This window comes from Lissotriton helveticus, chromosome 9 (assembly GCF_964261635.1).
Source record: "Lissotriton helveticus chromosome 9, aLisHel1.1, whole genome shotgun sequence".
Classification (NCBI taxonomy): Eukaryota; Metazoa; Chordata; class Amphibia; order Caudata; family Salamandridae; genus Lissotriton; species Lissotriton helveticus.
Genome location: NC_136070.1, coordinates 1,169,278,348 through 1,169,566,705, shown reverse-complemented (window position 1 = coordinate 1,169,566,705; position 288,358 = coordinate 1,169,278,348).

Genomic DNA, 288,358 nt, shown 5'->3' with positions numbered 1-288,358 from the left:
ATGACATCTTCATTTATTCCTGCTCTCTGGTGGCCCATTCACACAAGTTAGAGCCATACTCCAGCAGACCAGGGAACTCCATCTCTACATCACAGTGGAGAAATGACCGTTTCAGATGGAACCTTTCGACTATGAATTGATTCGAAGAAAATTGAGGCTATTTGCCAATGGGAAGCTCGAAAAACTGTGAAAGACATCTGGATTTTGACAACATTTATTAGTGCTTTATCAACTCATCTCAACAGTTTCTCCAATGAGCTCTTCCAAGGATCGAATTTCAGCATAGCAACACAAAATCACATAGGATAATGATGTAGTATGACATAATACAACACAGCATGATGTAACATCCTGTGAAGGCGGAAGACTTTTGAAAATGTATTAATATGTTCAAACACTATATTACAAGTTAACATATTGTTTATCTGTTAATTAACAATTTTCAGTTATGGTATAAACAACATCACATTGAAGTTTTTGGTTTTGGCTTTATTCAACTATGAGTCTACAACTTCCCAGCATAATGATTTAAGTGCAGGTCAGTGTGAACAGTCCTTTCTGTGATACTGGACCTGAATCAGACACAAAAAAGCTCAAAGGTACGTTTGGAGATTTCTTTCCCAGTTTGAATGTACTTTTGCACTTTATTTTTAATTAATTGAGATTCCCAGACTTAATGCCCGGACACGTATGTGACTTCTTCCAACAATGCAGAATTGTATTGATCACAGAACATGCCTGTACTGGGTAGAGCATATGCCTATGTGCACACTTTTCTTTTTCTTTCTGCAGAGGGCAAACATTTTTCTCTGTGCAAAAAAATCCTTTGCCACACCTCCATGACGTTTGTGGGTTGTCTATTCCCCTTTCCCACCCAGGAAAGTAATTTACATCACACATTTGCAGGAGTAAATCTCTGACCATTTTCATGATGGGAAAGGGCTGGAAATGCTGACAAACTGATGTGTGTTCACAAACCATTCCTTACAATCCCCACTTCTTGTCCCCTACATACTTGTATGACCGCTTCTTTACTCCTACAGAATTGTATGGAATTATGGCACACAATTACACAGGAGTAATTGGATTTACACCTGCTTCGTACCCTTTTATGAGTACCCAGAAACATAAATCCAATCATTATGGGGTATAAACTCAAAGATGCTTTTGTGAGGCAGATCCATTTGAATGCTACATCCGAAAGTCATTTTAATCAGAATTTGTCATCTAATAAGAAGGCTTTTATGTGCTAGAGCTCTATTCCATTAGATAAGTATTTGCCTAGGACGTATTCAAATTCAAAGTATATTACTCCCAACAATTAAAGAATGTATTTTCCCCACTGCAGATGAAAAATATCAATTACAGTGGCTACAGATGTCTGCTTGCATGGTTTTTTCAGCCTGTAATTACAGAAATGCGGTCATAACCAGTAGAAAAAATGCCATTTCCTGACATTGGATATTACAATGCATTACATGATTTCCAACAATAAGTCCTCATTTGTGAAAGAATCATTTATCATTCATTGATTTATCCTAGTTTAGGGTGTCGGAGTTGTAAGAACAATTGTGTCTGATGAAAGATAATTATCCTCGGCTCACCTTTCTTAAAAGGCTTTTAACGATACAAACAAATTTCGCCGTAAGGATTAGAAGTGTTTTTTTCTGTACTTTGCATGCTGCACAACACAATATGAGTAACATTAAATGCAAAAATCACGAGCGAATATTGCCAACTGCAGAGTGCAGTTTCACAGATGAAATAAACAGTCATTGTTAAGATGTTAGTAGGTGCCTTTGTGTCTACAAATTTGAGTTTTGGGGGTTTAGATTCCGTTCTTTCTAGATAATGTTCATATTACTATGCAGACAGGTATGCGTGCCAGTAGCTAAAAACAAGTATCAAACATACCAAGAACTCCAGCAAGAAACAACATTTCGTGGAGCCTCATTCTTGCATTTATTCATCAGAAGGCTACAGACCTGGAGTTCCGTTAGGATCATAAGTGTAACATGTTTTTACCATAAATAAATCTCCTGTATTATCCCCCGCATATTCACCTGGTGTTAGAGAAGGTAATACCGTGTCAAATAAGTCACTCAGGCCAATGCAGACTGTAAAATGTCCCCACACTTCTCGTAAAATAACCCTTGCTGTAGGTGACTGTCACTTCTACGTCCTTTATGAATACATTTAGGGTTTTTTAGTCACTTCTTTTGGAATGTTGCTCCATTTATTCAACATCTTGTCTGCAAAAAGTGTTTTCTCGCGTTGCACTTTGGCCTGCCCGGGCACTCTTGCTGATTGTGAGCTCTGGTTCTAAAAAGGTTCTGTCCCGTGCATTTATTTGCTCTTGCACTGTTTGGCTTTCTTTACAAATGTGAACACCATATGGCTAATACCCTTCTTTCCTTTACTCTCTTCACAGTCCTTGTACTTTATAGCATTTGCCACACTGATTGTCAACCTTTGGAGTGCCTAAGGAGCCCTTTCTTTCTGTGATGTAACATCCATCCCTATATACACCACCGTGTATGGAGTCTCACTAACAATGTGCAGTATCGACACACAAGCCAGACTCTGTTGGGTCTATTTATCCCTTGCATTCCAGTAGACCTTGTGCTTACATGTGGCTCATCTATAAATCAGGTCTCAGAGTGCTATCACAAGAATTTCTCAAATATACTGCTAGCAGCTCATTAAGATCCTGCTTACATTTGATGGTCAAGGTCCCTCACTTCAAATCTAAGGAATGGGCTCATAGACGTTTCCAATGAAAGGTGTCTGAGCTTGGTGATAGTATGGCAGACTGAAAGTATATAATAAGTTTCACTCAAATGCATACATACACCAATCCTGACACCAGGGGCGGCTGGTAGAAAATGTTGGCAGGGGAGAGGTGGGGGATTGGGAAAAAAAATAATAAAAAAAGAAACTGTACCTGCTGGTTGCCGGTCGCCAGCTGCCGCCTCTCTTCCAGTGCAGGAAACAGGAAGCACAAAGCCCTCCCAGACTCCCCTTGCCAATCATGATGCTGCTTTCACCAGCGTGGCAGAAGTTGTGTGATTGGTCTAAGCGCAGTAGTTCAGCGCTCAGACAGGGAGGGGGAGGCTGTGCATGTTCTCCACCCAGGCTATGCAATACACCCAGCGGAGAACATGCAAAGTGTGCATGGCAAAACCGTCATGCGCACTTATGGTGCAGCAAGCACTCCTCCTCCCTCTGGTGTCACACGAGCCAAGCCCGCCCTCCCTAACCTGGCATCAAGCTCAATACTAAAAATAAAATGATAACGTTCTGTTATTATCATTTTATTTTTCGTTGCACTGCTCTTAGAGGAGTGGGGCAACACACCTCCGCCTTAGTGGAGGAGCCGCCGCTGCCTGACACTCAAATGACTCCAAACTTAAGCATGAAGCGACATCAGACAGAGTCTACCACTGAACAGATAGACTGTATTCAAGAGCTAACCCCTTCACACAAACATCCCTCTTGGGGCAATCCTCCAAAGGAGCATATGAAAGAAGACTGGGCTCAAGGGGAAGTAAACTTTGAAGAGAATGCAAGAATGCAAATGAATCACCCGCTAAATCCAAGGATAAAAGTGGGTCTTTCTTTTCTTTATGCCACTGACACTGTTGGCAGTGGGAGGCTGGTGTGGCATTACTGAAGGAGCTTCCACAATTGCACCTCAGGCATAAAACACTTTGGCCCATAGGCATTGGGTGAGCCAGTTAGGAAATTATTCTGCATAGGAAAGCCTATAATAAGGGCAGAAATGCACCTGTAACCCCAACGTAGAGGCTTCACCAAAGATCACACCTCTGGAATGAGCGCAGCAGGGATTCTGCACCAGCAATTGTCACTGTCACGAGCAGGATTAGCCAGGAACGATAGAAACCACATCACAGGGTTAGGGAAGTGAAATGCCATCTACAGCGTACTTGGATGGTATAGAGGTCACTGTGAATTTGAAAGGATCTAGGAGACAGCAGTGGCAGCATTTTCATGAGAAGAATTCCTTCACTAACTTGAAAGCATTCCTTTTCTGTTTAAAGGAGAGCAGAGAATAGAAAAAGCTTTGTATTAGCACTCAGAGTCAGATGGCCTTGATTGCCTCTACTGAATCAAACAGGGAATCCATTCTACTAGACTAAATAGTATGCAGTATAAGTCATGTTTAATGCATATAGAATTATTAAACAACTGCTGTTGTGCTCATTCCAAAAGTAGACAGACAGTGCCGCCATCATAAGTGTTGAGCACCAGAAACTAACAGTGCAAATTAAGCACTACATTTAGGACGCTTATTTCCGCCACATATAGAGAGGGTAACTATGGATGTCCCGCAGAGACAAGGCACAGTTTAATGCAACACCCTTCTATAAAGTAGCTAGTTGACATTATGCTTGTCTTTGACCCTTTGCAGCGTTCCGCTGCCATTTGGCTGGATTCACGCTGTAAAAATGCCACATACATAAAAAATGAAACCCCAAATCAGTGCTTACTTTGTAAAATATTCAGTGCCAGGGCTCTAACCAGGAGGCCACTCCATCATCCATCCATCGCCCTTGTCATCACTGCCAAAACAAATACTAACCATCTCTCTCGCATGTAAATGCAACAGTTCAGATTATTCCAGGTCCCCAAAGCTAAAGGAATGGCTTGGGAGGTAGGTATTAGCAATTTTTTAATGTATATTTTTTTCGTAAACAACTGTTATACTGCTCATCTCTAAATTACATGAGCAGGGCCACCATGTGGCAGACTGCCCTAAGTGTGGTGTTGACAATTAGGTGCCGGTGCCGAGCACCGAAAACTAATTAAGTGGCAGTGCTTAGCACCGGAAAGCACCGGCTCAAATTAAGCACTGTCCCAAATCGATTATTCTGTCCCTCATGCATTTACTTTTGCGAAATGTGTTTGCGCTACAACATGAAGAATGAATTGATGTTTATTATATGTCGCCCTAAGTCATCAAGCAACAAAGCGATTCCTGATTTTTGATTTTGATTTTGATTTTAAAACATTTGTAAAGCGCATCATATACCCTGCGGTTTCTTGGCGCTGTATAGACAAAGTCTCGGCAGAAAAGGGAATTTGTGGCAGACTGGCCCTGAGGTGACATGGGCAAGATCTACAGGGGAAATGCTTGTTTAAACAAAAAAGTTTTAAGATCTTTGCGGAAAGAAAGATAATGGGAGGCGAAACGTAAATGATCAGGGAGGGAGTTCCAAAAGGTGGGAGCTAGAGTTGAGAAATTGGCACCTCCCAACTTCTTTCGTTTGAAGCGCGGTATTTGGAGGAGAGATTTGGTCGAAGAGCGGAGTTCCCTGGCAGGAGCGTATTCATTGATCAGAGAGGAGATAAAGGCAGGAGCAGCCCCCTGGCGAGCCTGGAAGATCATGCAGCCAGTTTTAAAGAGGGAACGCTCCTTGACAGGGAGCCAATGAAGCTCTTTAAGGAGGGGTGTGGAGTGATGAGAGCGCGAAAGACCATACACCAATCGTGCCGCTTGGTTCTGGACCAGTTGGAGCTTCCGCAGGCTGTACGCAGGGATGCCGTTGTAGAGGGCATTGGCGTAGTCCAGCCGCGAAATCACCAGAGCGGACATGATCAACTTGAGTGCCAGAGGAGAAAAGAAACGGGAGACAGTGCGAATGGTACGGAGAGTGAAAAAACAAGAGGAGACGACTGAACTGATTTGTGAATGTAAGGTGAGTTGGTTATTCACCCTAACACCTAGAGTTTTAACTGTGGAAGAAGGAGTGGGGGGAGGACCAAACGAGGGGGGCCAAAAGGAAGAATTCCAGGGACTGGAGAAACCACCTGTGAGAACCAACTCGGTTTTGTCCGGGTTCAATTTGAGATGGTTGTGGTTCATCCAGTCCCTGATGAAAATCATAATAGATTGGAAGTTAGAAATAGAGTGGGGAGAAGAGGAGAGATTGAAAATGAGCTGGAGATCATCCGCATAGTTATATACGGTGACCTCCAGCTGCTGAAGGGCAAAGATTAAAGGAGAAATACATAGATTAAAAAGTAGAGGAGAAAGTGAAGAGCCCTGGGGGACACCACAAGTGATGTGAAGTGGGGTAGACGTGAAATCTCCTAACCGAACTGCCTGGGTGCGGTCCCTCAGGAAGGACGATAGCCAGACCAGGGCTGAGCCCTCGATTCCCGCCGCTCTGACACGTGAAAGCAAGATGGTGTGGTCCACCGTGTCAAAAGCGGCGGAGAGATCGAGGAGCACCAGCGCCTGATGTAAATTCTGGTCCAGCCCTTCCCTGAGGTTGTCCAGGACCGAAACCACGACGGACTCGGTGGAGTGCCTAGGGCGGAAGCCGGCCTGACGGGACGCCAAGCCTCCATTTACCTCTACATGGGTGCTGAGTACCGAGGTGACATGGCGCTCAAGCACCTTCCCTTGATTAAAATTGGTTAACAATGACGACCAAGTGATAAATTCCAATGAGTACACACTTCAATGAAGCTCCCATACGAAGTCTTTGCAAACCAGTGACAAACTACAGACAGATACCGGTCAAGCATGACCTATTCCAAGAAGGCAAGTGGAAAGTGGTTACTTTCTGTACCTAGCATTAAAATGCAAGTGTATATGAGATGGCTGTTCTTAGAGGAAGGGATTCAAAGAAATTCACAGAAAATCTATTCAGGGAAACAGATGACATCATTGGAATCCCCTCAAGCAGAATATTAGAGCAAAGAGAGCTGAACCAGGCCACAGTAGTTTGGACAAAGCCAAATATAAGCAAACATCAGCTTCGAGCCCGGAATAGTCATAGAGAAGGCCAATAAAGAAAAAGAAACTTGCCATGTGCAAATTCTATAAAGAACATACATCTAAAGAAAGGAAAAATTAATAGAGACACTGTGAAGTGGGAAATCTATACCACTGTGAAGTGGTCAGTATTTATAACAACATTACTCTAGAATCAAACCAATCATGGTAAAATAATATTTTGCAAGTGATAAGTACTATAAGCAGGAGCAGCATATAAAGAAGCTATTGGCGACAATGCAGGGCCATCATCACAAGTATAGTGCAGAGGGAGCATTAAGCCCACTCCCTGTTCTTTCCAGGGCCCCATACTCCTTTAATAAAATGCTTTTTCAGGTGTTTTATTGAAAGCAAGTCTGCTACATTCCAGCCACGACCCGTGCAGGTAAGAGCCGTGGCGTGGTGAGGCCGACTTGGGAGGGCGGTGGGAGGGGGGATTTGACAGAAGACCACAAGGGAAAATTAAATAAATAATTAATTTTCACTCGTTGTCTGTCGAAATCCCCCCCACTCGGCCCTACCGCTCTTACCTGCATCTTCAAGAATAAAGAGACAGCTTGCATGGTTTTTCCACTGGGGCATCGCCACCTTGAAGTGGTTGACGAGTTTGCCTGTCTCAGTGGCTGGAAAGCTATGGCAGTGAGACCTTAATCTCATGGCAGGGTCACCTAAGCCAAAGAGGTCAAAGAGTAGAGACCAGACAAAGTGGGATACACTGGTCCTCTACACTGGGAGTTGGGAACAAGACTAACAGTCTTGTCCTATAAGAAAACATTTATTACAGGAAAAGCAGCAAGATCCTCTAAATCATCTCGGCACAAGGGACCTCCAGAGTCTCTGCCGAAGACATGCATGATTGACAGTGGTCAAAGCTGCAAGGAAACTACTGACAGAATGCTGAAAGCTCTGAGTGCCAAGTCCATGACCAGAATCCAATTCTCAAATGTATCCACTAGGTATTACACAGGAAAGCTGGCTCAAGTAACATCTAGATGAGGCCAAATGTCGTGTGCGGCTTTCCGCGGTACCGGGCGCCGCAGGATACATGCAGAGAACGGGAGACTCGCTTCCGGCCGGAAGTGGTGTCCCGTTCTAGACCTCACCACAGACATTGGGATACTCACTTCCGGCCGGAGGTGGTGTCCTGTTCTAGTCCTCACCGCAACAAGCACTTCCGGGCCAACACGTTTAAAAGTGCGTGTGGCCGCCGGATCGGTGCTTCTGATTCCTTCCGTCAGACGCGTATGAGCCTAGCAGACGCCGAGGGTTTCTTCAGGTCACGGTAACGCTGCCAATCCTCACGCGTTACGTGACTGCTCGTACCTGTTCCTGTCAGCCGCGCAGGAGCGCTGTTGATAACTCTGTCCTGAAGCAGCTGCTTCAGGCACGCTGCTACTTTCAAGCCTCAGTTCTTTTGTCGGCAGTAGCGCAGGAGCGTTACTGCTTGTTTCTCTTCCTAGTGCAGGTGCACTTTAACATTTGTTCCTCTGTTGTTTTGCCCGAGGCGCAGGAGCGCTTACTTTATCCATTGGACCTTGCTTGGCAGTGGCGCAGGTGGGCTACAGCTTGGCTCCTACACGCAGGTAGTGTGGGAGCATTGTACATTTGGGCCGCGCTACAGCGCTTACCCTGGAGTTCTTGTCATTGCCTGCTGTGAAGCGCAGAAGCGCTTTTCTTTGAGTTCTTTTTGGTTCCTCATTCTTCATTTCCTTTGCCACGGACGTGGGGCTCCTGGACGACACAGCACTGGCCTTTTGTGAAGTCAACCCGAACGACCCTTGTGGTGAGTGTCAGAAACAGGGGTTCCGGTCTGCATGTGTCTTGTGGGGTGTTTGACAGCACGAGCGTAGTCCCTAGCCCTAATCTGGTGTTTCTTGTTCCCTCAGCTGTGCCAAGACCCGTCCCAACGTCCCTACCACCAAAGCCACTTCCTTGGTTCCTTTTGACCCCCATCCCTGGTTCCACCTCATCCTTGTCGGGCGTTATTCCCCGCGGGGGTTTGTTGGGGTCAGGGGCGGTGGTTACTGTCGTCTCTGCGGGATAGCCTCACAAGCCCAGGTGAGTCTTGTGGGGTACTCAACACCAAAGAACACTTGGAGGCGAACTGTGGAAACAGAAAGGAAGGCCATGAACCACAGCTGAGGCACAGGATAGAACCTTGTTCAAGACAAACAGAAGTGTAGGTCCTTCATTGCTGCCCTACATGCCAGCCAGCATAATGGGCAATAGATAGATTGCATGGTTACACCACTAGATGGCATAAAAAACATGCTTTGTCTTTTCCTGAAATATATTTTCTTTCTAATGCTTGGAATAGAAAAAGGTGCTTATGTCACCTGGCAAATATTTCTCACAAAAACGTTTGACAAGCCTGTCTCTTTGTCAAACATCTGACAACCTTGATGAAGTTTTAGGAGCCAAAATGATTCCATCCAGTACAAACAGCACATGTAGAATTGTTTGTTGATAGAATTGTTATTTACCTAGAAGTGTCCAATCCTCAAGCACAACGAAGTATCAGCAACCTACAAAGCAATAGTGCATTGCCATAAGGCCATAATTGTTCCAATAAATGTGGCATTAGTGAACACAAGTCCCAAAAAGTCTCTCAAGGGACAATGCTGTGTATAGTGACACTGAAAGAAATTAGACAAACACTCTTAGACGAGTCACCTGCTCGCCTAGAATAACTCTACTAGGATCAGGCAGGAAATTTAAAAAATATTGAGGGACCATAATCCTCAGGGCACATTAGTAAGGCAAAGTACAACCCCCTCAAGTAGTACCAACTAGAAGAATGGAGAAGGAAGAGAGAAACCAAGAACAGCTGCAGTAGACAGCATGCAAGTAAGGTGAAAAACCAAATGCAAAACATACTGGAATATGTTTGTCGGTTGAGAGCTTCACAAATTCCACAATAACTTGTCCCTATCTCTGACATTACTCGCCAGGGATTCTGATTCTATGGCTCAGGATATACAATTGCAGATCAATAAAAGTTCAAATATGTTCATTTTAGGTGTGTAAAAAAAGTTTATAAATAGGCTCTGTGGCTTTTTACCCAATATATTTTGGTAATTTGCAGTGGTGGCTATACAAAAGATTTGAGAGCAGAAACATCCAAAACTTTGTGGCAATCACAAAACATTTGTCAGTTGTTTCTCACCTTGCAAACACCTGTAAATGATGGCAATTCAATAGTGGAGTAAGTGTGTTTGTGGGGGAGTACAGATGACGGGCAGAGATCATCGCCAAACTCTACCGTAGTGTCAAGAAAGGTTTTACGGAACAAGAGGAAAAAAATGCCCCTGAGGCATAAAAAGGAAAAAATACATTGCAAGCCACAGTTATTCACTTATCTTAAACCGAGTGGACTGTCTGCTGATGGAAAACACGTCAGGTGAATGGGAGAGGGCAACACATCTGGGACCAGATTTGGAGTTTGTCCGGGATCCACCATATTTAGACTTATCTTTCAGGAATGCAGACTTCTCTACACTAAAGTGGCTGAATCTGCCATTGCCAAAATACAGTTGAGGACAAAGTACTCCAGCGAGTAATCAATCAATGTCTACCTTCTGAATTTCTGCCAGCCTATGGGTTTACTGGACAACATGTATATTCATACAAGGATGAGGGACAGGGGTGGCTCCTCCGTTAAGGTGGAGGAGCAGCGCACTACTAGTTAAAAGCCCCCAGATGAAAAATAAAATGGCAATAGACATTATTACCACCATCCTGAGCGGAGTCTCAAAATGGGACGGGTCCCTGCTGAAAGGCAGCAGCAGAGAGTAGTGAAGGGCTGGGCACTTTAAAGCGCAATTGTCTCTTTGGCTGGCTGTCTAGCGACGGCCAGACAGACATGCCCACTTTAAACCTCTCAACCCCACTGTCTTGGACAACTGGGTTGAGACCGAGCAAAGGCGTCCAGTGTTCTTTGGAACACTAAGGGAGCCCACTCCATCCAATCCTGGCGCTGCTCTCACACTGGTTAACTAAAGAACAATCTGTGTGCCAGGACTGATGAATATTTGAAAAAGATACTTACTAATGACCCTTATGAATGAAACATAAACGTCTGCTTAATCATTTGCATCATTTAATGATGTAGCTTACATTTTTTAGTTTTTAAGAATTGTTTGAAAGAAATATTCTTTGTGCAAACAACCTTATATGACAATATACTAATTATATATACAAATATATACACAATATACAATACATTTACAATTCAACAAATTGCACTTACACCACAAACATACTTCTTTCAAACTTCACACACATACTACACAAGGGTCCCTAGGTACACTCTAATGAAATCAAAGAATTGAAAATCCGGATTTAAACCGATTATAATACAATATTCCAAGTGATTTTTTGATTTTGATGCTTGTGAATTCAACTAAAGGAACAATGATGACTCCTCAGTTCGTGTGACCTGGGACAAGGTCAACGCGTTTCAAACCCTCAAATTGCTGGGGTTCTCATCAGGACCAGAAAGACACTACAAAGACAAAAACAAAAAACAATTTGTGGATTGCTACTACCAAAAACTTCATAATTCGTGGCTAACCGAATGTCGATTCCCTACCTTAAGTCTTCACAGTGATTAGTAACGCTCATGCGCACAACTTTCCAATGGATAACCAAGGGATCTTACCCCTATTGTGATTAATCTGGAGAATGGGAGCTTCCCAGCTGCCTGTTAGAGAAAACGAAGAAGACTGAAATCAGCCTTATTAAATGACAAACTAGCAAATAGGTACTGGTTAACAGCATGAGAGCAGTGCCAAGATTGGTAGGGGAATTGCCTGGGCTCGAGAAGAGAAGCACACTGGGACGAAGCGAGGACGTGTGGCAAGGCAAGTGTGTTTTGTTTCATTTTTTAAAATCTATTTTATGTTTATTATGCACCAAATCGCCGACATGCATTACATTACTGTTTTAAAGTTAAACATTTTAACTTTAAAACAATAATGTAATGCATGTCGGCATGAATTTAGTTCATATAATTTTGACCCCCCCCCCTATTTTCCATTGTTGACAGCCGCCACTTGCTGATGGATGTTTCCATGTAAGTGACACCATACATATACATCTGTAAAAATCCACAACCTTTTCTGACATGATGTTTCAGGGAGCACAAATTCTACTGGACATGGTAGTGGGTTAGCCTCTCTTTATCAGGCAGTTTTTCTACTATCATTGCAGGTAAACAAACCTCTGAGCCTTGAGGGGAACAGAGGGTGAAGCCGGAGGAAGCATCGCTATTGTGAGAACTGAGAAAAAAATGAGAGCTTATCCAGTTAGAAGAGTGTAAGTGCAAAACTTCAATTTTTGACAGTTATAGTTACAAGAGTACCTCTGTACAAATATAACAATTGGTGCTTTCTAGCCATTGCTTTTGTTAATTGTCAAAAAGTCCTAAATAACTCTTTTTGATGTGGGCTCTCTGGTGCCATGCATCACTCACAGCACCTAACTTATTGTTCATTTTATAAGGAATCAATATTTAAATGACTGATGCCCAGTGGTCAAAAGAATATTTGCAAACTGATAAAAAAAGGTATGAGGAATATGTACATTGGTGTAGAAGCTATGCTAGAAGTACATACATACTCACCGCGATGAAAAATACGACCTGCCTGGCCACAGGTCCATAACTATTTGTATCATATGTTTTATTTAATTTATTGGTAATTTGCTAACATGCCGCAATTTCACAGAGGAGGCAAGCAGATGAAGTTTTAGTAATTGACTTGGCAAGAGGAAAGATGGGGAATTCATCTGGAAATTGTGGCCCTGTCCCTTCAGGAAAAGGGGGAGGGTGGTTCCTATGGCAATTGACCATGAGTTAAATGACTCTTTGAAGGGAGTGGTTTTTCATTAAATGCTGATCCTCCATATCCATGTGTCTGAAAAATATTCTGGACACCTCTTTGTTGATCTATTTATATGGTCTGGCTTGACGTTGCAGTTGTCACCAGATAATTATATGAGAATCACCAGGAGAGGGACTTTGGCTCTGCCCACATGTTGTGAGCCAGGAGAACATGTTTTGATTGGGCAGAAGTTGTGTGCTTCCACGAAAAAGCTCTTGCACCCCACAGAACTGTGACCATTCTGTTTAATTAACCGGTTACCCGGACTTGAGCTTTCAGGGGCACACATGACATTGCAAGACTATTAAAGTATCTTAGATAACTAGATAAGTTATGGTTTTTTTCTCTGTCTGAAGCACAGGTGGGAGGAGGGCAGTCATTAACCTACATGGATTTTTCTGTGTGTCTTGACAATTCAACTATCACCTGACCTTTTAAACTACACCAATACTATTCTACAGATCCTTGCTTCTACTCAGTTCCCATGCTATCTACTTGTAATTTTTCACACTACAACACAATGCTTCACGTTACCCTACACATTACCACAAAACATTCCATTAAAACGAGACCTATTGGCATTGCCAATGCTTGTTTATATTTTTAGAACAAGTATTTATAATCTCACTTGCATATATTTACCATTTTTGGTCACCTTGCATTAGGGACTTATTAGTAAAGCCACCTCTTTTGATTTAGCAAACCAAGGAAAATCTTCCGCCTCTAAAAAGTTTTTTTTTAAACTCCTTCTCTGATGATCGCACAACCCTCTTGCAATTCACACTTCTTCATTAATGCATTTGATGCGAGGCTGCAAGGCTCTTATGAAAAACATGCCCCTTGCTGGGATTCATGACAGCCTGACATTTGAGAAATTCAAGACTTGCTGTTAAACCGAGTCTTTCTGTACTTTTCTTTTCCATGGGTCACTGAGGGATTAGTTATGTTCCATTACGCGGAGGGCGATTGGTACCACTGCAATCGAGGTTGCACTGGTCTGATGTATTTTTAACACACTCCGGGTAAAACACACAATGCCAATTCCTGAAAGGCACACTCTGCTCCTGCTTATTTTAGGAGTTGTACTTTACTCCCTGAGTTGCTGGCTTGGAAACCCAGCGTCAAACAGCACTTAACAACAAAGAGAGAGGTTGCCTTTGGAATCTAGAATACTCAGTTCACCAAGCGATGACAATCTACATGTATTATACTATAGGTAAAGAAAAAAAAGAAGTTTCTATGGCTTTCATAAATCGTTACTGGACGTGTGAGTGGTTTTAAATGTCATCACCGGGTAATGAGGTGGAAATGTTTTCAGTTTCCGCTCTATGATTCTAGTTATTGAGGTGGCTATAAACAAACCTCAATTACCGAATGGGCCTGGGCTCTTTTTCAGAACTGCATCCATACATTGTTCGCTATGTGTGTTCTCAATCAATCAATCAGTGCTTTATTGTGTCAGCCTGTAAAAGATAGGCCATACAATATACATTACAAAATACACACAATTGTATATCTAATAACATATTTCAATCGTTTCAAAATAATATTATCCCTAAAAATAAGAATATGTACAGCCTACACAACAGATAAAAACCACTCTAGGAGATAAACTAAAACGGTGTTCTAGCATAGCTTTCAGCCTGCCCTAAAGACCTAGTACTTATAAAAATGCATTGATTGCAGCTGGCCAAAGAACAAGTAATTGAAGAGCCACAGAGATAATAAAAAACGAATCTAAAACAAATTAAATCACAAATAAAGAGCAGCTCGAAATGACCCCACAACTATGCAAAAGCGATAGTGCATAGTCGCAAACCTGCTCTAAGGTGCTAGCACTTACACTTAACCCCTTCCATGCGTCGGACGACCGGCGGCCGTCCGACGTCACGGTGGGCGTGTGCGGAGGACGGCCGGGGGCCGTCCGAACCACGTCCACGCCGTAAATCACCCGCAACGCGGCGGAATTTTCGCCGTGGTCAAGGGGTTAAAAAAATGCATTGGTCGAAATGCCATCTGATTAGAGAGCTGCAGAGACAATATAAAAAACAATCCTAAATAAATGAACTCACTAATAAAGTATATCTTGAAATGACCCCACAATATGCCGTAGGCGAATACTGACAACTGTTGTGCAGACAATAGTTTATACAGTTATAAGTAAATTAGAAAATTCATTAAAAATCCTGAACTGACCTGGTTAGTGCAATTGTCTAATTGCTCTTCAAGCCACATATATATATGTATGAGGAGACCTGATTAAAAATGTGTTCGGAATCAGTGTGCAAATACAGTCAAAGCAAACACAAGGAGATGATGGACAGAGCGCTGAAACTTTTCAGACACTCACCCCCAGTCACAGATCTGGGTTGAATCCATCATCGTTCTTTAGCTCGACACGACTATATGCAAATCCGTCCTGACCCTGTGCCTCATGAGAACAGTCCAGCCTGTACTGCCATGCCATGTCTTCCCAGGACCGGAATCAAGGCATCCTTACAATGTCTTATTGCATGAGCAATAAAAAGTGGGTGGTGGTAGTCTCTTCTAGCTTTCAGGGTAAAAGTACAAAACAACATAAGGTGCATTACAGACTCTTCCCCCCAAACTCACAATCGCAAATAGGTGAACAACTTCAGCCCTTTTTCCAAAAGCTAGTATACTGCTTCACCAGCAGGGTGCCTAATCTGAAATTCATATACTATGACCTTTTGAAGGGGAGGTTGAGTATGTCCAGGTATGGTTGAAACATGAGGATGGGCTTGAGCGTCCGAAGCTGGTCAATCTTCTTTCATGATTGAGTGATGCAAATATATTGCCAAAACCTTTCCTTTACAACCTTTCCTGTATCCATAGTCATCCTTTCTGGTTCATGCCAGTAATCCACCCATTTTATAGTTTGCAAGGTATTGGCCATGTGATTGAACCTTGTTTAGCTTGCAACCAAATTTCTTTCATAATGTGTAAATAAGGCCCCAACTCTGGTTGTGTCCATATTCTTACCCATTATTGCAAGGGGTGTACCTGCAAACTGCTCTGCTGATTTGGCACACAGCCTGTGCCTCAGTACATCCATCGGGGTTCCTGGCCAAGGAGAAGTAAGTTATCTGCCCTAACCAACACCTTATATTATTTGTAGACCCACAGCTCTGCACCGTACAGGCCTGCAGCAAGGGCTTGCGCTTTATAAGCCTCAAGGACAAGGCCAATCAATCTGTCACCTCTCCTTTTAGTAGTTGGGCTGACCAAGACAACTTGGAGTCAAATCTTACTCCTAAGTAATCATAGTGATCAATGCGATCCAAAGGAATTCTGTACATTTTAAAAGAGCTCCTCAGTTTAGGACTGCCCTTTAGGATCATATCTTTTAGTAGCGTTCAGATGCCTTCAGGAAGTTGTGAATTGCTAGTTCTGTGTGTGACAGGGGCACTGCATCATCAGCAAAAAGCAAACATTAAATTTTTTGGGCCCCCAAAGACCAGCACATCAAGATTTAAGGCCTTCAAATACTAGCAACATCATTGATAAAGATATTAAACAAGGATGGAAGCAGGACGCATCCCTGTCTGGCCCCGATGTTGATGTTGAAGCTTTACGTGGTTTCACCTCTTGGTCTGTATTTGACAAAGAAGTCTTATTGCTTTATAATAGCTGAATTGCTGATTCTAGCCTTGCTGGGCAACTGTGGGCCAATAGTGTCTGCCAAAGGAGCTCGCCGTTTAGAGTATCAATGGCCATTTTTAGATCTATGAATGTCAAATATAACTTTGATTTTTAGATGCTGGTATATTTCAGGACTAAGTTGAATAACCGCATTATTTGGTCAATTGTTCCTTGACCATTCCTAAAACCTGCCTGTGATGCATTAATTATCCCAGTATTGCCCATCCAATCGTCTAAGCGAGTATGCAAAAGCTCAGGTAATATTTTCTTGCTCCATTGAGTAGAGAAATTGGTAATTAGTTGGTGGGATCATCCTGAGAGCCTTTCTTAAGGAGGGGTGATTATGGCAGATTTCCCCAATGCCGTTATCATCCCTTGGATCCATATCTCAATGTAGGATGTGGTTAAAATAGGTACCCATGTAGTGAGTTCTGATCTCAATCTTTCCGTTGGTATACAGTCAGGCCTAAGGCCTTGTTTTGTGTCTGGTCTGGATTGCTAAGCGTACTTTCAGAGAGTTCCATACCTAGTTATTTACTTTCTAGTGTGCTTAGTGGTATAGCACTACGAATCTCCTCCATAATGCATTCCTCGTCTGCTGATCCCCACTCCCCAGTGTTGAAGTTACTATAGCTTGCAGGACAGTATCATGATGAACAGTAGTTGAACCAGGAAGCAGGCATAATAGTTGTCTCCAGATGTCATGGAGTGCCTTGCGATCCCCATCTTACTAGCTTCCAGAATCACCTGGATTCTTGCTTTTAAGAGCTTCCATAAATGCCTGCCAGGCCTTTATTTACACCTGCCTTTTTTCATATTTGACAAGACACTTATACTTCTGCCTTACCTCTATTAGGTGTTTTCCCCCAGTGAAAGTGACTGCCTTGTTTTCAGCTTCAAAGAGATCACAGATTTTAACTTACTGCACTCCTGATTGAACCATTCCATGTGCAATGGTTTGAAATTAGTGATGTGCCTACTTCAAGGGTCCGATTGTCAACAACTTTGCAGATGAGACAGATTAATGAACGTTTCAAATCTTCTAATTATCTCTGGGTCATTAGGGTCTCTTATCTCCTGATATTCTCTGAGCATATTTTGCTGAAGGTTTAGGGCTCAATCGCGGTCAATTTTAGGCCTGCTATGCTGGCTAATGGACTTTCTGTTTGTGGTTAATTGTTGTGCACTTTTCCTCAACCCAGGGATGAAAATAGTCTCCAGGTAATCCTCTAAGGCACCCGTAGACTTGCTATCAATGCATCATGATCAATCTCAATTCTTTGTTCATTTATGAAGTCATCAACCAATTGCTATGAATTCAGGTTGATTAAAATATAATCTATCAGACTTGCATGCCCTCCTGATTGAAAAGTGTAACGTGCAGGTGAATCCGAGGGCATGGATTCATTTAGAAGGTGTAAATAATTTGTTTATGCAAAGAACGTTGGAGGGGCACCTCTCCTTGAGCTGCAAATTGGCAAAGTTGTAGGATAAATTGGTCTTCAGATAACATAATTGTGCAGTACATCTAGACTAGCCAATGTGTCACCAGGTTTGGAGTTAACGTCCCTACAGACCAAAATGATATGTTGCCTTGCTCGTGAGTGGGTGGGGTATAGGGATGACATAGTAAATGTTCGGGCAATTTCAGTTTGCTTCTGTAGCTCATTCAGTTGCATATAGCATTCTGATTGTTGTCCCGGCAAGAAATAAACATTAACCCCTTCCATGCGGGACTGTTTTCCCCGCTGTGCTGGGGGCCGGGGGGGCGCGCACAGCACCCCCATGCTCATGACGAGGTCAGCTCGTCATGAGCTACGGCGCTCCGGTGCTCATGACAAGCTGAGCTCGTCATGGCCACACCCGTTCCAATGGAACGCTCAGCACTGCAGGGGAATCAGCCCAGCATGCGAGCGTTCCACGGAATGGACGCGGTCGTCATGAGCACCGGAGCGCTGTGGCTCATGACGAGCTGACCTCGTCATGAGCGCTGAAGGGGTTAATTATGGTTAGCTTCCAAAGGTCACTCGAAATCACCAGCAGTTGAATATTCTTGTTGATTTGGGAAAATACTTGACCAATTGTACCAAATTGGGTGGATATGTTATGTTATGTTATATGCAGTTTTATAATGCGCTCAATTACTGCCGGAGTATCCTGGCGCGGAATCCTGAAAGGAAAGTGCAAAAGGCCACAGCAGACAAAGGAGCATCTAAAAAGCGATTTTAAACAGATAAGTTTTCAAAGCTTTTTAAAAAGACCAAAGTTCAGGTTAGACCGCAGGGGCAAAGGGAGACCATTCCAAGCGGTCGCCGCTCTAACCGCAATTGACTGCCCGCCTAACCGAGATCGCCGAAATCGAGGTACCTGCAACAAATGTTGGGCGGCAGAGCGCAAAGGTCGATTGATTCATCAAATACGTAGGGCCATGGCCATAAATGGCTTTGTGGGCCAAAGTAAGTATATTGAAGATGATGCGCTGCGGCACTGGCAGCCAATGAAGCCTCTGAAAGTGGGCCCAAACGCTCATGCGACTTGAAATGTTGCATAAAAGTCTGTCTGTGGCATTTTGAATGACCTGGAGGCGCCCCACCAGATAGGCCAGGGACCCACTTAACAGAGCGTTGGCGTGGTCAAGGAGCGAGAGAATTAATGCTCTGGCCACTGACTCTCTCGCTGTGGATGGAAGATAAGGAAAGAACTTCCGCAGAGCTTTCAGGGTGCCAAAGCATCCACCCGTCAGTTTCTTAATGTGGGCCTCAAATGAGAGATCTTCCCCGAACCAAACTCCCAGATTCTTAGCCGGGATGTTAACAGAGCAGGGCAATGGAAAGCCGGCCGGCCAGAGTGCTTCTCTAAATCGAGAGGGAAACTGACTGTACAAGAGAATTTCAGTCTTATCCTCATTACATTTCAGTTGGGCGGCTGCCAGCCAGTTAAAGACCGAGGACAGACAGGACCGAATCGTACCTGTGTCCAGGTCAGCGCCGGGCCACGTAAACAACAGCTGAGTGTCGTCGGCGTAGGCTATAATTTTGGCTCCTAGTTGTTCCGCCATCGTAATCAGGGGGTTGTCCACATATCAAGATGGTTAGTCCAACTCTGGGTCTCCCTTTTGTTTCCTTTGTGACTTTTGGAGTGAGTGTAATAAAACCATCCACACTGATCATGTTCATAGCTCACGTATCCTGGAATCAGCAAATTGTTTTTGATTCAATGAATGTTACCAGTCCTTATCATCTGATTTTGGTTTCAAGCCAGCGATGTTCAAACTAGGCACTTTTATCCTGGTCATATTGTCTTGGCCATTGTCTAACTCCTATGGATGGTGAACTGCATGAGCTGGCAATCCTGGGAAGATTACATCTGTGGGTCTTGGCCATCCACTTGGTGTAAATTCAGGTAGTAAGTAAATCATATTGGTATGGCTTTTTGGTGTTTCCCGGGCTCTGTGGGCTCCAGCTAGCAATAGATGACTGCTATAAATAAGCCCCTCATTCTGTTGCAGCTGAGTCTGCACAGGGCTGTATTGAAAATATAAGCGAAAAGCTTACCCTGTTGATTTGACATCAACAGAAGTCATACTGAAATTTAAAATCCTTGTTCATACAGAAAGATTTTCTCAATCATCCAATGATAACGCCCAACACTACACTGACATTGATTTCAATCATCTTCCACCCACATTTGTTGTTATGTTTGTGCTCGTGATTGTGAGAGAGCGCCATGTTATTTTGAAATTTTTAGGGGTGCATTATAGTCCCAAGTAGTCAGCACCCGCATATATAGAGGACCTACTAATGTAGTATAGAGATGTAACATTAGGCTGAGAAACAACATGAAGTATGTGTTTATTAATCAGAGACTAATGGGCTTAATCGAAATGCAGTGTTGCCTCATGCAGAAATGTAACCGCATGAGAAATGTTGTATTGCTAATGAAATGCTTTGAAATATGTGTTTAATATTGAATGAATTAATACAGGCTTTTTAAAATGGAAGCTAGTGCTCACATTGAAAGTAGAATTAATTTTGTTATAATAGTAGAATGCAATGTTGTGCTGTGTTAGAAATGCATTTAAAAGTGCAGAGGCCTGAGACATGCTGAAGCTGTAGAGGCCAAACTATATTTTCTTTTGTTAGCCTTAGTCATGAAGAAATGATTTTCTCCTTGGGGAAAGCTGTCCTCAGTAAGATATGAAATGGTAGCTTCGAATGGTTGCAGAAATGTTCCCATGTATTTCAGCTTGCCGGTGCAAGGCCACAAGGCTTGTTAGGTAGAAGAGTCCATTGTTTAGGAGTTAGGAAAGTAGGTGCGGATGGAGGAAAATCTGCAAAGGAATTTGGGTGTGCAACATTTAGCGAGAAGGTGCCTGAGACCCAAGGACACACCAACGGATGCTGGATGGAAAGGTGCCATACTGGAAAACTCCGAAGATCTTCATCTGCCAGAGGGGCGTACCTCTGGGCGTATCGACTGATTTTGGGATTTTGTATTAAGGACAGCACCCGAGGGTGAAGGGCAGATTCAGAGAGGGGGTTGACAGTGTAGGATGTAGTAAGCTGTAGAGTGAGCGTCTTGGGAACTTAGGTAAAGTGAGGTGTAGAAGGAGCATCTTAGAACAAGCTCAATGGTAGAATATCTGCTTAGCCAAAGTGACAATACTTCTTTGGAAGTCTTCACTGCTGGCACCTTACTCTTGTCTGAGGGGAATGTTATGTAGGGATACCACTTTAGGGTAGAGTAGAGACAGACTAACCATTTCCTTTCCTTTTTAGGTCTCGCTGGCGTTGCAGCGCGAAGCGCTGCCGCCAACGAGACGTATAGCCGCCTTCCTCCCTGCCAAGGGAGTCAGAGCTGTGAACGAGCAGCTCCAAACCTGGGCACGAGCCGACTCAGGTCCGTGAACGCGCGGGATCGTCAACGTGCACGTTCACGCGCGTCACGCTCCTGTCCTCCCGCGTCTCTTCCGAGGCGCACTCCAGGCCGACTTGCGGTGTGCGTGTTCCAGCGTTTCTGTGGCCAGAGGTAGGTAAGTGAGGGCCGGGGGGATTTGTTTGCTTGTTTTAATTATGGGACTTGTAATTATATTGACCCTAGCATCAAACCAGCACTCCAAGTTCAGCTGTGCAGGCGTCTATGCTACACGTGTTTGAAGTAAGTCCTAACTTCATCAAGCCTCCCCAGCTCTCCCTCCGGCCTCGCCTCTGTTCACTGTCCCCACAGGAGTGTACACACAGCGGCCCCCGGGCCTCTAATGTATGGGAATTGTCAAGGCTCCCTGTAGAATGGCGGCCCACTGTGAAGGCTGTGTCGAGGTTCAGCAGTCTGTCGCCTAAGTTAATTGGAACCCGTGTTTACAGCCGCCCTTGTCTCTCATTGCTCTGTTTCCACGTCAGCGCCTCCACCGCCTTCTCAGCACTCTCTCCCCCTATAGAAGCGTCATTTGGGTCCCAAAACAACCCCACGTGTTTTTTTGGCTGATAGTCGGGGCTCTCTGGAGCATCTTCCTCCCGCGAAATAAACATTTTAACTCCTTCTTGCCCAGTAGCACCACGGTTTCCAAGAAGCTGTGGACTTGGTTCCTGCTTGAATTATACCCGGACATGTGAGCATAAACGCTGCTGCTGCCTGAAACTCGGCTTTGGACAGAGATCTTCAAACTTGTTTTTGCTCATTTCAGAGGTACTTTTTCTATAGACCCTAATTCGCTAAATGTGAAACTTCTAAAAGAGGAAATACTTCAACCAAAAAAACTGTAAAAAAAACACTGTTCACCCTACCTGGGGTCCCAGTACACCTGCACCTGGTGCGCTGATGACAGCGGCTGCGAGGAGTAGGCTGCTCCAGGCCCCTTCCTGCCCTTAGGAGGGACACTGGAGATTCGCTACAAAAAGGTGGCAGTGCGTCGCCTGAGGACGTCCAATGGACCCCGACCCCCGATATCTCCCCGCAGGCAGATGCAGTCATCCGCTGCTTCGGCCTGCAGGGGGGTCTCTCTCCTCTGTTTCGAGTGGAGGCAGGCTGCTCAGAGTGACTTCGAAGCTGCTGCTCCGTATTCCACTGGATACGCTGCCCTCAGGGCAGTGTGAGTTTGCAGCATTCCTGGTAGTAATGGGGGGCAGTGTCCCTGTTAGTGCCTTGCACACCTGCTTCAATGTGTGAGGTGGTGCAAACAAGAACAGCGTGCTGTGTTTGTAAAACAGGCCCTGGTGTCTGCTAAGAACCTTGTCTTTGTTGTAATGAATGCCCTGCAAATTTTTACAGCACATTAGTTGGTGTTTTTGGTTTGTTGTGAATGCCATTTTTTGAAGACCTGTATGTATCTTTTACACCACGTTTGGCCTGTTTTGCAATTTTTTAAAAGAAGTGAGCAAATTAACCAGTGAATGAGGAGACCTAACAGAGCAGCATAGCAGCTGATTTGTTTCTAAGCAGTTACTTACTGAAGAACAGGGGTTCGTGGTGGTCAGAAGAGGTGTGCTTTAGATGAAAGGGCCTGCGTCAGTGAGCTGTAGAATATTGTGGAATTAATCTTCTGGTTTTTCGGAGTGCCTTTCAGAGTCAGACTGCTTTTGATTGACATCCATAGCAGAGGGTCATTGTTGTGTTCGAGTGAGGGAGTCTGTTAATTATCAGAGATTATCACGATTCCGCCAAAATCCTGTTTGTGGTTTACAAGTTGGTTGTATTATGTGCGTGGAGTAATAATGAGGCAGACAAGTCCTTTTCTTAAGATGGTTTGGATGAGGGGTGTGTGTAGATGGTTTTATGATTTTGCGTGGTTGTGGGTTGCGGCCGCTCTTTATTGGTGGCATTGGTATTGTATTTGTTGGCTGGTGATTGTTTCAGGATATCATGTGGCCATCAAACGTGAAGTTTATGGGGTAGCAAGATGTGTGAGCAGGGACTTTCACCAGCTAGTATAGACTTAACCTTTGGAGTTTACTGATTACGGCATTGTTGATGTTTCTTGAGTAGTTAGCTCGGAGGCATTTAGATGTATATTATGCAGAATCTGTTGGTTCCTGTGGTGTATGTGCAGATGATCTTTGGGGGTCTATAGAATGAGTATGTTGAAGAGGGCCTTGCTAAATATGAAGAGCTATGGACCAAAATGGTAATTAGAGATGGTGTGGAAATTGTTTTTTTGGTACATTAGTTTGTTTCCAAATGACACTTTCAACCCTGCCATTGATGCCGGTCGGTATACTTTTAAGAGCTGCTAAGATGTGTTTGCATTTTGTTGTGTTCTGTTTTAGAGGAATATACATTGGAAAATGAATTGGCCAGCATATTTAGCATTACATTGCCCATGTCTGTTCCTGAATGCAAGATAGTGATATCAATGGTTATTAATAGGGTCATGTCCTTTTCCCACGCTAAACCTGAAGTCCAGCATGAAAAATTGGCCCTCGGTCCTAAACAGCTTAAGATACATTGCGATCTTAAAATTGTGGTTATAGTCGCCAAAACCAAACCTTGGGGGTGAGTCTTTCAAGTGAAGGACAAAAGAGCATCTGTTTTATACTTCAACGCATTAAGGATGTATACAAACCAGTGCAGAAATATCCTCACCTGGATGAAAAGAGCAATAGTTAGCGACTCCCATTTCCTCCATGTGAGCAGATGAGCTTAAAACCGGCATCTTATTCATGATTTTCTTCTTTTGTATGACATGAAAGACAGCTTATTTTTAGGCCTGCAGTAGACCGCTTTCCTGTTCTGCCAGAGAACAGGAAGAGAGGGTTGGCTTTGGGTCAGCCCCTTTGATTCATTGGCTTTCATATGTTTTTCATTATTTGCAGATATATTTTTGGGTGGGCTATCAATCAAGACCACACTATTTCGAGCATGGTCACATTGATCCATTTGAGTTTCCATTAGGGTTTGTTGCTGGGCACAGCGTAGCCGTTTTGTAGACTACAGATGCCAATGCTTCATGTTTTTATTAGTCTATTTTGGATGTGCATGCTTGGAAGCCTATGTCTGCCATACATAGTGTTGTTCTCTTATCACCCTTGTGCGTTCAGTCGTTACACTTTGCTGTCATGGTGGGTTTACAGTTTTCGTTGTTCTCGTTGTAAAAACTTGCATGCACATGTGCTTTCTTAAGAATGGAAAGTACTGACCCTTTCACAAAAGAATCTACTAAGCAGTATTCTGCCAAGTATGGGCTTTATTTATGTTCAACATTTACAACTATCACTTCATCTTCTGACTCCCTTTCATAACACTTGTCTTTGAGGATAGCGCTTAACTCTGCTTCTGCAGCCTGTTCAAACAAGCATTTGCAATGCAATAGATCTCGCATTTACGCGAGTTTGAGCTATTGGCATTGTAAATGACAATTACTTATATTTATGTTTTTGTTTTAAAAATGTAAATAAAATGCCTTGTCATTTACAATGCCAATAGCTCAAACTCGTATAAATGCGAGACCTATTGCATTGCAAATGCTTGTTGTAAATGCAGTCCCGACTTCAAGCTTGGACTGTTCTCGGTTGCTTGATGTTACTCGAGTTAACTTTGCTTTTTATCCTGAGTCGTTTAAGGATCTTGCGTAGAATTATGTTTGTATTAGTGCCCGTTTATTTTCTTAACCTTTTGTTGAGATGTTTGTATGTTCAACTATTTTTGGCTTTGTAATAAATCTTTAAGTTTTCAGTGGTCCTTTGATTTCATTTGGATTTATTTGGAAGTGGTTTAAAGTTATCAATGCAAGATCTTTCTTTATGCTTCTAAAACAGGAAAAAAGTTCAGTCGACCGGGTTTGGGGTTCTAAGTTTGGGGTAAGAAAATCTAGATTAAAATCCCAGCTTCTCCAATTGCAAATGTACACTGTCATCCTAATTTCAAAAAACAGAAAATCAAACAAACCCATTTACCAAAGGCTAATTAACTTAATTTACAAAGGGGGAGGGAGGAGGAGGGAGAATGGGAGGTTTCAGAAGGCATCACTTATAGGTGCACCTGTTTACCTCTATAGTCTCAAACTGATGTCTCCAGCTATGACCTCTATAAAAAGGAATTTCCGGTCGGGGTAACCCCCTGAAGACTGCAGGATGGGAAAATCAGATTTGAGTCCACCCCGCCTAACATTAGATACATCAAAGCACTAGATTTGGAGTTTGGGTGGTAATTGTGACCACAAAAATTGAATATGCAGGGGAACTCAAGACAAAATGTGAAATGGGAAGATAAGATTAGTGTATATTCATTTAGGGACTTTTGACCTTTCACTAGCACACAACATTCACAAGGTGTCTCTGCTTTCAAGGGATAAAACATTCCATTCATGCAGGCCATTTGGGGATGTGTGCATGGGGCAAAGGGGAGAGGAGGAGTTTTTTTTTATCCTAAAATATAAACACCTAAGGCCACCATACCAGCAAGCACATATCGACCTTGGAACAAACTGAATTTTGAGGACCTAGAATCACAACTAACTTCCGGCACAGATCTGGACACAGTTTAAAAACTCTAACAATGGCTCCTGCAAGCGTTAGATATCCTAATTCCATTAAAAACTACAAAACATGCAAAAAGAAAACATGTACCTTGGGTTAATACAGAACTAAAATGATAAAACAACAAATGTACCGCACCTGGCTCAAAATAAAGGACACTCAAAACAATCTTTGCCTACACAAACAAAACAGAATATACAAGTGAGCTATCAAAAAAGCTTTAAAAAAGCTACCAATCAAACAGAAGCCAAAATTCTCATTGGATTTCGTAAACCTACATGTACAGAAGGAAACCATCCTATATCCCAATAATTTACTGACAAACTGGCCGATCATTACACAACCACAGCAGACAGGTTGTATTTCTATTTAGACCTAAAGAAATCCACCAGCAACATCCCTTTTCCAACAACCCCCCCCCCCCTCCCCGAGGATAAGTTAACCCAGCCTCTGAATTCTTCAAACAGCTATCAGAAACTGAATTTATGGATCTTGTCATATCAAGCAGGTAAACAGGTTGGTCCTCTGACCCTTGTCCATCACTAACCTTCAAGAACGTCCTTTTAACAACCTCTGCTGCCACCGCAGTCAGAACAATCATGAACCATTTCTTAAAAACAGGAGTTTTTCCCAAAGACCATTATTAAAGAAACAACTGTGGACCCTCAAGGCCCAAACTATTACAGGTCTATTACAAACAGACCATCCTTCGTCAAATTATAGAAAGAGCGGCATTCACCCAGATGTCTCAATTTATTGAACATAATTCAATAATTTCTGACTTTCAAACATGTGTTCATCCTGGAAAAGGCACAGAATCTGCCCAAATCCCTATCTGGGAGGACCTTAAAAATACAGTAGACCACAACAGGGTCACTGGACTATTTCTCTTGGACCTTTCAGTTGCCTTCGACACAGTTGATCATGACACTCCGTGAAACTGGCATAGAGGGGACTGCTCTCGACTGGATCACATTTTGCCTTCAAAATACAACAAATGTCATCCATACTCCTCCCTTCTCATCTAAACTCTACATCATAAAAGCAGAGGTCCCTCAAGACTCTATCATGCTTATTAAAATTTTCTACATGAAGTTATTACTGGCAATGAACAATGAATTTCAGCTCACCTGCTATAACTACGCAGATGACACACAAATACTTAAACTGGAAAGCCCCAGAGATATTGGAAACTCTAAAATCTTCACTTGCCTCCGAGCTGTTGATCAGTGGATGATATGGAGTCATGTCAAATTCAATGTTTCTAAAAATGAAATACTCATCTGAGGTGATTGGAAAAATTATGACCAACTCTCCACCTGGCCTGATGATCTGGGACCACCTTCTAAAGTATCCAAGGAAGTAAGAAACCTTGGAAATATCATGGACTCTAATATATCAATGAATTCCCAAGTGGATACGTTAGCAAGACCAAACTTCATTACAATGAACACTCTGCACTGCATATTCCCCCACCTAGGATTTCCACACCTGGTCCAAGCAATTATCTCTCTTGTACTGTCTAAACTTCATTACGCCAATGTTCTCTACAATGGATCACCTCTATCAACTATGAAAAGACTCCAACAAATTCAAAACTCTGCTGCCAGACTACTCCTACATATAAAGCCACTTGCCCACATCTCCCTTGCCTTAAGGGCCCTACATTGGTTACAGATTGCCAGAAGATCCACTTTCAAGCTGCTGTGTATCACCCACAAAGCCATACATGGAACAGGAACACTTTTCATCAGAAAGATAATCACAAAATACATACAACAAAGAGGCCTCCACTCCAGATTGGCGCTGCACCTCCAAATCCCAGCGAACATGAAAAAAACGTGTGTGGAACCTCTTTCTCCGTTCAAGCTGCCAAACTATGGAATAAGTTACCCCCAAACATAAGATCCACAGATAACCATCTTATCTTCAGAAGACTACACACAAGCTGGCTCTTACCTACATGACCATCATATTCAAAATACAAATGTACTACAAAAGTATGCACAAGACACCAGTGGAACATATACATGGGTTTCTAAACATGTATGCTCTGATAATATGCATGTATTCAGATATATGCATCTCTTTGAACAATTGTACATATTACTTATGAATAAAAATAGATACACTCTCCTAAATTTATGCTTAACAAATGCACAAATGTATTTATTACTTATAGTTAAAATATATACACTCCTTATACTTATTCTTACAATGTATATAGGCAATTACATAAATAACATAAGTATTTGACTACATGTTTACGGCTCTCAATTTATTATGAACATTCATATCACAACATAAACATATGATTATATAGAAAGTATGTGTACATGTTAACTATCAAATATACATATTACTTAAAAAGATGATTAATACATAAGTCTAAAAAGTTAAATAATAAAAATACAAATAAATACTACTAATTATTATTATTATTATTATTATTATTATTATTATTATTATTATTATTAATATTATTTTTATTATTATTATTATTATTATTATTATTATTATTATTATTATTTTTATTATTATTATTACATATTTAGTAACACCCCCTCATCAGCCAGGATAGCTTGACTCTAGTCCCCGCCTGGGGATCCCCGTTTCACTCGGGGTGACAAATGTAAAAAGAACAATTAATAGACGGCATAATGAACAATGTCAAACCCTCATCCCCAGTCAGAGATCTGGGCTTCAATCCTTTATTTTTTGCTCACCATACCATTCAAGTTTGGACCCAGCCATATGCAAATTATTCTTGACTCTACTCCCCATGGGGACTGTCCAGTCCAAAATGCCAATTCAGGTCCTCCCTGAACCAGAGATAAGCATCCTAGGTGGCATGGTTTGAAAAGTAACAGTGGATTGGGATGTGGCCTGAGTTATTACCAGTGCCTGTCATTAATTCAGGATTTTCACCCCTCACAGTTTTCCCTACTTATTCTGCCACCCTGAGTGGGATGGGTGTGCCCAGATGTGGGTCCCTTGCATACTGTGTCACTGGAACCAAGCTGTACCCAGCTGATGAGCCCATAACTAGGGTAAAACCGGTCCTTGGTTGCTTGTGCTTTGGTTCAGGGAGGACCTGACTTGGCAGTTCAGACTGGGCTGTTCCTATTGGAGCGAGGTCAAGACTGATTTGCTTATAGCCGAATCTAAACTGAGGTGGTATGGTGTGCAAAATAATGATGGACTGGGATGAGGCCTGAGTGATTACCAGTGGCTGGGATTAATTCAACCATTCCATCAATCACTGTTTTGTATACTTATTGTGTCACCCTAAGTGGGTCGGGTATGCCCAGACGTAGGTCCTGTGCACATTGTGTCACTAGAACAAAGCTGTACCCGGCTGATGAGTCCATAACTAGGCAAAACCGGGCCTGGGTAGCTTGTGTTCCGGTTTAGGGAGGACCTGACTTTGCAGTTTGAGCTGGACTGTTCATATTGGAGCAGGGTCAAAACTGATTTCCATAGCTGGGTCCAAACTGAGGTGGCATGCTGTCCAAAATATAGATGGTTTGGGATGTGGCCCGAGTGATTACCAGTGGCTGAGATTAATTCAAGCATTGCATGCATCATTGTTTTGTAAACTTCCTAAAAGTGGTGTTTTTAAAATTGCAACTTAGAATTCCACTTTACTATTAAAGATGGCTTTAAATTACAATTAATGTGAGTTGAAACAGCATTTCTCTATTTGTTGCAATCTGAAGTTAGCACTTACTTAGTGTAATAAGGTAACCCTGTGTTAGTCTATGGGAGAAATAGCCTTAGAACAGTTAAAAATGACTTCAGCACGTTTTCACTAGTAATACATGTAAAACTTAAACCCACATATCCTACTTTTTAAATGTCATGCACTTTGTCTTATGAACCCTTGGGGGTCTACATTAGGGATGACTTACCAGTATTAGAAAGTCTGGTTTGAGCCTAGCAAAAGGTTTATTTTGCCAAGTCAAAAAGCAGTTTAAAACTGTGATGCAGGCTGCAATGGCATGGATAAGACGTTTTAAAAGGCAACTTTAGTCAGTGGCACAGTGAATGCGGCTGCCCACCAGTAGCATTTAATTTACAGGCCCTGGGTACATGTAGTACAATTTACTAGGGACTTATAAGTAAATTAAATGTACCAGTCAGGTGAAGGCCAATTTGAACATGCTTAGGAGAAGACAAGCACTTTACCAGTGATTAGCAGCAAAAAAGTGCAGCGTCCTAAAAGCGAACAAAAACTGTTTCAGCAAAGGGGAACGGAGGAAGGCAAAAATATGAGAGAACCCAGCAGAAAGGGCCAGGGCAAATAGACAGAAATTGCACTACGGTGCTCCAGGTAAGTGCTTTTGGGACTGATTTGAATGTTGGCGGAAAGGGAACTCTGTCACAATAGCAATGGTGTCACCTGCGCAACAACATTATGGTCCGCCCACCTGAATTAGAATCGGGGTATCATAGGTTTAACAACAGTGGAGTCTACTTCTTCTCTGCAATGGTCAAACCCCTCCGGCGGCCCGACAGAGTACGGGCTGTCAGAGGTTTGGCTGTATGTCCGTCCACCTAGTTTAGATGGGGGACATACAGTTAATTCATAATGCCTGTCAGGAAAACCCTGGAAGAAGGGGGCACTGAAAGGTGCTTAATGCCCCCCTCGCCAAGGAAGGAAACTACCATGGTGAGGAGGGTACTGTTTGTTTAATTTTCAAAAAGAAAATCCCACGTTGTAAGTTTGCCATACCGCTCTGTCATGTTGATAGAGCCATCTGTCAAACTTACAATGCATTGACAGGAACATGGTTCCTGCCAATGCTAGAAATGTCTGCCAGGCCAGTGGATATTTCTAATTTAGGCGGATGGCACCTAGGTCAAATTGACAAGCCACCCTCCAAGATTTAAATTGGGCCCTAAGCCTTTTCAAATTCTGGAATACAGAAGATTGGTCATACAGTGTGCTCCTAATAAGTGTATAACAATCTTACATAGTATGTTTCTGAAACCATTTCCTGATTACGTAAGTGCTTCTATCACTTGTCAGGGTATGAGGTGAGACAGCAAGAGAGCTCACCCTGCATTTACAGAAAAAGCCACCCATGGAATTCAATAAAACAAATTATTTCTGTACATACAATCAATATTTTCACCACCAACCAAATAGAGGAACGCAGATTAAGTTAACTCCTACTACATGGAGTCCTTTCCAACTCACCTCTGATGGAAAATAATCCAAGACTAGAATCCCTAGCTTGGGTAGCCAGACAGATATGGTGTCTGCTTTCTAAAGCCAACACCTGTGAGATCTGCATTATCAGATTGATAGCTTCACTGTAAAACGCCTGGGTCTGTACAATTTGTGCCTCCTGGTGTATTGTTCTGCTGTCAAAACGCTCAGCCTCTAAGCCTGTGTGACCCTGGTGATAGTTCTGCTATACGAGGTCTGAGCTTCCAAGCTCTGTGTCACCATATTCCATCAATTGCTTGTAAAATTCATTCTGGACCTAGAGTGAGCCACTAACCCCTTCTCCCCTTTAAGAGTAGTTCTCTAAAGGATCTTATTATTTTGATAGCTGACTCTATTCATGCCCCGGTAACAATTCTGGGTTTGTCTATTATGGCAGGGTTACATTTTCATTACCATATATCACTATCTCCACAGTCATTTTTCACTGACTTTCAGTCACACTGCCAAACTCATAATAAGGGCAAAAAGTAAAGATTCAACATAAAACAGCCCCCCTCCGCCTAGAGCAGTAAGACATTAAAAATAAAAGTCAAAATGATCGTCTACTTTTTAGACGTAGGAAAATCGACACCCTAACAACTATGCAGTGCTCGCTGTCAAAGCAAAGCATTCAAGAACACGCTATAGGGTCGTGAAGTCAGGCAGGGAACGTCAGACGATGGTGGCGTCTATTATGCAGTTCAACACACACACACTTCGGTATTTGAGAGGCAACTTCAGTCATGCACAACATCAGTGTCCTTGTTCTCAAATTACCTAAATGACTTCAAATTATATGTTTCTTAACTTGAAAGACAGAAGAAGAGATCAAAAGTTCAAGATAACTTTTTTCGCAGCAGGACAGATTTTGTTGCTGAGCAACGAGTGTCTTTGTTGTTTAGCAGGTTATACTGCCTGTTGACCAACCTACAATAGAGGGCCATATTTACAAGCACCTATAGTTACCGGAGGGTCACTTATTTTGACGCTCTGGTGGCGTAGCGCTATTTTCCATATTTACATGGTGGCGCTAAGCCACTTAGCGTGGCTTAACACCACCTTGTAAATATGCCCCTTTCTGCCACAGTCCTCTATGGTAAAGGAGCATGCAATGGGTGTTGCTGTGGGCATTCCACCGCAACAACCTTTGCTTTTTGACGCTGTCACAGATTTACAAGGCTGAGGCAGCACCAAAAACTAACACCATTGAATACCAGGCATTAGAATGGCGATAACAGGAAGAATGATTAATTTCTCCTTGTTTTTTGCTCTTTCCATGAGTGCTGCATTCTACAGCACACATAGAAAGAGCAAATCACCATTATTGGTTGTGTATGTGCAAGAAGGTGTCCCTTCCTGTGATGAAGCAGGGGAACGACAACACTTTTTTGTGTACCCCATGCAAAGTTAATCTCTCATAACCATAATAGTACTAATGGAGTGAAGCATGTAAACTAATCAACAAAATATATGTAAGAATTGACACTAAAAGTGGGGAAACTAATTGCTATTTGCAAAAATATTATACTAACAAAACCAAATGAGTCATACTAACATAGGGCTGTGATAATATATTTTGGACTAAATAAGTGTTTATTTGTGCTTATGTAGAAAGTCTTTTGTGGCAAAAGAGAAAACAAATGGTGGGTAAACATTTAACAGGGAAAATTAGAATAGTGGGGGCTAAACAGAAGGGCTAAAATTCAAAATCTAATTTCTGTTATTTTATTTTCGCATTAATTCCCATTGAGGCCTAGTCTGAAAGATAGCTGTTAACTGAAATAATGTAAAAACTCCAGAAAAGATGGCACCCACACATGCGTGGTGCGCAAGAGATTTTTGCGGACAGCCTGTGCTCGGAGTGAGAGATGTCAAGGTCAGCTTGACCAATGTGCAGGAGATGTGCCAAAGGATGCCTGCATCTAAAACCGTGAGAAAGGAAGCTTAATAAATACAAGGATGAAAAACTGATACAAGGAATGGATGAAAAACATAAATTTCCGAGGATGTCATGAGAAACTATTGAAGAATGACATAGCAAAATTTAAACTGGATTGAACGAGGTGTACATGAGGTGATTATCACCACCCCTCTAATGGACCAATCAGAAATGACTGTGGACCCTAAAAGTTTCAATTTAAGTTAGATAGTTAGAGAAAAAGGGTATAAAAGAGCTTGCGAAAAAGAGAGAAAAAAAGTTGTCTCCATGGATTTTATTTTACACCACGACATGCTGTCGGTTTGAACAATTTTATGGTGCTAGAGACTTTGAAATATTTTTGGACTTTAACTTTGATGGAGCAGAGAAGATGATCGATTGCAGAGAATTTATGTCAGAAGGGAGGCATTGAGGAGAATACAGAGACAGACAGCTTGGACACTTGTTTAATGCGACTCAGTCATTCGCCTATGACTGATGGGTAATATGCTTTCTACATTTTATTTCTCTCTTAACATGTACTAAATAAATAATTTTGCTTGTATAAAGAATATGCCAAATTCATTTCCTAAAGAAATAGATAAACTATTGAAAATGTAAACTCGAGTTTGTTTTTATTAATTTAAATAAAGTCATGACAAAATTAAATGTTAACAGTTATAAGGAATTCTGTGATTGAGCTGGTCTTAATCGCCATCAACTGACTTCCACTAGTTGGTCCATCGACCGAATAGCGGAGTTCCTTGATGTATTGTTTTCCTTTTTATTCAGATTAGTCGATAACTTTGAGATGTATATAATGTATAAAGTATAGATCTTAGGTACCCAGCTAACCAGCGGCTCGCCTTCTTTTCACTCATTCAGGAGCGGTATTGTGTGTGAATGTGTGACTCACGGTGTTATGGGCCCCCCCGATGAGTAAAGGTAAATTTGCTCCTGTGCTGTGTGGGATGAGTATTGAGGGTTGTTGGAGAGCTTTGCTGGATCATCTGCACATAAACAATCGTCCCTGCTGCGCAGTCACCCTTGCACCATGGCGGCAGTGTGCCTGCACTGGCGCTAGGCAGCTTTGTTTGCACCAGCGCTAGTGGAAACACAGGGGTGCGCCGTATTCTTGTGAAAATGACGCATCCATGCATTTTTTAAATGTTGGAGCGCGGCAGTGCCAAATGGGGTGCAGCTCCACGCAACAACATTTTTTTGTAAATATGCCCAATTGTGTTAAAAAAAACGGAGAAAATAAAGTTTAGAGCAAGACATACTGGTTACTTCATGTGAAACAGGTGTTTGCAAGCTTTTCTGCATTATCGCAAACAAGTACTCGGAGAAAATGTCAAAGGAAGTGCTCAGAAAGTTAAAACTAGATAAAACATAATGTAGTTATTGCTACAACAATAAAGACAGGTGGTCGTATTCACAAACTACATTTGATAGAACCTTACTTGGTACTACAGTAGCACTACTTACGTACTACAAAATTTTATTTAATAATCTATGGGCAGAGATCTCTGCCTCTCCTAAATGTATAGCTGACAATGACTTTGGGAATCAGGCACAGAATGGTGAGCCAGATCTGACTTAGGGCCAGATGTACTAAGAACTGGTATTTAAAACCAGTATTTTTTTTTAGACCATTGAAGAATTTTCCAAACGCCATACGTTCTAATAGGTTGGTTCGTAAAATTCCGAATTGTAGTAGGTCGGTGCATGAAAGTGGCGTATGAGTTGTTAGGGATGTGAGGCCTTCACAAGTAATAAGACTGCAACTTTCCTTTCACTGAGAATCAAGTACCCTGTTGTAGCACTTAACTTTCTCAGGGTAGGGAAGCAGAGCAGTCCAAGGCCTTCTCAGTGGAGGTGGGTTGGGCTTGAAACCTCAACTTGATGATATGTGACAACACTCAATAAATCATTGCCCATTCAGTGCCTTTTCTCTTAAAAAAGGAACATTTCTTTTATTACTCTCAGACTACTAAATACTACTTATTAATTACAAATATATACAGTCAGGTAGATGGAAATAATGTTGATGACACCTTATAACAGATTACACAAATAGTGGGTCCTGAACCCTATAACTGCAAAGACCCCGAAGTATAAAAGAAGCCATTCACAATGTAAGGGGATGTTGTCATCTATAAGGCAGGCCTGCTGGCTTTTTCAGGGTCTCACTACATTAGTAGAAGCAGAAAAGCATGTTATAATCCACCACTGAAACACCAGTGGAATCAATGGGAAAAGTACTAAAATGTATTATGTTTCATGGTAACATAAACTGCATTGTCAATCATCTGCATAGTCCATGAAGCATTATATTCAGAAACATTTCTCGGAGTCTTATTTCTACATTTACTATGTTGCTACTACAATTTTAGGACAAATCAACAGGGACCCCTGCACTTCCAAGCCCATGTACAAAACCCCAGGTTCTAGGTGTAATTTGAAATTCGGCAAGAACTTTCCTGGGGTTAGGGATACTGGAAGTCATAAAGCTATTTCTCAGAAAACATTTCTGGGGGATGCTACACTTCCGGCACCCCCCCTCCAACCCCCCAACACACTTAATTAATCATTGACGGTGCCCCTACTCTTCCTGGGACAACACAATGAGAGATAGGCTAATTTGAAGGTCATTTCTGGTACTTATGAGGCTAACAAACATGAAACGGGAATTACAGGCTTTCTACTACAGGGCAGAGTATTTCAGTAAGTAAGTGTCCCTGTGCTTCGCCTCCCTGAGGACCAACCTTCCTTTTTGTTTTTTATTAGTTGGGGCAGCATGGGAAGCCCACTCCCAAGCTGCCCAGCTATGTGGCTTGCACCCTGGTGCTGGCACAGGAAATGGCAGGAATATACTCCGCACCCAGGGGAACATGGGGTGGAAATGGCTCCAGGGTGTGTTTGCCCCCCTCCAAATATGGACACAGGGTTTTGGGAGACCTGTAGTACAATTTACTAGGGACTTATAAGTAAATTAATTGTACTAGTCAGGTGTAGGCCAATTTTAACATGCTTAGGAGAGGACAAGCACTTTACCAGTGATTAGCAGCAAAAAAGTGCAGAGTCCTAAAAGCGTAAAAAAACTGTTTCAGCAAAGGGGAACGGAGAAAGGCAAAAATATGAGAGAACCCAGCAGAAAGGGTCAGGGCAAATAGACGGAAATTGCACTACAGTGCTACAGGTAAGTGCTTTTGGGACTGAGTTGAATGTTGGCGGAAAGGGAACTCTGTCACAATAGCAATGGTGTCACCTGCGCAGCAACATTATGGTCCGCCCACCTGAATTAGAATCGGGGATCATAGGTTTGGCAACCTACTCCTTCTCTGCAATGGTCAAACCCCTCCAGCGGCCCGGCAGAGTACGGGCTGTCAGAGGTTTGGCTGTATGTCCGTCCACCTAGTTTAGATGGGGGACATACAGTTAATTAATAATGCCTGTCACTGTCAGGAAAACCCTGGAAGAAGGGGGCACTGAAAGGTGCTTAATGCCCCCCTCGCCAAGGAAGGAAACTACCATGGTAAGGAGGCTACTGTTTGTTTAATTTTCAAAAATAAAATCCCACGTTGTACGTTTGGCATACATCTCTGTCATGTTGATAGAGCCATCTGCCAATCTTACAATGCATTGACAGGAACATGGTTCCTGCCAATGCTAGACATGTCTGCCAGGCCAGCGGATATTTCTAATTTAGGCGGATGGCACCTATGTCAGAGTGACAGGCCACCCTCCAAGATTTAAATTGGGCCCTAAGCCTTTTCAAATTCTGGCATACAGAACATTGGTCATACAGTGTGCTCTTACTAAGTGTGTGTCAATCTCTCACGGTATGTTTCTGAAAACATTTCCTGATCACGTAGGTGCTTCCATCCCTTGTCAGGGTATGAGGTGAGACAGCAAGAGAGCTCACCCTGCATTTAAAGAAAAAGCCACCCATGGAATTCAATAAAACAAATGATTTCTGTACAAACAATCAATATTTTCACCACCAACCAAACAGAGGAACGCAGATTAAGTTAACTGCTACTACATGGAGTCCTTTCCGACTCACCTCTGATGGAAAATAATCCAAGACTAGAATCCCTAGCGTGGGTAGCCAGACAGATATGTTGTCTGCTTTCTAAAGCCAACACCTGTGAGATCTGCATTATCAGATTGATAGCTTCACTGTAAAACGCCTGGGTCTGTACAATTTGTGCCTCCTGGTGTATTGTTCTGCTGTCAAAACGCTCAGCCTCTAAGCCTGTGTGACCCTGGTGATAGTTCTGCTATACGAGGTCTGAGCTTCCAAGCTCTGTGTCACCATATTCCATCAATTGCTTGTAAAATTCATTCTTGACCTAGAGTGAGCCACTAACCCCTTCTCCCCTTTAAGAGTTGTTCTCTAAAGGATCTTATTATTTTGATAGCTGACTCTATTCATGCCCCGGTAAGAATTCTGGGTTTGTCTATTATGGCAGGGTTACATTTTCTTTACCACATATCACTATCTCCACAGTCATTTTTCACTGACTTTCAGTCACACTGCCAAACTCACAAAGGCAAAAAGTAGAGATTCAACATAAAACAGCCGCCCTCCGCCCAGAGCAGTAAGACATTAAAAATAAAAGTCAAAATGATCGTCTACTTTTTAGACGTAGGAAAATCGACACCCTAACAACTATGCAGTGCTCGCTTTCAAAGCAAAGCATTCAAGAACACGCTATTCTTTATAGGGTCGTGAAGTCAGGCAGTGAATGTCAGACGAAGGTGGCGTCTATTATGCAGTTCAACACAAACACACACTTCTGTATTTGAGAGGCAACTTCAGTCATGCATAACATCAGTGTCCTTGTTCTCAAATTACCTAAATGACCTCAAATTATATGTTTCTTAACTTGAAAGACGGAAGAAGAGATCAAAAGTTCAAGATAACTTTTTCGCAGCAGGATAGATTTTGTTGCTGAGCAACGCGTTCTTTCCAAACACTTTTGAAGTTGTTTCTTTCATGAAAAGGAGTCTCTTTGTTGTTTAGCAGGTTATACTGCCTGTTGACCAATATACAATAGAGGGGCATATTTACAAGCACCTATAGTTACCAGAGGGTCACTTATTTTGACGCTCTAGTGGCATAGCCCTATTTTCCATATTTACAAGGTGGCGCTAAGCCACTTAGCGTGGCTAAACACCACCTTGTGAATATGTCCCTTTCTGCCGCAGTCCTCTATGGTAAAGGAGCATGCAATGGGTGTTGCTGTGGGCATTCCACCACAACACCCTTTGCTTTTTTGCGCTGTCCCAGATTTACAAGGCTGAGGCGGCACCAAAAACTAACACCATTGAATACCAGGCATTAGAATGGCGATACAAGGGGGCGTGGTTTGGACGCCGCGCGAGATGGACGGCTGAGTGGGAGCTCCTCCGCACCGGACCGACTTCTGCTACTTTTCCTCATGTGACGGAGACCGAATTTCTTCTGGAACGCCGGAATTTGTGACCGGATGGTGCCGTCAGCATGAGGTGTGTCTTTCCGACGGCTCTTCGCTCACCTTTATGACTTTTCCGAGACTTTGTATTTTTGAAGGCCGGGACCCGCCATTTTGTAATCCGCCTCAGTGCCGGCGGTTTCCTTGCGGAAATGCTCTCCTTCAACTCCCAGCTGCTACCGGCCTCACAACATCGGCTGTTCTTGCAACCTAAACTCTAGAGGTGAGCTTTTCGGCATATTCTGCCTCTCTGTGCCCCTCTTCCGCCTCAGGTTGTTCTGGCTTTCTGCACGTGTCCGCCATTTTCCACTGTTCGCGGCTGATTGCGAGCCGCGGTTTCTGCGCAGCTCCACACGCTTTGCTGCCGTTTGCAATGTTCCTCTGCTGTTGGTCACCTCATGCCCTCCTCTGATATCTGCGCCCGGCGTGTTTCCTGACCTACTGACTTCACCATAATGGCTCACTGACGCACTTGCTGCGGAGCGCCTGTCACGGTCCTGCCTCATTGTGCTTACTTCTATCCCTGACGATAGATGTTGTGGGAGGCTCCTTCAAGATTACATGCACGCCTTTTCAGATGCGACGCCTGTGGGAGAGGTAGCGCTTCTGAAGCATTGATAGAGCGTTCCTTCCCACACTGCAGCCCGTGTTCACCTCAGCGCAGGGGGTTTGGGGTGTCAGGTGCTCCCGGCCTCAGCTGTTGCTCATTTGTTGTGCATTTTCAATAACTCCATGTATGCCATTTAACGAGGGCGTTGAAATGTCAGGCTCAGCTGTTCTTCATCTGCTGCACATTTCCACCGTCACGTTTTAGTCAGGGAAGTCCAGCGCAGGTGCAGAATTACTTCTATCATGGTCTTTGCCCTTACTACCTCCTACTGGTTTTTGGATTTACAGCAGCTGGTGCCACTTTAATATTTCACGATCTTTACCAAAGTCTCTGCCCTGCTTCTAAAATTGCATGCTATTGGTTTGAGATTCGTCTTAGGAGGAATCATCTGTTATTTGACTGCACTTCTCATATCAGTTACTTCTTGGTGCTGCCTCTCTTTGGAGATATTTCTGGTACATCTCAAATGCACCTTTAGTTGTTTCTTGGAAGTTGAGAATAAGTGAGACGCGAATACTCATTTTTATGGTCAGACTGCGTAAACTTCAATCTGTCTTCACGCCATCGGGGAGTACTTCAGAGGCTTCTTCATCTGGTACAAATTAAGCCACATCTCCTATGAAAATGACTTCTCAAAAGTCTTCATTGGCTCATACCAATTCCAGCAAGCCTCCACCACCTACTCCAACGGGCAAACGCCTTAAGCAAAATTCTCCTACACCGGAAGACAATCCTTCCACTTCTCCTACTGACCAAATTCTAGAGGAGCTACGTGCGCTACGCCCATTTATTGAAAAAACGAGTACGGATGTGCAGCTTTTAAAAGATAAATGGGACAATATGGAAGCCCGTCTTTCTACTGTTGAACAGCACCTTCCTGAAGTTCAGGCCAACACACAACGTATAGACACTTTAGAAAAAACTGTCCTCTCACTACAAAAACATACAGAAGATTTGGAAAATCGCAATAGGAGGAATAACCTCCGTATTTACAATTTGCCGGAAAATCTTGAGGGGGACAATCCAGTGTCTTTCTTCACCACTTTCTTGCCGAAACTTCTGGACCTACCACCGTCCACCTCCATTAGTATACAAAGAGCCCATAGACTAGGTGCTAGAACGGACTCCTCCTCAAAACCTCGTGGAGTCATCATCTTATTTCTGAAATACACAGATCTCCTATTGATTCTTTCAGCTGCAAGAACTAAAAAACAAGTGTCTTGGCAAGGTCACCGAGTCTTTCTATCTCAGGATGTTTCTAATGTCACTGCCTCCAGACGGAAAGAATTTTTGGCTATGCGTCCTTCTCTGCGCTCCCTGGGAGCAAGATATGGCTTATTTCACCCTTGTACTCTCAGAGTCACCTATCGCGACAAGACTTGGTCATTTCAGGAACCTGGAGAATTAAGAAACTTTCTTCTTCTACACAGTGATGAAAGGATGGACGCCTCCTCTTCTGCTTCGCACAGTGGCTGAAATGGGACTTTTATTGTCTACATGCTTGTTTCTCTAATAGCTTCTCTTTGCCTTCATGTACTTCTCCCTGTTTCTCATCTCAGTTTTCACATTCTCTTTTTGCGTATCTTTTCCCTTTTATCTTTTTCTTGCGTCTCCTATATATCTCTATATCTCTAATTTCTTTTTCTACTTTTTGGACCTATTCTTTTGCGTCATATGTTCTGTATGTTAACAATTTTTCCTTTTTCTTCCCCAGACGGATATATATTGGATACTCCTTTCAACATCTTGTTCCGTCCCATGTTCCTTTTTCTTTTGCGGTCTTGATGTGGTTCTCCTCCTGCTCCTGGTCCGTGCGTCTTGTAACGCGTCGCCACCTCCCCACCTTCCCTTTGTGTGCTTCCCCTTTCAGGTATGTTTAATACAGTCATCCTTTTGGATTTGTACTGTCTTCTATGCCTTCTCTCTTTCCTTCTTTCTTCCTTCCCCACTGACCTTCTTTCCCTGTTCCTACCCTTCTCCCCCTCCCTTTTCCTTTTTCTTCTTCCTTTTCTACCTGTTCTTCCTTCTACCTTTTTGAACAGTTTTATGGTTAATGTTTTTCTACAATTTGCATTACTAGTTGTACAGTATGTTCTTGCACTTCTAGGTTTTGATCAGTTTACTGAGCTTTCACTTTCAAAGTTGTTTCATGGAATGTGAAAGGATTTAATCACCCTATTAAAAGGCACAGAGTACTCTCCCACCTCTCATCTTACAATCCAGATATTGTCCTTATTCAAGAAACTCACCTATCTGATATTGAATCTTTGAAGCTAAAACGATTGTGGGTTGGTAATGTTTTATTTTCTCCTGCTTCTCAAAAAAAGAATGGGGTGGCTATTTTGATACATAAACGACTCCAGTGTAAAGTAGTTCTAGAAGAAAAAGATGATGAGGGACGCTGGGTTTTGGCTAAACTAATAATTAATAATGTCCCAATTACGATATTCAATGTTTATGGCCCTACCTGTTTTGATTCCTCTTTTTGGCCCTCCATTACGGCAAAATGTATTCAATATAAAGATGACTCCTTTTTATTAGGTGGAGACTGTAACCAGATCGTTGACCCATTTTTAGACCGTAGATCCTCTGTTCGTTTTTCCCCTCACAAACCACATAAACAATTCCTTGACACTATCACTCAATCTCACCTTGTAGACTCATGGAGGCTAACTCACCCAGATGTTGTGGACTTCTCCTTTTTTTCTCCTCCTCATGCCTCTTTCTCCCGCTTGGATTATATTTTTCTATCTTCATCTCTTTCTCAACACCTTATCTCCTCTTCTATTGAACCGATTGTTATCTCTGACCATGCTCCTATTATCACTGTTTTTGACCTTCTTCCTCTGACTCCTAAATCTTCTCGCTGGCGTTTTAATTCTTCTCTTCTTGTTGACCCTCTTTTTTCTTCCTCTTTTCGCACTTTCATCTCTGAATTTTTTCACCTCAACTATACACCTGATACCCCCCCTCATATACTTTGGGATTCTTTTAAGGCTACAGCCCGAGGTTTTATTATTGATTTTGTCTCCAAAAAGAAGAAAAAATTCCTCCAAGAACGTAAAGTTACCCTTGCCCATATTAAATCGTTGGAACATCATTTCTATACCTCCTCTACTAAAATTATGTCTCCTGAATTACTTAAAGCTAAGATAGCCTTTAACAAACTTACCACGGACTCTGCTTCCTCTTTTCTCCTCCGGAGCAGCGCGCGATATTATGGAGGTCGAAATAAATCAGGTAAATTATTAGCTAACTATTTAAAATCCCGTAAAGAACGAACTAACATTGACTCTATTTATTCCCCCTCTAATACTCTTCTTCATACCGACGCAGAAATTTTAGAACAATTCCACTCTTTTTATGAGACTTTATATACCCCCGAAAACCCTCCCAGCCCAGAGCTTCTTCAATCTTACTTTGACAACATACCTCACCCAGATACTTCCCACCTTAATTTCTCGGACGTCGATTCTGACCTCACTCTTTCAGAACTCTCCTCTGCTCTTTCCTCCCTCACTAAAGGGAAAACTCCAGGACCTGACGGCTTCCCAGTTGAATTCTACTTACACTTTTCAGACCTCCTCTTACCTAAACTTCTCGCTCTTTTTCAGTCTTTTTGTTCTGCTGGATCAGCCCAAGGCTCCTTTCAAGACGCTACCATTTGCCTTATCCCTAAGGAAGGTAGGGATCCTAAGTTTTGTAAAAATTACCGTCCTATATCTCTAGTTAATGTAGATTATAAACTTTTTGCGAAATTACTAGCTCTTCGCCTTGACCCGCTCCTACCACATCTTATAGGGAAAGAACAATGTGGATTTGTTAAAGGCCGTTTAACATCGGACAATTCTAGACTTTTCCTTAATGTTTTAAGTAAAGCCCCTTCACTTTCACTTCCCCTTGCAGCCATTTCAGTAGACGCTGAGAAAGCTTTTGACCGGGTTGACTGGTCCTTCCTCATGGCCTCCTTAAAATGGCATGGTTTCCATCCCAAATTTATATCTTATATTTCTTTAATATATTCTATGCCCAAAGCCTCTGTTCTCGTTAATGGTCAACTCACTTCCCCATTCATACTCCAACGTGGCGTTCGTCAAGGCTGTCCTTTATCTCCTCTTTTATTTATTTTAGCGCTTGAGCCCTTCCTTACTTCCATACGAAATAATTCATCCATCTCTGGTTTCCCGTATGGTGAACACCATCTTAAATTGTCTGCTTATGCTGATGATATACTTTTATTTATTTCAGATCCGACCACCTCTGTCCCCGCTCTATTAAACGAATTTGAAAGATTTTCCTTGGTCTCAGGTTACAAAATAAATTCTGACAAAACAGAGATCCTTCCTTTAACCAAATTTTGCCTTCCCCACTTTTTCACTGCCACTGGTTTTGCCTGGAATTCTACAAAAATTAAATATCTTGGTGTTCTTTTTTCTAACTCTATTCCTTCGTCTATCCAACTCAACATGAATGCAGTCATCTCTAGAATAGATTCATTACTCACTTCTTGGAATCCACTATTTCTTTCCTGGTGGGGCCGTCTTGACTCCATCAGAATGATGATTGCCCCTATTCTGATCTACTTACTATCCATGCTCCCACTTCGTATACCAATATCATATTTCCGTCGTATTGATTCTGTGTTGTCCAAATTTCTTTGGAAACAGAAAAAAGCTCGCATATCGCTTTTACATCTACGTAAATCTAAACTTAATGGTGGTACCAACTTTCCGGACTTTCGTCTCTACCATAAGTCCTTCTCCCTTCGACAAGCCTCCCGTTGGTTATCTCAGAAACCCTCCCCCTTCTCTCCCCTCTGGCTTTCTGTTGAACAGGAGTTATTGCTCCCATACTCCTTCGAAGAGGCAATTCGCTTCACCTCTAAAGCCCCATGTCTCAATCCCTTTCTATTCAAACATACTTCTTCTCTTCTACATCCTTTAGTCTCCCCTACCTCAGTATCACAAGAATCCTTCCTACTATTGCCTATATGGTACAATTCACTTATATTAATAAATAACAGACCTATTGCATGGCCCTCATGGAGAGCGAAAGGTATCATATGGGTACACCACCTTTTTGATGGTTCATCCCCTTGCTCCTTTCCCAAATTTCGCTCCCAATTTCACTGTCCCCCTTCTTTTGCAAAGAAATTCCCAATCCTTATGGAAACCATTCTAGATCGTTATTACTCTCTCCCTTCAGAAGACCTCTCAGCCTCGTCTTCCTCTCTACTCACGGTTCTTTCTACAACTCCTAAAGCTTCCCTCATTTACCGGTACTTCTCAGCCCCCAACCCAGATCGTCTCAAATCGAAATTGGAATTGTCTTGGGAAACGGATTTACATTCTTCATGGCCGACTTCGCTTTGGGATAAAATATGGGCTAGATCCTTGAAGACTTCCCGTACTGCTTCTCTCACTCAAACCCTCTTTTTCTTTTACCACAGATTATACCTCTCTCCTCTTTCTATCTCTCGTTTTCACCCAGATTCTGTTTCTACCTGTTGGACCTGTAATGCTCCCTATGCAGATCTTTTGCACCTCTTCTTTTTCTGTCCCCCAACTCGTATTTTCTGGTCTCAGATCTTTTCTCGCCTTTCTCGTATTTTTAACATCTCTGTTCAATTCTCAACTTCTCTTGTATTTCTTGGTAGCCTCTCAGAAGATTTAGCTCTCCCCCCACATTCCCATGGTCTTTTTGATCTTATGCTGGCTATTGCATTACAACATATCGTCTCCAACTGGAAATCTTTGAACAATTTGTCTCTAAACTGTTGGTGGAATCTTGTATGTCAGTCACACAGACTTGATGTTGCCTTTGCTTCCTCCTGCAAACCTTCCCGAAATGTTGATCTTTACTGGCTACCTCTTACTCTGTACTTAGATCAATCTGTCAAAAAGTTTTACTCTCCACTTTCTTCGGATAATTTCAAACCCCCCTGAACACATGTACTCTTGCCTGTAGTTTTATGGTAGTTTTATGGTAGTTTTATGATATTTTTCACCTATGATATTTTTCAGTTTTCATATTGTAATAATTACAGTTTTCATATTGTAATGATTTAGCTTTATATTGGTCTCCTCTACTTCAAGTTCTTCACTCAAGTACTTACTGAATATGATGATTTTTTACTGTACTCTTTGATTCACATATACTGTATTTTCTATATTTATTTATTTATCTATCTTATATGATATATACCATATTTTCTTTCCCTCTCTCCTCCCTTCCCCCTTTCTCCCCTCCCAAATAATTTAAAAATGCTTTGTTTTTTCCTTGTGATATTGGCTGCCTCTATTTACTTTATTCCATTGTATGCCCTTTACTCATATTTTGCCGATGTCACCTTATTGTAATATCTATTTTTCCTTTAATAAAGCTTTCAAACATAAAAAAAAAAAGAATGGCGATACAAGGAAGAATGATTAATTTCTCCTTGTTTTTTGCTCTTTCCATGAGTGCTGCATTCTACAGCACACATAGAAAGAGCAAATCACCATTATTGGTTGTGTATGTGCAAGAAGGTGTCCCTTCCTGTGATGAAGCAGGGGAGCGACAAAACTTTTTTGTGTACTCCTTGCAAAGTTAATCTCTCATAACCATTATAGTACTAATGCAGTGAAGCATGTAAACTAATCAACAAAATATATGTAAGAATTGACACTACAAGTGGGGAAACTAATTGCTATTTGCAAAAATAATATACTAACAAAACCAAATGAGTCATATTAACATAGGGCTGTGATAATATATTTTGAACTAAATAAGTGTGTATTTGTGCTTATGTCGAAAGTCTTTTGTGGCAAAAGAGAAAACAAATGGTGGGTAAACATTTAACAGGGAAAATTAGAATAGTGGGAGGTAAACAGAGGCTAAAATTCTAAATCTAATTTCTGTTATTTTATTTTCGCATTAATTCCCATTGAGGCCTGCGCGGCCTAGTCTGAAAGATAGCTGTTAACTGAAATAATGGCAAAACTCCAGAAAAGATGGCACCCACACATGCGTGGTGCGCAAGAGATGTTTGCGGACAGCCTGAGCTCGGAGTGAGAGATGTCAAGGTCAGCTTGACCAATGAGCAGGAGATGTGCCAAAGGATGCCTGCATCTAAAACCGTGAGAAAGGAAGCTTAATAAATACAAGGATGAAAAACTGATACAAGGAATGGATGAAAAACATAAATATCCGAGAATGTCGTGAGAAACTATTGAAGAATGACATAGCAACATTTAAACTGGATTGAACGAGGGGTACATGAGGTGATTATCACCACCCCTCTAATGGACCAATCAGAAATGACTGTGGACCCTAAAAGTTTCAACTTAAGTTAGATAGTTAGAGAAAAAGGGTATAAAAGAGCTTGCGAAAAAGAGAGAAAAAAAGTTGGCTCCATGGATTTTATTTTGCACCACGACATGCTGTCGGTTTGAACAATTTTATAGACTTTGAAATATTTTTGGACTTTAACTTTGAAGGAGCAGAGAAGATGATCGATTGCAGGGAATTTATGTCAGAAGGGAGGCATTGAAGAGAATACCGAGACAGACAGCTTGGGAACCTGTTTAATGCGACTCAGTCATTCGCCTATGACTGATGGGTAATATGCTTTCTAAATTTTATTTCTCTCTTAACATGTACTAAATAATAATTTTGCTTGTCTAAAGAATATGCCAAATTCATTTCCTAAAGAAATAGATAAACTATTGAAAATTTAAACTCGAGTTTGTTTTTATTAATTTAAATAAAGTAATGACAAAATTATATGTTAACAGTTATAAGGAATTCTGTGATTGAGCTGGTCTTAATCGCCATCAACTGACTTCTACTAGTTGGTCCATCGACTGAATAGCGGAGTACCCTGATGTATTGTTTTCCTTTTTATTCAGGTTAGTCGATAACTTTGAGATGTATATAATGTATAAAGTATGGATCTTAGGTACCCCGCTAACCAGCAGCTCGCCTTCTTTTCACTTATTCAGGAGCGGTATTGTATGTGAATGTGTGACTCACAGTGTTATGGGCCCCACCAATGAGTAAAGGTAAATTTGCTCCTGTGTTGTGTGGGATGATTATTGAGGGTTGTTGCAGAGCTTTGCTGGATCATCTGCACATAAACAATCGTCCCTGCTGCGCAGTCACCCTTGCAACATGGCGGCAGTGTTCCTGCACTGGCGCTAGGCAGCTTTGTTTGCACCAGTGCTAGTGGAAACACAGAGCCGTATTCTTGTGAAAATGACGCATCCATGCATTTTTAAAATGTTGGAGCGCTGCACTGCCGAATGTGGCGCAGCTCCACACAACAACATTTTTTTGTAAATATGCCCCATTGTGTTCAGAAACCGGAGAAAATAAAGTTTAGAGCAAGACATACTGATTACTTCATGTGAAACAGGTGTCTGCAAGCTTTTCTGCATTATCGCAAACAAATACTCGGAGAAAATGTCAAAGGAAGTGCTCAGAAAGTTAAAACTGGATAAAACATAATGTAGTTATTGCTAAAACAGTAAAGACAGGTGGTCGTATTCACAAACTACATTTGATAGAACCTGACGTGGTACTACAGTAGCACTACTTACGTACTACAAAATTGTATTTAATAACCTATGGGCAGAGATCTCTGCCTCTCCTAAATGTATAGCTGACAATGACTTTGGGAATCAGGCACAGAATGGTGAGCCAGATCTGACTTAGGGCCAGATGTACTAAGAACTGGTGCAAAAATCTGGTTGCAATTTACAACCAGTATTTTTTTTTTTAGACCATTGAAGAATTTTGCAAACGCCATACGTTCTAATAGGTTGGTTCGTAAAATTCCGATTTGCAGTAGGTCGGTGCATGAAAGTGGCGTATGAGTTGTGAGGGATGTGAGGCCTTCACAAGTAATAAGACTGCAACTTTCCTTTCACTGGGAATCTAGTACCCTGTTGTGGGACTTAACCTTCTCAGGGTAGGGAAGCAGAGCAGTCCAAGGCCTTCTCAGTGGAGGTGGGTTGGGCTTGTAACCTCAACTTGATGATATGTGACAACAACACTCAATAAATCATTGCCCATTCAGTGCCTTTTCTCTTAAAAAAGGAACATTTCTTTTATTACTCTCATACTACTAAATGCTACTTATTAATTACAAATATATACAGTCAGGTAGATGGAAATAATGTTGATGACACCTTACAACAGATTACACACATAGTGGGTCCTGAACCCTATAACTGCAAAGACCCTGAAGTATAAAAGAAGCCATTCACAATGTTAGGGGATGTTGTCATCTATAAGGCAGGCTTGCTGGCTTTTTTCGGGGTCTCACTACATTAGTAGAAGCAGAAAAGCATGTTATAATCAACCACTGAAACACCAGTGGAATCAATGGAAAAAGTACTAAAATTTATTATTTCTAATGGTAACATAAACTGCATTGCCGATCATCAGCATAGTCCATAAAGCATTATATTGAGAAACATTTCTAGGAGTCTTAGTTCTACATTTACTATGTTGCAACTGAAGCTTTAGGACAAATCAACAGGGACCCCTGCACTTCCAAGCCCATGTACAAAACCCCAGGTTCTAGGTGTAATTTGAAATTCGGCAAGAACTTTCCTGGGGTTAGGGATACTGGAAGTCATAAAGCTATTTCTCAGAAAACATTTCTGGGGGATGCTACACTTCCGGAACCCCCCCTCCCAACCCCCAACACACTTAATTAATCATTGATGGTGCCCCTACTCTTCCTGGGACAACACAATGAGAGATAGGCTAATTTGAAGGTCTTTTCTGGTACTTATGAGGCTAACAAACATGAAAAGGGAATTACAGGCTTTCTACTACAGGGCAGAGTATTTCAGTAAGTAAGTGCCCCTAAGCTTCGCCTCCCTGAGGACCAACCTTCCTTTTTGTTTTTTATTAGTTGGGGCAGCATGGGAAGCCTACTCCCAAGCTGCCCAGCTATGTGGCTTGCACTCTGGTGCTGGCACAGGAGATGGCAGGAATATACACCGCACCCAGGGGTACATGGGTTGGAAATGGCGCCAGGGTGTGTCTGCCCCCCTCCAAATATGGACACAGGGGTTTGGGAGACCATCTGCCGCAGTTCCTTGGTCTCTTCTCTCCTGGGGAACCAGGGTCCCCTGGGACATGGTGAATTACATCAGGGCCTGGGTGATAGGGTCTATGGGGCCAAGGACCGCTCCTCCTCCCCATTCACAAAATGTATGGCTGAAGGTTGCATTGATCCCCGGGTACTTGGCCCTCCCTGGGAGAATTTCAGAAAATTCCCAATGAAGCTCCATGTGATGGAGCGAGATTCAGAAAATGTTTTCATTTTAGCTCGTGAAGTCATACTTCCATAATTTAATTAATTATACTAATGATTTTGTGCTGTGTATGTATTAATTCAACCTAGTTTTAGAAGTTGCATACACAAAAGACACGAGGGTTATTAACATGTGTGCTCATAAACGTGCATTATTTTTATTTTTATTTTTATTTTTTTTATCCTCATTTGCCGTCTTGCCGCCCATAACTTCTTTCTAATCCACCTCTGGGCTGTTATTGTCTCATAAGGCTGGGTTAGAGTAATGGGGCGTAGACAACACATATTTTGAGTCTGGCCTTGCTCTAGACTATCCTTCTTGACCACCTGACCCAACATGTGAGTCCTCCACCATCTCTATTTATCGTCCTAGGATAGTCCATATACCAGCGAGACAGGCACGGGCTTAATCATTGGACTTTAACATAAATATAATTTAGCCAAAATTTAGCAGGAAGGGTACCCAAAAACCTCTGTTTCTTTTAGAGCGGTCTAACATATCAAGCTTAGCCATGTACCTCATGGCTAAAATCCAATCCATTAAGATGGGACTAAGTGGTGAGACCCATAGTTTACATATCTCTCGACGTGCTAGCAACATAGCATAAAAAATAAGTCTAACATTGTTATTCAAAAATCTATTTTGTAAATCATATCTCCCAGTAATAATTAGTTCGGGGCTTACCTCAATGCATTGGTTCAAAGATTTGGAGAGGGAATTACTCACGTCAATCCAAAATTGCTTGATATTTGGACAGGATACAAACATGTGTAAGTCATCAACATTTGGAGCTTTACATTTTGGACATCCGACAATCCCTCCATCCTTAAATTTAGAGAGTCTATACGGAGACCAGTATGCCCTGTGAATTGTAAATAAAAGGTTTCGCCTTAGGTTTGCAGGTTTAACAATTCTATATAGCATGCACATAGTTACTTGCCATTGGTCTTCTGTCGCGATCCTTGGCAAGCTATCCTTCCACAGGGTCTCTGGTAGGTCGAATAATCCATCCTCCATTTCTAGTATTCGCCAATACCAGAAAGCTACTTCCTTCTTGAAAGCCTCTGACTCCAACTTTGACTCAAAATCATTTTCCATTCCGATCCCCGGTTCCAAATGATTTGCCCAGCTTTGAATCTGTAAGTATTTGTATTTTGAAAAAACTGGGCCCCACATTTGCTGACAAAAACTCCAAGAAATTAAATTGCCGTCTTGAAACAAATCTTTCCACCTCTGCAAGGCAGGTTCCTTTTTCAAATTTAATGCTAGCGCATCTCTTGTCCAGGAAGGAGCTCCAGGGGATTCCCATATTGGAGCCATATAGCTGAAATAAGGGAGCTTAGATATTTTTCTAATTTTGTACCATATCTCGGCCAAGTCTCTCAAAGTTTTGAGTCTCACCTTTTTGAAAAATTTAGGGTCTGCAAACTTATATAAAAAACCAAACTCATGATATCCTGATCTCTTCAGCATTATCCCAAATAGTCCGCCAATCTGAGAACTAAAAAGGGTACCTAACAACATCCTGCAGTTTTTTAAACAAAAAGCCCATGCATAAATTTGTTTATCTGGAGCCGCCAACCCTCCTTTATTTACTCTCCTCCTTATTTTCTTCCATGAAATTCGAGAGGCCTTTGACGCCCAAATAAATGATGTAATCATGCTCTGTAGCTTCGCTAGCCATTCTTTTTTAAAACCCAACGGAATAGTCTCAAACAAAAAAGTAATTTTAGGTACAATCACCATTTTTACAAGATTAGATCTTCCATATATTGACAAGGGTAAATTCATCCAGCCTTTTAGCGTGTCGCCAACCTCCTTTTTCACTCTCTCAAAATTAATTTTTGCCAAATCTTCAATTTTTTGAGTGATCCTGACTCCAAGGTACCTCATTTCTGTTGTAGTTTTTATCCCTCCTGTATTAAGATTCCAAGTCATTATTTCAGTTTTTTCTTGGTTTAACTGATATCCAGAAATCTTACCAAAATCCTTTGTTGTCTTTACTAAATTTTCCAAGGATCCAACTAAATTTGAAGAATAAACAATAATATCATCCGCATATAACCCAAGTTTCTTTGACCAGTCCATCACAACAAAGGGAGGTATCTCTTCTGAAGCTCTAATTTTACATGCAAGAGGCTCTATATATATATTAAAGAGTAAAGGTGATAAGGGGCATCCTTGTCGGGTGCCCCGCATTACTCTAATAGGAAGTGTAAGGATTCCGTTTACCAGTACTCGTGATGTCGGTGCACAATACAAAGAAAAAATAGATTGCGTAAATTTATCTCCTAGATTGAGATGGTGCAGGAGAGCTTTTAAGTATACAAAATTAACTCGATCAAAGGCCTTGGCAGCGTCTAACGCAATCACTGCCAAGGAATATTCATACTTAGAGGCTAAATCTATCATCCCTATCAAAGAGTAAGTGAGTTATTTTAGATACCTCATCTTAATAAAACCTCTTTGATCTTCATGAATCAATTTATGGATGATTTTACCGAGCCTATCCGCTAGAATTTTAGAGAAGAATTTGTAGTCACAATTTAAAAGTGAGATCGGCCTATACGCATCCATGTTTTTTGGAGATTTCCCTGGTTTAAGTATTAGGACAATAGTTGCCTCATTCCATGAGCTCGGAATTGTCACTTCTCCTTTAAAAAAATTATTATACAGATGACACAAAGTGGGGACCATCGTGTTTCCTAGGGCTTTATACACTTCTGCGGGTAGACCGTCTGGCCCAGGGGCTTTCCCTCTTTTACTTTCCTTAATCACTTTCATCACTTCTTCTTGGGTGATTTCCTTATTTAACTCCAGCATATCCTCAGCTGCAAGTGGTTTTATTAAAGGTAACCAAGTCTCAATCTCAGCCTTTTCTGGACAAAGGTCTTCTGTATAGACATTCGCAAAGTATTCCTGAAATGCTTCTACAATCTGTTTGTTATCTGTTATAACTTGTCCTGTGCCCGGTTTCTTAATCTCTTTAATCTGATTCCGTATAACATCTTTCTTGGCTTTCCATGCCAATAACTTGCGACATCCCTCTCCATATGAAAAGTGTGCCAACTGACTAGCTTCCCATCTCTCTTTAACTCTTTGAGTAAGTGTTGCAGTGAGTTGAACCTTTAAATCTAAAAGTTTTTTCTCCCATGGACCATCTGGAGTAATAGCTCCCTGGAGGATTCGACTAATTTCACACTCTCGAATCTCTTTTTCTAAATTTGAAACTCTGCTGTAATACAGTCTTCGTTTTTTTGCACCTTGAGCTCCCATTCTACCTCTCATAAATGCTTTGCACGTTTCCCACACTGTCTCCTCCTTAGCTGAACCCACATTTACCTCTAAAAAAATTTGTATCTCTTCTTTGAGAGGTTCTAAAACTTCTACATCAGCTAAAATTGTACGATCTAGTCTCCAAACAGAGCTCATCTCTTCTAACTCCAAACTTAAGTTTAAACTCACTGCAGAATGATCTGATAGATGTGCCCCTATGTGATCTACACTTATAACTCGCTCTTTCAACCTAATGTCTATCAGGAAAAAATCTATCCGTGAATTATGTTTATATTTTTTGTTATAAAAAGTAAATCCTAGCTGCTGTGCTGCTTTAAGTCTCCAAATATCACAGAGTCCTAGCTGAACCATCACTGACTTTACTTTAGCAGTCATTTTACTGTTCGTTATGGCCCTAATATTACCAGTTCTATCCAGCTTACCGTCTAATACTGTATTGAAATCTCCTGCCATAATAATTTTACCTGAAAATTCCAGTAACTCCAATTTAATTTTTTCTAAAATTGTGGGATCGTCTATATTTGGGCCATAATAACCGACTACTACCAGCACTTCACCCGACAGTCGTAACTTACAAATCATCCATCTTCCTCTGCTGTCTACTGAACTATTTTCAACTACTATGTCAGATCCTCTTCTAATCAGAATAGCCACTCCCTTTGTAACCAAGTCTTGGGATGAGAAAACAGCATTTGTAATCCACTTTTGAGTACTAAATATCTCTTTACTTTCCTTTTGTGTTAGATGTGTTTCTTGCAAAATAATAACCTGCGCTGGTGAATCTTCTAAATATTTCAAAATTAGTAATCTCCTTGATTTAACCCGAAGCCCATTAACATTCCATGTAAGGAACCTTAGCTCCTTATTTTTAACCCTACTCGTCATGCTTATCATATACTGACCAAATTTCCCTTCTAATTAAGGCACAGCAAGACAGCTCATGAGGAATATTTTTTTTTATTTTCTCCCTTGACCCTCTCCCTCCCCTCCCCTCACACTTTGTTCCCTCCCCGGAAAACCCAACCATAACTCCCATGGCCTAGGCCCGTGGATGTCTCAGTGGTGATGTCTCTTATTATTATTTTATATATACTTTGGTCAGTATTCTATGTCTATACAACTTGAGTCACATCCAAAAAGGCATCTACCTCGTCAACTGTACGAAATGTATACATCTTATTATGCCACATAACTTTTAGAAAGGCGGGAAATTTTAGCTGGGCCGTGGCTCCTATCTCTCTTAAGGGTATCAATCGTTTTCCCATCTCCCATTGCCTATTTGCTGTGGCTGGTGACAAATCCGACCTAATGTCTACTGATACTCCGTCTATCGTAATGGACTTTTTCTTTAGAGCAAGTGACAAAAAATTTTCTTTTAGCGAATATGTCGCAAAATTAATCAGGATTTTTCTTGGCTTTGCACGGTCTGGATTCAGCCTAAAAGGATCACGATGTACTCGTTGAATATCTCGGGCCAACATTTCCTCAGTTTCAACTAGTGATAGTTCTTTTTTCAGCAACTGTACAACAAAAGTCTTTATGTCCGTCCCCTCTTTTCCTTCTGGAAGTTTAAGAATTTGTAGGTTATTGCGCCTTTGCATATTTTCCAATCTTTCTACTCTTTCATCCAATTCTCTATCTTTAGAATACAATGTCTCTATCTCTTTGCGGTTCTCCAGAACTCTCCCCTGTACAACTTTCATCTCGGATTCCATCTCTCCTGCACGTGTAGTTAATTTATCGATCTTGTCTTCTAACAATGTACATGTAGCACTTATGCGCTCCTGATTCTTTTTAGAGGCTTCAAAACCTAGATGAATATCCTGTTCCAATTTCCTTAACAATTCCATAACAGACACATCTATTGAGGCAGATCTCTCTTGCTGACTTGGGCCAACTTCTTCTGAGGGAATCAATGTTTTTCCATTACTCATAAACGTGCATTATGTTGCATTTTCATATACGTGGAAAATAATAAATTAATATTGTCTATTGTTGTGTCATAACTAATAGCGGCTGTTTTAAAGAATAGCATATGCTTATTTTGCTTTCCTTGTCTATGTGGTGTCACTTTACTCTTTACAGGTGCATAAAGAATCCTGTTGGATTAAATGAAGAATGGTAGATATAAATGCTGCTTTATTTGTATGCTTCAGCTAGGTAATTTACACTAATGGGTTAATTATTAGTTGTGGTGGGTGGCAACAGAACAAACTGTATTTCTCGCATTAATAATTTTCTTGTGTTTGTTTATATGATAGTTTTCGGAAAATGATTTTGGGCCTAGTGCATTCGTGTTTGCTAAAATTGTGCTCGGAGCAAGAGAGAGTCCATGATGGAAAAATTCCGGCTGCCTGAAACAATTTGTTGTGATGAGCTGACTGTTCCTCAGTCAAGCAAGGCCAAGGCCAGGAACCGGCAGAGGAGTGTGCGACAATTTCATATCCGAGGAAGCAAATGATTTTCTTTCGGTTAATGTTGCAAACTGGAGGAAGCCTCGTTGTTCGAAAACTAGAGACAATGGACTCTAAGAAAGTGACGGAACTGATGTTAAAAAAAATGTGGTGACACAATAGTCTGTCACTTTACAGCCAATGGGACTCCGACTTTAGCAGAAAATATACTTTTACTTAGATTAGTTTAGTGTAGAAAGGTATAAAAACTCTTCCCCGTGGAAGAGAGGGTTGCTTCTCGCTGAACTTTGGATGGGTGTGTCGTGCAGACGGATTTCTCTTGGAGCACGTAAGAAACCCAAAAAGACTTTTATTCTTTAATATAGAAAGCGTAGTTGGGAATTTAGGATTATGATAATACCAAATATCATTGTTTTCTAATTAATTCATGCTACTGAATTTTACTTAAACCAACGCTACTTTTACAAATATTCTAATAAAAATTGCTCTAATAAAGACTACAAATGCATTTTCTAAACAAATAATAAATAAATCTTTACTTTGGAAAACAAGCTGGACTTGTTATTTCATGAGTTTAGGTTACCATTAGCAAGATCTTATCGACACAGTGGCTTAATTATTTCGTAGGGTTTTGTAAATATGATGAATTCATTTACCGCAGTTGTATATAAAATGTATATAATTTGTGAATAGGTTAATTAGGTCACATGATTCAGTTGGTCAAAATATGTCATGTTAGATTATGGGCCTTGTTATTGATTTATGATTAATGGTGAATATTGTGTTGAGTTAGGTAGCGTAGCTTATGACATATTTCCTGTAGGCCGCTGGATCAATTTCCTGGTAGCAGACTTGATGGTTGCTATGGTAACCAACATGCTATATGGTAGTTACATAGGATCGATGTTTAACATATGTTGAGTTCGTTTCCTCGTTACATGTAGTTGAAAGGTTTTTTCCTGTAGTGTGAAAAATCCTAGATGTACCGGTACAGAGTAGTGTGACGAGAGTGTAGTCACACAGTACATTTGATCTGTTTCAGTATTGTGGTATCAACGTATATCACAAGTGTTGTGGGCGTACAACACATGTTAGGGATATAGGTGTGTTAGATAGAGTGTATGAATAGTGAGGATTGTCTATGAAATTGAAGCTTTGAGTATAGGGACAATGAGCCCGTTCTAAAACTCACTGTGAGAAAGTAATAGAATTTATTCAAGCTTGAGTGAAGGGTAAAATAACGTTGTTTATTTTACTAACGATTCATGTTATCTGTGGTTGGTTAGAGTCCTGCCAAGATTTCATGTGTGTATGATTAGGGATACTTTCCGTTTGAAAGTCCGTAATTGATTCTGTAATTATCGTTCGAGTCAAACTTTGAATTGCTACTTTAAGTGCTTTCAGAGGGAAACGCGTTCGTTATTTACCTGTTTGAAGGGTAAAGTAAAGGTTTACTTTATCGGCGAATGTATATTCTGTGAGAATAGCGTCGTCTATTCCACGTAAAAGAATTCTTGTAAGTCTGTAAAAATCTGTCACTTTAATTAGAGAAACAGACAAATGAGTCGTCCTTTTGTCATTGTTAATTGATTTTCATTGAAAAGTGTTCTTAAAATGGCGCTGTGAAAAGTTTTTGTAAAGGAGGGGTGAGCGCTAAGAGTGAGACGCGAAAAACCGCAGCAGCTGTGTACGTCACTCGGTCCGCGCAGTGATTGGATATCATACGTCACAGGCTGATTTCTGATTGGCTCACGTGACTTAGTGGAGCTAGACACTGATTGGCTTTTAAGAGAAGCTCCAATTTTATTGGTCGAGCAAAGTGGTGACGTAGCTCGAACCTGATTGGCTTGTTGGTGTGTTTCGCGCACGGATTGGTTAGTGTTACGGAACAACCAGGAAAGTTTTAGGATCATTTCCAATTAAGTGGATTTGATTTTAAAATGAGTTATCATTACAAACATGTTGAGAAAAAGCTTACAATACTTCAGAAATTGAAATTTTTTATTTCACCAGACAAAAAAATTTAAACGCGAGGTGGTAAATTGCTCCATAAATACAAGACACCTGCAGCGTATATGGAAGGTGAATATGGTTATCATACTGTTCTGTGGTTTGATGTATGGAAGCATTACACAAAAGATGACGGCGTATTGATTTGGCCGGACGATGGTTCATTTAACATAAACATTTTAAGAAATTTAAGAGAAAAGATGTCAGCTATTGTACCTAAGCCTAGACCAACACAATTTGAAGCTTTAGTTGAATGGGAAGAGGAGATGTTTCAACTTCAGAAAGAAGCAAGTGGAATAAAAAGACCACTAAAAACACCGAGTTACAGAAGAGAAACGCATGAAGATAGAATGCGTATGTGGAGACAGGGACATATGTGCGATGGTCTCTATTTAATTAGAGAAATGGTTTTAGGGTCTCCAGGTGAAAAGAGAACTGAAAAGAAAAATAATGTTGCTGTAGAAAGTGACTCAGAAGATGCAGTTTTAGAAGAAACTTACACCACGAATAAAAAGCAAACTCCGCTTAGACAGCCTTGTTCATGGTCTACTCCGATGGTTTCTACAGGAACCACACCAAGTGCACCTCCATTAAATGAATCACCAAAATTGTACCCTAATAATTCTGAATCTTTTGAAACTCCAGAAAGATTAGAAACCAGAACAAATTTTAGTGTTTATAATGAAAACAGGAATTTTTAGGAAACACCAATTGAAAGGGAAGTTCCTAGAAATTTAAAAAGAGCTACCAGAGATGAGGACGTTATAAATACTTCAGAATATTTACGATCAAAAGAAAAATTAATTCAACAGATAACTAAAGGCATGGAAGCAGTAACAGTTCCAGTAACGATTGGTCCTGTTCAACCTGTTTTTGATAAAAAAGAAATTAAACAGCCTGGTTTGACAATTCCATTAAATTCAAAAGGTAGCTCAGAAATTTTATTCAGATTTGTCTGAAATTCATCGTGAAAAAACAAAAATGCCTGATTTAACTTTTAATGAAGGTTCTTTTAACCAGTCACCAATGGGTGCAGAATCTGATACTGAGACTTCTGAGAAAAGAGATTCTAATTCAAAATTTGATGTTGCAAAATTAAAGGCAGACTTGAAAGAATTAATAATTGGCACAATTGGTCCTGACAGTTTGAAATATTATCGGGATGATGAACTCCTGTTCATCTGTAAGAGCATTCAATGGAAAACTAAGAATAAATATGATCAGTTAGAAGAGCTAGCAGCTGAACTAGAAATTGATATGAGCAAACAAAAAAGTTTGGGAAAACACTACAGATTAGATTTTACAGAAAGGGTCATTGGGAATTTTAACACAATGGGAAGAATAACGCATATAAAAGAATTAATTGTTTACATCAAAAAGTTAGGTGACTTGAGTAAATGGAGAGTGAAATGGACTAAAAAGAAGGAAGATGAAAGATTGGATAAATTTGATAAAATGTCTAAACAATTTCCTATGAGAGAAATTGCAGGTGGAGGATATGTTCATGTCCCATGGTCTAGACAAGATATTTTGCTTTTCACAAATGACTTTCCTCGGTTGAGAGAAAAACCTGTGGAATGGTACCGACAGGTAGACAGATTCATCAAAGTTTCAAAAGTTCTGTGGATTGATTTGGATGGATTTTTTGACATTGTTGTCCCATCAGATCTTTGGACAGTATGTAAAATTGCTGTGAGTTGGCCAAAAGAGGAACCAGAGCGAATTAAAGAAACAGGTGCTCCAGCCCCAGTGGTAATGGACTTATATGAAAAAGTAATTTACTGGTTGAAAAATAAAATTGCCCCAAAAGAAGTTGATTGGGTTAAAATAGACAGGACAAATCAAGAACCAAAGGAATCAGTTCATTCATTTTATGAAAGATTATTACTGGTTTTCAAACAGTATAGTGGTTATGAAAAATTAGACGAAAAGGATATGAGTCATTTTATCTACAGATTTGTTTATGGTCTTAGACCAGAATTTGGAGAAATGATCAGGAATAATATTGTCGGATGGCAATCAAATTCAGTTGACGATATTTTGAGAAAAGTAAAATACTGCAGTGATGAGTTAGAAGTGAAACAGAAAAAGTTAAAAGAAAAAGCAATGTGGGCACAAGTGAAGGTGGCCGAACAACAAATTGCAAACCTTGAGAATAAAAATGTAAATTTTGCTCAGAATCAGAATCAGAATCAAGGTCAAGGAAAATTTAAAATTAATTTTAACAAATCAAAGTATAATACTAAAATTGAAGAATTAAAACAGAAATTGCCTTGTTTTAATTGCGGCGAAATCGGGCATTGGAAAAGTGAGTGTAAAAACCCACCCAGAAATTTTAAAAATACATCGTTAAACCCACAGATGCAGAACGATGTTGATTTGCAGCAACAGCTACAGCTACAGCGACAGTTGAATGACCTGAGTCTTCAGCGACAGCCACAGCATCAATTAGTACAGCAACAGAATCAGATTCCACAGCCTCCATTTCCTAATTGTGGGGGAGGTCAAAAATATAATCCAGGTGTGGGATTCGGAGGAGGTGATCAGGTAATAAGAACTCAAAGATCAAATGTGCAAAACGCTACAGGACAATTTTTGTTAACAGAAAATCAAGGAAGTGATTCTGATGATTGTTTCTGACGGTGCCCGAGAGAGGGGGAAGAGTGTGTAATTGGAGCCACTCTTGAGGTTGACCAGTCTGGTCCATTTGTAAATGGAAAGGTGAATGATGTAGAAATCACTTTTCTTGTGGACACTGGTGCTACCCGTTCTACTGTTAGATCAGTGGAAATTGAAAACCTGCCTCTCTCTGGGGATACCATCCAAGTAGTCGGAGTAAGTAATCAACAGATTAAAAATGATCTAACTGATCCTGTCAAGGTTGAAATTGGCAATTTTAAAGACGAACACAGATTTGTAGTTTGCAACAGCAGTCCAGTAAACTTATTGGGAAGAGATATATTGTGCAAAATGAATTGCAAAATATATTGTTCACCTGATGGAATTGAATTACAAACCATGGAAGAAGATGGGTTATACCGATTGACAATGTTGTTAGTTGAAGCAAGTGAAACAAAATTATTTTCTGCATTTGAAAAAGAAAATTTACCAGAGGAATTAAAAGAGACTGTCAAAAATTAAATTTGGGATTTGACTGGAAATGAAATGGGTCTAATGAAACATGTCGATCCAGTCAAAATTATAGTGAAACAGGGAATAGAATTTCCAAATATTCCCCAGTATAAAATGAAAGCAGAAACAATTGAAGGTGTCATTCCTGTGATTGAAAAATTCATCAAACAAGGTGTTTTAAAAGAAATTGAAAGCAGTCCTTGTAACTCACCGATTATGGGGATCAAAAAGTCAAATGGAACGTACAGAATAGTTCAAGATTTGAGAAAAATTAACAAAATTGTTGTTCCTTGTTGTCCAGTTGTTCCAAATCCAGCAGTTATTCTTTACCAGATTCCGCATGATGCAGAATGGTATACTGTTATTGATCTTTGCAATGCGTTCTTTACTGTTCCATTACATCCAGAGAGTCAGGAAATCTTTGCTTTCAGATTCCAGAATAGAACACTTGCATGGTGGAGAATTCCTCAAGGGTATACAGAGAGTCCTTCTATTTTTAATGAGGTGTTGAAGAAATCATTGGAAGATTTAAATCTACCTGGCAGATCGACATTAGTGCAATATATTGACGATCTGTTGATAGCAGCACAAACTAGAAAGAACTGTGTAACAGATACGATTATTCTCTTAAATCGTCTGGCAGATGAAGGACATAATGTGTCCCCTGCAAAATTGCAGTTTTGTAAGCAAGAAGTAAAGTACCTTGGTCATCGAATTGCAAAGGGAATGAGACAGGTGACGATTGAGAGAATAAAAATGATTCAGGGAATGCAACCTCCAAAAACACAAAAACAGGTCAGAATGTTTCTGGGAATAGTTGGTTATTGTCGTCAATGGATTAGTGGATTTTCAGTAATTGCAAAACCACTACAGAGATTGACAAAATGAGATATAAAAGATCCAATTGTTCTTACTGAAATTGAATTGGAAGCTTTTGAAAAGTTAAAAAGAAGTCTATGTGAAGCTCCAGCTTTAGGCATGCCAGATTATGAGAAGGATTTCGAGCTATACTGCAGTGAAAGGGAAGGGTGTGCTTTGTCTGTGTTAATACAGAGACATGGAAACACGAGAAAGCCTATTGCTTATTTCTCAGCAGTTCTTGACCCAGTTGCAAAAGCCTTACCAGGTTGCTTAAAAGCAGTTGCAGCAACTAGTGTTAGCCTTGAACAGAGTGAAGGAATCATAATGGGATTTCCTGTAAAAGTCTATGTTCCTCATTCAGATGAAATTCTCCTTACAAGAAGCAAAACGCAACATCTGACAAGCAATAGACTGACAAAATATGAAAAGATAATTTTGGGATCAGACAATGTATCAATTGCAAGGTGTGTGAATTTAAATCCTTCCACACTGTTACCTGATACTGAAATTAGTGACGAAAATAATATGGAACATGAATGCTTGGATGTTATGGAATACTGTACCAAGCCAAGACAGGATATTAAAGATATACCATTGCCTGAATCAGATTATGTCTACTTTGTAGATGGCTCCTGTCTAAGATCAGAGGGAGGTATTTTGAAAGCAGCATATTCGGTCTGTACTGTGGCAGATGTTGAAGAAGCATCATGTCTTGAAGGAATTCGTTCAGCACAAGTGGCTGAATTAATTGCTTTAATTCGTGCTTGTGAATTGGCAAAAGATCTGAGAGTCACCATAATTACTGATAGTCAGTATGGGTACGGAGTTGTGCATAATTATGGACAGCTCTGGTCTCAGAGAGGCTATATGACATCAGCAGGTTCTGTTTTTGGCATAAGGCTGAAGAAATTGTGTTAGGTGACACAAGGTCGAAGAAATTGTGTTTAGTTGGAAAATAACTTGTGACGCAAGGTCGAAGAAAAATTGTTAGAGGATAAAAAAAATTTTTAAAAAGAGGGGTGTTTTAAAAATTCAGGTTTTTATTAGACATATTTTTACATTTTTGTTTTCTTTAAAAAAAAAAAATTAAGACTAGCTAAAATGCCTGTTGTTTTGAAGCGTAGTACCTCAAATTGTTCCATTTTTAAAAATTGCTGTAAGATGACTCTGATATGTATGCTCATATTAATTCTGCTCTGGTTAGTGTTAGCTGTTATCTTTCCTTTCGGGATTGATAAGGAAATGTACAAAGTCAATATGACAAGCAAAGCTTCAGTTAGTCAAGACAAACATAGTGCAACAAACAAAGCCAACAAAGTTATTGATCACAGACCAGAAGCTCATCAAGATAGATCTGTTAGTGATTTTTCTAGCAATACATTTTCGAGGCTTTTGGGAGAATATGTTAAGGTTATGAGTGTCAAAGATTGTTATATCTGTGTAAAGCTACCTGCTTCTGTTTCTGAGGGAGTGACATACAATATGCTTCCTCTTACTTATGGCATAACCTGCAGTGTGTTAGCTAGTTTATTTTACCAAACTGGTCGCTTAGAGTATTATTATTCAAATTATGATGAGATTTTTGCTAACCTGAAAATTGAGAATGCTTTAAATAAACACAAGCAAGCCAAACAGATGAGAGGATTCTTTTTAGTTACTAATGAACTCCCCTATGAATATGCTTACAGAAATAATCTAACTTGCAAATTGAGAACAGAGGAAAAGACTTTCCTGAATTTAGTTGAAGAGAGAAGGGCAATTTATAAAAGGAATGAAAAGGTCAAACAGACCAAATCCAAGTTTTGGCAGAAAGAGGATGAGAAGCTTAATGGCAAATCTTTTGACAATGTTGCAATTCACATAGATAAACCAATTAGTGGCAAGCTTTGCATTAGAAGAGATAATACTCTTTTTGATAATTACTTTGTAGGTGCTAGTAATTGTGAGGACACTTACCAAATCATGGGAGGTTGGGGATTTAAAGGTGGCAAAGATCCAATTTTTCCTGGGATCTATTTTATCTGTGGAGCTAAAGCTTATTATAATCTCCCAGACCATTGGTACGGGACATGTTATGTTGGTCTTGTTTTTCCAAAAATATTTCATGTTGACAGAAATGCAGAAGGTTAATTTGAAATCAGTAATCATGTAAATAGGTTCAAAAGAGAAAGTTTCTCAGAAATTTTGGGAGACATTTTTGAGGCAGTGATACCTTTAGTGGGTATAACCCTGAATGCAGGAAGAATCAGAAAATTGTCCACAATTGTTGACAGATTGTCCACTGATACAGCAGGTGGTTTCCAATTAGTGAATACCGAGGTCATTGCGGTTAGATCGATTGGTGATGCAAAATCGCCTTGCCTTTGATATACTCCTAGCAAAAGAGGGAGGAGTCTGTGGCATTTTACTTGTTCAGCACTGCTGTACATATATCCCTGATGAGAGCAAGAATATTGAAATGTACATTAAAAACATCACAGAGATGCATTCAGAAATAGTTCCCTTAGAAGAGGATGACTTTACAGAACGTCTTTCAAAAAGATTTCAAGCAATTAAAACCTGGTTTCAAGAAATTGGTGGTTCAGTTCTTGGCAAGATTTTAACACCTCTGTCTGTTATAATTTTTGTGATAGTTTTAACAAAGATCAGTTGCATGTTACATAAGAGAAAGAAGGACATGAAGGAAAAGAAAAGAATTTACAAAATCAGAAAGGAACAGGTAAGGGAGATAGAGTTATAGGAGTTACACAGAGCTCAATATGATAGTTGCAAAGATTTTGCCGAAACAAATCTTTAGAAATACTAACACAGTGAAATCGAACCAAATTCATTTTAGATAAATTTGTCAAATTTTGGGTGTAGTGTGGTGATTTGGGAATCACCAGATGAGGGAGTTGATGGAGCGAGATTCAGAAAATGTTTTCATTTTAGCTCGTGAAGTCATACTTCCATAATTTAATTAATTATACTAATGATTTTGTGCTGTGTATGTATTAATTCAACCTAGTTTTAAAAGTTGCATACACAAAAGACACGAGGGTTATTAACATGTGTGCTCATAAACGTGCATTATGTTGCATTTTCATATATGTGGAAAATAATAAATTAATCTTGTCTATTGTTGTGTCATAACTAATAGTGGCTGTTTTAAAGAATAGCATATGCTTATTTTGCTTTCCTTGTCTATGTGGTGTCACTTTACTCTTTACAGGTGCATAAAGAATCCTGTTGGATTAAATGAAGAATGGTAGACATAAATGCTGCTTTATTTGTATGCTTCAGCTAGGTAATTTAGACTAATGGGTTAATTATTAGTTGTGGTGGGTGGCAACAGAACAAACTGTATTTCTCGCACTAATAATTTTCTTGTGTTTGTTTATATGATAGTTTTCGGAAAATGATTTTGGGCCTAGTGCATTCGTGTTTGCTAAAATTCTGCTCGGAGCAAGAGAGAGTCCATGATGGAAAAATTCCAGCTGCCTGAAACAATTTGTTGTGATGAGCTGACTGTTCCTCAGTCAAGCAAGGCCAAGGCCAGGAACCGGCAGAGGAGTGTGCGACAATTTCATATCCGAGGAAGCAAATGATTTTCTTTCGGTTAATGTTGCAAACTGGAGGAAGCCTCGTTGTTCGAAAACTAGAGACAATGGACTCTAAGAAAGTGACGGAACTGATGTTAAAAAAAATGTGGTGACACGATAGTCTGTCACTTTACAGCCAATGGGACTCCGACTTTAGCAGAAAATATACTTTTACTTAGATTAGTTTAGTGTAGAAAGGTATAAAAACTCTTCCCCGTGGAAGAGAGGGTTGCTTCTCGCTGAACTTTGGATGGGTGTGTCGTGCGGACGGATTTCTCTTGGAGCACGTAAGAAACCCAAAAAGACTTTTATTCTTTATTCTTTAATATAGAAAGCGTAGTTAGGAACTTAGGATTATGATAATACCAAATATCATTGTTTTCTAATTAATTCATGCTACTGAATTTTACTTAAACCAACGTTACTTTTACAAATATTCTAATAAAAATTGCTCTAATAAAGACTACAAATGCATTTTCTAAACAAATAATAAATAAATCTTTACTTTGGAAAACAAGCTGGACTTGTTATTTCATGAGTTTAGGTTACCATTAGCAAGATCTTATCGACACAGTGGCTTAATTATTTCGTAGGGTTTTGTAAATATGATGAATTCATTTACCGCAGTTGTATATAAAATGTATATAATTTGTGAATAGGTTAATTAGGTCACATGATTCAGTTGGTCAAAATATGTCATGTTGATTTATGATTAATGGTGAATATTGTGGAGTTAGGTAGCGTAGCTTATGACATATTTCCTATAGGCCGCTGGATCACATGCACTCGATTCTCTGTTCAGTCCCCTTGGAGAGCCGAGCTTCAGAGGCCCACTTCTTTGGCTGATTTCGCTCATTTGGAGATCATTCTTTTCTGTGACAAACCCTATGTATCAGAAGCATTTTATTCAAGCCTCTTGACCTCCAAAGTTAATTTTCTTGCACCGCTGCACTCACACCACCAATGCACTCAAGGTGCCTCTATATTTATCGCACCCATCCCTCCCCACTTACACTCACGGCCAACCTGTGATCAGGGCAACTCTGCACTCCAGGCACTGGCCACTACGTCTGCAAGTGACCCTTTCCTCTGAGCAGGCACAGAACAAAGACAGAGGACACATAAGCTGCATTGACAGAGGGATACATTTCACGACAGGGCTGAAGCACTCTTTCGACTACAGAGTGCATTGCTGCCCTCTGTGTCCTCACCTAAGAAAAAGTCTTATTTTCAGAGGATGCCTGGGCTTGGGAACCTTATCCATGTTAGAGGCTGCCAAAGATCTGCCACAGAGAGCACTTTCTCCAGCCTCATACACTCTGCTCACTACCACCAGTACGCTCACACTGCCCTTGTCTTACAATATTCAGGACTCACCGTTATCGGACTTGGAGAACAGGGCAGGAGAGAGAATGGGTAGGTTAAAAGCCTCTTGTCACACACTAAAGACTGAGTAAAGAAAGCAAATAAAGACTGGAGCTGACCCAAAATTTACTAACCACCATCCGTATGCCCATCACACAAACACATGCACACCACCCTGTGCCTGCCCCCCCTGTTACAGCCCGATCTGCCGACTCCAGACCTTGGGAACCAGGTTCGAATCTCAGCATCCTTCAACATCTTATGATTCAGAGCAAATCACTTAATCTCCCCTTTTCTAAAAAAAATAATGTGATCTTGTGTAATGTAGCTTGTGATCACGAGAAGTGCCCCAATACTTTTGGGAAGTATTTGCACTGTATAAACTGTAAAAAACAAAAAAACACCAGGCTCACATGGCAAGCCCAGTGCTTTCCTTTCACAGATGAAGTTGACCCTAAGGGTAGAAGGCAAGAATCCTGCATCTCAGACTTGGACCCTACACCATCTGCGTGCATGTCATGTTGTGGAAATTAAAGGTGGACAACAAGCTCATTTTGGTCAGAGCAGAAATTGAACTTGGTGCCTGGTGTTGTGGCACTGGTCACAAATGTCCTAACGCAGACCTGATTGGAGGATAGCCGTCTAGTGGGTTAAGTTGAAAATGCTAGTGGGAGGCGTAGTGTCATGTGAGTTAGCAATGATGGAACCCTTTTGGCTCCTGATGGACACCGTAGAACTGTGACCTAATTGTTGCAGTATAGTGAAGTGAATGCAAGCTCAGTGCGTGGCGTAGTGATTAGCGAGTACCCAGGCTGGGGAGGACGCTACAACTGGCAACAAGATAGGGGATAAGTAACCCAAAGATCGACAGTGCTCTCTTAGAGAGTTTGCTGTGGTCCAGCAAACTGCTTGTGAGTGCCACATGTGCCTTCATCACAGTGCAGAATTGACGATTGGCGTGTGTGGTGTCAAAGTGCATCTCCAGCCTGTGTAAAGCATTTGATGATATTGAAAGCTTCACTGAGGAGTCTACACATCGTTGGCCAAAAACATGCTGGGAAGACCGTAAGGAGAGGTACTGCGCTACTATGCAACCTAAAGCCAATTGCAAGATAATGCTGTGATCAGAAGCGCTGCAAGGCAGAGATCAACCAGGTGTCAGACAGTACAAAGATGCACCTAAAAGTAAAGAAATACCGAAACAAGAAACGGTCATCTGCTTACCAGAACTGAGTAAAGTGAGCCATCACACCACAGCGTTGGGGGAACTGGCACCAGAAGAACTTGCTGAGGTTGTGTTTACAAAGCCGTCCATACCTGAAGAGTCACACCACCACAGCTGCTGGGTGGGGCTCAGATCAAAAAGCCAAGAGCTGTTACCATCAGAGTGAAGTGTTGTTTTCCCAATGGAAACCAAGGACGAGGTCACATTTCCTATAATATCAAAGATGACCCAGAAGCCAGCATGTTGCAAGGCCTCAGAGATACTTTGCATAAACAAGATCACCAAGCAGCGTTGGAAAGAACACTACTTTCTACACAGGTCAGTGCCACAAATGGTTATAATGCTGCTGCCTTCCTGAACCCACCAACGCCATTAGCTACCGTCAAAAAGCTGAATATTGGTGACAGATGAACTGCATGTATAACTATATTTGATGATGTGCTAGGAGAAACAGATAGCAAGAAGATTATCAAATACCTAAAGAATCTAGCTGGTGAAGATGTAAAAGAAGTCATAAAGAAAATGCCACAAGTTGACAAAATAATATACCGTCAAATCAAAGAAGCCTTAAATCTCAAATTCAATCATATGCCGAACGTAGATTACGAAAGGTACATTTTCATTCACGAATGGCAGAAAGTTGGTGAAACCATCAGCAAATTTGTTGAGAGACTCCATATACTTCTCAAACACTGTAAGTTAAAGATGAGGAAGCTATACGCCTCAGAGTTATTGATGGATGCCTGTCAGATTCATTCAGACAACAAATGCTGCGAGAAACTTTTAATCTGGACCGAGTTCTCATGGTTCCCAGAAGTGAAGAGTGTTGGCTGATCAACAAGCTGATGACATGGATGCCGGGTGTGCCCAGAGTAAGTCAGTCATGAACGTGAAAAGTATGCCAAAGCACAGGGCAGAGGGACATAAAGTGATGTCTCCACAGAAGAAGTTGTGTTGTGGGTGTAGATTTTCAGCTATACATGAAGGTAATTACCCCACCATTGGACATGTTTGCAAAGGCTGAAGGCGGGAGAGCCATTTTGTAATGGTTTGCACGCCGAATGAAATAGTAAGTGTGTTACAGTGCGAAGACAAAATGGCCACACGAACGCTTCAGAAGTGGCACTTGACGCACACCCACAAGGCCAGGCGACCACACCAATTGAGTTGACAAGCAAACAAATTCGATCATCATTTAAATCATCGTCAAAAGGATCTTCAGTATCTATATCAAGTGAAAGTGAAAACGATGTTTACTTCAGAAAAATGTACGCATATTGGACTGGCCACTTGTGAAGAAAAATACAGGTCAAAGAAACATCGACATGAAAAACATTGTCTGAAGAGTACACTAAAGGTAAATGGGTGCTCAATAGCTTTTATTGCTGCCAGTCGTGCATCAACAAACATAATGCCTGAGGAGAAATACAATCGATTATTTCCATCCCAAGTCAAGGTTCTTTTAAGTCAAAACTAAAACACAAGAAAACAAAAGTACTAGCACCCATTCATGTACATCAAGGTAAGGCATTAAGGGCCAGATGTAGGTAATCCCAGATTACCGATTCTAAAATACCGAATCATACCGATTCGGTATTTAAGAACTGGCAATCGGGATTTAGGTAATTTTACCGATTTCATTTCCGAATCGGTATGATTTGGTAATTACCGAATCGATATTTACCGATTCGGTAATTGCCATTCATTCCTATGGGCCTGTAGGCCCATAGAAATGAATGTCAATTACCGAATCGGTAAATACCGATTCGGTAATTGGGGGAAACATTGAAGGGTGGCAGGGTGTCACTTTGACACCCTGTTGCACCCCTCAATTGTGCATGGGTGCACATGTTGCAGACATACATGCCCTTAGGGCATGTATGTCTGCAGCATGGCACTGTTTAAAAAGCAAAAAAAAATGTTTTTTAAAGGGTTTTCATTATTTACCATCAACTTCTAGTTGGTGGTAAATAACGAATTCTTAGACCCCTGTAGCACTGATTGCAGTGCTACCTACATGTCAAAATACAGAATCGGTAATTTTACCGATTCATTATTTTACAGAATCGGTAAAATTACCGATTCGGTAAAATTACCGAATCTGTATTTTAACATTCCCCTACATCTCCATCTTCAAATACCGGTCGGTAACGGCCGAAATCGGCCGTTACCGACCGGTATTTGCCTTCCTACATCTGGCCCTAAGTGCTTGATTACTCAGTTTCAGTAGCTTCTCATATGCGACTGATATTCATGAACTATAACATGAATGCTCATCACAAAATAGGAAGTCAGTTCCCTTTGTTGTTTCATGGGTTAGAAAAACTCAAGATTTATGAATGTACAATCACACATTAATGTGGACATTCGTCCTATAGCTTAAAGACACAGAAGAAATGCATTCCATTTACAGGAAGCTGTTGGAAAAGAATTTGAATCATTACTCAAACATGATATCATTGAACATTTTGCTCTGGGTTTCTCCCATAGTGGAAGAGCCCAAAAAGGGCAGTGAAGGAACTGGACACATCTTCTTTGACACGCACCAAGTGAACAAGGCAATTGAACAAGAACAACATCCAGGTAGGCACATCACTGACATGACAACCCAGTTGAATGGCCCGAGGTCTTTTCTCGCCTTGAATTGAATAAAGAATATCATCAGTTGGAACTCGAGGAGAGTTGCAGGAACTTTACAAACTTTTCTATACATATTGGTCTGAACCGATACAAAAGACTACGTTTCAATGTCTCATCAGCTGCAGAGCTGTTTCAAGATGTCATTCCATGTATCATACAGCCTGTCATGAATGCGTTTAAATATAGTGATGATATATTGGTTTTGGAAGCTGTACAGAAGGAGGATTGACTTTGAACACCGATAAATGTGAGTTCCATTAGACAAAGCTAAATTTATTTGGCCATATCTTTTCTAATGGGAGCATGACACCAGATCTAGTTAAAGTGCAAGCGTTGTCAACTGCTAGTACCCCACAAGATGTTTCCATGTTACATTCTTTCCTTGGCATGGCCAGCTATTGTTCTAAATATATGCAAAACTATGCCATGGTAAGTGCTCCATTGAGAGACTTGACGAAAAAGAATGTTTCATTCTATTTTTCACATGAATGTGAGCACAGCTTCAAGAAGATCAAACATGTATCAAGAACGCTCTTGAAATGGCAAACTTTGATCCAAAGCTTCATACAGAGGTTGTGTTAGGCACAATCCTTGCACAGCACAGCGGACACCCAAATGCTCGAAGACATATTGTGGTACAAAAGGGGGTGGTGATGGACGGAGCATCTGAATCAATCAAACACTCACACCCAGTCAAAAGATCTGGGTTTAATCCATCACTGTTCTTTAGCCCACTCTGCCACCCCAGTTCAGACATGGCTATATGCAAATCAGTCTGACCCTGTGCCTCATGGGAACAGTCCAGCCCGAACTGCCAAGCCATGTCTTCCCTGGTCCGGAAACAAGCTTCCGAGGACCGGTTTCTGGCATTCCAGCCGTCTTCAGCCCGGCTTGCTTGAATCCAGTGGCAAAGTGTGCTAGGGACTCACGTCTGAGCATACCCTGCCACACTTATGGCAGCCAAAAGCGGTACAAAAGGGGGTGGTGTTGGACGAAGCATCTTAATCAATCAAACACTCACATCCAGTCAAAAGATCTGGGTTTAATCCATCACCGTTCTTTAGCCCACTCTGCCACCCCAGTTCAGACATGGCTATATGCAAATCAGTCTGACCCTGTGCCTCATGGGAACAGTCCAGCCCGAACTGCCAAGCCATGTCTTCCCTGGACCGGAAACGAGCTTCCGAGGACCGGTTTCTGGCATTCCAGCCGTCTTCAGCCCGGCTTGCTTGAATCCAGTGGCAAAGTGTGTTAGGGACTCACGTCTGAGCAAACACTGCCACACTTATGGCGGCCAAAAGCGGTACAAAAGGGGGTGGTGATGGACGGAGCACCTGAATCAATCAAACACTCACACCCAGTCAAAAGATCTGGGTTTAATCCATCACCGTTCTTTAGCCCACTCTGCCACCCCAGTTCAGACATGGCTATATGCAAATCAGTCTGACCCTGTGCCTTATGGGAACAGTCCAGCCCGAACTGCCAAGCCATGTCTTCCCTGGACCGGAAACAAGCTTCCGAGGACCGGTTTCTGGCATTCCAGCCGTCTTCAGCCCGGCTTGCTTGAATCCAGTGGCAAAGTGTGCTAGGAACTCACGTCTGAGCATACCCTGCCACACTTATGGCGGCCAAAAGCGGTACAAAAGGTGGTGGTGAAGTACGGAGCATCTGAATTAATCAAACACTCACACCCAGTCAAAAGATCTGGGTTTAATCCATCACCGTTCTTTAGCCCACTCTGCCACCCCAGTTCAGACATGGCTATATGCAAATCAGTCTGACCCTGTGCCTCATGGGAACAGTCCAGCCCGAACTGCCAAGCCATGTCTTCCCTGGACCGGAAACAAGCTTCCAAGGACCGGTTTCTGGCATTCCAGCCGTCTTCAGCCCGGCTTGCTTGAATCCAGTGGCAAAGTGTGCTAGGGACTCACGTCTGAGCATACCCTGCCACACTTATGGTGGCCAAAAGCGGTACAAAAGGGGGTGGTGATGGACGGAGCATCTGAATCAATCAAACACTCACACCCAGTCAAAAGATCTGGGTTTAATCCATCACCGTGCTTTAGCCCACTCTGCCACCCCAATTCAGACATGGCTATATGCAAATCAGTCTGACCCTGTGCCTCATGGGAACAGTCCAGCCCGAACTGCCAAGCCATGTCTTCCCTGGACCGGAAACAAGCTTCGAGGACCGGTTTCTGGCATTCCAGCCGTCTTCAGCCCGGCTTGCTTGAATCCAGTGGCAAAGTGTGCTAGGGACTCACGTCTGAGCATACCCTGCAACACTTATGGCGGCCAAAAGCGGTACAAAAGGGGGTGGTGATGGACGGAGCATCTGAATCAATCAAACACTCACACCCAGTCAAAAGATCTGGGTTTAATCCATCACCGCTCTTTAGCCCACTCTGCCACCCCAGTTCAGACATGGCTATATGCAAATCAGTCTGACCCTGTGCCTCATGGGAACAGTCCAGCCCGAACTGCCAAGCCATGTCTTCCCTGGACCGGAAACGAGCTTCCGAGGACCGGTTTCTGGCATTCCAGCCGTCTTCAGCCCGGCTTGCTTGAATCCAGTGGCAAAGTGTGTTAGGGACTCACGTCTGAGCAAACCCTGCCACACTTATGGCGGCCAAAAGTGGTACAAAAGGGGGTGGTGATGGACGGAGCATCTGAATCAATCAAACACTCACACCCAGTCAAAAGATCTGGGTTTAATCCATCACCGTTCTTTAGCCCACTCTGCCACCCCAGTTCAGACATGGCTATATGCAAATCAGTCTGACCCTGTGCCTCATGGGAACAGTCCAGCCCGAACTGCCAAGCCATGTCTTCCCTGGACCGGAAGCAAGCTTCCGAGGACCGGTTTCTGGCATTCCAGCCGTCTTCAGCCCGGCTTGCTTGAATCCAGTGGCAAAGTGTGCTAGGGACTCACGTCTGAGCATATCCTGCCACACTTATGGCGGCCAAAAGCGGTACAAAAGGGGGTGGTGATGGACAGAGCATCTGAATCAATCAAACACTCACACCCAGTCAAAAGATCTGGGTTTAATCCATCACTGTTCTTTAGCCCACTCTGCCACCCCGGTTCAGACATGGCTATATGCAAATCAGTCTGACCCTGTGCCTCATGGGAACAGTCCAGCCCGAACTGCCAAGCCATGTCTTCCCTGGACCGGAAACAAGCTTCCGAGGACCGGTTTCTGGCATTCCAGCCGTCTTCAGCCCGACTTGCTTGAATCCAGAGGCAAAGTGTGCTAGGTACTCACGTCTGAGCATACCCTGCCACACTTATGGCGGCCAATAGCGGTACAAAAGGGGGTGGTGATGGACGGAGCATCTGAATTAATCAAACACTCACACCCAGTCAAAAGATCTGGGTTTAATCCATCACCGTTCTTTAGCCCACTCTGCCACCCCAGTTCAGACATGGCTATATGCAAATCAGTCTGACCCTGTGCCTCATGGAAACAGTCCAGCCCGAACTGCCAAGCCATGTCTTCCCTGGACCGGAAACACGCTTCGAGGACCGGTTTCTGGCATTCCAGCCGTCTTCAGCCCGGCTTGCTTGAATCCAGTGGCAAAGTGTGCTAGGGACTCACGTCTGAGCATACGCTGCCACACTTATGGCGGCCAAAAGCGGTACAAAAGGGGGTGGTGATGGACGGAGCATCTGAATCAATCAAACACTCACGCCCAGTCAAAAGATCTGGGTTTAATCCATCACCGTTCTTTAGCCCACTCTGCCACCCCAGTTCAGACATGGCTATATGCAAATCAGTCTGACCCTGTGCCTCATGGGAACAGTCCAGCCCGAACTGCCAAGCCATGTCTTCCCTGGACCGGAAACAAGCTTCCGAGGACCGGTTTCTGGCATTCCAGCCGTCTTCAGCCCGGCTTGCTTGAATCCAGTGGCAAAGTGTACTAGGGACTCACGTCTGAGCATACCCTGCCACACTTATGGCGGCCAAAAGCGGTACAAAAGGGGGTGGTGATGGACGGAACATCTGAATCAATCAAACACTCACACCCAGTCAGAAGATCTGGGTTTAATCCATCACCGTTCTTTAGCCCACTCTGCCACCCCAGTTCAGACATGGCTGTATGCAAAGCAGTCTGACCCTGTGCCTCATGGGAACAGTCCAGCCCGAACTGCCAAGCCATGTCTTCCCTGGACCGGAAACAAGCTTCCGAGGACCGGTTTCTGGCATTCCAGCCGTCTTCAGCCCGGCTTGCTTGAATCCAGTGGCAAAGTGTGCTAGGGACTCACGTCTGAGCATACCCTGCCACACTTATGGCAGCCAAAAGCGGTACAAAAGGGGGTGGTGATGGACGGAGCATCTGAATCAATCAAACACTCACACCCAGTCAAAAGATCTGGGTTTAATCCATCACCGTTCTTTAGCCCACTCTGCCACACCAGTTCAGACATGGCTATATGCAAATCAGTCTGACCCTGTGCCTCATTCAATTCAATTCAATTCAAAAATGTATATAGCGCGCTACATACCCAGAGGGTCTCAAGGCGCTTGGAAAAGGGTGGGGGATTACTTGTCAAATATCCAGGTTTTAAGTTGCTTTCTGAATGCTAGGTGGTTCTGAGTGAGGCGAAGGTGAATGGGCAGTGAGTTCCAGGTTTTAGCCGCCAGGTAGGAGAAGGATCTTCCTCCCATGGTGGTTTTGTTGATGCGAGGTACAGCAGCAAGGGCTTTGTTGGAGGAGCAGAGCTGGCGGGGGGGCGGTGTAGAAGGACAGTCGTGTGTTGAGGCATTCGGGTCCAAGTTCGTAAAGTGCTTTGTGTGCGTGGGTTAGTAGACGGAATGTTATCCTCTTATTGACGGGGAGCCAGTGGAGGGATTTCAGGTGACCAGAGATGTGGTCGTTACGCGGGATGTCTAGAATGAGTCTGGCTGATGCGTTCTGGATGCGTTGGAGTTTTTTCTGAAGTTTTGCGGTGGTACCGGCGTATAGGGTGTTTCCGTAATCCAGGCGGCTAGTAACCAGTGCGTGAGTGACCGTTTTTCTAGTTTCGGTGGGGATCCAGCGAAATGTTTTTTTGAGCATACGAAGAATGTTGAAGCAAGATGATGAAACGGCGTTGACTTGTCTGGTCATCGAGAGTGAGGAGTCCAGGATGACGCCCAGGTTCCGTGCGTGGTCTGTCGGGATGGGTGCTTTTCCAAGGGCCTCTGGCCACCAAGAGTCGTCCCAGGCAGAGGGGGAGGTGGGTGCCTAAGATAAGGACTTCTGTTTTGTCGGAGTTCAGTTTCAGACGACTGTGCTTCATCCACTCGGCTACTTCTTTCATTCCTTCATGTAGGTTGGTTTTGGCGGTGTTAGGGTCTTTGGTGAGTGAGAGGATCAGTTGAGTGTCATCAGCGTAGGAGATGATGTTGAGGTTGTGTTGGCATGCGATGGCCGCGAGGGGGCTCATGTATACGTTGAAGAGGGTGGGACTGAGTGAGGATCCTTGTGGCACGCCGCAAATGACTTCAGTGGCCTCTGATTTGAATGGTGGGAGGCGGACTCTCTGAGTTCTTCCGGCAAGGAACGAGGTGATCCATTCCAGTGCTTTTCCTTGTATTCCGATGTTTCTGAGGCGTTGTATCAAGGTGTTATGACAGACTGTGTCGAAGGCTGCGGAGAGGTCGAGGAGGATGAAGGCGACTGTGTCTCCATTGTCCAGTAGAGTTCAAATGTCGTCTGTTGCTGCGATGAGTGCGGTCTCAGTGCTGTGTTTGGCTCGGAAGCCGGACTGTGAGGAGTCGAGGAATTTGCTGGTTTCGAGGAAGGCGGCGAGCTGGTTGTTGACAGCTTTCTCGATGACTTTGGCCGGGAATGGAAGGAGCGAGATGGGGCGGTAGTTTTTCAGTTCGGTGGGGTCAGCTGTGGGTTTTTTCAGAAGGGCGCTAAGTTCGGCGTGTTTCCAGCTTTCCGGGAAGGTGGTGGAGTTGAGGGAGCAGTTGATGATGTCTCGGAGGTGTGGTGCTATGATGGAATCTGCTTTATTGAAGATGTGGTGAGGGCATGGGTCTGTGGGGGATTCTGAGTGGATGGAGTTCATCAGGCGGATGGTGTCCTCAGTGGAGATTGGGTTCCATTCATTAAGGATGTTCAAGGGGGGTGAAGGTGCGGCAGAAGGTTGGGTGGGTTGGTCTCCGGGTTGGTTGTCGAAGCTGTTGTGGATGTCTGCGATTTTGTCGTGGAAGAACGAAGCTAGGGAGTCGCAAAGGGTTTGAGAGGGAGTGATGTTGTTGGAGTTGGCAGCGGGGTTAGTAAACTCTTTGACGATGTTGAATAGTTCTTTGCTGTTGTGGGCGTTGTTGTCTAGTCGGTCTTTGAATGCGGCTTTCTTGGCAATCCGGATCAGTTGGTGATGTAGACGGGTGGCGTTTTTGAACGGGAACAGTCCAGCCCGAACTGCCAATCCATGTCTTCCCTGGACCGGAAACAAGCTTCCGTGGACCGGTTTCTGGCATTCCAGCCGTCTTCAGCCCGGCTTGCTTGAATCCGGTGGCAAAGTGTGCTAGGGACTCACGTCTGAGCATACCCTGCCACACTTATGGCGGCCAAAAGCAGTACAAAAGGGGGTGGTGATGGACAGAGCATCTGAATCAATCAAACACTCACACCCAGTCAAAAGATCTGGGTTTTATCCATCACTGTTCTTTAGCCCACTTGCTACAAACATTCTTTTCATTTTTGTTCGAGCTGTCTCCTTAGCTGTCTGGTCTGCAAATGCATTTCCCCTTTCAATATCATCAAGAAATATTGTGGCATATGCAAGCAGGCGTTTGTCCCAAACTGACATGAGATCCCAGCGCAACGAAAACTCATCGAAGAGCTATGATTGTATATACTTGTAAAAATGTTTTGCATTTTTTATTTCACAGAGGGGGAGATGTAGTGTTCTGTGAGTTAGCAATGACGAAAACCTTTTGGCTCCTGATGGACTCCGTAGAACTATGATGCAATTGTTAGAGCGTAGTGAAGTGAATGCAGTGTAGAATGTTGAGTTTGCTGTTACACGCAGATCAATAAAGACATGTTATACTAAACTCAGTGAGTAACATAGTCATGAGCGGGTACCCAGGCTGGTAAGGATGCTACAGGAGGGAGGAAAAAAGAAATTAAAAGAGGGATCAAGTTGTGTAGGGGCAGGTGCAGTAGCAGGGTGGTCGGTTTCAGATTGGGTGTTCAGATGTTGATTTGGTATGAGTCATCTTGTATTAAAGATTAAATAAAATAAAACTTAACTGCACATGGATAAACATAATTCTTAGGAGAGTCAATTAAAATAATGTATGCATACAAATGCACAAATACATCACACACATATAGTTAGTAATGTGATATAGATAAGGTGCTATAGGGACATCAAAATAATTTAAAATGGGTGTTTAACCTATGTCTATTTTTATGCAACAAACAAAGAAAGGTGGATTTGCTATTGAAGATCTGCACATCAAGTCATGCCCTCTTCTTGTAGCAATAATTATTCCAAATGTCTAGGTCATAGAACCCAATTTTGAGTGCAGCTATGGTGTTGGATACTTATCCACCTCAAGCATAAAAAAAAAGACTTTCCGCCCACAAGTAACGTGTCAGATTGTCAGAACAATATAAACAAAACACCAGCGCACATCTCATATAGTCACTTTTTCTCCTCTGTACAGTCAGCACTCTTTTTCCTTTTCAATTTGCAACACTTCCAGGAACAGGCTGTGGAGCATTGTGTTTTAAAAAGAAATAAAATTTGAATTTTCTACACTACGTGACTTTTCTGGACTGAAATAAAGTGTTCCTGGAAGTGTTGCAAATTGAAAAGGAAAAAGAGTACTGACTGTACAGAGGAGAAAAAGTGACTATATGGGATGTGCGCTGGTGTTTTGTTTATATGTCTATTTTTATACTTAGACACAATACACAATCTATCCTATATAAAGTGACTAAAGCATAATAAGTTCAAGAAGGATCCACTAATTACATTTTTGTTACTTAGAAAGAAAGAGGATCGAGAAAGGGCAAAAGCGGCTACAGGTGAGAAATGTCATTAAGTCTCTAGTAGTCGTGGGTTTTGGTGCTATTGTTCTCTTGGCTGTGATTTGATGACTATGGTGTACTGCGAATTGTATACGAAATGGTTCCAATTTACTATGTTGTTGTTGGGGTGTTTGTAATAATGAGATTAAATTGAATGTTTTCACTTTTGAGTTTAAAGATAATTTTATTGGGTATAAGAATGCAATTCGTACAAGGAATAACAACTGCAATATGAAACAACTCAAACAAGCTAGTTAATATTTATAAGAGAAAGTGGAAAGAAAGAGAGAGAAAGGGGAAGAGGGAAAGAGAGAAAGGATGGGAGAAGGGGAAGGAAAAAAGAGAGAAATGTAAAAAGTCAGCAGAGAAAATACAATTGCAGTATTCAAGGCATATCACTATACAATGAGCATAACCATTTGAACTACATTAAATCATGAAACGAGTTGAGAACGTATTAAAAAGAGTAAGTAAAAAACAATTCAAGGGGGTTTGGGCACTTCCTCAGTACGAGGGGAATGAAGTGTAGAAGATGCAGCTGAGGAGTCTAAGAAAGAGGTGATAGGTAACCACAATAAATCACGTTTGATAGCAATCGTAATAGGATAAACATAAGCTCTATCCAATCTATGGTTAAAACAAACACCATACCACCAAGCCTGATATGAAATGGATGAGGTATCTTTCCACGCTTTGGTGATTTGCTGGAAGGCGATTGCTAAAAGGAGATCAATAATAGAAGTGTTGAAGGGAGAGGAGGACCATATATCGGAAAGGCTACCCAGGAAAACATTTGTATAGGAAAAAGGAAAATTAGTGGAGAAAATATTATTAATTTGTTTCCAAACTTTGGACCAAAATGTACGAACAAGGGGGCAGAGGAAAAGCATGTGTTTGAGATCCGATCTTGCTTCAATACAAGACCAGCATGTAGAGGGAATAGAGGAATTCACTTTATGTAAGCGTGCAGGGGTGAGCATAAGACGATTATAGAGAAAAAATAAAGTTTGGGTAGTGTTAGCTGCTCTAGAGGATTTCCGTATTTTATTCCATATGTCTTGCCACAAAGAGGTAGAGAACGTTTCACCTAGGTCTGATTCCCATGCTAGTTCGACGGTCGATTTATCTCGGGTAGGGGAGGATTCATGTAGTTTTTTATAAATCTGCGAAGCAGAAGATGAGGATAAGAGAAAAGAGAGTGTAAGAGGAGAAGAAGAGGAAGAAGAAGAAGTAGAGGAAGGAAGGGAATCATAACCTAGTTGGACCGCAGTAGTCAAAAGAGTGAATTTAAAGAGGGAGGAAGGAGGAAGAGAGAAACGCTGTTGAAGAGTAGGGAAAGAAATACAAGTACCATGTTGAAAAACTTGATGTACCCAAAAAAGTCCGAGATCATACCAAGCCTTCCAGAAAAAAGTCCTATTTTTGATCTTAATAAGAGGATTATACCAAAGAGGAGATTGTAAAAAACGCGAATGGCTATCAAGGGTGGTCTGATACACTGGAAGGAAAAGTTTCCTGGAGATCGTAAGAGTAGGTAGAGACAACTGTTTTGGGATACGGGGTAAGGAAATAAACTCTTTAAACGAAAAGGGATGAAAAAAGGAGGCTTCAACATCAACCCACAGGGGAAGAGAGGTATCATCAAGTAAAGTAGGAGACAGCAAAGAAACTGAATGAGAAAGAAAAAAGGAAGTATGGTAAGATGAAAAGTCGGGAAAATTAACACCTCCCAGATGTTTGGGACGGCGGAGTTTAGAAAACGACATTCTAGCTCTTTTATTTTGCCATAAAAAACGGGATAAAATGGAATAAATAGTTTTAAAACAAGATTTTGGAATATTAACAGGAAGATTAGAAAGAAAAAATAAAATAACAGGAACCAGCATCATTTTAATTGAGTCTAATCGTCCCCACCAAGATAAAAATAGCGGATGCCATCTTGACGTAGAATCTGTGAGAGTGGTATGTAAGTGTTTAATATTAAGAGCCACTGTTTCTTTAATGGATGGAGCGAACCAAAGGCCTAAATATTTGATCTTAGAGGGATTCCAGTGAAAAGAAGACATCAAAAAATCCGCATGAAAACAAAATTTGTTAAGGGGAAGAATCTCGCATTTATCGACATTTAATTTATACCCGGAGACAGCTGCAAAATCAGAGACTTCAGATAGGAACGCCGGAACAGAAACTTGAGGGTTAGAAATAAAGAGAGGAATGTCATCAGCATAGGCGGATAACTTTAATTGTTTATCCCCATATTGGAGGCCCGAAATCTGTGCATTGAGTCGGATTTTTGTCAGGAAAGGTTCTAAAGCAAGAATAAAAAGAAGGGGTGAAAGAGGACAACCTTGACGAACTCCACGAAATAGAGGAAAAGAAGAGGAAACAAGGCCATTAGCAAAAATAAAAGATCTAGGGAAAGAATATAACAAAGAGACGTAAGAAAGAAACTGCGACCCAAAACCAAACCATTTAAGAGAGGACAAAAGAAAGGGCCAGTTAACTCTGTCAAAAGCCTTTTCAGCGTCTAACGCTATAGCAGCCAAAGATTGAGGGGAAGCATGTGATTTAGTAAGGACATCAAAAAATAAACGCGTGTTATCTGAGAGATGTCGACCTTTGATAAATCCACACTGTTCCTTACCAATAAGCTGAGGTAAAATTTTGTCTAAACGTAAAGCTAAAATTTTCGCAAAAATTTTATAATCAAGATTAATCAAAGAAATAGGCCTATAATTTTTACAGAAAGTATGATCTTTATTATCCTTGGGGAGAAGACAAATCAGTGCTTCCTGAAAAGAACCCGTAGACTTTTGGGAAGAAATAAAGAAAGAAAATAATTGAAATAACTTAGGAACAAGAAAAGCAGAGAAATGAGAATAAAATTCAATAGAAAAACCATCTGGACCTGGAGCTTTCCCCCTTTTAAGGACACGAATGGCTTCTAAAATATCTACAGACGTAATGTCTTTGTCTAAAGAGGAGAAATCTACATCAGAAACAGAAGGAGAAGGAATAGAAGATAAGTAATGATCAATGACGGAGGGGACAGGAGGAGATTCAGGAGTGTAAAGATTCTGATAAAAATTAGAAAATTCATTCAGTATATCTTCATCCTTATGAAGAATAGCGTTTGTAGAAGAGACAATCGATTCAATTTTGGTGCGTTCTTTCTTAACTTTAAGATAATTCGCCAACATATTACCAGCTTTATTCTGAGAGGAATAGTACTTAGCACTGGATTTAAGTAGAATTAAATTCGCAGATTCGGTGGACAGCTTATTGAAGGAGAATTTGGCGGAAACAAGATTATTAAGGTCAAATTGAGATTTAGATGAGTAATAAACTTGTTCTAAATGTTTAATACGAGCGGTAAGCGTAGAGATAGACTGTGTGCGTAGACGCCTCTTCTTGGCAATATAAGAAATGATGAAATCTCTAGAAGCAGCCTTAAATGTGTCCCATACTAGTTGGGGGGAGGTCTGAGGGGATTCATTCTCTTTAAAGAAAAGAGAGGCAAATTGAAGGAAGGATGTAGAGAATGTAGTGTCGAGGAGTAGGGAATTGTTAAATCTCCATCGTTTAGTCCCCTTAGTAGGAGGAAGTAAATCAAGTTGAAGGGAGACTGGAGCATGATCGGAGATTAAAATGGAACCTATATCTGAGTGAGTAATGAGTTGAGAAAGAGCTTTGGAAATAAAAAGATAATCTATTCGGGATTGGGAAGAATGGACTGGAGAAAAATACGTGTATTCTTGTAGGGTAGGGTTACAAAGTCGCCATGAATCAACTAGGGATCGTTGGTCAATAAAGGAGGTGAATTGAGTATGGATTGGAGACGGGGAGAATCGGAAGTGAGATTTACGATCCAGGAAAGGATCCATAATCGTGTTACAATCCCCACCAAAAATAAAATAATCATCAGTATATTGCATGGTGGAGGAAAGGATTTGTGGCCAGAACAACTTATCAGGAATGGTAGGGGCATATACATTAAAAATGGTGAGAGGAATTTTGTTGACCAGTAATGATGTAACAACCCATCTGCCCTCCGTATCATTATCCTGTTGAACAAGTTGAACATTCAAACGTTTATTAGTCAAAATAGCAACCCCATTACGTTTTCCCGTCCCCGGAGAAGCAAAGACATGACCCACCCAATTACGTCTAAGTTTAGAAACTTCAACATCTTTAACATGTATTTCCTGCAACAATACTATATCTGCTTTCAGATGAGCTAAGTGAGAAAGAACACGTTGTCTCTTAATAGGAGACCCCAAACCTTTAACATTCCAAGAGATAATATTAATTGCCATTGAAAAGATTAAAAAACATCCAAAATATATAAATAATCATACATAAAATTAACAATGCAGCAAATGAAGAAAAGGGAGAAGAAATGCAAGGAACTGCTGAAAGCTGAGAAAAGAGAAAAGGGAAGATGCAATATATGAAGACATAAGAAAGAAGAAAATGAAGAGAAGAAAAGAGGAGAAGAAAGTAGAGGGAAAGAAAAGAGAGGAAAAAGCGAGTACAAAAAGAAGAGAAAAACAAGAATCAATGTGATAATAAAACACATACCGTACAAATACAAGAGAACTGGGGATGGAGGAGCCATAAAGGAAGGGAGCACAATGAACCGAAGACTCCACGGAGACGCGGCGAGGGGAGGAACCACCGGGCAAGTGAGGAGGAGTGAACGGATAACAAATGGTAAGGACCACATGACCAGCAACTAAAGGAATAGGGGAGAGAAAAAATAAACATATAAGAATCAAAAGAAGAGAGAAAACACATTAGCTACATAACAATTGCACATAACAACCAACATTGGGAAAGAGAGGGAACATCATAAGAAAATACAAGAAAAGGCAAACAAAAATCATCATGGATGCGGAATGTCCATCGTTTCGGCGTGACAGGAATCCAGGAACTGCTGCAAGCGAACAGGATCTTCATAAGATGTCGTCTTGTTATTATAGGTGACCCTAAAAATGCAAGGATGAAAGAGTCCGTAGCGGGCATTGAGGGCCCGTAAAGCAGGTCTCATGTCCAAAAATCTTTTACGACGGTCTGCAGTAGCTTTAGCATAGTCCTGAGCAAAGAACAAGTTAGATCCATTGTGTGAAATTTTTCCTTTTTGTCTGGCAGCATGAAGAACTCGAAGGAGGTCAGTATATTCTAGAAAGTACAGTATAACACCTCTAGGTTTTACCGAAGTGGAGACATTTGCTGAATGAGATACTGGACCTAGACGGTGAGCACGTTGAATATTTAAAGGAGGCGAAGGTGGAATATTGAGAAGAGTGGGAAGAAAAGATTGAAAAAATGAAATTGGAGTGGACCCCTCAAGATTTTCGGCAAGGCCATAAATACGGAGGTTATTGCGCCTATTTCTATTTTCCAAATTTTCAACCTGCTGCTTGAGGGAAGCAATCTCCTTCTGCATAGTAGGAACCTGGACAATGACCGTTTGAGCTGAAGCCAGGGAATCTTCAATATCCACCACTCTCTGCTGTGTGTGAGACCAATTATCCTCAAGACTCTGGAGGCGGGAGTTGGTCTCTGACATGTATGGTCGAAGGGCTCGAATCTCTTCCAAAAGAAGTTCCATAGAAATTGCGTTGGACATATTTGTAGGAGAAGGAGGATTAGCTTTAGACCTCTTTCCTGAGTTGGGATTCGAAGATGGAGAGACAGCTTTGGAAAGTGGCTTTGTGGAACGCGACTTAGGAGTACTAGAGCCTTTGATGCTAGCAGAATCAGAGTGTGAATCATCAAATGAGTCCTGCAACACATTGAAAGGGTTATTATCTGCCAAAGGCGCATGAGAGACAAAGCGTTGCTGAAGAGGAGCATTACGGTTTGAACGGGACGTAGCCATTGTAGTGAAGATTCAATTGAAAAATGAACTACGTGAAAAAGGAGAGCTCAGCACAAGCAGCCGCTAGAGTGAGGAGAAATATCAATAAAATGTCTTGAAAACACAACAGCAACTCAGCAAGGACGCCTGGGTTTGAAATGACAGCAGCAGGGCGCAAAACTAAGGGCTACAGGAAACAGGAAGAGGCCATGAGAAGTATAATAAACCTGCGAGAGCCCAGTGAGGAAAACATCAAAAACAAAATGGCGGCAGGAATTTGAGGAGAGAAGCAATCATGCTATTAAATCAGCATGAGAGGTCAAAAGATGAGGAATATGCAAAGAACAGTAGCCAATGTCCAAAATGCACTGCAGCATACTAAAAAATGCAGCATCTCTAAGAAAAGCAGAAAGTCACCTCAGAAATGCGATACAGCTCGCAAAATGGCGGCCGCAGGACGAGCGGGCCGTCAGGAACTGCAGGTGGAGAAATGCCGGCACTTAAAGCTGCTCGCGAGCTGGCGGACACATGGACATGCGCCGCATACCTTCCGACGCACTTCAGCGCTGGTCCGGTAGGCGAAGAAGAGAGAAGTCACCCGGTGAAGCTCCCGTCACCTCACGTCGCGACGGAGCTGTCCGGGATTGCGGCCATCTTCCTCGGCGCCTTAGCCACGCCCCTCTGAATGTTTTCACTAAAGTAGGAGTTATTGCCTAAGAACAGGAGGCGAGAATCTAAGAGGGGAGTAATGTTTAGGTATCACCCCTACATTACTGACCTCTCTGTTACCTTTTCTGACTTAAACTAATAACTATTGTGGATGAAACATTAGATCTCAAACTTTTGTTCTGTCATTTTCTGAATGGTGAAGTATGCTTGCTGTACATTTCTGATAAAGGGATTTAATGTATCACTTTCTGTAATGTCCTTTTGTCTTTTCGGTTCCACATTCATTTTCATCCCTTCTCAGCTGGCCTGTTGCCACGCAAAATTAATGCACCACCCAGATGCCAGCTGGTAGCCATGATAAGCTCACATCTGGCAATGTATTTTCCTGTTGGTCTGGGGAGTCATGTTATTAATAGCTGCCTGCTGGTTGTTTTATTGCTGTTGTAATTTATTAAAATCTAATTTTGTTTATTCTATTAACATTTGTAAACGAGAAACCAATTGAGAGTCGCCAAAATTCACAACAGTGAACAATGAACACACATGCTAGCCAATGCGACACGCCGCAGGGATCACACAGAGCAGCAAGGAGCATAGATTCAGAGCAAAGCTGCCAAGCAGCACATGGACTTGAAAACATATCGAGGGCAAATGAAGCATCACAAAACCTATAACAGCTGTGGGTCTTCCATAAGGTCCCATAGTTTCATAATACATGATGTCTGAGTATTTATGATTTCCCTTTTCAATTTTTATTTGAGCCGTACTTTTCTAATCATTTTTGAATAATGTAAATTCCTTTTCATTTTAAATGTTGGTGCAGTTCCCGTTTCTCTGAAATATTCTCCTGACATTGTGGGTACTTTCTTTGAATTTTAAAGAATATTTAAAATTATAAAATACCGAAATACCTGTTCCTATCAATTGGCTCAGATAACAAAAATCCTTATGAGCTATTTCACCAACCCTAAAGGGACCTCAGTGCCACACAAGCACGTCATCCTGCCAGTCCACTGTCTCTGGTGTGCAGCGTTTCTCCTTTACCACAGATCACCACTAGATGTGGGTGAGAAGAGAGTGTGAGCCTGAACAGGAGAAAGTAAGAGACAGCGAGAGTAAGCGGGAATCAAACTCACTACTAGCTGGGCTGCACAACATTTCCAAATATGGCCCATGATGCATCACATCTCTCGCTCTCTGTTTCTCAGTTTATGTTTCTGTCACTCTCTCCTTTTTTCTTGGTCTCTCTTTATCACCGGAGTCTTTGATTGCGTGCAGTGCACAAAGCCAGGCTTCCTGTCACATGACACAGGTATCAAAACCAAGTTCAGCCCCATTATAATTCAGGGACCATCACTCGAAATGTCATGCAGACACGGTGAACTACTTTTGAAAACCAAAGCACCTGCCCTTAGGCTCTATCCTCCCAAAGTAGCTAACCTCCTTCTCAGTTCCTATCTATAGGCGCCACTACTGCATACTTGGCAAAAATGTTGGCTATTTTGACTATAAAGTTTGCACTGCTAATTAGGGTAATAGTAGCAGGTATTATTGAAACCAGTGTTTCTCATCCTTTTTACCCCATTCGCCATAAATATTTTTCTCAGCGGCCCATTCATCCACTGGCTTCTGACTCCCAAACAGTTTGCTGTAAATATTAGTCCCACTTTGCATTGCAGGAGAAAGAGCAAGCCAAGCCAGAACATAAATAGAAAGTAATGGCTGTCAGTGTGACCTGTCAGCCCTATGACGGGTTGGTCTTCAGGACATAGATGTCCACAGATACACCAGCGGGGGCACCACTGTCAGCAAACCAGCACTTTTTGGAAATCTATGCATTATAGCGAATAGTAGGAGTCACAACAACCCAAAAATACAATGTTGCCAGGCATATTGGTCATAGATCTCAGCCACTTTATACTGCTAATGCCCATTTTGACCTGGAACTATTGTCTAACCTAAGCTTCTTAAAGGGCTGGCTGACTTGAAACATGCCGGTTGCCTGTTCTCCATAGTAGTTGCATCGGTACACCTCGTCCCACAACCCTCACCACCCAAATGATACACAGACAAGCATGTTGGGAATAAGAAGTTGCAGGTTTATTTGTGATACAAATAACAGAGCGGGTTAACTGACAGGTGACCCCATATACCCCGCAACCCCTTGTTGCAGGGCGCCTGAAGTTGAGCCAAAGAAGCGGACACCAGCGGCCATAGCCCGGTGTGTAACATGGGAGGAAAACCACCCACCGGTGGACCTATCGTCCACCTGCACCACCCTCCGGACAAGGGAGAGTCAACTCACACCTTGCCCAGTCAGGCGGGGCATTATTAGCAAACCCCCGGTTGCTCAGGCTTACAACCGCCCTAAGGACTAACGGGGTGCCGTCGGAACCAATTCCCCAAGAAGGGCCCCTTGGATTATGTATGACTCAGCAGTGTGCGTTTCGCACTGTGGCCTCAGGTCCTGTTCCTGCGCCTGTCCTGTATGGGGTCACCTTGTACCTTTTCCACAGCCCTGGGCGTGGCACCCGCTGCGCCCAGAGCCCCCACTACCTAGCCCGTAGTTCTCTCCTATCTGCATCCGGCTGTTTCTAGCGCCTCCCCTAGGTCTAATAGGAAAATCGCCATGCCTACTTTGGACAAGTGTACCCCGTCAGATTCCCAGCATCCAATGGATTTGGCGTGAAGCAAGCCATGCCTAATGAAACCTACCCCTCTCTGCTCGCTGAATTTGCGCATTGCTGCGTTTACGCGCCTGCGCGTGACTTCTATTGCCTCCTGCGCTATTGACCCATGCCAAATCGGTCTAGGGGAAATTTCTGACCAATATATGTTGCACTGTCCCAATTCGCAGATTAAGATGCTCAAATCTTTTCTCATTGCGTCTAGCAATCGCCTCTTGCCTAATGTCACCAGGTCGTTCCCCCCTAGGTGCACCACCAGGATGTTTGGCCTTTGCCTGTTTTCCTTCAGTAATCTACGCAGCGTCCCTATCAGAGCCACCCAGCGCATCCCAGGGAAACCAAACCATGATATATTGGTGTTGTTAAAGCCGTGCTTCCAGGTGTTGGCGTACACCCATCTCGCCAGTCTCGTGACATAAGAGTGCCCCATCACCCATACCTCTGTCCCTGCAATGAAACACAGTATGTTGCAAGATTATAGTTTATTGACACACTTAAAGGCACTGCAACGACAAACAACCACTGAGTGGCAACAGAAACTTGAACACACATCGTATTAACCTTGTCATGGCTTATGAATTATTTACTTTATTTACATGTCGTCAACCGTATGTCTGCTCACAGGGCGAATTACACTCATCGGTCTCACATATCTTCTGTAGCAGTTGGATTCCCATCGACCTACTTTTTTAATTGCTTCGGCTGGGAGCCCTACCCTATAAGCCGTGGTAGCCGCACCTATCCTGAAAGAATGGGAGCTAAACTTGGCCCCTTTTGTTGTCTATCCTGCCAGGAATAAGCACCCCTGCATCACATGGTCCACCTGATACTTTGTGACTGGGGAACCATCGGAGTGGATAAGTAATAAACCATCATTGTGCGGGCGGCAGGACAGGAAAGTGGTCATCAGTGCCACCGGGCAATAATTGTCGTTGCCCAGCCGCTGTAATGAAATGTTCCTACCCTTGCCTATCTGGTCTGTCTTGGAGGATTGTAACAGGATCTCAACTGACTCCGCTGTCAAGCGAACGTCCTCCATCAAAAGTGCCCTGGAGTTGACCTCCTTTTTGGACCAAGCTACCAGTTCGCCTATCCTAAAAGCTCCAAAAAATGCTAAGCTAAAAGTCACTGAAAAGAGGGCCGACTCATAGGCGGAATGTGTAACCTTAGGCAGGGCATCTAGCATGTTTTTTAAAGTCTCATAATCTATGGGGGCCCTTTGATCTGCTGGTTTAGGCATCACTCTTGCCCAGCCTTTGAGTGCCGCCCTTGTTGGGAATAACGTCGTTGGGTCCTTCTGACCTAAAAGCCGGGCATGGTGCCCGATGGCAGACAAGTGCCCGGCCATCCATGAGTGGCTCTTCCCCTCATCCTTCGCCCAGACCATGAATGCCTGCACTTTTTCAACTTGACTCACAGCCTCCCGCTCCCATGGGCCTATAATTTCGCAGAATGTTTTTACACAAGTCTGGTATCTCCTCATAGTCCGAGGTCCCAAAGACATCTCGCCTAGTTCTCTGATACGCTGCGCCACCGCAGCAGATGCCAAAGCCGGGCCGGGAAAGGCGTCATCTCTTCCCTCGCTCTCGGCCACGCCTCTCGGAACCTCTGCCAATGGAAACGTGAAAGTGCGTCAGCAGCCGTGTTTTGTGCTCCCGGGATGTGCCTAGCCTTGCAATCCACGTTATTGTATAAACATACTTTGACAAGCTCTCTAAGTAAGCATAAGACAAGTGCACAAGAGGCCGACTGGGTGTTGATGGCTTGGACTGCCGCCATGTTATCAGACCATAGAACCACTCTTTTCGCAGACAGCAGGGCAGGCCAAAGATGGAAAGCCACCACGATTGGGAACAGTTCTAACACCGTTATGTTGTTGGTGATCTTTTTCTTCCTCCAAGCATTGGGCCACCCCGCCGCGCACCAGTCCCTGTCGAGGATTGCCCCAAATCCCTCCCTGCCAGACGCGTCTGTAAACAACGTCAGCTCCTGGCTGCTGGTCCAGGGTTCCCTCCATATCACAGAGCCATTAAACTGTTCGAGGAAGTCCCCCCACAACTTAAGGTCCTCTTTGACCCCAAAACTCAACCTCACTTGATGGTGCCTGCGCTTTATCTTTGCTGCTGTCCTGGCCAGCCTGCGCGCAAAGGCCCTACCAGCTGGAATTACTTTGGTGGCAAAGCTTAATCTCCCATGAAGGCTCTGTATGTCGTCCAATGACACCTTATCCTGCCCCCGCACCAGTTTGATCTGCGCTGCTAACTCTGCGACCTTGTCTGCTGGGAGCCAGGCCTCACCCGCTACCGTATCTATTTCTATGCCTAAGAAAACTAAAGCCTGTGCTGGACCCACAGTCTTCCCCGGAGCCAGTGGCACACCCAGATAGTTTGTCATTTTTTGAAATTTTTCCAGCGCCTCAGCACAATCTACTGTCTCTGCTCTGCCTACGAAGAGGAAGTCATCCAGATAATGGGTCACGTTCACAACCCCTTCCACGTCTTGAAGTACCCATTGCAAGAAGGTGCTAAAAGCTTCGACGAATGCGCAGGAGATGGAGCAGCCCATGGGCATGCATCTGTCATAGTAATATTCATCGCCCAGCCTGAAACCTAGTAAGTTTTGGCTGCTAGGGTGCACGGGCAGGAGGCGAAAAGCAGATTCGATATCAGCTTTAGCCAGCCAGGCCCCTTTGCCAGCTCGTCGTACGAGGTCCATGGCCACATCAAATGAGCAATACGAGACAGAGCACACCCCTTCCTCTAAGTTGTGATTGACTGACTCAACGTCTGGGTAGGACAGGTGGTGAATCAGCCTGAACGCCCCGGGCTCTTTTTTGGGTACTATCCCCAGTGGGGATACCACGAAGTTGTCTAGTGGTGGACGTGAAAATGGGCCAGCAACCCTCCCCAGCTCAAGTTCCTTACCAACTTTCGCTCTCACCACCTCAGGATTGTCCCTTGCCGATTTAAGATTGTCTGCATCTCTCGCGGCAGGAACCCCTATGTATGGTATAACAAAACCTTCAGCAAACCCCCCCAGAAGCAATCTCCCATCCAGTCTGTTGGGATATTTGTTCAGCAGTGGAACCAGTCGTTCCAACTTTATCGGTGAGGGCCCTTTCACTGCGCCTACCTCTAGTGGAATTGGTGACAATGCTTGAGAAGTAGAGGCAAGGGGTTTCAGCGGGGTGCAGGGGGGGGTGGTGGCATGGGCATGGGGGGGGGTAAGGGTGTGTGGGATGTAGACGCGTTACTTATTCTGCCAGGACCCTCCCCTCCTCCCCTGATAACTACCTTGCTTTTGACCTTTGTTTGACCTACACGTTCCTGCCTGGTGCTGCCCTCCACAATTGCTGCATGTATGCGTAAATTTGCAGGCTCTCCCCCAATGGCAGTGCCCACCGTTAAATAATCTGCAAGACCCTGGGGATGACCTCCCGCCTCCCCTCTTTTGGCCTCTCCCCCTCTGGCCCCCCCGAAAGGGCGGCATCCTTTGTTCTGTCTGGGCCGCATTGCTGCTTTTATCATTAGATACCACCTGCGTTTCTTGCGCTTTACTGTTCGCAGTTGTGCCTTGGAGCGCCCTGGACCCCATATGGTCCATCCACAGCTGTACCTCTTTGTGATCCCAGCGCATCTTGGGAGATCTTGACATTTTCTTCCTGAACTCCCTATCATATTCTAGCCAACCTACGCCTCCCCACTTTTTCGCTTCATTATGAATGAGTCTCCCGTACTGAACTAACCCTGGTCCTTGATCGCCAAACTTCTCCATGATAACAGAGGACAGTATCGCAAAGGCTTCCAACCATGTGTCAATGTTCTTTTCTGGCCAGGGCTGAAATCTAACCTTCTTTTCGTCTTCTTTTAACCCTGCCTTGCGTACATCAGCACCTTGTTGTCCTAGCATGAGTAATGAAAAAATATCTATAAATTCTCGTTTCCATATTAATTCCTTAGCAGCCAGCGGGACCTCCCAGGACAAGGAGGAACGACCTGACAGTAAAGGAGCGTCATGCACCACTTCTTCCTCATTGCTTGGCAGCGCTGGAGAAGGAGCTGGTAACGTGGGAGCAGGGATCGCTGTATTTGAGGGGGGCGGTGGCACAGCTGGGGGCGGGGGCGCAGGGTTCGGTGGCTGCGATGGCGCAGCCGGGGGCGGGGGCGCAGAGTTCGGTGGCTGCGGTGCCGTGGGGGCTGGCAATGCCGGAACAGCTGGCGTCATGTGCGGTACCAGGGGTGATGCAGGTAGTGCCGGCCCGGGCCCCGGTGGTGTAATTGACAGGTTGGACAGGTCGGTACCATCTGGCCCACCCCTTGGTGTTCCGGATGCGCCAGGAATAGCAGCGCCGTTTCCCCATACATTGGAAGGTGCTACCCCGCCATTGGCACCAGGCTTCACACTCTCCCTCATCTCCCTCATAAATACTTCCAATGAGGACATGATCTTACCCAGATCGCTTCTAGTAGCGTATTCCATTGTTGGTTGCCCGTTAGCAGGCATGTTTGATGGACCAGGCAACTCCTGAACCACTGCCGACAAATTCGAAGTGCCAGGAACGTCATGTACTACTGCGACTGTGGTTTTAACGCTGCCCTTCTTTTTGGGCGGCGGCGGGAAGTCTTTGTTCGTAGGCACCTTTGTCCTTTTAGACGCTCTAACGTGCCCTGCACTACTTGTGTCCTCATCATCCAATGCCATGATGTCATTGTTTACACAGGAGTTCGCCGGGTTTCCCTTAAGCAGATTGGTAGCCCATGCCACACCGTTCGTCTCCACTAGTTGTAGGAAAATCGCCGCATGTGCTGCTTGAGCTTCCGAAACCCCCTTTGCTCCTGCGCCAGCTGGTCTCATTTCTGACATCTTGTGTGGTTTCCCTGCAAGAAAAAATTATCGTGACTACTGTGCGACTTCCCCTCCTGTATCCTTCGCCTTACTCTTCAAATTAGCATACTCTTGCTCATTCTGATACTTACTTTGAGCCACGCGAACTCGTTACAAGGGGGGGGCTCGCTATTCCACGAATACGTTGCGGCGACGTCGGTTCTGTGCCACGATCCTGTATTAATTGATATAAAAATCCTTTAGGCTTAGCCCTACCCCATGCCCTAATAAACCAAAGACCTAGGTGGACCAGACCTTAAACACCGGTCCCCCCAGTCAAGGGCCCAACCCCTCGTCCCTACCATACCGTAGGCCCAGGGGGACCAGACCATGAACACCGGCCCCCCTGGTTGCAGTACCCGAAACCCCTTCAATGGCCAACCCACCACCTTTTAGTTCTTACCTTCCACTTGAGGGGGTGGCACTGTGCTCTCGCTGCTTTATGTCGCAATCCTTATTTGCCTAAAATTGGGGAACCCGTAGTACAATCTGCAGCAAGGAGACGTAACCATGAAGTCATATTATAATCCAGACCTACGTGGCCAGTCCAACTCCAACCACCAGCATTGCAATAGCTCCAATACTGTTCACAAACATTACAATTTGACTTTGCAATTGCAACACATGACCTGTTCTGTTGTGTAAAATCAACGTTAATATTTCATCAAATGCACAAATTGTAGTTGTAGAACCGGGCCTAGGAAGCGGGTGTGTCCTTCTGAACCCACGAGCATAATTTATATTATGGCCCCTGAAACGTGAGCTTGGTTTAAAATTAGAGGCCCTCATGCGCCCAAACTGCCCTCCGCTTCCCTAAATTAGTTGTCCCTTGCAAACCGGCAACTATAATTAAAGCGGTGCTGTAATTGTAACCCCCCTGCACCCGGATGGCGTGAGACACTCAGCGACTGATCATCCCATTCTGCAGGCGCTTCCGAGAGACGGCCGCTATTTTGTCGCTCGTGACCCTTTGGGGGCCCATTAAACTTTTTCAGCCTACCCCTGTAGCGTGGATCCGACGCCTTCCCCGCGCTTGTAGTGTTAGACCCAGTTTCCGTGGCCGGGCGGTACCATCAGCGCATCGGCACGCCTCGATAAATAAATCGCTTCTCTGTTACAGGGGGGGGGGCGTGCACGTTCCCCGCCTATCGGGCGTCTCCCAATCCGGCCGGGGCAGGTGCCGCGCTGCGGGGCATCCCTTCTAGGTGGAGAGTGGGGGCACCGGCCGACACGTGGAGCGCGAACCCCAACCCCCGCCTATGTCGCGGCCTACCAGCAAGGGGTAACACTCGCGGTGCGCTGGCAGTCCCGGTGGAGCCTAGATGCAGGGCCGCAAGTAACCCGGCCCTTATTTGCTGCTGCTCGTTACTTGAGCAAGCAGAACTGCCAAGGCGATCTGCCCCTATCCTTGCTGATGCTCGCCGTTTGCTCGCGAGGCCGGCGAAGCCTCGCATGCAGGGCCGCCGAAGGCAACTCGGCGCTTCTCTTGATGCTGCTAAAACCAATAACCTGCTCCAGGAGAGGCCCGAACTCACAACCTCGGCATGCCTCAATGCAAGTACCGCTGTATAAGTACCGCGCGCTAACCGAATGCGCAACTGGAGCTCACTGTTCTCATATCTCCCCGCTGTGCCGGTGGAGCCACATGCCGCTCCCCGCCACCCTTACTCTTCTGCCCTGGAAGCATGTTGCGTGGCTGCCTGCGAACCGCCTGGGCAACCCGCCTTATTCTTACATGTCCCTTAATATGCTTACTTATCGTTGGCGGTGGCGGCGGATCCACACGTCGATCCCCGCCAACCCCGACCACGCTAATCCTTACTCATCGCTAACGGGCGGCGCAACCCGTCCCCATCGGCGCCATTTGCAATGCCTATCCCTCTGCCCGTAAAACAGACCCCGCACGCCAACAAAAGGGCTCTCCGGAGGCACCCGGCGCTTCGCTTGGTGCTGCCCGCTGTGCCGGTGGAGCCACATGCCGCTCCCCGCCACCCCTTGTCAGTTGAACTGTACCCGCCCTTATGCTTATTTGTCGTTGGCGGTGGCGGCGGACCCCACGTCCACCACGTCCTTGCCAACCCTCACTCTATCCCTCCGCCCGCACAACGCACCACAGACCCGCACGCTAAAAGAAAAAGGATCTCTGGGCTCCCCCGTGGCAAAACCACGGAGCCCTGTCGACTCGGTTACTCCCGAGGACGGGGCCCGGGGGGAGGCCTGATAATCCCTTACCTCGTCAAGAGCGGAATGCGCGGGCCTCGCGTCCGGCGTCGGGGGGGAAGTGAGAGAGGGGGGCTGGGGGACCTAATGGCCTGAGGCTGGCGAGGAGCAGCCTGCACGACCGGCTATTGGATGGGCAGCAGCAAAGAGGGCGCCAAAGGGGAGGGGCTCCCCTATATCAGGCCCCGAAAAGGGGGGCGGCCTTCCCTTGTGTGACCCCGCCCCTCCCTGCCCCCCATCCCTCCACTGTCTTGGCCTCTAGTTCCCCACGCCCTACTACGGGGTTTGCCCTCCGACGGGGTCCCCTGCAGGGACCTCGGGCATCCCGCATAGTCTCCACTCTCATTAACCCAGTAACCTTCTCACTGTGCAGTATGCTTCTTGGTATATCCTTCTGATATTCGGATGAGGCTGTTCGCTTCCTGCTCTCTCACTGTATGTGTGCTTTATGCGTGAGTGATCTTGCTCTTTAATTTTATGTTTTTTAAAATTCTTTTTATTGAATTCAAGGCTCATCATACAGATTATAAAGGATATATGCACAGCATTACTCTTCAGATCGAGCGAAGGAAGATAAACCACGTAATAGTTAAATAAGAGTATACAATCAGTATGGTGCTTGTGCGGTCGATGTACATTTTGTAGGAGAATCGACAGTTTCAGCACTGCACATAGAGAAGGAAAACATTCCCCACCTCTATTTACACCATCGCCACCGGACAGGATCCTCTGAGGGGATATCAGGCTCCCTATACCTTTTCCCAATTTTCGGGGCATCCCTGACTTTGATACACCACTCGTTCTGCCCTCTGACACCAGTTAAGATCTGTTTTCCAGTCTTCAATGCTGAGGGAAATATTTGTGCCCCATGCCCGGGCTATATTGAGCTTTGCTACCCCCGCTGCCAACGCCAACCAGGTCCTTTGATGTCTCAGCCAGGTGTCCTCACCCGACACCATCAGGCGGCGCCACTTAGCCTCTAGGGGGACGAGCGAAGACAAAACCTGGGACATTACCGTGGGGACCCCCCTCCAGAAGGCCTGTATCAGTGAGCACTCCCAAAGGATGTTAATGAAGGTGTCCTCCGGGTTGCATCCACGGAGGCACAGTGGTATGTCTACTGTACCTATTTCATGTAGGAGGGACCTTGAGTAAAAAGACCTATGTAGAATCCTGAGTTGGTTTGGAACCACCGGTCCATGTGGGAGGTCTCTCGTTTGTTGACTCTGCATTACGTGCATAGATTTGATTTGTTGGGGTCTTCATACGGAGATTAGCATACACGACCCTTGAGTGAAACAACAGTGAAAAGAAGTATTTTGGGATTCGTGGCAATGTAACCACGCATATGATTGAAGTTGGGTACAAGAAATTTACTTGGCTCGTTAGGACTTGTGATACTGTCTTCGCATCACTTTTGGACGATTGTAGAGACTCCCACACTTTTAACATAGACATTTGTTATACTGAGGAATTATCTTTGCCGTGGCTCAGGTGTAGGACACCACCGGGTGGAAAATTAAACAAAACCCATGGTTTTTAGTGTCACCTGGTTTTTCTTGGGTTTTTGACTGCCTGGAAAAGGTCCTGAGGAAGGTGGCCGTGTGCCGCCAAAACGCGCGTCGACCAGAGTGCGGGGTCTCATACTTAGTTTTGAGACCTGTTAATTAGCAGGGGGCTCCCTGCTTATTAGTACCCAGATTCCTTTTTCACACGTAGTGAATGTGTGTGCTATGTTAGTATGAATGGGTGAGGATGTTGTGATTAGTTGTGTATTATCAGGGGCATATGGACTGGTATTTAATTGTCTTTTTCATGATTAGTCTTTTGTTATATAATGTAAAAAACTTTTTCTCTTTTTTGTATGAATTATGCAATCATTTCTGATGTGTTAATTTTGTGATTACGTGTCTCTTATGAATTCTAACTTTAATGAAAATATTAACTTGAAAGCAATGCTAAGAATAAAAGATTAAAAAAAACTTCATATATTTTTGAAGAAAATTTAAAAATAAGTTTGTTGTGTATTTGTCACCTCTAATACAAAGAATGTGATACATACTTGGAATTAATAATTGTGGCCAATGAGGGAACTTCCTTTCAAATTGTACTTTATTTCTTCCCCTCTGTTCCCTGGCCATATTCTACATTTCGAGAGGGTCCCATCATTACTGCTTTAAGAATCCTGAGTTGGACCAACCTAAATCTACTTCTAATTGCTATCTCACGCGGGCTCTGGACAACCTCCACCCAATCCTCATCATCCAAGTTGCCTAGGTCAGTTTTCTACACAGCTCTCAGTGTTCCTAGTGGGTCAGGGGAGTTGTTAAGGAGTTTTTTTTAAGACTGTGGATATCCCTTTTTCAGGAATGGGATCAAGGAGCAAACAGTCCTCCAGAGGCGATGCCTCTGGTAGCATCTCCCTCTCCCAAATGTGGCTTTGCAACATGTGCCCCAGTCGAAGATTTCTATAGTACTCTGTCTCCATCATTTGAAATTCTTGACAAAGGGTTTTGAAATGTTTCAAGGCCTGGCCCCTCTAAATGTAGCCCAGCTGCTCAATCCTAATCAATGCACAACCTGAGAAACCCACCTTGCCCCAAACTCATGGAGTGTGTCACTATGCCACAAGGGAGTCCAGCAAGTGAGCCTGTCAGTCCAGCCCCAATAACTTTGAGCCTCCATACTCTGACCACCGACTTGGTATGTGTCTGCAGGTTGTGCTCTCATTTTTTTACAATAGAGAGCTGCGTCATATCCTGGGATACCCATGGCATCTCGATCCACGTGGCATGCCATTTCTTGGCTATCCAAGAAGGCCCAGATGTGGATTATAAGCATCTGTGCTGCCCAATGGTATTTCCTGATATCAGGGACCGCCAAACCACCATCACAGGTCTCTTGCTGTAGTTTTTTTAGCGCAATATGTTGGGCCCCAGCTCCCCAAAGGAGTAGTCTGACTTTGTGGTCCACTTATTTATTTATTTATAAAGTTTTATATAGCGCAAACAAGATCCCAAATGATATCAGAGCGCTTTACAATACGTTGGTGGAGAAGACAAAATGAAATATACACAGCAATTGTGAAGAAAAAAAAAAACACACACAATGATAAACAGTAAACAATGGAACACATAAAAGGTACAGTATTAAGCAGATGATTTGATTGTGACTAATAGTTGTGCTATGGAGCTAGGAACAAAGAGATAGCCACCTTATGAGTATCAAAGCCCCTTATGGTAGGAATTTGCTCATTAAGAATCTCTTGCCTTCCAGTTTAAAAGCTGTCGTCGAGGCGAGTCTGTGTACATCCGGAGGAAGAGAGTTCCATATTTTAGGGGCAGCACCAGAAACAGGGTGTTTTGAAGCATGTAGAGGGGACCCGGAAGGGACATCATTTTATAGAGGGCTGCCCTCCCCATCAGTGAGAGTGGCAGGCACTGCCAGTGAGCCATGTCTCCTGAGTCTATCCGGTTGAGGCAATAACTTTCGGTTTATAAATTCCCGAGGGCCACGGGTGGCGTAGATGCAGTGGTATTGGAAGCCCTCCTGCACTACCGGTGTAATGCAATCAAATTGAACTTACGGCACTGCACCTGCTAGGGGAAAGATAAAGGATTTGCTCCAATTCATCCGGTAGCCCGAATAGCTCCCGAAGAGTTCGAAGATCTGAAGTATTCTAGCCGCCGATTGGGACAACTCTGTAGCGTACAGCAGGACACCGTCTGCTTATAGCGAAGCATGCTCTTCCCACTCTTCCACCGGCCAAATCCATTTTATCAAAGGGCCTTGACAAATACAGGCCACAAGTGGCTCCAGTGCCAAAACGAAGATCATGAGCGAGAGGGGGCAACCCTGACGGATTACCCTATATAGGGCAAAGACATGTGAAGTTGCATCCGGGCCAATGGCACCTGATACTGGAGTCTGATCCATCTCATGAACTTCAATTAAGCCATCAATCAGCAATTTATAGAGCGCACTACTCACCCGTAAGGGTCTAAAGGTGCTGGGCGGGGAGTCTTGATGCCCTTTTGGAATATGTGCAGTGTCAGGCCTCATCTGATGCTGAGAAGGAGTTCATTCTAGGTCTTGACCGCGATGTAGGAGAAGGAACTGCCTCCCGTTCTCAGTCTGTGGATGCGAGGGATCTTAGCAAGGGCAAGGTCGGCGGAGTGGAGGTTTCTCTTGGGGGCGCGGAAGGAGATTCTTCGTTGAGGTATTGGGGTCCGGTGTTAAGGAGCGCTTTGTAGGCGTGTGCGAGCAGTTTGAAGGTTACTTTCTTTTTGATGGGAAGCCAGTGAAGGTGCTGGGTGATGTTGTCATGTCGTGGGATGCTGAGGATGAGTTTGGCTGCGGCATTCTGGACGGTCTGGAGTTTGCAGAGGAGTGTTTTGTTGATTCTGGCATAGAGTGCGTTTCCGTAGTCCAGCCTGCTGGTGATGAGTGCGTGGGTGACGATCTTCCTGGAGGTGGGGGGGGTCCATTTGTAGGTCTTGCGGAGTATGTGGAGGGTGTTGAAGCAAGTGGAGGACACAGCGTTGAGATGGCGGTTCATAGTAAGTGAGGAGTTGAGTATGATGCAGAGGATGCGGCATGGGGTGGGTGGGTTACCGAAGGCGAGGGGGCCACCAGGTGTCATCCCATGCAGAGGGGATGGATCCGAGGATGAGGACTTCTGTTTTCATTGAGCTTCAGGCAGCTGCTGCTCATACAGGATGCAACGTCCTTCATTCCTTCCTGGAAACTGTGCCTGGTGATGTCGGGTTCCTTGGTGAGGGAGAGGATGAGCTGGGTATCGTCGGCGTAAGATACTATGTTGAGTCTGTGTTTTCCGACCTTGAATGCGAGGGGGGTCATGTAGATGTTGAAGAGTGTGGGGCTGAGGGAAGATCCTTTGGGTACTCCGCTTCTGATCTCTATGGGTTCGGAGAGGAAGGGCGGGAGTCCTATTCTTTATTTTCTGCATGAGAGAAAAGAACGCATCCAGTATAAGGCAGTTCCCTTGATACCGGCGTCATGGAGTCTGGGGGCAAGTGTGTGGTGGGAAAAGGCCCCTCAGAGGTCTAGTAGTATGAGGGTTGTACAGTGGCCTTTATTGAGGAGGGTGCAGATGTCGTCAGTGGCAGCTATGAGGACGGTCTTGGTGCTGTTGAGGCGGAGGAATCCGGATTGAGATGAGTTTAGGATGTTGTTGGTGTCTATGAAGTGCGTTAGCTGGGTGTTCACGAAATTCTCAATGACTGTGGCAGCGCAGGGGAGAAGAGAGATGGGCCTGTAGTTCTTGAGGTCAGTCGGGTCTGTGGGGGCTTCTTGAGGAGAGTTTTGACTTCGGCACATTGCCAGTCATCTGGTAACTTGGCTGTTTCGAGGGCAAAGTTGATTGTTTGTTGTAGTTCTGGTGCGATAGCGGAAGCGGCCCTATGGAAGATGTGCGGCGGGCAGGGGTCAGTGGATGCTCTGGAGTGGATGCTTCTCGTAGTCTTTAAAGTGTCTTCTGTGGTGACAGGGGACCAGGTGAGGAGGGTCGTCTGGGTGGTGTCGCTGGTGAAGGGTGGAGGGCCGGTGCCATTGTCCTGGTCGTCAAAGTTGTTGTAGAGTGTCCTGATCTTGTGGTGGAAGAAGGAGCTGAGTTTGTTGCAGAGGTCTTCGGAGGAGGGGAAGGACGTCAGTGGTTTCGCTGTGGGGTCTGGTAAAATCTGGTATGATGGTGAAGAGTTCCTTGGAGTTGTGGTAATTGGAGAGAATTCTGTTCTGAATGAAGCTTCTCTTCTTTGATCTGATGAGTTGGTGGTGTGCCTACTTCAAGGTCAAGTTGAGCACAGGGCAGTGCTGAAGTGGTGTCTCTGCACTGGGTATATGTGTGCCTAGTAAGGGTACAAAACAGGGCTAATGGAGTGTGTAGTGCATGGATGCTGAATGCATGCACTGGGTGAATGTGTCTGTGAGTGTACAGTACAGGAAGGATACAGTGCTGTGTAGTGTGTGTTTTTAAATGCATGAACTGGGTGTATGGGTGCCTGTGGATGGTAGATTACATGGCAGACTTTGGCTTTCCATTTTGGGAGACCCAGGCTGCATGGTGGAACATGAGGAGAGGAATTAGGGGAAGCTCCCTCCTCCCCCAGACAGATTTATGTATTGCTGCAGGCTGGGTGTAACACACACTGGAAAGGCTTCCCCCTACACTGCAAAGGATGCTATTTGATTCAGTGAGAGGTCACCAGGAAGGGGCACATTTCAGGCAGAAGATGAGGCTGGTAACAGAAACATAAAGAGTAGGGCTGGAGACCTGGGCTATCCTTTTGATGCACATAACACTGTGGCTGACAGCCAAGTATGAACTCTAATGACTTCCATAGCCTGTGTTGTAGGGCGTTCAGCTTTGGAGTCGCTCCTGCTGTGACAGACTGCTTTTGAGAGGAAGAGAGTCCAGAGGAGTGGATCACATTTGGTGTTTGGAAATGAGCTACAAGAAGTGGAACTTCGGACACCCAAAATTATAATCTGCCAATCAGCCAGATGGGCTGTGTGAGGAGGGAAAGCTCTACAAGACTTCTGCCTATGACCAGGATGGGGGGCCAATGTCTGGTAGTCTTGCTGCTGGGTGATGGGGCACCACCCAGGGAAACCAGGACCACCTGACCTGGAGCATGAAGCACCAGTGCCTGCCTGCTTCCCAAGACTTGTGTGCCCTGTGAGGAAGAGGAGACCGTTGGAGGGAGCAAGGTCCAGTGGGGAGCCCTGTCGAATGTACTCCCTTTTGCGGGATGTGAGAAAAAGACTGCTGTACTAATCAGGCTGTTGCCCCTGTGGAGTATCAAGTCAGAGATCCTTGTATGCCAGAGGGTCACCGTGAATTTTGCTGTGTCTGGGTTGTGCCAAAGCCTGTGCGTGGATGATATTTGGCGACCTTGGGGCCACCAAGAGAAGATTGCCATTCTGTGAGGGCCATAGCCCATGTGCCATAGTAGGCTGTGACCCCGCATGCCAGTAGGAACAGCCTCCAAGGACTTTGCAGTGTTGATCTGGCCTGAGCCCATCCCAGAGAGGATATGCTGACCCAGTATGCTAGAGCTAGAGGGGTCACTGGGAGCAGCATATAAGTGCAACTTGATTGGGATACCTGCTAGAGTAGTGAGGCCATCGAAGGAGCACCAGCACACCATATACAAGGCCTAGGACCCACTTCAGGATCGTCATTCCCCCCACATTGTGGGTGAGGAAGATTAAATATTTTACGAAACATTTACAACCTATTAATATAGAAATGTGCCTTAACGTTAACATACAATGCGTAACAAAATAAACATTATGCATTATGCAACGTGCAAAAGTGAAAATGCTGCTTATTCTTTATTCTCCTCTATCCCTTTAAGAATATAAATGTTTTTCCCAAAATATGATCTAACCTTATAACTGAAGAATAGAACCTCACTTCTTTGTGAAATGTGCCATTTCCTGAAAATTTTATTTTTCTTCATACCATGTGATTTCACTATATTTAGATTGTTTCCTCTGCCACATATTCATAATGAACAATCATATTAAGGAATGAAAATGATTGATGTAGCTTACATTTTGTGATCTAACCAGGACATACTAGATATAAAAGTTTCATTTCATAGAACAGCTCATTGTGACACGATGGGACACTAAGCAGTTAATACAGTAGGATTGGAAAAAAGGTCCTCATGAAAACCTTCATAGATGTATCTTTTTGTAATAAGCAGTAGCCATACCTGAGTGACTTCATGATGACATGGACATTTATAGTGGGAATTGAGGACGAAGACGACAGACCATCGGAAGATCTTCCTTCATTGGCCATTGATGACGTATTCGCCTGTTTTTGCAACATGTTTAGTTGCTTTTCTTTATAGTACGTGTTCCTAGTTAGAGAGTCATGGCATTCTATGCACACCCACCCTGCCATATCTCTTAGCACTTTATGGTGCCAGCTCAAATTACCATGAGCTATTGTTAACAGTGATTTTTCTTTGATTATCCTTGCTTTAAGTGATGAGACTTTCTATCCCTATGTTAATCATAGATTCTGCTGGGGTTCTTTCCTTCTACTTGTCTTAATGGTTGCTTCTGCAGCTGTTTGGAGAACTTGGCTGAGTCTCCGGAATTACCCTTTATTGGGAGTTCTACTATTCTTAGTTATCTGATTTTGCTCCAAAATTTACTTGCTCTTTTCCCGGTTCTCGTTAGGATAGGATAGGTCCTTTAGTTTAGAATAGGGACTACATTGCAGAATGGAACATCAACACACTGTTATTTTCTATGCTTGTTCTATCCAAAATTATATTTGATAATTTCTGTAATTTTGATCTATTTGACTAATCTTAATAATAAGAACAACAATACTGACTAATCTCTTAAAGAGAAAATACACTTTTTAAATGTCACCAAACGTCTCTTTATTGGCTGAACATCAAATGCATACAATGCTGACTATTTTGTGTGCTGCTCCATTCTAATACGGTGGCAAAAAATCATTGGATTAGAAAGGTCGTGAAATTCCAGGCTCTTTAAGTAAGTTTTATGGTGACCCTATTTACAAAACTTTTCATACGATTTTTGCTCTCGCATGGGGCAGACAAGAAGCTTACACCATAGATCAGACAGAGCCTTGAGGAGACTTCGATCAATTCAGAGGCGCGACCATGAATGAAGAACTTTTCGACCGCTGAGTGCACAATGCTTAGGCTATATGTGGCAAACTCCCCTTAGTCAGCTCCTGCCGCACCAAGCACTGCCAGACGGGGTACACTCAGAAACTCCAATCATTCAAAGCATTCAGGTGCGGGTAAGACTGATTTCATCAACATGCAACGACCTAGTTACATATCACACATATATATCAAAATTGCAGGGGAGAGCCATAAAATTTCTTTTTGAGTGGTTTGAAATCTAATCATGCACCCCCCTGCTGTAGAAAGGGATTCGAAGAATGGCAAACAAAATTGTGTTCAAATTGTCCCACATAAATGCAGGCCACACTGGGGGAAAATGTTGTCTCCATAAAAGTCCCAGAGACTTGTAGAAACAACTGTTCTCTGTAACAGAAGAAATTCCTGGTCAGAGCAAGTACAATACATTTGAGAACAAAAGATGAAGGGAGCCTCTGAACCATTCACAGCCCCCAAGTGCCCGCGCTGCTGCCACAAGAATGGCATCTTGGGGAACGCTCTGGTATAACGTTTCATTGTTACCAATGATTGAGTAATGGGATCATACCCAATAGTCTCCAAATTGTTAAAAATGTCTGTGGTGTATTGTACATAAGATGGCTGATTAATAACAGTCTCCCTTAGGAAAAAGTCAGCGAATTGAGCCCGATTCTTAAGTAGGGATTGTACCCCAGAAGCTAAAGGCCATCCCGGAGGGGGACATTGTGCCTAATGTATTTTGAGCAGAATATACAATCTCGGCGTAAGTGGTGTCGGGTTAATTCTGCATCTTTTGGAGCTATCCTTTTTTTGTCTTTTGCATCCGCCACCATCTCCTTGATAATACCCTGTAACTCACTAGTTGGATCTCACACTAGAGGTATATAGCTTGTACGTACCTCTAATAATCTCATCACCTCTGCCTCATAATCTTGACAGAATCTTGCTCCAAATTGCAGATTGCAAGCCAAGCCCAGTCCAAACTGAACTTCGCTAGGGGGAGGCAGTGGACAGAAACTAACACGGAAATCATTTTGTCCACAGCTGTGTAAAGCTGCAAAAATGGCGGGATCTGGCTCTTCAGAGCATCTGGAGTAGGACGAAGATGTTGGGTCATGTCTTCACAGTGGAGATTGCAAGGCTTCTTTGAAGTGTGGGTTGTGGCAGTGGCAGTGGCAGAAGCAGAAGCAGTTCACAGCTACAGGAACCCTGGAGCTCTAGGTCCCAGTAGCACACAGAGGAAAAAGTGGCCCCAGCAGCGTTCCTTTTCTCATGACGTCATGCTTCTCTGTCCTATTCCCTGGTTGAGAGACTATTTCCTTTGGTGAAGCCCAGGCAGAGAGTGAAATGGCTTGCATGTTTTCTTATTCCACAATCGGATTGATGGACAGTGTCTTGGACCTTGGTGTCCAGAGGTTGTGTACCTCAAGACGGTGATATTAAAGCAACACCTATCCTATTTCCACTTTTAAATAAAATCTCACAGGTCCAGAAGGTCCACAAGACCAGATGCGATTGGATTTCAAAGTGAGGCTATGTTTTATCAACACTGCCACCGAACCCACCATCCAGTGGCTAAAGATTAAGTGCCACAGAGTCATGCCTGCTTGTTCATTGTCTTGGCCATGCTTAGGCATTGAGTACCTCAGTCTGGCCGGGGCTAATATAGACAGGACAAGGAGGCATAGTGTAGTGGGACCTCCTTCTTTGCCAAGATTGCTACCTGCAGTAGACCTGAATAGAAATACGTGCTGGTGGAGACCATTGGCAACCACTGGCACAAAGATGAAGACATGCTGCTTTGATTCGTCCTCATGGAGTGAGGAGGACGATGATGAGGAGCTAATGGCTGGATTGGACAAGAGTAATATTCATTACTCCTATTCTCGCTTTCTCACAAGTACTTTACTTATTTTCCCACCTACAGGTATTTAGTCGACGATGTTGTGGTGGGGCCTCCACACCTCATGGTCCTCACTGTGGAAGTGCAGGATGGTGGTCAACACAAAGGTTTAATTTTTTTCCTGCTGAGTTTGGAGTTAATGGACTGGCTCGGGTGAGCATGACCTGCCCTCGTGATCCAAGTTCTAAGAGGAAGGCAAAAGTGGATGATGAAGATCAGTGGTTAGTAATCCAGCCATTCTGTTGTGACTGATCTGTGGGTGGCTTACCAGCACACAACAAAAGTTATTTTTTTTTATACAGAGTTTTATATAGCGTGAACTTGACCCGAAGGTATTGGGTATCAGAGCGCTTTACATAGCACCAGTTGCGTTTACAAAGACACATTAATTATTCTTTTTTTTTTTCATTCAAATCATTTTTATTAGAAAAACAAAGAAAGAAAAATCCAAAAGGAGTAGACAAAGAGATGGCATTTTTGAAATCAAAGAATGACATGAATGGAATGATTGCATACATATCTCAATTACAAAGGGAGCACAAACTTAAGTGTGGTACAAAAGAAATAGATTACAAAATACATATTACAAGATGGCGACTGCCAATCCCAAAATGCAGAATATACAATGCAAAAATACAAAATACAAAAATACAAACCAGAAATAACGAAAAACACATTACAGAATACATGACTATTGCATATTGTGCGCCGGGGCGGCGCTCAGTCCTCAGATGTTACATTAGTTAGAAGTGGCATACAGAGAGCAAGATCGTCCTAGGGCAGAGCCATACAATCAACCAGTGTTCAGTGACGTTAAAGGCAGTAACAGGTGCTAATAGGCTTCGGCATCTCCAAATATCACAAAAGAACCAGTCCTTCCAGACAACCTACGGGGGGTCAAAGGAAAAGGAAGAGGCATCGAGGGATTTCCAAAGCTTCTTGTTGGAGGTACACCACGGGGAGGAGTGCAAAGCAGAATTATCCGCTCCCCTGATGCAAGAAACCCAGTCTTGCCATGTTTTAAAGGATACCTCAGAGGCGTTTTTCCACTTACATAGTACGACCTTACAAGCTAGAGTAAGAAGTAAGTCCAACAGGTGTCAGTCATTGTCGTTGGCCAGATTAGGATCAATAGCGCCCAATAAGACATATACAAATTCTCTTGTTGGTTTAATTCTTAGAATGTGTTCTATACAGTCAAAAATGTTGTTCCAGAAGTTTCTTAGCGAGGAGCAATGGAAAAGCATGTGTGATAGGTCTCCTACTACTGGTTTACAATTCCAGCAGTTCACATTAATTATTCTTTTTTTTTTGTGAGGCACGGGGAGATTAAGTGATTTGCCTAGAATCACAGGAAGTTCAGCGTCGTTGCCGAGATTCGAACCCACTTTCCCAGATTCGAGGTCGACCTCCCTTGCCGTTAGGCCAACTCCTCTCCCCAATTCTAATGAATTGAACCGCTTTAAAAAGCAGGCTAGACTATTAACACAGAAATTTCACCACTGAAGCCAGGTAGCTTTACCTAGCCAGCAAAAGAGCCAATTTTATTCAGAAACAAAGTGAGAATAGAGTATTTGTGGGGCTAAAACTTTTGTAATCTTGGAAATTGCCCTAGGTTGTCCGTGCAATCAGACTGTCAACTCCAGGCTACACGTGTGATCACACAAAAGAGTACCAAGGCACACATCAGTAGTCCATACAATGATGCTAATTTGTAGCAAGAGAATTTATACAAATAACGTATACATATACATAAGCAAATAGCTATATAGTAGACAGATGTATGTATATATATATATATATATATATATATATATATATATATATATATATATATATATATATATATATATATATATATATATATATATATATATACTACTATTATAAAGGAAGAACTTTGCACCTTTGAGGCGGGTAAACTCGGGAACCACAGCGCCAATCCACACACCCGATACATCGTTGTAATCGTCAGGGTGTGCGGATGGACATAGGCTATATAAACTTAATAAATATAGGTAATTTAAAAATGTTACCGAAAAAAAAAGTAGTCCCTTGGAAGAAGCTTACAAAAAACACAGATGATGGACAGAATGTAGAACAATGTCATACATTCACCCCAGTACAAGGATCTGGGCCTAAATCCATCGTTTTTTTCACTCCACACCACCCTGGGTTAGACACTGGCTATATGCAAATCAGCTCTGACCCTTTGCCTCATGGGAAAAGTCCAGTCCGAACTGCCAAGCCCTGTCTTTCCCAGACCGGAATCAAGCATCCAAGGACCGGTTTCTGGCTATCAGCCTTCATTCAGCCTGGATAGCTTGACTCCAGTGGTGTGGAGAGCCTGGGACTCACGTCTGAGCATACCCAGCCCACTCGGGGTGAAAATTACAAAAAACACAGATGATGGACAGAATGTAGAACAATGTCATACATTCACCCCAGTACAAGGATCTGGGCCTAAATCCATCGTTTTTTTCACTCCACACCACCCTGGGTTAGACACTGGCTATATGCAAATCAGCTCTGACCCTTTGCCTCATGGGAAAAGTCCAGTCCGAACTGCCAAGCCCTGTCTTTCCCAGACCGGAATCAAGCATCCAAGGACCGGTTTCTGGCTATCAGCCTTCATTCAGCCTGGATAGCTTGACTCCAGTGGTGTGGAGAGCCTGGGACTCACGTCTGAGCATACCCAGCCCACTCGGGGTGAAAATTACAAAAAACACAGATGATGGACAGAATGTAGAACAATGTCATACATTCACCCCAGTACAAGGATCTGGGCCTAAATCCATCGTTTTTTTCACTCCACACCACCCTGGGTTAGACACTGGCTATATGCAAATCAGCTCTGACCCTTTGCCTCATGGGAAAAGTCCAGTCCGAACTGCCAAGCCCTGTCTTTCCCAGACCGGAATCAAGCATCCAAGGACCGGTTTCTGGCTATCAGCCTTCATTCAGCCTGGATAGCTTGACTCCAGTGGTGTGGAGAGCCTGGGACTCACGTCTGAGCATACCCAGCCCACTCGGGGTGAAAATTACAAAAAACACAGATGATGGACAGAATGTAGAACAATGTCATACATTCACCCCAGTACAAGGATCTGGGCCTAAATCCATCGTTTTTTTCACTCCACACCACCCTGGGTTAGACACTGGCTATATGCAAATCAGCTCTGACCCTTTGCCTCATGGGAAAAGTCCAGTCCGAACTGCCAAGCCCTGTCTTTCCCAGACCGGAATCAAGCATCCAAGGACCGGTTTCTGGCTATCAGCCTTCATTCAGCCTGGATAGCTTGACTCCAGAAGACTGGAAGAAGCGCCGGCCGCGACGTGCGTGCCCGACGTGAGGAGCGCGGGGAGGAGCGGCGTCCAGGAGCGCGAGGAGGACCGGCGGACATGGCGCGGGGAGGAGCGGTGAGGAGCGGCGGACAAGCGGTGAGGAGCGGCGGACAGGCGGGGAGGAGTAGTGAGCGGCGGATGAGGTAGGTTATTTATTTATTTACTATGAAGCAAAAATTAAAATCGGGAGCAAGAGGAAGCAAACGGAGCATTACAAAAGTGAGCCAAACACTGCATTACTGGAGGAAAAAGTTAAGTGTGCAGGTTACAAAAGCGTACATCATGAGCAAGAGGAAGCAAACGGAGCGTTACAAAAGTGAGCGAAACAGTGCATTGCAGGAGGAAAAAGTTACGTGTGCAGGTTACAAAAGCGTAGAAAGTAAACATAGAGGTATAGGAGGAAAAAGTGACGTGTGCAGGTAGCAAGAGGAAGCAAACGGAGCATTAAAAAAGTGAGCCAAACGGTGCATTACAGGAGGAAAAAGTTACGTGTGCAGGTTACAAAAGCGTTCAAAGTAAACATAGAGGTATAATACTGCAATATATGGAGGAAGGCTCCGGGGGACCCACGGACAACGTTGGCGCGGGCGGGGGCCCTGAAGCCTAATTGCTCCCGGACAACGTCGAGACGGGCTGCTAGTATATATATATTTGAAGAGATTCAAAGACACACACAGTAAATATATATACATAAAATTGACTGCTGTATAGCTATTTGTATATATATATATGTATACGTTATTTGCAGCCTTGAAAAAGTCCTTAGGACGAAACACGTGTTGGCTGCCTTTCTGCTTGATTTGTGTGAAAAGACTTGATAATATACACCATACCTTAAAGAATGAAAGTTACTATGGACTGTATTTGTATAAATTCTCTTGCTGCGAATTAGCATCACTGTATGGACTAATGAAGTGTGCCTCTTTACTCTTTTGTGTGACTAGGTTTAGCCCTAGCATTTTCTCTAGGGACTATACCCTTCAAGTGGCTGGGGGGTTTGGTACCTTGAGAGCACCGCAATTTACCATTTGTTGTTAATAAATGTATAAATATATCCAGAAACTCTCTCATTAGATGTGCATTTGTATATGGCAGAGCCACTTTAGTTCTTTAGGTTTGTCCATACACTTTAGTTTGAAGCGTAAGGTGTGTCTTGTGTGTACAATAAAATATACTTGGGTTTTTAAGAACAGATTAAAGGGTGAGTATCTACCTTTTCTACCCTCTGAAAATTAACTAAAATAACTTCCTATGCTCTGGGGCACCTGGCCAGGGAGAAAGGGGTGCTCTGTTTTCCTTTTAGGAGCGCTTCGCTACGCTTTCCACCTTGAAGAAATGTACACTTGCTTTCTGGAGTCCAGACTGAAACTGTGGTTAAAATAGCGCGGCTCGCATTTATAGCTGGGAAGAAAGTCGCGCCAGTTTCCGTCAGATGCTTGTGACCTGGCCACGCCCATTCTTCGTGTTACAACTTAAGGGTATAACACTCACAGCCATAAAACCCAGCTCCAAGTAGGTCGGTTGCGCTGTGACGTAGGTTTCATATTTGGAGCCAAGAGTGAAGTTATTAACGCCAGGATAAACTAATGTGTTTGAACAGCTAATCACTGAGTCACACGCTGTATACTATGTCATAGATATAGCGCGGGGGGAGGGGCGCTGCCCTCTTGTGCAATGTTTTCCACTGGCTAGGGGAAAATTCATTATCATGTTAGGTTCCTGCTGGTAAGCGCTGCTTTCGTTCCTTTCTGCTTCTCTGGGTCTGTTTTAATATCTCCTGAAAGCTGGGCTACAGCGGCGGTGTTTACCCGGGCCCGGCGGGCGAGGTCTGTGTGTTCACTTCGCATAGCCCGATGGTGACTTAAAGGAGCATTGAGGAAGTCACTTGAGCGCTGCACGGAATGGTTTATGTTAAATGGCTTTATCATCATCGCTGGGATTTTCCGCTTGCACAGTCACGGAAAGTACACAGAAACTCTTTCCTTAAAGCTTCTGCGAGAATGGCTAAGAATATGATATTCGGTACCTTTGTTGAGGAAGGAGAGAGCTATCAGGATGAATAAATGAACGAATGAAAGAAGCATTTCTAAAGTGCAAAAAATCACCTCAGAGGGTATCTCGGCGCTAAGGTGACAGAACAGAGAAACTTGTCACTCATCAGCAAAAAAGGGAGAATAGCACTTTAGGGCTGAGAGAAAAGCCATGTTTTGAGGCACTTTCTGAAGGTGTCAGTATTGCCAGCTTGGTTCAGATTAAGCAGGAGATTATTCCATGCCTAAGGCTCGAGAACAGGTCTGGATCTGCCTCCCTTGGTTTGTAGCTTAAACTTTGGCAGGTCTTAACTCTCAGTGGGGAGAGTACGGAACAAAGCGATCTGAGAGAAGTTTAAGGTGGCCAGTTTGATGAAACGCCCTATAAACAATGGTTAAAGTTTTAAATTAAATCAGTTTTTCAACAGGAAGCCAGCAAAGGTTTTTTAAAGAGAGTTTAAGGGTCAATCTTAGTGCCACATTTTGACACTCAACAGCTTCTTGAGTAAATATTTGGGCATACCCAAGTAAAGACTGTTACAGTAGTCAAGACTTGTGACACAACCATCTTTCTTGCTGATAGTGGAAGAAAGTCAAATAAGGTTTTATGGGACTTGATCATGGAGAAACAGACCCCCAAGACAGTGCTAACATGGCAGAAGGATTTATCATCATAAGACCTAATTCCAAGGTTGCTTGCTAAGTCAGTAGGCGGAGGGCACTTGGCAAGGTCGTCCGGCCACCAGAATGAGACGGAGAACTGATTGTTGCTTCTAAAGCGTAGAATGTCAGTTTTCTCACTATTACACTTAAAAATATTACAGTTCGTCTACTTTGGAGAGGCAATTTTTAAAATTGAGTTCAGAACTAGGAGAATTCTAATCAAGGACCAGAATCAATTGGGTATCGCTAGCATAAGACATAGTAGAGATAACAAATTATTTAATAAGGCTATAAGGGGGGGATATATATATATCCCCCCCCAAGCAATAAACAGAGACGAAACAGACGCAGGAAAGCAAGGTGACTCAAGCATAAACAAAAAACAACAAATAAAGAAAAAAACATGGAAAAACAAACGCCAGTAGACAATACTATAATTAACTTATCCACAGCCACGCTAAGTAAAGCTGAAGAACAATTGCTTTCTCTGGGACTTAATTTCTGTCCTATTCAGAGTTTCAACTATAGCATGACCAGGATAGATGTTTATTGCTTTATCCGAAAGTTAAAATTGAAAAAACATTTTTCTGCTAAATCTGTCAACGATCTCACTGTCCCAGAAATGAATGCCAATTTGGATGTAAATGCTTTAAGTGCATCAGACGCGCACACCTTTCTAGATGCACAAGATCTATCTAGTACTTCCACTGACATTGCACCAACAGATCCTGATGTGGCCACCCAAATCAGGCTTAGTAAAATCGACATTCATCAAAAAGGCGCAGGACTGAGTCCATTTAAAAGCAAATCTTCGTATATGCCATTGATGCCCAGAGACAGCATTGATGTTTTCCACGATTGTGTAACCAACGACATCAAGAAGTTATACAATAGTACTAGAAGCAAAAAAAGTAAGAAATGTTTTAATATCAAACGAGAATTTGCTAATTTGATGAAAAAATTAAGTGACAATCATGAAATTGTTATAAAGAACTCTGACAAAGGGGGGAACTTGGTTATCTGGCCTAAGAAAGACTACATAGCAGAGGCTAATAGACAGTTAAATGATACTATGTGTTATGCCAAATCAACTTACAAAGAATATGCTAATGCAAAAACAACTTTAAACAAACTACTTGGACAATGGCGCAGAGAGGGGTTAATCTCTTTTGAGGAACATAAATTTATGAATGTAGAACATCCTGTTCTTCCATCTCTATATCTAATCCCCAAAGTGCACAAAAAATTAAGCCCAATTCCAAGTCACCCAATTATATCAGCGATTAAAAGTATGGGCGAAAAAGTTGGAGAATATGTTGATTTTTTCTTGCAGGACACAGTCAAACAACTACCTAGCTTTGTTAGAGACACTAGTGATTTTTTAACTAAAATTGCTAATTTAAATTGTAGTCCCAATATGCTGCTTATCACTCTTGATGTAGAGTCGCTCTACACCAGCATTGACCATACCCAAGGATTGTCAGCTGTTGGTCATTTTTTAGCCAAGCGCCCCATTGTGTATTATGAACACAACAAAGTCATTTTAAAACTAATTGAATGGTGTCTTTACAACAATTTCTTTCTCTTTGGCAAAGATGTTTTCAAACAATTGCGAGGAGTTGCTATGGGGGCCTTTTTCTCCCCCAGCTACGCGTGTTTACACGTTGGCTGGTGGGAGGAACAGGTCCTCGCAATAAAACACAATAAATGGATGCATGAGCATGTCAGATGTTACTTAAGATATATTGACGACATCTTTATTGTATGGGAAGGAAGTAGTGAGCAAGCACATGATTTCATTAAAGAGATAAATGCTAACTCTTTAAATTTTTAACTTTACAGCTCATATTCATGCTACAAACATGCAATTCTTGGATGTAGAGATGTATGTATCTAATTCATCTATCCATACTACACTACACAGAAAATCTACCGCCGGTAATACTACTTTACACGCGAGCAGCATGCATCCAAGACACACTATTTCCAGTATCCCTTATGGGGAAATCTTAAGACTAAAAAGGATATGTAGCACCAATACTGATTTTGAATCTTGCCTTAGTTATATGATTGTCCGTTTCAAAGCACGAGGATATACTGATGACATGCTTAAATTGGCCATTGATAAGTCCAAACTTAGAACCAGAGAAAGTTTATTCAAACAAAATGAACAGGAAAGTGAGATTCAAGTTATCTCTGTTAAACATAATTCTAATTCCAACTGTCCACGCTTGATAACTACCTTTAGCAAAGAGGATAGACAACTAAAAGCCATCATGAAAAAGAATTGGCCCATAATATTAAGTGACAACATTCTAGGGCCTATGCTTCCCCAGTCCCCTGTAATCACTTTCAGAAGGGCTCAAAATATGGGATCTGCCTTGGATAAGGCAGCACCCGAACTCAAGCAGAATAAAATATGGTTTCAGCAGCCAAAGGTTTTCGAAAATGCTCAAGCTGTCGAACCTGCAAATTTGGAATAAATGCCTCTCGCTACTCGACCCCTTTCAGTCCTGAAGGTAAGCCTATTAATGGCAGTTACAATTGCAAAACTGACCATGCTGTATATGTCCTGACCTGCACCTGCGGCTTAAACTACGTTGGTAGCACTAGGCTGCAGGTGCACGTCAGGATATTGCAGCATTTGAGAGCCATCATCCATAGTGATCCGGCTTATCCGGTTGCCCGCCACTTCAAGACTGTCCAAAACAAGGATGTGTCATGTCTTAAGTACTTTGTGGTGGGTGCAATTCCTTTACTGAGAAGAGGAGGTGATCGAGATCTTATGCTCAGATAGTTGGAAACAAAAATGATTCTAGAATTCGATTGTAGATGGCCCAATGGACTAAATACCACGGAAGAGATGCATCACTATATTTAATTCACTGTATATTTTATACATTCTGCTCTCTTTCATGTCATCCATATATGGACAGCAACTTTACACTCAATAGTTAGGATCCCTATTATTGAGTGTGACATTATTATCAGTTGCTATACATTTATATACTCTTTATATTCTAAAATGGGTGTTTTTCCTATTTTTGGATCTAGGTTTGATATATGTGAGAAAAATAATGATGTATATATAGAGAAAGATTTTTAATACTTTGATATGGAGATATTTATTTATATATACTGATCTAGCTTTTTAACTTCAACAAAAATCAATTTGTATTTTTTTTCTTTATTTTCAGATAAAATGATATCTTCATTCCAATTGAAACTTTGTACCACTTTTCTACTTACACTATTTATGCATTTTTAGATATATGTATATTTATTTATAAATGTATGATTCTCTTCTTTTCTTTTTATTGATAATGTCAACACATGATTCGATGCATAATTTGTTGAGATTCAGGGTTGACATACACATGCACATGTTTTCACTGCTTTTTAAGAATGTTTTAGTAAATTTTAACGCAACTATCTCAGGGATCTGGGAATATATAGTTGCAGATATTGAATGACTTCTTGACTAAGCAGTATGCACTTTTTGCTTTCTTTGCACAATCTTTTGCACGATCCTATATGCACTTTATCTCAATTGCTGCTTTCTTAAATGTTGCACTAGTCACTTTATGGACATAATAATGGCAAAATTTCGTTGATAACCATTTATGCAATATATATTATATATGTATTTATACAGAAATATTTTCGCTTCTTAGATGTTAGTTTAATTTTGAAGCTAATCGGGATTCATCCCGTTATTGCAAAATACAACGTTTTATAATTGGATGGAAAGAGCAAAAAAGTAAATATTCTTTCCTTTCGTCTATGTCTATGATCATATGACTTATGATGTAATCACTAGAGGTGTGTTCACTTTCTAATGCATATAAAAAACGCAATTGTTTTTCAGTACAATTACAGTGTGAACAAGGGCAAGTCGGCCTGAAACGCGTAGCTGTTTTTTGTGAAAATAAACTTACCATCTTGCTGTACCTGGTTGGTCCGTCTCCTTCGTTGCTGGCGTGGCTGCGCAAAGCGGAACTGCAAGGAGCTGATTTTCATATATATATATATATATATATATATATATATATATATATATATATATATATATATATATATATATATATATATATATATATTGATATGTTAAATAACGGACAAGCCTCAGGGACACCATATTTCAGTGCTTCCTCCTATGATCAGAAAGGGGCCAACTGCATCACCTGCTTCCTATTATCTAGAATGGATTAAAGCCAAGCCCATGCACGGACCTGAATACTTATGTCAGCCAGACGTTGAAGAAGGAAATTGTGACATATCATGCTAAATGTTCTCGACCTACCCAGAAGAATCAACACTGCATTTTTTCACTGTTTAGAATAACATTTAAGGATTCAAAGACTTCATAGAAACACAGGTTCTGTGGAGTGGTCTAAAGCCAGCATGAAAAAGTGAACAATTGTATGCTTTTCTAGGTTATCCACAAGTTGAAGATTGATCAATTTTTCCAGAATTTTTGCTGGGGCCAGAAGCAAGGAAATAGGTCTGAAATAAGACAAGATTTTGAGCTTCACATTGGATTTCTTAAGTAGTGGTTTAACAAGACCTAGCTTCAATTTATCAGGTACAGAAGCCAAGAGTAGTTATTGATTGAGTATAGAGTTCAAGATCGGATTGATGATCTGGATAGCTTTTATTAAGACGGATGGAGGTCAAGGATGTAAGAGTGATCCTAATTTGCAAAGTATAATAGCTTATTCAGGCTGTTCCAAAGTGATAGAATTGAACTCTGTGAGAGGGGATACCATGGGACTAACTACTGAGACCATCAAAGACTTCAGCCTCAGTACCTCATTAGGAGTGAAGCCAGTGAAAATGGCTTCAATCTTATGATCAAGGAAGTCAGCCAGCTTATCACAAAGTTCTTGTGAGAAATCGGGATCAGGTGTACTGGTTTTGGTCTGGAAGAAGTCTTTAGAAATTTGAAAGACAGCGCAAGAATCATTCTATACCGGTTACATTTTTGTGGAGTAGTTAAGCCTTTTTGCTTCCATAATGCAGTTGTGGTATTTTTTAAAGAATTTCTGCCAATGCCTCTGTCTGCTTGGGAATAAATAGCCCTCCAAGACAGCTGTAACTCTCTACAAGTAAGACATTCTTTTGCCAAGGGACGGGAGAAAAAGGGACCAGAACATGCTCAATTCTTCCAGTGGCTAAGCCCCTGAGGTAACTGGTTGCCAAAACCACAGTGAGCCAGTAATTAATACTGTCTAGGACACACTCATACTTTACCTCTCTTGGTCACTCTCCACTTCCATACAGGAAATATACCAATCACCCACTGGAGGTGTCCAGTGGTAAGTTGTAGGTAAGTCTGCATTTCTATAGGCAGAGCATTTTTTGGTTTGCTTGTAACTTTTGCACCGTTTGATGAATTGTCACTAAACTTAAACCAAAGAAAATCTTCATCCAGTTTAACTCCTTCTTGGTGTGGGCAAGCAGCACAAACAAGGGAGGATGGGAGGAAGATAGAGGGAGACAGCTGAATACTACACGTACTGACAGAGCGCTTAAACACAAAGAAAAAAGTAGTGCCTATAAAATGAGCAGTGGAAGGACACATGTAATGGGCCCATGCTCCAGAGTACGGGCAAACACACAAAAATTTAGGATGACTACGACAGTAAACCAATAAGAAACAAGCAATTGAAAGTGACAATGAGGCCAAATGGTAGGGGATCATACACTTATCTATTACTCACAATTTCAATTTGGGAAGTGGAAAGTTGCAAAGACAAGCGACTTCTGAATTCTTATAAATCAGGGGTGCTGCATTACTAGCTGTTAGACCTGGCATCTTTTGGCATGGTTTCCCATGACTTTTTGCCAACTGACCTCCTGTTTTTTAATTCGCTTTTTACTGGCTTTAGGACTCTGAGCACTTTACCACTGCTGACCAGTACTAAAGTGTATGTACTCTATTCTAAAATGTGATGACAATTAGTTTATCCATGATTAGTACATTTGGTTCACTTATAAGTTCCTAGTAAAGCGACATACCATATACCTAGGGCATGTAAACCAAATGCTACTCTAGTGGACCTGCAGCACTGATTGTGGCACCTACAGAAGTAGCGTTTCAAACCTGACGCAGGCCTGCCGCTGTAGGGCCTGTGGACACAGTTTACTACCACCTTGACTTTGCAATTCTATCTTCTTGCCAAGCCTTAAACCCCCCTTTTATTGCATGTCAGTAACTACTAAGATAGGCCCTGGGTAGGCCTAAGGCCAGGATGCTTTGTAAGTATAAGGTAGGGCATGTACCTTTTTGTTTTACATGTTCTGGTAGTGACAACCACCCAAGTTCGTTTTCACAAGTGTGAGGCCTGCTTCTCTCATAGTTTAACACTGGTTATTCCATAAGTACCCCTTTTAAGTGTAATTCCTGATTTCAGAGGGGAAGCTGCTTTATGTTTTAAATCATTGGATTGGTAATAACAAATCCTCTTTAGTGGTAAAGTTGAATCTGGTATTACTAATCTATAAATGCCACCTTTAGAAGGTGGACATATCTCTGCTCTTAGCTCTCTTGGGTGCCTTACAACCTGTCTCCAATACACGTCTGGGTGGGGTGACAGCAAGAAGAAAAGCTGTGCTACAGGAGGGACCTCCAGTTTGCTAACTGCTTTGCTGTATTGGCCTGCTGGTTGCTGGGCTTCAAGAGGTAGTACCATTTTGCTACCTGCTCTACTCTGTTGACCTGCTGCCTCTGACCTGGGTGGTTAGAAGAACTGGACCTGTTCTCTAGAACCTTTTGCAACCTAATTAACTCCAAGTGCTTGTTGACTTGACCCGTTCAGGAAATTTCAGGGCCATTAAAGATTTCTTTCGCACAATCGACTGTTGCTAGGCTTTGCTAATCCAGAGTCTGACATTGCCTGACTTGCCCTCCACCAGTCCTGGGCCTTCATAGAGTGTCAGTAGCCACTTTTGAGCATCCATGTGCATCAGCTCACTGCACCGATCAAGAACCACCATGCCTGCCTACTTGAGTGCAGATCATCGTGTTTGTCGACTTTGCTGAAGCCAAAGCACCCAAAAGCATTCCAGCATTACCCGGCGCACCCTGCACGCATCAAAGAAAAATGAGCATCTGCCCTCCGTGACTCGAATCACTGCATTGTATCCAGCAAGGGGAAACTCCAGCAACATAGGTCCTGATCCCAAGGGCGACGGCACTGCTGCATTGCCCCGAGAAAGGTACTGTGCGCTCCAAGACCGACAAGGTCATATGAAGTCCCATCGCTCTGCATGCGGCCCCATACAAAGCAAGTAGATCATTGTTCCACAAACTTGACATTGCTTATTAACTATATCTTTCGAGGCATTTCTTTGTGTGGACCCGGGTAGATAGTCTATTTCCGATCCACGGTGTGGATCCCTGTCATTTCCCCAGCATAACCGTGAAGAACCTACTGAAAGTGCAAGGGCTCTTTCAGCATTGCACATTCTTGAAGTAGCCATAACTTGTGATGCTTTAATTGGATTCCTATTGTTATTATCTTGTTTTGAAGAGTGAAACATATATTATTTTCATACCTCACCATGGACTCTTTTTTTGTTGTGTTTTCACTGTGTTACTGTACTCCCATATGCACAAGTGCTTTCCATGTTGCCTCTTATGTTCAGCCTGACTGCTGTGTGCCAAGCTGCCAAAGGGTGAGCACGGACTGATTTAAGTGTGTGACTGACTTACCTTGACGAGAATTATGGTCCCTACTTGGACAGGGTGCATACCTCTGCCACTAGAGACTAGATTTCAAGCACTAACCCTTCATGATAGTGGGACATCATTGCTGCTGTCATGAAGGGCCACAACTGGAGTGCCTGAAAAGGCACCACAAAGCAACCATCCTTGTGAGAGGCTTCGTCCCTGGCACATTCTCTGCCACACCACCTGCATCATTCCATAAGTCTCTGCTGTGCTTTACATGCAAATACAGAAGTTGTCGTACTCACTATCATGCCCAGACAAGCCTTTTATTTCACCGTGCAGTTTCCTCAGTGGGCTGTATCCCTTGGAGGCCGGTTTTAAAAGCCTACTGTCGCCACTGGTGACTTCCATCACTTTCTCCAGCTCCCAGAGCGTTAACTGCAAAAAGCACAGGGAGACTTCAAGACAGAGAGAGAAAGCAAGTGAGGGAGGGGGAAGGCACAGAGAGTAGAAGAGAGAAGGGAGAGAATGGATGGATTGAAAGAGAGAGGCTGTGTGAGGAGAGGATCGGAGTAGGGCTCGTTTGAAATTTTTTGCCAGGGCTGCTTTTTGTTCTCCAGTCTGGCCCTGCTCACTACCTGTTTGCTCGTGAGAATTTCTACTACTTTCTCATTTAATGCATTACACAATGGCTGAGAAGTGCAGGTACCACCCATTTCAAATTGGAGAAGTGCAGGTATTTAGTACCAGAGAGTATCATCCTATTTAAAGTACTGATCCTCTGGAAATGTATCCCTTTCCCTCAACCCATGGCATGGATCATGTGGATAAATCCCCGCTCCACCCACAATCTCTCCCTGGAGCTCCAGCCACACAATCAGAGCCCCAGCCCACAATCCATCTCCTGCACTTTCCACTACCACATGTCTGCTGTTTCCAGTCACAGTATGTCACTTCTTTGGCAGGCATTACATTCTGCCATTGGGAATCAACTCAGTTGTGTGGGCCACTGATAGAGAACATTGTGTCTTCAAAGTCAGGTGAAGTCAGACTTTTTGCTGGTTTTCTGTCTTGTTTCATCTCCCCGTCTGTCAATGCCCCCACAGTCTCCGGTGCGCATGCCAAGGTATTTCTGTTGGTGCTCAATTTGTAAAAGAAAGAGTGCTGGTGCCTTAAACTCTGCTCAGAAGCCTGCGGCCAGTGCAAATAAATGTGGGCACACTAAATGCCAATGCTCAAAGTCTTAAATTCAAATCATGCCTCTTTAATCCTCTTCCAGACACTCCTTGCCCCTTTATCTCACTCTTGCAGATTCCTGCTTTCTCCTCTTGTAATGTTTTTGCCCTCTTTCACTTCCTCAGTCTTTTCAATTTGTGTCTTTTTCTTTCCTGCACTTGGTAAATGTCTGTCGCGGAAAATAAGTGCTGTCTCCCAAAATAAGTGACAGTGACCCCCCACCGGTTAGCACAGTCTAAAATCTCTTTTACATTCGACAGAAGCAGAATCTTCTCTATGACCCATCATATGTAGCGATAACGGGGTGCAGTACATCTGATGTAAGAACTTGAGCTATATTAGTCTCAGTCTATATTTGGGGGACAACATCCCAGTTTGCAAACAGCAGAACCAGCACTGCTCTTCCGTCAGTGGGGACGTCAGGGATGTCTGACACTTAGAGTATACCTTGGGTGTACAAACCAGGATAGTATTCAAGATGCATATATATAGACAAGCGATCCCTTTCCTAGAAGATGTTGAGGTCAAAATTAAATCCAGTATGTGGTGTGGTTTAGGAACTTCAGGGAATGTACTGTGGGGTTTCCTACATGTAGCTCTCATCGTAGTGGGTTCTAATCGTGGAGGTGGAGCAGGGGTGCTGGAGTCATTTTCAGAATAGGGGTGATGACATCAATGTTACACCACTGAATTCATGAGGATTTAAAAAAATCTAAGTCTCACTCAAAGAATAAGTGTAACAAATGAGCCACACCCACTCAGCAGTAAAGTGGTAAGGCTGTGGTATGTAGCTCATAGTGCATTGTGGACCAAACTGTCACAAACATATATCACTAAAGCATGGTGTGATAGACAGCAATTTTTCCATTGACATGTAATTTTCCCGATAAAACTATATGGTGCACAAATTATTGCATTTGGAAATCGGTTTTCTGCATATATTTATTATTTGCACATCACCAAGAAAATTATCTTGATTTAATTTCATCCTTTGAAAATCTTTGTTTTCAACACAATTCAGATTTACAAAAAAGGCCTTCTGCGTTTTTCTAATGGATGATATATTTTGAAATATTTGTACAGTTCATTTATGGGCATTTAATTATTTTTGTGTGATAGAATAAAATTGTCATGCTGATCCTACAACCTTTTCTTTCAAACTTCCTGTACCCCAACAAACTTTCATACTCTGCACCTCAACAAGATTGTCAAATAGTTCACTTTACAAAATCCTCTCATTTTGCAGTCATAGAAAGCCACGAAAAGTCCAGTCTCTATGTTAAAAAAATAAGCAACAATTTGTCAGAAGACCTACCTGACATTTGACCTCTGTCTTTGAACGCACAACACATGTGACAAGATAAAAACAAAATGTAAAGACCTCTTAAATGCTCATTCACCTCTGGAACACAAGCATAGTTATTTTGAGGGTGCTGCAGCATCCCCCGCACCCCTACTTCCAGCATCTATGCTGTGGAGACAGGTCTTGCATTCGGCCGTGAGAGCAAATGATGGGTTGTGTAGTATGGGTATATCTTTATAGTAGAGATAGTCTAGTTTGGCTCAGCGGCATAGACTATTCCATGCCCGGGTGGAGCAGTCTACAGCATCGGCCTCACCTCGAAGCCTGGGCATAGGTAAGCATAGGGCACCGTTTAACGGCCAGGAGGCTATGGTATCAAACTAAAAAGTGGTTTGAGGGAGGAAGGGAGTGGGCTCTTGATAGAAGTGAGCAAATAATGCTTGAGCGCAGAAATATTACAATGTCTCTCCTTGTTCAAAGGGTAGCGTAAGAGTCTCCTAGGACATCAGTGGCTGCCAGCCAGCCCAAGTGAGTCTAACCAGGCTGGATCTCAGTCTATTGAGGAACACTCAGGTTAGTAGGATTGGAATACGTCAATGGCCTGGCCCAATAGCTGAGTCCCCTCTCAGTGTAGTGTTTGCCGGAGTTTCTGTCACTATCGGCTCTCTCGCAGTGGAGAACAGCAGTGAAGATGGGGTATTCCCTGCTTCATTCACCCATTCACTTGTCCACTGAGAAAGTGGGGCAGACCTTACCATTAACCCGGACCCAAGCTACTGGCTTCTTATAAAGTAGAGTAGTCCACTGAGGGGAATAGTACCTAAACCCTAGGTGCTCAGGCAGGGGCGGCTCAAGGCTCATGGCGGCCCTGGGCAGGGAGCGTAGATAGGGGGCCCCTGAAGAGGGGGTCCTGGCGGGGCGGAGCGCGGAGGCCAGTGAAGAGGGGGGGTCAGGGTATTTGGAAGTGGAACAGAGCCGGAGGCCGTCAAATCCCTGCCAGGGGCCACCACGCAAATATGTATCCATCCTCAGAGGATTATTATGTTAAGGATATATATTGGCTTGGTGGCCCCTGGGGTTTGGTGGCCCTGTGCAGGTGCACAGCTTGCACATGCCTAAGACTGCCCCTGGCTCAAGCAACATGAAGAGGAAGAGGTACTTCTACTCCAAAGAGTCAAACTCCCTACTGCAGCAAACAAAATTTGCAGCAGCGCTTTCAGCTGGGAGTCTAGGGAATGAAGGGGGGCAATGATCATAGAGAGGTTGCATGCAGTAGAATGCCCAGGAAAAAAGCCTGATTGGCCTGAACTGATTAGGGTGTCCATTTAAAGGAGGATCCTGTTAGAAATTAACTTGGCAAGAATTTTACTGTCAATAATTATCATGGATAATGGCAGATTATGAGTCACACCACATACGGGGTTGGGCAGCTTTTTGGTTAGTTATTGTGAGTGCATTATGGAGCAAATGAGGTAGGGTCCCCGACTGTCTTGTCTCCTCATACATTTCCAATAGGCATGGGGCTAGAGTGTGAGTGTATTCTTTGTAGAACTGCACTGGTAGAGCATCACTACCTGGGTTCTGTCTTCGGTTAATCCCCAGGTTGCCTGTATTACCTCCTTAAGGGAGACGGGATGTTGAGATATCATTTGTGAGTGTTTTGTAGTCACAAAAGTAAGATAGAATCGAGGGGATCAGGATTAGAGGAGGCGCAATAGAGGTCAGCATAGTTGTTAGTGAAAATGCATAATATATCTTATTGTTGTGGTATGACACATCATCTTCTCCTATCAGTTCAGTGACATGTGTTGGCCCGGGGTTTAAGCAGCATATGCGTTAACGTCTTGCCTGGTCTGTCTCCTTCACCATATCTTTGAGCTGTTGCTTCCCTGTTTATGTAGTGCATCTCTCGATTTGCTGCCTCGTTGAATTCAGTAAGTTTTACACTAATTTCAGCAAGCAATTGTGGGTCACCAGAAGAGTAGTATTTGGTCTCCAGGTTGCGGATATGATGTTTGTTGTATTCTAGTTGTTTATATAATTTTGACTATACCTGTTTGTCTATCAATACACGCTCCACGTATAAGAGCTTTGAATACCTCCAAAAGCGAGTTAGCCGAGGACGCTGACCCAGAATTGTGCAAGAAATATTCTTGAATTCCAGACTGTATCTGATCTCGAAATACAGGATGACGAAAGGAATGAGGTGGTAAGCACCAACTGAAGACATTACCATGTAGTCCTAGGGGGTCCAGCTCAGGAAGCAGTGGGGCATGATCTGAGAGTACTCAGAAGGTTTTCTACCCATGTCACCCAATGACACACGTCACTGGAGGTCAACCAGAAATCTATCCTGGACCATGGGTTGTGTGAGGCTATGGAACACTTGCCCTTCCAGGCGGCAGCATGCCTAACCCACCGGACACTATGAGGTCGCAGCCTGGGGGTGGGAGTGATGACTGAGATATTGTCGATCCAGTGAGGCATCAAGAGTTACAATAAAGTTGCTTCCCGTAAGAGTGTCTTCGGGTCAAGTACTGTGACCTTTTCCCATATTTCAAGGAATAAATCAGGGCAGTCAGTATTGGGCTCATATAATCAAATAGCAGTCATTATATTACCAAGAAGGATACCATGAACAATTATATACAGTCCTTTCCGGTTGCAGTCTAATTGCAAAGTGTGCCAGTGGGTAAATGTTCTAATGACAACAGTGACTCCCCTGGCATAGTCAGTAGTGTACCTCTCAGTTTGCAGCCTCGTTATATGCAATATGTTTCATACTAATTTTAGAAAGCAACTTCGGATCACCAGAAGAGTAGTATCTGGTCTCCAGGTTATGGATATGTTGTTCGAGGTCTTCAACCTTGTTTACATATCATTTTGACCATACCTGTTTTTCAATACACGCTCCCCATATGGCAGCTTTGAACTCCTCCCAAAGTGAGCTGGCGTATGGGCATAGTAGGGGGCCACATAGGGTTCGGCAAGACAGGATGCAGGCACTCTAGCATCAGTATGTTCACTGAGGTGGAGCTCCGGTAGGAATCCTACGTCCATTTTAAAATTTCGCTTATTGTGTCTCTACTGCAGCTCTCTGCAGACCTCGCGCCAGGCACAATATTGTACATTGTTGTGCAAAGCACACACTGTGGAACAAGAAGGCTTGACTTCGATCGGTGTTTATTCTGCAGTCGTTGAGCTGCTTTTAATTGTAAAAGTACCGAGCGGAATAAGACGACATATTAATGTTCTAATTAAATATGTAAGACTGTTTCCTGAGGCCGGGCCTGTCAGCAGAGTATGTGAGAGCCGGGAAGTAAGGGCAGCCAGCACATTTTCTTCTCCTAGCCTAATTAGCAGGGCTTAGAAAGCATCAACTTTGTTTTGGAAAACAGGTGGCCGAAAAATTAGTTTTCTGTTGTGACGATACATTCTCATGAGGTCGAAAGAAGGTCAGCCATTGTGTTCAGTTGGCCGAGGTATTTCACGTGAGACACCTCACAGCATCCTCATTCTTCTGTCTATTCTGTTTCATGTCTGCACGTGCCCAAAACCTCACCAATCTGACATACAGCGACGAGCCAGTCTCACTTTGTGTAGTTACCTTGACTACTCAAGTGCCTCCAATTTCTAATATTTTAAAAGACATGTAGAAATACTTAGTATTAGGTAAGTGAAAATGATAACGTATGCCTGTGTTTTTATTTGTTTCACTTATTTTCATTGACTTTCTTATTATTTGCAATCAGGATACAGGAGGTATGTCGATGCATAACATAAATGCATAGGGATGCGAATTACCGGCGAAGAATGTGAACTAAGAAAATGAGAAATTAAAAGAATAGCATTGTAGAAGCAGCTGGGTTGAGCATTGCAATATAGCACGAAGGAAGGATTCTGTTCTCAATCCTCAGAGATGCAGAAAACAGGAAAACGTGGTTGAGGAAATGCTAATGAATAAACCTGAAATATCAAATCTTCCCAATTCACGCTTAAATGTCTACATTGTGTGTAGAACTGTGGAAACAACAACTGTAGCTGGATGATTAGGAAGCAGAAGTAGGTAGGACATTATGAGGGCGAGGAGAGGGAGCAGCTGACGTAGAGCGGTGGGCAATTATATTAGAGGGGGAGACATCTGTGGGGTCCCATGTTGCAGAGGAGTTATGAGGAAAAGAGCGGGAAGAAACGTGGTACCCACCAATGTGGTCGTAGTTGGAGAAACCATTCACACACAAAAGGATGAGTGGGGCCTGGGTAAGTCGAGCGGGGATAATCAAATTATTTCACAAAGTCTGACCCTCATTGTTTGGGGGGCGGGTGAAGTGTCATTCCTGGATTGCTCACCCAGGGTAGTCCACAACTCTTCCCAGTCCTCTGCTATCGGATACTTGCGAAGTCCTTTGTTATCTGCCCTATGAAGGGCACTACTTTTCGCCTGAGCCCAGCGTTAATATATGTCTGTGTTATTATCTGTTAAATATCCAATTTATTTAAGCACCACAGGAAATAAAACAAGCATTGGTAAATGCAATAGGTTTCACTAGGGGATTAATAATAAGTCAGGAGGTGTGGGAGCAGTGTATGTGCCGGATGCATCAAGCATTTTTCTCCTCGCAAATGGGTGATTTGCAGAATCGGCCCGTTTGTGATTGCACAAAATGCTTTTGCGATGCATCAAACCCAATTTTGCAATTCGGTGACATATTACTGAATCGCAAAATGGGTTTACTATTTGCTATTTGGAAGGGACGTGTTTAGGGCGTCCCTTACAAATAGCGAATCCTAACAGTATGCATGAATGTTTGGTGACCGTGAATGCTGTCACAAAACATCCACATTTTACCACCTACTTCAAGAGGTGGTGGTAAGACATTTGCAAATGGGAAGGGGTCCCCAAGAGGCCACTTTCCATTTGTAAATGTTTGTAAAAGCATTTTTTAGAGCAGGCAGTGGTCCCACGGATCACTGCCTCTCTTAAAAAATGAAAAGAAAACTTTGCATTTTTCGTTTTGTAAAGCATCTTATTTTCCTTTAAGGAAAACGGGCTGCTTTACAAGAAAAAAAGATTGCTTTATTTAAAAACAATCACAGACATGGTGGTCTGCTGATCTCAGCAGGCCACCATCCCTGTAAATTTTGCGATTCCCAGGGTGTCGCAAATTGCGACTTATCTCGTTAAAGTTCATGAGGTCGGTCATTTGCGACCCCTTAGGAATCGCAGAAAGTGTACTGCACACTTTCGTGCATGCCGTTTTGCGATTCCCTAATTGCAAAATGCAAAGATTCGCAATTAGGGGATCGCAAAACATTTTTTTATGCATCTGGCCCTATGAGTGCAGGGAGCATGGTGAGTCGTGCATGAATGAAGGTTGATAAGTGTCGGAGTGCAAGGTGAACGCACCTCTGTGCATTGTGATTGATGTGTGTTCAGTGCAGAATGAGAATTTTGTGAGTGTACAGGGTGAGAGATGCTACCCTGTACAAGGTAAGAGGTGTGCGAGTATAAGGTGAGTGATATGTCAAAAGCATAAGTACAAGATGAGCGGTTTGAATTCAGTGTGAGAGATATGTCAATGGTGTCTGAGTGCAGGGTCAGTTCTCAGTGAGTGGTGGATGAGCAGTATCTGACTGTCAGTGCAACGACAGGGTTGTAGTGCTGTTAGCACTCTAGCTGATGCACGCACGCATCCACGCATCCGCAGGCCAGGCGTGGCCTGCGGGGATTCAATAAAAGGAAGGCGTGCGCTCGGGCACGTCACTTCCGAATGAGAATAAGTGTGAGGCTGACTGGTGATTGCTGCGCGTCTCCGCCCCTGCGCTAGCGGTCAGTCCCCAGGCCTGGTCACCAACCCCACACCATTACACTGGCGACGAGGGTGGGATTCCAAACCCCCACCCGTGCACCTGCACTCGTCGGAGCGGTCCGCTCCTCTTCCGCGGCGCTGACCGCGTGCATCCTGACTCCCATCCGGTGAGTCTGCTGCTGTGGCTGGAGCTCCCCTCCCTGTCCCTGCCTGCCTGCTGGGACGTGGCCTTCCTCATCTGACTGCTCTCCGGTGTGGGCACGAGCCGCCAGCGGATCCCCGTGGTGCCCTGGTTTGGTGCTGCGACGAGTTGCCAACTCGCACGCATCTCGCGTGGTCCACGGCGCCGACACCCTGCCGAACCTCACGCATTTTGCGTGAGAAGCGGAATTCTGCCCTGCAAACCCTCACGCATCCCGCGTGCACCGCGTTTTGGCTGGCTGTGACCCGAAGAGTATGCTGACGCCTGGAGGAGCGACAGACAACGCCCTGGGAACCTGGCAGCGCACCTAGTACAACCCTGAACATCCCGCGCCTGCCCAGGCACGGTGCACGTGGCGCAGGAAGAAGTTGGAGCACGTGGAGAGCGGACGGTGTGGATCCCTGCCAAGGTACACGGGCCGCTGCGAACTCCTGAGGGGACTGGCTAGACCCGAAGTTATCACCGCCCTAGTTGGAAATCGCCGCCATGGGGGATGGAGATGGTGCCGCCCCTATCATTAATATCCCTTTCCAACACGCCGCGGCCGGGGTTTTGCCGCCATTCAGTGAAGCAGTTGACCCGTCCACGGCCTCACCTCGCTGGAAGATTTGGCTAGAAAGGCTAGAGAACTATTTTGTGGTCACACGGGAGACGGAAGACGCAGTAAAGAGGTCCTTACTGCTCCACTACGCAGGAGATGAGATATTTAGACTTTTTAAACACCTCCCTAACACGGGTGCGGCGGCCAGTTATGACGCTGCAGTTGCTGCTCTCAACGGACATTTTGATCCCCAATTAAACGTAGACTTCGAGGTCTTCAAGTTGGGACAAGCACGTCAACGAGATGGAGAGACCATGGATCAATTCCACACACGTGTCAGAGAACTGGCCAGCTCCACCGACGAGGATCAACCCAGAGCCATAAGGAGGCAATTGATACAGGGATGCTGGGACAAAACCTTGAGGGGCCAAATTCTCCGTAAACCCAAAATCTCCCTGGAAGATATCCTTATTCTGGCCAGATCCCATGAGCTCTCAGATGTCAGGGCGACGGCCATGGAACAGGCTTTACATAAAACCCCGATTAAGACGGAGAACATCAAGATAGAACGCGCGGATGCGGTGAGGCCTAAGACACGTGGTCAGACACAGAAAGGATATCGAAAGAAGTCACCCCAGGCCCGCTGCGGATACTGCGGTCATGAACCACATGCGGCCAAGGACTGCCCGGCCCAGGGACAGACCTGTGGGAACTGTGGGATCCCAAACCACTTCGCATCAGTCTGCCGCAGGAAGAATCAAACTAGGAACCCCAAGAAATCATGGACACCCACTAAAGCAGTCCGCCAACTATCACTAGACGACCAGGCCCCTGAGAAGTCAGAGAAGCACCTGCCCACGATATATGATGAGTCAGATTCGGAAGACGAAGAGGCGTACGTCATCTCTTTTGCCCAGGAACTCAAACAGCGGCGACGACCACAGCCAACATGCGTGGTGCAAATGGGACAAAGCAAAGTGAAGGCGATCATCGACACGGGGGCCACCGTGAACGTGATGGGACTCCAACAATTCAACAAACTACGTCCCCGCCCCGAGGTGTTACCGTCCAAAACGAGAATCTTCGCCTATGGCGCGGACACACCCCTACCACTCAAGGGAAAAATCATAATACCCATCCGAGCAGATGAAGAAGAAATAACGGCAACAGTCCACATCATCAACCCGGAAGCTGACACCCTACTGAGCAGCCACACGGCGGAGGATCTGAAGTTGATAGCATTCGCTAACCGGATCCGAGCTCACCAAGTGGACGAGTTGCTAGAACGCTTCCTTGAACTGTTCAAGGGACTAGGGTGCATCAAATGTGACCCCATTAAACTCCATATAGATAAGTCGATACCCCCCACAGCTTTGCGCCACCGCCGGATACCATTCCATCTCCGACCACTGGTGGAAAAAGAATTGGAGAAGCTAGAGAACCTGGGGGTCATTGAGAAGGTGACGGGGCCTACCCCATGGGTCTCGCCCATGGTCATTGTCGAAAAACCTAAACAGCCGGGCGAGATCCGTTTGTGCATTGACATGCGATTGCCAAACACAGCCATCCGGAGGGAGAGACACCTGACACCCACAATGGACGACATAGTGGCTGATGTGAATGGATCAAAATGGTTCTCCAAAATCGATCTTAACGCTGGATACCATCAACTACCCCTTGCGGAGGAGAGCCGATTCATCACCACATTCAGTACTCATCTCGGCCTCAGGCGCTACAGACGCCTCAACTTTGGCATCTCGTCAGCAGCTGAAGTGTTCCAAAACACCATCAGAGAACTCCTATCTGGGCTACCAGGAGTCATCAACGTCAGCGATGACATCCTCATACATTCGTCGCCCGCATCTGACCACTACAAACATCTGCGGAATGTCCTGAAGAGACTAAACACATATGGAGCGACACTACACAAAGACAAATGTCAATTCTTTCAGTCATCTATTGAATTCTTTGGCTACATATTCAACCAGGAAGGAATTCAAGTCGACCCGAGAAAATCCACGTCTATCAATGACGCTCCTGCGCCTAAGTCACCAACGGAGGTGAGAAGCTTCCTCGGGATGGCCACCTACTGTGGGCGATTCATTCCGGGTTTAGCTACAAAAAGTGAACCCCTACGAGCCCTCACTAAAACGGACGCTGTCTGGCAGTGGGGCATAAGAGAAGATGAAGCTTTCCAAAGCATCAAGGACGCCCTTCTGGAAAATGCCACACTGTCCTACTTCGATCCTGGGAAACGTACCGAGGTTATCGTCGACGCCAGCCCGGTAGGCCTGGGAGCAGTTCTGACACAAGAGCACGAGCCCGGACAATGGACAGCACTAGCATTTGCTAGCAAGGCTTTGACCCCCACCGAGACCAGGTATGCTCAAATCGAGCGGGAAGCACTGGCAATCAAGTGGGCCTGCAGCCACTTCCACCTCTACCTACAGGGTCACCCATTCGTCATGGTCACTGATCACCAACCCCTAGTACATCTCTTCAAGGGCACAGCCCCACATCCACCACCACGCATTGAAAGATGGGTGATCCAGCTGCAGTCGTATGGAATGGAGGTGGTGTATCGGCCAGGAGCCAAGAATCCGGCGGACTACCTGTCACGCCACCCTCTGCCCCAAGAGCCGACTCCCACTGATGACGACTGCGAAGAATACGCCCGGTGGGTGGCACTCACCTCCTGCCCCCAGTGCCTGACCATCACCGAGATCAAAGAAGCGGCCGCTGATGACAATCCATACATGAGATCGCTACAAGCCGTACAAGAAGGGACCTGGGCTAATTACCTACACCCCCCCGACACCTGGACGGCAGCGGATAAGGAGGCCCTCACAAAGTTTTGGCACGTCCGTCATGAACTCAGTGCTACCGACGATGGCGTATTGCTAAGGGGAACGCGACTGGCGGTGCCACAACGCCTCCGGCACCGGGCCACGCAGCTCGCTCACGGCGGCCACCAAGGCGCCACGAAGATGAAAGCCCGCATGCGGGAAAAGGTATGGTTCCCCGAGCTGGAAACCATGGTCGAAGATCAAGTGAAGAACTGCCTATCCTGTCAACTGACGGGTGATCCGGAGAGGCCGGCCCCGATCATCACGGAGGAGGCCTGCACAACACCATGGACCAAAATAAGTGTAGACTTCGGGAGTTTTCCGGGCGAAGGACATACACTGGTGGCCATTGATTCATACTCCAAATACCCGTTTGTTGAAAGAATCGACTCCACAGCGTTCTCACACGTGGGGCCAGCACTAGAAAAACTGTTCTCCATGTTTGGTTACCCGGAAGAATTAAAGAGCGATAATGGACCACCCTTCCAGGGAGCAGAGTTTGCAACCTTCCTGAAGGCCAGGGGCATCACACACCGGCACATAACACCCCACTGGCCGCAAGCAAATGGGGAGGTCGAAAGATTTATGCGAACTTTAAACAAAACATTCCGGATAGCAATGGTAGAGCAGGCAGACCCTGAACAGAGACTACATGACTTCCTACGGGAGTACAGAGGGACCCCTCACTGCACCACCCAGAGAAGCCCGTGGGCCCTCATGTTCCAGGGGCAACGCAGAGATCTCCTCCCCACGGCCCCGGGGATGGTGCTGACCCCGAATGATATAGGTGAGACTCAGGAACGGAGGCGACAGAATAATCAGCGAGCCAGTCGGCGTCGAAGAGCAACATCACGACGGCTGTGCCGGGGAGACCGAGTGGTCATACGCAACAGACGCCCTGGAGGAAAATTCCAGACGCCCTACGAACCGGGACCGTGGACTGTGATAGCCATGAAAGGGACCATGGTAACGGCGCGCAAGGAAGGGGAAGAAGTGTCGAGGAACACCTCGTGGTTCAAAGTGGTAACCCCTAGGCCGACCAACAGCTCGGAAGCGGTGGACAACACGGCGGCGTCGCCCAGGGCCCTAACGCAAGAGACTGAAAACAACTCACCAGCAGGGGCCCAAGGGGTAATGGCGGAGCCAGAGAGTGGACCATCAACGACGCAAACCCCCACCAGGAACACACTACGCCACCCAGAACATGGTCGAGACCAACCCCCGCGATACAACCTACGGCCCAATCCACCCCTGAGTCAGAAGTTAAAGGATTACGTCTGTCGGCTGAGTCCCTGAAGTCTTCAATAAAGGACATGCAAGTACAGAGTTTTATGCTGATAATATGAGAGACTGATCATCCAGGCTTGGAACATTTGTTTGAACAAAATTAAAAGTTTATAAAGTTTGATAGAGATGTAGTGCTGTTAGCACTCTAGCTGATGCACGCACGCATCCACGCATCCGCAGGCCAGGCGTGGCCTGCGGGGATTCAATAAAAGGAAGGCGTGCGCTCGGGCACGTCACTTCCGAATGAGAATAAGTGTGAGGCTGACTGGTGATTGCTGCGCGTCTCCGCCCCTGCGCTAGCGGTCAGTCCCCAGGCCTGGTCACCAACCCCACACCATTACAAGGGTGACTATTCAGAGTAAATGGTGGGTGAGTGTGCAGGGGAGTGGTGTCGAAGAGTAGGTGAAAGGTATGTAAGTGTTGTGCAAATTTACAAAATGAGGCGAAGCAGTGCTGTGTTCTAATATAGCGGAGGCAGCTGCCTAGGCATTTCTCACCTGACCTGGCTCCTGGTTGCTCTTTGTAGGATTAAAATGTTCTTATGAACAGCACTCTAATACCAATTGGGTGTTATTTGCTCTTTATAAAATTGTAACAACTCACCTCAATCAAGATGTTTTGAACATGGCTGGCACTTCTTGGATGACAATCAATATTTTGGGTAGTGGAGAAGTACACGAGTAACAAGATGGGCCTACGGCTTCAAGAAAATTGTATAAAGTAAACTGTGAAAACAGTTGAGTATAATACTTCATGTGCAATAAGGACTTAAACCAATGATAGTTAATGTGCACCAGGGCCAGATTGGGAACCCAAAGCATCCCAGACCATGTTATTGGACCAAACATCCCCCCCCAGGAGCAAGTGCGAAGCACCCAGTAACATAAAAATGGCCCGCTGCTGTAAAACCTGCCCCCACCCTTCATGCCTTCTGGGAAAATGCCCAGTGCCTGCTACGGCCACTCCAGCCCTTATGCTCATCTGGGCTAAATGTCATGCAGAACATAACCTCACCCAATCATCACAACACTCGAGCTAAGATCAATACAGCATTGTTCCCACTCTCTAGGTCATATTGTCTCCAGGAAATCTACTAACTGGGTCAACCTGGTATTAAACAAATGTCTGTTTAAACTGTTGCAAACCTCATACAGTGCCTTTGGAAGTGCATTTCTCTACCACTCCCAGTGCGATTTATATCTATTATAAGTAAAAACGAATAAAGCACCCTGCCTGCATTCATCATTTTTATTACTTTGTCTTCCCACGGTCACGATATAAACACATGTATCTGCTCAGCGCATGGCTTCTAATCTAACAATGCACATTTTATTCAACTGTACAAACAGCAGCGAAACTTCACAGCTTTACTTAATGATAACTGACCTTTACAAACTGCTATGGAAAAATGTGCACCAAAAACAACTGCCCAATTTATATCCCACCGTGAGGCATACTGATAAGACACTGTTCACCCATGCTGTACATTTCGCATCTAAGAGTTGCCGTTGGCATTGACAGATGGACAGAACACATACCACCGATACAAATGCAAGGTGAAAGAGACAAGGGGGGAAAAGACAGAGAGAGAGAGGGAAGCAGGAATGTCAAGAGACCAGAAGGGGCACCGTAACTTGGTGAGGGAGGGCAATATCCACCACTTAAATTACTTTAATATTTCACTATACTAATTCACTACTAATCTTTAGTGGATTCCTGAGTAGCGTGCTACTCACCAAAAAAAGCACTTTAACACCCCGTCAGGTGTAACAAGCGCTGTATAAATGCAAACCTTTTTCCCTCTGCTATCCCTCCGCTATCCTTCTGAATACAAGCCACTGACTAACCTATTCAACACTCAAATTACTTTCATATTTCGCTATACTAACTCAACACTAATCCTTCATAGGTTCCAGAGCAGGGGCGGCTGGTGACATTTGAAAGTGGTGAGGCGTAAACTAATTTGCATATTGCACCGCAGCGAGCGAGCCCGAACCACCTTGCATCCATCCATACATCATTCATGCACCCATCCATCCATCCACCCTGCATCCATCCTGCATCCATCATTCATTCATCTACCCATCCACCCATCCTGCATCCATCCTGCATCCATCATTCATTCATGCATTCACCCATCCATCCACCCACCAATTCTGCATCCATCCTGCATCCATCATTCATTCATGCATCCACCCATCCATCCTGCATCCATCATTCATTCATGCATCCACACATCCATCCATCCTGGATCCATCATTCATTCATGCATCCACCCATCCACCCTGCATCCATCATTCATTCATCCACCCATCCATCCTGCATCCATCCTGCATCCATCATTCATTCATTCACCCATCCATCCACCCTGCATCCATCCTGCATCCATCATTCATTCATCTACCCATCCTGCATCCATCATACATTCATGCATCCACCCATCCATCCATCTATCCATCCATCCACCAATTCTGCATCCATCCTGCATCCATCATTCATTCATCCACCCATCCATCCATCCTGCATCCATCCTGCATCCATCATTCATTCATGCATCCACCCATCCATCCATCCACCAATTCTGCATCCATCCTGCATCCATCATTGATTCATGCATCCACCCATCCATCCTGCATCCATCATTCATTCATCCACCCATACATCCTGCATCCATCATTCATTCATCCACCCATCCATCCTGCATCCATCATTCATTCATCCACCCATCCATCCTGCATCCATCATTCATTCATGCACCCATCCATCCATCCACCCTGCATCCATCCTGCATCCATCATTCATTCATCTTCCCATCCTGCATCCATCATACATTCATGCATCCACCCATCTATCCATCCATCCACCAATTCTGCATCCATCCTTCATTCATCCACCCATCCATCCTGCATCCATCCTGCATCCATCATTCATTCATGCATCCACCCATCCATCCATCCACCAATTCTGCATCCATCCTGCATCCATCATTCATTCATGCATCCACCCATCCATCCTGCATCCATCATTCATTCATCCACCCATCCATCCTGCATCCAGTGAGTCACTCCCTTTCTTTGCCTTTACATCACTGCCTCGAGTGTCTGCACACCCGTCTGCCTATGTACGCCTGTGAAACTCTGTTCGTGCATTCTACATACTTTGTGTTGGGCTGGCTTCTCAGGCAGACTGGCACTGCCGGATAGGCCATCATGAAACGGTCAGTTTGGGACGTATTTTATATTCTTGCTTTCACTGGTAGGCCACGAGGCCCCCCAAAAAGCATACACATTGATTGGTCCCTTCAAGCGGGCCCATCCGGCAGTGACAGGCTGCCTGAAAAGCCAACCCAAAACCGGCTTGAGCATGTCTGCCGACTGCCGTAGATATTTGCAAGTCATCATTCGTGTGTCTGACTACTCATGCCCGGTTACTCACCGGTAATAACCATTACTCCGAGTCCTGGTCTCCCCGTCCCATTCCTGATACGTGAGCAGCTAGTCTGCTCTACAGAACCCCTACCTAGCTGAGCTGTTGGCACTTCCCCCTAGGATGACGTCACCATCACGTGACTACTAAAGGGGGAAGTGCCGGATGAATCATCCTGAAAATACCAAAGACAACAGAACGAAACACATACAATCACCCACGGAAAACCCAAACCAGGGAGGGAGGGAAGGGCTCAGGAATGGGACGGGGAGACCAGGACTCGGAGTAATGGTTATTACCGGTGAGTAACCGGGCATTACCTCCTCGTCCTGGTCTCCCCGTCCCATTCCTGATACGTGAGCCCATACCCAAGCACAAGGTGATTGAAAGAAAAAAACAGACCAGAAGAATGTCAGAAAAACAGGTCCATTTTAATCAATCAAAACAGTACAAAACTACAAATCAAGTACTGCAGACAGAACACTAGTCCCAAAAGCAGCCGAGGCCGCCATCCCCAACTCCAGACGATAATGGGCAACAAAAGTGTGGGGAGAAGCCCACGTAGCAGCATTGCAAATGTCTCGCAAAGAGGCACCCCTGAACATGGCCCAGGAGGACGAAACACTCCGAGTCGACCGACCCTGAACAGAAGAAGGCAGGGGGCAGTGGACCGAATCATAAGCAGAAACCACTGCGCCCTTGACCCAACGAGACAAGGTGGACAAAGAAGGGCGAAGCCCCAGACCCGACAGGCCGTAGGTGACGAACAGGGAATCAACCTTACGGAAACCAGCCGTACGCTCTAAGTAGATGTGGAGAGCCCTCAACACATCCAAAGAATGGAGCAGCTCCTCCTCAGGAGAGGCAGGAGCCGGAAAAAACACAGGTTGATTCATCCGGCACTTCCCCCTTTAGTAGTCACGTGATGGTGACGTCATCCTAGGGGGAAGTGCCAACAGCTCAGCTAGGTAGGGGTTCTGTAGAGCAGACTAGCTGCTCACGTATCAGGAATGGGACGGGGAGACCAGGACGAGGAGGTAATGCGTCATCATACCTCTCTCTCTACCTGCATCACTTAACCTGCCTGCGACGCTTACATCAATGAGCGTACCTTACTGTGTACGTCTGTTGTGTGTGAGGCTCATTACTTTGCATGTGTGTTTATAAATTAATGTGAGTCCCACTCGTGTCTGCTAACATGTACCGCCCTCGCATGTGTGTCAGTGACAATCATAGCTGTGCTCGTGTTTCCCATTCATGGCCTAGTGAGAATAAATCTATTCCTGTTACCAAAATGTCAATTGCGACGACTGGATTTGCACATTTAATATGGCGAAAACAACCAAAGGACTATTGCATCGTGCCACAAATTTAAAGAAAGAAGAAAACTTACCCGCCGGTCAGCGCCGCATCTTCTGGGACCTTGGCGCCTTCACTGGATCGGAAACCGTTACCCCGCCTTCCGTCCTCGGCCAATCCTGGCGCTGGAGCAGTGCCAGGATTGACACAGGGCATGGTTGCTTTCTGCCCGCCTGCCCATTAGGAGAGCGAGGTTTCGCTCTTCATCCAACAACCGAGCAGGCACAAGTGCGCATGCGTGGGCAATGCTGAAAAACGTGCCTCCGTCCCCACTCATGCGCACCTGTGCTGCTGCCTGTCCCTGAATATGCCTGTCAGTCAACATGACACAGGATCGCCCACCCCCTTCAGACTTTGAAGGGGGTGGGCGGTCCTGCATCATGCTGGCTGACAGGCATTGTCCCTCGGCGTCTTTGAACTTAAGTAAGCTGAGAGTTTACTTCAGTTCAGAGACGCCGAGGCCGGGAGCTGCAGGTGCTGTGGAAAATTAGTACGGTTTGGTAAACATTATCTGCGCCATCTTGCCTTTTTCCCTGATGCCACACTTTTTGTCGTGCGCACCCGCCATTTTAGGTGCCTCGATCAGAACCACCCTCTGCATGCCACTGACCCCCACTCACTGGCCGCCCCCGCTCTCACATGCCCTGGATCATAAACCCCTCTTCAGCGCAGCCCTGCCTCAGATTCCCATCCTGTTCCCAGCGCGACACCTCCCTTCATTCCTTTCATGGTCCCAGGTCCTTTGATACAAACCCCCTTTTCCTGTGTGCCCGTTTGTCTTCCTCGTTCCCAGGCCGCCACCTGGCCCTGCGGATATTGTTTATTGCCCCCCCTCCCCGTACAGTAGGAAGCTCCCCCATTAAAGGACCCTCGAGTTGATCAAAGCCCCCACTCTATGAGATCCGATCAACCCCACACATTCCGTGAATCGGCGGAATGTCCAGCTGCGCGATAATTATCACCTGTTGTGACCGGGGTGGGGACTTCAACTGTAAATGTGTGTGGGAACGGGCCTGAAGGGGAGATTCTGAGGATGTCCTTTCATACTTCAAAGCATTGCAAGAATGTGTTACCTGCAATAAAGATCATAAGCTTGTGTATAAGAGGCCAGGCCTCAGAGATGCGGTTAGAGCACCTCGTGACGATACTGGCTGTCCGAACTGATGTGTTCTCCTCCGGAGAGAATAAACCTTGTTTCCTGCCTTCCAGTCTCCAGCGCCTGCCTCTTCATTGCTTAATATTTTGTGGGTTAAAGAGGCGATACCGCCGGGCAAATATTGGTTGTCCTTGACCTGTTTTTACAATTGGCGTCCCAAGCGTGGGGCCCATCAGCGACACGTGGATCCAGTGGGAGAGGTCCTGACGACAGAGTGAACGACTGCAACGATCGGGAGAGCTCTTGCCCAATAGACCCTCGTCTGGCAGCCGATCATCCGAACTTCACTGGTTCCGAACAGACCTCTCTCGAGTGATCTACGGTCCTGACTGGGAACCATCAGGAGTGCCGCGAAGAATACGAGGAAAAGAGGACGATCGGGCGCTGGATTCGGAAGACAAGAAACTGTCCATACGGTCCGGGTAAGGTCGTGTAAACACGACGAATTGCGAAATGATTGTTTAATTGCTCGGAAAATACTAGTATTACTCTTTGTTGACTTGTTTGGAGATTCACTGTCTGCAGACAGAGAAACAACAGGCTCTCTCTCTTTGCAAAGAGTGAAGGATAGGTAACGCAGCCAGCGTGCCTATCTTTCTCCCCCACTGATTGATTGTTTTAACCCACACTGATTAATTGTTTTTGACCCCGAACTACTGTTCGCGGATTGTTTTCTGGAGATTCTCTGTCTGCAAACAGGAAAGAACAGGTTCCTCTTTGCAGATAGTGAAAGGGTAGAGGACGCAGACCTTTTGCGGGCCTACTTATTCTCTCCACTGATTGTTTATTGACTGTTTTGGTTCATGAGGTATTCACTGCCTGCAAACAACGTAGAATAGAAATATTCTGTCTAGTCTTTGCACGCAGTGATAAGATAGGCAGTGCTGACTTTTTGTCCTCGTTGTGAGCCGTCATGTCTGTCTTCTCCCCACTGATTGATAGTTGGTTCAGCCCGGACCGTTTATTAGAGGTGGACCATCTAGCTCCGCTGGAAGGCACCCCTAATAAAGACATGTTCACAAAGTATGGATTAGTTACCATAGCCTATAGTAAGCTGTGGCACAGGTATACCAAAGAAAATCAAGAGAAACAGTGGCCACTGATAGGATCCTTCGATCTTGATAAAATAGAAACGTTAGGAATAGCCCTTTGTAGTAATAAGACAACGCCTATTATGCTCGACAGTCTCGGTATGTGGCGCAAAGAAGCAATGCAACGAAAGAAAAGAGACGAAGTCAGAGTAGGTAAAGGAATATATCGACAGGACAACCCCAAGACACAACGACCCGAAAGCAATCCCCCGACACTACGCACAGGACGACCAGACTTAGGGCAAAACCAATGTGCTTTTTGTAAATATTCCGGGCACTGGAAAGCCCAATGCCCGACTCTACTGAACGAGGGTAAGAGCAGAGGGCCGACAGAAATAACAGGCCGGCAGAAAGGGAAAAGGCGTGAGACAAAGATGAATCAGACTGACACGGACAGGCCAGATAGAACCACCACGTTTGATTATGCCCGATGGCACAGATTTCGCCAGACCGATTTCAGCGACATGTTTGAGTCCTCATAGATCGAACAACGCTAAGACGGGAAACCCAGTCTAGCTCTAAGTTACCCGGTGACGAACCCAGTACTACCGCTACTGTTCCCTAACACAAAAAGCCACCCTTTTCGGATAACATACAGAAACAATACACAGAGTAGTCTCGGACAGATTAGTATACATTCCATTAATGAACTCAAACTTCGAGTGCAATGGGACTGATTACTCTCTGCTGCCCCCCCCCCACTCTGTGAAAAAGGAGCAATTACAGGCCTACATAGACAACCCCCCATTACCCAGACATGCCTGTCCAAACAAAATACCTACCCCCACTCCGGAAGTTCCCGAAATGCCGCAGGTCACCGGAAGGTGAAGCACACGGCACGTGTGGGGCGGGGCCCGCTGACAGCCATCGATCGAAAGATCGCCGGCGGGATGTCCAGGAGGCACCACGGGCCCGGCATGAAATGGCCTTCCCATCCTCTTCTTCCTGGGGTGGCGTCCCCTGGGCCACGAGTAGGGAGGGGGAGGATGCAGATGACCCCCTCCCTCATATCTCCTGGTCCGGCCATCACAAATACCTCCGCTGAAATTGGTACAGGGTGGGCTGGGAGGGAGAGGCGACGCGAACGAGCCTCTCCCACCTCCTCGGATAGGAGGTTTCCCAGCCCCGGTCCGGCCATCACAAATACCTCTGCTGAAATTGGTACAGGGTGGGCTGGGAGGGAGAGGCGACGCGGACGAGCCTCTCCCACCTCCCCGGATAGGAGGTTTCCCAGCCCCCGGCCCGGCGCCGAAATCCTCCAGCCGGGCGGCGCCCATACTTGCGCAGCACAGGACAGGCAACGGCGGCGCCCATACTTGCGCAGCACCGGACATGCAACGGCGGCGCCCATACTTCCGCAGCACAGGACATGCACCGCAGGCGGCCATACTTCCGCAGCACAGGACATGGGATGCCGCCGGCCATACTTGCGCAGCACAAGACATACGATGGCCCTCAAGTGTACTTGTGGAGCACGGGATGTGGGGTGACCATCATGCATGCCCATGAAAGAGGGCAGCGTGGAGTGCACCGGGAGAAGGAGACGGCGCAAACGAGTCTCCCTCGCCCCCCCAGGTGGGGGCGCCACAGCTGCACCCTAGCCGAATGTCCTGCTCCTACGGCACGGTGTTCCATTTTTTACCCCAAAAAGGTCTCTTCCACTCTTGCAGACTCGACGAAGGGCGGCTGCTAAGGAGTCTCAAAATGGCGTCCGGACCCCCCTGGAAGGCGGGTCTAGGCCGCTAAAGTAACTTTGACCAGCAGTGTAACTTGGACGCTTGCCCACCGGGGCACGAGCCCCCACCTCCGACAGCATCCCCACAGCCTTGAAGATTCTACAAAAGTCCCCGGAGCCCTCGGCCCTTGCAGGCTTCCGATGAGGAACAAACGCCTTGATCGCTAACGAAATAACCACGACATAGCCACCCCTTCTGTTAGCACGAGTTTTTGGACTGCCGAAAAGGACTCTGGTCCAACCGCCGGTTGTGGGAAACATTTTGTCCCTGATGCTACTTCCGGACTAACCCGGCCCCGCCCACAATGGCGCCGGTGTCAATAAGAACTTACGAACACCTCGTGGTGTTTTTAGCTAATAAGACTCGATGTTCTGAGATATGTATATGATCCTTTTTACACTTGACGAAAAAAAGGGAGGGTTCACTCGACGAACATGTAAACGGATCCCGTTAAAAATGTTGGCTTCAATGTACGATTTATTATGATATTATTGTAACTGATACATAACCTCGCTTATGGCACACGCCCACGGTATGCATATAGGAAATTTGATTGCAACTAGTCCGACTGTGCTTCCAATTATGAAATGAATGCCCCTTGATCCCTCAACTATGGATAGACGTTTTTAGTTTCCTGCAAATGAATGAATAAACCTTTTTTTCATGTTTTTAATGCTGCAAAATAGCCCCCCCCCCTACTGTACGCACTTTAGCCATCGCCATGTCCGGCCAAATACGATTGCACTCTCACATCTACATGCTGAACGATTGTGCAAATAAAGGTTTTCCAAACTATGAACAGGTATTGCATGCTTTTTGTGAAATGTGGGATCAGCGGGAGAGTTTTTTTGTGCGCTCTGCTTTGTTCTCTTTTTAAGGTTATTAAAAGACGGATGCTCAGCTCCGGATTGAGGATCGAATCTAAGGCACGATACTCTGCCCCCGATTATGCAACTGGCTCAGGAACTAACGCATGGAGAAGGACCTCGACTTCTGAGGACGGGTAAAGTGAAGTGGTGTAAATGATAGAATGTTATAAGGGTATGGTACTCAAAGGTACTAGGGAACAGGGTTGGCTGAAGAGCTGATATGCCTTAGGACAATCACAGCGTTGAAAAAAAAAAAATTTTAAGGACCCCGATAGCTAGATACATCTACAAACTAGATACCTCGCACTAAGCGCCTCTGACCGTCTCCCTCGTGAACAACCTATCGCTCGCCATCCTTGCCACACTGATGCCCCCCTGGCTTCAGAAACCAAGACCCCTGGGATTATATCCCGAGGAGATAAGACGAGTATGTGGTAAGTAAAGGACTTTCGTGCCCGTACATTTGATATGCTCGAATGTTGTTGTTGTCCCCCTTCCCCTCTTTTCCTCCCTCTACAGGTTACATTGGAATCACGACTGAGGTATGGTGAAGATCTGAAGCCTCGCCATGTCTGATACATGAAGCGGACTAACGCTGCAAGGTGGCACCTAAGGACACCCACAAACTACTCTTGTAACGAAAGAGCCAATAAGTTGTATGATATGATGAAACACGATCACCCCTAATCCGTGTTGCGTGAATGAGCACCTGTCACGTATGTCTGAAACTATGAGAAAATGTTTTTATGCGACTGAAGCGTTGACTTAACTAGTCAAAGGACCGAGAGTGCGAGAAGTGCGACACAATGGTGCCTTTTACTCAATGCATGTCCCTTGTACCCGGCCTAATGCTCGTCCATCCCAAACTGCATGCTTTCGAAATTCTAACACAGACCCGTAATGTCTCATGTTGTGTAATGCGCTGAATAGCCTATCTTAATACACGGCCACCCCCCCATGTCGCACGTGTACTATTTAGCCTATTGTTGCACATCTCTCTCTCTCTCTCTCTCTCTCTCTCTCTCTCTCTCTCTCTCTCTCTCTCTCTCTCTCTCTCTCCTCCACACTCTCACTCTTCTAAACGACTAGCACCTAATTGGCAAACCGCCACCCCTGGTGCACCACCCAATTGGCTCCAAATACCGCAAGTATTTGCACAAATTTGTCTTAAGTAAAATCACCTTGATGCCATGTTACTACCTCTCCTTTCTGCTAAATATTGATGAAACCCAGAATTGGCCAAAAGGGAAAGGATAGGTAAGACGACTGAGGTTCCCTAATCTGACCCGTAATAAGGGAACTACATGTCAGTGGCTTTTATGATAAAAATGCCTCAGGTAAACACGACCTTCCCCGTCCCGAATTGTCTCAATACCCAAACAGTAAAGGTGATCGAAACTTCCCCATCTTCCCAGAACGCCCCCAGTTTTGTATCAGCTGCCCCGGACGATAGTTTAAAAACCGTCCCTCACCCCCGGTTGTAAGAGATGGGTCAATTTACAACTAACACAGGCCGGCCGTTGTTCCTAGAAATGAATTGTTGATGAGCAAGCTACAGAGTTTAGAATTCGAGAAATATCACTGAAACGTTTACCAACTGAACCTTCTGCTAGATAACGCCCTCATGACACAAAGCAAGACGATAGTCCCTTACCCCAGTTTGCTATGTTCCTAGTTGTTTTCCATAAGACCCCGGTTTTTAATGAAGTAGTCAGGTTGTAAGAGACTATGTAGGAATTAGAATGATGTTTGCAAAGTTAAGATTAGACCGAAATGAAGAAATTGTTGCAATAAACCCTGTTAAAAGTAAAATGTTTAGCTGAAAGGTAGGATGCATTGGTAGAACGGAAAACTGTTTAGCCTATGTGCGTTCCTCAGAAAGATACCTATCAGACCATGGTAATAGCATGTTGCACTTTTTCGTGAAATATAAAGCCCTGAAGAACGGTATAGCTTCGTAAGGCTCGTACTAGGAAAGTGGGTCTCTGCCAGAAGAACTGACATGACTGTAGTAAACAAAATGCAATGAATAGGTACCAGATCTCGTACCACGACACTGAATGTAACACCAGCAAACACCAAAGAAATAGTTACGAAGGAAAGTTATAGGAAATCCAGCAAGCCCATCATCAATTATTTATATGTTGGTTGTGAACCCCAATGTAACGGATGTTTCTCATTTGCTTGGAGCTGGGAGAGAAATAGACTTATGTGATTACCTTCCTCTGCCAATTCTCTAAAGACTGTCTTTTCAAACTCATTTAAGGGTACCACTGTCGGAGGAGAGAGAGACCGGATGTGGGAGCACGCGGCCTGACTGCAGATCGTGGAAGATCTGCGACATTGGCCAAGGCGAGACCGCAACAGTAAGAAGTCGCAGGACGAGGCACTGTTTTCGACAAAATGAGAGGAACGGGCTGATCTGATGCCCCTGCTCGATGATCAACATGTGCCGAAAAGTCCCTGCCCTCTGAACTCGGTCATGGGCCCGCCTACCTGAAATTTTCCGCCCCCCCTGGTCTGTTACCGATCTGTTCCCGATCTGGCCCTGCTCCATCCCCTTTTCCTCCGACCTACCCTAAGGACTACTCACACACCCCCTTCTTCCACCTGAACTCTTTGACCATCGACTCGACACAGGGCGAAAAAGGACCTTTTTGACCAGGAAAACAAGAAAAAGGTCATGCCCTGCAACGCAGGACCTAGAATAGAGCTGGACACATAGCTCCACCGCCGGTGCTCAACAGCGCCAACAGAAGACGACAAAGAATGCTGAGAACTCACTAATGATGGTCCACGATGATAAGACTTCCCCTTCGAACAATGACACCCCTGATTATCGTTTTTACTACGTCTTATTTCTCTCCCAGCCACCATTGTATTGACTATGCTCCAACCGAATACGAAACGAACTTACATTTGTAATAACCTATCAGTCCATATTCCGAATGACTATAAGCATCTATGAAATGTACCCAATGCTCTCACTACAGAATCGTTTTTTGTCCGATATTGCATTACTATGACTTTCCTGCAACGAGCTTAACGATAGACCCGCCTCCTAGGATGAAAGATTTTAAATGTACTGTTTACAGTTCCTTCACATGGGTTCCTACTTCTTTTACTCATGACCGCCACAGTAGACATGGATAGGAAATAGGCCAGCAAGATGTCTTGGGAATGTTAAAGGGAGGACTGTGGAAAATTAGTACGGTTTGGTAAACATTATCTGCGCCATCTTGCCTTTTTCCCTGATGCCACACTTTTTGTCGTGCGCACCCGCCATTTTAGGTGCCTCGATCAGAACCACCCTCTGCATGCCACTGACCCCCACTCACTGGCCACCCCCGCTCTCACATGCCCTGGGTCATAAACCCCTCTTCAGCGCAGCCCTGCCTCAGATTCCCATCCTGTTCCCAGCGCGACACCTCCCTTCATTCCTTTCATGGTCCCAGGTCCTTTGATACAAACCCCCTTTTCCTGTGTGCCCTTTTGTCTTCCTCGTTCCCAGGCCGCCACCTGGCCCTGCGGATATTGTTTATTGCCCCCCCTCCCCGTACAGTAGGAAGCTCCCCCATTAAAGGACCCTCGAGTTGATCAAAGCCCCCACTCTATGAGATCCGATCAACCCCACACATTCCGTGAATCGGCGGAATGTCCAGCTGCGCGATAATTATCACCTGTTGTGACCGGGGTGGGGACTTCAACTGTAAATGTGTGCGGGAACGGGCCTGAAGGGGAGATTCTGAGGATGTCCTTTCATACTTCAAAGCATTGCAAGAATGTGTTACCTGCAATAAAGATCATAAGCTTGTGTATAAGAGGCCAGGCCTCAGAGATGCGGTTAGAGCACCTCGTGACGATACTGGCTGTCCGAACTGATGTGTTCTCCTCCAGAGAGAATAAACCTTGTTTCCTGCCTTCCAGTCTCCAGCGCCTGCCTCTTCATTGCTTAATATTTTGTGGGTTAAAGAGGCGATACCGCCGGGCAAATATTGGTTGTCCTTGACCTGTTTTTACAGTGCGGGCGGGGGTTGGGGGGGGCAACGCCCCAACGCCCCCAATGGACGCATCGCCACTGTTCCAGAGTAGCATGCTACTTGCCGAAAAAGCGCTTCAACGCCTCACCAGGGTTAGTAAGAGCTATATAAATGCAATTACAGTTACTAGAGCAAGGAATAAAGAGCAGCAGAAAACAGAGATAACGTGAAAGAGGGGGGTCACTACAGTTCAACAACAGCCTAAGTGTGTTTAATGTGGGCTGAGGGCATTTTAAGGAGAGCCCCATATGTCTACGTGAATTTAGTACTGCAATTTGCTCTCTTCTGGTCTTTTATAAAAGACTAGCAGCCCGTCCCGATGTTGTCCGGGTATGTATTGCTGCCAGCCAGTAGTATATTATTTTGTAGGGTTTTGTTTTGATAGCATTTCTTATCTGTGACAGGCCTGTGAAATGCTCCGATTCACAGTGCACGGGAAACAACCGTTTCAATGCAACTTTTACCACAAACTACCTTTACAACGCATTTTTTACAACGCAGGATCCTTTACAACGAATGTCTTTACAACGCATGATATTACATCGCAGATGCCTTTACAACGCATGCCATTACAACGTAAGTATAGGTGAGTATATCATTATAATAAACATTTTATTTAATTTAAAAAATTAAATAATTAAATATTAATTATTTAATATATATTACAAATTTTATCATGTATTAAAAAAATCAATCTAATTAATTTTATTATTAATAAAAAAAATTACCCCTACACTATCCACCACTTACCCTACTATTTCACCCCCCTGGAGTTAGAATAGTAATTTTTACCCCCACACTATTCAGCACTTACCCTACTATTACACCCCCCTGGAGTTAGAATGGTAATTTTTACCCCTACACTATCCAGCACTTACCCTACTATTACACCCCCCCTGGAGTTAGAATAGTAATTTTAACCCCTACACTATCCAGCACTTACCCTACTATTACACCCCCCCTGGAGTTAGAATAGTAATTTTAACCCCTACACTATCCAGCACTTACCCTACTATTACACCCCCCTGGAGTTAGAATAGTAATTTTTACCCCTACACTATCCAGCACATACCCTACTATTACACCCCCCTGGAGTTAGAATAGTAATTTTTACCCCTACACTATCCAGCACATACCCTACTATTACACCCCCCTGGAGTTAGAATAGTAATTTTTACCCCTACACTATCCAGCACTTACCCTACTATTTCACCCCCCTGGAGTTAGAATAGTAAATTTTACCCCTACACTACCCAGCACTTACCCTACTATTACACCCCCCTGGAGTTAGAAGAGGAATTTTAACCCCTAGACTATCCAGCACTTACCCTACTATTACTCCCCTATGGAGTTAGAATATTATTTTAAAACACCTACATTTTAAAATATATATATATATTTTTTTTTTAAAATAAGAAAATTAAAGTAAAATAAAAATTAAATTAAATTAATTTTAATTAATTACATTTTTTAATAATATTATATACTTACCTATACTTACGTTGTAATGGCATGCGTTGTAAAGGCATCTGCGATGTAATATCATGCGTTGTAAAGACATTCGTTGTAAAGGATCCTGCGTTGTAAAAATTGCGTTGTAAAGGTAGGCGTTGTAAAAGTATGCGTCGTAACGTCATACATCCACAGTGCACTGCTGATGCACTTAAGAGTGCGCGTTCAGTAGTGTGTGAACTCGAGTTTCCCTACTTTATTTTTCCTTGCAATATTATATAGCGCGATCTCGACAACATGGCATGAGCAAAATTTACATTACACAAGAACACATTCATTTGTGGTAGGCACGGGGAGACAAAGCGATTTGCCTGGAATCACAGGATGTTGAGCTGATGCCGAGATTTGAACGTAGCTCCCCAGCTCTAAAGTTCGCAATTCTAGAACTTGTGGCGGGAGGTGTGTTTAAAAGTGTATGTCGGTGCTGGCCTTCAATGAGAGAGACCTGTGCATTTTTCAAATGGGTGGTGAAAAATTATGAGTATGTTGCTGGAGATGTGGGCCGCCATGCCACCAATGTACTTACCGGGGGAGGGTAAACACCCATTATTCCGCAACTTTCTGTTTTGGGGTACTGAGGTATATGTTTTGGGGTGTTTGGGTATTTTAAGGGTTCAGATATAGTTTTGGGTTATGGGGTACAGGGGTAGTTTTAGGGTTTAGGGATAGGTATGGGTTTTGGGGTACAGGGGTATTTTAGGCTTCAGGGTTAGGTTTGGGTTTTGGGGTACAGGGTTATTTTTAGGGTTCAGGGCTGGGTTTGGGTTTTGTGGTACAGGGGTATTTTTAGGGTTCAGGGGTAGGTTTGGGTTTGGAGGTACAAGGGTATTTTAAGGGTTCAGGGCTATGTTTGGGTTTTGGGGTACAGGGGTATTTTAGGGTTCAGGGGTAGGTTTGGGTTCTGGGGTACAGTGGTATTTTTAGGGTTCAGGACTAGGTTTGGGTTTTGGGGTACAGAAGTATTTTTAGGGTTCAGGGGTAGGTTTGGGTTTTGCGGTACAGGGGTATTTATAGGGTTCAGGGCTAGGTTTGGGTTTTGGGTTGCAGGGGTATTTTTAGGCTTTAGGGATAGGTTTGGGGTTTTGGGGTACAGGGTATATTTATAGGGATAAGATGGGTTAGTGTTTAAGGGTGTTGGGGTACTTATAGGAGTAAGGGTGGGTTATGATTATGGGGTGCAGGGGTATTTAAAGGGAGCAGGGTGGGAGTAGCACACAATATGAGACATGGCATGAAGGGCGGAATGTACCACACGCCCCCAGCGTTTGTCACGCCCCCAGCACACGCCCACAGCACAACGTAGACACGCCCACAAGGGACTACTTTGCTGGCACTGTTCTTTTACCTTTTAAATGTATATGGTGGGCGTCTGCATAGCCTTTGTCCTTCTGCTGCAACTTCCCTTTCCAACGCTGTATTGGGTGTTGTGATTGGTGTTGTGATTGGTGCTGTGGTTCCTGAGATTACCCGCCTCAAAGGTTTGGGCTCTCTCTTTATTATATTAGTATGGATTGTGAAGTCTGTGGGCAGTTAAAAACATGCTGGGGTACTGATTGGAGGAACAGATAGTTGTGAGCACATTTTGTACGTTTTACAAAAACAGAAATCTGTCAAGTGTTCAATCGTTTACTTTTTGCACATTTCAACCGCATACACCACAATTACGAACGAAATAGAAAAGTTCCTGGGTGCACCCACACAAGACTACGCATGCATAGTTATTTCAACCGATCAGTGCATGCAACTACAGAATCCTGTGTAGACCTGCGTTATAGTGATTTCAAAGAAACTCTATGCGTGTACCAAAATCAAAAGGTTTGAGGATCAATAGTGTATCTGGCATGATATTCTTAATGATAAACTCACCGTGTGTACATTTACAGGAGCACTATCGAATTATATCTATATCTATTGAGCATCTAAGTTGGAAATGTTAAATATGTGCATTGGTTTCATTACCATGCATGATTACGAAGGTGCTGTAAATATGAAAAATGGGCTAAAGCGAAGTATCTTAGAAAGGTGACTGCTACATAAAACGCCAAATGTGTATAAAAAGGGTATAACAATATATCTGCAGTGTGCATCAATGTAATTCAACCCTCTTATAAGCATGTTTCCTATATTGATGATATGAACATCTATTAAGAACGCGTGAAACGCATAAGTAAATGCTAAATACTTATGTTGGTGTCACGCGGCCATATTAAAGTCAAAGCTATGTGAGTTCCGCAAAGGCAGATGGAAACAGTACTTCGGCAATGGAAAACTGATAAGAGAACACGAGGAACAACACAGTAACAAGCATTGGTAAAAGCAGGAAAACGTATGCTAATGCAAATAGAAATGGAAGAAAAGTTAGTGGCAAGCACAGGAACCAATGAGAAGCACGGTAAGCAAGGGGGCGGGATGTAAACCCCTTTTAAGATATATTTAATGCAATAGATTTCACAAGCTTGTGTAGGTGAAACCTAAAAAGGTCTCTATTGCCCAGGACAATTCCGAATTTGATCTATGTAAAAGTATATGTTATGGTCAGGGCTTTAAGTGGGCCGGGTCTCAAGGGGTCGGAGCACCAGCAGTTTTTTTAAGGGGGCCTCGAAACGGGTCTCTATCGGGCTCTGTTTTGTGCCCTGGCACCAGCGGTCCGTTTTTTCCCAGACTGCAGTGACAGCAGCCACCTCGATGTGCGTGTGGTGAGCGTTGCAAATCCTTTAGAGAGTCATTTTCTCCCCCTGGATTTCCTTTCTCTTTTTTAAACTAAGGAGCACTACCATCATCGTGGTGTCACCAGGGCATTATGTGGAAGTTTTTTCAATATTATAAACAAGCCATAGTTGCTGCTTATTTATCATATGCAACTAGTAGTGACTTGAAGGTATGATGTGACTTGTTGTATCATATTTGGACGCAATGACAGGAACAGCAAAATACAAGTCGGGCGGCACACTTAGCGTACGTGTTTTTAAGCCACGCCCTTAATTACTTTGACCACGCCCATTTGAGAGACCCCCCAGTTTTTTCATCCCACTTAAAGCCCTGGTTATGGTAGTTGGAAATGCAAAACAAACAGATACAATATTGTGTATCATGAGAGAACTGTGGATTTTCAAGCAACTTTAGTGAAGTTTTGATCTCAAAAAGGTTACAAAAAATGCAGATGTGTAATTGTATAGTGAGTAGCAGGGTAGAGAAGGAATCAATGGGAGGGCTGGAGCCATGCATGAAAAAGATTGTCGAGTACTTTACATGTCAAACGAAGCTGGTCTTTATTAAGGAAGCACAGTGTCGGCTTTGAAAGCCTGGTGGAATGATATAGCAACTACAAAATATAGGAAGTAAAAGCAGCCTTAGACCACTTATGCATAATTAAGGTACCACTGGAAAGCGGGTATAAAAGAACAATAATAATGATTCTCTCATTTCATTTGGTAGCGCAAAGACATTCGATACAGAGCCCCTTCTTCAGTTTCACAGGCATACTGACTGTCCCTCAATTCCAAGATGCAAACACAGTCCTTGATTATAAGGAGTTTCAATGGGCCTAAAGCAAGTGCACACCTGCCCGCATCAACATCCCAGTACATTATACTAAGATTTGAAAGTCGCCAAGAAAGGAAAACTACTAGCCACAGTGAGGCACGTAGATGCACTATGCATCGTAAGAATTGGAGATGTTGGATGCCAGCTCCAAAACTGGAAAAAACCTTTCCGCTGGCAGGAGCCTGATAGATGTTTCAGACAAAGACTAGAGGTCGATGGATAGGATGAATACAGATTATGACATTGGTATTGACATTCAGAGATGATTAATACTCAAAAAGCATTGAAAGAAGTGTGGCTGGAACATACAAGCCTTCATCAAATGTAAACCTTAAACAATTTGGAAGAGACACTAAGGGGCCCATTATGATGACGGGCGGACTTAGTCCGCCCGCCACCATATCGGGACCCGGGACCGCCCGCCATGAGTGCGGGGGTCCCGATCAGGGCATTAGGATGCGCCCGCCACACAGGCAGGCGCATCCTGTATGGTTGCCATTGCGGCGGGCGGAGCAGAAATCTCCGCCCGCCGCTATGTTAAAAGTGCACGTTGTGCTTTTCAAAGTGCAACATGACAGGCACCGCGCGGTGCCTGCCATGTTGCACTTTGAAATGCGGGGGGGTAAAATAGGTACCCCCATGTGCAACCCCCCAAGCCAGGGACTCCCAGGGGGCCCACAACGGGCCCCCTAAGGGAGTCTACGCATACCTTTCCGTGGCGGCAATGCATTGCTGAAAGCCCATTGTAATATGGCGGGCGGTGTCTATCAGACACCGCCACAATGTTACTCGTTTTCGGCCCCGGCCGCAAGGCGACCGGGGCGGAAAACATGCGGGCGGTGTCTCTCACTGCCGCGGTCCACCCCGCCATACTAATATGGCGGGGGGGAATTGGGCTGTGGATGTCGGGCGGATTTCCTCCGCCAGGCTGGCGGTGGCTACCGCCAGCCTGGCGGAGGAAATCCGCCCGACATCCTAATGGACCCCTTTGTGTAGAAAAGGCGCATGGGCTTTAGATGATGACGCTTAGACGTTATGTGCCGGTCATTGACAGGTTAATAGTGGAATAGGTTAAGTGCACTTCCAGAACATTATTAACTTGCCCGTTGGCGTTTGGCTGTAAATAATGTTAATCCTGAAGTCTCAAATATAGGGACTTAGAGCAGAACTCCTTACTGTGCACAATGATATGGCAAGATGTGTGCATTCCGTTTATCTATGAAAGCCACTAAGACATGATCAACCCTGTGAGCTGTCCATAGCATGGCCCTTTGAAATCGTTGCTTCCTGTGTACATTTTGAGATAATATCAGCTTTGTTTGCTCTTAAATGGTGGTTGAGAATTGCTGATATAGTCATTTTCACCTTTGGAGCAGGTAGAGAAACAGTTGATTTTGCTGTTTGAAGAGGCTAAACAAAAAGACTCATATTATATTTGGACTATTGCAAATCTTTGACTTTCCAACCAAAGGAAGGTTGAGTCAATGAGCATGCAGCATGCTGCTTGGATTAGCACTACATCTAGCTTATACAACAACAATACTGTCCCTCAAATTTGGATGGAAACTGTATCTTTGATGGTAAGCTGCAAGTGAAACAAAGGTGGGGGTGCCGCTCGAGACAGTTTCTTCTGGGAAAGCCTTTGCACGCTACAGGAGTAGCTCCTTCAGCCCCTACCTTCGTGGAGCCCTGGGCGGACAGACAGCAATACCGGAGGCTGGCCGCAGTGGAGGTGAGAGGCACGGCGAGCGGGACTGCGAGGACCAGCATTCTTGCTGAACACCGCCAGCTGGTTCCTCTTCCCGCCCGCGCCGCGCCCCCTCCCAGTGCCACGCCCCCCTGCCATTCAATAGAGCACTTGGTTACGCGCATCGCGGGACGCGCGCGGGGCGATCCCCGGGGCGAAGACCGGGCAAAGAGCGGGCCGTTGTAGGCCGTTAGAGGCCGGGAGAGACCGTACCGGGCCCCCCCTCTGACGTCTGGCCTGTCCCAAGTCTTTGCCCTTGTCTTCTTAAGCTTGCTCTTCCTGATCGCACCTTCCCTATGGCTTCCAGAGTATCCAGGAGTAAGTCTGCCCAACAGTTCTCTAATACACTTGAAAATTTCTTCCCCAAGGCCAGTGCTGCGGTCAAGAATGGTCACACAGTGCCAGACACTCTGCTGAGGTGAACATTGAAAATGTGTCTCTGGGCCTTTCGGATTCGTCTTCAATTGAGGTTAGTACTCCAATACCCCTCCATAATACCCATTTATCACTCTTGGACAGCATTGATGAGACAATTGAGTCAGTCCTCCAACAACTTAGGACCCCGACAACCCTACCAAGGGACAGTGAGTCCCTGCGTCCCTCCGGGGTAGTGGAAACCACTCCTTATGCGAATTGTGTGGAAATGACCGAGTCATTGGAGGGGGTCAAGTCATAGTGTTAACGGACCCTGTAGGTAGTGGAATGGCTCACCCGCCGAAAAGGAAAAGGTCAAGAGAGCTAACAGGGGCAAAAAGGGCTAAAGTGGACATAACCACTCCAACACTGGATGCCAGCACGGTTATTTCGGCATCTCCTGATAGCATTGCCCTGGGCATCGGGTCTGGTCAATTAGGTTCACCTTATGTTACAGCTGTACCAGGGTGCACAGGGCCATTTATATTTGGCGGACCCCCACCTAACCTCACAGATGCTCTAATTAGTTCACTTACGGTCATCCTTAAGAACTTATTGGAACCGCTATCTGCAAAATTGGACTCTATAGACGCGAGACTCATAGCTATAGAAAATGCACACAACCGAAACACTTCTAGTGGGGGCTTGGGCCCAAGTGCACAGCAGGCTCCCCGAGAACCTGTGGGGAACGGACCTCCCACTGTTGAAACATGTACACAGGCCCAGACTGGGGCACAACATAGTACTACAGACAGTCATGTCCCCCTACTCCCCCCTTCACAAACCCGCAGGCCCCCTGTCCCTGCACCTAGAAGATCTAAGCCACCGGCACCACCCCAACCAAGGAGTGTGGGGTGTGATACTAATGAATATACTGGTCACTCTATTAGTCCCAATACTAGGCGCAGGGCGGTTAACCTGCCCCCTGAGGTAGTGCCCTATACAGCGATTATGGTGGGAGTTCCTGAGCTCACCGGTGATACTAGAGAGCCACAGGAGTCACTTCGCAATAAGGTAATTAGCTGGCTCAATATTAACAGGCCCCTCCCCCTAACATCAAAGGAGATGTCCTGATGGTCAGAAGGATCCCATGGATTGGAGTCACCCCCAAGAATAGGGCTGGGGACTGTATTATAATCAGTTTTAAAAGCCCACTGGTTGCCCCTTACATCTGCAACTGGCTGGTAAGGCCGGATAAGTCCAACATAGATCTAGTGTCCCTCTCAGACTTTTATCCAAATGTGTCTAACTTAGCTATGGGGAGGGAACAGAGCTGGACTAGAGTGGGCTTCGCAATTGATGGTTCACGGTACAGACCCAAGCACAACACAATTCCCGCTCCTGGCAACTTCGTTCATCAGAACAGATTTTCCTGCCTGGACCAAGTAGATTGACCACAACGGGGAGACATACCAAAACACTCTGCAAAATCTCCCCTTGGGGTCTCAGCCAGGGGGGAGGGTATACCTCATCCCGCAATTGACACAAAGATCCAGGTTTCTTTCAATGAGGGGGGGACCTTGTTGGGAGGTATCCAAGCGCAAGTTGAGGAACCATCAGACACATGCACTGCTCTTACACTGCAATCGGAGGAGCTTGTTGTACTACCCATCCCGTCGCCCACCATAGCCGGGTTGGGTGTTACGGCAAAGCATACACACGACATCTTGTCCGCACTAAGTGAAGTAGAGTTGCAACCTCAAGGCTCAGGGTTGAGTATTCTTTCGTGGAACGTGGCAGGCATTATGAATAAGGTGGGCACTCCGGAGTGGGAAACCCTGGTCAACAAAAGTGATATCCTCCTCCTTCAGGAGACGTGGGCAAGGGAACCGCAGTCTATGAGGGGGTATGATATTTCTGAAATCCCGGCAAAGTGGAGTGGTAGGGGGAGACCTTCGGGTGGTCTAGCAATCTGGGTGGCGAGCCACATTGGGTGTCAGGTGGAAAGTATGGACACTCTCTCTCAGGACATTCAGTGTGTGCTCCTTAGTTGGCCCGGTAAAAGGACCTGGACCATTGTAAATGTTTACTCACGACCAGTTGCTGTGGGCAATGAATCTTCTACCCTAGTCGAACTCTCATCCTTTCTAGGTCAACTACCAGCTGACCTGAAAATAGTGATGGGAGGGGACTTCAAATGCCACTTTGAACCACTGGAGGGTCTAATGGAGGGTCCCTTCACAGCCGAGGATGATCACTGGGGAGTTCCACCCTCCTCCTCACCTCACCCCAAAGCTTGGTCTCCGTTGGCAATACAACTTACCTCCCTCACTCTGAACTTTGCACTGAGGGCGTGCAATGGGCGCACCCCTTCCGATACTCCATCGGTGTGTACATTCAATAGAAAGGGGCATGAGTCTAGGTTGGATTATATTTTCATTGATATCTCCCTGTGGTCTAAAGTTCAAGACTTTAAAGTGGTACCGAGAACAGATAGTGACCACAATTCCCTCTTGCTGGAGATTCAGCACCCAGCCCCCGCAGCAGGGCCGCCAACTACTGACGCCGGAGGTGACCAGGGGGATATACTCCTCACTACAAGTAGGCGTCGGGTGAAATGGGGGAAGTTGGTTAATAATGAAAACGCTATCAACAAGCTATATGGTATAGCACTCCCCATGTTTCAGGAGGTGGATGCTCTCATCAACCAACCCAGACCCTCTGATTATAATGAGAGACTTTCTGGCATCCATCAGGCTTTGGTCAGGGACCTGGCAGATGTTTTTAACCCGGTGGTGCCCTCAAGAAGGAAAGTCACTCGTACTGCGACTTGGTACACCTCTACTTCCATTAAAGAAGGTAGTGATAAGGAGAGGGTTGCAACCCTTAGGAGGGAGTATAAGTCAGCATTAGCCAGCGCTAGGGCAGAGTGGGACTGGAACCACTGGCATGAACTGATTGAAGCCCTGAAATGCAAAGACTCTAGGAAATTCTGGGCCTTGGTTAACAACGGAACAGGGGAGCTTACATCCGCAGTAGAATCCAATATCGCCCCCTCTATCTGGGAGGCTCACTTCGGAGCATTGTACCATGAAACCACTCTATGGCCCGAAGGGATGGCGGCGGAGTTCCCCTGCCCTCCAGATACGGCCCTGGAATTTTCCTTAGGTGAGGTGAAGACAGCACTGGAGCGCCTGGCGCTGGGGAAGGCACCGGGGCTGGACAAGCTACCCGGTGATCTGTTTAGACACCATCCCGACATCTGGGGCCCGTACCTTCTTATTCTTTTTAATGCTATATTAGGAGGTATGGCGGTTCCTCCCTCCTGGTCAGGGGCCGAAATAGTGCCGATCCACAAGAAAGGGTCCCCTCTGAATCCGGCAAACTATAGGCCAATTAGCCTTATAGATGTCCCCCAGAAGCTTTTTGCGCGTCTTATTTTGAACCATCTATTAGACTGGGTAGAGGATAATGACATCTTGAGTCCCTTGCAGGCTGGCTTCAGGAAGAACACGTCGACCATGGACCAGATCTTCCGCCTCGTCCTCCTCTATTGGAAGACGGTGAAGATCGAGGGGGGAAGATTGTACATGGTCTTCGTGGATCTGAGGTCAGCCTTTGACCTAGTCCCGCGCAGGAAACTGTGGGATGTGCTGGAAAAGCTAGGAGTTCCTTCCCAGCTACTTAACATCTTAGTTAGCCTGCATGAGAACAACTATGCGCAGGTCAGGTGTGGGAAAGATGGCAATTTATCATCCAGGTTCCCCGTCCGTCGAGGGGTGAGGCAGGGTTGTGTCTTGGCACCAACCCTGTTCTGTTTATACATCAATCATGTCATCTCCCACCTGGAAAATGTCAAGAACAACGACGCCCCATGCTTGGCAGGAAGGAGGGTACCGGCAATTATGTTTGCCGATGATACCCTCCTCCTTTCCAAATCTCCCATGGGGATCCAGAGGATCCTGGATGGATTTGGTCTTTTCTGTTGTCAGCACGGGTTGGAGGTGAACACAGAGAAGACCAAGTTTATGATTTTTAACCCACCTATTAAAACCAGGCCTAATCCCACCCTGGGGACTGTTAGCCTCGAGAGGGTGTCTACCTTCATCTATCTGGGGGTAACATTGCAGGAAAACTTATCTTGGGACCGCCAGATAGCACGATCAAGGGTTAAACTGTCCCAACTGTCGGGTGCAATTTTGAAGGTGGCCAATACTTCTTCCTTCAAGCCTATAAGTCCGGCCATTGAAACTTACAGGTCCCAGGCCAAGGCAGCGGCCATCTATGGCAGTGAACTGTGGGGGCACAAAGCGGTGAAGGACTTATCAACAGTTGAAAACAGCTTTCTAAGGCGCCTATTGGCTCTCCCACGTGCAACGCCACTTTTGCCCTTGAGAATGGACTTGGGCCTCCCCCCTATTGCAGAGGAGCTTGTGTCAAAGCCAGTGAAGTTCTGGCACAGGCTCTGGTCTACGAACGAACTTCATCATTATAGGGAGGATCTAACCCACGTCATGAGCTTCAACTGCAGTGGCAAAATCCCCTGGCTTGCCTCTGTGAAAAACGAACTGATTGCCATGAATCTCCGTGACCTCTGGGAGGACCCAGCGCGAGGCTGCCAAGCAATCTCGCGCAAAGCCCTGTCAAAAATTTTCAAGGATAGGTCCCTTGCACATTTGATGGACGCTCAAAACAGCGGCACCCTTACCTTGCGATTTTTAGAATCCAAAAATTCATATGCTTTTGAACCTTTTATGGATTTTATCTTCCCTATCCTGGCGAGGAAACTGTTTGTCCAATGGAGGCTTGGCACACTACCCATCAACTCTTTTACATGCAAGTGGTCCAATTCGGACGATAAAACCTGTCCTTGCTGTAAAATCCACTTGGAAGATGATCTTCACATTTTGTTTGTGTGCCCTGTTTACCAAAGGCCTAGGAAACGTTGGATAGCGCCACTATGCAAGAACCTAGGGTTCAGAGAGTATGCACAGGCATACAGGATCCTGAAAACCAGTACTCTGGGCCACATTGTGTTCGCTGTTTCCAAATTTCTTATGGCTATATGGTTGATTAGAAAGAAAAAAACTGCCGAAGCCTCTTGAACTTTTTAGTGTTTTTACTATTTCCCCGCTGGGCTAGTGGATTTTATAATATGTATTTTAAAAAAAATGTGTATTTTATTGTATGTGTTGTTTTGTACTGCATCTTTTATGGTCTATATGGCCGAAATAAAGAATTTTTGGATTGGATTGGAAACAAAGGTTCAATAGAAACAAAAACTACTGTAGAGACAACCTTCAACTCAACTCGCAGAAACGATGCACTGGATTCCACTAGCATCCCAGTCTCCACTTTTAAGCTTATGGTGACTAAATGGGTGAACATCGTAGGTCCCTTGTACAATTGTGCTTTACAAACAGCAGTACACCAGACAGCTGGAGAGGCTCTTTGTTGGTACTGATTCATAAAAAAGGGTCAAATAGAGTACCACTGAATTTTTGCCCAATCACACTACAAGATGTCAAATGATAATTGCTCCTAAATGAACTAGAGAGCTGGGCAATAGTGAAGAACCTAATTCCATTGTTTTAAACAGCATTTGCAAAAGGTTGCATCATAGATGATAACTTGTTGACCTTGTCTATGCTTGTGGCAAAAAAGTCTGGGAACTAAAAATAATGTACTCTTTGCAGCTTTTATAGATTTCACTACGGCCTTTGACAATGTCAACAGAGGCAAATTATCGTCAAAGCTTGTTAAATGGGGAACTCCGAAGTCTTTTCTAAATACAATCATAAGTCTATATTCAAAGAATGTATCACGTTACAATGCAAACACTTACAACGCATGCCTTTACAACATAGTTTTTACATCGCAACATCCATTTTATGTCAAGAACGGAGGCTCCTATTATGCCTTCTTTTCTTGCTTTATTTTGAATAGCAGCAAGATAAGCAACAAACTACAAATACCCAGAAGGCACAGCAGAAAACTACTGGCCAATGGGGTTAGAGTAAACAAATAATGGACCAATCATAACTAGGCTAGTATATATGGCCAGCTCTGACCACACGAAGTCCTCTTTTCTTGCTGCTACGCAGAAAGATAAGTCGCATTTTTCATTTCTCTATTCAATTTAATGTTGGTTACGCATTTATTGCTCTATTGTTGCTTAATTGTTGCCCGTTTTGCTGCCATAGCGTTATTGTGCCTTGCGAGCGCTCGCGCTTGTTTTCGCTGTCTGTCTCTGTTTCAAGTACTCCGGTCCCGTTTTCGGCCGCCCCCCCCCCCCTCGCGTGTGACAGCCTTTGGTATATTCTCACTGCGCACGCTTCCCGCTCCCATTCCCTCACCGGCTGCTTTCTCTCCGTGTTCTGTGGCTCTCAGCAGCTCGTTTGTCTACCGCTTTCTGAGCACCGCGGTGTCCGCCCCTAGGGGAGTGTCTCCCTGCCATTCCGGCCCGTTTCCGCCCCCTTTGCTTTCCTGTTGAATTTAACCCCTTACATTCCGTTTTTGCTACCATGGCAAATCCAAGCTCTCCAGAGCTAGACAATGAGGAAAGCGAGGCTTTCAAGTCAGACCTCAGTCATTTTATCAATAATTCAGTGGAAACTGCTGTTGAGGCTTCCATGACTCGTGTTTCTAAACACATGGAAAACTCCCTTTTAAGCCTCATGACCAAAGCTTTGGCCCATTCTGCGGGGGATAGCAGAAAGCGTAAACTGGTTCCTTCCACTTCACTTACCAAGAATGTGTCACTATTGGGTCGCGAGTCCTCCTCGCGTTCGGCTGAGGACGTGGTTCCTCCCAGGCCTCCTAGCAAGGAGGGGATAAAGATTGCTATGACTAAAAGTAAAACCAAGACAAAAAATGTGGAGGTTCCTAAGAAGCTGGTCATTGATACCATTCCTGACACGGATGATGATGATGATATGGGTGACACAGATGACTTGCAAGGTTTATTTCACTTGATTGATTCTCCTTCCCCCCAAGAAAGCCCGATTGGATGCTTTTGCGTCTGAACCTGTATTGGATTCGGAGGGCCATCCTATGTTTGACCCCTCTTCTATCAGACATCCCAATTCTACCGAGTGGTTTCCCACTACTCATGTAGGGGAATACATCTCCTCCAAACTCTGTCTGCCTCTGGACAAGTCTGTTCGTGCTAAGCTCAAGTCCGAGTGTCCCAAACCTTCCCTTCCTTGTCATGTCACCGTTACTCCTTCTATAGATCAACCTCTTCTTACCTTCTTCTCGAAGTTTGGCAAGGATCCTCGCAGGGGTGTGGAAAAGCCTGGTCCACTTGCCAGGACAAGCTGTTGGATGTTGTGGGCCCTTTGGCCCGGGTTCTGGATATGGCAGAGACGGCCCGCTTGGAAGGTTCGGACCTTGATCCAGAAGAAATCTCTTTGTGGCTACAGCGATCCTTTTGCCTGTTAGGTAATGCCAATGCGGCGATTATTCATGAGCGCCGTAAGGGCCTGTTGATCAAATTGGACCCAAAGTTGGCCAATTTAGCTACCCAGGATCCGGGTGTCAAGGCTGACGGTCTATTGTTTGGCGACTCCCTTGTCAGGGATCTCAGCCGTTATGTGTCTACTTTTGCTTCTTTGGACAAGGCGCAATTTTCTATCAAAAAAGTATTTGCCCCTCGGGTTTTTGGCAGGGCCGGCAGAGGCAGGAACCGCTCTTCCGGCCGCGGTTATCCGAACCAAGGTTCCAGAGGCGCAGCCAATTCCGGCTATCAAGAATTCAAGCCGCAGTTTTACCCCCAGAGAGGACGTGGCTTCCGGGGGGGCCGAGGACAGAAAGGTTTCCGTACCCACAACAACAACGTCAACAACCAAGGTGAGCCCTCCCCCTCCTATCGGAGGACGTCTTGCTCTTTTTCTTCACAGGTGGCGCGCGCTCACAGCGGATCCCTGGGTCCTCACTTCTGTTCAAGGCTATCTCATAGAGTTTTACGCTCAGCCTTCTCAGACTATTTTTCCTCCTCCGTTGGTTTTTTCCGCAGACGTAGCTCTGCTCGTCTCTCAGGAGATCAACAGTCTTCTCCAAAAACAAGCCATTCGGGTCGCTCCCTTCGATCCCTCAGGTTTTCTGAGCTCCCTATTTTTGGTTCGAAAAAAGAACAAAAAAGTTCGTCCAGTCATCAATCTCAAGTGGTTCAACCAGTTCGTGGTTTATCGCCACTTCAAGATAAAGACCATTCTCCACCTCAGGGATACTTTACGCCAATCCGATTGGATGGTCAGACTCGATCTGCAAGATGCATATCTTTCAATTCCTATACACGAGTCCCACACCAAATATCTACAATTGCAGTGGTCCGGTGTCACTTACCGGTTTTGTTCGCTTCCTTTCGGACTTTCTTCCGCTCCTTGGTGCTTCACCAAGGTGATGAAGCCAGTGGTGTCCTATCTGCGCTCCCTAGGTATTCGTCTCATCATTTATCTGGACGATATCTTGATCATGCACTCAGACATGCAGACTCTCCTTTCCCACCTCGATGTCGCTCAGTCTCTCCTCCTGGATCTGGGTTTCCTCATCAATGCCGAGAAATCTATGTTAGTCCCTTCTCAGAGTGTGGAATTTCTAGGATTCCGCGTGGACTCTCCCACCGCATCTCTTTACCTTCCAAAATCCAAGGTTTCAGCGATTCGGTCAGAATTCTGTCAAATTCTTCGCCTCTCCGAGGTGTCTCTTCGTTCCCTTGCAAGGGTCGTAGGCCTTTTGTCAGCCTCCATCCAAGCGATCTTTCCCGGCCCTCTTCACTATCGAGCTCTGCAGCGCTTAAAGATTCGTCATCTTCGCCAAGGCTTGGCGTACTCGGATCTTATCCAACTGGACCTAGAATCCCGTCTCGAACTACAATGGTGGATAGACCATTTAGATGCGTGGAACGGGAGAACGATTTTTGCAACGGCCCCAGATCTTGTATTAGAATCAGATGCCAGCCTGTCGGGTTGGGGCGCCCGATGTGGTTCAATCTCGACTGGAGGTACATGGTCTCCAGAGGAGTCGTCATTGCACATAAACTGTTTAGAGATGCTGGCAGGCTCCTTTGCAATCCGCAGTCTGGCAAAAAACAAGGCAAGTTGTTCCATTCTTCTTCGGATGGACAATGTTTCTGCGGTCCGCTACATAAACCATCTAGGTGGCACAAAGTCAAAACCTCTAGCGGAACTTGCAAAGAGTCTTTGGGAATTCTGTCTTCAACACAAACTTTCTCTTCGAGCGGAATACCTTCCGGGCAGTCTCAATGCCATCACGGATTGGCACTCTCGATACCTTCGAGATTCAAGCGACTGGAAGCTGCTTCCCTCCGTCTTTCTTTCTCTCTCCCAGAAATGGGGTCCCTTTTCTATCGATCTTTTTGCTTCCCGGCTCAATTCCCAACTTCCCGATTTCTTCAGCTGGAGACCGGACCCTCTTGCTCTCGCAACAGATGCCTTCCTTCAGGATTGGTCCGTGCATCTCAATTATGCGTTTCCTCCGTTCCTGATGATCAACAGGGTTTTGGCCCAGGTTCGTCGTCAGTCGACATCCTTGGTTCTCCTGGCTCCTTTCTGGCAAGCTCAGATCTGGTTCCCCTCTCTCTTGGAGCTGGCGGTGGACTTTCCGGTGCTCCTTCCCTTCAGCGAAGATCTCCTACTGGACCCACAGGGTCTTCCCCACGCCATGGTTCTAGACAGATCTCTGGTTCTGTCCGCTTGGAAGATTTCCGGTCTTCCTCGTCTGACGTCTTTATTTCACAGGAGGCTTCAATCTTTATCAGCAGAGCTTGGGCCCCTGGCACCTCCAGAGCCTACAAGTCAGCTTGGTCTTTATGGGCAAGCTGGTGTATGGAACGGTCTATCGATCCCTTTTCAGCTCCTTTAAGCCTCGTGGTTAATTTTTTGGCTTCCGAAGCCAGTGCGGGTAAGTCCTATCGCACTGTTAACCTGTACAGATCTGCTATCTCTTTGAATCATTGTCCTATTGACAATAAACCTGTAGGTTCCCATCCTTTGGTGTGTCGCCTGCTTCGTGGAGTTCGATTCTCAAAACCTCCGTTGGCTAAGTATTCCTTTTTGTGGGATGTTAATTTGGTGTTCAAATTGTTTATCTCTTGGCCTGCCAATGATGCTCTCTCTCTCAAAATGCTTTCAGCCAAACTTACCATGTTGTTATGTTTAATTTCAATCAAACGTGTCTCTGATGTCAGAGCTTTGGATTTGTCTTCCAGACAGTTTTCACCTTCTGGTGTTTTGTTTCAGGTTCACAGGCGTACCAAAACTAATATACAATCTGTGTTTTATCCTTATTTTCCTTCCCAACCCCAACTTTGTGTTGGCCAATGTTTAAAGAGTTACGAACAAAAAACTGCTGGTCTCAGGTCTTCCTCTCATTCGCAATTGCTCATTTCTTTTCGCAAACCCCACCATCCTGTGTCCTCTGCCACTTTAGCCCGTTGGGTGAGATGGATCATGTCCCTTGCGGGCATTGATGTTACTGCTTTTGGTGCACACTCCGCCAGGGGTGCTATGGCCTCTAAAGCCTTTTGGGAAGGCTCTCGTTTGGAGGATATCCTGAAATCAGCAGATTGGTCTAATGATGCTATTTTCAAAACGTTTTATTGCAAACCTGTTGTTTCTGCTTCTTCTGTGGTTGTTAATATGCTTTGAACAAGCATAATAGGAGCCTCCGTTCTTGACATAAAATGTAGATTTTCCTAGTATTCATGACGGAAAGTCTTAATTTTATTAAAGACACGGAGGCGAGTATTATCCCACCGCTACTCTACTAATTTTTGTCTGTTTCTTCCCACCCTTAGGAACTCCGGCTTTGCCACCAGCCTCCACTTAATTCGAAATCTGTTCCAGTGGATGGACTTTCTTCAGCTAGGAGTTTCCTCCAGTGCTCTCCTGCAGTCCTGGATTTCCTACAAGATCTTCTGGCTTGGATTATGACTTTTTGCATTTTACTGTCTATATTTCCATTGTTTATGCATTCTCTTTGACTTCTCGCACAAGAAAAGAGGACTTCGTGTGGTCAGATCTGGCCATATATACTAGCCTAGTTATGATTGGTCCATTATTTGTTTACTCTAACCCCATTGGCCAGTAGTTTTCTGCTGTGCCTTCTGGGTATTTGTAGTTTGTTGCTTATCTTGCTGCTATTCAAAATAAAGCAAGAAAAGAAGGCATAATACTCGCCTCCGTGTCTTTAATAAAATTAAGACTTTCCGTCATGAATACTAGGAAAATCTACATTACAATGCATGATTTTATATTGCATGCCATCACAATGCATTTTTAGAAACTACATTTACAACGCATATTACTTTTAGGGCAACAGTAGGGTAAGTGTTGGATAGTTTAGGGGCAAACATTACTGTTCCCACTCCAGTGAGTGAAACAGTAGGGTAAGTGTTGGATAGTGTAGGGGTAAAAATTATTATTCCCACATATACCCTGCAATATAATAGGGTTTAGGTAAGGGGCACGTAGGTTAGTTTTATCTTTTCCCACTTATATTTCGTGATGCTTTTTTTCCCGGCCATAAATAGGAAGGGAGTTCACAACAGAGTGCTATCTTCTGGTTTTTCCAGATAGATAAAACAAGGGTTTTCCAGGGGGGGAGGTGGGTTAGACAGGGGAACTGGGGAGGGCGGGGGGGTTGCAGGGGAAAAAACTAAAAAAGAGTCCTCTTTTCGCGGTAGATTGGTTTTTCATATGAAGTGGTCATTGCTAAGATATGTCTCAGTTAAAATCTTTCTTTATATGGTCTATGGGGCATAGAGCTTTCTATCTCTGTGGGAGAGGTAAAATGAAGAACTGGAAACATTATTTTAATGAGTAAACTGTCTATCCTCTCCTGGAATACTAATGGTTTGCGAACTAGTCCTAGGAAAAATAATATCATGCAATATCTCCGAGATTCAAGTGAGCAGATTATAGTACTCCAGGAGATACATTTGACTGAGCCAGAAATACAGATATTGGTTAAGAGGAACAGATGGATTGACGCTTGTATAACGACGTCACAAGCAACACACACTAGAGGTGTGGCAATTTTATTTAGAAAATCCATTAAAGCGAGACTGGTTTCTAATCTTGTAGACTCAGGAGGACGATGGGCAATAGTATCAGCCATAATACATGGGGCCCCAATAACTATAGTGGGATACTATGGCCCTAATCAGGATGATCCATCGGCATTGAAGGTCCTCTTTTCACATCTATATTTGTTTCCTGATCCTGTTATCTCAGCGGGTGATTTTAACATAGTTCTAGATCCCTTAGTGGATAAATCACCTTCTAACAGAGCTAAAGTCTTGTCCAAAACTAGGGCATACCTGCAGGATAATATGAAGCAGGTAGGATATAACGACATCTGGAGAACAATACATGGATCACAAAGAGGAATCACTTTTCGAAACTTTAGGTTTCACCATCAATCTCGAATTGATTTTATCCTGATTAGTCAATCCTTAGTTCATCTGGTTAAATCGGTATCTCATTTACCATTTCATCTTTCAGACCATGCGGCAATTCTTTTAGAATTGGAAGGGTTTCCAAAAAATCGATTAAGTAATTGGTCATTTGATCGATCACTATTGTCATCAATTAATATCATTGATGCCCTTAAGGTAGAGGTCCAGTTTTCCTAGATGAAAATATAGGTTCCACCTCTCCAGGTGTTATATGGGATACACTCAAGGCATTCTTAAGGGGCCAGGTAACTAACAAAGCTTCATATAAGAATAAGATCTACAGGGAAGCAGTGACCTCATTAGAATCGGAGCTGGCTAATCTTCAAGCAGATATTACTAGCCACTCTGATGCCTGTGCTCCTATAGTCCAGGAGAAGCAGAATAAAGTGACCATCTTGAGAGGAGAGTTAAGCTCGATACTAAATGCTAGGGTCCATGAGAGATGGGAAGCCAGTAAGCTGGCACATTTTGAGTATGGCGAAGGTACCAGTAAATTGCTGGCATGGAAAACGAAGACCGAGCTAGTGCGTAATAATATTAACTCAATTATGACCGGCGGAACTACATTCTCAACCGATGTTGATATTAGGAGAACGCTCCGGGACTTCTTCAGTGATATCTACCGCGAGGATAATAACGTAGAGCCAAAGCAGGCTGAAGAGTGGCTGGCGGGCGTTTCTCTTCCCGTTCTGACATTAGAACAAAGTAATCAACTGGAAGATCCGATCTCACAGGAGGAAGTCAGGTTAGCTGTAGCTAGCAGTAAAAAAGGCAGGGCATCAGGCCCTGATGGATTGCCATCTGAAATCTAGAAAGTTTTGACTCCAACTATTATTCCCTTTTTGACTGAGCTGTTCAATAAGGTCCTCCTTGAAGGGATGCCCCCTCCTAAATCGTGGGATAATGCATCAATTACGTTGATTTTAAAACCAGGAAAATCAGCATTGAATTGTGGGTCTTACAGACCAATTTCCATCTTAAATACAGATTATAAAATCTTTACTTCTGTACTTGCAAATAGGTTGGGGGCAGTGGCAACAAACATCTTGCATACAGACCAAAAGGGGTTTGTAAGGGGGCGGCAGTTGTATGAGTTGACCTATGACCTTATAGGGGCTATTGATATGGCGACGGTGGCATCACTTCCTCTAGCAGTAATGACTTTGGATGCCACCAAGGCCTTCGATAGAGTTAATTGGGTTTACCTATCAGAGGTCTTGGGAAAATTTAATTTTGGCAAAAAATTTAGGCGTACAGTCAAACTCTTGTATAAGAATCCGTCAGCATCTATACTTGTCAACGGAGAATTATCTGACCCATTTAACATCACTTGGGGTACCCGCCAAGGCTGTCCCCTCTCCCCCCTCTTATTTGATCTTTATATAGAGCCTTTTGCTCAAAACATCCGAGACAATAGTAACATTAAGTCTTTTGTGTTTGAGGGATGGGAGAGGAAGGTAGACTTATATGCGGATGATGTTCTCATTTTTACATCAGAGCTACGATCGGCGCTTCCGGTAGTAATTACGTTGGCTAAAGAGTTTGGAGCCGTATCAGGTTATGAGGTTAATGCAGCAAAGACAGACATAATGGTCTGGAATGACTCTGAGCCCGTGGCAGGGGCCCAGATAAGTTCAGTCCTCCGTTATTTAGGTCTGAATATATATAAAGACATAGATGAGATAGCTCCAGCAAATTTCTCGCTTATTGCTAAAGAATGTCGCAGACTAATGAAATCATGGTCTACACTTCTACTATCTCTATTGGGTAGATCTAACTTAGTCAAAATGACGATTTTACCTAAGATTACATTCTTATTTAATACCATCCCTCTTTCTTTAATCCCACGATGATAGTCAAGCTCCAAAGCGATATACGCTCCTTTATTTGGAACAATCGTAACCCGAGATTCGCCTGGAAGAAGATTAGGCGACGTAGAGAGAAGGGAGGTTTGGCGGCCCCTGATTTACAACTTTATGGGTGGGCCTTTCAGATGTCCCATGTTAGGATGTTGTTAAAATCCCCGATAAATTTGGGTTGTGGACATATGTTTGCTGCATTACTCAGAGGAGAAAAGGTGGCTGATCATGAATTTTTGTTTACGTTTTTTAAGAAAATAAAATTGAAGGTGCTTAGAGATTCATGTAGAACATGGGCTAAACTTAGGCGTACCATTAGACTCGACTACTACTCTGGTAAGGCTCCATTATGGAACTCTCCTGGCTCCCCGAGCTGGATTCTAGATAGTCTTGCAATACCATTGCGAGAGTCAGGACTGGTAGCCTGGGGGGATATCTTTGTTGAAGGAAGCCTACTGCTGTGGGAGGTATTAAGATTAAAAGTGGGGTTTCGATTCTCCAGGTTCAAATACCTTCAAATGCAAAGCTGCGCACATTCATGGTCCTCTGTTAAAGGCAGATTTCAGCTGGGAGGTGACAGCACATTGGTGTCTCTCCTAACAGATAGGCCTCCATTCAAGAAAGAAGTTTCATTTTGGTATAATCTCTTACTGGATGAAGCAGAGGGTGAGTTCCTACTACCAGACCAATTGTGGTCCACACATATTATTGACATCAGTGTGGAGAAAACGTGGTATGAATCTCTCAAGATCATGTGGAACATCGTAAAACCATCTTGGTTACGCCGAACCACTTGTTTACATTACATAGGGCATACTACTTGCCCCAACGTTTGTCAAAGTTCTCGAACAGTTGTCCGGTTTTATGCCCCAAATGTGGTTTGGCTGGGGCTTCGGACCTACACATGTTCTTCGACTGCCCACTCTTATCACCGTTTTGGAACTCTGTTTCTACTTCAATATCCATCTCCTTGGGATCCCAAATAACTTTATTTCCTGCTCTTGTTATTTTTGGTACCTCTCCAGAGTTTCATGGGCCAGCAAAAAATCTAATTTTCTTTTGTATTTTGTTGGCAAGGAGGGAAATATGTAAGAAATGGAAAGATCCTTTACCACCTACCTTGCTTGACTGGCGAACGTCAGTACTACAAACATCAAAGCTGGACCTTTTAAGATCAGGAAACCAAAGTAAGAGAAACTTTTGGAGGTTACTAAATTGGTAACGGGCTTCGGTTCGATCTTGGGGTTTTTTTTGTGGTTTTTTTTCCCCCAAGGTCCAATGATTACGCTGCTTGGCATCTTCCCTTTTATTTGACTATACCCAAAATACGCGAAAGCGATATAGGACTGGGTATATGAACGCAGCATGTGTCCCAGACGGTTGCTCCAAGGTGGCTTGGTGGGAGTATGACATTACTTACTGTGGGGCAATTAGGGCGGCCTCTCTCGGAGCCCCTTCCAGTTTATCTGAGACAGTAAGGTAATTTCCACATGCTACTAGTTGATCACCAAGGGCGAAAAATTAGGACACAAAAAAAAAATGTTATTCCCACTCCAGTGAGTGCAACAGTAGTGTAAGTGTTGGATAGTGTACAGGTAAAAATTACTATTCCCACTCCAGTGAGTGCAACAGTAGGGTAAGTGCTGAATAATGTAGAGATAAAAATAACTGTTCCCCATTACTTACCTTATATTGCGTTGTAATGGTATGTGTTGTAGTGACAAGCGTTGTAATGACATGCTTTGTAGTGACATGCGATATAATGACTGCGTTGTAATGGCATGCGATGTATAGGATATTGCGTTGTAATACTGCGTTGTTAAGGTAGTGCAATGTAATGACTGTGTTGTAAAGGTTGTTTCCCATATTCAAAGACATAGGTAAGGATGAGATTAACATCTAAGTGGACTACGACAGGAAAAATATTTATGAGCGAGAGTCTAAAGCGGGGGTGTACAAGCATCACTGATCTTCAATATATATCTGTCTAACATTGGCAAGGCTACCCCGATTCTAAGAGCTGCCCAACCAATCCCTTAAACCAGAAGATCAACATACTCCAGTATGCTGACCTAACATCTTGCTAGACCAAACTGGAATTGGACTACAAAGGAAATTGGATGATCTTGTGAGATAATGAAGGATCAATGAAATTAAAATTAACACCTCTAAAATAAAGGTCATTGTTTTTGGAAGAAAATTAAAAATAAAGGACTATCGGGCAATTGGCAAGGAGCATATTGGAAAGTCACAAAAAAAGAATGTGTCTACTTTCAAAAGCTCTGAAGTGCAAACCTCTGCCAACTTTGCTGTATGGTTTATCATTTTTAAGGATGCTTTATGAGACTGGTTAGAGACACAGCAGTGCAGCATCTGCTATTACACATTTCACTTACCGAATGCCACCTCACAATCACAGCTTAGACTGGAGTCCAACTTGGTTCATTGCAAATTACTTCTTTATGCTAGATTTCTCTCAATCTGTAGCAAGCTAAGAAGAGCAGAAGCCAACACTCTGAAGTAGTATCTGTGGGAGAGAATAGCCAAAGTAGGCTCTAGTTGGTCGGCATATTTTGAAAAATCCTTAAGGTATTAAGAAGCATCAAACAATGGAGTAAGGCCCTCCCAGATAAAAAAAATTCTAACATCCTGAATAAGCAGTAGAAACAGCTGTCAACCCAAACTGGACCTTGATGATCTGTGGAAAAAATCCCATACGAAATACGCTCTCCCGCTTTATGACCCACCAGGGTCTCATATTATTTGAAACAGCCTTGGCCATTAAAGCGTAAATGTACCTTGATGATATTGCGTTTTGAGCTTATACTGCTCAAAGAATTTTGATATGGAAGAGTTGGCACTGGTCCAGATTATTCATGTCATCTCTCTGGGCCAGTCTCTGAATCGTTAATTCATGTGGTGCAGCGTAATTTTGGCCCCACCCATACATGGCACAAATACATAACATAAACTTGCACTTAGCTTCTGTTTCTTGTGTGATCTGACGATTAATATAAGTGTTGCACTTGACCTCATTATTAAGGTGGATTCATTGTAGGGTTAGAGAATTTACTCATACTATGTGCATTACCTGAATTAAATTATATATATATTCTTTATAGACACAATAAATAAACCATCCTTAGCTATTAAACATGTGTTTACTCTAGGAACGAAAATGCTCTTTATAATGTGTGCATTAATGATTCACATATTGCATTAAAGTGTAGTTCTTAGACATACTTACACATATACATTCACGATTTGACTGTATGCAACATGTAATATGAATCTAATGTACTGACATTGTACATTCATTTGTGTTTGAAAGTGCACAGGTATATTTAATGTGCATTACTTACCTTGACTGGAAATACTGTTTTACGTTTCTGATTACATTACTTTTCCTTACAGTTGCAATACCCATGGTTTGTTAGTTGAGAATAGATATAGTATTGTGCTAGTGATAGAGAGAGAGCCTGAGAAGAAGACCTAGATGGAAGAACATGGAAAGCCAGATCGTTAACTGAGAAGCATTATTCAGCATTTTCCAACATGGCCCTTAAAGATCAAGGATGATGCATTTTCCCATGTCCAGTGTGTGACATTTTGTAAATGTTACAGCTTACAACATGAGAATGGAAAAGGACAATGGAACCCCTGATGATACATAAAGAGGGGAGTAGCTCAAGAGATTTGTGTGTCATAACCTAGTGTTCACACTGTCTGGTCTCCGAATGGTCCCAGAATGCTTTCAGAACCTTTCCAGACCATTACCACACTTTCCCTTGATCCGTGAGAGGTTAACACTTTTATACTTGCCCTTGATTCTTTCCTAAGTGTGGCTTAGGCTAACAGCTATTCCCTGACCCAAGAAGACTCTTGAAAGAGTTTCTGAAATGCTGACACCTTTCCATTCTGCCTATTTTTAATTTTCCCTGCTCTGCCATATTTTCCTACTCTATTGAAGTTTCCTAGTTTGAGATTAATTTAGATACAACCATCCTTTTTAGGTTAGACTTTAACTTAGATGAACTTAGATTTACTCCTGCATAGAAGATTGAACCAGAAACTCTTCTCTGAGCATCAAATCTTCTTACTGGTTGATTGTATTGCTGAGACTGAACTTCTTGTTTGCTTAATACTGGTATACTTAAACTTCTTTAGGAGGTTGGGTTTCCTAGTTGTTATTCTGTGCTTGTATAGCATGGTGCCGAGGTTTGTGTACCATAACTTGGCTGCTAACTTGTAATAAACCTTCTGAACCATAGTCACTGATTCCTAGTCCTAACTGTGTAGCCAAATAGGTTACCCTTTTAATTGAAATTAATTATTCTAATGTTAACTTCCATCACTAGTTAATACAGATGTTTAGATGCTTGTCAATTAGATCTTGTTCATCGGCAGTTGATGCCTGCCACAAGGAGTGCTCTGAACAGCTGACAGAGTTTTTGTTTAAATTCATGAAATTGGCAGCAAAGCAAATGATTTGCCTCGAGCAATAGTTATTTTTTTATTGTACATAGTTGGAGGGGCAGACCAGTTATGCCAACTAAATGGGTCGTTTAAAAGTATATAGGTGGGTCACCCCAGCCTTTTTAATTTTCCTGAATGTTAACCTCTTTAATGCACATCTGCACTTTCTACCCTGCTTTTATAGGCAAACTGCTGCTGATTGCACATAAGTGCACAATAATGCTGTTAGCACTTTAATGCACATTTGCACATTGTACCCTGTGCATATAGGCGAATTGTTGCTGATTGCACATAAGTGGCTGATAAATGTTAGCTCCATTAATTATTTTAATTTTATTCACTACATGTAGCACATTATGCCTTTTATGACGGCTAGTATTTTATTATCTGGAACCTCTCTGGAATTTCATTCTGCAAAGCACATTTCACTGATTTACTGGACACCGAAGTCTGTAAAGTAATTTTACTGCATTTCTGTAACTCCTTACCTGCTTTTTGTGGCGAAAAGCATGATTAGCTGCCACAGGAGTACAAAAACTGCACAAATGTTTGTTTTATTGACCTTAAAGTGTTTGTCTCTTTTTTATGAATTGGTTTTAAAACGTACCCAACGGTTTAACCCTGCAAAAAAAAGATTCCTTCATTCATCTCTATGGTAAAGTAAAGGAAAAAGTAAAAAAACCTTTTAAACTTGAAAAAAGAGTAGAAATATGTTGAGTTAAATGTTAATGTAAATGAAGTATATATGTTTGTTTTAAATGTATAATCAAATACAAAAAGCTACAGCACTACGATCTCAATTTTGAATTAACTAATTATTGATTTCAAATATAGTAACTTAAATAAGAATTATTTTTCTAAAGTTTAAATAAAAAACAAATTCCCACCTGAACTAAAATAGTTATATATTTTTTTATCTATTAACAATAATTCAGAATAACTTTATTCGAGTGCCAAAGCAGCCTTAAAAGTTCACAAAAACAATAAAAACTCATACATATACAAATAAATCAGAACAAAGAGATAAGACATTCTTTAAAGTGCATAGAACTACATGACCATAAAGCGGCTTACTAGAAAGAGCAAGGCTCCTCATCAGACAGTTGTTGCAAGAAATAAAAAGCTTTGGCACACTGACTAAAATCCCATGGACCCAATTCATAGAACTAACGTAAGACAAAATCCTAAACTTACTACTTTTGGTATTCACAGAAGTTAGGATTTAGTCTTAAATTTGTCTTAAGACAAACTTAAGACAGACTTAAGACAGACTTAAGACAGAGTTAAGTTAGGATTTCGTCTTAAGTCTGTCTTTAGGCTGTCTGTCTTAAGTCTGTCTTAATTTTGTCTTAAGTCAAATTTAAGACAAAATCCTAACTTCTGTGAATACCAAAAGTAGTACGTTTAGGAATTTGTCTTAAGTTAGTTCTGTGAATTGGCCCCCAAGACTTCATAAAAGAAATTAAAAACAATTTCGTACATCTTTTGTAAAAACCACAAAAAAGGTAAAATGCAACATGGATTGCCCAGACCTGGCATCACATGGGCACAAACTAGATTCAAAATTCCTTTGGAAGCTTAGCAGAAAACAGAGTAGGTATTTAAATGTTTCTGCCCTGAAGCGAAAGTAAGCATCGATCACAACGCCTGCAAATATTTAATTGGGGATCTGTCAGGGCTCAAATGCATATAAGCTGCAACAGTTAGATAGGGCCTGGGCAAAGAATGACCCTTGTACATGCTTCCTAATTAAGTTGCAACTCATGGCGGGCTTAAGGAAGGCATGTGCGATCTCTTGAAAAGTTTTCTTTACATAGGCTAACCACACGATGGAGAAATCTTTGTCATGTGCAGGATAGCCACTAATAATGTCTCTTACTTGAGATGCCTCCTCAGTTCTCCAGAAGGAAAACCACAGCAGTGGTGAGTATGTTCTAATATGATTACTCAAATATTTTAAAACAGCTTCACATGACAGATTAAATGGGTGGTGGATAAAGGAACGGACAGAACTTTTCTGCAAATGCGGGTTTCCTCCACTTATATGGCTACACAATCTGGAATGCCCCAGATCTCAGCCTCACAGGTTGCCACAGGGACACATTGGGAGGTACAAATCTGTAGTAGTGGAGAAAGGGCCCTCCCCTCGGGTGGTAGTTGGAGACAGAGGAGTGAACCAACTGCCCTAGATACATTTATCCTACAGTGGGTGATGTTTAGTGCCCATGAGCCCGCTGCATCAAAAGTGATCAATAGATAAGAAAAAGTGCTGAGTACACTTAGGGCCGCAAGCCATAATATATGACTTATAGAAATTAGTCTGTAAATCGAGGGCGGTTACAAATTGTACAAACAAGTGCACCAGCAAACGCAGCGCTTTATTTATTTTTATTTATTTATTTATTATTTACATTTATATAGGCGCAACAGCTACCCAAAAGGGGTTTCCCGGCGCCATCAAGAAACAGCAGAGCAGAGAAAGAGACCTACTGATTAAAAAGCCAGGTTTTGAGTGAATTTCGAAAAAATATGAAGTTGGACTGGGTGCGAAGAGACAAAGGGAGAGCATTCCACAGTACAGGGCCTAAATACCAGAAAGAATGGGCACCCATACGAGATAATATATCCTTTGGCACCTGAAATTTGGCCTGGGTGATAGACCGAAGAGTGTGAGAAGGCACATAGGGACGAGCCAAGTTTTGCAAGTAAGGGGGGCTCTGTCGTGCTTAATTCGAAACATATATATGGAGATCGAGGCGGTTCTAGAAACTCGACAGAGTAATCTGGCAGCATAGTCATGTACCCGCTGCAGCTTATGTATTACGTCTTTATTTGCTCCCAGGTAGAGGATGTTGCCGTAGTCCAGCCTAGATGTTACAATGGCCTGGACTATGGTTCTCTGGGTAGAGCTAGGCAACATCCACACAATCTTCCTCAACCATTTCACGATGTTGAAACATGTTGCAGTAACCTTCATGGCTTGTTGACGCATAAATAGTAAGTTGTCAATAATGAAGCCAAGGTTACGAACATGATTGGAAGGTTGCGGTAACGCACCCATTTCTGTAGGCCAATGTTGCGGACCCCAGGTATTTTTTATCTTAACCCAGAACCAGAACCTCAGTTTTTTCACCATTGAGCTTGAGGAAATTAGTGTACATCCATTAAGCCAATTTGCTGAGCCCAGTCCTAAGAGCCGAAAGCTCTGCAGTCTTTCCAGCAGAAAGAGAAAAATAATCTGGGTGTCGTCGGCATATGAGAAGAGCGACAACCCAGACTCTTTAACAATTGCTGCCAGGGGTCTAACATAAATGTTAAATAGCAGAGGGCTAAGAATAGAGCCCTGGGGAACTCATAAGGTGAAGCATAGGTCTTAGAATTGGCTGAGGAAGAGAAGACCTGAAAAGTACGATTCGTAAGGAGAGAAGATAGCCAGCTCAAAGCATGGCCAGTGACCCCTATCGATTGTAGGGCCTTTATTAGCACGGCATGAGATACCGTATCAAAGGCCGTGCCTAAATCTAATAAAACAAGAGCCATCGCATCACCTACATCCAGATTCTGGCGCAACATTTCTGTGACGCCGAGTAGCATGGTCTCAGTAGAATAGGCGGTCCTAAAGCCAGACTGAGATGGATGAAGGAGCCTATGAGTTTCAATAAACTTGGACAATTGGCTGTTGATGTGCCTCTCTAAAATTTTAGAGAAAGCGGGAAGCAGAGAGATTGGCTGATAGTTTAAAGACAGCGCAGGGTCAGAATTGGCTTTTTTCAGCAGTGGAACAACCATTGCATGCTTCCATTCCGAAGGAACTAAGGACTCCTTTAGCGATACATTTAGAAGTTCCATGATATGTAAAAGTGCTGGTGGTTCAAGCTGCTGCAATACTGCAATAGGAAGGGGGTCACAAGGAAATCCAGATTTAATACTACTTAAGTGTTGTTTAAGAGTAGTAATATCTAAAAATGACCAGGTTTCCAATTTATTAATGGGGTCTATAACATATGCATCTCTGCAGTCAAATAAAGAGCCAGGTTGAACATGAGAAGAAATTGGCATGTCAGGAGAAGATGATTTATTGGACTTGGGGGAGACGGTGAAGTTGCAGAACCAGATAGTTCATTGACCATCTTGAATAATGTTTTAGGGCAGTTTTTAGCATCTGTAATGGTCGAAAAGACATAGTTTGCATACGCAGACCGACAAAGAGAATGATACGCCCTTTTAGCACGAAGATAGGCAATTTTAGCTTCAGGCGCATAAGCCCTTCGCCACCATCATTCCATATTCTTACATTTAGTTTTCTCACTTTTTAACTCTTTAGAGAGCCAAGGGTCAGGAGGACGGTGATTATTTATCTTCCTGACAGAGATAGGAAGACAGGTGTCTAAGGCTGACTGGATCCAGTTTTGAAAAGCCACTAGATCCAAAGCAAACATGTTTTTAAAAATGAGGGCATTAATAGAAAGAAAATTATTAAAATTGCCAATATCCATGTTTTTCCAGTTCCTAGTTAGTTTTGTGACACTACCATACGTCCAGCACAGTGGAGTAGCTGCAGAACATTCAAGATTAGATAAATTAGAAAAAATAGGGTCTAGTAGATGGCTGGCTTTATGGGTGGGACCAGCGTTGTGAAGCAAAATGTTCATAGCTGCCAAGTCTGAGATAAAGGTGTTGCTGATAGTACAGGCGGGATCCTCCAGATGGAGATTAAAATCTCCCAAAATAGAGAAATTCGCCGAGCTAAAGAGGAAAGGAATAACTTAATCTGGGAAGGTTATAGCCCACGGGCCCGATGGCCCTGGGGGGCGATACAACAATATTCCTGAAAAAGTAAAATGAGGGTTTAAACTCAATTTAAACACTGCTGCTTCACATCCAGGTATCAGTAAACCATCAAACTTACAGCTATATGTATTTTTGTAAATTACAGCGATCCCTCCACCTATTTTATCCTCTCTATCTTTCCTAGCTATGGCATAGTTAGGTGGCAATGGCTCTGGCTACGTCAGGACCAGAGCTGGTGTTGAGCCATGTCTCTGTAAGGAAGACAGCGTGGGGTTATGTATCGACTAAAAGATCAAAAATATCAACCTAATGTTTTGGGAGAGAGCGACAATTGATGTTAAAAAACGAAAAGGTATTAGTAAGCGGCGATTTACATTTTGTGCGCAGCTGTGTTTGCTGTTTGGTTAAAATATTAGGTGTTAAAACATTACATGCTCTGCATGAGTCTGTACGCACTGTGCGATTGCACCCTGGAAGTAGAACAGTGGTTCCCTCAATATTAAGTAGAGTGCAATTTTACTGTGGGTTAGTGCGGTAGTACAGCAGCTGTTTAGAAGAGTACGGTATGATGTCCTTGTTTAAAGAAACACGGGTCGTGGCCCCGGCCAGGCGCGGACGGGCTTGCCTTTGGCGCGCCCGCTGCGCGCTTGTGCTATAGGCTCTTTTTGTAGTGCCCGCCTTGTGTAGAGACCGGATCAACTAGACCATCCATTGAATCACACCATCTAAAACTAAACCCTGACAAAACCGAGCTGGTCTTGGCAGGTGGTTCTTCCAGTCCCTGGACCCCCCTCTTTTGGCCTCCCTCCCTAGGTCCCCCTCCCTCTCCTTCTTCCTCTGTCAAAACGCTGGGGATAAAGCTCAACGACCAACTTATACTGCACTCCCAGGTGAGCTCAGTGGTGTCCTCTTCTTTTCTCTCACTCCGCACTATCCGTAAGGTCTCCCGCTTCTTTTCCTTCACTGCTCTAAAACTCATCGTCCTAGCTATGGTCATCTCCCGATTAGACTACGGCAACGCTTTGTACTGCGGCATGCCCGCATACAATATACGGCGATTACAGCTGGTCCAAAACCAGGCCGCCCGCCTAGTCCATAACTTGGCCAAATTCAATCACGTCACCCCACTCCTTAAATCCTTGGACTGGCTCCCCATTCGAGAACGTTCCCAGTTCAAGATGGGCTGTATCACCTTCCAGGCTCGGCTCGGTTCCTCCCCTGCCTTTATCTCCTCGGAAATTAAAAACGATGCCCCCGCCCGGGAACTGCGCTCGTCGTCCTAACATCTGCTGACAGCTCCCCGCTTTAGGCGCAAAAAGTGGGGGGGCTCAAAATTCTCCCCACTCGCCCCTATCTTCTGGAACTCCCTGCCGTCTAACCTCAAATCCTCCACGCAATACTCTCACTTCCGAAAGGCGCTAAAAACCTTTCTCTTTCTACAAGCCTTCCCACTATAATTCCTCCTTATTCCCCCCGACCTTTTCTTGCTCTGAGGTTCAGTAAACCATAGCGCCATGAAACCGTCAGGTGAACGTGCGCTCTACAAATGATTTAAACTCGAACTCATTTCCCTAAAATGGCGGAGGCGTGTGGCCCAACCCTGAAGGGAATTGTAAATTAAAATTACCCGAGACCTCCCTCCACTCAAACAGTCCGCTAATGACTCCGGTGGACCAGGGGACCTCAAGGTGGGAATCGTGCTTGTGAAGTAAGTAAAAAGAATTCCTGATGCGTGCAAAGTGAAATATAAACAAATCAATATAAAATGCCTCCAATTACACCAATAACAGTTAAAAATGCTGCTCCTAAAGGAATCTCAGGTATTCTTTCTTTGTGATTCTATCGATTACAAATAGCAGCAGCAGTAAGGAAACTCGTTTAGTTCACGCTGTTTAGGTGTTGATTTTGAGGTATGGGCCATCAACACGGCATCATCAGCGTATAGCAAAACTAGGACTGGGGCATTGTTTTCCTTTAGAGTGTCTGGGGTACAAGAGCACTGAGCTTTTTAATATACTTGATTAACAGTAAAGGGGTAAGCACACAGCATTGCCCCATCCAGCAGCCAATCTTGATTTCATTAGAGACATCACCTTTGGGGCCAAATATGATTCTGGCCTTCACATTCTCATGCAGGGGTGCTAAGAAGTGTCCATGGTCCACATCCATCCCCATTTAGAGAAGGAGTTGGCACAGCTTTGTGCTATTAACACAGTCAAATGCAGAGTACAACAAGTCCATAAATGCGAGATACAAAGGTGTTTGCTTTGCTATTGTGTACTTGCCTAGGATTACATTTAGGTTCAGACATTGCACAGTAGTGCCTATGCTATTATACTGACAAGGATTTATAATTGCTTTTTCCCCTGCCCACTCCTTAATCCTATAACATAAAACATCATGTTGTTAACAGCAGTATCGATCAGTGAGATGGGATGATAGCAACTTGGCAATGACCTGTTTCCTTTCTTGAAGATTGGAACAATAGTGGACGTAGCCCAGGAAGTCGGCAGCAATGCATGTTTAAAATTGTTAAAAACATTAGTCAGCAAGGGGGCCCAGAGTTTGATGTTATATTTAATCTAATAGATAGTGACTCTGTCCAGGCCAGGAGCCTTTCCATCAACCATGTTGAATAGAAGCAAAAACTTCGCATAGGGTGACCTGTATATCTGAGTAGTTGCTATCATTCAGCTTAAACTGTGTTGCCATGGCAGAATATATTTTTGAAAAGTGTGTCTCCCACACCTCACTGGTGATATGACAACTAATCGGGTCACAGTCTGGTTAGCAGTTCTCATAGGAGATGCAGCAGTCCAGAAGGACAAACTGTTTCTTTTGGATGCTGCATAAACTAGTGTATCCCACTTCTATGAGATGACCTCCTTCCATCTCTTAGCAGTAACTGCTTTATACTGTTTCTGGACAGGGGCGTAACAAAGGCCCCCGCAGCCCACGCGGTGCGGGGGGCCCTCTAGCTCCAAGTGGCCCCCTCGGCACTGACCTCTGGCTGGAAGAGCTCCTGATTGAGCCCGGAGGGGCCCCCCCTGAGTACCGTGCAGGGAGGCCCCCTCACTTTTCGTTACGCCAGTGTTTCTGGAGAGCAGCTACTGTAGGGGGGGTCTCTGAGGTTATCAGCAAGGGCCCTATGTAGTGATTAGTTAGCTGCCGAGCATTTGTGGTTAAACCATCTCAGCACTGTGTGAATCACTTTGGAAGGTTCTGAAAGGGATTTTTGAATGTTTAAACAAAGATCCACAAAAAAACTGACTATCACTCCATTACCTCCTTCTTCTGCTAGGCAACTCAAAACCAACCCCTGGTTCTCATGTAGTACTGTACCCAGAAATTGGTCTGGATACTGGAGTTTTCATACCACTCTAAGATTGTCTGTGGATGACTGTAATGTGCCAATCCCAGCACCAACATTAAATTTCACCCTGGATGGTTTGGCCAGAGCTACTTCGATGGGGTTATAGTCTAAATAATAATTGAAAGTGATGTATATAATTCATTAAAACAAATGTAATCATGTTTTGATAAAACTGTTACTATAACTTTTACATTAAACACTGGTTAATACAATATTATAAAAGTAAATGATTAATGCTCATTGTTAGATTTCTTTTATCATTAAATTATGTTTATTTATCAGTTTGTCAGTGTAACTATTTTAAAGAACTGAATTAATTTTAACAATATTTCCTATTGGGTTGTATTTTAGGTTCCTACCTCCATTAATTTCTATAGGAGGCTGTTGCAATATCAGTACCTGGCCACTTTAAATTTTAGTGAGGGGCCACCCGAGTTACGATCTCCAACCGGTAAAGTAAACAGTAAAGTAAAAATGTTTATTAAACTTTAAAAAAAAAATAGTACAAATACTTTTAGGTGAAATATTAATTTTAAATTTATATATTTATTTTACATACAGAAAAAAGGCAGAGCATTATTACATTAATTTTGACTTAAATATTTAATTAATTTAAATATATTAATTTAAATAAACATAATTTTTCAAGGTTTATTAATAAACTCCGACCTAATGTAAATTTTGTATATGTATTATTTATATATTACAAATGGCAATATGATTTGTATGGAATTAATTGAAAATAATGTAATCATTGTTTTAATGAGATACATTATTTTAATCCGCAAGTCTTTTCAATGCTCTCGCGGGATTACTTCTCCCAAACAATTCCCCTTCATTTCAAGAGTGTTCCTGATAACTTCACAGGAATAGATTGCAGTTCATTTTTAATAAACAATACTGTGCTAGTTGTCTCTGTTTTCCCTTATCGTTGCTATGCTTTGCCTCTTATTAATGCACTTAGCTGGGTTGAATTTTGTTGAGATTTTGTTTTGATCAATTAACTGCTGGTGAACAGCTGACTGTGTTCTGTTTAGTGCTGTCGAGGACGATTATAAAGCAGAGACTGGAATAAAGTGAGATGTGACAAGAGAAGACAAGCACCAAGGACTCCCTTTCTAAGCCCGCTTGAGATTTCCAGTAAGTGTTCTTTAGGTTCAGGAAAAATGCGAAACTCAGGTCCTTTTGCTGGGTTCCTCAAAACCAAGGAAGGAGTCTGGGACTCGGTGATGGGATTTATAGTACTGCGCCCCAAAATGACTGCCATATGACGTGGTGCACTTAATATCCCGCAATATTTCAAGCACATTCCTTGAACAACAGTGGAAAGGTTATGCTCCCTCACAGGGTCCAGTTGAGGCCTCAAGAGTTAAGACTAGAGAGCTGAGATAATGACAGGGAATCATGAAGCACAGCAGGGGGGGCGGGACAAGAGGGACTAATATGGGAGAATAGAACGCAGCATTGGAGAGGTCAAGACCTGATCTGGGGGCACTGGGCAAACCATGTCTGGTAAGGCCTGTAACACAGATGCTGCAATTCATGACAATATTTGTAGATTTACTCAAAAGGCATAAGTAAATTTACTAGCAGTAAATCTATACATGTAGATTTACCTTTGTGAATAGGTTCCTTGCGCTTTAGTTTTTCAAGGAATCATCATTAGGATTACAACTTGTATTACTCTGTTCACTTTCATAAGGAGTCACCCATTAGGATTATGAACTCTAGCTTAATTCAAGGAGTTACTCTTATGGGTTAAGAAATAAACACTGTTGCAAACTCAGTAGAATCATGTTGGCACATTATTAATGTAGTATGGTTTGGAGATATTGGCTTTTGAAAATATATCATTACCAAGGGTTCAGATAAGTACATAATATTATTGAGTGGTTTTCATGTTACAGTTATCAACTTGTTACATTGAACATGAACACAATCGCAGAAAGCCATTTCATAATAGAGATGTTATCCCTCTAAGCAGACCGCTTATATTAAGCCTGAGTATGATATGCAATTTTTATATCAATCTTAATTACATTTCATTTCAGAAAAAATATTGAGCTTTATTTCGGAATATAGTGTGTGACATATAGGGTTGTTATCAGGTATATAATATAGAATATCAGAAGTTAAACTTGAAAGTCACGCTGTAGCCAAACCGAATATCTCTTCTTATTTTTAGATTTCAGCTCTCTTGCAGAATACGCGAGCCGTGCATCCAGACAATGTACCGATATCCAATGTCTCTGTTTTTCTCTTTTGCCTCATTCTCCTTTTCCCAGCATTACTGGAAACCCAAAAGGGTGTAGTATGGTGTTGGCTGTGGGTCAGTTTATTGTGGAAGTTACTGCCACTCCTGTTGGATCTTCAGTGCAAGGTTAGTGTATCTTGAAAGCAGGAGGGTCCAAAAAGCCGGCCTGGTTAAACTAAACTTTAAGACTAAAAAAGCATGTAATAGAAAAGACATGATGCTCTTTTTCTAAATATAGTTGTGTAATCATAAAAATTGCAACTGATTTGCTGTCACACTGGTGTAAATGAGCAGCAAATATTTCAGGCAGAGTTGTCTTTTGCTAAATTGAAAAACATTACTGTAATAGAATATGCATTTTCAAACAGTTTTTTAGAGTAGTTAGAGGTTGAAAGCAAGCCGTCCCAATAATAGCATTACAAAATAAAAGAAATCCTGTGTGTGATAGATGAAAATGAAAGTTGTTTGAAATTGCGATTCTCCTATTAACATGACCAGAGAATCTGGATTTCATTAAAGACACGGAGGCTAACATTATGCATTAATCCTTTAATGCCAACTCACAACAGCCGCTTACATCACAAAGGTAAAACAAAGAATTAGATGACATCACATCAACAATATAAGGCATGAGCAGGAGTAGAGCTGCCTCTTTTAAATGCGAAGGAACGATGAGAAGTCAGGATAGCAACTTGGTATAAGGAAGGTGAAGGGGTTAAAACCCGGATTGAAATCCATGGAAGGAAGTGAAGTAAGAGATCCATTAATTCGCATTATCTGAAAATAAAATGAAGAATGTCAAATGTCTGATGAAAATCAGAAGAAAGTCAATAACAATCGATGTAAGCATACTTAAAATTGATAAAAGAGTACACATCAAGAATATAATCCAAAGTGTATACTCCGTCCAAGGGAGGGACGGGAGGGATAATTTTAGCCTCCGTGTCTTTAATGAAATCCAGATTCTCTGGTCATGTTAATAGGAGAATCGCAATTTCATTACAAGACAAGGAGGCTACATTATGCATGTTGGTAGCCATGAATAACAGCATCAGAGACATGTTCAATTGGTTTGCAGTAGAGATGCACAAAGGTAGAAGCATTAGACCAATCTGCACACTTAAGGATAACATCCAACTTACCACCAGACCAGAAAGATTTGCTGGCCATAGCACTTCTTAGAGAATGAGCTTGAAATTTAGAGAGATCAATACCAGCAAAGCTCATAGCCAACTTAACCCACCTAGCAATAGAGCAGGAAGAGATGGGTTTAAAGGGTTTGACATAGGAAACCAAAAGTTGATTTGAATCAGGAGGGCGAAGGTCTTTCATTCTTGAGTCATATTCCTTCATGCAATCAACTACACAAAGCTTTTTGCAGAGATCAAAACAAGGGTAGAAAATGAAATCAGACATAGTTTTAGTTCTTCCCAAACAGATTGATATTTAGGCCTGGGGGGCCTTTTAAGTCTGATACTTTTAAGGACTCTACAAATAATAACATTCTTACCTACCGTCTTACCGTTGACAATAGAGTGTCCTGCGGAAATGGCAGACCTATACAGTTAATAGATCTATAGGAGAGACCACTGTCGAAAAGTTCCACTAGGAAATTGACTATATTAACGATAGGAGCTTCCACGGTATCCAAGCACCAACTAGACCATTTTTTCCAGATGTTATTATATCTGTAGTGTGTTCCAGGTGCCCAATATTCTCCGAGGAGTGTGAGAGCAGATGACAAAAGTCCAGACAATTGGTTAGATTGCCTGACACTTTCCAGGCAAGAAGGTTCAGGTTCCCTGAAAGAACCAGGTGGTGATCTTCTCCGTTTGCGTTTAGGAGGAGTCCTTGAGAAGCCGGAATTAGGAGGGGAACGTCGCAAGAAAGTTCCAGAGCTGTGGGGAACCAAGCTTGAGACTGCCAAAAAGGGGTTATCAGGACTAGAGAGCACTGTTCTTGTCTCACTTTCTGCAGAACCCTTTGGATCATAGCAAAGGGGGGAAAGGCGAAGGGGCTGAGGTTCCGTGACAATTTTAAGTGATGTTTTCGACTCGCACGAATATGGTCGAGTCTGGTATCTATGAACCGCAAATGACGAGTTTAGTAAGTGTGCGCAGTTTCGCTGTGCTAACTTAAACCGTTCATTTGTTATGTGGGTTTTTCATCTGTACCTACGGGTTCCATCTTAGATACGGCATCCATTTTGTCTCTTGCCCTCAAGTAGCCAGCGAACGGACACTGTCCGCTTCGCGACCCTGGGACTCTCAGGATATTTGTGGAAGACACATGTACTCTGTAAATATCTTTTACGATGAGGGGGATGATACTGTAAGGCAGATGGCCCCGCTCGAGGCCCATCTTGCCGTCCGGTTTATTGTCTCAGCCGTGCATCTCATTAGGCACGTCCCTTTGATGCCTGTATCTCGTGTTTCCCGATACCTCCCCCTTCTACACTCTTTTCAATCCCCCACTGTTTCCAACTTCCTCTGCACCTGTCTTTGTTCCTATTTCGATCTGTTTTACTGTCGATTGGAATTCACTAATGTTGGGAAGATGGGTTTTTACAGTTGGGAACCGCCAAATGTTTCCGCACTTATGTTCCGGACCTTGTGTGTACCAAAGTGACCAAAGCGACCCCTTTGGGAGATAATTATGGGAACCAGGTTGTAAACTTTTGTGTACCATGTTGTCCTATGGGTAAATCTTGCATAAAAGGAGCGATCCACAGAACCAATTTGAAGCAGTCTCCCCAAGTTGCACGTGTTGTACTTGTCGTGACTTCTGTGTTCCCTGCAGTAATAAACCTTGAATCTTTGACGCCGAAGGAAGTGTCCCGTGTCTCTGTAATTTGTGCGCCGAAACAGGTATCCCATGAAGGTTATAGGTGTTGTTCCCTGGCACCGCTGGTACTGTTAAAAGTCCAGTCCTTCAGTTGGCGCCCAACGTGGGGCGACTTCAGCGGTACCGGTCCGGTCCAAAGCCTGATGATCGTGAGGAACTTCGTGTGAAATCTCCGAGGGAAGGTGCACCCCGCTTCATCGATCCTGTTGTCGAAATAAGTGGCCCGAAGTTTTTCCCTGCGAAGATTCCCGCCTCCTGACGGCTGCAACGGACTGATGCCCTGACTGTCGACCTGTCTTTGACGCCCGGCGTAGACCTTATGTACAAGCGAGACGATAGACGGGCCTTCCTGGTGACGCCATTGAAGTTCTGAGTTAAGTATTTGTGGGTCGCTCCCAGTCCTTAGTGGTTGTTCTAGCTTTTTGAAAGCTTTGTGGTTAGCCTTTAAGGCTTTGTTGTAATAGCTCATTGAGCTTTGTAATAGCCTCCTCAGGCTTTGTGGTAATAGCTCTCCGAGCTTTGTAATAGCCTTAAGGCTTTGTTGTATTGCATGGTTCCATTGCATTTGTGGTTCTTAGTATTGGTTCTTAGTATTATTTGACAGTTGCAATTGCCAAAAACCGAGGGTTTTGACTTACACGAGGTTTTATTGCTTCGGTAATCCTTGAAGTTTGATACTAGGTTAGTGTGCACGATGCCTAGCCATAGTGATTTGTTTCGTATTTTCAAATGTTGCGCAATGGATTCCCGGTTGGAGGACTCATGTCCGATACCTCCAGTTGGAACTCCCATTCATGATCTTTATAGTCGACACGGTGTGGGTCCCATAATCTATAATGATTACTGGATCCGCTATACAAGGAAAGATGGTGACCTTAGATGGCCACCACACGGAACTTTTGAACTTTCGATTTTAGATAATCTTGAGGCTAAATTATTTTTAAAGAAAGCTAGGCCAGCTATGTTTGATTCCTTTCGGATATGGCGCAAAGAGGCCAAACAGAAAGAAATCAAACAACTTAAAAAGGATAAAAAGCAAGAATTTGTTCCGATAATGCAAGCTATAAAAGAATGTAGACAAGACAAAGAAGAAAAAGATATGGAAATCGCTACTAGATTGCATCACATGAGAGTAGATAAATGTTACCCAGTTTTACCGAATAAATCAGAAAAGAAAGAAGAAGATTTAAAGGAGGATTCCTTGCTATCATACTTGATGAAATCACCACCTCCTTATGTACAGGGTGCTACTGCTCCTGTAGCTCCTCCTATAAATCCTCCTGTTGTTCCTCTTGTTGTTCCGGCGGCTGCGGGCCAGCCCGCTGTTAACCCTACGTTTGTTCCACCACCTGTCCTCGTTCCTACTGCTCCTGTACCTGTACCTTCGCAGACTGTTGTTTCTGCTACTTCGACTATCTTGTCTGTTCCTACTATGCCTTCTTTTGCCTCTAGTGTTGTTGCTCCTGTTTTTCTTTCCCCTTCTGTTCGTAAGCGTGTTCCTAACTGTGTTGCTACCCTTTATTCACCTCTTTCTGGTCCGTTATTTTCGTCGGATTCATCTGATACTCCTCAGAGACGGAGTCAGATCCCTAGTGGTAGGGAGAAAGAGACGTTAGTAACAATGGCACATAAGTGGATAAGACATCCTGCTAATTACACTCCACGTGTAATATTTGATACGTTTTCTCAGTTTAATGAGCCCACGCAGAGATTCGTATTTGAGGAAATGTGCAACTTTTTGAGAGAAGAATGGTACAATAATGATGTAGATGATGTATCGTCCGACATCATTGAACTCCAGAGACACTTTTCAAACGGTGTGATTATAGGAGACGATGTACGACGTGCTGTGGAACGCTTATTAGCATTCAGACCTACAGCACATTCTCGGGTGTCATTAGATGATACCACTGAGAACTGGAAAGCGGTTCCTGGTCAGTATCCTATGAGAGAGGTTTCGCCGCTATGGGTACCTGGTGACCCCAATGCAAACCCTCCGGTTTTACCACATTTTCGAAGGGTGTGGATACATCTTCCATGGAAACGATCGGAAGTTTTGCAAGTGAAGCAATCCTTACCCGATCCGCGTAAAAATCCGGCTGGTTATTATAAGGAGTTATCACAACTGATAGAAGCTTCTATTATGAATATTGCCGACATCGACATGTTGTTTGGCAATGTTGTACCGCAACCAGTTTGGGCTAAAATTCGTCAAGCCAACCATGCAGCTGAATTAGGGGGTGATTGGGCTGCACTGCTAGCAGCTGATGCATTACAAAGTGGTGGGGCTAAACCTGAACAGTTGATCTTGGATTTGCCTCAGAGAATCATTACGCTCATGAAAACTCTCATGCCAGCGATGAAGGTGAACTGGGATAAGTTATCAGCTTGTAAACAAAAGAAAGACGAGAGTGTCTCGGATTTCTTTACAAGGTTCGAGGAAGCGTTTGTTGATCACAGCGGCCAGGACATGGGCGCTGAGGGAGGTCAGCGGTTATTCGTTGACAAATTTGTGTCAAATTTGCTGCCTGAGCTAAGCAACAAATTAAAGAATTCAGAAAGTGCGTGGGCAGTTTCAACCCCTGCGCAAATATTAGCAACGGCTCAGTACTATGAGAATAGGGAAAAGGAAGAAAGTGATCGTGTAGAAAAGAAAACGAAAGAACTCAAAACGAAGGTTTTGTTGCAGCAAGCATACCCTCCACGATCAAACCAAAATGATTCGCAACAGCAGTATCGACCACGAGCACACCTTGATAGAACACAGCCGCGCTCTGACAACTTTGATCCCAGATCTTCACTTGGGTATAATCAGTGCGCATACTGTAGGAAAGAGGGACACCTAAAATATGATTGTCTTGCTTTACGGGACCGTCTGAATGGTGTGTCGACACGAGGAAATCGTGGCAGTGGTCCTCAGCAGGCACCACGTGGTAGAGGTCGTGGGTCATCCCACAATCAGATTGATCGTCATCAAAATCAATCGGATGCAAATAATTACTTTGACGAGCGAAATGCGGGGTCAGTTCGATCTGCACAGTATAATGTTGATGATTATTATATAGATCACGAGACTGTTGTAAATGACCACTACTAGGACAGCCAACGACAAAGAGAGGGAGTAGTGTCAGTTCCGGTCGATCAGAGTGGGCCTTACGTTGCAGTGACTACATCGGGTGTAGTTGAGCCTTTTCTGTTAGACACTGGTGCGACGAAAAGTTCCATCATGCATTCAAAACTCCCTGGCGCACCTTTGTCTGGCTTAACGAATATTTCCGTCGGATTCTCTGGCGCCCCTGTTAGTAACCCAGTCTCTAACCCTTTGCCTCTTATGATTGGACCTCGTGAGCTAACGGCTCCACTGATTCTATCTACAGGTTGTGGTGAAAATCTTTTGGGCCTGGATTTGTTGAAACGATTATATGCAACATTGTATTGTTCCCCTGAGGGAGTGGAGCTTACATTGGGAAGGAGAGTGACCTCTCCCATGTATTTATCGGTTGATAAATTCCCACCGGAATTAAATTCCCTCCCTGCGTCCTTATGGGCCACAGGTCCCAATGATGTGGGCCTGTTAGACATTCCACCCTATGTGATTCAATTGAAACCAAATGCGCGATTACCGCGTTTACCTCAATATCGTATTTCTCTTGAGGGCGAACGAGCGCTGTTAGAAATCGTTCATGATCTCATTGGAAAAGGTGTTGTTGAAGAAACTCGTGGAAACGTGTGTAATAGCCCTGTATTGCCAATTCTGAAACGAACTGACCCAAATAAACCTCCTGTGTATCGTTTTGTTATAGATTTGAGAGAGGTAAACAAAATTGTGGTTCCGCAATTTCCTGTGGTTCCCGACATTACGGCTTTATTAACAATGATTCCGGCATCTGCCTCCTGGTTCACAGTGATCGATCTAAAGAATGCTTTCTTTAGCATTCCAATTGCAGAGGAAAGCAGAGACCTGTTCGGATTCTCATTAGGAGGTCGCAGTTTTAGGCTAAAACGCGCTCCACAGGGTTACTGTGAGAGCCCATCAATCTACAGCCAAGCACTTAAAGGTCAGCTTGATGCCTTTGTATTGCCTGAAGGTGCAGCTTTGATTCAATACGTTGACGATCTTTTAGTGGCAGCTGATACAGAAGCCATTTGCAAAACGGCTACAGTATCATTATTGCACTATCTACATAACTTGCACCACAAGGTATCACCTTCGAAGCTACAGTATTGTTGCCAAGAAGTTACCTATTTAGGTCACTTATTGTCAAGAGAAGGGAGAAGGTTGACCCCAGAGAGAATTGCAGCGATTTCCCGAATGACTGTGCCAAAAACCCAGAGAGATGTTCGTGCCTTTTTAGGTATTACGTCTTACTGCAGACAATGGATTCCAAATTTTTCATTGTTGGCGAAACCATTGATAGCTCTTACGTGCAAGGATGTTTCATCTCCAGTACCTTGGTCTGAAGAATGTCAGAAAAGTTTTTCTGAATTGCGTGATGCGCTGTGTTCGGCTCCTGTGTTGGGTACCCCTGACTACAGTAAGCCGTTTACACTATACGTTCATGAGAGGGATGGTTGCGCGTTGAGTGTTTTGACACAATCTTTTGGTGGTAAGCAACGCCCATGTGCCTACTTTTCTTCGACTTTAGACCCAGTAGCAAGGGCTTTGCCAAGTTGCTTAAGAGCAACAGCGGCAGCTGCGGCATCCATTCGACAGTCTGCAGGTCTAGTCATGGATAATATACTCACGGTAATGGTTCCGCATGCAGTCGACACTCTATTGAACCGAACGAAAACTCAACATCTGACAAGTGCAAGATTGTCCGGATATGAGTTGACATTGCTGGCCAGTCATATACGGATAAAACGATGTAATGTGTTGAATCCAGCAACATTGCTGCCGATCGACACAGAATCAAGTGGTGAAGCAGTACATGACTGCTATCTCAAAACTGAGGAGGAAACCAAGGGTCGCATTGACCTAAAGGATACTCCATTGACAAATCCCGATGGTACTTTGTATGTGGATGGTTCTTGTTTCAAGTTGCCGAATGGTGATGTGACGACTGCGTATGCTATAGTTACATTGAGAACGATTGTGGAAAGTGCAAGATTAAATCAAAATTCGGCTCAGGCTGCTGAGCTGATAGCCTTGACGAGAGCGTGTGTATTGTCTAAAGATAAACGGGTGAATGTGTTTACAGATAGCCAGTATGCATTTGGTGTGGCACATAGTTTTGGACGACTGTGGAGAGAGAGAGGATTCCTTACGTCACATGGTACGAAGATTCAGCATGGCCAGCTTGTGAATGATCTTCTGGATGCACTTACGTTGCCTAAGCAAGTGGCGATTGTTAAATGTAGTGCGCATCGTAAGGTGACGGATGATGTTGGTCGTGGTAATGCATTTGCGGATGAGACTGCTAAAGAGACTGCCCGAAACCTTAGCACCCGAATGTATGTGACGAGTTCGGTTAGGTGGCCTGCAGAATCAAGTATGTGCGAAAACACTATTGAGAGTGTGAAAGCAATCCAGAATGAGGCCACCGAAACTGAAAAGACGAAGTGGAAAGAAAGTACGGGAAAGTTGAATGCGAATGGTTGTTGGATTGACTTGTCGGAACAGAAAAGATGGATGTTGCCTGATGCGTATGTGTTGGCTGTTGTGACTATGGCACACGGGTTAGCACATATTAGCGCGAAAGGTATCTGTAAATTGCTGTTTCCTGTGTGGAAGAACGATGGTATTACGAAATGTGCTGAACGCTTAGTTAAGAATTGTATGGTGTGTTTGATGCACAATCCTGGTAAGGGCACTCCCACTCCACCTGGCCATTTTGCCCCTCCTGCATACCCTTTCGAAGTTATTCAGTTAGATTTCATTCATATGGAGCGATGCAATAACCTAAAATATGTTTTAGTTGTTGTTTGCGCATTCTCCCGATGGATTGAGGCCTACCCCCTTAAGGATAATACGGCTTTATCCACGGCAAAAATTTTACTCAAAGAATATTTTTCCCGTTACGGAATGCCTAGAATTGTGTGGTCAGACAACGGAAGTGAGTTTGTTGGGAGCGTGATGAAGAGTGTGTGTCGCGGATTAGGGATTGTACAAAAATTTCATAGTGCTAATCATCCTCAGTCAGCTGGTTTGGTTGAAGGGTACAATGGCACCCTTAAACTTAAGCTAGCAAAGATTCAGGCTACGACAGGTCTTTCGTGGCCTGACGCTTTACCCTTAGCATTACTGTCAACAAGGGCAACTGTACACTCCCGAGTAGGGCTCAGTCCCTATGAAATAGTGTTCGGTCGTCCTGCCAATGTTTGGGGGGTCCCTAGACCGAGTATTTTTTGTGAACTTGAGTATCCAATGTTAATCGATTATCTTCATGACTTGACTGCTAAACTGAGGTTAATTCACCAACAGGTTCACGAAGCATTGCCAACACAGACGGAGGGTCCAGGCCACCAACTCCAGCCCGGAGATTGGGTGGTGACGCGCAACTTCTCGCGCAAGAACAATTTGGATCCCAGGTTCACCGGACCCTATCAAGTCCTCCTTGCCACGAGAACTGCAGTTCGTCTTGAGGGGCGGAAAAACTGGGTGCATGCCACCCATACCAAGAAAGTCCCCATTCCGTTGCCAGCAGACTCGTGGGTGAGGAAAGGCATTGCATCAACTGAAACCGAAGGATTGTCGGCATTTGTACCTTTCAGCAACGCACAACCTGTCGGAGAATCCTCAGTACAGAAAAAAGGCATTATTGAACACTTGCCATCAGAAAACTCAAGACCAGAACATTCAGCTGATCAACAGGGCGTTGTCCCTTCAACGGATCTTTTGTTTAACGAACATACACGTCCTGGGAAAACTCGATATTTTTTAAGATCCAGCACTAAAGACTAATAAAAAACCCCGTTCTGTCCCTTGACAAGTGCATTATCCCGTTTTCCATGATCAGTTTGAACACTCATACCATTGTAATTATTTTGTATATATTCATTGAGCTTCGTTCCTTACACTTTTTGTTTCCACAGCTGAGAGACATTTGTTTTATATATATATATATATTTGTGAAATAAAGGCCGTAGGGCCGCGCGTGTACTTCCTCCTGGTTAGTAGGTTTTGACGCTAGGTTAAAGACCGTCGATTCCTGGGAACTCCTAGGAATTGACTATTGCTACACAGAACGAAGTGCGTCAAGAAACGTTGCGGACGGTCATAGGGAATGGCATTACTGAAGCTGATGGACTTGGAAAAAGCTCAAGCACAAAGATTCAAGCTGCAGCAACTCAGTCGTACCAAATGTTTTGTGTTTCAAATACTTGTACTGTTTGTGACTGGTTCTGCGTTATTAGCGGGTGGAGTGTATTACACAATGTCTTACTTCTTGCCTTCTACTATACCTACTCCTACCCCTAATCTTAAACTCATCTCCACTGACTCTCCTCATTCTTTTCACATCCTACCTGAACACGAGCAGGCTAGACGTGTAGAATTCCGCAACAATTCCTTTATTCAACTCCTTCATCAGCATCAGTTAGTGGTTAACACTACTAATTGTTGGGTGTGTGGGCTGATGCCACATACTATGGATAAGGGAATTCCATATCTGGTGTTACCGTATAGCTCCCAAGGGTCTGCCCGAGCATTTCAAACAATGTTTCGAAGCGCACTGGGTTTCCACCCCATTCGAGAACCACGTTCCCCTTACTCTGGTCCTACTTCGTACCAAAAATCTTTGTCGATAGCAATAGAGGATTTAGATAGCGATATCTATGATCCTTCGCTTATCCCTGAAGAAGAGGTACAAGCCTATAGGGTCCTAAGTAGAGGCGAATATAGTGTGTTCACTGGTGAAAAACAGCTTAAAAGCTCGCCTCCGATATGGGTCGTACCCCACATTGGCAATTTTTGTTTAATAGGTCGCGGCCGTAGATCGAAAGCCCGACTTGGAGAGAGTGCTTGCACTGAAAATTATATATTGCCAATGGTCTCGTCCCCTGTGTTTTTGGCTGCCAAGGGTACATACTTTATTTGTCATGATCGTGCATATGCATGGTTGCCCCCTGACTTCATGGGTTCATGTTTTATCGCAAACTTGTTGCCTCCGACGTTTACTGTAGATGCAGATTATCACAAAACTAGAATTGTGAGGGGCGTAATTAGCGAAGAGGATACTGCCGGTCAAGAGGCAGGAGACTTTTTCAAGGGTTTCCTCCCATTCTGGGGACCTATGGTTAATAGTAGGAACCTAAGACAGTTGACTCGAGTGGTAGAATCGACAGCTAATATTACTGCCAGTGCCCTTGGTAATATCACCACAGAACTTCAGGCGGATAGACTTATGACGTTACAAAACCGTATGGTTTTAGATGTGATCTTAGCAGATCGAGGTGGGGTATGTAAGGTGATCCATTCGAGCTGCTGTATTTTCATTCCTGATAACGCTCCGACTGTCTATCAAGCCATCTCGAAGTTGCATAAGATTTCCGAATCCATACACGTGGATGTAGGGGATTGGACGCTACTTGGATGGTTTTGGGGCCTGATGTCGACTTGGGGTTGGAAAATTCTGACGATCATTGGAGTCGTTGTAGTGTTCCTGTTCACGTGTTGCCTTTGCGTGCAGTGCGGTCCTGCCTTATGTGGCCTCTGTGCTACAACGTGTATGAGACAGCCACCTGTTACCAAAGGGACTCGTTTGGACAGAGCTATGCTACAGCAACATCTTGAGGGTCTGATGAATATCGAATATGATTCCGACTAGTGCTTGCCTACATGAGGGCAAAAGGAGCGTCTGAGGTTCCGTGACAATTTTAAGTGATGTTTTCGACTCGCACGAATATGGTCGAGTCTGGTATCTATGAACCGCAAATGACGAGTTTAGTAAGTGTGCGCAGTTTCGCTGTGCTAACTTAAACCGTTCATTTGTTATGTGGGTTTTTCATCTGTACCTACGGGTTCCATCTTAGATACGGCATCCATTTTGTCTCTTGCCCTCAAGTAGCCAGCGAACGGACACTGTCCGCTTCGCGACCCTGGGACTCTCAGGATATTTGTGGAAGACACATGTACTCTGTAAATATCTTTTACGATGAGGGGGATGATACTGTAAGGCAGATGGCCCCGCTCGAGGCCCATCTTGCCGTCCGGTTTATTGTCTCAGCCGTGCATCTCATTAGGCACGTCCCTTTGATGCCTGTATCTCGTGTTTCCCGATACCTCCCCCTTCTACACTCTTTTCAATCCCCCACTGTTTCCAACTTCCTCTGCACCTGTCTTTGTTCCTATTTCGATCTGTTTTACTGTCGATTGGAATTCACTAATGTTGGGAAGATGGGTTTTTACAGTTGGGAACCGCCAAATGTTTCCGCACTTATGTTCCGGACCTTGTGTGTACCAAAGTGACCAAAGCGACCCCTTTGGGAGATAATTATGGGAACCAGGTTGTAAACTTTTGTGTACCATGTTGTCCTATGGGTAAATCTTGCATAAAAGGAGCGATCCACAGAACCAATTTGAAGCAGTCTCCCCAAGTTGCACGTGTTGTACTTGTCGTGACTTCTGTGTTCCCTGCAGTAATAAACCTTGAATCTTTGACGCCGAAGGAAGTGTCCCGTGTCTCTGTAATTTGTGCGCCGAAACAGGTATCCCATGAAGGTTATAGGTGTTGTTCCCTGGCACCGCTGGTACTGTTAAAAGTCCAGTCCTTCAGGGCGGAGAGGAGCCCAGGGTTGGAGGAAAGCATTGACAGCGAGAGCACGCGGGTCTGGCATCCAGCTGAAATATTGTGGAAGTTGGAAGGACAAACGGCTTGCAAAAAGGTCTACATCGAAAGGACCCAAATAGTGAGCCAGAGAATTGAAAACGGTCGGATTGAGTTTCCAGTCGCTGAAATCTACTAGGAATCTCAAGTTCCAATCCGCTGAGAGATTGGATTTCCTGGGGAGGTATTCTGCCCTTAGGGAGATCTTGTGTTCCAGACAGAACATCCAGAGTTTCTTGGCTAGATCTGATAGGTCGGCAGATCTCGTACCGCCGAGATGGTTGATATACGAGACTTCGGAAACGTTGTCCATCTTCAGGAGAACGGATCTGCCCTGAAGAGATTGTCTGAAGCTCATCAATGCATAGAGCCCGGCCGTCATTTCTAAGAAATTTATATGATGGGAAGACTCCGAAGGGGTCCATACACCACCAGTGTCCTGGTCGAGGAGACGAGCACCCCAACCATGAAGGCTGGCGTCTGACTCTAGAACGAAGTCTGGAGTTGAACCAAAGATAGCTCTTCCATTCCAGGCGTCCAAATTGTCCAGCCACCAAGAAAGTTCCAGTCTGGCTTCTTCGTCCAGAGAAACTTGGTCTCCGTACCAAAGACCGGATCGGAGAGCTTTGGCTTTCACTCTCTGAAGAGCACGGTAGTTCAGGGGACCAGGGAAGATAGCTTGGATCGAGGAAGAAAGAAGACCAAGAAGTCTGGCCAACTCTCTGAGGGAGAGAGACTGATGTCTGAGAACAAATCTGATCTCCTTCCGAATTTTGGCAATCTTCTTTTTGGGGAGTAGGAGGAGACATCTGGACGTGTCCACAGTGAAGCCTAGGAACTCCAGAGATTTGGAGGGAAGAAGGATAGATTTTTCCCTGTTTATAATGAACCCAAGGCTCTCTATGAGGTTCATGGAGGTTTGCAGATCTTGTAGAATCTGTGAGTGAGATTGGGACATTAACAAGATATCGTCTAAATAGATGATGAGACGAATACCCCTGGCTCTTAGGACGGAGACTATTGTTCTCATGATCTTGGTGAAACACCAAGGGGCGGATGAAAGTCTGAAAGGGAGGGCCTGAAATTGAAAAAGGCAATTGTCCCAAATACATTGGAGAAAAGGTTGATGTTCTATTGCCATGGGTATGGTAAAATAGGCATCTTTTAAGTCCAGTTTTACCAGCCAATCCCCTTTGAGTAGAAGGTCCCTGAGCAGATGGATGCCTTCCATCTTGAAATGACGGTAAACGAGGTACCTGTTTACCTCCCGAAGGTTTATTACTGGACGCCAACCCTTGTCTTTCTTTTCGACTAGGAAAGGGATGCTTACAAAATTCTTTTGAGACCAAGGAACCTCTATTATTGCGCCCTTCTTCAACATAGAGGAAACCTCTTCTTTGACGATCTCTAGATGTTCTGAAGAAAGAAGCAGAGGATTGGGAGTGACAGATTGGAAAGGAATCTCTGTGAAATCTATTTTGAAACCCTGAACTGTTTCGAGAACCCACGGGTCTTGAGTCAAAGATTCCCAGACGTGAATGAAATGTTTGAGCCTGCCCCCGACCTTTGGAGGGGGAGAAGAAAGAGAAGCACTTACTTTGGGTGGTGTTGTTGGAAGTACCACGAGCGGGGAAGCCTCTTCCGCGTGAACCTCTTCCTCTGTGTGGGAAGTACTGTCTGGTGTTGGAGGGGTAGAAGCCTCTACCGGATGAACCTCATCCTCTTCCGTAACTGAAGGGCCGGAAATTCCCACGGCCGGAAGAACGGCCCCTTCTACCGGCCTGACCAAAAACACGTTTCATATTGTTTTGGGCTTTGTCCAAAGCTGTAAATGTTGAGACGTATTTGCCAAGAGTTTTAATCATATCCTCTCGGAAGAGGAGGCCGTTTGGCTTACAAGATGGCTCTTTTTCTGCAAGATCCCCGAGTTTCGGGTTGATTCTAATAAGCACAGATTTCCTCCTTTCAATATTGAGCGAGGAATTAGCATTTCCGAGGAGTACTATGGCTCTCTGGCTCCAACCTATTATTAGGTTTATATCCAAGGGTGTGTTGGAAATATGCGATTCCTCAGCAAGGTCGAGGATCCTAGTAAGGGGGCCTAGTAGGTCAAGAAGACGATCTTGACAGGCTTTAAGAGCCCTTTCCAGGCCTTTTCTTGGATCCTTGCCCAACTTAAATAAGAACTTAATCAGGTCGGGTCTAAGTTAGGTGTTTGACAGACTTTACCCTCTATGAATGGGCGAGGACATTCGGACCTCATGGTGTTGCGCGATTCTCTTTCTAGAGAGTTCCTAAGCCATTTGGTCACGAATTTAGCTACGTGAACGTGTGGATACCACTTTTTACTGTTAGGGTGGGAGATGTTTTTTGGGGAGAACATTTCCTCACCGAGAGGGTCGAGGATCGCGTCCTTCGACGAGGGGGAGGAATTCGCCTCTGAGAAAGTGTTAAGGTCCCAATCATCGGTGTCTTGCTCATCAAGATCCAGGACGAATTTGTCGTCGGGATCGTCGAAGAACTCGTCTTCCTCAGAGCTGGTATTGACACTAGCACTGACAATAGTTGCGCGGCTGAGGGCGCCCAACAAATTCGTGCCGCTAGGGGCACCCAAACCATGCGTGCCGCGAGGGGCAACCTTACCTTTTGGGGCGCTTGGGCCTCCCATGCTTTTTGAGGTGCTTGGACCTCCCATCTCATTTGAGGTAGCGCGACCTCCATCAGTGCTTAGGCAATGTTTAGTTTTATTATTAGCCTTAGAGTGTTCAACTTCCGGATCGGAAGTGTTGTCATCAAGTAAAAGGGACCTTTTATTAGAGATGACCTCACGCAATGTATCTAACATGCAGGACCTCATTTCCTTTTGAAGGAAAGACTTGAAAGCGTCGCTGTTATGATTGGGCGAGCTTGCCATAGCGTCATCTGACTCTAAATCAGACATGGCAGGTAAGTAATATTATAAGGCTGAGGTGTTAAGAGAGTTATCTCTTTTATTATGAATTAATTAAACTTAAATATTTTATAATAAGAAAATAATTATAAATAACAATAAGGGGGTGTTTTAATGATAATAATTAGTTTAAGTATTAGTAAGTGAGGTTATAAATCAGCCCTTTTTTTTATTTTAATTTTTATTTATGAACCTAAACTAAACTAACCAAAGTTCTGTATTAATTTGGGTAGAGTTAAAAGGTCAGGAAATTGAGGGTTGTGCTAGAAAGGCAGGGAACAGCTGGTGCAGTCGATAAAGCCCGACTTGAAAAGGCAACCGAAGCGCTCGAGCAGCTTGACGAGCTAAACGGAGGAATGGCCCTTAGCAGGTACTCAGCGTTGCGCTTCTGTTGCTAAGGCCCATTCCTCCAGTCCCAAAACCATGAAGAGGCGTTGGTGGGCTTCGGAAGACCGGGAGGAGTTGAAGTGGTATCTCGCGGGAGGTGCGAGAAGGCACAGTCCACAGGAGATAGTCCAGAAGGGTGGTAGGAGGCAGGAGTGCGAGACGCGCGGGAAACCTTCTACCAGGGAAGGGGAACAGAGGGGTAAGAAATCGACGACCATAGATTGGAAGTCAAGGAAGGGTGGGGGGGAATCGCAGCGAGTCACAGAGATCGAGGGAGGGGTGGGAAGCCAGTCACACCGCAAATTCAGTCCGAAAGGTGCCATAGTTCGTCAAAACAATTAAGCACATTTAAAAACTAATCACATTAATAAAATATAAGCACGTTGTTAAAATATAGGCACCATATGAATATACAATAAGTAAACTGGACTAAACAACAGTAAAGATTGAAGTAGTTACTTATCTGTTGTGAGCCGCATTTAAAAGAAGCAGCTCTACTCCTGCTCATGCCTTATATTGTTGACGTGATGTCATCTAATTCTTTGTTTTACCTTTGTGATGTAAGCGGCTGTTGTGAGTTGGCATTAAAGGATTAATGCATAATGTAGCCTCCTTGTCTTGTAATGAAATCTCCTGCCCAAAGACAATGTATAGAAATTAATTTTGCCCATCTTTTAAAAAGAAATTAGTAAAATAGAAAATAGAAATAAATGTAAGCCGTGACCCCCCCTTGAGTTCTTAAGGTGAGAAATAGGTGAAGAGAGGAACCTTGCATATCTTATGTTGATATGCACCTTCGTTCTGAGAAGAAGACATTTGTAAGACCTACGCTACTGGAGACCAACAAGCATGAAGAACACTGACCTTAGTACAATTCCTCATACGTATTGCAAGTTCAGATTTGTTTAATCTAGAACATGTGATTCAAATACATATTAAATAGTGATGCTTTTGTATTTTTAATTTTAAACTTTTGATAACAGTATGAAAATCAATGAACTATGCAAAGGTTTAATGGGAAATGTAAATAAAATTGTAAAGATTTACTACTACTACAGTCATTATTATTAAAAGAATACGGGCCTTATTATGAGTTTGATGGTTGATACCGTATCGGAGGTTGCGGTCCAAGTGTGGAGAGCTTAGCAGTCCAACCGCAGCCTTACGAGCCCCACAGATTGGCTTGGTGAAGACTGCAGCTGGACTGCTGAGACCACCAGCAGACTACCAACTGCCGGGTTAGCGATCAATAAAAGGTAGCAGCCATAGGGTGTTATTATGAGTTGCCTGATCCACGAGCATACCGCAGTGGTCCGTCCGCCTGCTACAAGGTGGCGGTGACAAAGGATTTTGGGGTGCATACTCACCCCTTTCTTCTTTCTCCAAGCAGAGTCTGGTGTGGATCCCTGTCTCCAGGTCCCCCCCTCACAGCAGGATCTTCACTCTGAGGAGTACAACCCTGTGTGTAGCGATATACAGGTGAATCCTTTCTGTATCATATAACCATTGATAGTACTGCCCACATATGGGCTGAACCTCGGTAATGGGTATATGGTATTTTTCCACATATATCATTCATATGTGTGCATCTGAAATATGCAGTCGAAATACACACACAGGCATCAATGTATTTGGAAAAAGTACTCACCACCACTGTAAGATCCACGGTCAACTTTTAATGCAGCAGTCTTTGGACCGCCGGCGCCATGGGCTGCTGTTGGGGGCGGACGTGGTTCTACAGTGGTCAGACTGCCAAACTTGTAATAAGACCCTAAGCACTGTGGCCCAAATTGTTCTAAGAAGCCTGTTGGCGCCGTTGCTGAATGTCTGGGTTGTTGAATACCAAGGCTATCTAGTATTTATTTCGCCTCATGCCTATTTCATCCACCAATATACTATCCCTCTCCCTATATAACACTGCGGTAGGTTCCCTTTTATCCCTGTTTTCTCGCTTTGCCATTGTTTTTCCTACTTCTTTTCCCCTTTGCTACTTTTCTTTCTCTTGGTCTGGATGATAAAAGTCTGATTATTTAAAATAAGTCCTGGTTCCCCAAAAGAGAGTGCCGAGGGCCCCACCTGCAACCACTGACTCACATAGCACTGCTTGCTATTATTGCTAGTACTACTACCAGTTCTGTTACTACTTTTTCTGCTACTGTACCTAATGTTACTAGTAATGCTACTACCATCACTATTGCTGCTACCTCTGCTACTACCTATGTCATACATACAAGAGTACCATTTAGAAATCTGTTGTCAAGATTACCCGAGTATTCCAGGGGTGTCTAAAGAATTTGAAAATCTACAAAGTGACTGTTGGGCATACCCTTTTGAACGCACAAGTTTAAATACACACAATCAAATTATCTATTACTACTACTACTGATACTGCTATATTGCTAGTATTACTTCTATTACTACTGCTGCTACTATCACTACTAATTTCTGCTACTATTTCTATCACTAATAATACTGCTACTCTTTCTGCTGCTACTACCACACATAAGAGTACCACTTACAAATCAAGACTAAACATTTCATCAGTGTCTGGCATGCTGGTTGCTCAAAGAATGTGATAATCGTCAGATCACCTTGACTTCTCAACCTTCTCTTAGACCAGGCACAGAAATTAGCAAGTTGTGACTTTTTCTGAAATGTTGTGTACTTTATAAGCATTTAGTGTACCCGAGGAAGTCTTTTCAAATAGGTTTGGGGTGCCCAAGTTCTTCAAGAAGGTACGATTGAAGTGCCGGAAGGCACCTGATAAGGTGTGGTATGGGGTCAGGTCACTCGTGGGGACCGTATTTAAGTTATTTGTTACCAGTATGGCACTTACCAGGAACCCCAGAGTGCCTACTGGGACGTTTAGCGGACCCTTTAAGGGAATGTGGCAGTGGCCAATCCTAGAACGTCTGGATGAAGTTGACAAATGGGGCTCTTTTCAGGTTCAAACTTTATCAGCTGAATGCATGGATTAGAACTCCGGAGTGCACTGAAACCGAGACATGTCCTATGGAAATGGACCTTCAGGTGCAAAAAAGGGAGCAAGAAGTAAGTGTCACGCTGGTACCAGTATCTTCTGAAGGCAGCAGAGAATAACATGAAACCTCAACATCTCATTTCGGGCGGATAGTAGGCGAACATTGATTTGGAGGAATTATGGTAAGTATCAATGAACATGCTTTTTACTGTGATTAAACATGCTGCACTAATGAGGAATCACTTCTTCACCCTACACAGAGCACACTGGACCCCGTCAAGGTTGTCCATGATCAGTGGAAATGAGGATGTTAGATGCAGAAGGTGTGGCGAACAAGATGCGAATGACATCCATATGTTGGCTATCTGCCTATGCTTGGAAGGTTTTTGGTCAGATGTGGGTAAGACAATCTCTGATGCCCTGGGAACAACCATAGATGTACACAGCCTGTTATGACTATGCTATTTTTAGCTCAGCAAGAGGCTGGAGAAGGGGGCCTTCCAATATTACAATGTACGTTGATTTTTTACCTGATCCTCTTGGCAAGGAGGGAGATTTGTGAAAAGTGGTGTCAATCCTCAGCATCCACCTGGAGAGACTGGTAGAAGTCAGTAAGGTATTTTAAGGAGCTGGACAATAAGAGCATGAAGGAGGCAGTGGAAAAAAGGGTCTGGAACTTGCTTAAAATAGATGAGTAACATCATGTCCAATGATCAAACCCTCTCAAATGGCTGGGGAGGCTCAAGTAAAGAACCACAGCCAACAAAATTGACTGAAATCACCACCCCTCCATACAAATCACAGAGTACAGCTCAGGCTCGAAGTGTGCACACTTGATGGGAAATGTGGACAGTAAAAAAAGCATTTCATTTTGCTCATAGGAGAACATATGAACAAACGTTACTCTGGAAACAGCAAATTAAATAGTTTAATTTCATGTTTTTTGTGAATGAAAACTAGACATTATTTTTTTCAATCCTCTCTTGGGAACAAGTGTTAAGTTGTCATACTGCTTGTCGTACATGTTCTATGAATGCCATATCAATTTATTCAGCGAAGGACATCTTGAGCTCAGTGTGGAAGCCAAACCCTAATGATCATCTGAACCCCAATAATTGATCACTTCAATATTTACCAAAGAAATTTGGCTCCACTTTCCAATTGATCAACTACATTCCTCTTCAGGCGAACAATAATTTAACAGAGTTGAATGGAATAAAAATATTAGACGCTTAAAGGACTGAGTAATAGATCAAAAATTGGCAATACAAATGCAAATAAGCATAAATCGCCATAAAGGCCTTAGACTGCAGTACAGGAAATAATGTAAAAATCATAAACCTTAGTTAGGCATATTCTAAGCAAGCCTTTTAAGTGTCAAACTCATGGAGAGTGCTGACAGCATGGGTGAATGCCCTCAACACCTCCAACATCGCTACCGCCCCCAACCTCGAAAAGGGAGTGAAAAACTTCAACGTATGGATCACCAATTGCACACACAGCATCATCCCCATGAAAAGCAAAATCCAGAGAAAATCCTCGAAAAAGGGCAGCTGGTACACCCAAGAACTTAGAGTAGCAACCGAGAGAGCAAACAGTTGGAGAGGAGATGGGGCACCTGCAAGGACACCTCTGACAGGTCAGCCTTCAAGACCTCCCTCAACTTCTACCATTGCCTGCTGAAGGCAACAAAGAAGACCACCCTTGCAGCATGCATTTAAACCAGCACTAACAACACCAAGGAACTTTTCAACACTGTTAAGAAATTCTTCAACTCGACTGCCAATGAAAACAACATCACACCCTCACAGGAGCTGTGCAACAACCTCGCCCACTTCTTCCTTGACAAGATCGCAACCATATACAGAAACTTCGAACTCCAACACACACCTGCGGACTTCCTCAACAGAGACGCTGATGGAGCAGATTTCATCTGCAGTCATGCATTGTTTTCTTTTTTGTGCTTCAGACAGGCTGCATTTAAATTGCCACGCACATTTTGGTGCAGGTTAAAAACATGGCACATGAAAAACATGAAAAGTGAGGCCTATTCACTTCAGACTGAAAATGCTTTTGCTGAATTAAATTAACATGTGTTTTTTTGCAATGTAGAGAAAAAGTGGCCTTTTTACCTTTGAAGATTTTTAATAGAATGTGTTTCTCTCTTCCCAGCACATCCATGTAAACTAAATGTATTATTCCTGTCTTAATAGACTTTGACTTGTTGCATATTTTGATAAACATTTTCAGTTAATAACACCTCTTTTTATAATGTGTGTGAATTAATAATGCACTTGGGACACATAATGGACTGATTTACATGAAATTAATATTATCTTTGTGTTTGTTTTATTTTTGGGGCCTACACAAAACATGGCTGCCTGTGAATCCATCAAGGCTTTGACTTTCAATTTAATGAGAAGGGAGCATGCGCAGACTGTGGCAGCTTTCCTCATGACAAGAACAGCGTGAACTGCACATTCTTGTCATTCTGCCAATGTACCAGTTAGTTAAAAGTATCCATCTACTGTGCTGAGAAGGAAGAAGGATGAATTAGATTGAAACATTTTTCCTAGTAAATGTTGCAAATGTTTATAAATGTATTTATTCATGTATGCTTCTTTTGTTAGGACTAGTGAAGTCAGGTTTTTAGAATGAGTCAGGGAAGTGTGACCTCATGCCTTTATGACTGACCAATCACGTAAGGTTCTCCTGAAAAATGTTACATCTTTGTGTACTCTGCCAATAATTATGGTATAAATACTGTCCTCTCTGGATGGGAGCCACCACTTCTTCTTTTTTCTCAGCTCAGCTGGCTTCTATGGGTTAGGTACGAGAAACGTCCCGGGAGATTGCTGAAGGGCGGGCTTGCGTCCGAGGAGAGTCAGGGGGAGGTTTCTTGCTTCCACGTCATATCTTGGCACTTCATTGCCACATTCCTTTAAGGCCTGTGAAGGGCGGGCTGCTTTCCTCTTTAGACACAGACAGACAGAGAGTGCAGTGGATCAGGATAGGATTAGATGCTAATATGTTTTGACTAATTAATTAGGTCTGAAAAGATTTATTTGATTTATGCATTTATTTCTCTTAATAGCATATTTTTGCAAACTATTTAAGTACTGATTAGCTTTGCAAGACTATTTTTCTTAGAAACTCTTTAAGACTTTTGCGCCACATTTTTCATAACTACATGTAATGCTTGTATGCAGACTGTAATGTGTTCTGTATTATTGATATTTTTCCTGTTTTCCAAATTCTGTAACCTGATTGATATTTTACTAATGAATAAAGGGTCAGAGAAAAATTTACTTTTTGACTAGAAAATAAAACCCTTTAAAATAATCAACAACTCTCTTTATTGGCTTACAATAATAATTGTATTTTGACTGTTCATCTTTATTTAAATTCTCCTGATGGTAATACATGGTGTGAAGGGCCCAACACCTTTTGAGTGGTAAATTAGAGGTAGCATGAGGGTTTTGCATTGAGAAACTACCAGAAGAAATTACCGCTCTCCATCAACGCCACCTCCGTAACTGACATGAACCTCAGAAATCAAAGGATCAACCAGGGTCTAACCACCATACTCAACACCTCTATCACCACGCAACATTTCCCAGCACCTGGAAACACACCAAAGTCAGACCACTGCTTAAAAAATCCTGCGCCCACCCCAGCGATCTCAAAAACTACTGGCCAATCTCCCTGCTCCCATTCCCAGCAACAGTATTGGAAAAAATCATCAACAATCAACTCATGACACACCTGGGGCAGAACCAGCTACTCAACGCCTCCCAAATCTGCTTTTGCAGCAATCACAGCACCGAAACCACCCTGAACGCAGCCACTGATGACATTTTGTCAAGGAGAAACAGCAGCTTTGATCCTCCTTGACCTCTTGGCAGCCTTTGACACTGTATCCCTTCACACACTGATCGAAAGATTCCACCAAATCAGCATCCAAGGGGATGCGCTTAGATGGATCTTCTTCTTCCTCATCAAAAGAACTCAGAAAATCCACCTCCCACCTTTCACCTATGAACCCAAAGATCTCACCTGCGGTGTCCCCCAGGGGTCATCCCTCAGTCCCATGCTCCTCAACGCATGTATGACCGCGCAGGCCAATACTGGTCTCAATATAATTTCCTACGTACACCCACCTCATCCTGTCACTCACCTGCAACCCCACCACCACCAGAACCAACTTCCGCCGATGAATGGCAGATGTCACTGACTAGATGAAGAACAACTGCCTGCAGCTGAACACAAACAAAATAGAAGTGCGGATCTTTCCAACAGCAGCAACAAATGGAACAACTCCTGGTGGCCATCAGACCTAGGACCCGCACCTTCTCTCTCCTTCCACGCCAGAACCCTCGGAATCATCATTGAGAACAAGCTCACCACAAAATCACAGATCAATGCTGTCTACTCTGCCTGCTTCCTCACTCAGTGCATGCTAGTAAGATCTTCAAGTGCTACCCCTGCATATGAGACGCACTGTGACATAAGCCCTCATCACCACCCGACTGGATTGCGGCAGTGCCCTCTACATAGGAATCTCCCCACACCTTCTACAGAGACTTCAGACCATACAGAATGCCTCAGCCAGGCTCAGCCTTGGCCTTCCCTGATAAACCTACATCACACCACACCAAAGGAAACTCCACTGGCTCCCCGTACAGAAGGGATGCCAATTCAAGCTGCTGACCCACGTACACAAGTCTCTACACAACCAAGGACCCGCCTACATTAACTACTGCCTGAACTTCCACCAACCATCGAGAAGACTATGCTCTGCCTTCCTTTCACTTGCCCATACTCTCTGCATCTACCGAAGCAGAAGTTGCAGACGCTGCTTCTCCTACATTGCAGCAAAGACCTGGAACAGCCGCCTCACTCACCTTCGAACCATCACCTCACTTGCGGGATTCCAAATGGCCCTCAAGACCTGGCTGTTTGAATAAGCCTTCAGGGCCTGCAAGCACCAGGTTACCCTATTGGGTGATTAGCCGTGATTTATAAATCCTGATTGATTTAATAGTAAATCTACGTGGAAAAATGGCAAAGTATCATCGTCAATGACAAAAAGGAAAGCAAGCCAAAGAAACCAAATTCCAAGCGTTGTACAGCAAAATCACACAAGCTATTTATAGGTTCTGCAAATTCAGCATGCTATTATCATGGTTGGGCTTGCATTTGACAAATTAGGAACAAAACCGTAATGATTAAAAACTATGCAATTATTTAAGCACTAACCCATTTCTTAAGATAAGAGTAATCTTCCATTGCTTCTTCGGCAACTGCACTCTAGAGAAGTATAACACAAATGAAATAATTCTTGAACAATGGCTCATAGAACACACACTCTTCAGCAGCCCCTTCACAGGAAGCCTTTGAAAATGATACTTTGGGTACATCATGGAAACCTCATTCACAATACACACTTTCTTACAAGACATTATACAACACTAATTTAATTGATGTCATCTGCTTGATTCTCCGCATAGCAAGAGGATACATGGCTTGCAGGGGGACACTGATTTGGAAGGTGAATGAGCAGGAGCATTGGAACAGAGCACAAGAATCAGCACCCTTTTTTTGAAAATAATGACACACCACACAAAAACGTTGCATAACTATTCGTGGCATTATCTAGACTCGTATATGATCTACGTAATTTGTTCGAGGTGAAACGTAATCAGTTTATCAGTTATGGGCTCTCTGCATCATTCAAACTAAAGAATTTCAAAACTTTTCTTCACATTTTATTTGCACATTTTGCATATTTCGAAAAATGCGTTAACAATACAAATCATCCCACTCAGACTAATTCTGATGAATCAAGTATACCTCTACAAACATGAAAGCTCTTCATTTAAAAGGACTAAACATCCTCAAACCTCTTTACTCCTTTTAATACATCAAAGGGCTTGTTGGTAGGAATGGAGAGTCCTAACAACTGAACAAAAATACAGAAGAAAGAGTTGACTTCAGTGTGTTGACAAAACAATTTGTGTTGCAGCATCAAAGCCAAATTTTTAGTGAATAAGTTCACATGTTTTCTCAAGCTTTTTACCAGTGATTATGTGTCATGGACGTGGGCAAGGGATATTTGCCTGTAAAAAAATCACTTTTTGAAATATGCCAGCTGAATTTTAAAGTGTGGCAGGGATTAGTTCGTTCTGACAGAGGGAAGGCAATAATAGCTCAAACATTGCCAATGGATAATCCAAATTTTGCTAAAGCTTGGAATAGAATGAATAAGTAAATACATGGAAAGGCCCAGAAAAAAATGAAATCCTCTACAATACACTGACTCTTACTCAGTTGACATAAATTAAGAAACATTTTTCTGCGAGGAGTCCAGCAAAGACATTGAAGATGGCGTTCTGATATAAAGCTACGCAGGTAGTGGGAGTTGGACAAGCTGACCCAGGCCCTGCAGTGTTAACATGGCATTATGGGGCATATGTACAAGGAGTTAACGTTGCCTTAGCGGCACTTTTCCGACAGTTCTGCGGCAAAAATTTTCATTGCCATATGTACAAGCTGTCACTAACCTCTGTTAGCGGCAGTTTTCAGGCGAAAATGTCCATAGAAAAGAACACCACTTCTGTTAGTGATAATGACGTTCCCTTGCAAAAACGGCCGCTAACACCACTTTGCGATATGTACAAGGGAATTCTTGAAGGTAGGAGTACCTAAAAAACTGCAGTTAGAGGCAGTTTTTTAAGACCAGAAAATAGCTGGTCTTAAAACTGGAGATAACACTTGGGGCCTCATTTCATCAGGTTTTGGGCTGGACAGCGCTGCAAACAATGCTTCCGTTCTGCCCTGCGACAAAGCTACAAGGCAGGAACGGGCACCATCAGTAAGATAGTGCGCATTCTTGGGCCCAGTCATGAAAAGTGTTGCAACAAGATAGCGTTGCAACACTTTTCACTACGCCCTTCTTGCAACACCATGGATGTGCTGTATTCACTGGACAGCGCTCCATGATGCAAGTAATGACAGATACATCTGGAATCCTGATGTATCTGTCTGCGCTAAAGTCACGCATTGCTCCAGTTGTGTCGCAGGCATGATGCAACTCAAGCAATGCATGGGGCCAGCCTATTCATGTGGACCTGTGTCACCCTTATGCCTGATAGGTATTGACGTAGTGCCGTCCTACAATTGTTGCAGTGAAATATGATGAATTTCACTGTGCCACTCCTATGATGCCTTGTCACGTGGAAAGCACACCCTGCATACATCATACCTGATGCAGGTATGATGTGGCACAGGGCTTAACAAGGTCACGCATATGCCTATATACAATGTGGTGCTAGATTTTGCCTGACCTTTTCTTGTGGGGTGCCAGGGTGTCGGCACAGTTGGACATCCATCGGTGGTGGTTGCGCGCTGCGGTGTTATCGCCTGTAAGCGTTGCTGGAGTGGTGGAGCTTAGAGAGTTGACGAGAAGTTCTTCGGTGGCCTTGATCCAGCTGCTAGGGGGGACGATGATGGTGGGGGTGTACAGTGGGCATGGTGAAGACGTGATGTGTACAATGACGGTCAGTCCAGGAGAGTCTGGTGATGTGGCTGTAATTGAAGTTCCCGCTGGCCAGAGGATGGGATTGGGGTTGGTCCAGATCTGGAAGTTGAGGTGTTCCGTGGTCACCGTTGGGTCATCAGAGTGTGTGGTCAGTCAGAGTGTGCTTCTGCAGGTGATGGCAAAACCTCCTCCTGGATAGTCGGGGTGGTCCTTGCAGGTGATTTAGTAGGCGTCAGTGATGGCGATGGCAATGGCGAAGTCCGGTCCGGAGCAGAGGTTGGTCCTGGCAGGCAATGTGGCGTCCAGGGTTGATGGCGAGGAGAGTGCTGGGGTCGTAGTGATGGAGTGTCCGATTGGAAGAGGCCTAGGTGCTGAGTTCGATCCAGGGGCAGACGGACGCAGACGGGCTTGCCTTTGGCACGGGAGACGTCCATTACAACACAGGCATTACATCGTAATGCCTTTACAACGCAACTACAACATCACAGGTACATTTACGTCGCATTCCATTCCAACGCATTGAGATGTTAGTAATGGTGTTTTTTAAGTTTTAGGGTGGGTATGGATTTCGGGGGTCAGAGATGAAATTTGTGGTGCATTATGGGGTAAAACAATAAATTTGAGGTATGTTTTTGGCTCAAATATTAATTCTAGGGTGTGCTTTGATAAATTTTGGGGTCCAGGGTGTGTTGGGGGGGGGGGGGTCAAAAAAGAAAATACGAATTTTAGGGTCCAGGGTGTGTTTTGGAGTGCAATGGCTAGTTTTAGAGTTGCACTCACTGAAGTGGGAATAGTAATTTTTTCATCTCCCCTATCCACCACTTCCTCTACTGTTGCAATATGCTTAGTATTAGAATGCAATGTGATAGCCGCATGACAGATCCACCCACTGAATACCCTGACTTTACGAGATCGTAGTACTGACACACTCAGGACACTGTCGGCAGTCTCATCCCACCTTGGTGGACGCGAGATAACAGCCGGCTCCCAAACCTCTGCGGCCCCCGCACTGGCCGCCCCCCCCGGGGACGGAAGACACACGCTTACATCAAATAACGCAAGTATGACACATGCGCGCCCACATTGCGTTCCTTCCTTCCCCCCCCTTTTTTTCCCTTCTTCATTTTCCACCTTTTTCTTTACACGGTTGAGACCTAGGGCCATATGTATCAAGCCGTTTTTGAATCGCAAAGGCCGAAATTCGCAGAATTTCGGCCTTTGCGAATCGCAAACGGCCTTTTTGCATGTTTTGGTATGTATGTAATATCCGCAAAATAAGGAATAGCAAATATTTGCGATTCCTTATTTTGCCATAGCATTTAAGGAATCGCAATTTTGCGATTCCTTAAATGCTATCTATGTACCATTTTTGGGTTGCGAATTATGGTTAAGAATTCGCAAATTACCACCAACTTGTAGTTGATGGTAACTTGCGAATTCTTCAAAAAATGCACAATGTGGCATGTTTGAATGTGGCATGTGATGCACACACATGACCATAGGGCATGTATGTCCGCCATATGCACACCCATGTACATTTCAGGGGTGCAGCAGGGTGTCTTTGAGACACCCCTGCACCCTTGAAATAATTCTCAAATTGCGATTAGCAAATTGCGAATTCGCAATTTGAGAATTATTTCGCAATCATTCCTATGGGCCTCCTGGCCTATAGGAATGCATTGGAAATTATTCCTTAATTGCGAATTCGGAAAATGCGAATTCGCAAATAAGGAAGACTAAGGAATCGCTAAAATATAGCGATTTTCTTCATACATACCATTTTGCAATTCCTAAATAGCGATTCCTTAAAAATCGCTATTTAGGAATCGCAAAATAGTTTGTTGATACATATTGCCCCTAGTGGTCTATTGGTTGTTACAAGGTTTTTATTTATTTGTTAAAATGTTATGGATATTGAGTTATCCGAATCTTGCTCCCTTATACAACAACACTCACCAATGGTACTATTCGTAAGGCTGAACCACGCCCACACTTCCCGGAGTGGGCAAAGAGAAGGAACGCAGAAAAGCTGTCACATTTCACTGACAAACGCATACCAGACCTGATGAATGCAAATTTGAACGCCTGGACAGGCTGCACACTCTCTAAAGCCAATTACAATACACACACTTTCTTTTCGCTTGCTTAGATTATACTAGAGATTATACCACGTAATCCTGATTCACAAAACACCCTTTCTATTTGCTGTAGGACTATCTCCTTTGAGACACGTGATTTCTTCTTATCACAATAGGGTCCTTGTGAGCGCAAATAATCCTATTTGACGATTCTCCAGTCTCCTCTTATTATACTATGTACAGTAACGCAAGTGAAATGCAATGTAGCAGTTCATGGACTCTTTTCTTATATTTTCTGAATCACTTGGAATGATTGTAAGAATTCATGTTGTATTACCCTGCTTCAATTAATGTTGATCGCTGTGAGTAAATATCTAAAAATCAATAAAATATATTCAAACAAAAAAATTAGAATGCAATGTAATGGAATGCAATGTAATGGTATGTGTTGTAACATCATCTATACCTTTGGCACACCAGTGGTACGCCCACTGCGCATGGGTGCACAGCGCCTAACATAGAGAAGTGCTGCGGGGGGGGACTGGACAGCTGGGAGGTGGGAAATGCCGGAAAAGACATTGGATGGGTTAGGTCCACAGGGGTGTGTGTGTGAGCAGGAGTTGTAAATATTTAAATCTTACCTCGAGGCCGGGTCCCGTATCTTCGTTGCTCCTGCTCTCCTGAGTCTGCTTGAAAGCAGTGGGGTGATGCTCTTCCGTCACTGCGGATGAGCCATCACTGGGGTGCCTCAAACCAGGTGCTAGGCCTGGGCGACTCGACCCCCGGTCCTCCTCTCACCTGGACATAGACACTGTGGCGTAATCAGCTGCACGCTCTCCAAATCTGTGACTCAGCCAGCAGGAGCCTCAGCCAGGTGGGATTTCGCAAGCCTGGGTACAGCAGTCGCCACCAAGTCCGCTGGGGAACCGCCAGATGCTGGTGATGCAGCAGGGTCCCCTAAGGCGTGAAGTTGCAGCGCTCCCGCCACACAAGTTCGGCGCAGCTCAGGGGCCTTACCCTCCACAGCCCTCCACAGCATCCAGCCAGCGCAAATTCATCTGGCCTGTGATGCAGAGAGGCACCACCCATCATTTGTTGCGCAGGAGCACCTCTACCATTCACAGCTCCAAGGTGCTCAAGGAGGTCTTCTCACACAGGTCATCAATGGGTCTCCTTGCGCCCTGCCAGACTTCACCACCAGGTAAGGGCGATCGCCGCACCTCAATGTCTACCGCCGTGGCTCATCGGCTCCACAGCACCTCTGCATTCAACTCCAGGCTCCAGATGCAGGACCAGCGAGGCATACAGGCTCCAGATGCAGGACCAGCAAGGCATCCAGGCTCCTGACACAGGACCAGCGAAGCATCCAGGGTCCCTGGGGCACAGGACCAGCGAGGCATCCAGACGCAGGACCAGTAAGGTCTTCCGACCCCAAGGACTGTCCGCGCTTTCAAGGTTTTGGATGCCATGGTGTTGCAAAGAGTGCACAGTGAGAAGTTATGCATCACTGGTGTTGTACTGCGATGTGCCTCTTTTCATAGAAGTGGCCCTGCATTTCCTCTTCCCCTGGGATTCTAGCTGGTCATTCTGGATGCTGGGGGGCTTGAAGGGGTTGTTGATCTGTGCTGCTCTTGGCCCTGGCTGCTCCATTCTGCATTCCATTGTTTTTTTGCCTATTTTTCATTGGAGGACGACTGCTAGGCTATTTTGGCTATAGAGGCAAAAAAAACTCACGTTGGGCTGACTAACATGCGTTTTTTTCCGGTAATGGGCCATCACGCTAATGTTACCAGCAGTTTTCACCGCTGGTACTTGAAGCTATTGTCATGTAGCGGCGTCTTGTGAATACGTCGCTAACAAGGGGATAGTTTTCAGCTGTACACACCAGTAAAAGAAACTGCCGCTAACTAGCATTAGCGGTAGTTATCGCCAGTCCTTGTACATATGCCCCAATGTCTTATTAAGGCGAGGGTACTCAAGGGGCTGAACAACTGTTCCTTATAGTTTCTGTGATTCCTGCAAAGTGCGCCCTATTCTTGCAGCCATTTCTTCGTATAGTGCACCCTCTACACGCTGTGAATTGCGTGGGTCATAGCCAAGAGTGAGTGTGATGCGTTGGATTTGTGACTGAATCACTCTTTGGTCAGGGACACTTTTAAAATGAGGATCCTACGTCTGAAGGACCATTATCAAATTTGTTGCTGCCCCGACGTATTGATTAACTGAATTGAATTATTGATGCATTAATGACATGAGGTAAATGACAGCTAAAGTTGTCTGTAGCAAGACCTAAAAAGCTGTTGCTATTTAGGCTTCGGCTACGCCACCCCGAATGAGGCAGCTAACAATGATGCCACTGTTACTGTGACAAAGATGAGTCTGTTACTGCGACAGCTGACAACGAAGAGCCTGGTACGTTCAACAACTGCAGGACATGGAAACATGAGAACAGCCATGAACATTCAAAGGATAATAATAATAATCATGTTAATTCTATATTATTACCTTTTGTTTGGAGAGTCAGTCAGGAAGATGCTGTACAAATTGTTAGGGCCAAGAAAATAGTTTTAAAGTGAAAAAACAAGCGAGATAAGAGAAGATCGAAAAAATGAAAAGACCGAGGGGTTGATTTAGAGTTTGGTGGAGAGGGTACTTTGTCGCAGACCTTACACATATATGCGATGAAGCCTACCCCTCTGACGGCCCGATAGAGTAAGGGTCATCAGAGATTTGGCCATTAGAAAGCCCTCCCAATTTAGAGCAGGTGGTCAAATGGCAGTATTTAATATCCCTTACGGCCGTGAAAAACTTGGCGGCAGGGAATGACCCTCACACCATGGGAGAAAACTCTCATGATGTGGTGGTCATTAGTTTTTTTTTTTTTTTAAACATCTGTGTGATTTTGTTTTCGAAGAAACAACAACAATTTAAAAGTTCGTAATGCTTCTAAGGCCCAGATGCATCAAAGTAAAATCTGCTCGCAAAGGGGCAGATTCTAAATACTATTTTGCTCACAATCTAAATTTACAAACAAAAAGTGAAACAAGCATTTACAATGCAACGGTTTTGCCTTTGCAAAAGTTAGAGCGATTGGCATTGTAAATGACAACTTTTTTATTTATGTGTTGGTTTTGAAAACAGATAAATAAATGGCATTGTCATTTTCAATGGCAATAGCTTAATCTCTCGCAAATGCCACACACACACCCATAGAGAGCCCCCCCACACGCACACAGAGCCCCCCCACACACACCCACACAGAGCCCCCCACACACACAACCACACAGAGCCCCCCCACACACCCACACAGAGCTCCCCCCACACACCCACACAGAGCCCCCCCAACACAGAGCCCCCCCACACACATCCACACAGAGGACCCCCACACACCCACACAGAGGCCCCCCCACACACCAACACAGAGCCCCCCACTCTGCGAGCCCCCCCACACACCCACACAGAGCCCCCCCCACACAGCGAGCCCCACAAAGCACATATTACTGTAACTATTTGAGGAGATAATAGGTGCAGTAACAGCAAATTTCACAGCGCCTTATGCTGGGACAATCTTACCAACAACTGAAAGACCTGAGGGGCATTTTTTTTTGCTTTCTTAACGGCCCATCATTACAATTACTGAGCACTTTACTAACCTGGGTCATCAAAACTAGTAGCAGAGCTCAATTTATCCCGGTTATTGCAGTCGATGGCGCAGCTGGATACCACCGCCTGTGTTTTTGATGGCTGCCGCTTTTTTTTTTTTTTTTTTTATCTCAGACCAGGACTGAAGCATCAAGACAGTCATGAAAGATTGAGATAAAGAGACAAAAATGTAAAAGTGGAGGAAAGCAAAGCTATGAGCGGGGCCCCTAGAATTAAGTGACGATTAGGACCAAGTTATGTGGCAGGCTTAACTAAATTATGTGGCATGAAAAGGCGAAGTACGTGGCATAATTTGTGGCAGCATTACTTCAATAGGTTGAATTTTTTTGCAAGTTTGCACTATCTGGGAACGTTCACTCCTCATTAGTATGGGTTCAACACCATAATAGAGACATCAGTGACCGAAAGATGGCCAGGTAACTTTTCGCATGCGCTGTAGCAGCAACACGTGAGCTGCTCTTACTAAGAAAAGAGTCTATGGTGGTAACAGTGTCTCCCACTGTCATATCAGACTTCAGTTTTATTTTCCTCAGGGTGGCACGTATACTTAAACAAGGGTACAAATCCCTAGGGGTTCACAAGGCGAAGGCCCAACCTATTATTGATAATTAAATAGCTGCCATTGAGGTGTGCCAACATGCCAGAGAAGTCGTCTACAAGTTAAATTACTGGCCTTACACGTTCCAGAGCCCCACTACTAAATATATGAAGAAAACATGAAAGTCAATGTGGTGCAACAGAATTAAACGTACCTTAGATGGGATGAGAGTTCCGCACTTTTCTACCAGAACCGAAAGAGGTGGCCCGGTCAAGCCTCTTCTGGGCGCAGACAGGCCCGCTCCTGGCCTGGGCACAAGTCCTGGCACGGCGGCGCTGCGGGAGCCCTGCCAAAGATTTGTGTGCCTCCGAGAGCTAGAGTGCCGCAGTGAGCAGCAGGGAAATCTGGTGGCTGTAGTAATTGCGGCCCCCCTCCCCAAAATCTGTGCCTGCCACGGTAATCTGAAATCCCATGTAACAAAGTATCTCGCTACAGGCCAGTGTAACAACCACCCACCCCTTAAATGACTACTTAATTCAACATGCTTTTCACGAAAAATTCGCCAGACCCATTGCCTTTGTAGTGACTTTAAATAATAAATGAAACAGTCCTAATGCCTTGAATATTGAATTGGCACCGTAACTATTATTCAGCCCCACTGTCTTGTGCAAAATCTTGCAATACAAGCACTCTTTTTTTTTAGCAAAAACACAAAACTTCCGTTCAATCAATCAGAAGCTGTGCTCCAGAGAATCAACACGTGAGCTGGGCAAAATTTCCTCTCCAAGTAGTGCTTCAGAGCGCTCTTTTTCTGTTCATCACAATGTTGAAGGAGAAAAACACTGTCAATCCAGACCTATAAAGGTGGCCACGTTTTAGGTTGCAAGGGCTACATTGAAAATCAGGAGGACTGCAGCGGCCAGGACTGAAGTGAACATTTAGTGCCGAGTAAAGATATTGACAGGTCACTGGAGCCTAATGCATGCGTAGAATGCGCTGCTACGTTGTACGTACACACTGGGCATTCTAAGGATCTGGAAAATAAAAAACAAGTTGAGCACTACAAATCAAATAGGAGTAAGTGTCGCAGCCCCCTGCATTGCACGACTTTATCTCGCGCCGTGGGGGGGGGGAGGGTGCGAGGCGGGCTACTAGAATGTCCCGTGTCGTGTCAGGCAATTACAGGGGTGTTTACAGCTCCTTTGACTTCAGTCGGAGAGGCAGGTCTGTGGAAGAGAACTGCATGATGGGGCTATGGGAAGAGCTACAAGAGAGCACAGGGGAGAGGGGGGGAGGGGGTGGAAGGTGAGCATTAAGGTTGTGACAGATACACATGTGGATGGAGAGAAAGGGGGTCGATAGACGGATGAATGGAAAGAGGACAGACTGAAGGGATGGATGAGAGAAGGATGCGCGATAGATGTGTGGGTGGTTGGAGAGAAGGATAAGAGGTAGATGGGTCAGCGCCTTGAAACCCTCACGGGTGAGTAGCCGAGCTACACAAAAGCATGATTTATTGATTGATTGAGGGTAGGTGGGTAGGTGGTGGAGGGAAGCATGGACGGAGAGGATGATAAGAGGTAGAGAGGTAGGTGGATGGAGGGAAGCGAGGACGGAGAGGTAGGGGGTAGGTGGATGGAGGGAAGCATGGAAGGAGAGGGGGTGAAAAGTAGGGGGTAAGTGGATGGAAGGAAGCATGGACGGAGAAGAGGTTCAGAGGTAGGATTTAGGTGGATGAAGAAAAGCATGAACGGAGAGGAGGATAAGAGGTAGAGGGGTAGGTGGATGGAGGAAAGCATGGACGGAGAGGAGGATAAGAGGTAGAGGGGTAGGTGGATGGAGGGAAGCATGGACGGAGAGGAGAAAGAGGTAGAGGGGTAGGTCGTTGGAGAGAAGGATGGATCGACAGACAGGGTCTGAATGGAAAGAGTTTAGATTGAAGGGGTGGGTGAGAGAAGGGTGGACGCAGGGATAGGCGCAGAGAGGGGTGGGTGGATGGAGCTAGGGATGGCTGGGTAGAGAAGTGATGGATGCCTGTGAGAAGGACGGATATGGAGAAGGAAGGGGAGCAGGTCAGATGATGGAGGGAAGGAAAGAAGGGAGGAGAGACGGGCGGATGGAGAAAAGGAAGGATGGGTTAGTTATGGATGGAAGGAAGGAAGGGAGAAGACAGGCACAGAATAATAGAAGGAAAGAAGGATGCACGGGTGGAAGAGGACTGAAAGAAACCGGAGAGAAAGAAAAATGAAAGGGTGGATGGAAAAAGACAAGAATCAAAACCTGGAAGGAAAGACGGCCCCACACCCTGCTCCCCGGACGAGTGTCGACCCCACCCGCCGGTTCGGTGTCACATTGGGTACGTTCCAAGAGCTTTTTAATTGCCTTGTGACGCCCCTCAAGAAAACTAAACCCACAAGCGCCAGAATGCAAAGATGGTTCCATTGCTTGGAGAACTCCCCGGGCGCGAGGAGGCTAAAGTGGGTGCATGGTAACCCCCGCCCTCCCCGCCCTGCTTACCCGGCGGCAGCCTCTGCGCTGAGCCCTCCTGCTGCTCTCAGTACCACCTGAGCTGGGCTGCCCGCCTCGACAGACTGCCCTCCTCCAGCAGGTCGTCCATCGGCGCGCGCGCTTCCATCCCGGGCCCTGGCACCGTCCGCGCGCCCGGGGGATCCGACTCCTCTTCCCACCGCCTCTGCCGGGAAATGCCGCCCCCTCAGAGAAAGTGAAAGCACCCGCGTGTGGAAAAGTAAATTTTGCCATGTTCTGTGTCCCTACGTGTCCCCCATCTTATGTTATGTGTGTATGATTAATATGCATATGTATTCCCCATGTTTGATTAAAGACGCAATTACAGTTGTGTCCATCTCTAGTATGCCAGTTTCCAGTTCTCGTGAAAGCTACGAGTATTAGGCCTATGTAAAGTTACGTTGCCACGTTTCTCAGTGTGCACGTTATTTCATTGTAAAGTCCCCGTTTCTAGGCCTCAAAAGGGCCCGGACACCAGATTCAGCTCCTGTCTCCTGAACCCTCGCTGAGGAGCGATACAGCCCCCACCTGTATCCTCGACCCTTCACTTACTTCCTGCCCCACAGTGCCCGGCTCGGCCTGGCTCTGCCTGTTAGTCTGCCAAGAGTATGTTATGATTCTAGTTATCAGTCCAGCCCTCCTTCTCTGCATTCCTAAACTACTGAATCGCATCAATAGTTTCCGTCATCGTCTAGCCTTTACATCTCCATGTAGGAGAAATACTGCATTTAATGGTCATTTAATATTCCTCAACACCCAGCTACATGTAGAATAATGCATGCTCCAGTCTTAGAGTCTGTTAGCCTTTACCCCGATACCTTTTAGTTTATATCAACATGTTCTCTAAACATCAGATACTAGATAATGTTTAGGTACATGTCGCCCTGACTCTCCAGACTTCAGTCTCTGCTCCTAGCGCAGAAGTCATAGCCCCCAGCTTCTCCTAGTAACACGTCATTGTCAGTTTGCGCGCACCATTAGGTTAGAGGTCCCGGCTCCTTAGGTAGCCCCCTCCATGTTTCCGCCCCATTTATGACATATTCTGTTACGTTTACATCACATGTCTATGTAAACGCCTCCTGTTACACCTACTTTCACCCTTATCTTTCGCGACTGCTATTGACCACACCCACTGCTCCGCCTATTGTATGTATTGCAATGCAACAGTTTTAGTATATATGCTTGTGTACTGTTATTAAATGTTACGCCGATCCTGATCCTGCCCCCGGCAGCGCTGCCATCCTATTCCTGTGCAGGTTGTCCTGTTCCTGTCCTTTATGCTGTATTAAACCTGCAAACTCCTACTACCTCGAATCTTGACTCTTATTTATTGAGCTATCTGTTATTGCTATGTCCAGTCAAACCTAGATCCGGTATTATTTATTTATATACCACATAATGGCGCCCGAATAGGGACTTGCCCTTTCCCCACGCGCCGGTGAAGCCACGCCGGCCCCCTGACCCTCTGCAGCCGTGACGGAACCATACCGTACACGTGCAGATATTTCTGCTTCAAGTATCCCTCAGGCCCACGGAGGAGACGGAGGTGGCGGTCCAGCATCCAGACGAGGCGGTGGAGGAACGCGGCGAGTCCCGACCAGAGCCCAAGCCGAGAGTCCAAGGTCCGAGGTATCCGGAGGCCCACCCGTAACTGAAGTCCGAAGTTCGTCCGTCCGGCGTCGAAGCAGTCCAGTCCAGTCCGAGGCCCTCCGTTCTTGCTGCCCGGTGAGTACCGTTGCTGGGGTAGTATCTAGACAGGGTCAATCTAATTGACTCTGGTCCGTGGGTTTTGGTGGTACACAGACCCAAAACGAAGTGTCCACTTCGGTGGATGCGGGTCCTGACGTGTCTCTTTATGAGACCGGTAAGTTTCGTACTGTTTCAGCAGTGCATCTAGTCTCTGTTCTAGTCAGTTCTGTTCTCGAGAAATTCATGTATTCTGTTTTCAGTATTCCAGGTAGTATTCTTTCCGAACTGTTATTTTAAATGTTCTTCATGTATTTTAATGTCGTGGTATGAGAGTGGTGTAATTATCGTGTTCATTGTGTATTGTAATTGTGTCCAGATTACAGTTCAGTCATGCCGTTATTTTCCAGACTACGTCAGTTAAGAACTAGAAAAGGTCTGTTAGAAGAAGCAGTTCCTGTCCCGCCTAGGGACAGTCCAGGTCACTTTATGTATCAGAAGCATGGCATAAGTGCCATATTATATCTAGATTTATGGGTAGAGTATACCAAACAGTTAGAAGAAAAGTATAGATGGCCTGTATCAGGCACATGGGATGCCGAGTGCATCATGCGAGTAGAAGAAGCGTTATGGAAAAAGAAAGCCAGACAGTCACAGAAAGATGCCATCGAGTTATGGCGCAAAGAATCTCATAAAAGAATCGAAAAAGAAATCAGAAAGTCAGAACTAAGTAGAGAATCCTTAGAACGAGCCCAAGAAAGGGAACTAATCGAGATAGGTGAACGAGTTAAAACCGAACAGTCAGACAGACAGAGGAATGCCCTTATTAAGGGTATGTACCCTCTTCTTGCCGAGGGCTTGCCAAAAGCAACCCCGGAGGCATCCAGTAATTTTCCGCCACCATTAGTTCCGACCAAGCTACGTCACAAACCGACCGCAGCTGATATTTTTATTTCGTCCTATTTGGACGACACGGTTCCAGAATATACAAATCCTGTTCCGCCAGCTCCTGTAAATAATGTAAATCCTGCTCCTCCAGTCACCGGAGTACCTGTTACGGTACCCCCGGTCCAGCCCACATTACAATTTCCCACTCTGCCAGCACGAAGAGTATCAGTCGACGATTCCAGTATAGGGGCCGCAGGAGGAGGTCCTCCTGGTACCCCGCCACCACACCAACGTTTAACGTTAGTCGAGTTACATGAAAGTGCGTTACAGCGTACGCCCAAATATAAGTCCGTTGCAGATATCCGACGAGCTCTTACTGAATGCCGCTATGATCCAGTTGCAGGTGATGATAGTACAGTTATATATTCCATCCGTGTAAGACGGGTGACCGGGTATTTGGATACCCTACCGAATATGAAAGAAGATCTAGACAGAATATATCGTTTCATCCGTACAGGGGATGATCCAGAAAGCATTGGCGAAGCCATGTCTCAAAGGAAAGCTGAAATCCAGCTCATGCTATTAAAGTTTCTGATTAATTGTTTAATAAGAGAACAAGATTACCCGACCAAAGATCCAGCCGAAATGAGAATCCTGACAAGGTGGGGTGATAATATAGCCGAGGGTAAACACAGAACTATCAGTAGTATAGAGAGTATGTACAAGAGAATTCGTAAGGAAATAATAAAGTTACACGAACAACGTAAAGCAGCACAAGTAAGCGAGAAAGAGAATGACTCTTCTACTGAAGAGGTAGACGACGAGAATCCCGCCAGAATAGCGTATGTAGGAAAATCTAGATTTCCAGACCGCCATTTACGCCTAGAACACAAGTCAGTTTTTCATTACCCAGCACCAGAACAAGGTTCTCTAGAACAAGTATTTCAAGCTACCGATCATATTCTGAAATCACGAATCGGTTATAGTGAATTAAGTACCATACATGAACAAGAACTAGCCCGATCAGCAGTCCGATGGATTACTGATTCTACCACTTTTCCAGACGAAATAGTGGCACAAATGTTTCTGAAATTGCCCCCAGCCGAGCAACGACTGGTGGGTATGTATATGATCCAACACCTCATCACATTGTATGAGGGTCAACATTCTGATCCAGGTCCGTTACATGATGTCCTGAACGAGTTACTCCAGTATAGATGGAAAGGTTTAGGTACCGATTTAATTAGTGTCATTCTAGAACAGCGCCACAAATATAGAACGTTCCTGAACCCGCATTTTGTTCATGTCTCACCTCCAGAAAGTAAACCGTTTTACATAGATAGACAGAATCCGTTACGAGAAGTACACCCAGTCAGGACAGCAGATGGTGAAATGCAAAGAGTATTTGTTTACACCCCGATTACAAAGATGGAACTCTTAGAGATGAAGAAATTAATTCCCTGTCACGACAAAGATCCAGCAGGGTTCCACCGAGAATTAAAAGACATGCTCCGTATGGGAGAATACACGTATCCAGATATTATTAAAATGCTAAAGGTCCTGTTGCCCGCAGGGGTATACGAGAAACTAAAGGAAAAAGAATGGGAGGTGGGAGAGAAAAAGATCGATTGGGCAGTTCTAGAAGCTGAAGATAAGATACGAGTACCAGGTACCGGTCTTGGAGAGAAATGTAAAGAATTACCAGAACTGTTGATACAAGTTTTGCCCAGATTATTAGCCACTAAAAAGGAAGACTGGGATGCAATCTCAGCCTGTAAACAGAAACAAGACGAAGACACTAGTGATTTTTATTCTAGATTTGAAAAATGTTTTATTATAAACAGTGGCCTCAAGACAAGTAGTGAGTCATACCCTCATCTTTTTGTTACTAAATTAGTCGAGAATTCAAGTCCACAAGTTAAGAATCGAGTTTTGAAAGTCGAAAGTACCTGGCAAGCTAATACCCCGTCCCAGATGTTACAGATGCTCCAGTACCACCAGAATAGAATCAGAGAAGAGCAAGATCATGAAAGAAAACGTATGAAAGACACGAAAATGAAAGTACTAGTTGCACAATCTGTTCCACAAGACAGTCAGAAGAGGGGTACGAATCAAGCCAGTCATCCTACAGTTCCCGTTAAAGGGACCTGCAATTATTGTAAACAGCCAGGTCATTTCATAAACGAGTGTGCAGTCCTGAAACACAATATAGCTACTGGTAAAACTAAAGAAAGACCACGTCCGCCTAGACAAGAACAAGTTTCACAGACTTCTCAGCCACAGAATGCACAACAGACAGTTCCAGCACCGCAGCCTATTGCTGCAACACAGCATGTTACACAGCAGATGTACCAGTATGCACAGTCCGAGTACCCAGAGTATCAGCCATATTCATGAAACAGCCTAGAGAGGGAGGTGGGCTTGCCTCTCATCGAGATACCTGTAGATCAAGAAGGTCCCTATGTTCATAGTCAGGTACTAGGGAAAGACAGAAAGTTTCTGATTGATACAGGGGCAAGTAGGACGACCATTAGTCACGCCGAAGTTCCAGGGGCTCCGCTCTCAGGCTCTAGAAATGTTTCCCTTGGATTTTCAGGAAAGCCTATTGTAAACGAGATATCTAAGCCAGTTACTCTAGAAGTAGGTCCATTGTCCCGCACTACTGATCTGTTACTTACGAAGTCATGTCCAGAAAATTTGTTAGGCATTAAGACACTGAAAGAATTAGGTGCAGTTATTTGCTGCTCCCCAGAGGGAATACGTTTGTTTCTACGTGACTTCAAGGGTCACTATGTATTACGAGATTTTGATCCGAGATTGTCTAATGTTCCGCAGCATCTATGGGCGCAAGGTCCAACTGATGTAGGTTACATGCAAATCACACCCCATCGTGTGACTCTCAAGCCAGGTGTAGTGTTACCACGAATCAGACAGTACAGATTGCCACCTGAGGCTGTAGCAGCCTTATCAAAAATTATTGACGAGCTCATGGCTCAAGGAGTAGTTGTAGAAACTGACTCCAATGTCTGTAATTCTCCGATCATTCCAGTCATGAAACGTACTGATCCAAATGCACCCCCAGTATATCGATTAGTGATTGATCTTCGAGAACTTAATAAATGTATTATTCCCCAGTATCCAGTTGTCCCAGATATCTCTTCCCTATTGACAGCTATTGATTCCGAAGCAACATTTTTCACAGTCATAGACCTCAAGAACGCGTTTTTCAGTGTCCCCATTCATCCAGACAGCCAGTTTCTTTTCGGATTTTGTTTAAATGGAAGGAGCTATATGTTCACACGAGCTCCTCAAGGTTTCACAGAAAGTCCTAGTATTTACAGTCAAGCACTTAAGAGACAACTAGACAACATTCACATGCCAACTGACACTGCCCTGCTCCAGTATGTCGATGATCTACTGATCACAGCCCGTTCTGAACGTGCTTGCGAGCGAGCATCACTTACAGTCCTGTATTTCCTTGCCGAGATGGGGCACAAGGTGTCCCCTTCAAAGCTTCAATTCTGTGTCCAGCAAGTGATCTATTTAGGCCACTTACTGTCCAAGAGGGGTAGGCAGTTGACACCCGACCGTATCCAGTTAATAGCGAGTCTTCCTCAGCCCAAGACACAGAAGGAGGTACGTGCTTTTATCGGCCTTACTTCTTATTGCAGACAATGGATTCCTCAGTATGCATTTCTAGCTAAGCCACTGATACAGTTAACGACACAGGAGGCAGCCCTATCGACTGTCCTCCCTTGGACATCTGAACATACACTTAGTTTCAATGAGTTAAAGAAAGCTTTATGCCAAGCTCCAGTTCTAGCTACACCGAACTACAGTAAGCCTTTTACACTTTTCGTCACAGAACGCGAAGGTACAGCATTATCTGTTCTTACACAAGATCAAGCAGGACAATACAAGCCCTGTGCTTATTTTTCGAGCACATTAGATCCTGTAGCCCAGGCTCTGCCTGCGTGCCTCAAGTCAGTTGCAGCCACAGCACTAGCTATCAGACAAAGTGATTCCATAGTATTAGGACATTCCTTGACAGTACAAGTTCCACACTCCGTGGAAGTTCTTTTAAACCGTACACAGACTCAGCACTTGACAATTGCACGTTTAACAGGTTATGAATTGACACTGTTCCAGCCACACATAGAAATCAGACGCTGCAACGTTTTAAATCCTGCTACACTGTTACCGTCAGTTAATTCGAATCCTGCCACACACGACTGTGTGGAAGTAGTTAATATTATGACAAAGCCAAGACAAGATCTGACAGATATTCCATTACCAGATCCCGACCTGACACTTTATGTGGATGGTTCATGTATGAGAACAAGTACAGGTGAACTAGTAGCCGCGTATGCAGTGACTACTGACACTGAAGTTATAGAAACACACCGTATTGACACCCTGTCTGCTCAAGCAGCAGAGCTAGTTGCTCTGACCCAAGCCTGCATACACGCCAAGAACCTAAAAGTTAATGTTTATACAGACTCACGCTACGCATTCGGAGTCGTACACGACTTCGGAGTGCTCTGGCAGGAGAGAGGTTTCATGACTTCTCATGGAACCAAGATTCAGCATGGTCTCCTTATTCAAGCTCTGTTAGATGCCATACACTTACCGACATCTATTGCTATCATGAAATGCAAAGCACATACGAAAGTTACTGACATTATTTCCCAAGGTAATGATCTAGCAGATCGCACAGCCAAGCTTACAGCACAGACTCCAGACATGTCAGTTAATCCGACACAGACACATACTCCAGCTCCGACTACCTGTATGACAGTTAAGGACCCTACTCAAGATGTCATAGATATCCAGTTACATGCTACTCCCGATGAAATCAAGAAATGGTCCGAACAAGGAGGGGTCCAGACAGATCAGGGATGGGTAACGAAGGGTAGAGCCACATGGTTTCTCCCCGACTCTATGGTTCAAGTCATTATCAATACCGCACATAGTCCAGCGCATTTAGGAGAAAAAGCTATGTTAGACAGTATCCAGAACATTTGGTTCAACAAGCATTTACGAGCTGCAGCCAAGCAGAAAGTCCGTACCTGTATGATATGTTGCCAGTTTAATCCAGGTAAAAGTGTCCCGGTGGAACAAGGTGGATTCCAGCCCCCTGACCACCCTTTTGAAGTCCTCCAGATGGATTATATTCAGATGGAGCGATGTCGAGGTTTCAAGTATGTTCTTTTAGTTGTATGCGCTTTGTCCAGGTGGACAGAAGCATATCCAGTCCCAGATTACACAACCGCGACCACTGCCAAGCAGTTGGTTCGTGAATTCTTCCCCCGCTACGGACTCCCTAGAGTCGTATATTCTGACAACGGCCAGCCATTCTCATCTGAACTCATGAAACATGTTTCCCTTTTGTTAGGGTACCAGTGGAAGTTCCATTGTGTACGCCATCCAGAAGCAGCCGGTCTCGTAGAGAGACATAATCAGACCCTGAAAATCCGTATTGCCAAGATTTGTAAAGAGAAAGGTGTAGACTGGCTTGTAGCTCTGCCAGTCGCTTTGTTTTACATGCGCATGGTCGCACATTCCAGATCAGGTCTGTCCCCGTATGAGGTCGTATTCGGCCGCCCCCCTAATATGTGGGGTACACCTAGACCCCGAAGTATTACAGATGTTTCAAGTAATATGCTGACAGATTACCTAGCTTCCTTGATGTCTGCCCTACATTCTTGTCGTTCACAGGTTGCCGCCGCATTTCCAGACAATACCGAGGTGGCACCGCATGAGATCGTTCCCGGAAATCTGGTTCTTGTGAGGAACTTTGATCGTTCAAGTCCGCTGGAGCCCCGCTGGAAGAAGCCCAAACAGGTCCTCCTGGCCACCCGTACTGCCGTCAAGCTGGAAGGCAGGAAGGGCTGGGTCCACCTGTCACATGTGAAAAGATTTTACGGACTAAAGACTGTTTCAAAGAACATTTCCGAGGATTTTAAGGATTGCCAAAGTACTATTCTTAAGGACTGTCCCGCAAAAGACAATGATACTAAACCCTCCCTGTTAGAGAAAACTCCGCAACAGGAGTATAAGCTAAAATTAAGGTCTAGTAAAATAAGTCAGCCAGTTTGATTGTCTAAGTCCTCCCCTAGGTGAAACGGTTAGACCGGTTTCTGACATGTATAAAATAGACCCCCATAGTGAGAGAGTTAGTCAAAACTCAATCCGATGTATCGTTTTTCTAAGTTTCATATTGTTTTTCAGCCTCATGATTACCTGCACAGGTTATGCATTTTATTTGTGTTTTCCAGTTTCTCATGTAAATAAGTCTTCTATTGCTACAGTAGAGCACACGTTTAGTGATCTGCCTCCTCATGAACTCTCATATCGTCTTGCTATGCGTAATAATTCCTTTATCCGCATGTTACATTATTCACACCAGACCAGCAATGCCACTAATTGTTGGGTGTGTGGTCGACTCCCCCCTTTCCAGACACCGAAGGGAGTTCTGCCACTCTTTCCTTATCCATTTTCACATAATGGTTCGTGTGGAGCATGGTCCACGTTAACGTCATCCTCAACAGATATGTCTTTTCTTAACAGTACATGTTTCCCAGACAAGCAAGGTCTTCCCCACAGAACAGGGTTAGATCTAGAAAATGAAGTTTACAACTTGGGTAATTATTCTTCGAAATTCATGGTCCTGAATGTTCAGTCTGATACTACTCCAGACTTACCTGCTATGTCAGTACTACCAGTAAAAGGTGAATTATGTGTCCGAAAGAATGGTTCCGTACCTGTAGGACATAGTGATTGTACTACTATTGTCAAGTATAGTGACAGTGGGAAATCTATTTTCAAAGCTTCACGCCATTCTTATTTTGTTTGTGGTCAGACCGCATATGTTCGTCTGCCCCTCGATTGGGAGGGTACCTGTTACATTGCCTTCCTACTGCCACCAGTTTTCCTAGCCCCACCTGACTATCATAGGAATTCCCACCTAGTACATACTAGACACAAGAGAGACCTCCCGATTGTCGATTATACTGAAACTGCTCTAGAACAATATATAGATATCAATAAAGGTGTCTTCCCTTATTTAGGTACTGTTGTGAATAGTAAACTGATACGCAGATTAACCAGAACCCTTGAAGCAGTAGTGATTGAGACTACTTCTGCTCTAGGTAATTTGACCGAAGAGCAATCCTTTATGAGAATTGTCGTGCTCCAGAATCGTCTCGTCCTTGACGTCATACTGGCCGATAGGGGCGGGGCATGTAGAGTCATCGGATCTAGTTGCTGCATTTTCATTCCAAATAACGCGCCGTCTGTTTATTCAGCTATAACCAGACTCCATAAAATTGCCCATATGTTACACCAAGATCCAGGCACCTGGACATGGTCCGGTTGGTTCTGGAATATAATTTCCGCCTGGGGATGGAAAGTATTGTCTTTTCTAGGTATTGCAGTAGCGATCATATTCAGTTGCTGCCTCTGTATACAATGTGGCCCTGCGATTTGTGGAATTTGTGCTACCTCTTGTATTCCTAGTCCCAAGTCCCGTTCTAAATCCCGTTCCAAGAAAATTCGAGACGAGCAAATGATACTGTATGAAATGATAGATGGTATCATGAATATTGATGTTTCCTGATGGAAACGTAGTGACAAGGAGGGAATGTGGAAAAGTAAATTTTGCCATGTTCTGTGTCCCTACGTGTCCCCCATCTTATGTTATGTGTGTATGATTAATATGCATATGTATTCCCCATGTTTGATTAAAGACGCAATTACAGTTGTGTCCATCTCTAGTATGCCAGTTTCCAGTTCTCGTGAAAGCTACGAGTATTAGGCCTATGTAAAGTTACGTTGCCACGTTTCTCAGTGTGCACGTTATTTCATTGTAAAGTCCCCGTTTCTAGGCCTCAAAAGGGCCCGGACACCAGATTCAGCTCCTGTCTCCTGAACCCTCGCTGAGGAGCGATACAGCCCCCACCTGTATCCTCGACCCTTCACTTACTTCCTGCCCCACAGTGCCCGGCTCGGCCTGGCTCTGCCTGTTAGTCTGCCAAGAGTATGTTATGATTCTAGTTATCAGTCCAGCCCTCCTTCTCTGCATTCCTAAACTACTGAATCGCATCAATAGTTTCCGTCATCGTCTAGCCTTTACGTCTCCATGTAGGAGAAATACTGCATTTAATGGTCATTTAATATTCCTCAACACCCAGCTACATGTAGAATAATGCATGCTCCAGTCTTAGAGTCTGTTAGCCTTTACCCCGATACCTTTTAGTTTATATCAACATGTTCTCTAAACATCAGATACTAGATAATGTTTAGGTACATGTCGCCCTGACTCTCCAGACTTCAGTCTCTGCTCCTAGCGCAGAAGTCATAGCCCCCAGCTTCTCCTAGTAACACGTCATTGTCAGTTTGCGCGCACCATTAGGTTAGAGGTCCCGGCTCCTTAGGTAGCCCCCTCCATGTTTCCGCCCCATTTATGACATATTCTGTTACGTTTACATCACATGTCTATGTAAACGCCTCCTGTTACACCTACTTTCACCCTTATCTTTCGCGACTGCTATTGACCACACCCACTGCTCCGTCTATTGTATGTATTGCAATGCAACAGTTTTAGTATATATGCTTGTGTACTGTTATTAAATGTTACGCCGATCCTGATCCTGCCCCCGGCAGCGCTGCCATCCTATTCCTGTGCAGGTTGTCCTGTTCCTGTCCTTTATGCTGTATTAAACCTGCAAACTCCTACTACCTCGAATCTTGACTCTTATTTATTGAGCTATCTGTTATTGCTATGTCCAGTCAAACCTAGATCCGGTATTATTTATTTATATACCACTCAGTGGGCTGAGTATGCGCACATGCCAACTCTGAAAAGCCCGGGCTAATTTTAGAAGTGGGCTTGCGGTTAATTATCCCGGCTTCCCCAGAAGACAAAGCGTGTGATCTTGTGCAGACCGATTTATCGGTCCGCAGCGCTGCACGAAACTTGCGTGCAAAGCAGTGCACAACGCGAGTTTTTCAGCGAGAGGGGAGAAACAGCATGCTGGAGCAGGAGGGGGCGGTTCCCACCGGACCACCACTTCTGACAGTAACTCGCCGTGGACTTCAGCAGCATATAGAAGGCACCATCTCCCAGCTAGAAAGATCATGGCGCGTAACAGGTTACTCAGCAGTTGTCAAGAAAACGGCACAGCTGCAGCATCCCCCTCCCGTAAATGTGAAACTGCAGCGTATATGCTATGAAACACGCGTTCTTCTCGTGACCCTCTCAATGCAGAGCATATAACTGATCCACGTACTGCATGATCTGTTTGTGTATTGTTGTCACTCCTAGTAAAACAAAAACGTACCAGATGGGCGGGAGGCGGCCGCTGTTGTCCTCTGGGCAGTGGGAAAACGCAATGCTTCATCTTACGCGGACCATGTTTACCGCTAGTGTCGTGTGGTATGTCCACGGACAGGGGGAGGGGGGCGGGAACGGCACACGGGGAGGAGGGGGCGGGAAGGCAAGATGAGCAACTGAACGGACACACGGGGAGGGGGGGGCGGAACGGACACACGGAGAGGGGGGGCGGAACGGACACACGGGGAGGGTGGGGCGGAACGGACACACTGGGAGGAACGGCACAGACGACATGGGACGCGGGAGGTGGGCGGGGCTCACGGACAGCGGGAGGGGGGAGGGAACGGCAGCACTCACCTCGACTTCCTCCAGCGGCGGTCGGCCGCGTAATGGGAAAAACAAACAAATTAAAAAAAACGAAACTCCGCCCACCGCCGCGATGACGACATCGCAGAGGCGGAGAGGGAAAAAATGTCGGGAACGCCCCCGAATCTGGTCCGGCCTTGACGGACAGATCCGGCTCCCAATGGCTAGCCTCCATTTATGGAGCTAGCCAATGGGAGGAGGGGGCGAGGAGGGGGCGGATACCCGACCCCACAGAGCAAAACATAATATTTTGCTAGCGCATGCGTACTTCGTACGCATTGCCAAGCAAAACCTAAAAACAGGCTTTTTGTTTACTATTGACATAAAAATGTGCTCGCTACTTCATTTACTCAAAAAAATCCACTGTTATCAATAAATGTATGTTCAAGTTACTAAAATATTCATTAAAAACATTAAAAAGAAATAATCACCAAAAATCCATAAGCTAAATAATGATTTTGCTATGGGCACAATAAATAATCAGACAAGTACTGATGCAACAAATATGTCCCAATTATTTTAAAGAGGAAATGACATTGAAATATTTATGCCTAGCAAATGCTGTAATAGGCCCTATCCCAATCCAATGAAAGCTGCAGTACCTTAGGCTTTTCTAGAGGGCACTCGAGTTCGGCGTAAGTGATTCCTGTAGTAGAATGATGCATTACTTGAGGCTATTACTGATGTCCAACAGGCGAACGCCACCTCAGGGCAGGTGCACAACATACGCACGGTAAAAGTAGGTTAGGTATGGTTGGTTATGTATGTTAGGTTAAGTATGGTGGGCTAGGTACACTAGGTCAGAGACGGTAGGTAGGCATAGCAGGTTAGGTGATAAGTAGGTAAGTTATGCAAGGTTTTGCGCCCCAGTGTGACATCAGCACAAAAACTGGGAATACCATGGACACATTTTAACACACCTTTCCACTTTATTGTCATTGCCTTATTTACAGTTTTTCACTCATTGGTACCACCTGGTTTAAGCTGGTTATTTGAGCAATGACAAAACGAGACTCGGCAGGTTTTCTGAGGTATTGTCTGCTCTGTCTACCCGGTGAGGCAGGACGGCCCTGGGCAGAACCTCTCAGCTGCCCTGCCCACCCGGTGGGGCAGGACGGCCCCGGGCAGAACCTCTCATCTGCTCCCATCCTGTCAAGGCCATTGATACTTTGTTCAACAGAAACAAACCTCTCCTTTGACGGGTTGTTTCTGTGACAAACAGTGCAAAGGAGGCCACCATGACATGCTAATACATTTTCTTGTAAAGTGCTCCCACCGAGTCGGCCTGAATACCTTCTGCGAAAATGATCTGTCAGCGAGGAATGTAAAATACGGTGGTCAGGCCCCAGCCGGGCCTGCTGAGGCAGGCCTCAACCTTCCCAGCGACTTTGCAGGCTCCTGCCTAGCATACAGAGGTGCCCTTAGTCTGCAAGCAGATGTTTGTTATCCTTGTAGGAGGGGCTTTTCAAGCTGCACTATTACATGCACGTGCAGTACCCGGAGTGTTTGCTCAGTTTTAGTTTCAGATGCAAGTTGGTGTCTGAGGAACGTGGTAGGAACCTGGAACCACGTTCAGCTCCCAGTGTACATCTAAGGGATCCCTCGTATGGCTGTCCTCACCAAACAAATCCAATGGGAACTCTCCCAGGGCGACCTACCACCCTATGTGTGTGAGTGTTTGTTCTGCCTTTCATTCTCCCCTCACTATTCAATTCTACACCATTTAAACTACTACCTTTCTAAAAAACCTGTTCCTGAGGTTTGTCTTAGACTCGCTCCAAATAATGAGCCAAACCTGATGGCAGTGGTAAGGCAATTTATTTCACTTCACTGTAGTGCAATTTATTTATGCATAATGAACTACTATATGATATACTTGCAATATTTTCACAAAAGTGTATTCCATTGCATTGTGTCATAATTTTAATGAGATCTTTTCTTCTTTCAAGACTGATTTGCACATGGATGGGTCCAAACTGAGAGGGCATGATGTGTGAAATAATAAACGACTGGGATGCAGCCCTTGGTAATTACCAATTGCTGGGATTATTTCAAACATTCCATCCATCACTTTTTTGTATACTTTGGTGTGTCGCCGCAAGTCAGATTTGACCTGATGTGGGTCCTTTGCACTCTGGGTGAGTAGCGCGCTTTACAAATGTCTGCTTGATTGATTGATTGATTGTGTCACTGAACCCATCTATACCTGGCTGATGAGCCCTAACTTGGGTGGATCTGGTCTTTTTGCTTGTGTTCTGGTTCAGGGAGGGCCTGGCAGTTCTGGCTTAGCATTCCCCATTGGAGAAGGGTCACCCATAATTTACATATGGCTAGTTCCAAACTGAGGTGGCATAGTGTGCAAAATAACAATGGAACTGGGATTATTTCAGGCATTGTATTCCGTAGTGTATCATCCAAGTGGGACAGTTCTGCCCAGACATGGGTTCTGTGCACAATGTGCCACTTGAACCAACCTGTACCTGGCTGATGAGCCCTAACTAGGGTGAAACTGGTCCTGGGTTGCTTGTGTTTTGGTTCAGGGAGGGCCTGGGCTGGAAGTTTGGGCTGAACTGTTCCCATTGGAGCAGAGTGAAGACTGATTTGCATATGCCTGGGTCCAAACTGAAGTGGCATGGTGTGCAAAATAACGATGGAGTGGGATGTGGCACTGTGTAATTACTAGTGGCTGAGATTAATTCAAACATTCCATCCATCACTTTTTTTGAGTACTTTACTGATTACAGAACAGGTGCACTGTCCCAGTCTGTACCAGCCACACCTTTTTAAAGATATAACCTGGTTCAGACCGGGACAGTGTGCTCTATTATAATGAATATGGTGCCCCAGGCAGCTGGGAACTAGCGGGTGCCCTGGGGGCAGCACATTCACTGCTTCCAAGCAACCCTGTGTTTCACAGCGCAGATGGCAGCTACGTGCACTTTAAAAAGGGGACAGATATCCCCCTGCAGGTGGTTCAATGAGTAACTGCGTCTGCCCCGCAGGAGGATGTCTGGGGGGTTCATGGGACCCCTCCCCTCCCCCCTTAAATGGCCACCTCTCAGGCTAGGCAATAACAATGTGCTACATTTTTGGGGCACACTGTCAATGCCCCTCCTAAGACCCTCTTTGCCTTTGCACCCTCATCCGTTATAGGATGTGGGCACAGAGCCAAAGTGATTCCCTCACGTGTATGGGGACGAGCCTCCTATCAAATGACGGAATGCCCTCTCAAGATAGTGCTGGTGCTACATGTGCACCAGTGCTATCTGTAATACAGTTTTACAGAAGGAGTCGCACAGGCATCTACAGCCCCTTCTGTAACACCATAGTGCCTCAGGGGGCAGAAAGCTAGCAGAAAGTGGGCGCACACACCAGAGGCACTATGCATCACACAGCCCCAGGTGTGCACTCTTATAAGGCTGGATTCCAGACCCCCTTCTAACCAAAGGAGCCTTTCAAGTTCCCCTGCCCAATAATGTTGACTTCCTCCTGGACAATGCTGGGTCTCTCCCAGTCTTCTCCTCAGCCATTTTGGGGGTTCTTCAGAAAAGAACAGATGTAGGATGGAGATTTCCGGTGTAGTGTCCTCTGAATCACTCAGGAATTACATTTTAGGCAGAAACAAGTGACAGTAAGGAAGGAAAGGCGGCACATCAGCTCCTGATACATTGAAGTGGTAGTAGGGGAGCCGCACATTAGGTCTTCCCATAACTGCTGCCTGTTTCTCCCAGTTCCATGCTTTGAATTCTTACACAATGTGATGTATGCGTATGCACAGTAGATGTGTAATTCTGGATACAACCAATGGGGCAGAATATGCTTCCATACTGGTTCCTGCCCTCAATGTGGATAAGACAAGACATAGGTATTACTGCTTGTGCAACAATCACAAGGCCATGTGTAGCTGTGGCATCCAGGTGCAGCCAAACATGGACTCTCAGGTCCATTTTTCACTTTTATTTGTACTTCATTAAAAAAAATACATAAACATTAACCATTATATGAAATTACATTATATTGTCTGTGAAGAGAAAAGGACATTGTAAATTTAATTAATACGTTTCTATGTAAGATGGTGCTGCTTTATGTAGTTTAGGACTGGGAAAGGAATGTGGGTAAAATGGGTCACAGAGCAATAGGGAAATATATTACTGTACTTGACTCATTTCACAAAATGTTATGTTAGCATGTAGTTATGTGCATTGTTTGTCATTGTGTGAAAGTACATCCTCTATTATAGTTGTATTTGTTGGTTGCGCGATCACGCAGAAAATGCTAACCTACGTAATAAGTAAACAAAAATAAAATTTATATTCCAATGGGGAATTAAACGGTTTGTTTCTGAAACATAACACATTTTAAGTTAACCTTGAATTAACAGTATTCTACTGTTACTAACCATCACCACTGTCAGGGATTCACTTTTTATGTGTTCTGCGGGGAGGACTCAAAATTGTCAGATATCCTTGCTTTTTAGGTCTCGCCTGTCGATGCGCATGCGCATCGAGCAAGCGAGACTATAGGGGCTCATCCAGACTTTATCTAACTTGCAAGGAATCGTGGCGATTCCTTGCAGTGCCCGTGACTTTTAAGCTCAATGCGCATGTGCATTGAGCTTAAAAGCGCGTGCACATGCACCCAGCCGCCTACTCTCTCTCTCAGCCTTCCCACAACTCCGCCCCCTCACTACTTGATTGCACGGCCGCTAGGCCGTGCCTCCCCTACTCTCCTCCCCCCTCCTCCTCTCCTCCCATGCCTGCCTGCCTCAACTCTCCGCCTCCCGCCCCCTCCCCCTGCACGGCCGCTAGGCCGTGCCTCCCCTACTCTCCTCCCCCCTCCTCCTCTCCTCCCATGCCTGCCTGCCTCAACTCTCCGCCTCCCGCCCCCTCCCCCTGCACGGCCGCTAGGCCGTGCCTCCCCTACTCTCCTCCCCCCTCCTCCTCTCCTCCCATGCCTGCCTGCCTCAACTCTCCGCCTCCCGCCCCCTCCCCCTAGTTGAGCCTTGTGACGCTTACTCACATCGGAGTCGAATGTCCAGTAAAAACGAAGGAAAGACTGATTGAGGAAGCGATGAAGAAATACTGGGTGAAAAAATCAGGCACCCGAAGCTTTGTCCTTTTATAATGACAGGTCTAATATGTGCTGAAATTGGAAAAAAAGCCATAAGATGTGATTTGTGTTCGATCAGCAGTATAACTAATCAAAGTTAAATCGCACGGAGGCACACTTGCTAACGAGAAAAATTCATTAACAAATACGTATGAGTAAGCATTGCATAGCAAATAAACAATTACTCAGGCATAATCAAGAGCAGGCGTTTTCCCCCAAAGAACTGAAACACCAGAAATCGATATCTTGCCGTTCAGGGACTTCGAGAGATAAATTGTGGTGGTTCCAATATGGCCGCTCGGCTGTAGCAATCGGAGACTTGAGTAACACAGTCCACTCTCTATGTTTACTAGAGGCGCCAATTTCAGTTTTTTTTAAAACCGTACTGGAACCTCTGCAGCTGTTATATTAAGGGAGCAGAAAACGTCTATTCAGGTAACATGGGGAGAGGTGTGCAGCCGATGGGTTGGGTTGAGTTGACACCAGGGAATGCAGGCACAGGAGTCGCCTCGATCGTACTGCAAACATACACGAATTTAGGGATTCTTAGTCATCCAGTGGTATAAAGCTGTCATTTGCCAATAACAGTTTTGTCAGTGGCAACTTCGTTTTTGCAATCGCTTGGACATAGAAAACCGGCCCCATGTCACAACGGTTTCCGGTAGTTCTACGGTGACCAGATGTTCGCAACTAAATCATCGGCAATGTTAATCGTTTTGGCTTGAGTTGTACATGAAAATACAAACTTGCTCTATTGCCTCTGACTGTTCGTGTCTCTATTCTGGGCTGCTACTGTCGCGTGATTTAGGGAGACCTGCCAGACCAACTTGCATTCATTCCTACCGATCCCTCTTAGGTCTTTGCTAGAGACCTGGTATTTGAGAGATGCCGAGTGCGTCAGTAGTATGTGAATGCTACTCAGTGTGGGATTGTTGTCTGCTAGTATGTGATGAGCGTAAGAATCGTTTCAGTGTGAGAGCTAGTCAGTAAGGCGGCTGAGAGTGCTTGTATTTACTAAGTTTTACTTTTACACCTTAAAGGCTTCAACGTTCACATCATGTTTTCATTAAGGCAATGGCTAAAGAGACAGTGTGTACTAATTTAACAATGGGTGGCTCTTACTCATGAGTTAACACTGCATAAATCATTCATAAGAGTTTTTTCATCTGCTACTGATCCGCGAGATTACCTTTCCAGAGGCTGTTCAAAGAAAGGGGACATTAATGACCCCTCCTATCCATTTATTTACTTTCAAGAACTAATGACCACTGACCCGCCAACCCCCAATTTGTATCACTGATTCATACCTCATCTATGCAACTGATTGTATTAATTGCTGTAGCCACTCATCCACGCAACGCCACTCATCCACGCAACGCCACTCATCCACGCAACGCCACTCACCCACGCAACGCCACACACCCACGCAACGCCACTCACCCACGCAACGCCACTCACCCACGCAACGCCACTCACCCACGCAACGCCAAGTAACCAAAAACATTTCCATGACAAAAAGGAGTCTCTGGCCCTTAATCCACCCACCATATGCAAGCGTTTTCATCAGCATAGCATATAGCATATCTACTAGTGATTTTTAGTTAAAGCTTTTACAAATGTTTATTGCTTTTTTGATTTGTAATTCTTTAGCATTGGCTACAAAAAATAAAAATGCAAAAGATTTACAACAAAAAACCCATAAACAATTCTAAATGCACTAACTCTAACGCTGCGAGACCTATTGCATTTCCAATGCTTGTTATAGTCTTTCTGTTATGATACTGAGTGTATACCATTGTTAAATCTTAATAAACAAAGTTTAAGAAAAATTAAAATCAAAATTGTCAAACTACAAAATATAGCAAAAAAAGAAACTTTCAATAAATCTTCCAATATTTGATAATGAGTCAGAGTTGTCTCAGTTTCATTAAACCAGTACCAACACCCCTATACCCCTCCTGTGGTGTCTGTAATTTCAGACTTGGGTCTTTCTAGGGCCCAGCATTGTTTTGCCGCCTTGTTGTCTGGGATTGCATCCAACACCTCATTTTCCACAAAGTCTTTTTCATCACTGGGAAAGAAAATCTAATCAGTCGACGTCTATTCTTAAAAAACGGTTTGCTTTGGCCTTTGTCATAGAGCTGAAAGAAAGAGTTCTTATAAAAAGGGACATTGAAGCGTGAGTGCCACATGACTTCATTGTAATGGCCTCTTTCCACAGGTAACACACCAGGTCTTCATTACCTCAGTGGAAGAAGGGAGGGGTTGCAAAGGCGAATCAAAGAACTTACTTCAACTTTTCAATGAACTAAACTCACTTTAATATGTATGGGAGGAGGCAGGGGTTGCACAGAAAAACAAATATATTGTTTCTACTTTTCATAACAACAAACATGTCCTCATTATTTAAGTCACAAAGCACTAACTGGTCACTCTCCGAAGCAGAATACCATACCAAGTACTTGTAAAGTGCCTGATCACTGAGAAGGGTATTTTGGTGCAGAACAGCTGTTTATAGTTACCCAACTCAATGGTACTCATTTTATCTACCTTAAAAGGATGAGATGGGCTGGAGGGATTTGAACCTCTAACCATGAAATCAAACACAAGTTCCTGCAGAGCATGTATTAGTTCATTGAGCCACCAGACCCAGGAAAATAGCTAGCCAAATGACAGCCAGACCAAGCATGATGGAGGTGAATGACTGGGAGGAGCAAGACCTCTGACCCCGGTCTGAGGCCTGCTCTTCTCCCCAGCAGCTCCGCTGTGCTCCAATTCTTTGAAAATAAATCCGGATAAAACCAAAGTGCTCATTGTTCCATAAATAATTTCCCATGGTATGATCTTTTTTGGCCCTCAGAATTGGGAGTCGTCCCAGTACCAGTCCCGGTGGTAAAAAGCTTGGGGCTGAAAATTGATTCGGAATTGTCTATGTCTTGTCAGGTCTCCTCTGTTGTGGGAATCTGTACGGGTGTACTTAGGCAGTTACGGAAACTTGTTCCCCTCCTATCTACATCCACACTACAGTCAATTGTCTCCGCCACTGTCATCTCTCGGCTAGACTACGGTAATGCCCTTTACCTTGGCCTTCCCCAGAAGCTCCTTAGGAGACTGCACATCGTACAAAATGATGCGGCTAGGCTCATTTTTGGACTCCCTCGGAGGACACAAGCCACCCCTCTGTTATATAAATTGCACTGGTTGCCTATTAAACAGCGAGTGCAGTTTAAGGGTCTTTGTATCGCCCACAAGGCAATCTATGGTGAGGCACCGAAATATATAAAAGATCGTTTGACGAAGTATGTTCCCAGTCGGGTCCTACGATCATCTGAGGCATGTAGCCTAGTTCCACCCAGGTACAGCTCTAAATCCAAAGGGGGTAGAGCATTTTCTGTCCTCCTCCCGTAGGCCTGGAATGATCTGCCAGAGTACCTGCGAAAGGAACCAGTCTTGCTCATCTTTAGGAAGCTCTTAAAAACCTTCCTTTTCAGAGAGGCACTTACAACTGCGTAATCTCTGCATTCGCCGCTGCCAAATATTTCTGCTCTAGTGACTTGCTCACTCTCTAGAAGCGCTTAGAGACCAGTTGGTGATATGCGCTATATAAAAAAAAAAAAAAAAAAAAAACAACAACAAGCCTCACAGAACAACACCCACGGCAATTTCTCCTGCCTCCACTGCCGCCCGACCTTCACCACCACCCAGGCTCCAACACAACCAATCCCAACAACGACCACAACCGTAAATGCATCCTCCTCAACGTACACTCCGTACACAAACATGCCATGGAAATTTGGAACCTACTCGACTCCCTCTCTCCTGACATCGCCTTCTTCACAGAAACCTGGACCAACGCCACCTCTGCTCCCGATATCCACCCCCCCATCCCGGACGGATACAAGATCTAAAGAAAGGACTTCTCCAATCGCCCTGGAGGAGGCCTCGCCATCACCCACAAGAGCGCCCTCAGCCTCACCACCTCCAGTGAAACCTTCCCCTCAGCCGAACACCTGCACTTCCAGATCCTGACCAGCCCCGACACCACAGTCCGAGGGACCCTCATCTACAGACCCCCCGGTCACCCTTCGCCACCGCCATAACCAACTTCATAGCACCCCACGCCATCGCATCAATGAACTACATACTCATCAGAGACCTCAACGTCCACCTCGACAACCCCCACAACCCCAACTTCACCACCCTCTGTGACAACCTCGCCAACATCGGACTCAACCAACTCCTCACCACCCCAACCCACAGAGCAGGACACACCCATGACCCCATCATCTCCGCAGGAAACAGCGTGCACTTTAGCCACACAATGCAGCCGCCATGGACCGACCACCACTGCATGCACTTCACCGTCGTCAAACCCAAGGAGCCAAAACCAGCCCCCGCCCACCAGCAAGGAACTGGAACAAGGTGACCGACGAGTAGCTATACTCCACCCTCACCCATGACAAACACACCTGGACATCCGATGCAAACACCGCAGCCAGAGGACTCCACACATGGATCTCCAACTGCGCAGATTAACTCGCCTCGTTACGCAACCCCGGCAAACAGCGCCCCAGAAAAGCCACCTGGTTCACGACCGATCTCCAAAAAGCCAGACACACTTACAGATGCCTGGAGAAGAACTGGAGGAACACCAAGACAATAGAACACTACTCCACCTACAAGGACACCTTGACGGACTACCTCAGCCAAATCAGAACTACCATGAGGCACTTCATCCACAACTAAATCACCGCCAACTCCACCAACGCCAAGGAACTCGTCAATGTCATTCAGGATTCACAAACCTATGCAGCGAAGCCACAAACACCTCCCTGTCCCAAGACCTCTGTGATAAGCAGATTAAAGCACTCTATGACAACTTCACCTACCACCCACAAGATGCCACACCCAGCCCCCCGCCCCCCAGAGGTACCAGCCAGATCACCATCTCCAAATGGACAACGATCACAACCGACAACACCGCCGCAACCATGAAAGGCATCCACTCGGGGGACCCACCGACCCCTGCCCACCGCACATTTACCACAGAGCCGCGGACGCCATCGCACCTGAACTACAATGCACCATCAACACTACCCTCAAAACAGGTACCTTCCCAGATGACTGGAAGCAAGCAGAAGTCAGGCCCCTGCTCAAGAAGCCGACTGCTGACCCAACCGACCTCAAAAACTACCAGCCCATCTCGCTCCTCCCCTGAGTGGCCAAAGTGGTGGAGAAAATAGTCAACAGGGAGCTGACAAGTTTCATCAAAGAGAATGCCATCCTCAACCCATTCCTAAGCAACCACAGCACCAAGACCGCCCTACTCGCCGCCACAGACGACATCTGCACCCTCCTGGACCAAGGATACTCCACGGCCCTCATCCTACTCGACCTTTCAGCAGCCTTCAACACCGTCTCTCATCGTTCAGTAGTCACCAGACTACACGACGCCGGCATACAAGGCACCGCCCAGGACTGGATTTGATCGTTCCTCACTGGAAGAACTCAAAGGATCAGACTACCACCCTTCCACTTCGCCTCCACGTACATCACCTTCCGTGTCCCACAGGGTTCATCTCTGAACGCGACCCTCTTTAACATCTACATGGCCCCCTTCACAGCCATCATCTGACAACACGCCCTCAGCATCGTATCCTACACCAACGACACCCAGCTCATTCTCTCCCTCACCAGAGACCCCACCACTGCAAAACTCAACTTCCAGAAAGGCATGCAAGATGTCACAACCTGGATGACTAACAGCTGCCTCAAACTCAACGCAGAGAAGACAGAAGTCCTCGTCCTTGAACCGCCCCATCAGCATTAGACAACACCTGGGGGCCCACCGCTCTTAGAAGCCCACCCACGGCCAAAAACTCGGCATCGTACTCGACTCATCGCTCACCATGAACTGACAAATCAACGCCGTCTCCTCCAGCTGCTTCAACACCGTCCGCATACTTCGCAAAACTTTCAATTGGATACCCCCGAATCAAGAAAGACAGTAACCCACGCACTTATCACCAGCACACTGGACTACGGAAACGCACTCTACGCCGGCATTAACAAGGCCCTACTCCACAAGCTCCAGATGATTCTGTCTTACCCACTTTGGAGAAGTGTGGCTCAATGGTTAGAGCGGCAGACCCTGATGCAGAGGTCTAGCCCGGGACCAGGGTTCAATTCCCCGCCTCGGCGGGTCTTGGGCTCAAAATTCCACGGACCTGATAATTCTCGCCTCGGTGCCTATTCCAATCATGGAGTCCCACTCTGCAACTCTGGGCAATAGCTTGCTTAATCTCCACAACGGCCCCCACAACGCTAAGGATGCCTGACCTCCACCTTGGAGGTGCCCAGCAGTGGACACCTCACAGGGAAAGCCAGGATGGGTTCCACAGCGGTATTCGTACAAGCGCCTTGAGACCCTTGCGGGTGAGTAGTGCGCTATACAAGTATCAATTTACATTTACATTACACTTTACAGGAGATTCCTGTATCTCAGGTACATCATGCAACACCTCTGTCTATTCCACGTACGCCTGCGCCACCTGCTCATGAAACACTGTGGTGCCTTTGGGACCTACTCGGGCCCTATCCTGTATATACCAATTCCCTTTGATTATGCTGGCTTCCTGCACATGTCCTATTCTATGAGTTTTGGGGGAACACATCACCCACTGCATTATTGGAATATCAGGTCTCAAAATCACATCATCCCCTAGTGTCAATTGGTCAGTATCCACTAGAGCCCAATACCATGCAAGTAACTGTTTTTCAAAGGGAGTGTACCGCTCTCCAGCATCTGGCAGTTTCTTTGCCCAGAACCCTAAAGGTACTTTTGTTCTTCCCTGCTTCTGCCACAAATTCCAACTACCGTACGACCCTTGTGCTGTCGCATTCAGTTCAACATCTTCCTATCGTACTGGTCATAAATCTAAAGCATGCTGTATCGCCTCTTTTGCTAGTTCAAATGCAGTTTGCTGCTGCTCACCCCACTCAAATGTATTTTTCTTTCGTGTAACGTTGTACAAAGGGGCCAAAATCTGACTCAAGTGAGGGATATGCTGTCTCCAAAAACCAAACTGACCTATGTACCTCTAAGCTTCCTTTCTATTTCGTGGTACTACAAATTCTCTGATCTTTTGTTTCACTTGGGGCACCACCTCTCTGTGTCCCTGATGCCACTGAATACCCAAAAACTTTACACTCTGAGAGGGTCCTTGTAATTTGGCGGGATTTATTCCCCATCCCTTGATTTGCAAATTCTCCATAATCCTGTCTAACTGAGTTTGCACTTGTCCTTGTGTCTCTCCCTGTATCATCACATTATCAATGTAATGACAAAGCTGTACTCCAGGAGTAACTGACACCTCATCTAAATGCTCTGCCACCAGCCAGTGACAGATCGTGGGACTATGCAAGTACCCTTGAGGCAAATTTTAAATGTAAGTTGTCTACCAATCCATGAAAAACTGAACTGCTCTTAACATTCAGGGGCAATTGGTATAGAAAAGAAAGCATTGGCAATGTCAACAATCGCGTACCAAGTCCCAGGATGCTTCCGTATTTTCTCAATTAAGGTAACAGTGTCTTGGACAGCAGCAGTCAAAGGAGGTTTACGCTTATTCAATTTGTGATAATCAACTGTCATGCGCCAAGAATGATCACTTTTGCGCACAGACCACACAGGATTATTCCAAGCGGTAGTGATTGGGGTCACCACCCCTGCCTCTATCAAGTCCTGTATAGTTGCACTGATCTCTCCATGCCCACCTGGGATCCTGTAATATTTCAAATGAATTACATTTGTCGCCTGGGGCACCTTCACTGGGGGAATCTTCAAGTGACCCACCCTTATAGCGCCAATTGATGTGTACTTCTTTGATCCAACTTGATAATGCCCATCTTCCAAATACAGAGTCATTCCCTTCAAAATATCCATTCCAATAATATATTCAGAAAGGGGCACAATCAATACAGTGTATTCTCTTTTTGGTATTCTCCCTATTTTCATGTGGACCTCTGTCGGCACTGCTGGTGTCTCTTTACCACCTACGCCTGTCATTGTGAAATACTGTCCTTTAAATATTCTGGGATTTCCATATATCAAAGTGGCCTCCGCTCCGGTATCTACTAGGGCTTGGGCCCGCTGAACATTACGATGTTTCCAATACATTTCTAAATCAATATAAGGTCTATTGGCTTTGCGAGTCCATCTCTGTACCGGAGCTTAACCTATTTCCTAATCTTCCTTGTACCTTTTAGTCTTTGCCCAAGTCAAATCCGGGTCCCATCCTTCATATCTTTTAGGGTGGAATTCCTCCTCCTTTCGGTTCTCAGTGAGCCATTTGCTTTCTTAGTCTCTCTCTACCTTCCTGCTTGAGTGGGCAGGTCTCTCCCCCTCCTTTTCCTGCTCTTCGCTCGCGCCTGACTGTTTTTGCGCTTTATTCTGTTTATTCACTCTCCTGCTTCCTTCCTTCTTATCCAGACCTCTTTTTCGGTACATTTCCGACGGACTTTTAGTAGCTATTCCATCTATCTTTTCTTTTTCCACACCATCTTTCAACAGAGCCATAAACATATCTCTTCTAGCCAGCCTGTTATTGTCTGTCCGAGTCTCAGACCTAGAAGCTCTCTCAGTTTTCATCCATTCCCTCAATTCTCCTAACTCACGAACTGCCTCAACCACCTGCGCCAAATCATTACCAGTCTGATTGATCAGCAAAGTCAACATCACTTGTTTGTATGCAGGAGGAGCTGTACAAATTATCCTATTTCGCACAGACGCATTCAACAGCCCATCCATCGACCTATGTGCGGTGTCCAGAAAAATAGCAGTTTTCATAACCTCCTCTTTAAGCCCCTATATAGCATCTCTCAATGTATACCAAGGTTTATCATTCACTGGCCAATCTGAATCTGTCGGGTATTTAGGACTACATCCAACCACAGCCAACTGCAACAAGCTGATTTGATCATTGTCATTATAATTCCTAAACTGCTCCTGCACTGTAGAATCTGAACTGAGCGGACAAACTTTCACTGCATCTCCGTGGTCTAACATCACACCAGCAGCACCCAGACCAAACAACCTAACCATCCACGTAAGCAGAGATTCTCCAGGTCTCTGTCTGAATCTGTCTGAAATGTCATTAATCTCCTGCTGAGTAAAATCCTCCATACTAAATATCGAAACCCCCTGTAGGTAATTTGGACCACCCTGTATTTTTCGACGATAAATGGGTTGCGCCTGAATCACTTTGCGTCCCACTGACTCACCCTGCTTTTCAGCCTGGTTATACTCGTCAACTTTATCACATTCTCCACTAGTGTCTGAAAACTCCGAGAAATCCCAAATATATCCATCCCACGTTTCAGGGTCCCAGTCAATTCCAACCTTTGCAATAGCTAGACGTTAACTCTTCCTCTCCTGTTCCTATACTTGTATTGCGCGATACGAACCGCGGCTTTTTCTGCTACCGTCTGGTAGGTTTCCAACTTATCTTGCAATAATTTATTCCGACAGGTTAACATAGTAGAGGTATTTTAAGCTTCAACAAACTGCTTCTCTGTTTTTTCACATTCACTTTGCAACGGAACATATTTCTCATGTATGATTCTATAAGCATTTAAGAGAATCCTACCTCTTCTTCCTAATGTAGAGAGTTCCACTCCTTTTTTGACAGGCACTTTTTGCAAACACTTGTGCTGGCACAGCGTCAGCTAAACAAGCACTCCAGTTTTCACTCAATCCAGCACAATTAGCCCACTCATGGGCAAGGGCACCATATGGGACCATCTCCTATCCTGGAATCTCAATTGTATCTGATAGTCTGCTTTTGATTTTCTAGAAAACATATTTTTCCCCTTTAATCCAACCTTTCGAATCCTGTTTGTGACGCCAAGATGTAATGAGTGTGCTTTTCGCTAAAAGAACACACCCTAATCCAACACCCCCAAAAGGCAAGGCAAGACTCAGCACTTCCTTAAGGTGAGGTAAAAGAACACACCCAATTGTAGGTAAAATAACACATACACATTTATTAATGCAATATTTTAGAAAGGCAGGCGGAATATATCAATCATGGCAGACTCCCATATATCAAGTAAGCAATTAAAATAAACAATTGAAATAGAATGCAATATGTACACAGGTAGCAAAGAATAGAGAATATATACATGAGAGAGAGAAAGAGAGAGTGTGGTTAGGAACACCTCACCGATTGAATTTGCATCATCCTTGCCAGCTCAAGCTGTAGGAAGTCCATCAACAGCCCAGGAAGGAGTTTCAGTCAGGACTCAAGTTCCATCACCAAGCCACAGCAATATGTCTATTTTGTGGTGAACTTCCACCTGGCCCACGAAAGCTCCTAGCTTTAATACCATTATTCAACGTGGGATGTAGCTTCTAGAAAACCGAGCTGGCTGATACCAGTCTGCGTTAAGGCCAAGAAAGTGGCTGGCCAAGCCTCTGTATTTTGACTTTGAGGCAGAGTTGTACATTCCACAGATAATATCCAGTTCACTCTGGTCGGTGAGGAGCGAAAAACAAGTGAGGAGCAGAAAAACATGCCCTCCCCACTTTGCAGCTACATGCTAGCAGAACGTGGCGTCAGTTATGAAAATGGAGTCAGTTATGCAAACGCTGCCATGCACACAGAGAAGCTTAAAACAAGGTAGAGTTAGGAAGCAAGATGACATGAGGCCATGCCAAAGCCAATAGTAAGCACTGCCTTGAAGCAAAGTAAAGTCAAAGAGCAAGATGACATGAGGCCATTGGTAACACCTCATAATATAATGTACTGTTCTACTCCGTGACAGCTCCCACTGATACAAGGCCGTCCTACATTAAGGCGAGGATAACTTAACACACTAAAGCCAGTCTAAGATGGTGGTAGTCGACGGTCATCACGGGGTGCTCAAACACAAGAGTGGCTCTTTTACTACATTATGTCATATAACAAAACCACATTCACTAATCTGACAGATGTAAAAAATTTACATCTGGAGACATAGAACATCTGGACATTACAGAACATGTGACCAAAGAAATTTCACACACCACCAGAGATAATGAACATTGAATGAAATGGGCACTATGTTGTCAACTAATAATGAACATATGGCGAGTGTGATTGATACATCTAATTTTGACAATGTAATCCCTATTGAAAGTGTTACATTTCCATCTAGACAGCAGTCTTTAGTCAGACAGGAAAGGGCCTTTAGTCAAGCAGGGTCTGTATTAGTGGAGAAGAAACCTATAGGGATTCTAAGTGCATCGTATTTTCATGCCTTTGAAGCATCAGTGTTAACAGTTAATTAAAAAAACAGCAAAAGGCAACTTTTGAGCTTAGTCAAAGGATTAACAAAATGAACAAAACCACGTCCGAGTGCAATAACATACTGTGATCTGGTATGTCGGAAATTGCTCAGGCAATGAGAGATTAATTTATTTAATCTCATCTGTGGCAGAGCGAAACAGGCATAGACAAAGACATAATATGAGCTTACAGTCTTTAATTTGGTTGGCATCTGCAACAATGCAAAACAGTTGCAGCTCTAGTATGCAAGTAGAAGCAGTACATCAGAGCAATTATCAGAAGTTTGGTCAAGATGAGACAACCCCTTGAAGAAATAGAAACATCTAATAGATCCAATAGGTTCAACAAGAAAGTGAAGCAGGATCTAGTATTAGTAGTGCCTCTTTTACACCTGAGTCTTGTACTACTAAAACAGCTAAAAGTCAAACTTCACATGGAGTTTTTCATCATGTCCAGTTAAAAATCTAATAAAAGAGCTACTAGACACAAATGATTACAAAGACAATGGCATTGTTTGTGTTATTGTGTTAAGTACAATTAATTTTCAAAACAGAGTAAAAACAATAAACATTATAAGAACAATAATGAAAGTGATTTGTTTATCAACTCAATTATTATAATTGTTAGTCACATCAATTCTGAATTGTCAACCTTCAGCACCTATGGTAGCATCTTGTCCGTGGAGTAGTGGTCTAATTATACATTAATCCTCATTATCAGAGCCATCTAAGACTATTTCTGAAGGCATGCCTCCTGGAACTGAAATGTTGTGCAGCATGTTGGTGGGTCATTCTCCAGTGCACCCCATATTATTGAATACAATGAAACCTCTTTTTCAGTAGTTTAAAAGTCCTTTTGCTAATGGATCTTGTTTGCTTGCCTGCATTATAGTACCTTGTGTCGTTAGGTGATCTTGGTCGCAAGAAATATGTACTGGCACTTAAAGAAATATGAAACAATTTTTTGGGGGGGAAAAATATCAATTTATATTTGCCATTACATGTTTTTATTTTATTTATGTTGAATCATAAATGTATCCTCACAAAGCAACTATCCAACACTAAACTATCATGTCGTTAGGTGCTATGTAATGCACAATGTTTAAAAATAAAGGAATCACGAGTGATTACTGGAAACCATTTGACAATATCAGATATGAGGCATGAAACATTACAAACCACCTGGACATTTAGGGAGTTGTGAAATGTTCTATTTCAATAGTTATAGTCTGATTCTAATGGTGGACAAATCAGGATATCTGTATAATCCAAACATACATCTCCATTTGGGAAATTTGACATCAAATAAAAAGACACCAATGTGGCTTTTAATTCAGTTGGGGTATCAGGAAAAGAAATATGCTCATGTAAATTTGCACAAGCACAAAAGAGCAACTAGGATAAATTTGTCAGAAGAGACAGTCGTGGGGGAAATCCAAAGATTTTGGAGTAGACAACACTCATTTAATAGTATCATGCTTCATCATCAGTGCCTATCCACACCCTGGTATGGTAGTACCAGTGTGAGCTCAACCATTGCGGGATCAACCAAAAATATGGGAGTTCTTATATAAATCATAGCTGGATTTGTGGCAGGGATCCAGAAAATAAGAGATATAAATGTCAGTCGTTTACATATGGTATTACTGTTATTGCCAGTCACAGTCTTGTAGTTAATAAGTTTGTGGTGCATTCATTATGGTTTTAGGTTTCTGAAGTAAAGTATCCTTATTCAAGGTGAGAGCTGTAGGCCTCATTTATTTGCATAGCACGACTGCTTAGAAAGGCAGGGGAACTAACAGCCCTGATGTAGGACTTAGTCCCAGTTGGGTTTTAAAGGTGGACCGAAATATGCTGGCTTTATCAGGGGCTTTTGAGACACTGATACTCAACAATAACCCCACACTCTGTTGTTAGTTCTAGGGTACCCACTTAATAAAGGAAACTTCCTGGGGTATATATATTTTTTTATTTATTTAAAGAGTTTTATGTAGCGCTGGCTAGACACAAAGGTATCAGAGCGCTTTACACAAGGTTCCACATAGTTGCAAACTTACATCAGTTTCATATTACCAATGATACCAGTAAAAATATTCAAGTTGCATAGAAGAAAAGGAAAATGGAGTGAGAAGGGGCAGGGGGTAGGGGAGAAAGGGGTAGGGTAAAGATATAACGGAGAGATGAAGGGAAGGCTTGCCCAAGGTCCGGCTGGGTAGGTGATGGCCGAGGGGGAATCCGCAGCCCATCTCCTCTTCAACTATCAGGTAGCTCCACCGGACATCGGTCAAATAGCAGGGTCTCAACAGAAAAATATTAAAGGGATAGAAGACAAGAAGAAGGGAGCGTGGAGGGGGAAGGGGGTAGGATGAGGGGGTAGGTGGGAGATACGACAGAGAGACGAAAGAACGTGTGCCCAATGTCCGGCTGGGTAGGTGACGGCCGAGGGGGGATCCACATCCCGTCTCCTCTTCAGCTAACAGGTAGCTCCACCGGGCATCGGTCAAATGGCAGGATCTCTACGGTCGAGGGAAAGTTCGAAGAGTACATGTCCTAGGGGAGAGCAGGATCAAGGTCAGGTGAGGGAAGTGGTTAAGATCAGGTTGATGACCCGTTCTATTGTCCAGGAGTGGTGGATCATCGTGAAGAGACCAACTGAGGCGGCCATCTTGAGGTCAGGCAGGGGAGTTGTGCCATGTCCAAATCTTTCATTGATCAACATTGTGGTGATAAATACTACAGAAAGAAGTCCCATAAAAGCAATTCACAAATAAAGACTCCTGGATCAATAAAGAGCTTCTGTTTCCATAATGTGTGTTGCTTCTGGGCATTTCTTTCCCCTAACACCTCCTGTTTGCTGTGTTTTTAGGTTTCGTAACCTGGCGAGGGGCGAAGCCACTCCCAGATCGAAATCTGTTGTTTCTAATAGTGAGGTTAGGACAGCCTCTGTTTCCAATTGGCTAGCTCCATAAATGGAGGCTAGCCATTGGGAGGCAGAGGCTGTCAATCGCGCTTTCTCTCGAAAACGTGATTCGGGGGCGTTCCTGGTGCTTTTTTTAAGCCCCGCCCCTTTGTCCCGGGCAGCGCTGCCATTGGCTGCCGGCCCGGGACACCCCCGTGACGTCATTCCCGGGCCGCGCTGTGATTGGCTGCCGGCCCGGGACACCCCCGTGACGTCAGCCAATCACAGCGCGGCCCGGGACCTGACTTGTTTTCCCAGGTACGCCCCCTTCACAGTCCTTATAACATTTTAACTTGTTTTTAAGAAAAGTTGGTCTTGTACAAAGAGACAAAACAGCGGCGGTATGTAGTTTTACACGTCTGTTTTTGCTGTCACCTGGACTTTTTGATTGTCGCCGCACTCGGTATACTTGGCAATGTCCTCACCCCTCACCTCTGCCTCTGCCCAGGCATGGGAGCGCGTCCTGCCCTGTTTCCGGGGCTCGTTAGTGTTTCTGGACACTGCAAGCGCCGAGAGCCTGCACTGGAGCGTGGGAGGCGTCGGGGCTCTGCTGCGGGCAGGTGCACTCGCCGTTCGGGGGCTCACCGGACCGGTGGGAGACCCTGGACAATCCAGAGCGGTGCTAGTCCTGGACGGACCGCCTCGGGGCCCCGGACTGGACGCGCTGCGGGATCTGGTGCTGGGCAGCTGCTTCCAGCATTGCCATGTGCTCCTCGTCTCCCCCGCTTCCCCCGAGGAGAGAGCGCGCCTGGAGGAACAGGTCCGCAGATGGATGGGAGACGACACCGGCGTGGTTGAGGTGAGGCACGCGCCTCTGTCCTGGGCCCCTCTGGCTCCCTACTTGATTCTCTCCCCTGCTCTAGCCGCTCTCTTTCCACCGCTCCCCGCGGATTTTCAGCGCCTGTCCGGCCGACCCCGGGCCGACAGGAAGAGACCGCTGCCCCCGGCTGCAGAGACCGAGTTGCCGGCTGCCCTGCAAGCTCAGATACGTGGCCTGGCCCGTGAACTGGCCAGCCTCTTGGAGGAACTGGGGGTTCGCGAGGCGCAGTCAGCCGGCTCGTAGCTGGGGAACTGGCTGGAGACCCGCAGGGCAAGAATAGGAGGAAGGCTGCGCCACACAGATGCTCCTTGTTGCTGATCGATCGAAGCTTGGACTTGACAGGTAAAGAAACATAATCAAGTGTATTGTAATACCGCGCTGCATAATTCCTACACCATAACATGTCACGAGTTTCTACTTTCCATTGTATTAGTATGTGCATGCATCTGGTAAAGTACTACATGGTGATGGTCCCCATAATAGCAGTTCTGCACTTCGTATTGGGACTCCACCCACCCCCACCGGGCCCCGACCCCCTTTGATACTCTTTTCTAGATGGCGGCCGGGCAGTAGCTTTTAGAAGTTGTCTTCTCTGTCAGAAAGAATTGCGCCATCTTGCTCCGACCTCTTCGCGTGAAGCCACGGCGGTTTCATTTTGGCAGCCATTAGTAGATCAGAGCAGTAATTTCACAGTATTCTGGTCAGGGTAATTACAGAACCAGGGCCTGCGCGGGGCTGGGAAATCGCATCCTCCGTCCAGAAGTACCAGGTGAGCTTCCTTGTGTTCACTGGGACGTTATGATGATTAGTTTAATTGGCTGCCCTTTGATTCTCGCCGCCCGAGCTGTTTGTGCTGCGGCCTGCAGTGACTTTTCACGTTCGCCGCCCTGACCTACATTGACAGGACCTATTGAAATGGAGGGCGTTCTTTGAAGTGGGGTTCTCGGCGAAATGGTACTAAGAATCGGAAAGAAGGTGGCTCAGAAGTAGGTTGGTAAACTGGGGCCATTTAAAACAAAAATCGCCATTCCTCCATTTTCTGAGGTAATTTGCTTGTGTGTGATATGTGCAATTTTGCGCTCTTTTGTCTCCTGGACGTTTCTTCAGACACATCATAGTTTGGTTTTTCGTCTGTAGTTCTTTGCATGAAATACGGGTGTTACAAATTACGTTTCTCGTGTTCATGGTGCCCCCAGTGAAGTAACTACGCAGAACTGCAGTCTTGCGTTGCAGCGCAGCCTTCGAAGTCTGCCGTGCTAATGAGAGGGCAGCCAAGGAGCTTTTTGGCAGCTACCCTGACTTTGGTGCAGGCTGTCATACATGACTGAGTGACTTTGTCTATAGGATTTAGTTTAAAGTGAATCAGGAATTAATAGGTAGAAGCGTTGTGTACAGAAACGAGTTCAACACTATTTTCACTTAATAAATAAACGTGGGTTATAGAATTTAGCCCTTCAAAATGGTCTTCAACATATACGTTGTATTGCTCTCCAGGCTGATCCCCAGAGAGTGGTGCTACCAGTTTGTGGCCATTTCCTTCCCGTGGTTTTAGAGCAGGGATGTTTTTTTAGGATCTGAATGTCCCCACGAAGCAACTTCTCTCGCTCCCTCCCTCTCTCTCCCTCTTTCACTTTCCTGCGCCCCTCATTGGTCAAAGCATTGTATTATTACTTTTCTCGAGAGTGGTCTGTACTTGGGTCAGCCTCCTTCCCTCCCTATCTCTCTTCCTCCCTCCCTCTATCCTCTCGCTCTCTCTCTCTCTCTCTCTCTCTCTCTCTCTCTCTCTCTCTCTCTCTCTCTCTCTCTCTCTCTCTCTCTCTCTCTCTCTCTCTCTCTCTCTCTCTCTCTCTCTCTCTCTCTCTCTCTCCTTCCCTCCCTCTCGCTCTCTCTCTCTCTCTCTCTCTCTCTCTCTCTCCTTCCCTCCCTCTCGCTCCCTCTCTCCTTCCCTCTCTCTCTCTCTCCTTCCCTCCCTCTCGCTCCCGCTCTCCTTCCCTCTCTCTCTCCCTCTCTCCTTCCCTCCCTCTCGCTCCCTCTCTCTCTCTCTCTCTCTCTCTCCTTCCCTCCCTCTCGCTCCCTCTCTCCTTCCCTCTCTCTCTCTCTCCTTCGCTCCCTCTCGCTCCCTCTCTCCTTCCCTCTCTCTCTCCCTCTCTCCTTCCCTCCCTCTCTCTCTCTCCCTCCCTCCTTCCTTCCCTCTCTCTCTCTCCCTCCCTCGATCCGTCCCTCTCTCCCTCTCTCTCTCTTCCTCCCGCCCTCTATCCTTCCCTCCCTCCCTCTCTCTCTTCCTCACTTCCTCTATCCTTCCTTCCCTCACTCTCACACACTCTCCCTCTGTGTGCGTTGGGGCTCTGTGTGGCTAGCTTTTTTTTGTAGGTGGCTCTATGTGTGGGTGGCTCTGTGTGTGCGTGTGTGGCTCTCTGTGTGTGTGCGTGTGGGTGCAAATGCAATAGGTCTCGCACTTGCGAGAGATTAAGCTATTGGCATTGTAAATGACTGCCATTTATTTATCTGTTTTCAAAACCAACACATAAAAACAAATTTTTTCTTTTACAATGCCAATAGCTCTAACTTTTCCAAAGGCGAAACCGTTGCATTGTAGATGCTTGTTTATATTGGATAAGGAGACAAGTGATTCCTCAATGCGTTGTGCAGCCCCCCGACTGTAGGAGCCCACAGGGACACTCAGCATATGTTAAGGCTGGGACCGGGACAAAGCCCTATTGATTCAGCCTCAGGTAACAATTGCACCCCTCTGTATGGGACCGGACCGGTCCCCCCCTAGCCTTCATTCTAGGGTTAGGCACCACCCATGAGGAGATCGCTGTGGAGATGAAAACCGCCTCGCAATGAAGCGCTCCTCCTAACTAACTGGCAGCATCCCCGCAACTGACAAAAAGCCCGTAGGTGGTAATCAGCAGCTATGCACACTATCATTCCAGCGTTGACTCTAGCACTTGGCAACCGGAGCTACAGTTATGTTACAAACAGTAAATGAGGGAGAGCATTGTACCACCTGACTACATGCCCCGTAATGCTCCTAGCCAATATTAAGCAATATGACCAGACTCCACGTCCAGATCAGCTCCGCTACTAATCTCCGGGTTAGTACCACAATAATAACGCTCCACAGTCATCCGCTAGTCCGGTCCGTTTGCTAATTAGCATGATGCACGTCTCACTCACCCTGTCACATGAGCCAGGAGCGCTGATTCGTCACAGCCCCATACATTCCCAGTGCAGACGGACACGCACCTCACTTGTTGCAGCACCTGGGGACAGCACCTCCACACTGTTCGCCACGAGAATAACTCCGTCATCCGCCGCCGTGTGAAGCTCCAACCGCATAGCCCAATAACTTTTTCATCTATTATTTTCTTGATCCCTGCAAGTCTTTTTCTAAGTCACCTCCTTCACAATGATCACTATCATCATCATCAGCACATAAATCATCAAACAACCTTCGTCCTCTAGAATACACTCTGGTCCATACTTATGAAAGGGTTGCTTCACTTTTGCAGTATGCAACGGGGTCATGTGTGGCATAATCCTTAAGTGCGATTTCTCGAGCCACACAAGGCCACCTTGTGGAATATGACTCTTTACATAGCGGATTTTACTCCGCGATGCATTTACAACGTGGCCGTTACAACGACACGTTGTCACAACGCAGTGCCATTTCAACGCAAGTCGTTACAGCGAGTATGATTTACTATTCCAACTCCAGTGTGTGCAACACCAGGGAAAGTGTTGGAATAGTAAATCATACTATTCCTTAGTCTAGAGCGCCATCTAGCGTAAGTTGTTGTAACGACTTGCGTAGTAATGGCACTGCGTTGTAACAACACGGTCGTTGTAACGACTGTGTTGTGCTTGCATGCAGTGTAAAATCTGTGATGTAAACGTTGTTTACCCACCTTGCATGGCCCTGAGTGGTTTGATAAAACTGGAGTAATGCAAGGCAGCGAGAATCGCTGTGTTGCATTACTGTGCCCCAGGAAGGCGTTCCATGGTTGGTGCGTGGTTGTTCCCACACAACACCCATGGATTTTGGTGCATTCCCATATTTACCATAAGTGGCAGACCTGGGAAAGCATCAAAACTGCTAAATATCCCCAGGGGAAGCGCACCGAAGAGAAATATGTTTGTTTCTCCTTGTTTTCTCCTCTTCCTATGGGTGCTGCATTCTGCGGCACACATAAAAAGAGGGGAATTCCTCAGGGAATTTTTTCTGTGCAGGAAGGTGGCCCTTCCTGCATAAAAACAATCCACCCTACAAAGCAGGCACCTTTGTACCATGGTGCAAGGGTACCTGCGTTGGCGCTAGGCAGCACATTGAGCACAAACGCTGGAAAAAGACAGGAATGCCCCATGTTATGTTAAGTATGGCTCATTCCTGCCCTTTTTCTGTCACGCAGTGGAACAAGGTGACTTGCTACATTGTACTGGCAGGACTTTTCATTAAATATGCCCCTGAGTATCATTTGATTCACAAAACTGTGAAGTACGGGTTCCTGATCATAAGTAACTCAAATTAAATTTACGTTTTGACCACTACCTTCCTTCAAGCACTTATACAGATGCTTTTGTTACACCTTTGCCATCCTTGCATTTAAATGAAACCAAATCGTCAAGCAAATACCAACTTCTTTGGTGTTCCTTCTTTGTAAATCTATACTACTATTATAAAGAGAGAACTTTGAACCTTTGAGGCGGGTAAACTCAGGAACCACAGCACTAATCCAAACACCCGATACATCGTTGTAATTGTCAGGGTCTGCAGATGGACATAGGCTATATAATAAAATAAAATATACGTTCTTTAAAATATTTACGATTAAAAAAAAGGTAGTCCCTTGGAAGTAGCGCCGGCCGCAGATTGCTCTAAAAGCTGTCAAGGAGCGAGCAGTGAAATGGATGCAAATAAACGTGCTGATCTGAACTTCGTGTGGCTTTGCTTTAATTTGGGGCTTGCTGTTTAGACTATATGGATATCGGCTGTTTGCCCAGTCGAGAAGCGAGGCCCACCTTACGAAGGGTTCGTGCAGGCTCTGAGAAGGGGCTTGCAAAGACGGAACGAAGACAAGAGCAGCTCCAATGCCGGTGGTGCTGCCTTGAGCACGAATTCACTGCTGCAAAGCGCAATCTGAGGGCTTACAGCGCTTTACTTCACTCCACTTGGTGAATACTTGGTTCAAATTGCAAGGACTGTTGAGTGGCCCCACTGTGGGAAGAGGGCCAGCGTACTACAAGGCACAGAAGGCTTTGCGATTTAGCCACGCCCACTGTGGCAGGTGCCAGTGATTATATGAGCAGACGCGGCCAAAAACTGCTCTTCCAGCCCTTCGTGAACAATGCCTCTGAAGAAAGGATTATTTCCTGAAACGCGTCAGGCTTTACATGTTCAAAGATTGCTCTGAAAGCTGTCAAGGAGCAAGCAGTGAAATGGATGCAAATAAACGTGCTGATCTGAACTTCGTGTGGCTTTGCTTTGATTTGGGGCTTCCTGTTTAGACTTTATATATATATTTATATATATATTTATATATATATATATATATATATAAATATATATATATATATATATCTAACAGCATTCTCTTCCTTTTCAAAGAGTATAAGGAGACGCACACGGTATGCAGATTACAGGCAGCAATTTATTAGCAGTATGAGGCACCTGACGCGTTTCGTTTTGGCTTCAAAACTTCTTCAGAGGTACTGCCTCAGTCCCTGCGAGTTTGAAAGTGGGTTCAGGTGATGTTATTTACATTTATGCCCCGCCTCTGGTGAACGCTGCTAGCGGTTTGTGGGGCATTATGGTACCTGAAGTCTCACTGGTTTTTAAAGTCTGGTAACTTTCATTTGCTGCAAGCGGGGGTTTTTGTTTTGCCATAGTTCAGCAGAGTGTCATTTTCAAAATGCAGTAAGAGTTTGTTTCAGCATTGCCAGTCCCCTCGTTCGTGGTTGACTCGGCATGCTGTTTACTGCAATGCTTCGTGTTGTTTCAGAAGTCAGTTCTCTGCACGGAGGTCGGTGGATTCATCACTGGCTTTCCTGGAACTTGCTTGTATTCCGTTTCCAGGTCTGTATACCTCCCTGAATTGCTTCCCAATCTTTTATGGGACTGCGAGGGATCCAAACCTGACTCCGGTGTCAGGCGGCACCCGATTTCCCCTTGTCTTCGGTTTTGCCGAGAAAAGTCAGTTGTGGTTCAAAGGCGGGGAAAGTAGACGGCGCTCTTTGTGGTGGTGCGTTTTCTCTGCGACAGAACCGGTCGCTATACATCCAACAGCATTCTCTTCCTTTTCAAAGAGTATAAGGAGACGCACACGGTATGCAGATTGCAGGCAGCAATTTATTAGCAGTATGAGGCACCTGACGCGTTTCGTTTTGGCTTCAAAACTTCTTCAGAGGTACTGCCTCAGTCCCTGCGAGTTTGAAAGTGGGTTCAGGTGATGTTATTTACATTTATGCCCCGCCTCTGGTGAACGCTGCTAGCGGTTTGTGGGGCATTATGGTACCTGAAGTCTCACTGGTTTTTAAAGTCTGGTAACTTTCATTTGCTGCAAGCGGGGGTTTTTGTTTTGCCATAGTTCAGCAGAGTGTCATTTTCAAAATGCAGTAAGAGTTTGTTTCAGCATTGCCAGTCCCCTCATTCGTGGTTGACTCGGCATGCTGTTTACTGCAATGCTTCGTGCTGTTTCAGAAGTCAGTTCTCTGCACGGAGGTCGGTGGATTCATCACTGGCTTTCCTGGAACTTGCTTGTATTCCGTTTCCAGGTCTGTATACCTCCCTGAATTGCTTCCCAATCTTTTATGGGACTATATATATATATATTATATATCTATACTACTATTATAAAGAGAGAACTTTGAACCTTTGAGGCGGGTAAACTCAGGAACCACAGCACCAATCCAAATACCCGATACATCGTTGTAATTGTCAGGGTCTGCAGATGGACATAGGCTATATAAAAAAATAAAATATACGTTCTTTAAAATATTTACGATTAAAAAAAAAGTAGTCCCTTGGAAGTAGCGCCGGCCGCGACGTGCGTGCTGACATCAGGAGCGCGGGGAGGAGCGGCGTACAGGAGCGCGAGGAGGAGCGTCGGACATGAGAGCGGTGAGGAGCGGCGGACAGGCGGGCCTTGTGCGGCTCATTGGGGGCCTTGAAAGTGGCGGGTGCGCTCCGGGGGACCCACGGACAACGCCGGGGCGGGCGGGGGCCCTGAAGCCTGAGACAAGGTCGGGGCGGGCGGGGGCCCAGAAGCCTGATTGCTCCCGGACAACGTCGGGACGGGCTGCTAGTTATTATTATAAACACAATCCATAGACACACCAATATGGTCCAATAACCAAGTGGGTAATACCATTGTTTTACTAACTTTAGACCTAAGCAATTCAAAAGGTGTTTTGCCAGTTTTGGAATCAGTAGAATTATAATATGCCCAAATCTTTTCATGCACAAATACAAAACATCTATGTTGGCAGCAGTAGCAAAATGAATACCTTCTTCGAAATTACGTTATGCTGCTCAACTAGACCATTGCTTTAGAAACTATGGGGCACATGCATCAAGGTAAATTGCATTCGCAAACGGTGCGAATCGCAAAATTCGGCCGATTGCGAATGCAATTTCCTTTTTTGGGATGCATCATGTTTTTTTATTTTTTCGCAATTTAAGGAATTGCAATTATGTTGCGATTTCTTAAATTGCGATTGCATTTAAGAAATCGCAATTTGAGATTTCTTAAATGCAATGCATCACACTTTAGAAATTGCGAATTCACAAATAGGGAGAGGTAAATTACCATGAATTTCACCTTCATGGTAATTTGCGAAAACTTTGAAAAATGCACAAAAGTGCATTTTTCAAAGTTTCATTTTACACACACACATGCCCTTGGGCCATGTGTGTGTGAAAAATGTTCTTAAAGTTACATTTCAGGGGTGCAGGGGGGGTCCTATGGACCCCCCCTGCACCCTTGAAATAGCATTCTCATTTTACGATTCCTTAATTGCGAATCGCAAAATGAGAATGGCTTCCCATTCATTCCTATGGGCCTCTAGGCCCATAGGAATCAATGTGAAGGGATTCCTTAATTGTGATTCGCAAAGTGTGAATCGCAATTAAGGAAATTTAAGGAATCGGGGAAAAAAAATGCGAATTCTTAATACATAGCCGTTTGCGATTTCTTAATTGCGATTCCTTAATTTTCGCAATTAAGAAATCGCAAACGGCAACAATGATGCATGTGGCCGTTAGAAGTGAAACACTCAGGAGGCACCTTAACAAAACACAATTTTTTATAGCGAGTTCTGGTGAAACGTGGACATAGTTATCTAAACAGCCACTGAATCTCTTCATGTTAGGTCACCCTTTAACATCATACTCACACAGTTGTTCCAGTATACTACACTCGAATACCACCCAGCCACTTCTCACTAAAATCAAAACAGTTAATAGCGACAACATCCATTTATAGCAACATCATACTCAAGTTCCAAATCAAAGCGTTCTCCTTTTTGTAAAGGCAATGTGGATAAACATCCAGCACGAGTTTTCCACAAACAGAATACTGCACTGCATAAACTTCCCCCCACTAATATATACATTGAAGGTTTATGGTCCATTCCGAGCCAAAGATTCTCAACCCATAAATATGTTTTATACTTTTATACTGCCCAGGTACAGGTCAGTGCTTCTCTCTCAATTGTACTGTAGTTTATTTCAGTTTCACTAAAATTCCTGGATGCAACTGTCCCAAAAAAATCTTCATTCTTCACCGTTGACATATTGGCTCAATATTCCTCCCAACCCTATAGCAAATACATCCAACGTTTACATACATTTACAACATGGTACAAAAGATTTAAAACTTGAAGCAGCAATGATTTGTTTTTTAACTTTGTAAAATGTCAGTTGAGACATACCATGCCATATAAATTTCTCTTTTTTTAAATTGTCTTCAAAGAGAAGAAAATAGATACATAGGGGCAGATGTATCAAGGTTTTTTTTGTCGCAAACGCTGCGATTCGCAAAATAGCAGCCTTTGCGACAAAAAAAACAGGATTTGGAATGTATCATGCAAAAAACCTCGCAATATTAAGGAATCGCAAATTTTGCGATTCCTTAATATTGCGTAAGCATTTAAGACATCGGAAATTATGATTTCTTAAATGCAATGTATTAAGCATTTCAGTTTTGCGATTTTTGACTAAGAAATCGCAAATTACCACCAACTTGTAGTTGGTGGTAATTTGCGAATTCTTTTACAAATGCACTTTTTGCATTTTGTAAAGGTGCCATGTGACGCTCATACATGCCCTTAGAGCAAGTATGTGCGCCATATGTGCACACATGTCGATTTCAAGGGTGCAGCAGGGTGTCCTTGAGACACCTCTGCACCCTTGAAATTATTCTCGATTAGCAAATTGCGAATAGCAAATTGAGAATAATTTCACATTCATTCCTATGGGCCTCCTGGCCCATAGAAATGAATGGGAAATTATTCCTTAAATGCGATTAGTAATTTGCTAATCGCAATTAAGGAATTTTAAGAAATCGCTAAAAAATAGTGAATTTCTACATACATACCATTTTGCAATTCTCAAATAGCGATTCCTTAAAAATCGCTATTTGAGAATCGCAAAAGGGTATCTTGATACATCTACCCCATAATTCCTTATGAAATGTGGTATCTTCCTGTTATGTTTATAATGTCCCCTTGTTACTTGGTACCTAGCTGCTCAGCCAGTGTGAGTGTTCTGTATGGAATGTTGGTGTGATGGACATGAGTGGAATGCTTGGGTGCCTGGTGTGAGTGTTGACAGTTGAAGATGGGCTGAGCAGAAGGCAGGCTGTTCCTGGTGGGGGACTGCTACCATTAATGTTATGGACATAATAAAAAACTTACAAAGACACTACTCAGCTATGTCTACTACTTCACCTCTACGCATGGAACTTCATCACTACATGAAATAAATGTAATGATCACACAATCCTAAAAAGGATTTAAGTTGATCATTTGGCTTTATGCCCTACAGCATGATATAGTGACCCAAATATTCAACTGATGGTGCAACAAATTTGTAATTATCCTTTGAAACTGTCAGTGCTCTGTCATTCAAAGTACTTCATACTTCATCAGGAATCCGGTGATATTCTTCCATTGTTTTGGCATAGATCAAAAAATCGTCCCCAAAAACTAGAACTCCCCAGAACTCCTAGAATAGAATGAACATTATCATTAACCCCTGCAGCCGGTGGGAAAAGAAAATGGCATGCATGATGATTTGTAAGCTCCAAGAAGTGTAACAAATGTGATAAGTGTTTCTGATTCCGGAGCAAAAGGAACCTGATGATCTGCTGCTCTCAAATCTATTGCACTGAAAAATCTGGTGTTTCCATTCAAAGAGAGCATTACCTGAATTTTAGGTAATGGAGAGCACTCACAACTATACACCTATTCAAAGATCTCTAATTTTATGGCAAGACCGGAGGCTCCTATTATGCTTTCTTATCTTGCTTTAATTACACAGCAGCCAAGATAAGTAAAAAACTACAGTTCCCAGAGGGCCAGAGAACAAACTGGGCCATGGGAATGAAAAAACGCGAGAACACCATAACCAATCATAGGTGAGCTATCAGATAAAGACCCTAACTAACTGCGCAGCTTCCTCTTTTCTTGCTGCTCGCAGTCAGATAAGTGCCTTTATCTTTTGCTCCCAGTATTTTATGCTTTGTTTCTTATTAATTGTGGCCGCTTTTGTCATATTTGCATTTTATTTGTTCAGCGCGTCCTCGCGCTAGTGCTTTTGCGCTACACGCGCGTGTCTACACGAAGCTCCGGCGCTTCGTTTTTCCTCCCCCGCCCCCCCCCCCGTTTTTCAGACGCTCTTGGTAGCGTCTTAGCGCGCGCGTCTTCGCGCGTCTTCCTAACCTCTTCAGGGTCTCTCTCTCCGGTCACCGTCTCCTGCGTGTGACTGCTGCTCCAGTCCTGTGCTCCAGCCTCTGTGCCTTCTTAGCTCCGTGTGAGACGTCGCTTCACGCTCTGCCCGGCCCTCCTCTTGTACACGCCCCCGCTCTGACAATTAACCCTCGCCTACCTCCTGTGTGTGATATGTTTGGTCCTCATTCACAGCCTAATTATGGAACGTGATAGTTCCTCAGAGGAAGTCCCTACCCAGGACTCTCATACTTTTAAAAGAGATTTAAATAAATTCATTAATAATTCTGTGGAAACAGCTGTGGAAGTCTCTATGAAGAGAATGTCAAAAAATGTGGAAAACTCCATGTTAAGCATCATGTCCAAAATGTTGGCCCAGTCTGCGGGGGAAAGCAGAAAGAAAAAAGTGGAATTCTCTGCTCAATCTCGTGCCCCTAAAAAAGCGTCTTTGATTAGCGAGTCTTCCTCGCACTTGACTGAGGACCCAGTTCCTCCCAGGCCTCCTACTAAGGAGGGGTTTGTTGGCTCCGAGGGTAAACGCAAACAAAAAGAGAAACATGCAGAGTCTCCTAGGAGAAAATTAGTAATTTCCACTATATTGGACACAGATGACGATGATGATGATGCTAATTTCGATGACGCTGATCAATTGTTTGACCTGTTTGATAACACTGACCCTTCCCCCCCCCCTGCTAAATCTGCCAAATTGGATTCTTTTTCTTTTGAGCCTGTTTTTGACTCCGAGGGTTTTCCCATGTTTGATCCCTCCACTATTCGTCACCCTAATTCTACCGAATGGTTCCCTTCTCACCATGTGGGAGAATATATCTCTGCCAGGTTGCGTCTCCCTTTGGAAGCACCGGTAAGAGCCAGGCTTAAATCTGAATGCCCTAAGCCTTCTCTCCCAGACAAAATTACGATGGTCCCTTCCATCGACCAACCTCTCCTCACATTCTTTTCCAAATTCGGCAAGGACCCCCGCAGAGGGGTGGATAAAGCTTGGACCACTTGCCAAGACAAACTCCTGGACATTGTGGGCCCTCTCGCCCGCATTTTTGACTTAGCGGAAGCTTCTCGCTTAGAGGGTTCTGAACTTTCTGCAGAGGACATCTCCATGTGGGCTCAACGCGCCTTCTGCCTTCTAGGAAATGCTAACTCCGCAATCACTCATGAGCGCCGAAAAGGTCTCCTAATCAAATTGGATCCTAAACTTTCAAATCTTGCACCCATGGATCCTGGCCCCAAGGCGAATGGTCTCCTCTTTGGAGAATCTCTGGTTCGTGACCTTAGTAGATTTGTTTCTACTTTTGCTTCTTTGGACAAAGCCCAGCAAACAGTAAAAAAGGTTTTCGCCCCTCGGGTTTTTGGACGGGCCGGCAGAGGCAGGGGTCGCTCTTCCGGCCGTCCCTACAACCAAGGCTCCAGAGGTTCGTTCCACAACAACCAGGACTACAAGCCTCAATTCTATCCCCAACGTGGCCGTGGCTTCAGAGGCAAAAGTCAACGAAACTATCGTCAAAACTCCAACCAACAAGGTAAGCCTTTCTTCTTCCCCTCCTGTGGGGGGTCGCTTAAAACTGTTTCTTCAAAAATGGTGCACCCTCAGTTCAGATCCGTGGGTCTTAGACACGGTACAAGGCTACCTGATAGAATTCCTTTCCCCTCCCGTCCAATCTTCTCTTCCCCCCCCTCTCGTCTTTTCAACTCTAATGGCTTCTCAAATTTCAAACGAGATCGAGGCTCTTCTCCACAAAAGAGCAATTCAAGTTTTTCCCTTCGACTCCTCCGGCTTTCTAAGCTCCATTTTTCTTGTTCAAAAGAAAAACAAGAAGCTCCGCACGGTCATCAATCTGAAATGGTTCAATCAGTTTGTGGTTTACCGCCATTTCAAAATGGAGACCATTTTACATCTGAGGGACACTCTTCGTCCCAGCGACTGGATGGTCCGTCTGGATCTTCAGGATGCTTACCTCACGGTTCCCATTCATCACTCTCAATGGAAATGTCTTCAGTTCCAGTGGGCAGGTATCAACTATTGTTTCACCTCTCTTCCCTTTGGCCTATCATCCGCGCCCTGGTGCTTCACAAAGCTTTTGAAACCAGTGGTCGCCTATCTTCGCTCTCTTGGCATAAGACTAATTATTTACCTGGACGATATCCTGCTCATGAATTCAGACAAACAGTCTCTCCTCTCCGACCTTCTTTTGACTCAGTCCCTTCTCCTGGATCTGGGTTTTCTCATCAACAAGGACAAGTCGTCTTTGACTCCTTCTCAGAACACGGAGTTCTTGGGGTTCCTGGTGGACTCTGCTGCAGCGTCCCTTCGCCTTCCCCTATCCAAAGTTTCCAAGATCAAAGCGGAGATCTTATCTGTTCTTCAGTCCTCTCTTTTGTCGCTCCGATCTCTTGCACGGATCGTCGGCCTCCTCTCCTCCTCCATTCAGGCCATCTTTCCGGGCCCTCTCCATTATCGTGCTCTTCAGCGCCTAAAAATCCGTCACCTCCGACAAGGCCTCGCATATTCAGATCTCGTGGCGCTAGACCCCGAGTCCCGCACCGAGCTTCAATGGTGGATAGACCATTTAGATGCGTGGAACGGGCGCACTATCTTCGCCACGGCCCCAGATCTAGTCTTAGAATCAGATGCAAGCCTGTCGGGTTGGGGCGCCCGGTGTGGACCAATCTCGACTGGAGGTTCATGGTCCGCCGAGGAGTCGAAGTTGCACATCAACTGTTTAGAGATGCTTGCAGGTTCCTTTGCGATCAAAAGCCTTTCCAAAAACAGGATTCACTGTTCTATTCTCCTCCGCATGGACAATGTTTCTGCGGTCCGCTACATCAACCATCTTGGCGGAACAAGGTCCAAACCCCTGGCGGACTTGGCAAAGAGTCTATGGGAATTTTGCCTCGCCCATCATCTTTCTCTGACAGCCGAGTATCTCCCTGGAGATCTCAACAGCGTGGCGGATTGGCACTCGAGATTTCTTCGAGACTCCAGCGATTGGAAGCTTTGTCCATCCGTCTTCCTCTCTCTTTCCCATCTTTGGGGCCCTTTCTCTATCGATCTTTTTGCTTCCCGTCTCAATTCCCAATTGCCCCGGTTCTACAGTTGGCGCCCGGATCCCCTGGCTTTGGCGACAGACGCTTTCCTGCAAGATTGGTCTCGTCATCTTCATTATGCCTTCCCTCCTTTTCTGATGATCAACAGGGTTCTTTCTCAAGTTCGCCGCCAGTCTTCGTCCCTGGTTCTAGTTGCCCCCTTCTGGCAAGCCCAGGTTTGGTTTCCGACTCTTCTCGAAATGACAGTGGACTTCCCGGTCCTTCTTCCCTCTTTCGGAGATCTACTTCTCAATCCTCAGGGCGAACAACACAGTCTCATTCTCGACTCCTCCCTGCAACTCTCGGCCTGGAAAGTTTCCGGCCTTCCTCTTCTGACGTCCTCATTTCACAAGAGGCTTCGATCTTCATCAGCCAGGCTTGGGCTCCGGGAACATCCAAAGCATACAGATCCGCCTGGTCTCTTTGGACAAGCTGGTGTTTGGAAAGGGACCTCGATCCCGTTTCAGCCTCTCTGAATTTCATAATTAATTTCCTTGGTTCACAAGCCAGTGCCGGTAAGGCTTACCGCACCATCAATCTCTATCGCTCTGCCATCTCCCTCTACCATTCCCAAATCGATGGTAAACCAGTTGGTGCTCACCCTATGATTTGTCGTCTACTCAAGGGTGTACGTTGTGCAAAACCTCCGTTGGCTAAGTATACCTCTTTATGGGATGTTACAGTGATATTTAAATTGTTTAATAGTTGGCCAGACAATGCTGTTCTTTCACTTAAAATGCTATCTGCTAAACTCACCATGTTACTGTGTCTAGTTTCCATTAAGAGAGTTTCTGATGTTAAGGCTCTAGATGTTTCTACCCGCCAATATTCTCCTTCAGGTGTGCTGTTTCAGATACGCAGACGTACTAAGACTAATTTGGATTCAGTGTTTTACCCCTACTTTCCAGCTCATCCCAAACTGTGTGTGGGACAATGTTTAAAAGTGTACGAACACCGAACTGCTGATCTCAGAACGCCCTCTCTTTCTCAACTCCTTATTTCCTTTCGGAAACCCCATCTCCCTGTCTCTTCTCCTACCCTTGCCCGTTGGGTCCGTTGGATCATGTCTCTTGCCGGAATTGATGTCTCCGTTTTCGGGGCTCATTCGGCCAGGGGAGCCATGGCTTCTACAGCCTTTTGGTCTGGCTCTCGTCTAGAAGACATTCTGAGATCAGCAGACTGGTCAAATGACAGTATATTTCGTATGTTCTACTGTAAACCTGTTCATACGGTGGCTTCTGATGTTATTAATATGCTTTGAACAAGCATAATAGGAGCCTCCGGTCTTGCCATAAAATGTAGATTTTTCTAGTATTCATGACGGAAAATCTTAATTTTATTAAAGACACGGAGGCGAGTATTATCCCGCCGCAACATTGTTAACATTTGTTCTCCCTCCCTACAGCGAATCCAGCCCTGCCACCGGCTTCGTCTTAGAAGATCTACACTTCAAATCCTTCGATCTTCTCCTTCGAGTTCTCCAGTTCCAACGCTCCTGGATCCTCCTCCTGGACTCCTGTTTGGTCTTCTTCCTTGGATTCCCCTGATACAAGACTTATGTTCCTGGACTTTGGCTATATCCTTAATTTTATTCATTTTCCCTTTGTTTAATGACTATACTTGATCTGCTCGCCAGCGAAAAGAGGAAGCTGCGCAGTCAGTTAGGGTCTTTATCTGATAGCTCACCTATGATTGGTTATGGTGTTCTCGCGTTTTTTCATTCCCATGGCCCAGTTTGTTCTCTGGCCCTCTGGGAACTGTAGTTTTTTACTTATCTTGGCTGCTGTGTAATTAAAGCAAGATAAGAAAGCATAATACTCGCCTCCGTGTCTTTAATAAAATTAAGATTTTCCGTCATGAATACTAGAAAAATCTACATTTGCACATAATCTTTTTGTCTCCCCTTTTCCTGTGCTAGAACAATAGCTGACACCCATTCAGACCATTTTACAAGTTCTGTGATTTCTTATGCACACGGCTCATCCAGTTGCATTCTAGGATTCTCTCTAACACTGAGAGGTACATTCCTCATTTTATGTGCAACCTCCACCATTGTATCATTTAACACAATACATTGTTCAAATCTTGACACTGTGTCATCATAGCCGCCTGGGTGTCGAGACTTGCAGTATACCAAGCATAGTACAGCAGCTAACAGGCCTCAGAAAATGCCACAAGAAGCAGGAGCAGCCTCTAGTACTATGAAGTGATGGGCAAGGGGAGGGGCCACAAAAAAAGACAATAAAAAAATAAATAACATTTCAGTTACCTGCTTCGACAGCCGCTGCCTTCCACCTGATCCCCGCGTCCTTGTCAGGAACCTGGTGCACACTGCGCAGGCTCCCAAATCCCAATCCCAGGGGTTGGTCTGAGCAAATCGGTTTGACTAGAAGCATGTATTGGTTTCTCCATGCAGCTGTACAACACAAACATGTGGAGATAGACTTAGTGAGCATCTTGGTTTTGCCAGCCCTCTGGGGCCTGCAAAACCGTCATGCGCATTTACCAGTACCCACTACTCCCCCCTCCTCCCTGGTGCTGCAGCTGCAGCATCACTGTGGTTGTCCCTGCCCATTTCTCCGCTCGACTGGCATGCAGCCTGCAGGATGCAAAATAAAATAAGAAACACGTTTTATTATCATTTTATTTATGTCCTGGCCTGTGCTGCCTCTCTACCATAAAGTAGGAGCCGCCACTGACAAGAAGCCCACAGCTCCAGGTGTGAGTCTCATTCACATTGATCTGCCTTCCTTCTTGCTCCTGGTTGCTGCTCCTACTCCATAATGGCAATCACCTGCCAAGGATTTGCATCTACTCCGCAGCTAGTCCAGTTCATGTTTTCATCCTCTTTTCTTCATCGCCATCATGGCTGTGTGTTTTTTCTTTGGTTTCTTTCTGATTTTCTCAACCCATTATTTTTCCTGTCATGTGATGTTTGATGCATAGTTGCCAACATTCAAAACTAATTTCCAAGGACACTTTGCAGCACAGCCATCAATTACTTTCTTGAAAATTGACCACATTCACTGCCCCAAAGCTCCGCCCACAACACCCAACCCACATAATAACAACATTGAACCCTGCCTACTTACATCAGGCTCTGTGATATGCACCATACACATTCTTTGCAGCTGGCACAATTAACCCTCTGCGCTACTGGTGAGTCAAAACTTGCACTAGACAAACTCCGATGTCTCCCCAGGAAGAACATTAAACAACACGTTCTCTTTGCCTCACCAGCCTTTGACTTACCAACTGAGTCATTGACAGTGCAGGGAACATAGACGCTCCTGCTCGGCCTCGCCGCTGCAGCTCAGCTGAAGTCTGTGGAGTCATAGGAAAGGCCAGGTAAGAGATTTTTGGTCCCTTTTCCGAGACGGTTAAAACTCCGACATTGCAGATGGCCCTTTTATATTCAGACAATTGCTTTCTTCCATGCTATCTGTCAAACATTAACACCGTTTTTACAAGCAGCTGTGAGGCTCAGAAATTCCTGTTCTTTTTAATCCCCCTTTTAATTGATATTTGATTTTAGGTACAGAATGCGGATTTTCCCAATATGGCTATATTTTGTTTTATTAAGATTTTATTTTTTAATGGCTGTATCTGAATAATTATGTTAAATGTGACTGTTATGTGCATCTTTAAGGCCTTTGAGCTGAATAAAGAATTGAATTGATTGAACTGTCTTCAGTTTACTAAAATCTGCAGACATGTCCTTCCTCCTGCACAGGTGTGCACCTCGTGTGTGTGTTGTGTTTCTGCCTACATATGTGGAACAGTATCTGCTCTTGCTAGATTCGTACTTCAGCTCCTGTTTTAAGCTAAGCTCTTTGTGCACCAGCTATTTATAGCAGCTGATTGGATGACGTCTGTGTGTCCAGTCATCCAGTGCACCTGTACTCACTGTGCTACCAGTGATTTGATGTCTTTCTGTCATCGCCTGGCCTCAGGGGAAGTAAGGTCACTCCTATGCAGCAGGAGATGTTTAATTTAATAATTAAGAAGAGTCAAGAGCCTAGAGCTTAGAAACTGGTCATCCTATCTGTTAGGCAGCAAGTTGCTCCGTCTAAGTGTCTCTCCATCCTCTTGCCTCTGCCCTGTGCAGCTGTACCCTCACTGCCCTATGTAGGTGTACAAGTAACTGCAGGGATGGTAGAAGTATCTGCTTACACAACCATTTCCATCGTACCAAACCACCTGCTTTTGCAGGATCTGAGACTCTGTTGCACTGTGGAATGTATGACGTTTCAACGCATGCTTTTACCAGGCATGCCTTTACAACTCAGGTATTGCAACGCAAGTCGTTACAACGACTTGCGTTGAGGGGGGCGCTGGATAGTGGAATAGTTTAATTTTCTATTCCAACTCCAGTACCCGTGGATAGTAGGGAAGGTGTTGGATAGAAAATTAAACTATTCCCTATCCAACAGCGCCCTCCAGCGAAAGTCGTTGTAACGACTTTCGTTGTAATTCCTGTGTTGTAATGGTAGTGCGTGGTAGAAGTTTTGTTGTAAACGATGTTCCCCACACTGTGAGATAGCATCGCACAGTTGCCCTAGAACCACAAAATGATCCTTTAGTAATACTGGGTTTATTGGCCAATCACGCCAAGAGGTTGAGTATGCCTGCCTCCCTCTGCCTTAGCATCCATTCTCTGCCCAGTCGATAGGGTTGGACTTGGTAGGAAAGAGAAACAGGCAGCTCATGGTGTGCATCTGTTATTGCAAACTCCTACTTGTTAAAATTATTCTCATATGTCTTACCTACTTAAACTTACTTCTGGGCACAGAGAAAAAGTGCTGCTCCTGCGGCCAACATAGAAGGAGCCCAGCAGCCACCACACCAGCATGTTGTGCCTCCCCTTCCTCCCAACCGCGCATAGAGCACACTTGCACTTCCTGCATGCAGAAGTGCAATTGCCGGGACTGTCCCGGGACAGTCTCCACCTTGCCGGGACTTTCCCAGCAAAAATGGGAAAGTTGGCAGCTATGTTGATGTCATTTCCTTTTTGGTATTATTTTGCTATGAAAGGACCTCATTCTGGTTGGAGTGTGCGTTGCAACAAAGCTGAATTTCTTCACGTGTTGCCTCGCTTCCGCCACTTGCTGATACAGACTCTTCATTCCAGAAGAATTCCAGTGTTGAGCTCCTGATTCCTGGTTTTCTTCACTCCATTGAAGTCTTCATCTAGCAAGGACTTTTTTTGACACCTTTTTCTTTTTCCTCCTAGGAAGGTAGCAGCTTCTTGAGGGCACTGGCCTACACCATATCCCAGTTTGTGGGGACATAGTGCCTTCCATAATCAGTCTCCCTTACCTCAAAAAAGGTACCAGGATCTTAGAAAAATGTGCAGCCCTGAAAAGAGACACTTCCAACAGCATCCATAAACACTTCCTTATGATGATTTAACATCTCTTACAAAGGATTATCAGTTTAATCAGACAACATGACAAGTGTTTCTGTACCAGGTCTAAGGGTGATACCCAAATGTCCCTGATCTACCCACCCCAAAATATCCCTACCTACAGCTGCCACAACACCGCTTTTGGAATAAATCTGCCATTAGAACACAACCAGTCACCAAAATGGCCTAAAGTCTCAAGGACAGGATCTCCGAAAGCAACAGACTTAATGTCGCTGGTTTTCAAGTTCATGTTGCGTCATAGCCTCTTAAATGCATTTTCAGCCAAAAAAAGTCACAGTCACTCCCAATTAAGCCATCACATTGACATGACATCACTGTTGGACCTTGCCCTTTCTGCAGGGTTCCCCCATTATTTTTGCCTTCCTTTGTTGAACCCATTTTTGTTGACTTTTAGAACTTTGTGCAACTTACTCCTGTCAACCAGTAGTAAAGTGCTTGTGCTCTCTCTCTTAAACACTGTAAAACGGGTAAAATTTGTTTCGTTCATTTAATTCACTAATAAGTCTCGGGTATATGTTACTATATGTACCCAGGGCCTGTAAGTTAAATGCTACTAGTAGGCAGTAGCACTCATTGTGTTACCCACTAAAGTATTACTATAAAACAGGTCTCGGGTCTGCCACTGCAGCTTGTAGAGCAGTTTTTAACTACCATTTAACCTGGCAAAATAAACTTTTTGCCAGGCCTAATCCTTCATTTTTGACTACTAATTGTATGCCCTAATGGATCATAGAGTAAGGTGCATGGTATTTAAAATGTTTGCCATGCCTATTTATGTTTTACATATCCTGGCAGTGAAAAACTGCCAATGTCGTTTTAAACTGTAGCAAGTCTGCCTCTCCCATTGACCAAGATTAGGTTACCTTATTTTACTTAATAAGTGATGTCTTCAGTATGGGAGCAGATAGAGAAATACTTATTCCACGTAAATCCTCCTTAATGGTAAAGTCAGATTTAAAGTTACTATTCTGAAAATGGCACTTTTAGAAAGTTGGTATTTTTCTGCCTAAACAAATGTAACTTTCTGCCAATGCCAAGGGTCACTTGACTGCAATGGTTCTCCTATGGTGAGATGTGTGTTCCTTCCAGACAGGGATCAAAAGGGCCCTGGGTGTGGGGAAGGGTGTTCCTTTCCTGAGCATGATGGCCTGGGGGTTGTACTCAGCCCTTCCTGTGCTTCAAACTGTAGACATAGGGCTATGCCCACCCCTTTCTCACCTCCGAAACTGACTGGTCTGTTAATGGCAAATGCAGCTGACGCTGGGGCCTGCCTGCCTTTTGCTACCCCAGGGGGTTTGGGGTTTAACCCAGGGGAAGGGGCAGAACTGAGCAGAACCAGTTTAGAGAAGACAGGAGAGGGACCCCACAGCCAGGCTGGCACTGGATATAAAAGTGGTATGCTCAGAACCTCTCATCAGAACCATCTTGGACATGTGGAAGATTCAAAAGAAGGACTACCCTGCTGTCTGAGGAAGGAAGACTGGACCTGCTCGCCTTGAACCCAGGATCACCAGATATGACCTTGAGGATCAGTTGACTGACCTTGTGTTGGAGCTACAGCGACACAGCAGACTTCCAGAAGCCTGACCAGCACAAACTAGACCTGCCTTAACCCTACTGCTGGCTTCTGCTGGAGTGAGTCCTGAGCTTCAAGATGTTCTCTACCAGGTCCCTGGATGCCTGTATGGCATCAGAATGTACTCCTCCAACATGCAAACAAACTGCAAAGATTGAACTACAGGTGAAAAAAAAGAGGTTTTGGGCTCTTTGTGACCTCAAGCGGATTCTCCGCATCATCAATGATTGCCCGCTTCTCATGCCAACACATTCTCTGATGGTGACCTGTTGTTTGCATCAATAGTGACAGTCTGCATCTCCTATCAGTGCGAAGCTCCAGCGGCGACCTGCTCTTTGTGCCAACAACGATCTCCTCAAATCTCCCGCAAATGTGAAGATCTGGCTGAGGCTCCTCACGTGGACTTGTACTGTGTGAGAAGGTAAACTCTTCACCGGGACAAACCCAGTCCCTGTACCTGACCCTTGCACCTTCATGGCCACCTGAACTTTTGACTTTGACATGGTCTAATGCAACCAGATAACTGTGAGTGGCTCTTTGTGCTATTTGTCACGGATCACTGTCACAACATCGACAGACAAAATATCGAGAGGACAAAATATCGAGGTAAAAATATCGACTGCAAAAATATCGACTTCCTATCTTCAAACACGTAAGTACAAAAATATCGACTCCAAAATATCGAGTGTAAAAATATAGACTGTCAAAATATCTATTTTTTTTAAATGTCTTAAAAGTAAATTAAAACTAATATAATAATAAATTAAATTAATTTAAACATATTTAAAATATTTAAATAAACGTAAAATTGAGAAATAATTAATGTAACTAAAAAAATATATATTTTAAATACAAATATATATATATATATACATATTATTTACAAAACATATACAATATTTTTAACGTAGGATAGCAAAAGGGTTAAAATTACTATTCCAACTCCAGAGAGTGCAACAGTAGGGAAAGCGTTGGATAGCGTAGGGGTAAAAATTACTTTTCCCACTCCAGCGAGTGCAACAGTAGGGAAAGCGTTGGATAGCGTAGGGGTTTAAATTACTATTCCAACTCCAGTGAGTGTAACAGTAGGGTAAGCGTTGGATAGCGTACGGATAAAAATTACTATTCCAACTCCAGAGAGTGCAACAGTAGGGAAAACATAGGATAGCGTAGAGGTAAAAATTACTATTACCACTCCAGAGAGTGCAACAGTAGGGAAAGCGTTGGATAGCGTAGGGGTAAAAATTACTATTCCCACCCCAGCAAGTGCAACAGTAGGGAAAACATTGGATAGCGTAGGGGTAAAAATCACATGGTGTACGGTGCATACCCCATGTACGCTGGGTGTACGGCACGTACCCCCCATGATCGCAGGGGTACGCGCCGTACCCCTGCGATCATGGGGGGTACCTGCCGTACCCGGGGGGGGGCGTTCCGTACCTGTTTCGGCGTGAACTGTGCGTTTACGACTGTTTTCAGCTTCCGTAGGAAAAGGGTCGTACTGTGCGTACCCGACACGAATCGTACTTGCTGGGTCGTAAAAACCAGCCGCGAACCGTAGTGATGTCGCGTACAGCGGGTTCCGAGTGAGACTCGTACGGAGATTTGAGTCCTACGGAGTCCTGTACGACTCGTACGGAGTTCGGCTCCTGGTACAGATCGTACTTCGTCGTACGTACCGGACGTTTACGGGTACGATTCGTACGGGGAAAAAACGCTCCGTACGACGATTCGGAGCACATTTTACCGGATCGGAATCGACCCCAAAGGGGTCGATCCTGATCCGGTAAAATCCCCGTCCGTACGAATCGTATCCGGAGCCGTTTCCGTACGACTTGTACACACACCGTACGACTCGGCGAGTACGATCCAGACCGGATGATCAGGACGCTATTCGTACGGTCCACGTCAGGTAAGGGCGATTCGTACGGAAAAGCGCACAATCACACTCACACCGTATGGCGCGCACCCCCCATGATCGCAGGGGTACGGCGAGTACCCCTGCGATCATGGGGCGTATGTGCCGTACACCCAGCGTACATGGGGTACACACCGTACACCCACCATACATGGGGTACGGTGCGTACCCCATGTACGCTGGGTGTACGACACGTACCCCCCATGATCGCAGGGGTACGCGCTGTACCCCTGCGATCATGGGGGGTACGTGCCGTACCCGGGGGGGCGCTCCGTACCTGTTTTGGCGCGAACTCTGCGTTTATGACTGTTTTCAGCTCCCGTAGGAAAAGGGTCGTACGGTGCGTACCTGACACGAATCGTACTTGCTGGGTCGTAAAAACCAGCCGCGAACCGTAGTGATGTCGCGTACAGCGGGTTCCGAGTGAGACTCGTACGGAGATTTGAGTCGTACGGAGTCCTGTACGACTCGTACAGAGTTCGGCTCCTGGTACGGATCGCACTTCGTCGTACGTACGGGACGTTTACGGGTACGATTCGTACGTGGAAAAAACGCTCCGTACGACGATTCGGAGCGCATTTTACCGGATCGGAATCGACCCCTTTGTCTCGATTTAGGTTTGGGATTATTCTTGGGTTGTGGTTTCACTTTATTACTGATTGAGTGCTGCATAAATAGTTTACACATTGCCCCTAAGTTAAGCCTGACTGCTTTGTGCCGAGCTATCGGAGAGTTAAGCACAGTTTTATTTAGTGTCCTTTGTGTTTTACCCTGACAAGGATTGTGTTCATTACCTGAGTGGGGCTCTCAACCATCTCGACCAATTTCTTACAGCCACCAGTACTCACTTCACAGAAAATACCTCTTTTCTTTGCTAGTGAGCCTACATCATCCACCACATCACATACAAAACAAGTCTAATTATTTTATCATTGACTTCCCAGGGTCCTGGAAAAGCCTGGTTAACTCTTGTAGTATTTCTTCTTCCTTGAATACTCTCTAAAAATGCCCAAACTTTTTTGCATTTCATGCATTTTTTCCATATGGCTAGACAAAATTATCTATTGCCAACGTATTTATCCACAACGGTAACACACTATAATTTTGCCTTTCCATACATCTCTCTCTCTCTAACAACTGCATTCACACCCATAGTTTACCAACATCCCCTTTTCCCCTGCTAAAATTCATGTAGAAATCATAGATCTTTCTATTCTTTTTGCTAAGTTTCCTCCGAGGTAGGATTCGTACAACACAAAAAATATTTCATGCACCTCTTTAGAGTAGTATGGGCGGTGGGGCTGTGGGTGGGGGCGGGTGAGAGGGGGGATTTCGACAGACGACCACAAGGGAGAATTACATTTTTATTTACATGTTCCTTGTCATCATCCGTCGAACTTCCCCACCCCCACCCATCCGCACCACCTTTACCTGCACAGGCCGTGGCTGCATCAGTGGCTACCAAGTAATAGTCAAATGCATAGTACCACTGTTACCACTTTACGACTAGTTTGACTGGAACCGACAAAAAAAGCTTTACTGGTTGCACTTTGTGAGAATAGGCCAAGTTTGAATTGCCCAAAATACTCATCCTTGCAGAAAAAAAGTAAATGTCACTGCTTGAAAAATGTTATATGCTTCTTTAGTACATACTCTTGTGTATTCTCCAAAATGCTCGAGAATTCAAGACTAGTTTAATCTTAACAACTCTTAAGATTTCCCTTGTAAATATGGCCCAAGATTTTATGTCACTGTAAAATGTAGCTCTTTCTTCTTCCACGGGCTATATGCATGAAACATGTAACTGAAATTCTGATCAACCAGAGCCTCCCTACTACTGCCCAAGATGGGCGCCACGTAATGTGCTGTGTGAATATGTCACTGCGCACCTCATGTTTAAACGTATCATGGCTTTAGCTGCATGGCTGCTGATTTTGACGTCACAGCCAATGATGAGATCAGTTACCCAGCCTGGTCAATTACTTTCTTTACCTCCACTGGGCACTAAAACATGTCCGATTGGCAAGAACAGTTTCTCACAGTACAGCGTGGGTTAGTGAAGTACATGGCCCACATGGGGGTTATTTACAAGGCCCTTGCGCCACGTTTGCGTCATTTTTAACATGGGAAAAGTGACGCAAAAGTGGCGCAAGGGGCTTGTAAATCTGCCCCCATATGTTTCATGTTGTCACACTGTCAACTCGTCGCCAACAACAATTCAGTGTTGTGTTCTGTTACCCAAAAAGAGCTCTCGGACACTCCGGAGGGCTTAATTTCAGCAAGAACTCTCTGGGAAACAGTAGTGTTCCACCCTATGTGTGAGTCATTTGGAGACTTTTCATCCCTACCCCATCGCAAATGGAAGCTCAATGTGTCAAGAAAATGTAGTGACTGGGGCGGTCTTGCTGTACTTTTAGTGATCTCTGTGTTCTTAAACCACTGCCTCCTTTGTGCAGGGATATGTGCTCTTCATCAGACTTGTATCACCTAGCTCGGCCGCACTATTTTTAAGGGACTTCTCCTACTCAATAGGAAATGTGTGTGAATTTAAACAAAGTTTAGTTAGGGAAGCTAGAATGCTGCACGGACCATAATTGTTTGCGTCACCACGTCATCTCTTTTACAGATGACCTTTATTATTTTTGCACATATTCTTTTCCTCTTCTTTCATCTCTTTCAGTCACTCAACTCACCTCTTTTGCTCCGGCGTTCCAACACTTTTTCTTTTCTGACCCATCGTTTATTCTTCTACTCCAATAGTCTTAGTCTATCAACCCTCCTACTTCTGTCCCCTTATTAACTTGCGCACTCGCATTTCTTTTCTTGTCCAGTCGCCTTCCTTTTCTTGTGCACACACCCCCTTTGATTTACATCACAATCATCCTATTTTAGATCCCAGCTGCTGTCCTGTCCTGTTTTCGATGCCACACGCTCACAACAACTCATCAATCACTCCTGTTTCACCTCTACATCCACCTGCCTCTTTACCCCTACTTCGCTTGTACACAAGACTCTAACAACGTGGTTTTACTATCTTGCACGGAATCTTTTCTCCGCTGGTCGAGTCTTAAAAAGTTCCTATTTATTTTCTTGTCTGTTTTTCCCATTCCTGCATTCCTGGCTAATAAGTCATTTTTGTTTCCTCTTCTTGTACTCTTTTGCTGTCATGCTGTTCTGGCCAAACAGGCTAGGCTCCTTGTAGGAGGTCTGTGCTTTGATAACTATGCTAGGCTCCGTGCCACTTCCCTGGTCCCACATTGTCTGGAGATGAATGCTCTCTGTCTCTCTCGTAGGTTAAAATTAACAGCCTGTCTTCTAATTCTTTGGCAGATATCTCTAACTGTACTGCTTGACGCAGGGAGCAAAAATACAGTTTAGTTAAATATTTCAATTGCTCTGAAGCAGTCCCATGCATCTTGTCGAGGGCTCTTATGTAACTTGTGAAAGTCGAAGTGACTTGTTTCCTGCAGTGTGTCCAGTTACAGGCAGTGCTTAATTTGTAAACAAACATAAAAAAGTGCAGGGCATTACATTTTTCTTAAGAGCCCACTAATGGTGCTGTTGAACGTTGACTATCAAGACTGCATACTCTTACTTTTTCTTACCTCTTTCTTCCACCACCCTACACTTCATGTCTCTTTATTTCATTCTTGCTGGTTCTTTCCGTCCTTGTTTTCTGCCCCTGACGCAGTTTTCATATCTTTCTCTTCCTCCAAATTACTCCCATCCTGCCTTTGAAGTTCTGGCATTACCATATCTACATATTGTACTTGCATTTAAGGGCTTCAGGCCAACCCTCTTCAGTCATTTGTCTGTTGTAGTGTCATTCACATTTTTTTCCACGCACTACAGCATACAGCATGAGGCAATGGATGTGCGCTCTACACCCATTGACTACATTTAGTGTGAGTGACAGAACTCTGCTCTTACTCAAGGACAACATTCACACACAAAGTAGTTCCCTTCAGTGTCACGTAATATCACTACAAAGTGAGCTTTCTGTGACCCAAAAATCAATTAGTTTTTTTCAATTTAAAAAAATATATATTGTTAAGGGCCAAATCAATGTTTTACAAATCCATGAAAAAAACAAAACAAGCACTAACAAATCCAAAAGACTTGCAGGCAACACCCATCTGATTGGTTTTGCCAATGCTTTTCTCTCTGGCTCTAGTCAAAGTTTGATGATGAAAATATGTTAGAGGTGGGCGGTGAACTCCGCTCCGCCAGCAGAGTTTGCAGTTTTGCCAACTCTGCGCTACCCTTGGAGCACGGAGTTCAGCAAAAAACTCTGACTCTGCCTCGTGGCGGAGTTTGCCCCCACCGTCCACCCCTACTCTAGAAGAGGCTGACTTCAGTAACAAGGTCTCCGGTAGCTTGACTCCTTTCTGGTGAAGAATTGGCTTGGTAGTTTGGTCTGCCCTGTTCCCATGATGCACTGGGCCAGGGACAGACTAATTTGCATATAGCCAGGTTCTGAGCTGGGATGGGGCAGTGAGATAAATAACGGTGATGGATCAAGCCCTGATCTTTGGACTGGGTAAGAGTGGTCTGCTTAATTCAGACACTCTGTTCATCACCACCTCCTTTTCTGTATCGTTTTTGGCCACTATAGGTGTGGCAGGGTATACTCAGACATGAGTCCCTTTCTCACTGCTCCATCAGGATTCAAGCAAGCCGGGCCGAAGAGGCTGAAATGCCAGAAACCGGTCCCCGGTAGCTTGTCTCCTTTCTGGTGAAGAATTGGCTTGGTAGTTTGGTCTGCCCTGTTCCCATGATGCACTGGGCCAGGGACAGACTAATTTGCATATAGCCAGGTTCTGAGCTGGGATGGGGCAGTGAGATAAATAACGGTGATGGATCAAGCCCTGATCTTTGGACTGGGTAAGAGTGGTCTGCTTAATTCAGACACTCTGTTCATCACCACCCCCTTTTCTGTATCGTTTTTGGCCACTATAGGTGTGGCAGGGTATACTCAGACATGAGTCCCTTTCTCACTGCTCCATCAGGATTCAAGCAAGCCGGGCCGAAGAGGCTGAAATGCCAGAAACCGGTCCCCGGTAGCTTGTCTCCTTTCTGGTGAAGAATTGGCTTGGTAGTTTGGTCTGCCCTGTTCCCATGATGCACTGGGCCAGGGACAGACTAATTTGCATATAGCCAGGTTCTGAGCTGGGATGGGGCAGTGAGATAAATAACGGTGATGGATCAAGCCCTGATCTTTGGACTGGGTAAGAGTGGTCTGCTTAATTCAGACACTCTGTTCATCACCACCCCCTTTTCTGTATCGTTTTTGGCCACTATAGGTGTGGCAGGGTATACTCAGACATGAGTCCCTTTCTCACTGCTCCATCAGGATTCAAGCAAGCCGGGCCGAAGAGGCTGAAATGCCAGAAACCGGTCCCCGGTAGCTTGTCTCCCTTCTGGTGAAGAATTGGCTTGGTAGTTTGGTCTGCCCTGTTCCCATGATGCACTGGGCCAGGGACAGACTAATTTGCATATAGCCAGGTTCTGAGCTGGGATGGGGCAGTGAGATAAATAACGGTGATGGATCAAGCCCTGATCTTTGGACTGGGTAAGAGTGGTCTGCTTAATTCAGACACTCTGTTCATCACCACCCCCTTTTCTGTATCGTTTTTGGCCACTATAGGTGTGGCAGGGTATACTCAGACATGAGTCCCTTTCTCACTGCTCCATCAGGATTCAAGCAAGCCGGGCCGAAGAGGCTGAAATGCCAGAAACCGGTCCCCGGTAGCTTGTCTCCTTTCTGGTGAAGAATTGGCTTGGTAGTTTGGTCTGCCCTGTTCCCATGATGCACTGGGCCAGGGACAGACTAATTTGCATATAGCCAGGTTCTGAGCTGGGATGGGGCAGTGAGATAAATAACGGTGATGGATCAAGCCCTGATCTTTGGACTGGGTAAGAGTGGTCTGCTTAATTCAGACACTCTGTTCATCACCACCCCCTTTTCTGTATCGTTTTTGGCCACTATAGGTGTGGCAGGGTATACTCAGACATGAGTCCCTTTCTCACTGCTCCATCAGGATTCAAGCAAGCCGGGCCGAAGAGGCTGAAATGCCAGAAACCGGTCCCCGGTAGCTTGTCTCCTTTCTGGTGAAGAATTGGCTTGGTAGTTTGGTCTGCCCTGTTCCCATGATGCACTGGGCCAGGGACAGACTAATTTGCATATAGCCAGGTTCTGAGCTGGGATGGGGCAGTGAGATAAATAACGGTGATGGATCAAGCCCTGATCTTTGGACTGGGTAAGAGTGGTCTGCTTAATTCAGACACTCTGTTCATCACCACCCCCTTTTCTGTATCGTTTTTGGCCACTATAGGTGTGGCAGGGTATACTCAGACATGAGTCCCTTTCTCACTGCTCCATCAGGATTCAAGCAAGCCGGGCCGAAGAGGCTGAAATGCCAGAAACCGGTCCCCGGTAGCTTGTCTCCTTTCTGGTGAAGAATTGGCTTGGTAGTTTGGTCTGCCCTGTTCCCATGATGCACTGGGCCAGGGACAGACTAATTTGCATATAGCCAGGTTCTGAGCTGGGATGGGGCAGTGAGATAAATAACGGTGATGGATCAAGCCCTGATCTTTGGACTGGGTAAGAGTGGTCTGCTTAATTCAGACACTCTGTTCATCACCACCCCCTTTTCTGTATCGTTTTTGGCCACTATAGGTGTGGCAGGGTATACTCAGACATGAGTCCCTTTCTCACTGCTCCATCAGGATTCAAGCAAGCCGGGCCGAAGAGGCTGAAATGCCAGAAACCGGTCCCCGGTAGCTTGTCTCCTTTCTGGTGAAGAATTGGCTTGGTAGTTTGGTCTGCCCTGTTCCCATGATGCACTGGGCCAGGGACAGACTAATTTGCATATATCCAGGTTCTGAGCTGGGATGGGGCAGTGAGATAAATAACGGTGATGGATCAAGCCCTGATCTTTGGACTGGGTAAGAGTGGTCTGCTTAATTCAGACACTCTGTTCATCACCACCCCCTTTTCTGTATCGTTTTTGGCCACTATAGGTGTGGCAGGGTATACTCAGACATGAGTCCCTTTCTCACTGCTCCATCAGGATTCAAGCAAGCCGGGCCGAAGAGGCTGAAATGCCAGAAACCGGTCCCCGGTAGCTTGTCTCCTTTCTGGTGAAGAATTGGCTTGGTAGTTTGGTCTGCCCTGTTCCCATGATGCACTGGGCCAGGGACAGACTAATTTGCATATAGCCAGGTTCTGAGCTGGGATGGGGCAGTGAGATAAATAACGGTGATGGATCAAGCCCTGATCTTTGGACTGGGTAAGAGTGGTCTGCTTAATTCAGACACTCTGTTCATCACCACCCCCTTTTCTGTATCGACTTCAGTAACAAGCCTATGGTGCTACTAGTGAGCTAATACAGCACTGGCACGACTAGCTTCATACGTCACCCGCTGGAGCAAGACTTCCCAGAACTCCTTCACTGCTGTCATGCATGGTGACCATGAGGGCGTCATCCCGGGTAAACGCACTGGGTGCACTCCGGAAACGGAATTATTTCGGCAATGCTTTCCTTAACAGGTGAGGAAAAACATTGCGTTGCAACACCATAAGAAATTAGGTGTATTCATAATACCAGGTGAAGTAAAGGTTTACAATTTTCTAATGAAATCTGGATCGGGACTGCAGTTCCTTCACCTATCAAAGCTGAGAGTGCTTAAGAATAGGTTAGCCACCAATACTGTGTACAATTGTATTTAAAAATACATGCAATAGCCTGGACACTCCTAGGGTACAGACAGACTCAATGTATGTGTATTAGGCTGGATGGTTTCTCCTTGCTGCCAAACTCATCCGTTTTTCAGTGAACTATATAAAGACAAAGCATGCTTTGCCAACTTTCTTTCAATTATGGTAGACACATATTTGAACATTGCTATATTTTATTTCCAGAACATTTTAAACTTGTCCATGTTAAGGTCAGACAACTTTAGGGAAAATTTAGAATGCCTACCAGGAGGAAGCGCCAGCCAACTTCTTTTATTAGTTGGCACTGCTTCGTTAATCATGATCACAGGGCAGACAGGGTAAGAAATCAGGTAAAAAGTCCATCCCAAAGAAGTACAGGAGCCCTCTTACATGATGATGATCAGATTCGGGAGGAGGCTAGAGCATTCATGCAGGAACTGTACGAGGAAGATATTGAATACAGTCCCCAGAGAGACAAAGAGTGGTTAAATCCGTTAGAACTTCCCCAGTTGTCTGAAGATGATAGGGTCTTTTTACATTCAAGTATAACAGAGGGTGAAGTCGAAACTCAATTGAAACAAATGGCCAAGGGCAAAACAGCTGGCCCGGATGGGCTCCCAATAGAGGTATATCTCGAGATATCTGATAAGGTAGTACCTGTCTTGAAAAATCTCTTTAATAGGCTATATATTAGGTGAGGCCATTCCGAAGTCCTGGTCTGAAGCTACAGTAACTTTGATCCTGAAAATTAACAAAGATCCGTTCAAAATTGAGTCATTTAGACCAATTTCTCTTCTAAACACAGAATATAAAATCTTCGCTGGGGTGTTAGCAGCGAGGACAGCAAGAATTATCAAAACGATAATACACCCTGATCAAAGGAGTTTTATCCCCGGCAGACAGTTGAACAAGCTTACTTTCCAAGCTATAGGGGCAATAGATGTCGCAGTAGATAAGAAACTCCCATTAACAATAGAGGCCAAGGATTCCGCTAAGGCCTTTGACCAAGTGAACTGGTCATACCTATGGGAGACCCTTTATAGCTTTGGATTTCCTAGTAAATTTGTTTCAGCGGTTAGATCTCTTTATTCTGGTCCTCGAGCAAAAATCTTAGTTAATGGAGCCCTGACGGATTTGGGTTACCATCTCTGAGGCTCAAGGCAGGGGTGCCCTTTGTCACCTCTATTGTTTAATTTGTATATCGAACCTTTTGTTTGCCGGCTTAGGGCTGATCCTCAGATTAAATCTTTTAAAATTGCGGATTTAGAGCTAAAAGTTTCCTTGTATGCTGACGCTCTGCTTATGTATACAACTAATCCCGCAGAAGCCATACCTAGACTAGTAGAGCAGGCTGAGCTATTCGGGGAAATCTCGGGCTACAGAATAAACAAGGATAAGACCGAGATAATGGAATGGAATCCAGTTACTGAAACACAGGGGATTAAGTCTAGAATGAGATATCTTGGGATCCATATAGTACAGAAAATAGAAGAAATACCCAAGGTTAACTGGATAAGGGTCTTTAAAGAAGTCTGTAGCTCGTTACTGCGGTGGTCAAATCTTCCTTTAAACATTTTGGGAGGGTAAATCTCATAAAAATGATCATCCTGCCTAAAATACCTTATTTTATTTTATTCGATTCCATTATCTTTTAGCTCATCTGATATTGCAAAATTACAGGGAAAAATTGGTTCTTTTATTTGGGAAACTAAGTCCCCTAGAATTGCATGGAAAAAGCTTAGGAGAAGTTTAACTATGGGTGGTCTAGCCTTACCAGACTTACTTAACTACTGTCACGCATTCCATTTTAAAAACTTTAGAATTTTGGCCAACAAAATTGATCCATCCTCATTAGGCTTACTGTTCCAGGCATTACTACACGATATCCCCCAGGGACAGGAGTTTTTCCTTTTCAAATTTGGGGACCCCAAGTTCTATAAAAAGGTCAGGCTTAAGATCCTGGGTGCTGCGTTAAAAAATTGGATTTACATTAGGAAGAGTCTCAAAATTCCATATTATACATGTCAGGCTCCAAACTGGGACTCTCCAGGTACCCCCGATTGCCTCAGAGATCAACTCTCCCAGCCACTGAAATTGGCAGGTATCCAATTCTGGGGTGATCTCCAGAGGGACACACAGTTGATGAGCTGGGAGACTCTCTCTGGCATAATGGGTGGTAGGCTAACGAGATTTAAGCACTATCAGTTGTCCGGGTGGTGGGCAACGCAGTTTTGGAATCATGAAGAGGCGAGTGCAAGTTTTAATTCGGTTTCCAGAAGCGGAGGTTGGAAGGGGGAAATTTCGCTGTGGTATTTGGCCCTTCGGGAAGATGGAGAAATAGTTGAATCTGAACTCCGAAAACTATGGGGCAGTATCCTTGGTGCCAATACCCAGAATATTGGGGACATCTGAGGCGACTCCTTCACCATGCTACAGGCAGTAGTCAAACCAGCTGCTCTCAAGCGAAATCACCTCTATAATGCACACAGGGTATACTGGACCCCAGGAAAACTAGCTAAAGTGACGGGGTCAGAATATCTCTGCCCTAGGTGTAAGCATCCTGCCGCAGACGATCTCCATATGTTTGTAGACTGCTCGAGGATCATCGACTATTGAACTGAGGTACAAAAATTTCTAGAAGATGTGCTCCATCAACAAGTAGAGGTCAACCCCAGGACAATTCTTCTTGGTCTCTGACAAACTATCGCCTGAACGATCTTGCCTTCAAATTTGTCTTGTATGTCCTAATTTTGGCGAGGAGAGAGATCTGTAGGGCTTGGAAATCTGAAAACCCTCCAACATTTGTAGAATGCCTGAAACACATCATCTTTACAAGTGAATCTGATATGGCCTGTGATGGCACGAGTACAGATAAGATATGGGCGGCCCTAGTGGCCTGGCGAAAACAGTAAAAGCGGTCCTATGATTTTGCCTGGGAACTGTTGGTAATTTTTCTCCCTAGTGACATATGGCTTTGCAGATACTGTGAACAGGAGTGGATCAATGAAACAGTATTGACTTGGGGGACTGCCATCTCCCTATCTTCATAGGTCTAACGCCAGGGTCGGAACAGGTTGGCCAGATGAGAAGGGATGGAGGTATCCCATCAAGAGTGCCCAACATGGTGTATGAGGACTAAAAAAAAAGAAAAAAAATGATCACATTTTATTGGAGTGCTAACAGCCAAATTTTACTGGGCTTCTCCAGAATGGACGCACGAAGACCTCACATCCATTACAGCACCTTTGGCCATGACCAAACAGCTGGCGATCTGCTGTACTCTAGTGAAGAGATGGATGTCTGGAGCCACTGTGGTTATGACCACTCACCCGGATCAAAGCCTCTGCAGAGGGCAATCGATTTGTAATGAATCCTCGGCGGAACCCTTAGACTTCGTGCAGCTGACCGACGTCTTCCGGAGCAACAAGCATCTTCCATTCCGGTGCAGGAGCACCAGCAGCTCCTTACTCGGTGGGTAGGGCGTCTGGTGTGGGGCAGTAATAGGATCTCAAAAGAAATGAGAGTGATGTGGCCTGGAAGCTAAGTTGCTGAAAAGAGCCAGGTTTTTAGGTTCTTCATTTTTATTTTATGATTTGGCATGGTTCTCAGTCCGAATGGAAACTGGTTCCATAGCTTGGCTTCCAACACTGTAACAGAGTGTCGTCCTCTCGAAATTTGGAGATAAGTAAAAGATAAGATTTGGAAGATATTAGTGTCCTCATAGGGACTTAACCCTTAAATATCTTCTTTAAGCTGGTGGGTCTAGAGTCATGTACTGCTCTGTGTATATGAGACAGAGCCTTAAAATTGATTCTTCTCTCAATTGGAAGCAAATGTAGCTTTTTAAGCTTAGAAATACATAACTGTTCTTAGGAATATTTTAAAAAGTCTAGCTGCTAACTTTTGCACAAGCTGCAATTTACATATTAGAAAGGCAGGGAGTCATGTATAGAGAGATTGAATATGGCAGTCTGGATGTGACAAGGGGATGTACTACGGTTTTCATGACAGTCGGGGGGAGAAACCCTGTGATCTTCCTAAGTGTTTTTATTATGTCAAAGCATGATGCTGTTATTGCATTAATCTGTTGCTTAAATGATAGTTTACTCTGAGGTTTCTATTGAGTTCTGTGGGCTACCGGAGATTATTCCAGTAGTGTTGCTCTTGCTCAAGAATCAGTATCTTGTTTTCTCTATAATAAGTTTCAAATAGTTATCACTCATCCATGATGATACAGATGTCAGGTAATTCTTGAATTTGTCCTGGCAAGACCCTTATACATTAGCTAATGAAATGTAATGGTCAGGCTCCCACTCAGAAAACCAAATCTGGACTCTTCCATCTGGTCCAACTACAGACCAATTTTCCTCCTTCTCATCCTGTCCAAAGCCCTAGAAAAACACTTGAACAAGCAACTTCCAATGTACACAGGATTCAATGGCCTGCTCCACCCCTCACAATCGAGCTTTAGAGCAATTTAGAGCAATTTAGTGCAATTTAGGCAGCCACGGCCCATGTAAGGCATGCCACCGGGCGGTGACATGGGGCAGGGGAGGGGCAGGATGGGGGGGTTGTAAAATGTGGGATACGGACGATTTCAGGTAAGTACCGGAAAAAAAAAGAATTTTGTTGCGCGCGCTGCATCACATTTGGCGATGCAGCGTGTGCAACAAAATTAGTTTTTTTTTCTTTCGGTACTTACCTGAAATCGTCTGTTTCCTGCATTTCACAACACCCCACCCTGCCCCTCCCCCGCCCCACGTCACCTCCCGGTGGCACGCCCTACAAGGGCTGTGGCTGAATTTAGGCAATGGAACCATGCAGTGAACAGGGTGCTTCTAAAAACGTCGGGGTCCACCCTCTCTGTTTGAGCAACTAGAGGCCAATTTCTTTGTTGCCAGGCTTTTCGAAGCTACTGGAGAATAGTGTCAACAAGTATCTCTCAATTTTCCTTGAGTCCAACATAATCCTCCACCCCACTCAAATAGTGTTTAGGCCACAGCACCGAAACAGCTGGCTGTGGCAGAGAAACTCAGAGCACCTGTTGGATAAAGGAGGGTCAGTGCTCTTATTCTATTAGATCTAAGCGTGACCTTCGACACAGTAGATTATGCCAATCTTATTCAGAGGATATCTGATGTGGGTGTCGTTGGCCATGCCCTAACATGGCTTTCCTGCTTTGTGGCAAAAAGAGAATTTCAGATGTTTGACCATTCTTGGTTTTGTCACAGTTTCCCTCTGAACTGTGGCATGCCACTGGGGTCCTCTTTGGCCCCCCTTTTTTATCTTTATCTACTTCCATTGGTAGAGATTGTCCGTTCCTTTGGGTTGTCATTGGTGTCTTATGCCGATGACACCCAGTTGGTGATATCCATCTCCCCTGACTCCAACTCCAATAACCTTAACCTGGTCTCCTGTCTCAATGAGGTGGCCAACTGGATGGTCAAATGTAAACTGAAGCTCAAAGAAGACAAGGCAGAGGTCAGGCTATTGGGCAACAGTTTCTTTAAGGAAAGGTCCAACTCCTGTCCTTGACTGTTTGAGAGGACTCCCAAACCTCAAAGAGTTGATAAAGAGCCTTGAGATGTGGATCGATTCCAGTCTCACCAGGGATCACCAAGCAAAACAACTGGTGGCTAATTGGTTTGGTGTCCTGATGTTGCGAAGGAAGGTACTAAACCTACTTCCTTTCCTAGCCAGAAGATTATTTGTCCAGGCCGTGATCATCTCCCTCCTTCGTTATGGCAATGTCTTGTATCTTGGATCACCTTGCTTTGTGACAAAAAGGTTACAAATTATTCAGAATGCCGCTGCACAGCTTCTGATGAATTTTCCCAGGCATCAATCGGCTAAAAAATGCTCTGAGCGATCTTCACTGGCTTCCCATGGAGAACGGAGTTCAGTTTAAGGCTTTATGTAGTCTACATAGATCCTTCCTCAAGAAAGGCCCTCTTTGCTAGGATCCCTGACTGTTCCTTACATTCCCACAAGGTCACCTAGATCTTCCTCAGCTCACCTGCTTCCGATCCCCAAATTTGATAGATCTTTGTGGGGTGGCCGCTCTTTTTCCCATCAGGCCCCCAAACTCTGGAACACCTGTTCTCTTGAACCTCGCCAGAAGCATAACGAGCTTCCCTTCTGCAAGGCCTTGAAGACCTGGCTCTATGGTAGGTAGCTCTGCCAGCCAAGTTAGGTGTGTGTTGACCGACTGAGCACTGGGAGGCCCTCCGGTAGCTATGCGCTGTATAAGACTGACAGAATATAATAGAATAGAGCAGAACATAGTACAGAGTCTGCATTCTTGGCTGTAACAGAATATCTAAGGCAACAACTTGACAACAGTGGTCCTGCTGCACTGATTCTGTTAGACATGATGAACCACAACATTCTTCTCCGAAGGCTAGGGGTGCAGGACACAGCTCTTTCCTGGCTAAGCTCATTCCTTAGGGGCCATGTTTTTCAAGTGCACACCCACCAGCATACGTCTGAGCCACACCATTTACCATTTAGAGTCCCCCAGGGCTCCACTATGAGCCCAACCCTCTTCAATTTGTAGGTAAGGTCACTTAAGGACATTGTACAAACATGCTGCATCACTCTCCTGTCTTACACAGACGATACACAGATCGTTGTCTTCCTGTCTACCCAGGAGAAGCACCATATAGATGCACCAAATAGTTGCCTCAAACAAGTCTGAAACTGGATGAACATAAATCCATTGACGCTAAATAGAGAAAAGATGGAGGTTCTATTGCTAGGCAATCTTCCCCACCTTTGGGGTCCACATATGTGACCAGATGTGATGGGTACATTATCAGCCCCAACTCCAGATGTTAAGAATCTTGGAGTCTGACTGGACAATCATTTATCCATGAGCCATGAAATCACTAAAGCGTCCACCACCTGCTTTGACATCTGGAGATGGCTTCGAAAAATTCTAGGATGTCTTCAAACATCTGCTTAGCGAACATTCATCCAGGACCTGGTCATCACAAGGCTTAATTATAAAAATGTTCTTTAACTAGGGGTCCTAAAGTGCCTTCTTAGGCAACTCCAGGTAGTGCAGAATGCAGCTGCTAGAATCCTATTGTGTCCCCAAAAGTTCCATCCCACTGCCAGCCTTCTCCACAAGATGCACCGGCTCCCAATTGAGCATAGAGTTCACTTCAACACACTTTGCTATGCATACAAATGTATTTCAAACTCTGACCCCTCATGTTGAAGGTCATTGGTGTTTTCCTACACACCCAACCAGTCCCTGCATTCAAGTTAACTTGATGTAGTTGCCGTTCCCAGAGTTAGGAAATCCAGGCAAGGAGGCCGGGCTATCTATTTCCTAGGCCAAAGCTGTGGGTCTCGCTTCCCCCTGATCTGAGACCCTATAGCCATCTTTCTATTTTCCGTAAGAGGCTAAAAACCTGTCTGTTTTAATCAGTGACTTTAAGAGTATCACTCCGGATGTCTCTGGGTAGGTATGTTGTGGTGTAGCACTGTGAAACCCTTGGTTGGGGAGCCATGCACTCTATAAATCTGAAATAATAATAATAATAATATTGACTGTCTGGATGAGTATGATCAGCATATGAGAAGACTTCAAACTCAAAACTGTGCCTCAAGGTTGCCATGGGGATCATATAAATGTTAAAGAGTGTAGGACTCAAGGATGATCCCTGTGACACTCCAAAGTTTTTTAAATTGGGCTTGAAGGATACAGAGGAAGGCAAATGGCTTGTGATCGATTATCGATAAAGTTGGTTAGCAACGCATGTACAGAACCCTTTACTCCAATCTCTGCTAACCTTTGTTTTGGAGCAGAGTGCTGAAGTCATGAAGGTCAAAGGCAGCTGTTCCTCCATTATGTAAGATATTTTTTCAGATGTTCAGAAACCATGACGAGTATTAATTCAGTGCTATGGGCAGCACTGAAGACAAACTGGGATACATCCACATTGCATTAGTATTCCAGGTACTTCAACAGCTGATGATTAACATGGTTTTCTTACATTTTTGCGTGGGCTAGCAATAGTGGGGTGGGCCTATAAGTTGCAGGCATATTAGAGGATGCATTGTTTTTGTTCA